The following is a 288,358-nucleotide window of genomic DNA, read 5'->3' on the forward strand; positions in this document are numbered from 1 at the left end:
TATGTGAACATAATTTTACATTCTACTCCATCTAAAGAAAAGAAATTGGGGAACGCGTTTTGGAAGCATTTTCAAAACTCCCATACTGTTTTAGTGGCAAGGTGAGCCGGAAAAATAAAGAGCTGCAGGACTGCAGCTTTAACCTTTGGGCTCTAATGATATCAATTCATTGAATCAACGTCTGTTTGATACTAGACTGCACGCCCTATACTTCACCAGATTCCTTATAACGATGATAAAATTCTGCGTTCTACGAAAACTAGCAATGACACGAAAGGGTGAACAAAGCAAGAAACCTTATGTTATGCCACTGCTTGGAAATCCTGGTTGGTTGGCTTTTGTTTAAAAATGGAGAAAAAAAATTCTTGTAAGGTAAATAACAAATTAGGGCTACTGTAACTTTTTTGATTTTGCCACTTTTGGTAGGCAAGAATGCTGGAATAAATGTGAAAATTTTGTGGTTATTCAACACAATTTTAAAACTACGCACTCCTTCCTCCCCTCTCCCCCACTTTGAAATAACCTTTTTTTTTTTTTTTTGACGGTGTTGAAAAATTTCACTGGTGGAAGGTTCTTAAACAATCTTACTGTTTTTTGAAATTTGAAAAAAAAACCCCAAACTTAACATATTAATGAAGAATGTTCAGTTTTTTGTACTGCTACTGCTCTTTTTAATATGGCTAGCGTTTGCCACTTAGGTGTCTAATTTGATGTCCATACTGGCATTAATTTGAAACTGCAGATCAGTAAAGAAAATATGAGATAGTTCTTAAGTATTATGAAACCTTTTTAGACCATGTATTGAGAAAATATAGTGTTTTTTCCTGAAGTTAGTGGAGTCATAAGGGTTGTCAGGAGTTCAGTATCTCAGCTCTCAGCTTAAATCTTTACTGTGTGTTTCAGTTGCTGCCGTAGATAGGATCACAGATGGCTATGGAGAAGTACAGATGCTGTTTTCCTACTGCGATTCCCAGCACGGTATGAGGAGACAAAAGCAATGAGTTAATATCTGAAGTTTTTCAGTTAAACAGAAGAAAAGTGCCCTGGCCATACTTGTTCGCTCTGGTTGACTGATACTTTACTCTGCTCGTTACCATATGGACTGTATGCTTTAGGCTGTTAATGAGACATGTGAAAAAATGTATGTACAATTAACATGAAAAATAAATGCAGTGACATGGTAGTCTGACATAACTACTTCAGACGGCACTTACTTTATGTTTTAAAAAGAAGTACAATTGTTCCATTATAATGCAGAGATCTGCAAGATGTTTTAACTATGCAATTATAGCATAATATTAGTGTGACAATCTTACTGTTGATATAATGTAGCAATTTTCACTGAGTTCCCATTAATTCTGTATTAATGACATTTTGATATGATCTTGATAGTATAATCCTAATGCCTGTCATATCTAATAAATTTTGAATTAGAACTGCACTTCTCCTAGCTTTTTAAAAAAATCAGATTTTTAACAGGGTATAACAGAAAACAGTTCAAAATATTAGGAAATTCTCATTATTTCAAGGAAATTAATTATCAGTTAAAGCCTTACACTCCTACTTTATTAAGAGAAGCTATACAGACTTCTTTATGCAAAGGGATGTATATCACTGGTGTGAATAAGAGCACCAATGTTTTCTATTTGTAGCTTTGTAAAGAAACCACGGAACGTTCTCCTTTGCTAGCAGTCTCTTACGGCAACCTCTATTTGGACATAAAAACACTATAACAACTTGTATATTATGAAACAACCCAGTAAAGCAAACCAAGTATAGAAAGTAGTGGAAAACTTATTTATGACCATGATAAATAGCTATAGCAGTTCCAGAATGATGCAGTATAGGTAGGGTTTATGTGTGTATCTTCTACGCTACTGGTGATTATACTGCATGTTATCTGACTCTCCATTTGTACTTTTGAGAGACTACTCCTGATGTTATTTAACATGCAGGCAGAAATTCGTCTAATGCAAGCCTCCTTATGAGAGGCTTGTCAACAGCAGCTTCTCTGTGTGACTTCCACGCACTTCTACCCCCCTGAATGTCTCAAATTATTTCACACAGTAGGTTCCCAACAGCTAAATGGTGATCAAATTATATATGGATTTATCAGGAATGCATAAGTACTTTGGGCATAGGAGTGTGAGTAGTACGTATACCAGCTCTGATATTTGCATCATTTGGGTTGGGATGTTTGTAAAGTTCAAGACTGAAATATCCTAATGACTCGTTGTAATAATTCCTTCTTGGATCACATTCAATCTGGTTATAGCTGTAGAAGACCAAATGCTTTACCATTGATTTAATTGGATTTAATTTCTATCTACACATAGCTCTTGTTTGTTTGTTTGTTTGTTTGTACTTAAAACTGGTGGTGATTTAGGAGCCAAATATACTGGGAGAGATCATCTGCCCTACATCTAAACATAGGCACCAGCCTACCTTTATTGTTTTAAATTAAGGAGGGGAGAGGCGGCAAGGAAGCAGGGAGTAAAGCCTTCAAATTACCATAAATGTTTTAAAGAAAAACATTTGTTCAGCTTTTCAAGGGACCTTTAATCAGTGTCTCAATTTCTAAGTGAAAGTTTTGGGATGCTCTAACTAAATGATGCTAAAAGAGTTGGTGTTAAATATGCTATACTCTGACTAAGAGGAGACAATTCTTTAAAAAATTTTCTTCCACAATAAGAACATTGTTATCAGACAACTTCAGCCTTATTTGATGTACCAAAAAAGCACTAGAAAAGTCCTCTTGAACTCCAAACTGATTTTAAAAAAACAAAATGTAATTTAAAATGAAAACGAGTCCTTAAAGCCATTTTTAGCATACTCTGAAGTCTGTCGAGAACCTGGTATCTAGAATGAGTCCATCCACTGTGAAACCAATAAGAACAATTCCTGACCTTTCTAGGGCTGTTCAGGTGTGACTGAAATTTGTTATTCTTTCCTTGTTTTGTTAAAAATGTTAGTAAAATACTGTTGCCTAGCCTTTTCAGCTTCTTAACCAATTAGTCTCACAGAAATGGAAAAAAAAAATATTTTCTGAGACTTGATTTTTATTTTGTCATGAAGGATTTTCAAGTAGATTTTGCTTTATAGAAGTCAAACTTATCCAACTTAACACAGTATTTAAGTTAAACAAGAAATTATTTCAGAGTTAAACAGTAAATAATTCTTTAATGGACCTGTATATAGATTGTTCAACCACCTTGGTATTTTTTCTGCCTTCAGTTTTGAATGAATGCTGACTTTGACAGAGTTGAATTTCAGTATGAGAAGGCAGATTTGCCCTGAGGTGTCATCTGGATATAAGCAAACCTCAGCTCTGAGATGCTAAAAAAAAAAGGAGTTTTAATGTCAACAAATGCTGACCTAAACACTGTTTCTGGAGATGTTCTAGCTCCTTTTTTTCAGTGACCTTGGTGACCGTGGTGGCATGTTTGATTTAAGTCTCAGCTCCTGTAGCTACAAAAGGAAAAGAGGTCTCTCTGAAACCTTGGACTCGAAGTGCTAAATAAACACCGCCCCACATGACAGCTTCTGCAAGTTATCAGGGATGACTTCTTTTAAATGTACAAGGAGAGACATTTGTAACAGCTTCTGCTTCAGAAGCTTCCACCAAAAAATAAATAATAATATTGTTTCAAGTTTCCTACTACCAAGTACCATACTGCAGGTCATTTCTAGATGTTGAGGGCTGATCCTAATTCTTCTACTTGCACAACTTATGCAGCAGGTAGAGGACTGGATTTCCCTTGTGCTGTTTTCTTCTCCTTCTCCCTTTCCTCTTCCGCGCACAAGTTTAAATGTAAATCCATGGATGAAGCGGTTCAGCACTGCTAACTCTGTGGTCAACATAGAGAAGTCCAGAATTTCTTGACTGCGTTAGTTTTGTTCCTCTGTTTTCTGAAATGCTGGAACTGCTTCTTGTCATGTATGTAGTGGTTGGATCAAGTCTTGTTGTCACTACCAGAATTACTGCAGTTGTAATATATAAAATGTAGGCTTTCAGTGTAGAATGAAGGTAGGCAGTTCAGATACGTTAAATATTAAATATACAATCATTGCTAGTTTGGACAGAGGAAAAAGAAAAGGTGATTTGTAGAATGAAATAAAACTCTTTTCTGTAATCGCATGCTCATGAAATTGCTCATTTCTCTGTACTTTAACAGCAAACCTATGTGGGCTGCATGTATTTGCTAATGATTCAGATGTTAATTTGAATTGGAAGCCTAACCTGTTAAAAGCAGCGTTAACAATTAGGTTAAATTTACTTAAACTTACTTCTTTATTATTTTAATAAACTTGCTTCTTAATCTGCTTCTTAGATTTAAAAGGGGTTACCTTGAAAATCTCTTACAAAGTTTAAATGACCTTCAAAGGGACCTTTGTGGTAGCTTTTACTCAACTCTGACATTTCAGCTATAATTCCAGCACTGTGACAGCCAGGATTTCTTTTCCCTTTTTTCTTGGTACTGAAGTTAGTTAGGCTCTATCCTTGCTCTGTCCGCTCTCTCTGTTGTTTGTTTGTGTTTTTTTTTTTTTTTTTTAGCTGAATACAAACAAAGATGATGTATCAACCTGTTGTGAGCTAGTATTCTGTTAAATACGGTATCACATAACAAAACACTGTGGTTTTTTGTGTGATATGGTATTTAAACTTACTGCTAGAAATTTATTTTTTAATACTTCCAAAAATTGACACGACGGCATAGCAGACTTCCTCTGAGATGCTGTGGAAGTTGGATTAGCTGTGTGATTCCGAATATTTCTGCTATGTGCTATCTATTATCTCAAAGTGGTATCATTAATGTGTCTGGTTTCAATCAAAACCAGTAATAAGCTGCATGAATTAATTCAACGTATATGTTTGTGCTGATTGTGTTTGTACATGTGGATATCAAATATTAGCCCCAGTATATTGAAATACTTCACACTGAGACTTATGCTTTGTCTTCCTATTTTGGTAAGAACATTTTGCTTTTAGGTCGCTTAACAGATTTGTTAAGAGTTTAGTTAAATTGAGGAGCGTTTCCAAAGGCAGAGATATTCTCCACTGGGGGGGAAGGAATGAGAAGATGGAGTGGGAAAAGCAGGAGAAAAAATGGGGCAAGGAACGCTGAATCTATTTTCAAAGTTTAAGTGAAATCTTTCTTTGAGGGGGGAGAGAAATGTGAATAAGAGCTGAAGAAGTGTCTCCTGTAAGTCGCTTGTCCCTTCTCAACTGGTACCGTTGTCTCAGAACTCTGCTGGCACTCATCTTGCGTCACTGAGGTCTGCTGCGTTAACTAGCTCACAACAATTATCCTTGAGAAGAGAGTACTGATGTCTAGTTTTGTACTTCCTCCATTATTTAAGATGCTATTTATCATACTGTATTTCAGAGATTATATTATTACTTGGGAACTCAGTGTGTCTGGCTAGTCTTTTTAAGACAGAAATGCAGTATGTTGTACAGAGTGAAAAAATTATCAAATTACTGCTGCTTCAGTTCAACAAAAATATATATATACATGTGTATTTGTATGTGTATATGTACATATATACGCACACATATATATAAATACATTTAAAAAGCTGGCATTGTCTGCACTGCAGTAGTGATACAACATAATGTAGTCTGCCTCACAGTGCCCTGGACGTGCAACTGGGATAGTTCAGTCCTCTACCTGTAGCTTTGCCTCAGTTGTAGTTTTTTTTTCACAAAGAAAAATTTACCAATTGCATTTGTAAAGCACCCTGATATAAAATGTGTTATATTTTTTCAACGGGTTGTGCCCTTATTCTTCTGAAAGCCTTTTGCGCAAAGTCTTGTGAAGGCTTCAACGTTTAGAATTTTAGCGTTCAACAGCAAGATGCCTTAATGGTCTGCATCGTTAAGTATATTTATAGACATTTCTCTCTAACACATACGCATTCAAAATAACTGAATATAATATATGCCATCATTTTGTGTTTCCTTTTTTTATTACCATTATTCCCCAAGAATGAAAATAAAATTAGGACCCCTGCTATATAGCTGTTACCGCATAAATACAGGCATTAGTGGTTGTCTTTCTGCTCTGGCAAGCATAAACTTCTGCTGTGTTTTGCAAAGGGAGACAGTTGATTCATTTTCCTCTCTAAAGTAGGCAATGGTATTCCTATGCTCTCAGTGTATTTAGCCAAACTTGCAAGAACCTGTGTGACAACTAGTGTTTGAAATGCCTTGGAATTTTGCGATAATAGTACAATTGTTCTTACTTATATTTTCTGTGTATGGTTATTTGTAAAAGAACATATATAATCACCTTACTTCTGCTTGCTAAGCTAGCAGTAATTATTTATTTAGTAAGACTGTCAATAAATTTGAGCCAAGAAATTGATAGCCTTTAATTAAAATAGTGAAAATATGGTATTTCTTAAGAGTTCCACGTGTCTAATATGTTTATATGGAATACTTCTATCCAAGGTCTGTAAAGTTGTTATACATTAATAGTTGATCTTGCTTTAATTGTATGCAGCTCTAAAGAAATTGACTATACAGTCTAAGAAAATCTACAAACAGTTCTCTACCATTTTTTTTGGTACAAATATATTATTATTTTTTTAAGCTGTACATTACACTGGCTAAAAAAAAAAAAAAAAAACAAACCCAAAACAAACTGAAACCCCTCAAACTCTTCAAAACAATAGAAAGCTCCAGATCTAGGTCAGTTAGTTGAACATAAGGGGGGAAAAAAGGGCGCTTTTTTTGTCTTCAGGGAAACAACTGGAGCACAATTAAGTCTGACGAAAGTAGTGTTTAAGTGCCCAGTCCTTAATTATAGAAGTTTGCCTCTAAAAATGCAGGGTTTCCTTTTGTCTTCCCTGCATTCACTGCTGAGCGTTTCTCTTCACAGTAATACAATTTTATCCATGCATGATCTCAACATTAAGGGTTGCAATTGCTTCCAGTCCCTGTTTAGCCACTGCTCCCACCTCCTAACGGCCTGACTGTCCAAGTGGGCTGAGAGCCCCCAGTCCCGTGTCCTGACCTGAGCTGGGAAATCCCTTACGCCGATCCCTGGAGGTGTTCGTAGGCTGCAACTGAGCAGTGACAGTCTTTATAGGATGTTCACATCAGAGCAGGACGAAAGCAGCAGTGTTGGGAAGCATAAAAGCTTCCTTACTGTTCAATCAATTCTGATCAGGATGGAGAAATAATGCAAAGAATGATAACACGATGTCTGGGTGGTACAGCACGATTATAACTGCAGACTGCCTGTACCGGAGCCACTAAACCACTTGTTGGAGAAGTTCTCCCATACAAGTGTGGTAAAACCTGTGAGTTGAAACCAAGACTTAGCAGTAGGCCTCTCTATTCCACACCCACCCCCCAAAAGAAAGATGCAGAAGCAGTAACAGAATTAAAAAATAATTCCTCAAGTTGCACAACTTCATGAGGTTTTTTTTAATCTCATCATCAGGCATAATTTTCTCCCTTGATGCACCAATGTCTTCCCCGCTCATTCCACCCTGTACGTGTGCACATAAAAGGAAAATGGAAGAAGCATTGGCTGCTGATACAGGACTGTGAGGTGCCTGCTAGCCTGGGAAGGTTGGCTTTTTCTGGAAGAGAAAATGACAAGCTGACTGCACTTTTTATGACCTTTTTACTATTCGATCATAAGTATCCATGGTAACATGACTGTTTCTTTCGTGCTGGTATGTAGCATCAAAATAACAATAAATGCTGATTTAAATTAATATGGTTGAATAGAACTTGCTGCTAGGTGTGCTGAAAAAAATATTAGAGTTGGGACACAAGGAAGAGGAGTCAGAAATACATTATTTTATCACCTTTTAGGTACATCAATTGCCTTTTCTTTTTTTTTTTTTCCTTTTCTCTCTCCCTCCCACCCCCCTAGCATTTTCCCATTTTGTTACTGAAGAATGTAATAAATAATTTAATTTATTAATTCTATTCATATGCCATGTGAATGTGTTCTTAATGGTCAATACTAATTTCAAAAAGTTTTTCATTCATTTCAAACAGTGAATTTCTATTTGCTTTGATGGACTCCAAAATTACTCCTCAATAAAAAGCTGAATAAAATGACACACCAGCTTAAACGCTGGAAACTTCTATTTTATGCATGTGATGTATAATTAGTTTCTGGATGCCTTTTCATATGACCAGACAAGCACATAGATGACCAAAACTCTTGCTTGTAATAATCACACTTCATTCACTAGTAGACAAGTTTTGTGGGTTTTTTGTAGTGTTGGATTTTGGTGGGTCTTTTTTGCTGTTGTATTGCGTAGAAAGGTGATTCTTGTTTAAATGTTATACTTTCATATGATTTGCCATCAGATGAGCTTTCACTTGTATCAAGGTAGGGAATACTTAGATTCTGGAAATATCTTTAAGCAATGCTGATTTATTTAAATCAAAATTAATATCAGGTGAATTTCCAACCATGGAAAGCAGGTGAAACAGTCGTCATTGCTCTGAAGGCCTTATCAGTTGCTTCAGGTGATGAAGAGCTTTTAGAGATTACATCAATGTTTCAAACTAGCATTTTGGAAGCTATTTCTGCTCGTACCTTCCACTTGATGTGGTGGTACTGGGGTGAACGAATATCCAACTGAAATAGTAACTTGGGCATTCTTGCTCTGCAGAAGCGCTGCCTTTCCAGGTGTAGTGGCAGGCTGACCTGGAACTTGGCGCCTACTTGGAGCAAAGCCTCTGTATCATCTGTCTTGTCGCGATTCACTTCAAGTAAAGACACTAATTGCAAAAATTGCAAAATACTGGGGATGTTTTCACTGGGGCTTTCCTTTTTTTTTTTTTTTTTTTTTTTTTTCTTCTTCGTTGCGGGAAGAATTTCTCGGCTCTGTTGCGCTGTAACCTTAGAGCCAAGCGCCGTGTGCCCGTCCCCGCCCCGGCCGCCCCCTCGGCGGCGGGTACCAGCGCATCCGCCGGGACGCGGCTGGAGCCGGCGGCTCGCAGGCGGCCGGGCTGTGGGCTGGCGGCGGCAGCTCGCCGTGCCTCGTGACATCACTCCTGGAGCTCACATCCCACTCCGAGCTCCTTCCCTTGCTGGGTCTGTCGCTCTGGCTGCTCTGGAGGAGCGAGCCCCCTCCCGCAGCAGGGCGGGCAGCTCCCCAGGCGAGGCGGAGGAGCTGCTGGAGGCAGAGGGGGGGAAAGAGTCGATGCGAGGAGGGTAGTGAGGAACGGAACGACACCGAGGAGCTCCAGTATGAAATTCATCTCCGCTTATTACTTGCTGCCTCTCTTTCCTGCGCTGGTCTTCAGCGCTAGGTGAGTACCGAGAGCTATTTTGCTTAGAGTTCTCCCGTTTTGTTTGCTGTTTGCTCTTTTAGATTCAGAGCTCTCAAGAGGAATAATACAGATTTCAGCTTTTACTAGGGTAGTAAGTTTAGAGCAGATATCTTCTCTGATTCTTATCTCTCCCCCTCCCCCTCCCGATCCTCTGGGAGATACTGAGTCTTCTCTTGGTCTTTCTAAGCTTTTCTTATGATGTTAAAGAGCTGCTTCTGTATAAGTTGGCCTACAGCTCGTGTGATATAGCAAGACAGTAACAAATACAAGCTTTATGTATAATAATAATTTCATTGGAAATAAGGAAGCCAAACAGCTGAAAACTGAGAGCATGGTAACGTTTTTCCTTATAGAGCACGAAAAAATAAACACTTGAAAAATCTCATCTCAGTTTAGGTTTCTGTATCTGAACATAGACCTAGGGCTTACCTTTTTTTTAACTGTGAAATGCAGGTGAGAGGTTGCAGTGTTATCTCAATGCCAGGAAACGTGTTAAAAAGTTGCTGCAATATAGAAGCATTCCTTTCTGTGCAAGTATAATGAATCACTGAGGAAAATATGAACAAAATCTATTGCAGCTTAAAAATAAAACCTGTTCTGACCATACAGTGTTCTGATAAGATAATGTGTAGTGCTCAGGTGCTCAGAGATAGTATATTCTCCATGCTGTAGTCATAATATGTTCAGCAGAGAAAAGGTAAAGCTGAGACACTCTATCCCGTTGTCTTGACGTACACAGATAGAAAGTTAATGCTGGGTACAGAGCAGATCTGTTATAATGACGCTGCTCTCAGTTGAGGTTTCTTAACTTCTAGTTCCTTATAGGAAAATCAAGCCCAAATTTTGTCTATGGCATTTCTGCGTTGTGTCAGTAGTGAGTACCTTGTAAACTTGTAAGTCTATAAAGCATGTTATCACAGGATACACGCATGCACGTTTGTCAGGGAAATGTCTATTTTGCCATATTCTTGGTCTCTTCCTGTAGAATTGGCATTGAAGCAGCTTTTTGCAGAAGCACTGCGTGTTTTAAGCCTTAATTGTTCACTGAGACTTTAAAAGAAAAAAAAAAGGAAGAAAAAAGTGGGTGCCTGCTAAGTACTCAAAGTCAGGTACAGCAGGAGTGCGTCTGTGTACATGCTCAAACACACGCAAGTGATAACTGTGAAAATCTCTGAGTGGGAAAAGACCTGGATGCAGGGAGAAATCGGGAATGTCAAAATGCTTCAATTACTTCACTCCTTTGGAGATGGTTGTTATTGCTGAAGGAGAGGTACGTACTTTTTTTTTTTTTTTTTGACACTTCTGATTTTGGGACTTTACGGTCCCAGTCCATACAAACCACTCTGATGCTCTTTGAAATATAACACCTGGAGGAAAATTGTAATATATTGTGATTCAATATATTGTGATTATCCTTTCCAGTTTAATAAGTGGTCTAAGGAAACATTCACTATCAGTCAAGTGTGAAACTTCTTGTCAATTCGGCTTAATAATTTTACACTCATTTAAGAGTGAAACATCGTTTGCTAAATTATGCCAGAGTTAAAAGGAGGACGAAGCACCAAGACAGCTATTGCAGATTCAGGTTTGTATCTTGCGTGAGTACTACATGTGCAGATGTAGTGAAAAGAGATGTGGAAAACTATTCTAAACTATTCAAAATTTTCATATTTTATTGTTTTTATGAAGCGTCTTACAAACTAATTGAACCTTCAGGGCACTAAACTGGGAAGGGTATCTAGCGTAAAGCCCTAAAAGCCAGGTCCTCATCTTCTTAAGAAAATACTAACTGTATGAAAAAAGAACTGTAGGTCGTTCTTGATAATTGTAAAAAAAAAAAAATAAAAAATTCAAGTCCCTCCCAACCTTTCAAAAAATAGCTGGAAAGAATATGAAGAAGTTGAAGTTGACATATGAATATTGATTATGAGCAGTATGACTTTGAGGATTTGGATATATTTCCATAAGAGTATAGTTTTGTGGCATGTGATGATTTATGTAATTGAGGGATGAAGATGATCAAAGTGAGAGAAATTCCAGTTAAAAATCCACTGAAGTACAGCATATGTTGCAAAGTGAAGTTTTGCTTTTGGTACCAGATTGGTCATCCTGTTAAAAAGGAGACTGAAACTCTGCTGTAGGGTTGGAGATTTGTAAAAGTCCCGGACTACTCTGTTCTGCATTTGCTTTCAGTCACTTGATTTTTAACTGTCTGTGTAGAACATAGAGTAATTTTTCAACAGCACATGATGGAAGTTTAAAAAAAAGATACAGTGCTATCAATATGCCATCTACTGGAAAGAGATTATGCTTTAATCTCCTTCAGCAGAAGGCAGTTCTGTCTCTGGCAGTTAGTATTTCTTGTAAACATGTGGTTAATTTATTGGTTGGACTCAGACAGAGTAGATTTGCAGGGCTAGTTGTGTTCGCAAAAAGCAGGTTCTGATATCCCACTGTGTGAAATTGCTTAGCTAAAGCAAAGCATCACCCTTGCAGGGCAGAAAGTTTTCCATCATGAGGATTTATTTTTTTAAAAGTTTGTACAGGAGCGCCGTATCTCCGGTTCACGTGTTGGTGCTGAAGTCAGTGAGGACAGTACTTGCCGCCGAGGTGGACAGCTGCTGCTTTTTGTTCCTTGTCGTGTGGTGATGCCGCCTTCTTTGCATCGTGTCATGGTGATAGTTTAAGATGACTTCAGCGCGTCTTCAAGCCTAATTGTAAACAAATATGAATTGATGGGTTCAATTATGTTAACACACCATGTCATCTTTTCTTATTTTATAGTGTTGTTAAAAAGAGGAAAATACACAGCCATCACTTTTAAGATTGCGTTCATTATTAGCTTTTGATTTTCAGGACAGTATGCAGCTGACTTCTCAGCATTGTCTAAAATCATATGCGTGAATCAGATGCCTATCAAATTAAAGGAAGTTTGTGTTTTTGAAATGAAGAATCTTTCCTGTATTACCTAAACTTGGTTTTGGTGCAGCTTTGAGACAATGATGACTCTTAACCATATTCCAGCAGTTGCGTTCTGTGGTGCCAAAGAGGTAACAAGATAGAGGTGCATTTGCCTGTCCAGTTGACTATGTATGTTTTGATGGAATACGTGAAAATTGCTGCCCTAAATCAGTCCCATTAAAAAGTTAAGAGGAACAAATTTTTGAAGGGGAAATTAACTTGGTAAGACTATACTGAAGCTGGTGTTTTCCTGACCACTTTTGTATTTCCTTGGGCTACTTGGTTTTGGCACATCTAATGAAACGGTTGTGTACATGTTATTTTTCTGTCCTGTGCTGAAGAGACCTTCTTCAGAAATGAGTCCCACTGTACTGAGTGCTTGGTGAGTGCACATAGTGTTAAACAGGCTCAGGGTCTGATTCTGGCAGCTGCCTGGGTGCTTTTGTGGCCCCAGACACCTAAATAATCCAACTGGAAAAGTATTTGTAGAAGGGAGTGCTTGCATGAAGTCAGTCATTGGCATCAGTAACTAAGATCTGCGGTCCAGATTACCCTGTCTAATGACACTTGCCTGCTTTTAGCTAAACGGAGAGTTTTCTGAATGTTATTTAATGTTACTGTTGAACAGTTGGATGCTTTAATCTCTGCTCAGTGAAAAAAAATTATTGTCTGAATGACAAAAATTTGACTCCTTAGAAGAAGCTTGATGTAAACCAAAACTTTCCTTTTTTTCTATGACAGTGAATTCCTTTCTGTCCACATGTAAAATGCGACAAAGATGCAAGACATTGAATAATTTGATTGAAGTAGAATGCTTTCTAGCTGAGAACAGGGCCATGAACCCAACAAGATGCACTTTAATAACAATAATAATATTACTACTACGGCAACTCATTAAATGGATATACAAACAACAGGGCTGTAAAAGGCAGAACTTAGATTATTTTAGTGGCACAGAAATGGCTGGTGGTCATTTTTTCTAAAAGTGTGGTTCATTGGCAGTCTTACTACACTGATCTTGCAAAGCAACCTGTAAATCATTGGCTTCAGAAGAATGCCACCTCTGTGTTTTATAGCAGGATAAAAATAGCGTGCTCATTTCTGGTAGGTGGATGTTGCTTAATGAAGGTATGGGTATTGATCTGGTGTATGTCTGTTGTTGGAAGTGACAGGAATATAGCGAATTCACTTAACTTATTAAATGTGAGAACCTGACTTAAATGCTTGTATTTTTTCCCTGGATGTATTTTCAAGGTCAGCTATTTTCTTTGTTGGTTTTGGTAATTATTTTTTAAGGAATATGAGAAATACTAATATCTTTTCCACCTCTCAGATAAAGGTGTGTGAAGGACTCAGTCTGAGACTTGAGGAAAAGGAGATCGTCTTTGATGTTGTTATACTGGGGAGGTCGTAAGGAGAATGTTGAGAATCCATCTTTCTAGTTCTTAAGCTCTTTGCTGTCTTAGAAACACTGTTTGGGCTATAATCAGATGTTGAAAGTAACTGTTTTTCATTTAGATTGATATGAGCGTAGAGGGAGCCCTGCTCCTTTCGAGACTTTGAGGTGGAAGAATGAGGCTGACTGTGCGTATACCCTTGGCTGTAGCCACACCGCTGTTATGTGCTCCAGCAGGTAGCCAAAAGCGATTCTTACTTTTGAGATCTCAGGCTGAGGTCCAGCAGTGTCCTTCCTTTTCCCCATGATTGAAGGTGAACTCTGCAGCGTGGTAGTAGACTACTTTAGCGGAAAAGATGATGCGTTTTTGCTGTAGGTATGGTGGATAACAGAGACTGTTTTAATATTGTGCTTTCTGAATTCTTCCAGAAATGCAGGGATGTTAACTCTATCATTTGTCTCCTGCTTAGAATTCCTTTCACACTTACTTTTGCTGTCAGAATTTTCTGGGCCGTGAAAGCTTTCTGATTTCTATCAATGTGGATGATGATGCATATTTGGTTAATGGCTTGTAAGGACTTCTGTTTGAGGTACAGAAGTGGCATTTAGCATATGGCTTGGGACCTTACTATACCTGAAGAAGAATCCACTTTGTTATGGACTGTGTTTAAACACAATGGGACAAATTTAGCAGTGGCAAAATTCCATTATTTCAAGGAGTGTGGTTAGCTTGATGGCTTTGTTTTGATGACTTATAAGCAAGCACCTGATACAGAAAACTAGAACCTACTTGGTGAAACAAAGCCTTTTCTTTTTTTCTGGGAGAAAAGTTTTGAGCTTCAGTGATATATTTAAAAAGAACAACAAACCAACAACTACCACTTCCCCAAACCAAAGAAAAAAACCAACCCAAACAGAAAACCTCTGAACAAACCAACCAACCAACCAAACGAAACCACCAGATATGTGGGCAGGAGGAGTTACTTCTTCTCCCCCTTTGCATGAAGGCCGTGGCCTCAGGGATGCAGGTGCTGGACTACAAAACTGGCAAAATGAGAGACTCTTTTCTTGGCCCAAGTGCGGTCACCAGTCATACTGCCTTAGAGCACACGGCCGCATCGAATCTGCAGGCTGTGGTATAGTGCAGAGATTTTCTGGGTAGCTTTTAAACAAGGTAATTAGGGTATCTCTATCTTGTGTGGAAAAGTAAACAGGAACCTGCTGTGGGTGGACTTCTCTGGCATCAGAATGAGATTCCTTAAAGCCAGTTTGCAAATCCCAGTACTTGAACTGTACTATATATACATACAAGAATATGTCTATGTATATACACGTATATTCTTAGTGTTAGCCTCATATGAATTTGCTTCCCCATGTTTGCAGCCCTTCTACAACAGCGCAGACACATTTATTCTACCTGTTTGTCTTGCACTTGGGGTGGGGAGGGGGGAAGACAATTATTTTTTTTGTCAAAAGTTTTAAATTCGATTGGCTTTTCTGTTGTCGTGGTAGGGCTAATTTTTGGTTAAGAACGATGTCCTTGGAAGTGGCATGCTTGCTATGTTATCTTATTACCTGGGCTACAATGTTTAAAAGTGCTCCCCAATTTTAAGTTTATCAATCTAAATTAGAAATCCAGAAAGTAAGTCTTTCTCAGTTTGACCAGAAATACTAAAACCAGGTTCCTTTGTGATATTTTGTCATTTATGTTTCTGATTCTGGAATCTGAAAGGAAGAAGAGGAAAAAAAAAAACGGGGCAGGGGGAGAAAGGATGCTGCCAAAACTTCTGTAACCTTCAGGAAAGACTTATTTTAGATTAAGCTAATCTTCAGTTAAAATATCTATGCGTGAAAATATATGTGATCTCAGCTAAATCTCGAGGATCTCTAGAATTCAGTCTTAATGTAATAGAACAGTTGGAATTCTGCTTGTTTTGCTACGTATAACGCATTTCTGCCCAGGAGACTTGCTGTGGAGTTACTTTTGACGTTTTAATGTATTCTTTGTGTTTAGAGAAATTATAGTGCAGACACTTTCCTGTTTCTTTCTCATTTATTAATTTATAGCTAGGGCAGAATATAAGGATATCTTAACCTAAACTTGTAATCCCTCTTTCTGTGAAATTGTGGTTTGATATTATTTTCTATATTTAACAAAAACCTGTTCACAGATAGTAATCCTTATGATGTACCACTCTTCAGACAAATAAATCTCATTTATGTCACTTGTCAAAACCAGCGTTTCTTCTCATTGTCTAGTTTTGCACGACGAGTGCGCCAGCTGTCTTGTAAGGGTCAGATCTGTAAATATTCTCTGTATGGAAGACAAGTAATGTGTTCAGCAGAAAGAATAAAGTTACGTCATGCCATCCTTCAATTTTAATATTGTGCGAAGGTTTTAGATATGTATTGTTATATTTGCTATTTCAAACACATTGGAGTGGCAAGTACGTCTTAGAAATGCTGAAGAATAAATATGACATTGCATCAAATAGCAGTTCCTGTGTACCACGGTAGAGTTTTCCCCCTTTTCCTTGTGCTATTATTTACTTATCTTACCTCATATCTCTCCTGTGTTTATTAATCCTTACTTTTACTGCGTATTATCTTAGCAATGTGTTTTGTAGAGTTCCCTCTGAAATCTCTGCTGTATTTGATGAAACAAACAATACTTCGGTGAATCATGAGAGAAATCAATGCGTATGACTTGTGCAAGCTGAAGAAATAGGTGTGTGTGGAATTTCTCAATATCTTACTTGTCAATATTGATTGATAGCTTCTATGGAAAGGAGTAGAGAAATGTCAAAAATTCTGGCATGTTTTGTCTCCACATGCTATGTAGATAAGATAAGGCTAGTATGCTGCCAGCTGGTGTATTTTACCCAAATTGTGAATTTTTCCATCCACTTACGTATTCTTATTATTATCATGTATGAATGCTCATATTTTGTCGATTTATCGTCACAATTTCCTTGTGGGAAATAAGTAGGTTTAGTCCTCATTTGCTGAGTAGGAGAGTGGAAGCTGGGTAAGAAGCAGATTTACCCACTGTCAGACAAATTGCAGCACTTAAAAAGCCGAGCACATATTTGCTCAATCCCATCTAATGGCAAAACTAACGCCTTTCCCTTTCAGCTGGAGACGGAGCCGCAGCAGAACATCCTTCTAACTTCTCCCTGCAAATTTCTTTCAGGCCACCACATTTTCACCAAATGATGTGTCTTATCACTGGCTTTGCTATTTCTCAGCTAGAGAGCATCAAAACACCTTCTATGAAAGGACAGGGAAACGGGGTTTATGATGGGATACAGTCTCTGTAATTTCACTATAATATAACCCTTTAACATATTTTTCAGTAGCTGCTATGGCTCTTTATAAAACGTGGTTTGGTACTGGGGCGGAAGACAAATTACGTAGCGCTGTAAGTGGTAGACAAACTGTGGCCATTTACTAGTACCCTATAGTTGTCAGATTCTCAGTACTCGATGCTGCTTTTCAGGTGTTTCTGTGGTTTTGTTGATGGGAATGACTACAGAAGTAGGAGCTGTGACGTTGTACCTCAGAATTGCTTGGCGAACCAGGGGACCTGGAGTGACAATAACCACAGTAATAGACTTTGTTCACCTGATGTAAGCCATCCTCATCGTGTCTGAATGACTTTGCAGTCATGTGTTTGTTTCAGACTAGCCTGTGACAGCAAACAAAGGGGGGAAAAAAAAAAAAGCGAGATTTTCTGAAATGTGGAGGAGAAAAGAAAGAATGTGCGGAAAAATTGAACTGACAAGACTGAAAAGCAGCTGTGTTCTGGGTGGCATTAGATTGTCTGTTGAGGAAGTTTCTTCCTCCTGCTGCAGCGTAATGAAATGTGTGCTCAATGTGCAAAGAGGGAATGTCTTTCTTGAAAATGGAGAAATAAAATCAATTTTACTACTGCTTCACTTACAGCTTTTTTTGTGAAGGAATATTTTCAGGATGGGGTGAAGCTCAGCCAGGATGCAAATCTAACAACTGTGTTAAGTAAATAGCTGAACCTTCGAGCTGCTCTGCCGAAACCTATCAGTTGATGATTAATTCTTATTTTCTGTGCCAAAATACACCACACAGCTATTGTGTTCTTACTACTTATTAGTGACTGGCAGAGTCCACCAGCCCCGCTGCAGATCTACCCCTCTGTTCTACGGAGAGTACACGAGTTCCTGGCGTATGCTTCTCTGAAAATAGGCACTGTGGCTTTTTTGTTGGTTTTGGGTTGTTTTCTTCTTCCTTCCAAGAAGGGGAGCTAAGGTTTGCCAAGGGACTACACATTTTAGAAAGGCTTAATACCTATAATCTGCAGTGGATTTTCTTTAAGTGAGCTGGACGAGTCTAATCTGATGCCTTTTGAATTTCAAAAGGGGACAGCATGTTGGCTGCGCTGACCTCGTGGTGAAAATCTGAACGTAAATGAGAGCGATATGCTTTGAAAATTAGACTCTTATTTAGCTGCTGGTATGTATGAGGGTTACCAAATTGCTGTGATTGTTAGCAATCCATCCTGACCTGCTTTAGAAAGTCTAGTTTCATAGCTTTCTTTGTTTCAGCCTGGGTTGAGGAATAAGGTTATTTGGCTTAATGCAAATGGTAAGGCTTTGGAAATGAATCTGTAACCATGGTACCTAGATGACAATGGGGCGAAGGGGGGTCAGAACTCACGGCAGCGTTGCTTCTTGCTCCTTCTCTTCTGCTTCCTTCATTATTAAGCATCTCTAACTTTGCAATCGGTGCAGCCTGGGCTATTTAATTTGGTGAAAAATCAGTCTCGAACACTGCTTTCTTTGAAATCTATGCATTCATACATGAATGATGCATGAAAAAAATACGCTCCTTAAGTGTATAAATAGTGAATAGAGACTTCTCTGCAGTTGCTTTTTTATTTACTTGTAAAACAACTATCTGCTGTTCAGTATACACAGATGTGCTGTATCTGAATTGGGAAAGCTTATGAAAGCAGATATTTAATTTAATATTTTTCCTTTACTCATACCTCTCTCTGTCCCTGTTTCAAACATCCTAGTTCTTTCCCTAATTTCTACTCTGGAGCTGGAGCATTTTTGGCTCAAAGGAAGATTGTTATCTGTTCCTGGAAGCAAAAAGAATTAAACTGCTGTAAAAACTAAAAGTAGAATCTGTTTTAAGGAAATAGTAATCAGTTCTTCAAATGGACACAGAAAAACTTGCATTTCTATCTGTTTTAATGTGATAGTATGTGGTATTGCCTGTTTTATACGTACCTAGACTGACAAAATTTAAATAGCTTCTGAAATCGCTAGGAAGAAATACAGGACATGTATACCAGAACTAAGTGTTTAAGGAATATACATTCCCGTTGAACGAGATGAATCCCCCATCACTGGCTTATAAAATGTAACCTGAAAGGTTTAATCCATTTCCACCCAATAGGTGATGTACAGAAGTTGATACTGCAGTCAGAGTTAAATATTATAGTAGAAACACGTTCACTCTACTGTAGGGACATCATGTGTTTCTTTCCTGCTTAAGCTTGATGATTATATCACATGTTAAACCAGAACTTTAATGGAAACCCTTTCCCGACAGCATTTAGTCGTTACAGGAACATGAAGTTTTTGTTGCACTGGCTTAAACCTGTAGCACAAGGTACTGTTGACAGGAATGGCTGCTACCAGAGGAAGGTGAAAAAACCTTGGAAGAAGCTGTATGGAATTCATTTCATCTGCCTTCAATCATTCCATGTTCTAGGCAATGAAATGATCCTTAAGTAGCTTGAGCCGTTTCTGTAGAATAATATTCAGACAGGTAACAGAATCTTTGTTCTCGTGAATATTTGCAAGGATCCATCTGGAGAAATAGGTGTTTTCAGCAATTCAGGTGGTGCCTAAGCTGGAAACAAACATACGCATCCCAGCAGTCCGCCCCCACCACCGCCTGAACGGCAGGGAAACTGTTGGGAAGTTTCACTATACTACGTCAGAAGTGAGACATTGCCATAGCCATTCTGGGGTGCCGAAGATACCAAAATATAAGATATCAAAGGGGGAGAGGGGGTGGGTGGTGATGGGAAAACAGACTAATTTTGATATCTGTTAGAAGGAGGTAGATAAAAAGGGATATTAAGCGGTGAATGACTAAGTTGGAGTATTGATATTATTCTGGAGATACTCGATTTACCGGTATCTTACCAGAAGGTAGCTGCATCCAGGTACTGCTCTTTCTTTACAAAGATGGGAAAAAGATGGTATGTATGTAGAGTGTGAGAAAAGATTGGAGAGAAGGAGACTTCTGCTCTGCTTGTTCCTCCTCCTGACTTAGAAATTATGGTATCGGTGTAGGTTTAATTCTTTAAAATAAAAACTTAAAATGGATTTGAAAGCATGGCTTAAACCCCGCATTCTTATCCTAATAAGAAAGCAGTAAAAAGCTAGCACTTTCACCTGAATTCTAGGGTTATAGAACAGATTCCTCGTGTGCTACGGGTACTTATGCGCCGTGTACTTTAAACCTCATAAATGATGTACGCCTAATGCTGACTTAAGGGTAAATCTTTCAGTGTTCTGCAGATAACGCTGTCCAATAGATAGTGTGTGTGGAGGGGGAAATCTCCTTCGTGCTCATTACTTACCACACACTGAGGATGGAAAGAATTCTTACCTGTTTCTTGTTAATTTAACGAAAAAGGGTGGCAGTGGGCAAGTCTCCTCATCTGGAGCGTATGTCGAAACATCATTGTGGATAGTGATAAAAATAAACTAAAGACTGCAAAATTGTATCCAATTCCATTAGTGTATTTTTTGAATGTAAAAAGATCTCTTTCACTCAAGGGAAAATATATAAATATGTATAGTGTATGTACCTCTGTGGAAAGGATTTCTAGTTGCAGACACATAATGAAGTATGAAAAACTGATTTTTGGCTATCTTTTCTCAGTGGCTTGAATAGATATGTATGCTTTTGCTTATATAGAATGAAATGCTTCAAAACAGCTGAATCTTTTTTTCAGCAGCTGAGGCATCAAGTTTGAATACAGCTTTTGCAGATAAAAATATTAAATTATTTCTACAGCTATCATTGGGCTTTAATTCTTTATATCCTGCCACTTCCTTGAAATGCAAGAAATGATGGTGGAGACAAGCATTGTTTCTGGCAAATACGTAATCTGGAATTATTCTGCTAACTTCCACTTTTGCAGTCTTTTGGTTGGACAGTCTTGCACTTCAGTGTAAAAAAAGATCAAAACTTTCTGTAGATTCCTTGTATTTCAACAGAATATTATATTTATGTTGATAATGCCCATTAGTTGCTGCCATTGGGGCATCGGTCTAACGCTACTGAAAACGTAACTTGAGAACTTGGTGTCGTGTTAAATGCTTACTCAGCAATCTGTTATCTTGGTGGGGCTTTCCTCGCTAGACTGGGTTATCTGTGTAATCTCCTGTTGCAGCAGCGTCTGACACATCCCAAGGGGCTGTTCCAAACAACTCCCTTGTGTGTGAAACGGTGGATGCTTTTCAATGCTCTCTTCTTCACCGGCTCTGAAGCTTTTGCAAAATTTGCATGGCAGGTACCCCTCCAAATTGATTTTAGAGAAAGATCTGAATCTTCTTAGGCCTCAGATCCTTTTATGAACTGGCAGCATTTCATATAACCTCAAAATCCATGCTAAAAATGTTAGTTGCGCTTTTGAAAATGACTAAGCTTATAAAATTGGATATTGAGCATGATCGGACCAATAGGTGGGATGAGCAGAATCCTGCATCTGCTTTTGAGTAATAATAAAAAGAAATAAACTGAGGGAAAAGATTAAAAAAATAAAAAATATAAAAAATCCTAATTGCACTATTTGGGGTTGCTTGACTTTAAGATATCTCTGTATTACCTTTGATAACGGATGCAAATGTCAGTCTTCATACAATTATTTTTACATACAGAGATAACAAGGCATTAAAGAAGTGATCTGTGATCATAGATACGGAACTACATAAATGACAAGGCAATGATACCCTTGGAAAAAATTGATAATAAAATTTAGACAATCTGTTCTCCTTTGAAGAGATATTAGTTGTTAGAAACCAGTAAATCTAGATGTAACCAATATGCTTGTCACTACTTACTTTCTTGAGAGTTGCTGCCCTTACCATACTGTAATCATACTGTAATCACAGAAATAGTAGAAATAGGAACCTCCTATGATTAGTACGTTTGTATTTATGCTGTTTTACAATGACTGAGGTTTTAACACGATCTTCAAATGGATGTTTTAATGATTATTTTTGTCGTTGCAGTACTTCAGCCTTTTGACCCACGTTACAGCACTCTGTTCCTCAAAGGAAGAGAGTAAAGTAATGGAATCTTCCAGTCAACAATTAGGATATGTATTACAGAAACCACTGGGATGAGAAGGTATTGATCTATAAAATTGTACCAAACAATAGTAGTACTAACTTCTGCGAGACAGGTGACTGGAGCAAAGAACAATGTTCATTCTTTTACCATCATTACTACGGCTTGCAGCACCGTTTTCAATTGAGATAATTTGGAATTGATGAAGTGGTCTGTGTTAGGCTTCAAATTTTTATTTGTGTGGAGGAGAAAAGTGGGAAGATTTATTTTTCTATTTGCTTTCCTTTATTCTTTTCCTCCAAAAGCCTGTTTGAGAATTAAAATGCAAAATTTGATTTAAGTGGAAAAATGGATGAAATCCTGCCGTCATAAAAAGCAGTTATGGGGGTGGTTTTGGACATGGTTAGGGTGACTACTGCTTCATTTGATTTGGATGTTCAGCTTGGCACTCATTCAAGGATCATTCTTACATGTTGTAAATATTGTTTACTTGTGTAAATACGTTTTTTTAAAATACTCAGAGGATCTGGATTTCCATTACAGCTTCATTTGGAGCATTGGAAAAAAAGAATGGTATTCAAACAAATGAATTGGTGGTTTTGGTACATTTCTGGCTAAACTAAACTGGAATTCTCCCTGGCTAAGCCTGTATAATGAATGTTGCTACAACCTAGGATACGTATTAGGAGTGGAGATTGGTTTTGGAGGTTCGGTTGTCTTCCAGATGTTGAAATGGGAATAATAGAAGAAAATAACTCTTTCAGTAATATATGAAAACATTCACATACATTCATAGTGAACATCAAGATTAAAGGATAGTGAACATTAAGATTAAAGGATTAATCTTAAAAAAAACCCCAAACCACAAACAAACAAAAACAAAACAAAAAAACTCCAACAAGTCACAAACACTTTAAAAATGAAGTGATTACTTAAACAGGTATCACAGTGTTAGAAACGTGTTCTGTCTCACCCTAAATCTTTGTTTGCTTAACAATTTCTTAGACATTTTAAAACTTGAGGCCGTGTTCTCAAGATCGCTGTGTTCACAACTGTAGACCTCTCTTTCCATGTGACCATGGGGTACTTCAATGGCATGGACTTCCGAGTAAATAAACTTTCAGCCTTAAGTGAAACCATTTGTAGACCCTCACACTGCACCATTGCTTTGCCCACTTCTGGTTTGAATTACTCTTTTTGTGATACCGAGTAAAGGACTTCCTTTATATACAAAAAAACATTTTGAGCAGCTGAAGCGTCTGTATTACAGTGTATGCAAGGCTGAGTCTGATACCTGGTTCCAAAATACTAGTGGGACAAAAATATAGAACTTTCTCTGTTATAAGAAATAGCAACAGATTTTAAAGTGCATCTTACTAATAGAGGAGGACCATGGACTAAGATATTTTAGCTTAATAAAAAAACAAAACCAAAACACCAACACTTTAGTGTTTTGCAGTCTCTGTGGGTCAAGGTCATAGAAGTTTGCCTTGCTCAGCAGACATGTAGCCCTGGGAATATTAACTGGCTCCACCGAAGAAAAACTTGTAGCTTTAAATCAATTGTTTTATGACCTTCAGTAATTACTAACAAAAACTCCCATTTGACACCTTTGGGGTCACTTTACTGTTCACTGAATCACCATGACTCTTAGAATAATACGAAGCTCCCAGGGGCATCCTCCTAGCACGTATGGAAAAAGAGTAAGAAATTGCCACTTAGTTTATCAAAGACAGAACTAAGACAATAGTCAAAGATTTTTTTGGATGGAGAATTCTTCTCTTATTTATAGATGAGATGGGTACAGATTATTTTTCAGTTTGGCCTTTGATATTTCTCTAAAATTTCTGTAATTTCTGTAAAATAGAAAATCTCACTGGGTTAAGGCTTCTTTTGTGAAAGATGGTTGGCGCTTTGATTGTTGTTTTCAATTATCCCCCACTAGAAGAACCGAAGTATGAGGTTTTACTTAAATTTGCTTTATGATTTAGATCCTTGAAATACTGACATAAAGTGAATCCTAGTTTTTATTTATTGCTTTAAAGCCTTTTTTTTTGCTAATCTACACCTGATTTACTACTTATTTTGAAGTCTATAGAACCACAGTAAAGGTGGCATGCATAATATACAGATCTGTCGCCTTTTTTGTTCAACAAGTTTCGTGTTTTACAACCTGCTAGTGTATTTAATCTGCTGTTCTTGTTTCAGGACCTGTGGAAAAAGTTCATCCATCTTGTTTACTTGATTCTGAGGCTACAAGGAGAAAAGGTAGACTCCTGATACAGATCAGAGTGTGACCGTCACTCTTACTTTTGGCGTGTTTGGTATCCTGAAGGATACCGTTCTTCAACAGTTTCATAACTTTCTATTTGAATAAAAAGTGCCGGAATTAACTTTATGACATCCTGCTGCCAAACACACAAGGGCGCTCAGGTATACTAAGCAATTTGACTTAACTTCCCTTTATCTTTCTCTGAGAGCCATCTCATCCTGTGAAATACAAGGCATTCTGCTTTCAAGTTTGTGGTTTTGTTTTTTGTTTAATTATTATTTTCTGAATGGGTATTTATAACTGTTTGTCCTTAATGAGTATTGAATGGGTATTAGAGTAGTTATGAAATACCTATCAAATCTGCAGTGTCCCAGATACATCTATAACAACTCTAGCTTGTTTGTCACTTGAATATTTTAAGCCTTTGATGATTTAGAAGCTGTTTTCCTTTTCCTTTTCTGAATGTTTGCTACTGAGAATAGTTCACAGGATGTTGTTAGTCCGCTGCATAACGTGAGTGGTGAAAATGATGATTGGGAGAATGTTCCAGCACTCATCACATTAGTACTGATCAACTTAACAAAGTGCCTTCTAATGTGCAAAAGTGAAGAATACAGGCTGTACTTCAATTTATCTTAGAATTCAATAAGCAACTCAAAAAATTAAAATGTGTATCTGTAAGTAATTGGACATTGCATGTCAACAGGAAGAACTGTACATCAGAGCTGAAGGATGGCTCTGTTGAAAACAGAATCTACATATTTTAGTGTTTAAGTTGTGACTGGATCTGTGCCACCAAGAAGAGAAGAAAACAATACTCTTCATTTAAGAGCCGCTAAGGTCAATGACTACACTGCAGTGCAAGAATCGCTGTAGTCCCTGTATAAGAAAGAAACGCAGTACTGTGTTTCAGAGTGGAACTGGCTCAGATCATCAGCTGGCACATGCAACTTTATTCCAGCTATGGATCTGGCCACTAACCAAATGGAGACATCTTTTAATTGTGAGCACTGTAGCTTTGCCAGTTCAATTAGCACTTTCAACATTTTGATCCAAATCGGTATTTAAGACCTGATTCTCAGGCTGAGCTGTGTAAGAACAGCCAGTGTTTAACGTCGGACATGAAAAACTATAATGTTAGATGACCTCCTGTTTCCAAAACTAAGCTAGGCCCTCTTGAGTTAACTGCAGCATATAAAACAGAGCTCCCTCCAGACTCTTCATGCAGGAATATGTTCTATCCCGCGTGCGGTTTTCCACCCTTTTAGACTGTATTCACTTTGTGTGTTATTGATCAGTCTAATGGCTGCCTGCCTTCTTCCTTACTCACCCGCACAGCTCTTCCCAAAAAGTTCCATATTTCTTCTGCAGCAGGCAGAAGACGTGGAGACAAAGAAGAGAAAATCATGTGTTTATGCGGGCTATAATGGTATCTAATACATCTCTTTTTGCTTACTCACTATCTTTTACTAATAGAAAAAATTTGTGCTAAGAGTAGCCTGTTAGTTGAAGCAAACTGTAGCAGCTGAGAGTCTGCTTCTGGGGGTGATGGTTTGTTTTGTTTTGTTTCCTTTAGCTACTGAAATTAGTTGAGAGGCTTAAATATTTGTAAAATCTTGGAAACATGATTCGTCTGTCAGAATTATTCCCTGTTGCTAAATCAGGGGTGAAGATGGTAGAGGAGCACTAGGAGGAAGTGTTTCTCCTGACAACTTTAAGGGGATTTGAGGTAGAAATCCATTTCTGTTTATTCCAGCAAATGGTATGAAGACTCTGATGTAAAGACTAATTGACTTTATAAATCTTTTATTGCTGTTACTATTTTTAATATGTTGAGCACGAAAATGTATTCTGTAGTGTTTTCTGAACTTACTCGACAGTAATGGAATGCCTAATGTTCGCCACTGAAGAATCAGTGACTAAACAAGCCAGGGCTGTAAGGGTCTGTCTTGAACATGGTTTGAAGCTAGAAGTTTTACCACATACTGGTTTACCCTCATACTCTGGTGACCAGCAAGATCTCTCTTAAGGTTCATAACTTTCAGGCTTCCTGTCTTTTTTCCTTTGTATTTACTTAGTCCCTTTTTAAAGGAGCTAGTAGTGTTTCTTTTTTTTTTAATTTGAGTGATTGTGCATGCTTAGGCTTATAAGTATTGCTATCAGTTGGCTTGTGCCATCTCTTTTTTTTTTTTTTTTTTTTTTTTGTGGTAGTGTTATGCCTGATGCTGTGTTACTTTTTAATCTGATGTACTTGTAGTTGTTACCATGCCTGTCCTTTGAACGTCGGGAAAGGAAGCATACTTTTCTAATTAAAAACATGGGCTTGCGTTGCCCTGTGAAAATAACAGTTCTCAGATTTCCCCTAGCAGTGTCAGAATCTATACAGGTATATTGGGGATAGCGGAATGTAGATATAAGATGCAGTGCTTGAGGGGAAATATAAGGTAGGACAGAGGTAATTGAAATGCAGTATATTGTAAAAAATGCTACAGTACTGCCAGCAGTACCACCTTTGTGCTGCCTTGCAGCCTTGCCCAGCTCCACTCTGTATTACTCAGATTCCATGTGCATGCTTTTGCCTTCAAACCTGGCTTTGGCTAGGAGGAAAGCTTTTTTTATGTTTTTTTGTGTGCCTCCCCCTGACAGTATAGTAGACAATATTGTACGCTTCAAGTCCACAGGTCTTGGAAATATACGGGAAAGAAATGCATCATTAAATTATCTTATGTTCAGGGAACTGAGTTGAAAATATTTCTGGTTTAGTTTTCATTATAGGATGAAAGGAGTAGGGACAGAAAATCAGTTCAGCTTCAGGAAAGAGGAAGAGAGAAGGCAGGTAATGGAGTGAGAAAGTCTGAGATTGAAATCCTGTTTATTTCTCTAACGGTGCTATGATATGCAGTGATGTCATGTGTATTGACAGTGTCAGGAAAGATTTACATGATTTCACTAGATGACTAACATATGTTGGACACACTGCAGTAAAGAGAGAAACAAATACTTTTTCTCTGAAGGCCAGAGCGTAACTTTGAATTTTAATTCCTGCATGAGCTGAAGCATGAATTGTTGAAGAACTCAGTAAATGAATCACAGCTGAAACAATGGGGGCGCAAAGGAATGTGTCCTGTTTGTTGCTCTCCCATGGTTTGAGCTTGACGGTTTATGCTCCTCTGAAGAGAAACAGCATGTCTAGGACCTCTGCGTTTGGAGATTCTCAGGGGGGGTGTGGAAGATCCGCTCAGATGTTGCCTGGAGAAGGAAGTGGTACTGAAAATGTGACCTGCACAAATACCGTTGTCGTCATGCAGAGGAATTATTCCCAACAGGTAACAGAGACAAAGTGCGGTAGCGCTTCTGGAGGAACTGATAAGTAGTGAAGGACGAAGAAGAACATTGCTTGACAGAAAAATAGAGATCTGGAAACGAGTGAATTTGTAACAGACTGATTTATAGTATTGGAGTTTCCTTTGAGACTGACCATAAAATTTATAGGAAGAGTTGCAGAAATAAAATAGAGGAAAATTTGAAACATGAAGTCATACGCATATGTTTCGCTAATTCGAATCGTGAATGCCTTGAGTTTTCCAGGAAAATGGGAGAAGAGTATAAGTTTCTTATACTTTACCTTACTAATGTTGAAATATTAGGTCAGAAATGTACTTATCTTAGCTATATATAGAGCATTGTCTGGATGGATTTCAACCCAGGATCAGTCATGCAAATACGACTGATCCAAGGGAACTGGATCTCATACCCATACGTTTGTTTTGCTGTGCTTGTCAGATGGTCTTGTAGTTTGTCTGCGCTAGAATCCCTATTGTCCTTACGGCATTTAATGTCATGCTGTTCTTTTTTTTTTTTTTTTTTTTTTTTCCTCCAAAAGAACTCATGAAAAGAGGACGAGGGAAAAAGTTTTTGGATGAGCAGAATGTGTGATTGAAATGATGGACTCTATCATAAAAATGCTGAGAGGGACATGTTGATGAAAAAGAATCCTTGTTTTCCTCTCGGATTATTCTACTGGCCTTAGGAAATGACCTTTCTAAATGTGTTGTGGTTTTTTGGTAAATGCTGACAGAATAATCTAAGCAGTTTCATTAGAGCTGTGCTTTGAAGGATAATGAGGAAAACTTGTAGAGAGCAAGGCATCAAAAGTTATGCTATTTAGAAGCAGAAAAAAAGAAAATGATACCCTTGTCTTTGGAGATGAAAACATTAGGGAGATACGATCCGCAGAAATTAACTGAGGAGCAGAAAGATGCTGCATTTTAAATGGCTCTTGACTCAAACCTACACGAGATATCATTTTGGGGTAGTTGTTAGTCATTTGTTACTCAGTTGTTGCAACATTTTCACCAGCTGGCAGTACCGCCCAAGTAATGCCTGCCTGGGGGAAACCAGGAGGAAGTTATTTGCTTTGGTGGTTGTGGCCAGCGTGCACCTGCCTGGTGTGTTTCTCAGCATTATGCTGAAGTCAAAACCTACTCCAGCTGTAGTCCCCCTCTACCCTTGCACCCCCTCGCCCCCCCAAATCCAACTCAGTTAAAATCCCACTGCGACAAAATGGTAAAGAAGCTGTTACACCTCCATGACTTTGTCGTGAAAGCCTGTGCTATAACTGAAGGACAGTTTTACCGTGGATGCAGTCCTTTTCAGAAAGCCTTTGCACCAGTTGAGTCAGCATTGTGTGGAGATCGTTTGTAGGGGAAATGGTGCCTTTCAGTTACTGATATCTCTTTGTAGGAAATACTTCCAAGAAAACCTGATTCTCCATCTTTATAATGCCCAAACTATGCTCAGCTAAAGGGTTGCTGCTGACGCCGATGGAAGTACAATCAGTTACCTGGGGCTTTTCACAAGCCTTCCTCTTGAAGGGCTGAGCACATTGAAGGTAATACTTCTATCATATAAAGTAGAAAATTGCAGACACTGAAAACAAACTGTGGTCTCCAACCAATAAATTTTTCAATAGTGGTCAGTTAAAACTTATTCTAGGTAAAAAAAAAATATTTTACTAACAATATTTTTTACAGTATTGAGACGCATTTATTTTGCTAGTATAAGATGTAGTATGAATATAGCCATTAGCTGTTCCTTAAAAACAGTATTTCTCAAGGGATGTTTCCTTTGAGTTACAAAGCAGAATTGTAGGAAAGAACAGAAATATGTTTTGAATTGCCTTTGTTCTTCCTGAAGAACATTAGTAGGCTTTAGATTGAAGTAATGTGGATCTTCCTGAAATATACATCGCTTATGTCATCTTTGTCTTTTTACATCATTTTATATATACACAAGATAGTGTAGTATTTGTAGCTATGGATCATAATTTATGTTACAGAGTTATGATGTTTAACCAGAGGTTTTTTTAAATGAAAAATCAATAGTTAGCTTTTCCAAGTTTTGATACTCTGATTCCAGTGAAGTAGGTGATAAAGAAATAGCATCTAATTTACATTTCAAAACAAAATGCTTTTTTCCTTCCACGCTAAGAATTTTTTTTCTCTTGAGGTATTTCTTTTTGGAGATTCAGTAGGAAGCTGAGGCATAATGACGTATAGTGACTTGCAGCCTGGTGTAAAGCCCAGAAAGGACTGGCACCCACCTCTTCTAATCGATCACAAATGTTTGATTGTTCACTAGTTCACTCCCGCAGCCTCCAGTTCAAATCAGTGAATTAAAATAGTTTAATAATATATACCTTTATAAAACACTGATGCACAATGTGTTGTAGTGAAATGTAGTTTCTGAGGAGATTCAGCGGTAAGTAGGTTACTGTTGAATTCTTTAATGAAAAAACATGGTAATATTTCTTAAAAAGGAAAGAATTTTGCATCAATTAACATACAGCGACATCGTGTAGGTTTTCTGCAACTCATTAGTTGGAACTTCAAGCCATTTTTAGATTAAGCATATAATTTTCAGGACAAAGTATTATGTTAGACAACATCCTGTTGTGAATCAAGATTACGTAATTATTTTTACTTAGCTGGTGCATTTGTAGAGATTGGTAATGTATTAGCTGCTGCCTACGTTATTTCAAAATTATCCCTGGGGTTTTGTAGTTCAAAATCATATTTCTTTTAAGCTGTTATAAGCCTATTATTAAAAAAAAATAAATAAAAATCAACCTTCTTGTCAAGCTACTGTACTAGATTGCTAACAATTCAATATTTCATTAAAGAAGAGATGGTCTCAGATGATTATGTAATGGAAAATTGGAAATATAAAATAAATGTGGTTGAGAAAGCCTAAGAAAAGGTGGGACCTGATCCCATGTTGAACATGGGTTTGGTAAATACGATCTGTTTGTACTTTAAAGAGAGGTGTTACAGCTGTAGTACATCTTTTAATTTTCTCTTTATAGGCCCTATGGTGAAACATTTATATTGTTGCAACAGAAACAGATCATGAAGTATTAAACTATCGTATTGGTACAACTTCTAAGACTTCATCACTTGTTTGGTTTCTGTTGCATGATTACTTGACTTGCTAATAGTGGGCTCAGTATTCCTGAGGAAAATACCCACAAAACCCCCCCAAAACAACCAACCAACCAACCAACCAACCCAAACAAACTGAAAGCTTTGGAAAAGCATTAACTAATAATGTCTTGAATTTGGCAGATTAATCGTTTTTAGAGAGGCTCTTAAGCCTCTGGTATAAGCCCCCATATATGCATAAGTAAAACCAACAAAAAATAATGAAACCACACTATTAAAATAATACTTTGGGTTTATATTGTGTGTACTGAATGTTGGTCTTGCCTGAAATCAGAAAGAAGCCATATTATTTACTTGACTGAAATCAAAACTTGTTCCTATTATCAAGAACTGCATGTAAACATTTATTGGGTGAATCCTTCCTGACAACACTTGGGCATAATAGCAAAATAGAAGCTTGTTTCTTGTTTTACTGAAAATGAAACAAGGTTTTGGCTTCTGTGATTGAGTTACATTTCAGATAGTGAAATTAGACTTGTCCATCAACTTTCCTGTTGTGAATGAACATCTAGGTATTCTAGGAACTTGGTGTTTTATACGTAAGTAATCTCTAAGGGAATAATCAAATATATTTTAAAATGTGCTTTCAAAAACAGCAAAGTATGGTTACGCGTGGTATTAATAGGAAAGCAAACATGTAGGTAAGAAGTAGAAGTACCACTATGCAAATTAATACTTAACTGCATTCTGATGCAAGACAGGAGGAAAGTTGAAATGTAAACTTTATCACACGTAAGATTCCTAGCACAGTTAGGAAATCCAGTTATGGTAGCAAAGTTCAAACTGAAGAATATTTGCAACCACTCCTAGCGAAAATGAAAAAAAAAAAAAAAAATTATCTACCCAATATTGGTAGTTTAAGCAGCCTGGGGACATTGAGTCCCCGGTGTGTGCAGACATTGGGAGGATGCCATCAGCCTTGGCAACTCCTGATGTGAGGGCCAAGTGTTATAAAGCATGGGAATATCTGATTGAGACAAAGTGTCATCCAGCTGACTCCAGGAGAGAGGTACAGGTCTTAGTTGTAGTTCAACTTGCTTGAATTACTTGTACCTTAAACAAGAGCAGACTTATCTCAAAGGTCTGTAGTGACCCTCTGTGTCTCCTGTTACATCCAGCTCATAAGATATTTTCTGAAGGTGACGGCATCAAGAGAACTTTGGCTATTTGGAGTCTTGCTGGTTTTTTTGGCTACTAGTTGTATGTAGTCTCTGAGCAGGCAGAGATCACATCTGCTGAGATAAAGGTTTATTTTTATTCATGTTATTGAGAAAATCATGATGTTCCTGAACTAGGGGAAGTTATCCTAACTCCTTTGTCTGTCCTGGCTGTACTGTGTAGCAACCTGAGATTGTTTCTAGGCTTATCTGAGTAATCCTCTGCTAAAAATTCCTAACCAAGCTTAACTTTTCCTATTTAGGAGATTCTTTCTATGACTGTGGGCATATTTACCTGCTCTATTCCTCAGTTTTCTGAGAGTAAAATGATGGTAGGAAGTACCTCTCCTTCTCTGTACCTTTTAAAACCTGTGTCTAATAAACTCTTCAGTAACTGGTGTTTATTCTGGTTCTATCTATAGTGGCGAAGTCAAGAACTCTCATGTCACATATAGTTCTATGTACTGTAGAATGATGTGAAATATATTTGTGAAGTGTTGTTTAGAATGCTTACAGTTTAAAAATACATTTAAAAAATCTCTTTTACTATAGTTATTTATGTAAAAAAAAATTACAGTAAATGTACCTCAGATATTGGCATTAGCTGAGAGATGTTACTGTTTGAAAGAAAAATAAAAACTGACGACATACTATCAAAGTCTGCAGATGCAATTGTTGCTTTTATGCATATAGCTTGAATGATTTTTCATTAATAGTGTAGATTTAGAGCTGTGAAATTGCTACAGGGGTCAAGTCAAGGAAAAAAAAAATAGCAAATCAGTCAAACTCTACTGTTTGTGCGGTGCATTTAACCTGCACAGAATTCATGCAGTAATGCTGATGGGGTGAGCCTTTTAAGTGAGTTCACTATGGAAAAGTCTGCCTTTTAAACTCAGAAATCCAACAATTTTTAAATCACCCACTCTCCTGGTTAATTTTAATGCAAATACATCCCAGCAAAATCGCCGGCAGTCAGAAAGGATATATTTTCAAGCTCAATTGCTATTAATATTACATACGCAATGGTGCGCATTGAACAGCTTCTCCTACAACAAGTAAATGGAAAAACCCGAGTGACAAAAGCAGAATTATGCACTGTGAATTTTCAGGCGGCTCTCGCACAGAAGAGTAGTTCAGACCTGCTTTCTCAGGTTTTCAGCATTAATTAGGAGCCCCTTGGTTTTGGACATAACGTATGGTTAATGATCTTTGATGTTAGCAAATTAGCTTTGGATTTACTATGTGCAGTGCAAGTAATTGGAAAATTTTTTCTAATGAGTGGAATATTTCTTATTCTTAATTTAAAATCATGACACTGGTGTCCGTCCAATGGAAATAAAGGAATGACTAAATATGAGTCATTTATGCCCTCTTTGTTACTTTCTAATGTCACATCAAAGCTATTTTTCATCTCTTTCTTTTCAGATTTAAGTCAGAGCTGTAGTTAAATTTGACTTGAAAGAACCATTAAGGAAAATGTATTTGTATTTTTTTGAGTAAAATGCCATTAGATCGGTGAGTTATATTTATTCAGTAGAAATATACAGTTACTATTTAAAGGACTGTATGAATCAGACTTTGTTGTTTCTTTCCATTTCAGTGCAGACTTAAATGATATTGTACAATATGATCCGTGTTACAGACAAACCTATTTGGTCCCAAGGATATCCAGCTCATAATTGGGCAGAGGTTTGGCTCTAAAATTGAAGTTGAATTGAGGTAAGACTTCAGGTTAAGAATTCATGGCGAGGAAAAGTATTTGATTGTTGTTTCGACGTTCTTTTCCAATAGAATACACAGTGTTACTATACACAGCATAGCAGAATACTCTATTTTGTTACTTTTACTGGGTATCTTAAAAATGTGTGCCTAAATCTGTCATATCCACCTATATTATTGACTAAAAAGAAATTGATTTGTTTTCTCTTCAGAAACTGCATTGCCATTTTAGAAAAAAAAAAATATTGTTTAGACAAATTCAAATTAATAGCTATCTTTTTATCAAATAGTGTCTGTGCTCATCGAAATTGTGAAGTATGTCTAGCATGAGTGGTCTAACGTTGAATGTCTAGTGAATTAGGAAATATAAACCAATTAAAGCTAGTATAGATTGTTCCTATATCTTTAAAAAGTGCACATTTCTTCGTAAAAATTGTCTTTTGGCTGAAAGTACACGAGATGACGGTTCTAAAAGGATTGCTTCTTATTGATTGCCAAAAAGACTTAGCAAGTAAAACAAATAGTAACCCTAATTTCATTGCCTCTCACGCATCTATGAAACCCCATTATTTTGTCTTTAGAAAACAGGCAGAGAGTGATAGTAACGTACCATACCAGTGACAATTTGCTTGGTTTTAGCTGCTGAAAAACACTAACTTCAAGGAAGACTGATTTTAGGGAGTGATAAAGGACCTTAAAAATAAACCTCCTGTTTGAGACCTAACCACAGTCTTCTGTGTCTGCTCTTTAGGAAGGTAGTCACATGAAGCAGCTTTAGTAGCTGTTCAGTTAAAGGAGAGAAGATTGCATTCTCATTTTTTTCCAGGCATTATTCTCTGTGGCCTCTTCCACTGGCAGCTGAAGCATTTGAAAGGACTTTTTGCTAACTGCAATTGCAAAGTCACATATATTGTGATCAAAGCTGTTCAAATCATGTCAGTGAGACTGATCTGGCCTCACACATTTCTGTACAAGATTCATAATGGGCTTTAGGGAACAGTGGGAGGAAGATCTAACTTGATTTCAGCTCCCAATAGGAGAACTGGACTGACACCTGAAATATGTCAAATAAGAATACTCCTGCTCCATATCAGTAAGAAATGATCAGTACAGAAATTTGCAGTATAATTTTTACTCCCTGTGGTTTCATTTATGGATGGACACAGCCCCTAAAACACGCACACGCTTCATTCTGTGAATTGTTAAATTAATTTTCCTTGGTCACAATTATTGATGATCTTTTTTTTTTCTAAAAAAATAAATTATTTTCTAAAACTATTTTTATTAACTGTAATGCTTATAGATAACAGAATTCACATTTAAATATGCAGAGGAAGTTAATATAAAATGTGTTTCTCCATGAACATTTCCAGCAGAGAATGAGTAAGAATTACTCTAATGCAGTCAGAAGGGAAGCAACCCTGCCATGAATGGTTTTCTCCTGTCTGAACTGTAAATGTACCTGTGCGTTTACTGCATGGAGAAAAGTGGAGTGATGGTGGTGTGTTAAATAAACGGACACAGCGGAAACAAGCTTTCAGCTCTCCCTGAGGGTCCTCTCACATTCCTGTGATTGCAGAGGAGAAGGTAAAAGTGAGAGATGGTTGGAGCGTACAGGACTCTGGAGGCTCTGGACAGCATTGTAGGTTGTTGCTGGGAAAGCGTGCATTACTAGGGGATGCCAAGAGATCTTAATTAGGCTGGAGACTCCACTAGTTCATATAAGAGGACTAATTACAGAAGGCAGTAATCTTTCAAATCATTTCTGTGGCTCAATCACATTTCAGTAACGGGTAAAATTCTATATTGCAGATGTTAGAGTATATACAAGCATGAAACAAAGCAAACAAACTTTTCTTGATCACAGGAATGATGACGAAATCACTTTTTTCCACATAATAACAGAATAATAGTTGAAAAATACCATGTATACAGACGTAAATCCATTTCCTGTATTCCAAACTGTGATAGACGTTCTCATGATGTGAGTATTGATGGGATTCTGTAATACCTCAGAGAGGTACTGGAACTTGTGTGCTGCTGGTGTCTAATGATGGTCTTCTGGTGCTGCTGCTTTTCCTAACGAGTAAAGGTGTGTTCAGACTCTTGTTATTTTTACTATTTTTTTTCACTTTTTTTTTTTTTTTGTCCTAAAAACCTAACTGCTTTCCTCTTCAGCCACTCATCTGCTTAACTCTGTTAAGTTATTCCCTAGTTAAGCATAATAAGGAAAGGCTACTTTTACAGTTTTAGTCAACTCCTTTGAAGGGCTCATAACACGCCTAAGACAGAAGTCCAGCAGGAGCAGAGTTATATGTAGACAAGCACATAGAAACCACAGGTAAAGGCAACAGGCAGATTGGATGGTTTCTATACAGAAAAGTCATAGAATAATTAATCAAAAAGATTATTCATAAAACATCAATTAGATGTTTTATTTCTTTTCCTGGGCTTGGGCTTGAATAGTTGATTAGGAATTTTACAGAGAGTAAGAGGTTTGCTTCTGTAGAAACCATGGCATGAATTAACATCCTTCTCTTTTTTTAACATCAAAGATGTCTTGTAAACCATAATTCTAGAATTGCAAAGTGTGTTACAAGCTATTTATACACTCTTAAGTGACTTATAACTAGATATGTTGTAGTTCAGATCAAATTAATTAGAAATTTTTCTAAAACTATGTCAATGTAGATTTTGAATTTTGATTTGTTTTATTCATGCTATTGCATAGGAATGCTACGTGATGTGCACTTGTAGTTCCTCTAGACTGCTAAAAGTGAATATAACAGATAAAACATATAAAAAAGCGGAGTGCAAAATTACACTTCTAATGCTTCATCAGACTTCTTTGCATTAAGGATCCTTTAGGAGTAGTTTCAATATTATCTGAGAATCAGAAAATCATTAAAAGAGTTAGTAGTGTGCATTTTATCAAGATCTTGTTAAGATTTTAAGGTGTTTTTTTTTCTAGATTTCTATTAAGTTCTATCTAGAAAAGCTTTATCTAGATCCATTCTTGCATACCTGTCGCAGTAGTTGTGGCATCTTCCGTCATTGCTGTCCTGTGCTGCCTCTCACCTACGGCACTACGTACTGGGAGCACTGGTGGGTCACGCAAATGTTACACGAGGGTAGCAAATGAACGTGACGAAATGTGTCACAATATTTAATATTGATTTTCTACTAAAACTGTTAACCACCCAAGAGCCTGGGAGAACAAATCTGCAGAACATTAATATGTACTTATTATTGTGCCATTTAATACAGAACATAATGATTTCAGCTTATGTGCACAAGCATAAACTAATCCTTAGCTTTAAAGCCACGTTATTGCCATACTAGATTTGGTATTGACTAAGCAGTTACATTGCTTCAGCATCAAGCAGAAGCAACTCAGTAGACTTAAATGTGTGTATTTCAGTCAATTTTTGTTTAATAAATTTCGATTATTAAGCAATTTTCAACATTGTAGTTTTTGAAGGATACCATGAGAGTACGCCTTACTTTGAAATTTGATTCAGACTGGTAAACCCATATTTATGAAAACAAATTACTCAGCAAGATTTATTTTTTTTTCCTCTCCCTCATACTGTTTTTTATATTAGATTCCTGTCTTCAAGCCTTTCTGTCAGAGGCAACAGAACAACAGATGGTTTTTGTCATTTCTAGGAAGAGGTTTTGCTAAATGTATTTATATCTAGAGGAGAAAGGATTAAATATATGCACATTCTTGAAGAGAAATTATGTAGAGTACATAAAAGTTGAAGAGAGAAAATATGAAGACTAATAAAGATTTGAAGTTGTATTTGTTGCTGTTGGATGTTTGGTTATTTTGGTCGGTATCTCACTTGTCTGGAATCAAAATGTTGCTCTTTCAGCTCCACAGTGGATTTGGCTACAGCTTTTAATAACCACTTCTGAAGGGGGTTTATTATTTTTTTTTCTTCTGCTTTGGGACAAAAATTTATCTTTAATTCTTTCTATTTGAATAGTTGATAACTGTCTTGATTAGCTCCCCTTGTAAGGTTCTGTTAATGCTCTTATCTGTCACGGGAGTAGAGGTGTTGACCTGAAAGCGAGAACAGATGTGCAGGAGTTTTGTGTGCATTAGAAAGCATTTTTATTAATCATATATGAATAAGAATATTAACTTTCAACGGGCAGTCGGTATTCTCTGTGTTTTTTCATAAGTGGGTAATGCAGATTATGGTTGCCATGGTGTAGAAATGTATCAGTGCTGCTTTCCTTCATGGCAAAAATGGGTCAGCTCTAATCCTTTGTCTGTTCAAGTTGTAGAACAGACTTGACTCTGGCAAATAACATGCATCGCATTCTTCTGTTTCTATGTTTCTTAAATAATCAACGAGATTTGGAGGAGAGAGGGCAAGAAAAAGGCCTGATTGTCAAATTAACTGTCTCCAGGTATATGCTGCGAAGTGAATAAAGGTTTAAATGGGGATTCTGACTTGGTATGAGATGGAGATTAAACAGCTTTTTCCAAGACTCCTTCCTCCTTTTCACTTAGGGCTTAGTCATGTGGTTGAATAAGTCTTGCTTCTTTTCAGTAAAGTGTTCCCTAGTTACTATTAAGGTATTTATTTCTAAACAAAAGAAGAGAATTTTTGTTGGGTTAATGAACTTTCTTCGGATGAAAATGCATTCACTTCGGAATAAATAAATAAAAAAACCCCAACCACAAAACTTGGACGAAGCTTATTCTCTGGTGAACGAGTGGGGTTGTTTTGGTGGGTTTGCCAGTGAGTAGGTTTTAGTTTGTTTCTTTTCTCTTTGGAGCGGTTTGTGTTGTTTCTGGCTTTTTGGGGTTTGCTTGGAGGGAGTTTTTTTGCTGTATGGAGGGCCAGGTTGGGGCTTTGTTGTTAAGGGATATGTTTAAAATGAATGGGTAACAAAGATAATGATCCCTGAAAGTGGAATTTTATTGTTTGTTTTTTTTTTCCACGTATGATTTCATTTTGTTTGTGCCTTCCACATTAGCATTAATTTCACTGTAAGAATGTTCTATTAATGTAAAATATGCTTAGGCTTTCAAAGTCATATATAAGAAGTAATAGGCAGCAAGTTTGGCTTTTACCTGTTTCATTCTATCTGCTCTTGTTCTGCACTTCCTTCCAGAAAACCACCCCGGATAAAATTAACTTCATAAAGGACTGTAGGCATTTTAATCTCTTGAGAGAGTAACACAGTACAGGAAAAATATCACAGAGTACACAAAACAAGAATTCAAACAATGTGAATTTATTCCCAATCCTCCTTTTTTTCCTTTATGATCTCAGTAATGTCGCTTTTGTTTTTGTTGTATTTCTTCAATCCTTTAGACTACGTTTCTGAACAATGCCTTAGGGTTCAGTAGCATTAATAAGCTAGCCAAAGTGCTTCACAGAGGAGAGGACGTTTGTGTTTTAGAGGTAAAAAGTGAGCTTAGCAGGCCATTGAAAATTGAGGTATAAAACTACCCGAAAGACAGTCGGCTAATTGCAGAACTAGAAGCTATTTGCTCTTTGGATCAGGGTTTAGTCTGAAGTCTCTACACAGGACTGCAAAAAAATGGTAGTTACTGGTGCAGAATCCATTCCCAGTACTTCTATAATATGCTGGGATTGAAATAATAGTGAGAATATGGTGCACTTGAGCAGAATAGTCGGTCATTCTCTTCATACAAAATGAAGTAAGAAAGCAAATTCCAAGAGGTTAGTGGTGACTTCCATGCGCAATTACCCACCTTGCATAAAGCTCACAATCATGCAAGCAGTTTGGGTTAAAAATGATGCCTATAGTATTTTGCATACAAATCTATTTTAAAGACCTTCATAAAACCAGTTTGCTGAGTAGGTGGAATTATTGCTCAACACTATATTGAGACTTAAAATTTAGACCTTATGTTGTACTGAACAAACTGTTTAGTTTTGGAACCCAAAGTGATTTTGGTTAAACATGAGAAGGGAAGTTTACCTTTTCTAATAATTAATGTTAGAGAATGAAATTATTTATGCTTTCTTAGGGAAGTACTCGAAGCCATACAAAAGTTGATTTACTTTATATATGTATATTGTATACATACATGGTAAATGAAAACATCAAACCTCCAGAGACTTGTTTAATTCTGCCCATAGCAGCTGGTGCGATGCTTTTTACATAAATAGAAATACATGACAACTCCAAACTTAAAACCTGAAATGAGAAAGACCTTGGATTTTTTTTTGTTTGAATGTTGACATATTGAGTCCAAATTTGATTGTGGAAGCCTGGGAAGTGTGTTGTGTCAAAAATAATAATAATAATAAAAAAGCTTTACCGTTGTTTTAGAAGAAAATTCAACTCATTGTCAAACTGAAGGTGTCACCAAATCAGTCATAGATAGCTGGTGTGTGTTTGTAGGGATTTGTCTTGGCACTGCCCTCAACCAGTGCGCTTTGTCAAGAGATTAAGGCAGAAAGAGGAGACGTGAAGATCGTTACTGCAGGCAGCAGAAGAGTAATAACTAGGTCCTGAGTCTTAATATGAAGCATGCACTATTTTTGAACGGTAAAAAGCTATTTCCAGGCATTTCTGACTCTGGACGAGCCCGTTGAGTTTCCTGGTGTCGATTTGCTGAAACTACATTGTGAAGCAGTTAGAAATATTTAGCTGTCAAATCACCGAACCATGCCATGAAATATACACATTGCAAGCTATTTTCCACAGTTCTACCAGCTGAAGGATATTTAAGTAGTTTGTATGTTACATAAATAATTTATCCCCCGCCTGTGCTAGGAAAAATTCTAAAGCACAGCAAAAAAAAGTTAATTATAAGTGACAGTGCAGCAATCAAAGTAGAAGTAACTCCTTGCAGAGTTGTTGCTGTTGACAGCAGGAAGCCTGGATGAAACAGAGCAGGCTGCTTTTTAAATTCCGCTTGAATAGTGTAAACTCTGTATTAGAGAATCAAACAAGAAAGTTGGAAAATATAAGACTAAGATTTATGTGGCAATATTTGGCATTGACTCTCTATGAAGTACAAAAAATACGAAGTGAAAAGCTATGACAGTTTCAGGGAGAAGAAAGTCATCAACTATCTAAAATCAATAATGCAACAGAATTTTTTTCATTTATTAATGAGCACATCAAGCCAGATGGCTTGAGTAATGACTACACATATAAATATATTGGTCAGAGACATGCTAAATTAGAGACACTCACCTTGAATGTTTTATTTATCCAGGGAACTACAGGCCTGTCAGCCTGACCTCGGTACCAGGAAAGATCATGGAGAGGATCATCTTGAGTGAGCTCTCATGGCAAGTGCAGGGCAGCCAAGGGATCAGGGCCAGCCAGCATGGGTTTAGGAAGGGGAGGTCCTGCTTAACCAACTTGATCTCCTTCTATGACCATGTGACCCACCTTCTGGATGCGGGGAAGGCTGTGGACATTGTCTGTCTGGACTTTGATAAGGCCTTCGACAACATCCCCTATAGCATTCTCCTGGAGAAGCTGGTGAATCATGGCATAGACAAGTGTACTCTTCGCTGGGTTAAAAACTGGCTGGATGGCCATGCCCAGAGAGTTGTGATTAATGGGGTGAAATCCTCTTGGCGGCCGGTCACCAGTGGTGTCCCTCAGGGCTCAGTTTTGGGGCCAGTTTTGTTTAATATCTTTATCGATGATGTGGATGAGGGGATGGAGTGCACCCTCAGTAAGTTTGCAGATGACACCAAACTAGGTGGGAGTGTTGATCTGCTTGAGGGTAGGAAGGCTCTACAGAGGGACCTGGACAGGCTGGATCGATGGGCCAAGGCCAACTGTATGAGGTTTAATAAGGCCAAGTGCCGGGTCCTGCATTTCGGTCACAACAACCCCAACCAATGCTACAGGCTTGGGGAAGAGTGGCTGGAAAGCTGCCCGGCAGAAAAGGACGTGGGGGTGCTGGTGGACGGCCAGCTTCACATGAGCCAGCAGTGTGCCCAGGTGGCCAAGAAGGCCAACAGCATTCTGGCTTGTATCAGGAATAGCGTGGCCAGCAGGAGCAGGGAAGTGATGGTGCCTCTGTACTCGGCACTGGTGAGGCCTCACCTCGAGTGCTGTGTCCAGTTCTGGGCCCCTCTGTACAAGAGGGACATTGAGGTGCTGGAGCGTGTCCAGAGGAGAGCTACCAGGCTGGTGAGGGGTCTGGAGACCAGGTCATATGAGGAGAGGCTGAGGGAGCTGGGCATGTTTAGCTTGGAGAAGAGGAGGCTGAGGGGAGACCTCATTGCCCTCTACAACTCCCTGAAAGGAGGCTGGAGAGAGGTGGGTGTTGGCCTCTTCTCCCAGGTGAATAATGACAGGAGCAGAGGAAATGGTGTGAAGCTGCGGCAGGGGAGGTTTAGGTTAGATATTAGGAAGAATTACTTTACTGAAAGAGTGGTCAGGTACTGGGACAGCCTGCCCAGGGAGGGGGTTGAGTCACCATCCCTAGAGGTGTTTAAGAAACGTCTAGATGTGGCATGTGGCACTTCAGGGCATACTCTAGTGACAGAGATTGTAGGGGGGTTTTTTTTGTGTGTGTGTATGGTTGGACTCGATGATCTCAAAGGTCCTTTCCAACCATGAAGATTCTATGATTCTATTTGATTATGATTTCAGAAAGTGTAAAACCGGAGATGTTTAAAATTCAGTGTGCTGTTGAGACTTTTGACAAAAAAAATCAGCAAACGAAGCTAAAAGTACTTGGCTACAAATGTTGAGAATGAGTACCGTAGAACATAGTAATGTGTTGAATGTTTATACTTAGGTGATTAATGCAAAGTAAAACCATAACCTCAACTTCCCCCAAAACCCCAAATCCATGAATTTGTTTTAATAATTGAATTCCTGCTTAGTGTCAAGTTGCATTCTGAAATTTTCACTTTATGAAACCTCAGCTAATGCAGAAAGCTAGTTAGAAATCTGATTCACGCAGGTATGCAAAAACCCGCTTTTCTCTTATCATTGCTCTTCAAGCAGAAATTTTGTATCTATAAATTTTATAAACTTTTAGTGTAGGTAAATGTTAGGATTGAACTTCTACTTTCTGTAACTAGATGCGAATGACTTAAAATAAGTTTGAAAGCTGATTTTGACAGATTGATCGCTGTGTATTTGTAAGAAAATGAAAAAAAAAATTGTTGGAAATAGAGATTTGGTAACAATTTGATTCTATACTTAGAATTGACTGGATTTGCTCTGATTTACAGTGCATACGGCCAATGGACCTGGGGCTTTTTGAAGTGGACTATTTGGTTCTAAAAAGAGAAACGTAAAAAAATTTAAATCATGCTATGTATTCTAGCAATGTATTTCTAAAGTGATGTTTAAGCTTTAATGTGCAAACAAATTATGTTCTAAAAAATTTCCCAAAAGGCGGAAATCACTCCATTCTGTGGTGACTTTGGTGTTGTAATATTAAATATGTGTAGCTGAATACCACTTCTTCTGGTATCTCTCAAGTAAGTATACTTACATGGTGCACAGACATTTTCTGTCTCTCTTGCCCCTTTCTCCTCAAGGAGCAATTAAAAAAAAGTGTATTTGTAGGTTAGATGGAGCAAACATCTCAAAGCAACGTGCTCAGGGTCACGGGTCTGTACGCCACAGAAAGCATTTATTCTAGCTATTCAGCCAGCTTATCTAGAAGCTGCAGCCAGTCCGGAATCTGGAAAATAGCCAAGATTTTGTGATTTAGTCTGAGGTAAAACAGTAACTTCATTTTTTTTTTTTTTTTTTTTTGACCAGGACAGCTTTCAGTTAGAACTTCTGAAAAATACAAGTTACTTTCTGATATAGTGAGGGCATGTTTGACCCTTGAGCAATCATTGTTGATAAACTATTAAGGAGGGATAAAACCCCACAACAACAAAACCCCAAAAACACACAAAAGCCAACCCAAACCAAACAAAAAACCCAACCCAACCAACCAAAAAATACCCCCAAACAAGCAGAGGCATTAATAAAATCTAGATTTTCTCTCCTGGAGTATTTTGAGATGCCAACTAAACTTGATTGTTAATTTTAAGATATAAGCTTGTTTTTCAAGTGCAGTATTAAAAATATTGTGGTCTGGTAAATTCAAACATCTCATCTTTGAAGGGCATCCTTTATACACCTTACTTAGTGTTAATTTTATTTTATTTTTTTCCCCACCCAGAAGGTGTTGGATATCATGACTATGCTTTAGTAACTGGTATTAGCCTATTGAGAGGTTTGATTAGGACCATATATATATATATATGTACCAGATGGATTTTTGATTATATGTACATGTCTTGGTTGCCAGCTCTTTATGGCTTCTATGGTTCATTTTACTAGTAAATTATATCGCTTGGCCAGTAAGGAGGGTCTTCAACATGTTACCAAGTTTTCTTTCAAGAGAAAGTTGCACAAGAGAAGGGTGTACTGATGGGAGAAATCACTAGAAAAATGACATGAGGACAAGATCTACTTGTGGAATTTCCTATACTCATGCTTTTGCTTCCTGTATGAGGGTGGAAGAGTGTAAAGAACGGTGAAGATTTCAAAGTAAATGATGTGCAAATTCTTGGCTGGTGAGCCATTCTATCCCCATTTTGGGGACCAAGACCTTCAGATTGTGTGACCCTGTGGAGGTAAATACAGACACACAGAATATGGAAGAATGGCAGATCTTTTAGCACAATTATTTTATGTATGGGCAGTAGCTGTGCAGGTTTTATCTTTGGCTACCGATGAAAGTAGACCTTTAAACTAAATTGAGGACAACTTGTGAGGAAACTACTAGGTATGAATGACCTGTCACAAGACTAAACTAGAAAAGCCCTATGACAGCTATTTCTACGGGGAGGTGGAGGAGTGGAAATATCTTGTAACTTTAAGGTGTACACATAGTAAAATTTTGCAGCTGTAAGTAAATATGTATTGTAAACACACACAAAAGCCCCAGCCTGCTTGTCCGCTCGCACATCTCAAATGATGGTTTGGTTTTTTGTCTTCGTGCTGCCAGAGGCTGCTAGGGGTTACAGGGCCTGCACTCTGTGTTTTAACAAATAAAATTGTGTCCTGATTTTGACGACGCAACATAGAGAAGTGAAAGCGCTTTGCATTCAAATGAATCTTTAGCACACAGGAAAGGGAGTATCACGGAAATGGGCAAACAAATGGCAGAAAAATCCACACAAGCGGTCTGCCTATTCAGTGCGGCTCTGTAGGAAGGAGCGAATAATGATAGTGTTTGGCATGATCGTGTAGGTTCCTAAATCACGTGCTATTTAGGAAACAGGACAAAACAAGAACTCTAGAAGAAAAACATAGATTTAAGCAAAAACCCTAGTTGTGTGAGTTGATACCAAGGGTTTTTTGACTTTAAAGAAGTCTGCACTGCATTTGTATGCCATTTAGTTTTTAAAAACTTGTTATTCCCTGATAGACTTTCTCAAAGGAAAAGGCAATCTGTTATTTCATCACAGAATCACAGAATGGTTTGGGTTGGAAGGGACCTTAAAGATCACCTAGTTCCAACCCCCTGCCCTGGGCAGGGACACCTCCCACCAGCCCAGGTTGCTCCAAGCCCCATCCAGCCTGGCCTTGAACACCTCCAGGGATGGGGCAGCCACAGCTTCTCTGGGCAACCTGGGCCAGGGGCTCACCACCCTCACAGGAAAGAATTTCTTCCTAATATCCAATCTAAATCTCCCCTCTTCCGGTTTAAAATCGTTAGCTTCAGTTGTAGTGAGAAATCTAATTACATGAACCTGTAAGTAGAAGAGGAAATACTTTTCATGGTAGAATCCAATAGGAAATAAAAAATGGTCTCTGCCTCCTTCTGCTCAGGTTTGCTCTTATTGACATTAGTGGAATTGATCTCATCTACAGGGATCTACATCTCTTTATCTGGTACGTGCATTATAGATGTGAAGTACCATGCGAAGAAACATTAAAATCAGATGTTTAATAATTTTATTCCAGGTTTATTGAAGTAGAGAGAGGAATGTGTTTACTAACAAGTACAAATCCCAGCTAAGAGAATGTAGTGCAAAAGCCTATACATAATGTTTACACATCCATTTTTCATTTTATGTTTTAACCCTTTGAAGGGGAACGGATTCACAGAACTATACAGGTAGGCAGTGCTATAAATCAAACAAGAGCTAGGAAAGAACATTCTCAGAAGTGCTCAAAATTTCATAATTTGTTTTGAGGGGAGTCTAAAGCAGTTGTCAGGACATCCATAACTCCTAATTTATATAGCTTCTACACATAAAAACTCAAACCGTGTTCTGCGCAAAAGGCGTTTAGGTATTAGTATGGTTGGACCACACAATTTTTTGGGGGTAAATACTGAGCCTTGTAAAGGTACCTCTTACCCCAGCGTAGAAGTGTGTCCTCCTAAATGCGAAGCTGACTGTGTTGCACATAAATTACAGTTTTATGCTAGTGTAGAGGATTTCTTTAAGTACGTCACATTGGCAAAACTATACTGAGCAACCAGCTGTGCTGGCTGAGACACACCACTTAATTTCACCTGAATATCTTCTAATAGAAAAGCAACATAGGTAATCTGGTCTTCCAGAAAGCTTGCCCAGAATATCTTTATCTCCTTTCTCCCTGTTTCTCTCATCTTTCCTGTCTCAGATAAATCCCCAGTAACTATTAATACAGATGTTAGCTTTCAGGTAGATAGTATAACTGTACAACTGAGGTAATTTCTTCTGTTTAGCTTGTGATCTCAGTGGAGTAGCAATGGTCTTAGGTACTAGTACAACATTCGGGAAAAAAACTGATCCTGGGGGTAATAGCATGCAAGATTGCCATAAATAGTAGTAGCAGTATGTGGTGGTGAGAGAGAGAAAAGAATAGCTGTAGATGGAACTTGACTTTTAGAAATAATATTTTTTTGTTTATAATTGACGTGTCTTTAAAAAAGACGATTTAACTTCCCTTTACAAAACTAAGGTCTAATTCGTACAAACCTTCCAAATAAAAAATTGGGTACACAGTGGAATACTGACTTTCTTAGCAAGACGCTTTTTGAAGACTACTAATAGAGAAGGGAATATGTCACATTTTCATGACTCCAAATATTACTTCAGGACAGAACTTCAGTTGTAGCTATATTTTATGTACGCTATGTAGGCAAGAATAAAGATTTTTGTAGGTTTTAATCCTCTAATTATGAGCAATTGGGGCCAATCTCTTTGAAAACAGAAGGGGAGCACAGGACACTATATTCTGAGGTGGAATGTGCTCCTCAGTGGTTATGATAAAGGTATAACACAAAATATGTGTGTGTGTATAAACACAAAATGTGTCTGTATATAGCTGTAATGCAAATCAAAATTTCTATATGCAGCTTTAAACCTAGAAGTCTCTTTAGAATCTGTTTTAGTCTGATAATTTTAAATGAAAGTTGCTTGACAATTCATAAAATTTATACTTTCTGTTAAAGGGTTCTCAGTGATTTCTCATGACTATGGTTTACAAGGATTTTGTTGTTGGTTTGGTGTCTTGTTTTTTGTTTTTTTTTTAATTTGTGGTTTGTTTGTTTGATTGGTTTTTTTAACTAACATCTAATAAAACGGAGGCCCTTTTTATGTTTTGAATTGCTATTATAGTCGGGTAATCTAGTACTTTTCAGTACCTGACTATAAATGTTAGCTTATCAAAGCAGTGTCCCCTATAATACTAGTATACAGGAAGATAAGAAACCTGAGAATTTAGGAGTGCCATTCCGTAAGAACAATGAATGTTCTTGGGTGGCCAAGGTTACAAATTAGTAGTCTTCCTTAATGAAATTATCTTCAAAGTCAGCGGCCTTTCATATGCAAAGGAACTGTAATTTTGTACCTGCTTTATGAAAGAGAATAATTCTTATGTAGTGGTGAGATCATTACGCCATCAGCTTTCATAAGCTGTAGAAAGAAGAATGATTACTAATCATAAATGTGCTGTTGAAATGTTTATCTACTCTACCAATAATTTCAATGTAAAAATGACATACCTTTTTTATCACACTTGATCAGCTTCTTTTAATAAATAGGGTATATCAGTTGATATCAAGAGACCTAATTCCTATTCTTAGCTTTACTATGGACCTGCTATCTGACCTTGAGCGAGTCACTGCACTTGTGCTCTCCTGCCCCACTTGTAATTTGTGATGTGTCTCTAAAGCAATGTAGGGCAGAAAAAGTTACTTGTCGTAGTATTTGGATTGTGCCTTTCATATAAGGGCTGCGATATCAGTCCTCTGGGCACTACTGTTGCAAAAATAAATAATAGACTATAATAATAATTGAATTTTAGATGATAAAGCAGAAAGAATACCTGAGCTGTTAGTTTTTAGCAACAAACAATAATGGAGCCTTTATCTTGCTTTGACTGTGCGTATTAGAAATAGTTCTCTTCCACTTGTCTATCTGCAAACCTTGATTATAGAAAAAACAAAATCAGAAATTAATAGCTGTAATCTCTAAGGCATGGAAATAACAATACATTTATCAATGGAATAATGTGTCCCATTGATGATTGTGCTGCATTTGTCCAATTAGATTTTGCTTATCTTCTGAAACAATACAAACTTTCCTTATCTTAAATCATAGACTAGAGAAGCTCAGCTGTAGTTATAACTGTTCCATTTTCTCAGCTTTATGAAACACAAACTCATCTAAAGAGATTAAAACTCAGAATATGTTTTCAACATATACTGAATGTTTTCTTGCTATGTGTGTCTTCAGCAGAGTATCTTCAAAACCCTTTGACTTAAAGCAAGTTTTTTGCTTTAAATTAAAATATAACACGTTTGGTTGGTAAGTCTAATGCGATAATAGTAACGTGAACTACTTAAGCATGGTATTTCCTTAGTAACAAATTTGAATAGATTTCACATAGCTTGCAAGTTCAGGCGACTTCTTTATGGATTTCTCTCAATTAAGTTCCACCTCTGTTTTTCCAGGATTTAAACGTTTGAGTGTTACTACAGGTAATGCTGGTTCACATATAGTAGAATAACACTGATTCAGTCATAGTTCTAAAAATAGATTTAGTTCTACAAATGTATAATAATGTAGAATTATACCGTAAACTCTTCTTAAACTCAAGGTTTGTCCTCTTTCCTCTTTATTCTACTGCATAGTCTATACTGCCTGCATCGAATTATTCATACAAAAATTCCTTAGAAAAAGCAATCGGTGAGGGACAGAAAGTCCTTGTTTACTCCGAGGTGCTCTCTGAAGTGTGTTGTCTCTCTCTGCAGGATGTCATCAGACACCTTCTGCATGAGCACGCCAACACTGCGAAGCCTTTGGTCACTTTGTTCTTGATGTTCTTGAGTGAGAGCAGAGGGGAATAACAACATGCTAAATACAGCATGGGAGTGAAGAGTCTAAGCCTGTGCTGTCGCTTAAGTGACAGAAAACGACAGGTGAATCTAGTTAAAGCACGAAACCCATGCAATGCAAAGAAGAGGTTTTGTCATTCATGAGCAAGGTGATGGTAATAGGTGGCTGAGCCTGTATTGTTTTTACCCAGCATAGATTTTAAAATGAAAAAAAAACAAACCAAAAAACCCCCAAAAAACAGCGGAAAACCCAGAGAAATAGCTTCAAAAACCCCCACGTAACTAGCTCATATTGCTGAATTGTTAGTGATGCAGAGTCAGAGAGTTTATTTGAAACGATGGTGGTTTGCTGATGCAAGTAAAAGTTACACAACTGCACCCTGAGTCACAGGCCTGAAACACTGAAAACTCCAATAAAGTTTGGAAGTTAAGAGCAAGGCTCTGGGTAGCAGAGGTGAAGAAAAAAGAAGAGATGAAGGTGAGAGCTCTGAAGAAGGCGCCTGAAGAGAAATTGCAATTCTTATAATATACCATCAACCTCCAATGGCAGAGAGGAGGCATCAGTTTATTACTATAAAAGGATTAAAGGGACCTTCAGATCTTTGTAATATGTGTTACTTAATGGAGGTAATATATTTTAGTTAGGGATAATAATATGAAATTCCTGAGAGGTTGTCACTTGCTCAAAGTCAAACAATCAGTCAAACTCACTCAGTTCTGGGCCCCTCTGTACAAGAGGGACATTGAGGTGCTGGAGTGTGTCCACAGGAGAGCTACCAGGCTGGTGAGGGGTCTGGAGACCAGGGCATATGAGGAGAGGCTGAGGGAGCTGGGCATGTTTAGCTTGGAGAAGAGGAGGCTGAGGGGAGACCTCATTGCCCTCTACAACTACCTGAAAGGAGGCTGGAGAGAGGTGGGTGTTGGCCTCTTCTCCCAGGTGAATAATGACAGGAGCAGAGGAAATGGTCTGAAGTTGCGGCAGGGGAGGTTTAGGTTAGATATTAGGAAGAATTACTTCACTGAAGAGTGGTCAGGCACTGGGACAGCCTGCCCAGGGAGGGGGTTGAGTCACCATCCCTAGAGGTGTTTAAGAAATGTCTGGATTTGGCACTTCAGGGCATGCTCTGAAGGGCAGAGATTGTAGGTTGTTTGGTTGGACTCGATGATCTCAAAGGTCCTTTCCAACCATGAAGATTCTGTGATTCTGTGAATCTGGATTTAAAAGCATATTGCTTTGTTCTTTTTTTTCTTTCTGAAAGATAATAGAATTAAGTTTGACCAAAAGTTAGTACACTAACATTATCAGTGTCTTCATTTACTTTTGTTTAAGAATATTTAAAGTGAATAAGGTGAGTGAAAAAGCGAAAAGAGAGGTCCATCCTACCAATAATCACACAGTTCTGTAAAGAAGGGTCAGGAAAATTGACACCGTGGAAAGAGAGACATAAAACTGTAAGCATAAATGTCTGGTGCTGAATAAGTATGAAAAGCATAAATATTGCTAGGGAATTTATACCAAACTACCAAGTAAATATTGCAGTGGGTCATCCGTTCAGTCGGAAGACTTGTGTTGTGCGTGTTTTGTTTTGTTTTCTAGTTTGCTCTTTTGCCTTCATGGGTGATGGTCCCCTACATGGGATTTTGTCAGATCCTAGTCTTTGTGCGTGCGCATATTTTGGAACCCTTAGTGATTGTTTATAGCATGGTAAACCTTTAAGATTTCTTCAAGGGAGCAATTTTCTCTAGATTTCCAGCAGAAGAATGACATATAGGCATAGTGTCAGTCTTCGCACTCATAACGTCAGCTTTGAAAAAGCATCAGCTCTTCATTTTTGCATGAATGCTTATTGGTCTCTGAAAAACATCACTTATTTGGTGAAATCCAACAACAAAATTTTAATCACTTCTGCAAACCAGAGTGGTTTGTCTTATTTCTGTACCTGTGTTACGTGAAACGGGGCCAAGCGGTTTTGGCAGAAGATAAACCCCCTTGCGTTCTAACACTCCTCACCGAGGTGGGAGGCTAGGTGCGGCTAGGTTTAAATTCTGAGTGATGCCCAATTCAACACTATCAGTCCAATCGCGTTTAATATGTATTAAACTATTACGATTTGGATACACTAATAGTGGACTGCACCTTCAGTCTAGTTGTGCTCCTGAACTAGCACGGCCTCTCTGTAGTTTTGGTCGCGTTCAGTGAGAAAGCGAAACGACTAGCTACTTAAACAGTGCAGTTTATTTAAACAACAGATATACAGGTTCTTTAGGATTGCCGGTGATAAATACACTGTCTGCAAAGCACGTGCAAATAAAGATATTGCTAAGTATACAAACGTGCGACAAAATTATAAACGATACAGCCTGGCTATAAATGTAGGGTAGAGATTCTCTAGAGAAATTTCTAAGTCCCCGAGAAAGCGCTCGGTGTAATCGAAGTCTTACCCAAAGGCGTCCCTATGGGGGGAAGAGAGGCTCAGCCCGTCGACTGATCCCAGAAATCAGCGGTGGAATTCTTCGCGATGGTGTCTTCCCTGACATCCCCCCTCTCTTGGGCTATTTTTATATTATTTTTTTATCTTCAAAGTGGAGTTTGAGTGACTTTAGTCATACGTACTTTTATTATGATTAATGTATTCAAGGAGGAGTGTTCACACCTCGGGGGCAGATAGCCTCCGGGATGGAGGTGTGTTTTGGTACATTGTAGTGAGCAAAGTTCACACAAAGGACAGCATTTCATCAACATTTGACGAAATGTTGGCTCGGGTAGCGTGTAGGCCGCTTATCAGTTCCGTAGTACCATCTCGTCCCCATATCTGCTATTCGTCACAAGGGAAGGCCACGGAACAAGCGTGTTCCGTTCCATCCCTCGTGTAGTTTTGCAAACAACCTTGTACAGGGAATCACAGATGTTGCATTCTTCGTGTGCTAGCTGCGGCTGTATTCTACCTCAGAAGCCTCTTGATTTTATGACTTTCCTTAATGTGTGAACAATGCTGTATTTTTGTATTCTTGGCCAATTTAGTAATTATTCCACAACCTGCCTACTGAAAAATGCAGGTTACAAAGAGTAAGCAAATCGGAACTTGTGGTCTATTGCTATAGATGTTGTATCTCTTCCAAAGGTCTAATTTATTTAATTTAAAGGCATGTTTGAGGATCTCATCTTACAGGAATGCCTTAGCATCCTCTAAAAGCTATTCTAAGCCTGGACACACTGTCTAACAGTCTCTATGATGCGTGATAAATTTTTTCTGTGGGTAGTGTAAAAGGGAGAGGAAGCTTTGGGAGATTTTCCAGGCTAACAGCATTTTCCCAATGCCTAATGTTTTGCCTCTACTCCATTGGAAAGCTGGAATCTTTGTTGTCTCGTAGCAAGTTTGCATAAAGCCCAGAAAATCTTAGTAATTTTGTTGTTTCAGGCAGAAGTGATGTGTAGGAGAAAGGCAGAAGGACATTTAAGTGCAGTTAACGTTTAGCAGGTATCGATTTAGTTTACTTTGAAAGGAGTTGGAGGACTGATCTGGTTGGAAGATATTTTCATTAATGAAGGTGGCTTTGGAGTATTGTTCAGCTGATAGCGATAATAATGAATTATTATTTGCAAGGTAAATCAATTAACCAAGAAAACAGTTGTAAGTATAAACCTGAAAACTAGGCATGAAACAGTTTATCCCTGAGTATTAGTTTCACAAAGCATGAATTCTCAAGTTTAGCGCAATAATGTATTTTCATTTTAATCATGAGTTTGCTCTTGAAAAGGTCTCTCAACTTTCTTGAAAATCTGTAGTGTATTCTTAGCCAAATAACTTTTTATTCTCTTGCTTGTAAGCAAACATATAATTATTTTACCTTCTGCTGATAACTCTTTTTGTAGCATATTGGGAGCGCCTCATGTGGAAGTTTTAGGAAATACTTTACAAAAAATTGATCTTTACCGATGGAACTTCAGTAATTCAGAAGCATGTAGGCTTTCTGTGCTGACATGTGCAGCTGATTAAGAAAACGTGTATGAGATTACACTTGGCATCAGTGTCAAAATATAGGCAAAAATTAATGATTAAGTATTATTCATTTCAGATAGAGATTCTTAACTAATTTTTATTCTTAATTATATGATATTAATATCTTTTCTAATATCTACTGTCAATCTAAGAGCACTGTTGGGTTTTTGTTCTTTTTCTTCCAGTCATTTGGAAGGAGAGTGAGGAGAGGGAGAGATTTTATTGTACAAAAACTTGACCATTTTTCCTGTACTCTAAACTGCTGCCTTTGTTTTTTTTGGTTGGTTTTTTTTTTTTAAATTATTTTTTTGGTGAGAGGCGGCATTGATTTCTCAAGCGAAAGGACAGCTGTTTTGATTGAAATTACTTAGGTCGTAGCAGTGCTGCTCTTTTGAGTCAGCGAGTTTGTGAGCAGCCAGCACTTAATCTGATATCAGAACAGTGTCATGCTCCTCCTGTTTTCAGATGTGCGTTTCCTTATACACGCGTTAGTCTACTTGCTTATGAAGCGTCTCAAGGAAGTCATCTTGCTGAAGCTTTATCCAAACCCTGATCCTCGCTCTCTCTCTGTGACTGATGGTACATAATCACTGGGGCTGGCACGAGCGAGGAGAGGGTCAGGTGGTGACAGTCTGTCTTAAACTTACTACAGGGGAAAAAGGAAAGATGCTCCTTGCTGTCATCTCTAATTTGCCGGCAAAAAAAATCCAAATATATTTCCAGTGCTGTATGTTGTGATGTATTTTACTTGAACTGAGGGAGGCAAAAACTTTCAAGATAGGTTTAGCGTATTGTGGCTACTGGGGCATACTCACGTGTAGTACTGTGTTCCTCCTTTCTGTGTGTGCCGCCGTGCGCAGATGCGGGGTCTCTGTGCACAGCAGGGTGATGCCCCGCGCTGGCTGAGTCTTACGGAGTTACCCCTCTGCATCTGTGCACGTTGCGACTTTGGTCTGAAAGCAGGTCTGTGCTGTTGACTATGGCCTGCATGTGGCCATAGCTACGCTGGGGTGTTGGGGTGGTTTCCTGATGATGTGATTCTCATGAGCTTCTCTGGTTGCTCTGCTCAGTTACAATAAACGGTGTCGGCAATTGGCGCTAATGAAGTGGTTTTACTTTCCTGGATATCTCTTTAGTTAGGAATTGGAGCTCCAGTGGACAAATTTAAGTAGATTTTCTAGACCTATGTTATTAATTGACTCTAATAATTTTTCATGTCGATAACTTTGAAAACAGAACGATATGGGCATTTGGCAGTGCCAAGAAACTTTGAAAACTAAAGGAACTTGCAGCTGAGTTAATGAAACTGGTATGCTTTACACTAACTGAATACCACCGTCTAGATGATAATGCCCAGATAATAGAGATTCATTTAGAGATAGGGTTTCATTCAGGTATTATACAGCCAGTTTCTTTAGTTTTAGTAACAGTATCCAATCAAAGGCTTCTCGACTTAAATGCATTTTTTCTAAGGTTTCTTACATACTAACAGTCAGCCCATCAGCACTGAAATATTTGCAGAACTTGGGACTGATACATCACATAGGCAAAGTATTAGTGAGGGATTTTATTCTTCTCTTATTTCAAACTGAAAGCAACATTATTAAAACCCTTTCTAATTGTTCAGAAACCTGTAAAGCTACAATTAGTAGTAAAAGAGCTGTGTATCTATTACACACGATACTGTAAGGATTCATTTTCCTCCTCCATTATCTGTCAGCTCAAATTAACAGCCTGTTAGTTTATCTATGATAAATGCACTATATTTAATGCAATGGGACAGTCTCTTAATTTGAGCACCTAGCATGGTGTCAGCCTAAATCTCCTTCAGCTGGTTTAATTAGCAGAGCTCCATGTTAATCAATTTGCAATTAAACTTTCAGACTTGCGGTAGGAAAAAAGAATCCTATCACAAAACAAAAAATTAGAATTAGGACAGTGATAAAAGTAATTTACATGGGTTTTTTAGTAAATATGTTAAATAGTTAATGAATTATTCAACACTAGGTATCTGTAACAGATTTACAAATTTTAATGAGCTTTCCTAATTTGACTTCCCATACTGAATTGTACTATTGTGTATTTATTAACTGAAAAGGGTTCATTAACAAAATATATTCATCGATACATTATCTCTTACTAATAATGTCACTATTTTTCCATATTCAATGATTTATTACCTTAGTGATGCGGAAACTTTTTTTTTTCTGTGGGCTGAAATTATTTAACTAGTTTGCTCGCTTCTTTGTGAGGAGTAAAAATGGGATTATTTCGACTCCTATTTTCACGGTTCTCATCTGGATGTGTTTAATATTCAGGAATGTGGGAGTCAGTTGTAGATCATTCCTCTTGGCTGCTGCTCATCCAGCTTGAAGGTACCAGGTTCTTCCTGTTGCTCATTGAATGGTCAATTTATGAGGAGACCGAAGTCCTTTCCTGGGATCTTACTTCCCAGCGTAGCAGAAGCCCCATTTTCTCAAAACCCGCCTTGACTTTCTCAGTGAGATGCTCTGGGCCTTTATCGTATCGTACTATGTAACATCTTGGGACTACAAAGTGGACGTTCACGAGGAGGACCATATTCAGCAGCGCTGGGGCTTTTTTCTGCTCCAGGAAAATTCCCTGTCAGCCTGGAAATGGTATTTGCTGGCTTATTGGCTTTTTTCCTCTGTGTTCCAGTCTCTCTGCAAATTCCTCCATAGGGTGGGTTTTTATTGCTTTGAGGGTTTTTTTGCTCCCCATTTAGTGACATGAATCTCTCTTGGCTGAAGCGTGCAAAGGAAATATTACATTGCTTCTGTGGGGATTTTTTTTTTTTTTTGCCTTTCAGGCATATGGTGTATAATTCATATATGTTCACATATAGTTCACGTTACAGGTAATTTACATTTTGAAATGGACATTTTCTAATGTTGGACAGGTTACTCTTACTTTAATCTTAAAGTAAATCTGGACTTTTAAGCTTCTATCAGTTTCACTGGAACTAATTTGAGAAATTTACTCTCACTACTACCTCTAAAAGAAGATAAACTGCAAAGTCCTTGTGTTGCATGTAATTATAGTTACTCATGGAAAGATGAGATATCAAACTTATTTTAGTAACATAGTTTAGCTTTTCCAAGTTCCACTTTGATGTTCCAGTTTAAGTGAACATCTGAAATAATCAAGCCCATATGTTATTGCATATATTTGTCTCACTAAATTAGATTTTGTAAACACTCCATGTGTTTGTAAATGGTGGGAAAGGAGATGAGTAAAAGAAAATAACTCATAGAAAATAATATAAAGAGATGGGAGCAGAATCCCCTTCCCTCTGGCGGTTCCACGTCCTCTATCTGGTATAGCCTGTCTTTTTTTAGCATACGTTTCTCTAACATTAGGGCAGTCATAATTACTAGGACGTGCTACACGGGAGATGGGAATTAAGGCAAGCTTGTTCCTTGTAAAGTGCCCTGATATTTGGAAAGAGCACAGCTAAGCATGTGATAACCTGAGATGTTCTGACAGATTAACCATATGCTCATTACTATTTTGCTGATCTGAGACTTAGTGTGAATTGTTTAGTTGGGGATTTGAACATAAGTTAGTTTACAGTCAAAATAAAACCACTCTAGTTTAAAAGCTGCGTGTACGCGTGTGACAGAAGAGATTTTTGATTTCCATAAAATCAAAATGACTGTCTGTATTTATCTGAAATGTGAAGAAGTAGGCTAAGTGTATACGGGTGTGAAAAAAAAAAAAGCTAATTTGTGTAGCTCATAACAGCTGTACTTGCTCAGGTTTCCTTGCTTTCACTGGATGTATACAAATCAAACTAGGAGCTTTCTTGTGAATCGCTAGTGAGAATCAAAATCAAAATAAGTACTACTCCTAAGATTTCCTGTCATCTCGCATTTCGCTGCATCACTCAGATAAACAGAGGATTTCCTCATTGGTTTTACCTAATTGCATGGGTAGATGGGGAAGAGGAATAGTAGCCTGCTTAAAGGCTACTTCAAATTCTTAAAAATTCAGTCCTGTATTCTTCCTGCGTTGACTGTAATCATTATCTGAAGCTATTGTTCTTTCTTATAAATACCTTAAAGGTACCATGGCTGTTTAAATTCTTAATCCCATTTAATGGCATTAGATTACATGTAGTCTTCATTGAACACCTAACTTCAAGCTTTATCATAAAAAACCAATGATTTCCTGGGGTGTTTGTTTTTTAAATTAAGAGATCTAATAATCTCCTATAATATTTCTCATCAGTGTAGCTTGCGTCACTCTATTCCCGGTATTGTACCTGAAGTTCAAGAAGTTTTGTTCACTGGAGTTACAGCCGCTTCTGAAATAATCCCAATCCAGTCACGATTCTTGTCTGTGAAGAGATGTTATGTATTCACGGAATTATTCACATACTTTTTTGCTGTGTTAAATGCACACCAACAATCCCATTTACAATGTCTCAGACTGTAACGCTTTATTAGGCTGAGCACTTCTCTTTCTAAGAAGTGTCTCTACCTGCCCATTCTAAAAGGTCCTGGAAAGTTAGGACTTTCTATTTTCTTTTTGTGTTGTCCATCTTTTGCTATTTGTGTGCTTGTTTATTTTAGCCATGTGGGTTTTGTTCCCAGATTACTTGGCATCTTCAGGGTAAGGATTAGAATAATTAACTGTGACTAACAAATGACAAAATTTTCTATATAAATTTTGAAATAAGTGACGATCTGTTTCAAAACAGTGTTTCATTTCAAAAAAACTATGTTCTTCGAAAATATTTGTACCTGTAGCCTCCAAGTGTAAAGGTGTTCAGAGGAAGAAATGATACAAACTTTAACAAGAGATTAAATATATTATCGTAAGGCAGAAAATGAACAAAATCCCCAAATTGTATAATCAAATCATGTCCACCTTTCTTCAGCCAAAGATACACTACCTTTCCTTTTGTTAAAATAATATATTCCAGATGTCAAGATCTCTGAGACTTTTTTTGTTAATAGAAGTCATTTTTCACAGAATAATAGTACTCTTCAAGGCCACTTTTTATGGTTTGATATTGAATTTTTTTAGACAACCTAAGCCTTTTTTCCAAAGCTCAGCATTATTTTATTTTACTTTTTTTTTTTTAACCTAATAGACGAATGAGACACTGCTACGCTAATGGAGAATCTCTTACTACATCTCAGTGCAGTCCTTCAAAAAGGGTACTCAAGCACGCTGGGGAAGAACTGCTTTCATGTTTTCTTGAAAGTTATGGGGCAATCAACTTCACAAAAGTATACAGAAGTTAGTATTTAGGAAAAGAAATGTTTTTCCCCTGTAATTAACCACTTGGAATGAATGAAATCCAAGCTGAATATAAAGCAGTACCTACTTCAGTGCTACTTCAATTCTACTGGGTGTTCTTGAACCATAGTCAAAGACCATCTTGGGCAGTTTCAGATAAATACATGGGGTCAAAGCGTTGAGCAAAAATAGCCCAGTCATCAGAGCCACTTCTCTGAAATGCAGATTAATTGTCCTGTTCAGAGGGCACCATTATTTCCTTTTCTTCCTTGAATTTATTCTCACTTTTCCACGTTTCATTCACTTGCACTGCATCAGACAAAAATGAAAGCAAAATTGTGAAACCAAGAATCCCCCCAAAAATAGCATTTTCCTGAGTTTAAAAACATTAACTTCTGAGTAAACTTGCTCTTCTGAAGTTCACAGATATGGAAAAAGGAAAATAAGAGAAATAAATGCCTGGGAATCAGAATACAACTAGCTCCTACAGAATGAAAATGAATCTGTTCAGTTCGGAGCGCGGTGGTGGCCTGGCTGTATAGAATTTGCATTGAGTGCAGGAAGGACACAGGGAACTTCCAGTCCCGTCTTTGTTCTCTTCAGAATTCAGAGCACATGCTGAGGCATCGCTTATTTCTAACGCTCTTTAGGTAGTAACTATATAGGAGAAGCCTGTGGATTTGCTTCAAGTCATCACAGTGTGCTGGTTAAATTTTTTTATTTTCTTTTTGTCTACACTGTGTATTACTTGGATGAGAAAATGATACCATTTAGTCACCAATGCCGGTTTTTTTCCGTGCGGTTTAGGTTTCTCGGAGCCAGTTTTTCAGAAGAGCTCGGACAGAGCTATCTCTTTGTTCAGTAACGCTCAGCGTGCAGCAGCTGCAGTTATAGAGGAAGAGATCCGTTGGATGCTGACAACTAAACTGTGGGGGGGAAGTCCCAAATATTGATTCTGAGACTTGTCTTGGGATGGGTAGGAAGGTGTGCTTTCTCCTATAGTAGGCTTGCATGCTAAAATAAAAGGATTGACCATATTCTGTTGTTTATTCCATTCATAAAAATGACAGTGTTTTTAAATTCTTTAGTTGAAGCTCACTCTTAAACAGTGTCTAGCTAAAAGTTTCTGAGCTAAAACTTAAGCTAAACTAAAAAACAGTTTCTAAGCTAAAAGGAAAAAAAAAAAGAAAAAACCAAAAAGGCTTATCTGGTAATATGTACCACGCATTGCTGAAGTTGCTTCAGCAACCAGAAGATAATGCCTGGAAACACCATGAGTAACTTTTTGGCTATTTATCTGTCGCGCTCATAATATGTACGAGAAAGGGAAGCGATGGAACTAGGAAGCTGTGGTACCATCCCTTTTACCTGAGAAACGGCCTGTGCTGTGACTCAGAGCGTTGTGCATTCACCGAGATATGTCAGTTGTTATTAGGGTAGTTTGGTAGGGTATGCTTGCATATGTAGTAATAACGTTTTTATCTAAGTAATAATGTTTTTATCTTCTTAAAATAATGACCAGAGCAAAGTGAGAATAAAGTCCCATTTGTGCTAAGTGCTGTGCAAACACAAAGTAGTAGCTTCTTCATTTGTCTACATTCCAAAGAGAAATGACAGAAAGAAGGAAAAGAGGCACAGCAGCTACCAGGATGGTAGTATCATGCCATAAATCAATTCTTCTGCTTTCTTGGAAGAGGGGGGATAATTTACTTAAGTGATACAAGAAGTCAAAGAGACGGTGTACCACAGAAGATAAGAGAGGTAGAAATTATGTTAGGAATCTAGGGATGTTTTATCTGTGCTTTTATACAAATTATTCTGGATAACAGCAAAGGCTTCCGAGAACTACTCATGCAAAAGAAAGTCAGCACAGTTCTAATGATCAGGAAATGTTTAAGAATTTTTAATAGGTCCAGGAAAATTTATGACACTGCTGGAATGTCTTTGCTGTATAAAAAGTTTTATTTGTGTTCATTTAATGGAAAAGCAATTGGAGGTCTGAACCCTGCTACTTGTGTTTAAAAAAACCCACAACAAACCACCAATCAAACCACAACCCATAACAAAAGACAAGAAGTGGCAGAAGATAATCATCTGTTTCTCTCACTTGCTTTGCTTTTAATTTTCTTCTTAGATATTAGAATGAGTAGAAGGGAACTGAGGAACTGGTTCTGAATCGAGGACGTGCTCCAAGTACAAAGCGGTCCTGAGGCAGTAAGAATATCCCAGAAAAAGCAGTTAGCGTAGTACCCTTTAGGTGCTGATTGGCAAAAGCGCTGAGAATAACACAATCTTCCTGATCACGTGTGTGTATCTACTGGGTAGGACCAAATTGCAGGTACCAGCTGTGGTCATGTAGCTGAGCAAACTCTTACCTGATGGAAAGTTTTGGCTATTACTGCGGTTCTTTTCCTCCTTTCTTATCTGTAGCTTTTGAGAACTAGAATATATCCACAAACCAAGATCTGCTGTAGTGTCAAAACAACAAACCCAGAAGGAGATAACCATCAGAACATGAGGGAGAATTAATGCACGTATTTGCTGTGTGATAAAGTAGTGCTGTGGTGTCTAAAGGGAACTGCGGCCCTTGCTTGAGGGGCAGGGCTGCTGACGAGGGCGCAGTGCTTTAGAAACCACATTTGCGTGGTGTTGCATCCTGTTGCATGAGGTCTGTATTCAGAGACTATTTGGCTGTAAGGATCTAGGCAAATCTTTGGAAGTCTTGTGTATTATGTGTTACTTGCTTTGCTTCTGCCCTCAGGGACTAGTAGCCTGCTGTCTTCCCTGTGGAGGGCAAGTGAGTTTGTGCTCTTGTCGTAGAAATATTGGCTTTGATGAATCTCTCTCTGGGTGCCAGAATCTAATACTCTGATGAGGCTTTTCTAGATGCTCCACATGCAGCGGATATACTGTTTAATACGAAATTTACTTATGTGAAGATATTTGATGTTACACAAGATTTTTGATTTGGCAGAATGATACAGCGACATACAGAAATCACAATACAAGCGTAAAATATACTTAGCAAAATATAGCAGTTGCAATATAGAGGTTACTTCTCCCAAGTAACAATCTGTATTACTGGTCTCTAGAATATGTTCAATGTGATGGTGCTGGCTGTCTCATCACCGGGAAGGAATATGTGGGTTGAAACCAGCTCAAGCCCGTTGCTTTCTTTGAAATTCATTTGTTAGTTGCTCACTTTTTATATTCTGTGTTGGGCCGGGCCACATATTCGCTCCCCGCATGCTGGCCTGATAACTCGGGCATTAACACTATTTTAATGAACTCAGGGAGAAACTTTTATACCACCAGTTATCCTCTCAACTGTGATACAGTCAGCTGATGCACTCAACTGTTGATACGCGTTGATCTAAAGCAGAAGACCACCCCATGGTCCCCTTGGTGCTATGATAGTCATCTCTCTTTGCAACCGCTGTGGTCAGTCATACCCTGTACTAATCCCTGAGCTTCACGGGTGCATCGCCCTTGCCCATCTCCTCTGGGCCGTCTTTCATTGTAGGGGTTCATTGTCCAGTCACGCTGGGTCCAGAACTATTTTCAAGCTGTACTCTTATACCTTATTAACAAGTAGTATGTGTTTGTGTTTTCTTCTGCTTGTTTGGTTTAGCTACAGTGGTTTAATGAATGCTAACGATTGCTCTGTTGGTAAAATTTGATTTGAAATTTCCCAAGACTGTAACTTCCCATTTAAATTAATTGAGCCATGAAAGCCCAACCCTTTGCTCCTCTAAATTATATTAATGTAACTGAAGAAAAGGCGTTAATTTTCTCAAAAGGTTTTAAAACCTATCTTCCTTTGTACTTTATACACTTAATGTATTTTAATTATTCATTATTACCGTTTTAAATTCACTTATAATTTTCAAAATGACCTAGGTATTGTGTAATTACATTACTTTTCCATGTCTCTGAAGAAGGTTATACTTAAATGATAATACGAATTTTCCAAACTGCTCAGGAAAAAAAGCCCCTTAAATATTGCAATGAAATGTAGGCTAGAGTGTAAAGTTTACAGCACTCTGACACAGTATTCAATTTTTTTCCACTTGTAGTAAATGGCACTGGGAAAACTTTAAAGGAGGTGCCTGGAGTTGTAGATGTTATGGTGCAAAGTGTTTTAGGAGATCTTTGTGCAGAGGGGAGTAGACCTGTTCCATCCAGGTGGCTTCTGCAGATGAAAAAAATGGATCCTCTGGAGTTGTGTGTGTTTTGGGGGACTTTAGTAGTACCTAGGGACCAAGTACATCAAGTAAGCCATCCCTTTCACACTGTTGACTGGCCTTATATGATACCAGAATTAATAAGATTTTTATTATCTGCACTTTTACTTGAATTGCTTTGAAATGTTAATGGAATGTGTTTTTTTCACATGGTTTAGTATCTATGGCAGAAATTGGCCAACTAAAAAAGTCTGCTATTCACGCCTATTTCCACTGTAATTAGCTGTGTAGGAATATGAATAACTTTGATGTCTTCATTATGGCTTATGCAGTAGCTTTTCTTCTTTCATTCTCTCTGTAGTCTTCCTATTCATTACCTGTCATTCTTTTCTCTAGTAAAAGTTGCTTTACTAGTGACGTGTAGGTTGTATTACCATCCAATACCGTGCTCTGTATTCTTGGCACCAGGGCTCTTTTGGCATACCTGGGTACCACATATTCTGTGTCCAGGGACTGGTGGGAACATCGTTACTGGTTTACAGACAGGTAACTGAACAGGCCCACAGCCCATAGGTCAAAAGGTTTGGACAATCCCATTCCAGAGCAATATAATCAAACTGCTGTTTCTTTTATAAAGTAGTGATAATAAGCATGTATATATTTGTATATTGATTCTTATAGGAACCATTATTATTGGTGGGGGCTACCCTGTCTGACTTTGAGAGTAGGAGGCACCTCAATATTCTTCTTAGTATTTTTATTCATGTTAGTCAAACAAACCATATAAATCTGAAAATTTGCCAGAAACTGCACACAAGAGTAATTAAGTGCGAGAGCATGAGAACAATCAAACCTCCCTTCCTCACTTTGTTCATTTGACTCAAACATACAAATGTTCATCATTCATGTAGATCAAAAAGTGTGTTTAAAACCTAAGATTTGCATACACTCGGGAGCTCAGTATTACTGTTTTCGCTTTGTCACCATTTCTGGAGTGAAAAAAAATCAAATTAGATGAATTGAACTACACCTCTGTGCCTGGGAAGATCATGGAACAGATCCTCCTAGAAGCTATCCTAAGGCACATGCAGGACAGAAGGGTGATTCAAGACAATCAGCATGGCTTCACCAAGGGCAAGCCCTGCCTGACCAGCCCAGTAGGCTTCTACAATGGAATGACTACATCAGGGGACAAGGGAAGAGCTATGGATGTCATCTATCTGGACTTCTGTAAGGCCTTTGACAAGGTCCCCCACAACATTCTTCTCTCTAAGTTGGAGAGAGATGGATTTGATGGGTGGACTTTCTGGTGGATGAAGAATTGGTTGGATGGTCGCATCCAGAGGGTAGTGGTCAAGGGCTCAATGTCCTAACAGAGATCAGTAACAAGTGGTGTCCCTCAAGGGTCCGTATTGGGACCAGTCCTTTTTCATATTTTCATCATTGACCTAGACAGTGGGATTGAGTGCACCCTCAGACAGTTTGGAGATGACACTAAACTGAGTGGTGTGGTTGACAAGCCTGGAATGCCATCTAGAGGAACCTGGACAGGCTTGAGAAGTGGGCCCGTGTGAACCTCATGAGGTTCAACAAGGCCAAGTGCAAGGTCCTCCACCTGGGTCAGGGCAACCCCCAGTATCAATGCAGGCTGGGGGATGAAGGGATTGAGAGCAACCCTGCCAAGAGGGGCTTGGGTGTACTGGTGGATGAAAAGCTGGACATGAGCTAGCAATGTGTGCTCACGGCCTAGAATGCCAACTGTATCCTGGGCTGCATCAAAAGAAGTGTGGCCAGCAAGTTTGAGGGAGGGGATTCTGCCCCTTTACTCCCCTCGAGAGAACCCCACCTGGAGTACTGCGTCCAGCTCCGGAGCCCTCAGCACAGGAAAGACATGGACCTGTTGGAGTGGGTCCAGAGGAGGGCCACAAAAATCATCAGAGGGCTGGAGCACCTCTGCTGTGAGGACAGTTGGGGTTGTTCAGCCTGGGGAAGAGGAGGCTTCGGGGAGACCTTAGTGCTTAACGGGTCTTATGAGAAAGATGGGGACAAACTTTTTAGCAGGACCTGTTGTGATAGGATAAGGGGTAATGGCTTTAAACTAAATTACGTAGATTTAGACTAGATATCAGAAAGAAATATCTCACAGTAAGGGTGGTGAAACACTGGCCCAGGTTGCCCAGAGAGGTGGTAGATGCCCCATCCCTGGAAACATTCAAGGTCAGGTTGGATGGGGCTCTGAGCAACCTGATCTAGTTGAAGATGTCCCTGCTCATCGCATTGGTTTTTAAAGGTCCCTTCCAATCCAGACTATTCTATGATTCTCTGAAAAACTATCATGAAATGTTGAATCAGAAATGCCAGAAATTTTACCTCAGTATTTTTGATCAAAATGAAAAGCTTCATTCAGGTGAAATTAACGTTTAATATATGTGGCTTCCTTGCTTCAATACCTTTGGGAAATGAGGTTTTGGGTTTTTTCTTGTACCTCAAACCAGGACAGCATTATTCTCCTGTTAGAGCAGAAGAATGAATGAGATGTCTAATTTTATCTGTTGATGCTGGTATTGCACTTCAGCTGCTGTTTTCTGGAGGAGACTGCAGTTATTGTTTTAGTTTTAAATGAATTGGAGAAAAACGTCCATCACCTATAGCAACTCTGCTGCTGTACATTGCTCCAAGGCCCCTGCTTGAATTAATTTTATATGAAAAGGAGGGGAAAAAAAAAAAGAGAACAGCAAAAACTACTCCATAGGTCATATGTAAGGTTGAGAGCTCATATGTTGGAAGAAAGGCAACGCTGCTATGCCTGGACAAACATTATTCTTTCTATGTTTCTAGTCTGAGATAAAACAGTAGTTATGAGCTCCTCAGATAAGAATTTTTAAGTTAAGATCTTATCTAGATGATAGATTATTGTAATAATCTTTTTTTTTTTACCACTTTTTTTATGGTGGTGCCTATTGGAAGGAGTAACAATAAACAAAGTTCTATAGAAAAAGAGCCAGTACTTCAGGAGAGAAGTATATACGATGCAATAAGTTGAGAATACCATGGAGAGAAAACATCTATATCTTGATTTACTTGGAAAACTTGGATCTTTGGTTTTATGCTGAATGGTTTTTTTTTTTTTTTTTTGGTGGGGTTTATTTTCATTATATTTCCTTGATTAAAATGGAGGAAGAATTCAAGACAAAGTGAACATGGGGAAGGGGGAAAGACTTTATTGCATCTGTGACTAATGGGCTTCATGTATAACAACATTAGCCACTGCTCTTGGGCTTTGTGTCAGGTCAAAGTAAGGGTAAATCCAGGCTGATTAAAAGCCATGGAAATTCTCCTTGTACAGCTGTATAACTGATCGCAGAAGGTAGAGAACAGTGGAGATTGCCTTCCTTCTCATCTCTTTCCTAGTGATTTACTGACACCTTTTTAGTAACCTTTTCTGTTTCCAGTGTGGCATCCCAGTTCTGAAGGGAGGTGTCTGTCTGCAAAAGACACGTAAGCCGTTTCAGACCCCCACCCAAGGACCTTCTCCCGAGTCTCTTCAGAAGAGAAAATGAAGAGTCCTGTGCATCCCTATCGTTTAGCTTTGAAAAGTATGAGCAAGTGCGCCTTCTGTCAAATTCACATTAGGCTATATACCTTCAGAGTGGGAGAAAATTATTATAAAGCAAAAAACCTTTCATAAAGCATTTAAGCAAAGTTAAAACCTCTACTAATTTTCAATGATATATGAAAACAAATTCATTATGAGTGTTTACTTCCAGTGTTCTGCTTTTTTGTTCTATTCTGTGGAAAAGTTTCTGTAAAGCAAGCTCAGAGATATGAGTGGTCACTGAGAGTCGAAATAAAAATACAGCACTAAGGAATATTTTCGAAGCTTTCCATTTGAATCAGGATCATTGCTTTCTTCATTTATTTTCTTATCCTAGTTTTCTGTCTTGCGTATTTCTGGAATGATTAAATGTTGAAGAGAGCTATTTTTGAAAAGAACTCTATTTTGTAGTCATAAACCCAACACTTTTAAAGTTCCGAGATACTTAACGACTAAAATCTGTTAAAGGGACTTGCAATTCTTTTCCACCCTAGTTGATCTGTCCTTGTTTCTCATTCCTTCTGCAAATTCTTGGAAATGCTGATGAACAGGATGGCAAATGAAATATTTGTTTCCTGAGGCATTACCTTCAAATTTCTGCGTCAATGGGAGATACGTGCTTGCATAGGAAAATAGGTTTCAAACCCCCCAAAGTCACAAGAACCCCTCAGATTTGTCCTCTAGAATGGAGCATAACATCTGTGTCTGGCTTTACGCTCCTCCAGCGCTCTTTGGCATTGCTGTACTGCTCAGTCTCTGGTACCATATCTCTATTAACTCACTGGTTGTCTTTTAAATGGCAGTCCTAATCAAAAATGAGGTCGAATTTTTACAGCTTCTCGAAAGTAAAGATGTCTGTTTTTATGGAGATGATTTCTGAACTTATTTATGGACTCACTGTCCTTTTTAATTTACCTTTTAGTTATAGAGTGGACAAGTGTGCCAGAGTATTTAACTTCTACTTATTTATGTGTCAAACATTTGGTCCTTTACAAGTCTGACCTACATTTTTGATACTGGGTCATGGATTATTGCTGCAACTATGCAGTTCATGCATATGTATGATCTAAAAATAGTTGCAAGATATTGTCAATTATGTCATTTACTTGCACCGGAAAGAATGGCATTTCCGATATATTGTTGTTTTTCATTACCTCTAGGTGTAGAAGATCTTTATCTGACAGATAAAGAATGTCAAAGATCTCTTCTGTTTCTCCAGGTGATAATTTGACTTTCAACAGGAATTTTATAAGTATTCTTATGAAGTTCTCATATTATGTTTAAAAAGTCAAATAACCAATTAAAACCAAAGAAACCTGGGAAGCTTATTTCTTTATTTATTTAAAGATAATTCTGTGGGCATTTTTTTTTCCTTTTTTAAATACAGGAAGAGTAATGAGATTTTCAATGTGGTCCTGAAACTAAAAAAGACAGGACAGCATTATGTTTCTGTTTTATTTATTTAGTATAACTACAGATATTCTGACTTTAGTTGTTCATAAAATGTATCAAAGTATTTGAATTCCACTGTACTACTTTCTACTGCACTTACTTGTAGATGGTGTTATTTTTAATTCCTTTATAATAGTGTGAAAATACGCAGCCGTCATCTTTGGCTGAAGGACATTTATACACGTGCGTCCCCATATCACAAACACAATATCCAGCTTTTAATTTAAAAAGCCTTAACAAGAGCTCTACACATGGCAGGGTTTTCATTTTTCTGTGCCTTACATGCCATCGCTGTGCAAATAATATGCACGTAAATTCCTCTTTTGGCCAACAGACTTAATTTTGTTAAGAGTAACTTCCAATTAATGTTCAGGATAGGCACGTCACTAGACGTGACAGCAGACTGTCTGCTGGAAGATGTTATTTTGCCCTACTGTTATTGAAGTTCTGTCGAGACCAACATGAGAAGACTAAGATGCGTCAGAGGAGTAATTGATTGTATTAGGACTTCTGAAATCATATCATGTACAACCTGACATAGATCTAGCAGAGTTAGATGCAGAGTTAGACTTTAAGTTACAGAAATTCTGAGATGTAGACATGAATCTAGATATTTTTATGGTACAATCACTGAGGAGCTTACTGTAGGTCTTTGCCGAAGTGATGAGAGTAATTCCATACAGAGATCTCTTGCGTATCTAGAGATAGCAAACATATTCAGCTCATGGGATTTTACAGTAACCAGAGCCTCGCAATTTAATGTTTGCTTTTAAATGGATGCTCAGTTTGAAAACATGGAAAACTGAAAAAAAAAAAAGATGCAATACTTGGCCACTAAGCAAATGACAGATGCTGTCTTTAACCTCTCTGCCTTCAGAGGAGAGGAGAGAGAATGAGAGAGAACTTATGCGTTGAAAAAGAAACTAAACTACTTTAATGAAATAATATTAATAAAATAATAAAAAGAAAAGATAATATTAATAATAAAACAATGAAATACATAAAAACTGTATTGAGCTCCTGGGGTGACGATCCCATCACCGGCAGGCACTGGGAAAGTCCCAGACTGGACTCGGCGACAGACAGGAACTGAGTTCCAGATCTGGATTCAGGAATGCACGGATCCAGGATTAAAAGCAGACAAACAGACGGAGTCCTCCTCGGACACCAGCCGTTGAAGAAAAAGACTGACCCTTTGATCCCTCAGCTTTATACTGAGCGTGATGCTGGTGGGCTGGAAAACCCCATTGGTCAGTTTGGGGTCACCTGTCCTGTCCCCTCCTCCCCAGAGGTGCAGCCCCTCTACACTTTTCCGCTTCTGATCCTCTGACCGGGACAAATAACAAATTTTGCCTGCCTTGGTTTTTATAGCAATAAGTATAAGCAGGAGCCTCTCTGCATACCATTCCTTGGCATGAGCTATAAACATCAGACCTTACCTGCTAGAGGTGGACACTGCCTGAAAAATATGCCATTAATTCAGAGAGTTAGTTAGTTAGAAGAAACTCATTTGAAAATTAAAATTACTGAACAGAAAATTGGTTCTGTTTTACCTCAAACCCAGGATATTAGTGGTATTTTACCAAAAGCTATGCTTCTGTTGGGAAGCTGCAGCACAATACTGCTGTCATAGCATTGTCTGTTTACGTGGTTAAAAAACCTACATAAAAAAAGAATTTATTACCTTAGCCGTCAAGTGCATTAAACTAGTAGTAGGAAAACATTCTTTAATGTCATGTCATTTAAATTCATTTAAGCATTACATATAACAGATTTTTTTACAGGCTTTTTTTTTCCAACAAAATATTCTTTAAAAGCCAGAATCATTTAATCATTACTGAAGTCGTAAACTTGGAAAATTTGCATTTTCTTCTTATTGTAAATTATATGTGCTATTGAATATTTATACGTAACTTGATTACATGTCTTTATGTATAATTTTCTTTGCTGCGGTTTGTTTTTAAAATGTTGGCAAATATGGTCTAAGGATGGTACATCAGTAGTGCGTATGGGGCGGTTCATGTACTTCTTAATACATGCAAGTCCACAGCAGTGAAATGGAGGGATTTATGGCTTTTTGAGAGTGACATTGCGAAACACAAAGATTTAATTCCATTCTCTTCTTGAAGTTTTATCCGTGCTGTTACTTCCGTCTTTGCTCTTCTATTGACCCTCTGAACTTACTTTCTTTAAAATAGGAAGAACATAATTTTAGTCTTACCATAGCCTGCAGAGTCACTGTTCCCTTATGCCTGTAACAGCTTGTGATGGAAACTGCTCAGAGCATAACCTTATTTCCTGGTGGTGTCAAAATTTTTTCACTACCTTTGTGTTGTACAAATAATAGCTTGATGCCTCTCTTCAAAACGGAAAGAAACTGATTTTGAGCCTGTTTGTTCTTATAGCACTGACTGTGCCTCCTAATGATGTGTCACTGTCACTGCTAACAGAACAGCACTAAGGTATGTAAAATAGGAGTAACAAGGTGTAACTGCTTAGAGTACTACTTATCACATAGGAATTTGCGCTCACAAGAGTTAAAGATTGTTTCATGGATTTTTTTTTTTTAATGGAAAAGTAAGTGTTAATTTTTCAAAGGTTATTCATCTTCATAAACCTATGATAGGTGAACGGAGCTAACCTAAAGGGCTAATGTCACAAATAGAAAATAAGCGGCCAGATCAATAATGTAACTACTTAGATTTATAAGAAATTTAAATAAATGTCTGGACTGTAGCATTCTCTAGGCTTGTTACATAGTAATTTTATATTTTGAGAAGTATCTGTGTGATGTTCTTGAGCGTTTTGACATATCTTTAACCCTTAGTGTTAAAAGCCACGTAGTACGTTGTACACAGAATGGCATATATTGGGATTGTCGTAAGTTTAGCAAGGTTAAAGTCTGATCGCGTTACTCAGAAAAGTAACCCACTGAGCACTGAAACTCTGGCTAGTCTACTGTGTGACTTGAAGTATCTTAATTAACAAAGAATATAGTTTAAACTCTTGTTGAGTGTTAACAGGAAAACTATCAAAGCATTCTTCTTACTTCAGGCGACTATTTTTCGGTGTTTGCTTTTACCCAGCTTGTGTTCAAAAATGTATTGCTGATGTCAGAAGCAGCACCAAGAAATGAACCATGCCAACTAGTGAAGGATGCAACTGGTTTTATGCTGTGGCATAGAAGAGGAGCGAGATATAAGCCAAAATGATCTACTCTCAAAGCAAACGTGGCTTTATATCGACTGCATGTGTGTAATGGAAATAATGAAATGCTAGCTAATGGATGAAGTAGCTGCATTTTAGATAAAATTTTAAATACATCATGAAATATGTCTACTGTTGACATCCAGATTGCTGTAAGAATATGGACATGTGCCTAATACACAGTACTTGGTTTTTTAATTGACGAAAAGGTGGACGTCATGATCTCTTAGATCTATGTGGGAAAAATATAAAATAGTCCATTAAAAATGGAGAAGTAGCAAGGGCTTAAGTGCATGTTAGCAGTCCTCGTAAACGTGAAAACTATATGGACTTGAGAAGCTCTAAAGTTTGCAACCTTTATGGGTATTCATTGTGAGAATATTTGGAAATGTTTCTTTAAAACCAAGGAAAAACCTAAGTTCTGAGGAGGAGACCAAAAAAAAGGAAGTTGATGAAACTTACATGGTAGAATCTCTTTAGGATGGATCTATTGCATTTCAACATAATAAAAGAATAGGTTCAGCTCTGCAGAGGACTTATCAGTTATGAAAGCAGTGTCATTAAGACAGTGAGAGCCATCTGCCATTTAAGAAAAAATAGCAGAAAATTCTTGAGGAATCATCTGCATCATATTTTTAGAGACAGTCTATTTTTCGGAGTGAGTGAGACAAGAACAGGAAACTAGAAACAAGCTTCCCGGCTGTAGGATCTATATGTGGAAACGTGTGCCTTTAGGTATATACAAGCCCCGAGATAATTAGATGACTTAGAAGTGAAATTCTCATTGCACTTTGCCTCCTAGCCATTTAGATATTTTTTGAAATAATAAAACTATCCTTTCTTCATTTGTAATACTGTTGCAGTAGGTGTTAGTCTGAACTCATACAACTCCTTGATTTGTCAGACCACCCTAGATTTTCATTTGCCTAAAATGGATCATTGACTTCTAGGATGTCAGGAGGTTCTGGTTGACTTTGGTTGTTTCCTGAGTAAGACACACCAGCGAGCTCGAATATAACCTTGTCTCAGAGCTTGGGAGCGTGCTACAGCTCAGTAATGCGCTTGATGAGTATCCTAGGAAAGGATCATGGTTTATAAATAGCTCCAGATATAATTAGCACACCTTTGCTTCCCTAAGAGGAGGGAGTAGCGGCAGCATAATGTAATGTCGCTGGTTGTGTGGTGTAAGGCTTGGTCTGTTTTGTCACTGGCCAAAGCGTCAAAGAAAAAATACTGGAATCATGTAAAAGCTGTCCTGTACATCCTATCTTCTGAGGTTTGTGGGGAGTGTTAGGTTGGATAGAGGTATTGAAACCTGTGTGAGAATGTAGGCTATTATCTCCAGGAAAAAAATATTCAGAGATACCTAAGTATAATCTTGCTTTTTAAAAAAACCACCACCACCACCTCTTAATTTAGTTCCTGGTTTTGATTTAGTCCTTTTATTCTCTTTTTTTTTTTTTTTTTTTTTTTTTTTTCATTTCTGTATCTCTTTTGGACAAATAGGTTTGTTACTCAGGTTTTCATGATACAGGGCTCGGCTGAAACCCTATTAATGCTGGTAAAAGTAATTAATAGGCTTTTCTCTTTCACTTGCCTTTAGCGAGTCCTTTAAAACTTGAAAAATATGAATTCCTCTGAAACGTCAAGTACAACTTCATAAATTACACTTCTAAAAGACTGAAAAGGGGAGAGAAACTTGTAGAAGTTAAAATCAGTGACTCTGGTTATGTCTGTTGTAAAGAGTTGTAAATGCTCTGTGAAGGAAGTCTTTCTTCCTCATAGTCACATTATTTTTTAATTGCTATTAAAGAGAATAAGGAGTGGCATGCATCTGGAGAAAGATTGCGTCCAGCACAAAATCTCTCATTTGGAAATCGTTCCAGCTTTGCTTAGCTTGCTTGAATAGTGAGGATGATATTTGCAATGAACAGCATGATTTTCTTAGACCCTTTTTCGAGGCGGCATACTGAGCTGAAGCAAAATTGCCTTAAAGTATTTGGTGGTACTTTTATCTGGGGAGCAAGCAGAGTCGATTAAAACATAACGTGAAATTTCTGGCTTCCTAAAAATCAATGATCCATTTGAATAGGTGAAAATGTAGTGCACTAGGACAATTTCTCTGAAGAATTATGTAAATGCAATACTTATTGTGACTGTTTCATGAAGGAAGAAAAGATATTGTCGTTATTGTGTGAATAATATGGAATAAATTAGTATATTGATTTAAAACAAGGTGTGTGTATTATAGGTGATAACTGCAAGCAATTATATGAACATGGTTGGCTTGTATTTGCAGTAAAGTCAGTCATTGATGGAAAATCACTTTTAAATGACCAAGGACTGGCATTTCTGTATATTTTTCCTTTTGCCAAGTGTTTCAGGAAGATTAATGTATCCTTTATTAACTAAATTGTCAGATTCATGAAAGCGCCGAATTTTTTTTTTTTCCTCTCCAAATCAGGAAAACTGCCAAGGATTTTTTACAACTTTCTCTGCGTAATTACTTTTTTTTTTTCCCTTTAGGTCAGGAAAGTGTCTGAAGTGTCTGTTTCTGTACAGATATAAAAAATAAAAAATTAGCAAGCAAAAAATTTACCCCCCTCTTTTTCTTTTTTTTTTTTTTTTCTGGCACTATATGAAATGTGTTTGAAAACATTTTAAATGTTTTCTAAACTCTTTCTTCAAAACAATTAGGTTTTTGCCCATTTTCTTGTTGTAGTTGCCGTATAGTTGCTGACCTTTATTCTTCTTCGTGAGTAAAAAAAGGTTCCTGCAAAAGGGCTTAAATAATACGAACATCTCATTTCAGTCAGCATTAATCAACAGGGGTGGTATGCTGCCCTTGTCAGAGGTGTGTATTAAAATACACAGTTTTTGTCAGTTATGATTACCTCCTCAAGAGGGTCCTATAAGGCACTTAGCTGGTAGCTCTGAATCCTGAAGTATTTGCCTTCATACTTTTCGACCTGCCCCCAGCACGTATGCTCTACGAGGTCTTGTGATAGCGCTTCCTATTTTCAGCTCTCTTTCAAAGAAGAATCAAGATCCCAAGCCAACCCAACGAAGATCCCAACCAAAGTTTTTTATGGCATTTCTAACCGCGTCCTTTTCGGAATATCATCAGCATATGATTATGCATCATTCAACTTCAGATTATATATTTTAAAAAATATATTATTACTATTATCCAGGTATCTCGATTACATTTGCATACTTTGTTGATAACTTACGATGCTTTCCTTATGGAATGCAAGTATTAAGAACTGCATTTTAATCCTTAACTCGATATAAGCAAGAAATTAGATCAGATGCCAGTAAATCTGTTGTTCTTTGAAAAAGTAGCTAAGAATCGTTTATAAGTTCTTGACCTCTTCTGCACTTGCTGCAACTATTGCTAGGTTATGACTGCAGTGACACTGATAATGTGTCTTGTCTTATGTATTGACATATTAGGAAATGTTAATTGCTAATTTTTAATTGTTGTTTTAATTTTTAATCAGTGGAATAATTATACCCTCAATCTAGCGCTGATCATCATTAAGTGAATATACATATAGGAAATGCAAAACAATTATGGATCTGAGCATCTGCTCAAGTGTCACCTTGCAGTCTCTTCTAAAATACTGGCCGGAAGTCCCAAATGCTTCTGAACTCTTATTAACGTGAGAAGGTAGAAATTGCCATGCCATAACAATGCAGAGATGCGTGTAATCCGATGTTCTCAGTGGCAGGTATTTCAGAGGAAGGAATATCTGTACAGATCCGTAGAATAAAATGATTGTAATCATCACTATTATTTTCAATTCTGATGCTCTAATCCATTTACTTATCTGTATTTTTGCCATAATAGAATAATAAATAGAAGCTTGCAAAGTTCTGAGTAAAGATCACTTTTCCACTCTGTAAAATACTACGCACTTTTTTCTTAAAAGAAAGCTTGCTTTCCAAAACAATGCAATTTTTCTCTAGCTTTCATTTTGAAGGCAGGTGAAATATCTAGAATAAGCAGTCATTTACATATTGTAACTATTGTAAATGAGTCAAAGATGATTGTGCGACATATACTGGTGGAATGAACGGGGGAGTGGTGGTGGTGAATCAAAAGGAATCTTAATTTCCTTCTAAATCTAGAAGGATTTTGTCTTTAAGATAACCTCCTCCTGCCCCTCTCCACGCCCCTGCTAAAAGACAAAAAAAAGCCCCCTTTAAGTATTGAAAGGCCATAATAAGGTCTCCCTGGAGCCTTCTCTTCTCCAGGCTGAAAAACCCCAACTCTCCCAGCCTGTTTTCATAGGAGAGGTGCTCCAGCCCTCGGATCATCTTCGTGGCCTCCTCTGGACCCGCTCCAACAGGCCCATGCCCTTCTTATGTTGGGGAACCCAACAAGAAAGAGGTAAAAGAGATAGGGGCTATTGAGACTTCAAAAGAATATATTCTAGGCTTAACCATTGCTTGCCTAATTGAAGCTGGCATGTTGCCTTGCCTGCTAGGCAACGTGGAGGACTTCAGCAAGCTCTGTGCAGTGCCTCTTACTGCTTTAACTGGTTGCAAAGGACATGGCTTCACTTGTCAGCCTGCCTTCATGCTCCCCTCTGTAACTTCTATTGAACCTTCATAAACCAAACTAGCAAAATGCATATTATCTATTGTATTATATTTAGTCTGCTTCAGAGAGATGCTGTGTGTGCATATGTTTAAACAAATTGCAGATCAATTCTTTGTGAATATTTATGAAACTCTTCCCAGCTTCTCTGGGCATATTTGGCAGGGTTTTGCTAGAAGGGCTCTGTAGGAGTGTCCTGCGTGGCAGGAGGTCACAAACTCCTGTATGCTGCTTTTGTTGGTTCCATTTGTCTCCAAGACCGATGTAAACACCCCATCGTATGCCAACGCTGCATAGGGAGTGTGTGCTGTCCCTGCTCAGGCATATTTAAGAAAAAGGGGCAGGAAGATGCTGTTGAAGATGTAGAGGAGATGGTCTTGGAAGTTCACTGTTGAAGATGCACTGTTGTAAAGAAGGCTGGAAATGTGCTCTTGGAAGGAGGTGTTCAGTGCCAAAGTGGGGCACTTCTGAAGGTACTATAGCTGTGGGACACCCACCCTGGGGCAGGGACACCCAAAAAAGGGAAGACAGCCATGCATGCCAGAAGCAGGGACACCCTCGAGTGACTGCAGCCCCTGCAGAACTGATGCTGGAGCTGAGAAAAAACACCAAGAAACAAAAAGCCGCAGAGAAAAACTATGTGGGGCTATGTGCTGCCCCCAATCTCCTGTGATGCCTGGGGTGGCTCAAGAATAACCCATCATGCACGCGAGGAAAGTTGAGATGAGGTGTGGGGGAAGGAAGGTGTTTGGTGTAGGATGAGTGTGGCGAAGAGGAAGAAAGAGTATTTACTGAAGTAGTTGTTTATGTCTTTTTTTTTTTTATGCTCCCCTCTTTTTTTGCTGCCCAAATTGGTGATCAGAAGTTGGTGCTGATTAACAATAAATTAAATTAAGTAAAAATTTCCCAAGTTGAGATGGTTTTGTCCGTGACAGCCCCTAGCAAAAGAAACAGCAGCTCTTCGATTCGCTTACTTCAGAAATGGAGTTCCCAGGTTCTCTGCTGAACGTGCAGATATTCCTGACTTAAACTTACATCTAAGCAAGAAAATTATTGATTCTATGGAACCTTTGAGAGCTGTAGAAATGAAAAGCCAACTTCAAGGTCAAGCTTTCAGTTCAATTTCTGATTCAATTTATTTGTTTAACCTGAAGAAAATTCGAGATGTAAAACATTTGACTTGTAATGTGATTCTTGAAAGAGCAATACATTTATACTTGTACAAAAACATTCAATATAAAGGGCAGCTGTCAAAAAACTATTATATAATGAAACCAGGTTTAAAAGGAAAATCCTGAGTTCAAATCCAAGATCCCAGTCCAGTTAAATGATAAATGACAAATGTCCTTAAAATCAATGTTTTTTCCAGTGAAGTCACCTTTCTGGGAGTTCTTAATTTCCATGATGAAACACAGATGTGTGAAGTGATGCTCAAAAGCACACAAAAAATTATGTGTAATTCATTTTTTTTCCATCCAATATATGTAATATTTTTGCATTGGGAATGATTTTCATTCTTGCATTATAAGTGGCCTTTCAATAATGGTGGATCAATTAAAAAAACCTGGACTTTTTCCAATTTCTTTTTATTGAAACAGAGGCTGCTTGCAGGAATTTGTCTTTCATTTCAGAATTGCAAACAGACCAACTGAAAGACATATTTGTAGCTAATAGGAAAATCTGTCAGATTCAGGTCTATTGAAATATTTCTTTAAGTAAAATTGTGTTGTCTGTATTCAGTCTAGATGCTTGTTTGGTGTTTAGCACATCTTTTAAGGCAGATGTTATTTCACTGAAATAGGTAACGCCAGCGGAAAACCTGGTCCGTCGCTTGTTTCTGCCCTTCCTAGAAGTTTCATAAACCAGGCAGTATTTTACAAATAGTGATTTCAAGGAAGGAGTTGAGTCATCAGGGCTTGTGAGAGCATTTTCTTGTGCAGGAGGAGGCTCGTATATGCCTGGAAAGATAAATAGGTATATAGAAATGACTGTTTAACGTAAGCAAATGCTGAACGGTTGCTTGCCTGAAACTGCCAATGTGGTAGTTTCTCTCTGTATTTTTTTAAACTCTAAATAGACATACGGGAATAATAGGCTTATAGAAAAACCATTAGCAGTGCCTGATCTTCTCTGGCAGAAGACAGGGAACTAATTTTTCTGATATCTGTCGGCACAGAGCTAAAAGGTTTCCACTTTGCCTTGGTCCTGGTTTAAAGACCATGAAACGCTTCCTCAAACGCTGCAACGTGTTTTCTTCTTTTCTAAATGCAAAACGAGTGTTTAAAAGCCAGGTCTTGTATTCCCATCAGCAAAATATGAACTGAGAATACTCGTGAGGTGAGTAGCAGGGTAGTAACTGAAAGCTTCAGAACTTTATGAAAACTAATTTAGTAAAAATGAAAGAAACTCTGAGGGATTTTGTGATGGTACCTAAAAATCAATGCAGAAATGAGAAAAATATTTAAGGCGATTGGACGGGAAGTATGTGATGGCAATGGTGACACTTCAGAAATACTTAAAAATCCTTTGACATAAAAGCAGTTGTACATGCGATTCTTTGTGTGGTTGTATCTGTGTGCGTGTGCATTTGTATACACGCATATATATATCTCTCTCTCATACGAGTTCTCTGGTAGGGAAAAAATTAGGAATTATAGGAAATATCAATGCTTTTGAATTTTGAAGGCAATATGAAATATTGTGCGTTAAATGTTCAGAAAATGCACTAGCTGATGAATGGGTAAGCCACATCAGAATAAAAATAAGAAAAGTTGGATTTTCTTTGTATATACCTTTATAAGCAAAACCCAGTGATCCACTGTTTATGGAACATTTGGAAACACTGTTTGTGTTCGCTTCCAGATGTTGTTTTCCAGTTCCTTACCTTGTGAAGACGACTATCCTCATTGGTTTTTTTTTTTAGTGCCATGTTGAAGTTTGGTCCGTTGAAATTATTATTCAAGGTTGTGAGTGATTACTCATTTAAACGGAGTTTGATCTTTAAACCCTTCAAAAGTTTGCCCAATATATAGCTTTTTGTTATTGAATTTCAAAGAGGGCTTAAAGGAGAGATTGCAGCATTTGAAGGGAACACTGGTGGGACTGTAGGGTCACGCTGGGGCTTGAGAGCTGGAGGCAGGTCTGTTTTAGTGACTCCAGGGGGTCACAGGGGTTTATAGCATAACACGATTTCATAAGATTCTCTGGCAGAAAAGAAGCTTATTAATTTTTTTTATTAGGTACTTGATAAATCTGACTGTCATTTTGTATTTTTGGGGTTTTTTTTATTGGGAAAACATTTCTTACTTTCGGAATATATGTATCACTTTTACATTTTGGAAGAAATAAAGTGCGTCCTAGCAAAAATGTAACTATCATAAATACATACCAGTGCCTGAACGTTTATCAGTCTTGGTAGCCATGTGAAATTCAGTGACAGTAAGTCACAACTCTATATATTGGGTGAAGTTTTGGTGGTGGTGAACTCAGTCAGTGCTTGATAACAGCAAGCTTTAGCATCCACCATGTGAAAGAAGTGTGATTCCTCTCAGAATTACAAAATATTTGTGATATTATAACTAACATTTATATCACGTTGACCTCTTTTAACAGTGGTAATACGGTTACAGGTGTTTTAGAAACATAGATGAGGGTCCCTTTTGCCAAGTGCTTGCCTTTTATGCAACCCCATCAGGTAAGGGCCGAGAGCAAGGGCAGCCTTTCAAAAGGCTTGTTTAAGAAAAATGAAAACGTTTTTTGTTAACATCTCTCATCATGCTTTCTGACTGATTTTTATCTTGTTTTGTTTCTGTACTGAACTGAAAGTGCTATGAAGTAGCAGTGAAAGATGCTGTTCCTTTATGTGGCAGTGATGAGAGCAGAAGGCAACAAGACAAATGGGACTTTTGAGGCGGGGGAAAGACAGACACAAGTAACTTGGTATTTAGTGAACACATTACGGGCTTTTCAGAACTGAAGACAGAATCACAGAACGGTGGGGGTTGGAAGGGACCTCTGGAGACCATCCAGTCCAACCCCCTGCCAGAGCAGGATCACCCAGAGCAGGTGGCACAGGAACGCGTCCAGGCGGGTTTGGAATGTCTCCAGAGACGGAGACTCCACCACCTCTCTGGGCAGCCTGTGCCAGGGCTCTGCCACCCTCAGGGTAACGAAGTTCCTCCTCATGTTTCGGTGGAACTTCCTATGCTCAAGTTTGTGCCCATTACCTCTTGTCCTGTCCTCAGGCACCACCGAAAAGAGCCTGCCCCATCCTCCTGACACCCACCCTTTAAGTATTTATAAGTGTTGATAAGATCCCCCCTCAGCCGTCTTTTTTCCATCAATGACAGAATGACTCTTGCAGGTACTTTACAATCAAATGTGAGTCCATAAACTTTTTGCTAAAATGGAAGTTCAAAGTTTAATAAAGCAATTATTTATTAGCATACGTATTTGTCCCATGCCACGCTGCAGAACGCTCTTCCTAGAGGTTGGCGCTAGGTGCTCATGTTGAATCCAGAATTTCAGTGTAATTTAAAAAAGGAAAATTAATGAGATGGAATGAGTGCTTGAAACAAGATTCTTCTCTGGAAAGCTAAAATATACATAGGTAGAGTATTCTGTTGATTTGGCTAACAGAAAAACTGCAACACTTTCATACATATGCAAATGTTATATTCATAAGTGAGAATCAACACAGGTGAACTTCAGTACTTCTGAAAATTTTTTCATCATTGAATATGAGAGTGTCTCTGTTTCAGTGTGTTCTTGAATTGTCCAAAGAGACCTCAATTTTCAGGGGCAAGTGCTGTGTGAAAGTCAGTTTTCTTTGGGCTTTTTTTTAAAAGGTGGATTCTTTAATAATCTGTACAATAGGTCTAGGTCAGTTTTATAGCTCCTAACTTTACAGCTATTTTCAGAAAAGGTATTGCTCTTCAGCTCCTGAACCTCCTCTGACTGTTGCAGAAGTACGGGAAGACGGTTATATAGGAAAAAGTTACTGTTCATGTATGTCTAATATTGACCTTACTTATGCCAAGAGGGGAAATGAAGGAACAGGATACGACCATTTAACGATGATGAAATATTACGAGGATGTCTTTGATTCTTAAATTTATGTACAAAGATAGTGAAAGGTGTTACAAGACCGGCTCTTATATATTGAGGCTAGCATGATGACTTAAAAATTTTAGATTTTTTTTTTGAAAGCAACTACCAATTTTAGCTGTCAGAGCAAATATGTGCTGACTTACATAGCTTTGTAGATTAAACTTCCCTGTGGTGATTTGGTGGGCTTGATGATCGTATTTACAAAAAGGAAATGTCAGTCTTGTATATGGACTAGTCCTGATTATCTCATACATCCGTTTAATTCTGGTACATGTTCACTAACTTAGTAGTCACTTATTTCATTCCAGCATAGAGCAGAGCAGCATGAGGACAGACTTTTTGCTTTACAGCTTGCTATAAGAATGAGATAGCAATATTTTGTCATTTCCAATGGCATGTCAGCTCTTTTGTACTTGAATGTAGCTCATGAATAATTACCATTCTGGCTACTTAACTGAAGTTGAAAAATAAAAATAAATTACCCGATCAAATTATGCCTGATCAAAAATGGGTAAAAGGAGCAAAGTACTTACTGATCATACAACCTTGTTCTCAGTTTTCTCAAAGGCAGCTCTTTCCCATCGCTTTTTTGTTTCTCCCTGTTTTCAATTGAGAGAAATGTGGGATATAAATGACATCACATGGGTATTGTAAGCATCCGATCAATTTCAGTGTGATAAATGTTATGAAAACAAATGATTAATGTTTGGGGGAGAATTTTTAAAGAAAAACATATTCAGTAGGTAAAAGGGGAAAAATACGATAGAGACTTTGCAATAAATTGGAATGTTTTGGGGGGTGATGATATGCTTTTCCTTTTAACTAGGTGTTAAACCTGCTATTCTGCTCCTGCTTCTGCCTTCTTTTAGTTTGCTTTCTTTTATTTCATTACGTGACAGATGCTGTTCCTCTTTGCAGTTATTAAGTACTATGCGTATTCAGTATAGAGTAGAAAATAAAGATTAGGTTGGAAGATAGATGGCACTTTAAAGAAATGCTTCTGGGTCAATACTGGGTTGGAGATGGTTTTTGTTACGGGTTACAGATCCATAACAAAGTAATTGACAAATCTACTCTCTCTGGAGTTCAGAGTTCAGGTATGCCTTAGAAATCTGCTGTATTTCAGTACAATTTGTTTTTCTTGATCAGTGCAAGTAGGACTCACGTTAGTGGTGCTTCCCATTGTCTTTGTTGGATCTTGCTTCATTTTTATTTGGAAACAAACAGGTATACCATTGTTTTTAGAGACTGAAATAATACTGCCTATGTTTCTTCCTGCTGACAGTCTACAGTTGTCTAAGTTTAAAAAAAAAACAAAAAAAAACAAAACAAAAAAAAAAGAGGGTGATACTGATTTATATTTCATACCTTTGTCCCCACCATAATCGCTTGATCTTAAAGCAGGCTTATAGATTCATAATTTGCATAGTATCACATTAATCTCCTTGATCATGTTTGATAGTTCTCTAAACATATTATTCATTACCATGGAAATGACAGCCTAGTCTGTTTTCAAGCTAATTGCTGTATAGAACATAAAAATAAGTTCCTTGAGGTTTAAATTACTCATACAATTCATATCGGATGTCGATCTATGTTTGCCCAGTGTACCCGGAATACTAATTGTAACAGTAATAAAAGTGGTCTGTTTGTACCTTAGGAGACAAGCTGCTTGACTAGCAGGAACTTGCAGGCTCGAAACATCTGGAGTACGTTTATGTACAAAGTATTAGACGACCAGAATCTGAATCACTAAATAACAGATTATGGCATCAAAAATTATCTTTTGCACCTTTCAGCATAAAGCTGATGATAACAAATTCCAAGCTCCTGCGTAGAGTGCATTTTTATTTTCTGTTCAGCTGCTGGAACCCTGAGGACAACTAATTTCTATACGCATTCCCTGGTAGTGTACCTTCCAGAGTGAGCTACGGATAGCAGAGCACGTGCACCAACAGAGTACAACAAAAAGAAAGTGCAGAAAACCTAGAAAGCCTGCTTAGCATAATACTAGATCATCTATCAGTCTTTAAATGTATCTTTGGGATTGACAGCAGCATTTCACTCCGGGGATTATAAAAGTAAAATGGACCATGTTTGCTAAAAAGAACCAGACGTTGTATTGTTTTTTAAATGAGGGTTCATTTTTCTGTTTTTTCCATGGTGTTTACATCAGGGATTTGCCTTGGTACTTACAGTTCTGCTCCACTGGCGTGTAAAGAGAGTAGCTGCAAAAAAGGCCCCCAGGCCTTAGGATTCTGCTTTCCGTATGTGTCATCCTTCCGTGTGCTTTCGATATGATGCCTTCCTATCCAGCTTGCTCTAGGTGACCCTGCTCTGGCAGGGGGTTGGAGTAGATGATCTCCAGAGGTCCCTTCCAACCCCTGCCATTCTGTAATTCCTACCATTTGGCAGTTTTCAACTTTCAGAGAAAGCATTTGAAAAGAGGAAAAGAAAGCACCATGGGTGGACTTGCTTGGCCACGGGCTGGTTCACTGGATTTGGACTACTGTGGAGCTTCCTGTAGCTTAAATTTTATAGGAAAAAAGTACATATTGTAAGCTTAGCAAAAGATCATAGGACCAAGGATAGGTTCTGTCTTGCATTGGATAGCTACGTATGGCACAGCAAAGGACGCTTGCTCTTTGAGTTTGTTTCATTACACAAAAGCAGTTTCCATGAAAGATGTTCTATGTTAAGATTTCACCATTAAAGCTGTCAGATCCAGATGCTTCTTTTTTCCTCTCAGTTTTGCCTGTTCAATGTAAATATTTTTCATGCTGTTCTAATTAAAACCTGCACCCCGTAAGGTAACTAGACAGCTTTGCCAAAGACAGCTTAAGCATAAGTTGCAAACAGGCTTTACAGGGCAACGCTTAAGTATGCAGAGGGGGATATTGCAGTTATCAGGGAGAGTTTCGGTTAACTAGACAATTAGACTGGTTTCTGCTGGAAACAATTTAAAACATAGCTACCTGCCTCCCCCCACCAAAAAAAGAACTGTGCCAGTACTGCTTTTGTCCTTTTCTTGCTCTCCTCTGAGCCGTGTTTGCCGAAGAGCCTTAGCTTCACAGGTTATTTCAGACTATGCAGTAAAAAATGAACCATGAACAATGAATTAGACATCAGGTTTTGAACACGTAGGGTCCAGTGATCATAATTTCTTTGGTTTGGCTACATTAAAAATAGGAGCATAAAAATACTTAACCTCAGCTACGTGAACGTAATACTGGACTTTAAAAACTCAGTCTAATGTGAATGATAATGTATGAGAATTTAATATATCCTTGGAAACCGGCAGTAGGGAACTATTCAAAGATCTCTCAGGGAAGTATATAAGCTTTCTGAATACAGCACTAAAGAAAAGGTTATAAGACTTGGGGGAAAATACACATGAAGTTAAAATAGAAGTTAACCCCTTACAGCTCTCCTCCTCTTAAAAACGAGACACTCTCCTGCACCCTTTCTCTCATTCTTGGCTGTGTGATACTAGCCCAAACACTGGAAAGTGTTAAGCTGTGAAAATTTGGTAATAGCAAATCTCTTTCATACAGTCTTTATTTAAAAATGCTAGCATGTCGCTCGGAGCAGAGTGCTTGTGACAATCAGCGTCAGCCCTTCCTTCCCCAAAGAAATCTATATGCTGTATAAATTATGTCGGAGGAGCTATCTAAGAAAACACATGTGAGGGATTCATTCAGAATCTTTTGCAGAAGGTGAAGGTTACTACTTTATGGCCACTTCTGAACTATACCAAAATCCAGATTGCAGATTTTATGACAGACATCAGCTTCAAATATTGCTCTCCTGTAGCTGTTAATGAATGAAACAGAGCAATTTCCTTTCCAATTTGTAGATCTGGGTATAGGATAGTGCCTTTTGAGCCTAAACACTATTTCCTGATGTAGGAGAGAACTGTATTTCACTGGTAAGCTTAGCAGAAGCTGGAGGTGTCCCACAGCTGAAATTCAGACATAAAGAATCCCGTTTTGCATTTGGTTCATTCTCAGAATTCGCTCATGTGTCAGGGGCAAACGCATGCCTGGAACATCTTCCGTATGGAGCTCTTCAGTGCCTCCAAAAGTTGGCAATAAAATAATAGTTTAAAAAAAAATAGTTTAGGAGAAGATGGACAGAAAAATAATTTTTATTGAGTTTTCTTTTAAGTTTGTTATCAATAGTTGACGTTTTGCAAAGGTTTGTCATAGTAATGACGGGTAAGAAGTCTTAGCAAGTGACCCCATAAAACCAATGTGTACCAAAAAATCAGCCGCAGTTAGGGTAGAATTATTCCTTCAGGCTGGCAATCATAGATAATCATAGAATCACAGAATGGTTTGGGTTAGAAGGGACCTTAAAGATCACCTAGTTCCAACCCCCTGCCCTGGGCAGGGACACCTCCCACCAGACCAGGCTGCTCAAAGCCCCATCCAGCCTGGCCTTGAACACCTCCAGGGATGGGGCAGCCACAGCTTCTCTGGGCAACCTGAGCCAGGGGCTCACCACCCTCACAGGAAAGAATTCTTCCTAATATCTAATCTAAATCTCCCCTCTTTCAGTTTAAAAATGTTACCCCATATCCTATCATTACACTCCCTGATCAAGAGTCCCTCCCCATCTCTCCTGTAGGCCCCCTTTAAGTACTGGAAGGGGCTCTAAGGTCTCCCTAGAGCCTTCTCTTCTCCAGAGACTAATAATTGACTGCTCCCAGTCTACCTGTCCTTTCTCCTGTTTAGTCTCCTGTAGCTAAGCAGCAAAGGTGAGCTCATTTGAAAAGAACCTAAAAAATTACTTATCTTCAACAAAGAACCTTTTGTCAAATTAAGTATACGACTGCGGAGGAGCAGATGTGCTGCGTGCCGAATGCATTGCCTTCAACAGAACTGTAGTGGGTAGTCTAGCCTTAGGGCTGATGTAAAACACTGGCACAAAATGTGAAAATTATCATTCTCTGCGGTATGCCTAGTGGGGGTCCTGAAGAGGAATTAGTATTACTACTATACTTGTTTCTCAAAGCAATTGCATTATTAAATTGCTATGACTTCTTTCTCCTTTCCTCAGAAGTATTGCGCAGAATCTATTGTGACATGGCTGTTGATCTCATAAAAGTTTTTTCTGAGTTTTACTTGCCTAAAGAGGGAAAGTTAATTGAGCCCAATTATTTATCAACCAAAAAGTGCCATTTTTCTTACTCTAAAGGTACATGGGACTCTTCGTGTTACCACATGCAATGAAATGAATATGTCAAAACAAAGCAAACAATCTCAAGAGCCAGAAAGGAAAGTCTGACTCCTTTCTAGGGTTAGGGTTTTTTACAACTAATGAGCCGTATTAAACATGTAGTATTCTTAAACACAAAATTCTGAATATGGGTTAAAAGTATTGAGGCAGAACGAATAATTATTTTTTATTCAGTTGCCAAACACTAACATTCAAGTAAGTTATATTTCCTTTTTCCTAACCTTCCCCTCTCCAGTCTTATAAAATCCTTGTAGAGTTCTCTGTGTTATACAGGCTGTGGATTTGTACTAGCCTTGAAGTTTAATATTTAAAATATGAAGCTAATTAGTTACTCCAAAAGGTGAGAAGGTGAAATACCCATCAATCCCATTTATTTACAGCTGCCTTAGTTTCTATGAAATAGGCTAATACTTTGAGAATGGTTTTCTTTTTTCTTTTTGAAAGAATCATTCACGAGAGGGATGTGATTGTCGTACTCCTCCCATAGTGAATATGTAATTCTTTAGAAAGTGTGAACACCATCAGCGAGAGCTGCAGTGTCACCTCTAAGTGCTTTAAAACCTGATTACTTTACATCGTGTCAGAGATAAAAGCTAAAGTAGTTGAAAATAAGAACCAAACTCTCCTATGTACTAATAACTGGGCTGTTGAATATGGGGGAAGCGGCTCTTCCTTTTCTGCTTTTGTAGATTCAGAGTTACTTTTTCCTTCCAGCAAGAGCCCCTGGGTAAATCAGATTAAACTAAAATGATTTTGAAATTATCACAGCTGCATCATTTAGTGTTGCGCTCTCCCTCCTCTCGTTTTTCCAGCTTGAAGTAAAAATCTAGGTACCTTGAGAAGATGATCTCTCGAGTGCAGTAGGTAGTTCTCTTCGGAAAATTTCTAGTGATCTACCACAGCAGAATGTTGCATCAGTCCCTGATTGGAATATGCACACGCAGCCCTAATAATAGTGACAATGGCTTTAGTAACAATAAAACTAGCAATGTGCTAGTCAGCAATGTGCCCTTGTGGCCAAGAAGGCCAATGGCATCCTGGGCTGCATCAAGAAGAGTATGGCCAGCAGGTGGAGGGAGGTCATCCTCCCCATCTGCTCTGCCTTGGTGAGGCCGCCCCTGGAGTACCGTGTCCAGTTCTGGGCTCCCTGGTTCAAGAAGGACAGGGAACTGCTGGGGAGGATGCATCAGAGAACTACCAAGATGATTAGGGGACTGGAACACCTCTCTGATGAAGAAAGGCTGAGGGATTTGGGTCTCTTCAGTCTGGAAAAAAGACGGCTGAGGGGGGACCTTATCAACACTTATAAATACTTAAAGGGTGGGTGTCAGGAGGATGGGGCCAGGCTGTTTTCAGTGGTGCCCGGGGACAGGACAAGAGGTAACAGGCACAAACTTGAACACAGGAAGTTCCACCTAAACATGAGGAGGAACTTCTTTCCTTTGAGGGTGGCAGAGCCCTGGCACAGGCTGCCCAGAGAGGTGGTGGAGTCTCCAACTCTGGAGACATTCAAACCCCGCCTGGATGCGTTCCTGTGCCACCTGCTCTGGGTGACCCTGCTCTGGCAGGGGGTTGGACTGGATGGTCTCCAGAGGTCCCTTCCCACCCTATGATTCTATGAGTCTAAGACTACTTCAGATGTAAAGACTTAGAAATTAATAACTGTCCCTTTAGGAAAGGACATGTTGGTTCAGGCTAACACGCATTAGTTTAATAGGCTGTGTAAGGAAAGCCAGTGAAATGCCGTGTTTTGGGTTCATAAAGTCAGACGTGTGTAGCCGATGAAAGCAGGCATGCTTCCAATGACTATTTCATGTCATGAAGAGCGATGATGAAAAAAGTGAATTAAGATTAAAATTGTTACTGTTTTGTCCGCTGCCCTTCATAAAATCCATCATAAAAGAAGTGTAAGCATAAGGATTCCAAAGTTTCATTTATGGTATAAACAAAAGACAGTAAGATAAACAGCAGTCACAGAGTCGTGTAATGCCTATGTAATTCTTGGTGAGTTTGCTCCTAGGTTTGTATCGTAAACACTAAATGGTATGCTACGAAATATTTGCATCTGTGTCCCTGAGGTAGATTTGTTCAAAAGATACTGCCCTTTCAAGTCTACAAGATGTGTATACAAGGTTGAAATTGTCTAATTTTGTTACTGGAGAGTTTGCTACTGGGAAAATACAGGGTTCTATACACAACATAATTTCTGTAGAATTCTGTTAAATAGTTAGAATCCTACTGCTCTTAACGTGCTGAATTAGCTGGGATTTTTTCTTATGAGAATGGAAGCTCTTGACTCATATCAAAGAATTTCCATTACAACAGTTGCCACAAAATATTTATTATGAGGGTGTGGTGCCCAGCCAACTTTGACTTTAAAGCCTGACTTTCAGTATTAATTAATAACCACTTTTAATATTAAGTGAACGCAAATTACTGCCACGTAAGCGTTCATCCAAACAGAAAGACATAGATCATTACATAGCTCCTGATGCGGGTTCCACTGAGGTCAATGTCAGCCACTGTTGACGTAATAGTTAAGTTGGCCTCTTTGCTGTAATTAATGTGCTGCAACTCCCTTTCCTATTTTCACGTTTGCATACCCTTTGAAAACCTGACATATGGATAAGGATGTACTATATGCAAACAAAAATAATCTCTGTTTGTCCAGGGAATAGTCCTGCTGGTCTGAGATGGTTGGCCGCCTCCTTTTTGCTACTGTTGTGCTTCAGTTATGTGATCTCAAGAGCAGTCTCAGTAATTGAACTGCATGCCATAAATAAGCTCTTACAGACAAGTGTGATGATTGCTTCCTAGAGGAAGTGGATATCGGCCAAGTCTTGCAACGAGAACGTGGAACAGAAAATACAGGTGAAAGACGTGTTGGGCTTTGAGCAAGCCTGTAAAAATTGGAATCTTCAGGCTTTGATCTTAATAATGCTTTAGAGTTCACGTCTCCTAACTCTGGCATTTCTGCACGTACAAGAGGGCACAATTGTGCTGGGTGTTGTGTGTAGCAGAAATAGATGTGTGAAGCTTGGGAGTCTGAAGTATGTTTATCCAAAGCGTTTTATCACAAATATCACTTTGGATTTCCGAGCTACATAGGAACGTGTAATTTTGTATGTGCAGGCGTTTTTTTAAATTTCTCCTGACTGGGAGTGTGTAAATATATCATCAAGACTCTACATCACTTCTGCTTCTCTGAAGTTACTGAAATAAATACAAGATTCTTCCCACGATAATGAATAGTACATATAACTAGAAAGGCATGTTTTTGTGCAATTGCAAGTGTTTTCAATTTGGTCTCCAAGAAAAAGAAATACAGAGGAAAATATCTTGTATTTTGGGTCGGTGTATTTTTGATATAGGTATGTACGTTTGTACATACAAAGACATTTTTCCTCTGTGTACAACTCCTTTCTTGGTTTCATGTAAGAAAGTGCACCAGGTGGAAGGAGCAATTGGTCTGAAAATGAAGGGTTTACTTTGTGAATTTTGTTTGTTTGGTTTTTTTTTTTTTTTTTCAGAATAGTGAACCATTCACTGGGAGAGGGAGCAAACGATGATAGAATTATCAGAAAGTGAAAACCGCAGACTTTGTAGTCAGCACAAATCATAAACCGGATATGTTAAATACAGCTCTCACACTGTAAGCAACTAATCCTTTCTCGTATCTAATAACACCATAATTCAGTATAATTATAATCCTTCATGGATGTTTGCTTTAGCTAAACATCTGGGTATAAATACTACAAGGCAAAATACATCACCGTGAAAAGGAGTGGACTTGTCCTTGATAAGTGATCTCGTGTCGTAATTCCCCTTGAGAAAACCATTCTACAGTTCAGGTACAAGCTAGATCAATAAACCCTTTAAATTGCTGTTGGGTTATATAGGTTATGCTCATTTTCTACCCTTCTTGGGATGTGTGGTGGTAAATAGAAGCGTCTCCTTTACAGCCTCCTGAAAGACTGACTGCTGTTCACTTTGATTGTGGGAATTTGTAACTAATGTCTGCTAAAGCTTGGATTGTTTCCCACAGTCAGACGACTCTTGAGCAGAACTTCCAAGAGCAGTAGGCATGTTTTCCCAAACCAAGTACTTATACTGGAGGATAGGTTCTTCGCCAAGACTCTCTCTGCATTGTCTGAGGTCTAGCAACAGCAAAAAATCTGTTAAGTTCTCAGTGTTTCCAGGAAAGTGATTAAAACTTTTAGCTCCCTCAAGATGATCAGAGAGAAGTTGAGTATAGGTTCAAACTAAGCGATGTGAGTTATTTAAGTTACTTAACTGTTGTGAGATATTTAAGTGCAGTTTGACCTTAACCTTTTTTCGTAATGTAGGTAAATCCTTGCACAGCTACTGCACAGGAGGAACAGCTTTCAGAGAGATGAGAATATATGCAGACTAGCTCTCTTAGATATTTCCATTATCTTCATTTATCTTGGGTAATGAATTAGGATTATTTTTAAGTTGTATCTAGAGTTGTTCAAATTTTAGTTTAATTCCTGAACAGTTTTTGAACGGAACTCTACTTTTTATTATATTAATTTTTTGGGTGAAAATCGGAATAAAATGATAAAATCTGATATTTGGACATTTAGGAAAATTTAAATAATGCAGTATTATTTGTAGACTGGAAGTTGGATAGCATGCATGTATTAGTGTGCAGATAATCTGGGAAATCTTTCCAGCAGGAGTTGTATAAATTTACGTGATCACAGCATTGCAATAGCAGTGCTACAGCCTGTTCTTTCCAATTTTTATAGAGTTGTTTTGGAGATCGCCCGAGTGAGTGAGGATCACAAAAGACAACGCAAAACTTAGAAAAATGTGTGACAGTCATGCTAAGAAAAATTACAACTATTGACAATTTCATGAAGTTATGTCTGGCTCAGCTCTGATCGAATAAAAATGGGCTGAATACAGGGTGACAGAAGCTCTTTTTCTGTAAGGACTGAAATGATACCCAATATACTGAAACATCCTCCTTGGTTTGCATATATGGTGAATTTCAGTTGTGTTCATGTACCATTCTTGGAAAAAAACCCTTCTGATTTCACAAAGTGTATTGATGAAGTTAGGTATGTAGCATTTTCTTCCATTGAATCTGCAATGGAAACATCAGTCGAAGCAGGTATGGAATGAGAGGGAAAAACGATCGTGTGGTCACAGCTGCTCTATGTCAATTAGATATTCTCTGAGCAGGTTTAGTTCCCATAGTTCTTGATGCAGCTGAAGAAGTGCTTACATGGTTGGGAACCTGGTGAAAATAAAAACTTTGGAGCCAAGTTAGGTACATTTTGTTCCATCTACAAGACATACCAGGCGCTGGCTGCTGATGGAGGCATATGCTGAGGGAAGAGCGAGCATCTGAGAAAAGGAAAGTCTGTAGGAAGTGAGATGGGTATTTGTGTTCAGCGCTTGCTTTTTATATCTGCTTATTAACATAGCTGCATTTCAGCAATCCAGAAGGATTTTCTCAACAGCAAACACAAATTTGCATGAAACTTGATAAGAATATTGTTCTTTACCGCTTGATTTGCTTGCTGTGTGTGGTAAATTTAGCTGCTTCTTCCCTCCTCGTGTAATTGTCATTATGATGTATTCAGAAAATAAGTATTTTCAATGAATTAAAAAGATTATAGTGGGAAGGGATAGGAACATGTCTATTTGCACTTGATAATGCTTTCTTTCATAAACTATGCTTTGACCTTTGAAAAATCTCTCAAGTATCTTTAGTTCCCACAGAGTCTCTAAAAAGGAAACAGAAAAGTTGTAAATTTAGTGGTATTTTTCCACAGTTCTGAGTCATTTAAAGATGAAGCTGCTGTGGAATTAGTGTCTGATCAAAGACATACCCTGTGGTATGTCTTTAGTTTTTCCTTCCTCCTTGTCACAGGAGCACAATGACCTTGTCTTGATCAAGAGTTGAGTGAGTGTAGTGAGCCCTGGCAAACAGGATCACACAAACAAGAACTGAGCCTTGGCATGGTCTGTCGATCGACAAGTATCAGCAGAATAATACCTGAACCTGCTGGAAGGTATACCCACGGTATCATCGAGGGATGATTTGCTTGTAGGCTTGTGCTGACACCTGGTCATAAAACCACCCAGCAGCAGAGATTGGGGGGAGGCAATGTAAAAAGGAAGGGGAGAACAACCATGCCTTGGTGCCCGTCTGCCACCCAACAGCACAACTCTGAGAGCCTTTGGAGAAAGCGCTGTGCTTCCCCGAGGCGCGACTGTGCCGGTCGGGGTGTAGGTGTGGCTGTGTGAAGCTTGTCCTGACAGTTGGTCCCTTGTTTAGTCCACTTAATAAGTTGAGGGTAGCAGTGTCTCATTACCCGGTGTTCCTTCTCCTCTCATGGCATTCTTGGCTGTTCACTAACGATGTTTACTCCAATGAAAAAAACGACCTGGTCATATTCTGGATCATTTAGATATTAAAATGATAGATGAAAATCCAACAAAAAGATTTCTGGTTATGAAGCGCTTTAGGCACTGGGCAAGTAAACACAGTGGGAACGCTGATGGAAAGAAGGGAGTAAATTGCCTGAATGTTTTGTCATAGACCTGAAGGGTTTTCTGAAATAAAAATGTTAAGTGAAAACCACCAAAGATTTCATCCAGAATTGATCCAAATCTCACCAAAGTCCTACACGCTAGTAAGATAAGTTTCAGAATGGATGGACGACAAGGTGATTAATAAATGTAATTCCTACTAAGCTAAAATGTCTATTATAAACATAAAAATTTATATCCAAGTTTTAGGAAATACAAATTTGTCTTAGAAGAAAAAATATAAATAAACCTGGTGTAAACAAGTGAAGCATGCCCGTTTTGCTGATTTATTCTATTGTGTTGTCCATTGGAGTCTACCCGTTCACACACTATTCTGTTTTTTTAGATATATTACTCATGAATTGTCAAGCTATAAATATCCCAGGCAGGCTTTTTTAGACAATTACATTTCATTAAGCTTAATTGTATGAAGACTGTCTTCATACAGACTTAATAAAGAGAAAAATCAATATGGCTTTAGGTATTGGTCCAATGGGAATGGCAGATGTTACTTAACTTACTATGTATCACTTCTTTCACTTTTTTTTTTTTAAACTTTACTTTCGATACATTTTGGGGGGAAAAAGAAAGAAGCATTTCACAGGATAAAGAAGTGTTGAAATAATATACATAGCTCTGCATATCATCTGTTGAAAGGAGAGCCACAAAGTAGATGGATGTTGTGATATACTGCAATGATTTCTGCATACAGCTATTTCTGGATAACTTTCTGTGGTTGAATTTGAGAGGACTAATCTCTCTTATACAAATTTGTAAATTGCAAATTTGCAAATCTTTAAATTCTACCTAATTTTCTTTTGGTTTGGTTTGGTTTGGTTTTTTCGTTATCAGCATTTATAGAATCATAGAATTGTTAGGGTTGGAAGGGACATTAAAGATCACCTAGTTCCAACCCCCCTGCCCTGGGCAGGGACACGTCCCACTAGATCAGGTTGCTCAGAGCCCACTCCAGCCTGGCCTTAAGAACTTCCAGGGATGGGGCTTCCACCACCTCTCTGGGCAACCTGTTCCAGTGTCTCACCACCCTCATGGTGAAGAACGTCTCCCTAACGTCTAGTCTGAATCGACCCATCTCTAGTTTTAATCCATTCACTCTCTTTAATGTTTCAGAAGTTAACATCTTTTTGAAATTGCCATTCTCTTGCTCCCCAGGTACTTGTCTCTTCCTCATAATTTGTATTCACTAGTCATTTTACATTTTATTACTCCAAGTTTCCCTGGTGTAAATTATGCTGAAAGCAGTATTTTGTTGTTAAGGAGTCAGAGACACAGCAGTGGACCTCAAGTTCTTTATTTAGGCCTCTTCGTTGCTTACGTAGGACTTGACAATTCTTTTGAGCTCTTGAGATATTTCTGACTGTCATTTCAATTTCAGTTTGCTCTTCAGAACTTCATATTTATTTTCCACTGCTTCTATATCTTCTTTTCCACTCGGTGACTTTTCCTTTGTTTCTGTCTTTCTACAATCCATTTTCACTCCTACGGGACCACACCTTGATCCTTAGCAGATACAGCTGTATTTTTCTCTTCAGTTTACCTGTCTTTTCTCTTTACTTTCTTTTTTACCTGATGATCATATCACATTGAGAAACACAAATGAAGTGACGTCATGACTAAAGTCAAGATAACAGTTTTGGTTGGTTGGCCAACATATGACCCTAACAAGTAATGTATTTTGGGTCTGCTATTTAATTGTATTTAAAAGAGAAATTCAGAATATCTGTAAAATTCAAGAAAAATGTCTAATATAGTAGCAAAAAACCCAAATTCAGTTGTTCTCAATAGACTAGGGGCCTCCATGAAGTACAGCTTATAAGAACATGGATTTTTATCTAGAACAGCACTTATCTGTAATTAGTCTTTATGAGTATTTTAAGCAAGTGTTTGAAGTTTAGTGAGGACAAAGATCAAGATGTGGAGAATAATTTTTATAAGTTAATAATCAGAATTGAAAAAGACATTCTGCATGTGTTGGTGTAACAGCATCATCGTTGTGCCAATACAAGCAAAACAAAAGTAACAAAGAATTAGTTCAATTATTTTTAATATATTAAAGATCCTGAAGAAATGACTTGCAACATGCATGGTCCTGTGTTTTGTACAAGCACAGGATAATAATATCTTCAGATAACCTGTTTTCGCAGTGGAGTGAATGAAGTTAAAGGTGGTTTGATACAATTTAATGGTAAATTGTTCAAAGTTGTCCTTTCTGGCAGAAAATGAACTATACAATTGTTTCTGTCTGTTGTGCTTACGGTTGTAATGTCGCTATAAAGGGGTGAAGAGCAGGTGCAAGGACAGACCTGCCAAAAGAATTGCTGAGCAGTGACTTACGCATTATAAGGAGCTTGGGTTTCAGTTTTCCCATTTTGTGCCAGATTGGGTAAAACAAGTATCTAGAAATCCTTCTACTAGGTAGACTAGAGTATTCCTACTGTGTTCCTTTTCAAAAGTAGTCTTTTGAAGGGATTAGCAGGATTTTTCTTTTGCATAATTATCTAGCGATGGATTTTAAAAAGAAAAAGTAGAGGTTTACTGCAGGCAAGCTGCCTCCCAGATAGTTTTGAAAAGTTTATCAGGTGTCTGAGACAGATTCTAGTGGTCCCCTGGATGAGGCTTTAATATTGTAAGTCCAAGGGTGCGACGTGAGAAAGGTCAACTATAAAACTGACAAATATTCTACTTGTGTCCTGGAGCCAGGGTAGGAACTTTTGTCTATTTCTTATATTATGTGGCTTTTGTAACCGTTTCTATACAGAAAGAAAAAGTTATTTTTATCAGGTTTTCGATATTGTTTTTTTTTTCCAGACAGACAGGTGCTTGCTCTGCTACCGCTCTAAGCTAGTCAGTACTGCCAGGTACTATGGGACAGTCCCTCAGAAGATCTTGGGCTCCGTGGTGTGCTATGATGCCTCTTTTGGGGTTTTGTCAACAATGTGAGATAATATGTGTGCTAGTTTCATCCTTTATTTTATCCTGCTAATTTTGTAGCATCAATTATGTGACAAGTTCACCTCATGCTTTTGATGATTTTTTTTTTTTTTTAATTCTTTCTTTTTACAGCTGTGGGACATCCAAAATGCAGCACGCTTTACACCCTATCATTTGGGAATCGCATAATCAATATGCAATTATTTAATTAATATCTTGTGGTAATAATGATTTGGCTTGGTGACGTACTGACATATTAAAGTCATATTTTAGAGTGAGATGTCCCAATTGATTTGAGAATTGGACGAAAATTAAGAAATATTCACCCGCAAAGCAAAAGATATGCAGACCTACCGTTCTCTGATTATAACTGAAGACGCTCAGTCATTCTGAGTCAGCCGGGTTCAGTAGCAGATAGGACTCTGGTACCGGTGATATTCCTTAATCTCAGACGTCAAAGCGCATAAACAAAAAGCTAAGTATTAACCTAGCCATATGACTTGCCTGTAAAACACAATAAGAAAATAAGTTGTTTACATTTGATGCCTTTCCAACCATGAGGTTGCCCTTACTCTTTACGTGCCTAGCATATTTCAATTCATAGCACCATGAAGGAGAAAAAGGAGACAGTAAAATCGGATGCGATAGACTTGTTGGCAAGAGTTTCCACAATTCAGGGGAAAAAAAGGGAAAATATAGGCTGAAAGTTAAGAAATTTCTTTTTTTTTTTTTTTTTTTTGGTAATATTCTGATTTTATTAGACTGTGGAAATACCTCCCAGAGGTGGTGGCAGAAGTTCCAAGGCTTTGAGCCGTTGTGAGACTTAAAGGGCTGCAACATTATGAACTGTACAGCAGAGAACAGTAAGGTCTCAGCAGGAGAAGACAATAGAATATTCAATAAATTGAAATTATTGAATTGAATTTATGTATGAATGCCTGGAACAATTTGTCTGGAGCTATTTTTCAGCTGAAAAATATTAGTATTTATTTTTTGTAATGATCTGGGTTGAATCTCATTAACACCAGAGCATGTGAGAGAAGAGAGGAAGAATTATACTGAACAGACTGTTTTCTTCATGTTTGAGCAGAACTAATGTAGAAGTTAGGATGCAACAGCAAATATCTGAAAACTGGAAAAATAAATAAATAAAATTGGAAATCGGGAACATTTGGGAAAAAAGTTGGGAAATTTGTTGCTGCAAGATAAGCCTAATATAATCATATTTTGTATAACCATATTTTATTATGCTTTTAAATTGTAAGAAAGAAATTTCCTTACTAATTTTAAACATATATTTATATATCTGCTGCTAGTAACCCAATTATTTTGTCTAATGCCTGCTCTCTCAAACCTGTGAGACAGATGGACTAGAAATGGCAGTGCAGGTACATCCTCTCTGAGTTCTTAAATAAGGATTTGGGAAATCTGGAACTAAAGTTATGTTTAAAGGTGACGCCTTTCTACCAAGTCAGCGGGCTTTGGCGGCGGAGGCTGCTGGAGGTGGGCGAGCCGGCGTCGGCAGCCCCGGTGTGAGCGGGCAGCCTGGCGGTCTTTATCAGGATCCCTCCTCCACCCCCAGTACAACAGCCCGCGTTCGCTGGTTTACTGTTGCGATCTGGGTATTTATGCAATTACTACCGTACCGGCTGAATTCAGTTGTTCTATTCCGCAGTTTTGTTCCGTCTTGAGTCTTTCCCGGAAAGCATTAGCCGGATGATGCTCATCGCTAGGCTTCCCCTACAGTCGGTGGGAGAGACCAATCTTGCTAGAGAGCGATTCAGTCCCGAGTCGCTGTGTTCCCAGCCTGAAGGGGTGGTGATTTTCCTTCAAATATCACGGAATATAAGGGGATTAGGCCCTGTCAGGCTGGAGTTAACTTTTGTGAATCAGCTGTGTAAATGGGCTGCCCTCGGTGTTGGAGGAATGCAGAGGCAGCCAGTCTGGGCTGCCTTGTTTGGGAATCTTTGTAGTGTTCACTTCAGCGAAGGGACTTTAGATTCTCTTAGCAGAAATCCCGACTACTTTCTTATTACAGGTTACATTATCAATATAAGTTCTGTGCCCTCCCAGGTCTCCATAAGTGCAGGAGAATACTAATTTTCACACTGCTCCTTGCTTTGGCTTTTCTCACTGCCCTAATAAATACACACAAGATCAGCACTTAACTTGCATTGTCCATAAACCAGATCCGTGCTTGGTCACCAAACCATGGACTCGGGGCCTCTTTGTTCTTTTCTTGCTGTCTCTGAGTAATTCATCAGTGTCAGGATTTAATTTCTAGTAACACGGAAGATGTTTAGGTGCTTGTGGTGCTGGGTAGCAGTTGGTGAGGAATTTAGGTCCTTGGTGGTAAATGAAGGGTTAGTCAATCATATGAGTCCCTTAACTACCAATATGATCTTTATCCTTACTTCTTAAGATGCTAATTTGAAAAATTATTTACTAGTATTTAAAAAAAAAATAATGTTAAGGTTTATTAATGCAGTAAATCTAATTTAGTAGATTTTGAGAAGTGCCACATGACACAAAGTAGGTAGCTTATCATTAAGACAAGTCACATTTATTTTTAAAAATAGAGTAGGAGGAGTTAATTTAACTAGCTAACCTTATACTGTGTTGTTTGCCCCTCCACAGCCAGCAGAAATGTTGAGTGGACTTGACAAATCTAGATTATACTGCCAGCTGACCTCACTACGCATGTTCTTAGCATGATTATAGGGTTCCAGTTTGAATTTAAAAACGTCTCTGCCTAGAAAAGCGTTAGGCCTAGGTCTATATGTCTCCTGTGTACGTTCATATATGTATACATTGTGTGTGTGTGTGTGCATGGTTATGTATATAGAATCAAATGATCTGGGACTAATTTCTCATCTTGTTGCCTCTGCGTTAATAAAAAAAAAACAGGTTTTGCAAGTTTCATTTCTAAAACTTGATTATAGCTGATCAGTGAACTTTGCTAAACCAAGTTATTAAACAGTGAAATAGACTTTCAGAGGATACCCATGGACAGTTTTGTCAGATAAAGTAGAAATATTTCAATTTTTTTATCAACTGAGATAACATCTTAGAAAGAGAGAGTGAAATTTCCTATAAGGTGTCATGATGTTGGTAGGGTCTTTTTTTATTAAAGAGCAGAATTAAATGTAAAATGCTAAAACGACTACGAGATTAAGTTATACAACTAGGTGAGACAGACATGTTAACCTGACTGTGTTGTAAGAGATGTTGGAAAAACATGGTTATTGGAGGAGACTAGTGTAACAGCACTGTATTTAAGGGTAATATAATTGAGGTCATAGTGAAAAGTTTTAGATGTGCAGTATAAAATCAGACCAAAGGCAGTATTATGGACATAAATGATGAAGAATACCAGAACTGAAAAGGGTAATGTTAGCTATCGGAAAAAGAATGGGTTTGATGTGAATGGATTTCCTATTACAGACTAAATCCTGCAGAACCGACGTGAAAAGTGAATTCTACATACAGAGGACAAGTCCATATTTATGCAGGCTATGTTTGAATAGTTGTAAAGAGTTTAATAACTTCCTTTTCCGAAGATGTCTGTCCCATATTATTGCTGTATAAATCCAGGAAGGATTCATTGTCCTAGGTAAAGTGTCTACTGAATGATAGCTTGAAGAAGAAGAAGGGCTCAACACGCTTATCTGTATGTTTGGGAGGAGTTATTTTACTGTGGTGTCAGTCACAGGATTTTGTACAATCCTTCCTCACGGGGTGAACTCCCTGCTTTTGAGGCCTGTGCACTTTCCAGTGGATGAATACAAGTTGGGATTTTTCTTTGGCTTGTTATTTTCAATATCACATTATACGTGATGATTCAACTTGCTCTTTCATTTCCTGGGGCCAGGTATCTAAGCCAGCTTCAAGTTCTCAGAAATCTCCTTTGGCTCCTTTACTCATTGATGGGAACTGACAGTTGCATCTTTTCCCGGATGAGTCATTGATTCTACACAGCCAAGAGTCTGCCAAAAAGATGCTAGATTGTTTTGGTTTGTTTACGATGAGTGCATTAAAAAACAAGAGGAAATAGATGCGAAGGGCCTGATTTTTTAGCTGCTAGCTATGTAGAAACCAAATAAAATGCACCAGTGCTGCTACTATTTTGTGGGCTATTGAAGTTAGAATAGGTTGATCACAGAAGTCTACTTAAGCCGTCATCACCTGCTATAGTCACACATGTACTGACAACGTGATTTATATTTGAACTGTTAATAAATGAAGCCTGGTCCAGGAAATCATATATTATTCTCAGTAGATAGGGTGGAAACATTCCAACCAAATATTTTGCACAAGTTATGAAGGTCAGGTAAATAAAAGCTTTCATTGTCTCACCCTAAATTCCCAAGTTTTTTGTTAATTTTTCTTCCTCCCTAGCCCCCCTCAGTCTGAAACACAGAGTTTAGATAATGCCCAATTACAAAGCATATAATGGGTATGGAGAACGGTTGTATCTGACAAAGGCTGGATTGCAGCAAGAGCTTATCTGCTGATCAACTTAATGCTTATATGATTTTTTATTTTTTTTTGAAATATAGCTGTTAATTCAGAATTCACTGAAATCAGGTATAGGTAGCTGAAACTCAGGTTGGACACTATTGTAGTACATTACATACACACACGCTATAATTATATATTTTATATATTGCATACTCTATTTAGATAACCTGATCATTCTGTTTGAACATTAATAAATTGCTTCCTTCCCACTGAATTTCTAGGTTAAAAAATGCGACTATTTAGAAAGAGAGAAAAAGCAGCATTAAAATGCTCTGTTATCATAATTTATTTCCCTCCCGCTTACTTATTTTACAATTTTAGAGATTTTATCCTCAACTTCCAGATGTGTTGATTTGGAATTGTGATGAATCTTTTTCTCACGTTGAATATAAACCGCGTGCGTGTGTTCACATCTGCCACCAAGAATATCTTCAAAAGATTGCTTTAGAAACACGAGGCCGTCGTGAACTCCGCGAGTGTGCTCCCTAAGCGGTGTGTGCAGTTTATGATGCACGAAAAGGAAGGTGTGCAGTATACTCTTTTCTTAGCTGTTGCTGCTTTCAAAAAATAGCCAAATCCATGAGGCTGTGTCCTTCTCATCGTCTCACCTAATTTTCTTAGAATTTACAGTAGAATGCCCTAAACTATTAATTTCAATTAGAGCAGTAAAGTTTTTTAGAGTGGCTTAAAGAATATAACTGACAACAGATTTGCTGAAAGAGACACCTAAGTTTGTCTTAAACCGCAGACTGCATTTCAATTTTCTCTTTTGTTTTAAGGGTTGGGCTTTTTTTTTCAGTCAGGGACATTTATGTACCGTAAATAATTGAAATCTTTATAAAAGTTTTATTTCAAAGACAGGCTTTGTAAACCTAGTGGGAAAACCAAATCAATTTTACTTTGTCCTGACATAGTACATATTATTCAGTGAGAAATAAACTCGATCCTTATTTTGAAGACTAAAAGCCTAACTTCTAATATTTAAAGAAATAACAGTCAGAGGTAGAGTGATCTCGGGGGCGCAAGTCTTTCTAGTTATTAGGAATTTGTCTCCGTTGCATACTGAAAATTAGAACCTGCTGAAATGTTTACTATAATCTATTAAATCATGTCGGTAAGAGTAACAGAAGAGTCAAAACAGCTGACTAAGCTTGAAACTATAAGTGAATATCATTCCCTGAAAGCAAATGGTGTTGGAATTTACACTGACACTACATCAATAGCCTGATGGTAGAAGGGAAACAACTTGCAATTAGAGTACTACAGATGACCTTAACGTGCAGAGTATTGCTAAATTGTTCTGTTTCATAATGAACATTTGTAAAAGCATTCATGTGCTAAAATGGTGTGTATTCATTTCGGTCCCAGGTGGATGTGCTGGTAATGTCGCTTTATTTTGCAGAGTGGTGTAACTGGTGTAACCTAATATTCAGGGAACAGATCTAATCTGTGTATAATTACATAGTGAAGTGTCCTAGGGATGGGTTTAACATATTTCGGCCACATATAATTACACTGCAAAACGAGTAGGGAACCCTGACAGCTCCTGAGGATCGGAAGTCACTGGGACTTCGCGGTGTTTATTGCAGGGTGATGCAGTGGTGGCCCATCGTGTTGACCCACTCAACTTCTGCCCGAATTGTCCTGCAGTACAAAACTGGCATCCGAGTTCAGCATAAGCAAATTGTTCTGGCTGCAAAAATCCACTCTCTCTCCACACCCACCTAATTTATTGTTGAGTTTAATATCTCACTGTTTTTCTACTAAAGTTCCTTCTCTTGCTTTCTCCCCCATGGTGAGGGATGATGCCATCCTTCTTAAAGGGCCATATGTTTCATTTGGGTTCCTAGATCAAGATTAGGTGTTCTTTCAACTTAAATCTTCTCTGAATTCAGAGGAATTACACCAATTAAGTCTTGTTGATATCTGGTCCAATTGCTTTGTGTTGCAGTTTTTTCTTAATTAGACAAATAATCTTCTTGTTAGCTAATCGAATTCAGCGGAGTTTGTTGATATTCATCAGGACAAAATTCTGTATTTGTGATCGTATATTTTGTGATTTATGGGTTTTCAAATATGAAAGAAATGTTACTATATCATGGTGGAAATATTTTTTTTTTTTTAAATCAAACATTAGCTTCAGAAAAAACATTATGCTTTTCATATAATAGCACAGCTGTTGAGTATGGGTGTGCTGATGTGGAAAAGTGACTTGACTTTTTCTAGGATGGCCTTCCCATCCACGCGTACATTTATATTGTATGTACGTCTGTGACACCTTCCAGACAGTGCTTATCAAATATGTGAGAGACTAAAATTATGTTATTTAGAATTCAAGAAAGGTAGAATAAGAAAACCAGTTGATCATGGATCTTTCCTTAAACCCAATCCTGAGACTCCTGTTAATACTAAAGGAGTGTAAAAATGAATGTATATTCGGTTTTGTAGAAAAATACTAACTTCAACAATCTACATGATTCATGGTTAGACCAATGCATGTACAAATTTACCTTTTTTGCACTTGAATTGCACTTTGTTAGTCTAAACAACACAAGTTGGCAATGTAGAAATTGAGGTGACCAAAATAGATGGGCGGATCCAAGGGTTGTTTTGGCTGCCACACGGTTGAACAAATTTGAGTTGAATTTTACTGTCTTCAAATACTTGGGCATTGTGCTTGGAGATAATGCTGAGAGTCAAGGCTTGTTATCAGAGATAATGCTGTCCAGGAGGAAAACTTTGAGGACCTAACAGTTAATAAATCTCATAGCTATGTCTTGTATCTTCACTCTTCTTTCATTTTTTTTAAGTTCTAACAATTCTGAGGGTATGGCTTGTTTTGTGACTCTCTGTTAAGTTTGTTGTTGGCTTTTTGTCTCCTCCCTGCCCAGTGTGTCATAAAATGTAATATGAAGGAAAATGTAAGGGCATGCATAGGTTGTATTAAATTAAATTTAAAAATTCAGGAGATGCCTTAGTTTATGCAAATGGGCAGATATGAGTATTTACAAGACAAGAGAGTGAAATCTGTGCCGACTGAATGCCCATGGGGCAGCATAATTGTCTGCTTGGGACAGATGGCCTTTAAATGCTCAAGCTAAACTGGAATTAGGGGTGGTGGTGTTTCTTTAAAGTGATCGTTAAACCAGTGTTACCGCTTGTAGGTATTTTTTATTTTTATTTTTTTTTAGAATTCAGGGTTTAACTTTAAACAGAAGCACGACATTTCAGTGGCAAAAGAGACCATTAAGTCTAACACACTTTTTGTGATGCCGAAAGGGGAATGGAAGTGTTGACCTTATTGAAACTACCTGATTACTTGCGCGGGAGGAAATTCCTCCTTGACCCCTGTTCATCAGCAAATTAAAACGGGAGTATTCTCTGAAGCTTGTCAGGCTGATTACACGTACTGTTGTTGCTGAGGTGAGCCAGCTCTTTCACAATGATGTATACCTTCATTAAAATCACACATAGCTGGAGTGGTAACAAGAAAACTATAGGTGTTTCTATCTAAAACTTAAATGCAGGAGATTTTATTTACATTACGTGTAACAGCCAGAATGCTAATATTTGTCAGGTATTCTAGCACTGGCTAGATTGAATTAATATAACAGTAGGTTCTTTCATTCAGTTTGATTGAAGAATTTGAACCTACATTCAGGAAGGTTAAATCTTGGCGTGTGGATTTTCTTGTAGACCCATGATGAGTTTGACTACATGACCTGTATTTGAGATAATGTGTTTTTTATAACATTAGTTATCTGTATCGAGGATAACCAGATTACTCAGTGCTGTTTAGTTACCAGTAGGTATGCATAGCTGAGTCCTGGCGTTCTCTCCTTGCACTGACTTCACCCCGTGTCTTCTTGTTCCCCCACTAGATCTGCAGCTTTCCCTTTCCTCTGGTGGATGAACATAATTGAAATGGTTTGAAACCACAGGTTCCTGAAATAAAGTTCATCCACAAATTGGAAGAAAAAGTAAAGTTTATAAAGATAATAAAATATTTTACTGAGAGACGATCTTTTTATTTATCAGCTACGCAATGCATTAGAAAGACTGTAGTTTTGATTGAACTACCCTGGGAAAACTTTACATTTTTGGTATTGAGGGGATGAATCTCCCTCCTCTTTTCCTTTTCAACTTTCCTCTAAAAGAGAACTTCTCCTGTAAAATGAAACAGTTGACGTAGCAATTGTGCTGAAGACCTTCACTGAAAGTGTAGGGTGCTGTGTTGCAGACCATAACATATTAGTTCTTATTTTGCAGCGGCAAGCAGGAATTAGAGATGTTTTGTATTTCGTCAGAGATAGAAACTCAAAGAACTCTGTCCTTTTTAATTTGCAACATTCTGTCAAAGCTGAATAGAATTATTGCTGAAACTTCAATATAAAGTTAAAATTCTTTGCCTAAAGTCTTGTGTTGATGAAAGAGAAGTTTTATTCACTTTCATCTCCCATAGGTATCCAAAGTATTGTTTAATATGGAATAATTTTCTTTTTTCATAAATCTGTCCTATTTTGTGAGCTGTCTATTCCTAAAACAGATAGGACTGATAATAGATAACGTATTTAATTTGCTTTATCGAGTTTCTTTGCTGAAGTGGGTATTCAAAATCCATTAAAGGAGCATTAACTTCAAGGTCTTGGATATGATAATAAAATAGTACTGATGTGTTGCAGAGTTGAGGTCATCCGCCCCTCCCTCCCCCCGGCCTTCCTTAGAACCAGAGATACAGCAAGGAGGAAAAAAATAAAATTAAGTTGTAGAAGGAATGGATGCTTGAGTCTTCCTCAAAAGAAGAAATAGAAGACAATTCTAAATGTAAAAGTGTTTTGGTTTAGAATTAACTGCAGTGTTTGCTTTTTTTCTGGAATGGGGTACCAGAGTTGGAGAGCTGGATCAGTATGTCATTCAGTCTAAACCAATACGTGTTGGATTTATTTCAGTGTGGATTTTAGAAAAACTTTAAAATGTACAGTTACATTCCAAGTAAAAATTACCATTTTGAAAAAGATAGAATATATTTTGACTTACCATTAATTAATAATTAGGTTTGATTCCTCTTAGCGTATTTGTCAGTTCTAGTTTATACTGTAAGGAGGTTTAAGCATGGGGGAAATTGTGGAATGAAATGTATTTTACAAAGTTAAAATAGATCTGAATCATCCTTCCCTGAAATTACTGGGTGTCGCAAAACTTCATACTTGCGAAGTTTTGCTTGTTTGCTTGCAGTGAATATCTCTTAAAACATGAAAAATCTCGTACTGTGTACCGTCACTCATGTTAAATACCTCCTTTCTGTCTCTTGTTCATCACAGACAATACACCATTCACAGTGTTTCAGTCTGATAATTTGTATAGTCAGATGCAGCGCATCTTTTTGACAGATAAAACATCTATTTATCTATGTTGGGAGAATTCAAATTGTTATACAGGTGAACAGGGGGGCCTTCCCACACTCCAATTAGGAACCCGTAAAGAATGTTTGAATTAGTAAAATTTGTATGAACCGAAACTGTTTTCGAGTGCATTCAGGAATGTTTTGAGAAGATCTCATGCTTTTATTTTCTGTGTTAGACAGGGCTATGAAGAACTGGAAAGACAGCTGAAAGAAGTCTTTAAGGAAAGAAGCAATATCCTTCGTCAACTGTCGAAGACTTCAAAAGAACTTGAGGGAATTAAAGTAAACCTCCAGGTTGGGTTGTGTCTTGGTTTCTGTAGGATTATTCACCTTGATTTTTTCATATTTCATATTCATATTCCATTTATTACAAAAAAATATGGGGTGGTGGGGTTTTTTTTAATATGTGAATAATTATTATTTTGTTGACCTTGCACTTAACATAAAACCAATGCTTTTAATGGAAAATGTAATCCTAACGAGTTGGGCCCTTTGTCCACTTAAAAACAAAACAAAAAAAAAAAAAAAAGAAAAGAGAGCATAGTAGAACAAAAAAAGGAAGGGATAAGCTGTTTTAGTGGAGTTACCAGACGTTTGTCCTGTCAGCTACTATAAAGGATCTCCTTTACTGTTGCAGGTTGCATCTTTGATGATGAGTTACATCTACTCAGTCTAGTTTAGCTGCTCACTTTAGCTGCCTGACATGCCGTCTATGTGGTCTGACTGGATTTACTGCAGGGCATTACTTTACAATTTTAGGTGACAAATTGTGCTGGATGAGCCTGCAGCTAGAGCTGAGACACCTCTGCAGTTAAGTTGGGAGGTTTTGAGGTGTCATGGATAGGCTGGAAGGACAAGAGTCAGATTAACTCTGGAGTCAGATCAGCTCCTCAGAGTGAAAAGCAGATTAAAAATCCTTCTCTGGATTTGAGGTCCTGAAATCACCAGGTGTTCACTTAAAAGCACGCCTGTCTTTCCCAGATACAGTCTGTTGGTCTGGTGAAAACATTCAGACTCATTATCCGTTGAGATTTGTCTCTGTATTTTGTGCCATTTTAAAGGACAGTATTTTTTTGACATTGCGTTTTTATCTTCAAGTTGATGTAAGGTAGGTGGGAAAGATATAAGGAGTAGCATCCCTGTACCTGTTCACAGAGCAATACTGGTACTGTGTATCAGTACTGTGCTATATTATATTTTTATGTCACGTTGTTTTATATTCCAGACTTCTCTGTTTCTAATTAATATGAACTATTAAACTTCTTTTTTTTTTGAGTGCTTTACCGTGCTTTATTATTGTAGGGGTTTTTCTTCTTACTTTTTAGAGAAATGTGCTTCTCCTTGTTGAGAATGGGATTTCCTATGGTAGTACAGTTGAAGGTAGCACTCGGCAAAGTTATCCTAGGAGGTAGTTCAGACCCAACACTGCAGGGAGGCAGATACAGGCAAAGAGCTGTAGTATTATCTTCTGTATATACACCCTTATCTTTGTCATACAATCCTAATGCTTTTAGTCATCTCATTGTTTCTAAATCTACTTATTTTATTTGATCAGCTCTCATTTAATATTAGAAAAACCAGCTGTGTACAGTTAGCTGTGCTGAGTTATGGTGAAAGAAAAAACTCAGGCTGTTCCTCCATTTCTCACGAGGGGTAATATCTGTAATTCACCGGGAGCGTTTTATGAAAGACGGCCAGATGAATCGTTTCACAGATGAATAATATTTAAGATCTCTTTGGTAATAGAGTTCTTCCTTTGCTATCAGTCTTTGAAAAATGATGAAGCATCGGCCAAAAATGATGTGCAGAAACTTCTGGAACTGGGCCAAAAGCAAAGGTAAGACCCCAACTCCTCCCTTCTCTTTCCGTTTCCAGACTGATAACTGTCAGACTAGGAAATTCCACCTTTCCTTTTACTTTAATCTATAAACACTACTGTATTCCAGAGTCTGCTGATTACAGCAGTAAAGGAAGGGCAGGGGATGCTCTTTTGGGGAGTTTTTGAAACAAATGATTTATTTGCTGATATTGGACATATATTAGGAAAATATATGAAAATGCTATAGTGAGATATCTGCTAAAGAAAGAGACTTGGGATTTCTCAGGAAGGTTTAGGTTTAATCATGAATAAGAATAATCATGAAAAAGAATAAAATCGGAAGTTTTAGAAAATTACTAGTGTGTGATAATGCCTAGTTAATTAAATTATTAAAGTATCTCAATCTTTGCATTTAAAGATGATGATATAAATATTTATTCAGGCCTCTTAATTAAATATTTGTGCCTGTAGGCGCCCAAAATCACTAGTCATTGTGCAAATGTAGTAACACTTGCACCGGGTATCTGTGAGGAAGGCAGTTAGGAGCAGGGAGAAGTATTCACTGCAGATAACTCGTTGCGCACTTCAGAAACAATGAGTTTCCATGGCTGGGAATGCAAGTTCCCAGCCTAGTCCTTTAGTCTCAAGTCCCCAAGTGCTTTGTCACAAGTAACCGTCGTCATTCTACTTCTCTTAATTCTTGGAATGCAGACCATCAAATAACGACATCAATAACAGTTTTAATAACAAGAAAATGTCACTAATACAGGGATCACTTTCGCTGGAATAATACTGTGTAATGAATGCAATTTTACTTCATCTTTTTCCTTAGAATAAAAGTTACTGAAGGACTCAGTAAAGTTCACACTTCTTTCATTGTTAGAAATGCAATACTTAAATCCCGTGGCAGTCTTATTGCTGATACTGTGTCTAATAGAAGTACATAGGAAATTGCATTGCTACAGAGAAGGCTTGTGGTAAAATGACCTTCACTTCTTCAATACACAACAAATAAGATCCATAATACAATACTCATAGAAGTTCTCATTCTTACTTTGATAAAGAAGGGTCAGATATGTAGAAGTCTTTCAGATGTTCCAGACAAATTTATTAAATGGTGAAAGCAAGACTTCAGCTAATGTCCTGTTTAATGTGATATGGCCTGGGTGCAACTGAAGATATATGTCTCGGCATCGTAGCTGCCCTTGTCACGGACCCCATCCTTCAGACGTGAATGCGTTTTTGTAGTGGTTTGATGGTTGTGCAGCTTTTATGAAATAGAGAGATTAATTGATTAGAAGTATTAATAGACTGTGTAGTAAATAGATCTAGTTGCAGATGGGAAAATTGAGTCTGCTAAGGGAAAATTTTGCTACATACTACAAGTATGTAGTAAAACTACTAGTAACAACTACTTCCTAATCTCCTCCTTAAATCATCCCTTAAAGCCTCTCAAGGTCCACCCAAAAGTACATGTTGACTTTTGCTTCTAAGGGATTCAGCTATTGAGTGTATGGCACAGCGGCCCTTCCCAGAGGTAAACCCTGGGTCGGTGCAATGTCGCCGAGCAGCCCTCACACTCCTTCAGAAAATAAAAGGCTTTTACAATATACTCCAAGAAAATGCCTTGGAGCTACTGCAGGTACTTGACAGCTGTTTACAGGCTTACTGGATTTCACTTCCAGAGAGGTGGTGAAGTTCAGTGTAAGAAGGTGTTCAGAACGCGGCAGGGAATCTCCCTCATAGAATTTCACTAAGGAAGGGTCACAGTTTATTTGCCGAGAGCCTCAGGCTGTATTTCATCTGGAGTCGGAGAAGAACAGTGAACAATGTGTTTTGCTTAAATCTATTGTATCTGAACCAAAATTGAAAATATATCCCAATATTAATCTTATGATCTTCTTCCTTTGGACAAACATGAGCTGTTTGGTCTGTGAGCACTGCTTTGATTATTCTCTGCAATGGTGGATGATAAAGTAAAGTTTAGAGTGCTAGAATTTCAGCTTGTGTAAGTAGATACAGTTCCGCTGACGTCAAATTAGGTATTTTTTTAAAATCCCTTTTATGTGAATTCTTCAGTACTTAGCAAGTGGCAAGTAAAACGTGGTCACTTACTATGATGCCTCAAGTTTTGTTCTTTCTGTGCACCATCAGCACTTTGAAATGATGGCATCTGTTTGTACGATAAGACAGCTCTATTGTGCTCATGGTGCATTGGTTTCATGCTGCTCAATCACTGTTTCAATTAAATCTGTTCTGTACTAGTGTTGCTGAAATTGCTAAAAGTAGTAAAGTTATCGGCTAACAAGAAAGATGATGCAGCAGCCCACAAGGTCTCTTCTTGTGTGAACTCGATGGTTTCCGTTCCAGTTTAGTTTTTGCTGGGCTCGATTACTATCTGTGTGTAAACCCAGTTCTGTGTTGGTCTTCTGTGCAGGTTTATCCATGCAAGCAACAGCCCTGAAAAAGCTTTGAAATTTTGCTCTGAAATTAGAAGAGAAAAAGCTCTTCTCATTTGCCACAGTCCCAAAGCATGTCATACGCTGTGGGTAGGTGGCCTGCAGAGGATGTCAGCCTGCTGCGGTCCTCGCAATTTGGAGAAATTCTCTGCCTGCATCAGTAATACGAAGGGATTTTTTGATTCAAATAAAGGCCAGTCCAAGCAATTATCCTCTTGGTTTTTTTCCGGTATGCCAGAATCTTCTACTGGGTTTTGTGTCGCTTGTCTCTAGAAAGAGCTAGGTGAAGGCTGAATTTTATCTGAGCATTCTTTATTTATTTATTTTAAAGCAGGTATAAACTAGTTCTCATCGATAGTAGTATGGTTCCTTTTCGGTGCGTGTTCAGTAGCCCGCTTTCCTCGCTTTTTTTGGTGCCAATCGTTTTTGCTAGAAATTATACACTGGCAGATGTTTTGCACAGCAGGCTATTCAGTAGATGTAAAAGGTGGCCAATTTCCATCACAGATAATTTTTGTCTTGCATTGGCACTACGGTTCATGGGGTCATTATGATTTTATGAGCAAGACTCATAGACACAGTACATCTGCTTGTTACGCTAAATAATTAAAGGTGGCTTTTCTTGAATCTGAAGAATTATTTCTTAATGGACACTTGTAATGAAGTTTGTGTTCTGTGTTTTCAATAAACCAGGGAAGAAATGAAATCTCTCCAGGAGGCCTTTCAAAAGCAGCTTAATGAGGCAGCTGAGAAAGCAGAAAAGCAGCAGGCTACCGTGAGTGATTCCCTGTCCCTCTTTCATTATTTTTGTTTGTTTCTTCTCTCTTTTTTTTAATCCTTCTGCCTTGAGAATTTGTCATCAGGTCAAATAACTTTGCGTGTAAAAAGCTTGGATTTCAAGTATGTGGGTAGTACTCTACAAGCTTCAGAAGAAAGGAGCTGAAAAAGGTTTGTACGTTCAAAAGTGCTAATTCCCCGACTTCACTAATTTCTGTGGGATTTAGGTGTGTGTATATACTTTTGGAGATTTGGGCCTGGAGAATTGGACCCAACTCCTTTCTCTGATGAAGTTATCTTTATGGAGCCTCGTGTCTCATCTGTACCAATGTACACTGTCGTACATCCATTGACTTTTTTGGAACCACTACCGATTTTCAGCAAAACAGGGAGAAGAGTGTCTGACCATAGTAGATCTAATTAGCACTATAGGAAGGTATTAAGTCCCATTAAGATTTTGTACTATAATGAAATTCTGTTTCTGGATAAATTGTACAATTGGTTGGATTTTCGTGTAGCACTGTAATGTTGTGGGGCATAAATGGCCACATTTTGCTATTGCAGGGAAAAAGAAAAGTAGATTGTGTTTTCTGTATAATTCTAAGATGTAAAAAGGAAATTTTTCCTATGTTGGTTAGTAATATTCCTATAACACAAACATCACTGAGCATAATTTGACTAAATGTCCAGAGGTCCCGTCAAACCTCAAGTGTTCTGTGATTCTAACTCTGGACTTGAAAACAAGCTGCTATAAGGGCTTATAGATCTGTTTTTAATTTCATATTGGATAACTACTGATGGTTTTTTAATAAGATTTTACTGTCTTCCAGGCTTACAAAACAAGGGTTCCTCCAAGATAAATGTTTAAAAGTAATTACTAAATTTATCAAATATTTACAAATGCCTCCTTTTGTATGAATGTGATTCGTAAGTGGCTTTATGCCCTTGGTGAGCAAGATGTGAGAGTGCATGTTTCACGCGCTACCTTCTCATTAGAAACCATGTAGATTTTGAACTACAGTGTTTCTTTTGCAGGTTTCTTTCAATTAACATGATTTTTTTGAAAACACTTTTTTTCCCCCCTTTGTCACTCATAAGTCTGAAGGGTAAAGCTACTGTTTTACCTATGCTTGTGTCTCCCACCACATGTACTTAGCGGATTTTTGGTACTTGTGATTTTGTCTGGAGAACAAAAATCCTTTTTTTTGTTCTTGAGGGGACAAAAGAAGTAAACCGAATGCCGTATTGAATTGAAAAGAATAACATATTTCTGGGGTCTTTCTCAATAGCCAGGGCGGCATATATCCAGAAAAAAAAATCTGCGCTTGTTTTAAGATGGTGAGATATATGGTCGTGAAATAAGAAAATGCTGAGTTCTGCTAAGTACTCAGAAGATGGTCAAAAGTTCCTTTTTTTCAGGTGCATGGGCACGTTGCCGCTAGCTTTTTCAGCGCAAGGAATTCTAGTCCTACAAATTGAAGGTGGAAAACATATTTTGTTATTTAATCTCTGTATTAGATTTTGATATTCAAGAGTAATTCAGCTGTGGGTTAAATACATCTCAGGTGTCGTGAACGGATTACTGGCTCCGTTGTTCTTTGTGATATAGTGCTTTTTTAAACCTGAGCAGCAGTGCCTTGTGTAAATTCAGTCCACACGCTAGCACTGGGAAAGAGCACGAGATTTGTTCTAGACAAGTCAAACAAAATGTACCGTTAGCTGTAAGCAAAAATATTACCTAGTGCGGAAACCAGGAAAAAACCCTCTGAGTTTATTACAGAACTTGGCTGGGAGTGTTGTCAGCTGCTTAGAGAAACTCAATTCTTGAGCGAAATTCTAAAACTTGCCAATAATAGAATATTAAATTTGCTACTTGTTTCAAGGAAAGTAGAACTGTGCCCTTGGTTTGTGACATTTATTTCTTTATGCCTTGGGGTACGAGGTACATAATGAAGCTCACCAATACAGTGAGATTGAATGAATATTCAAACAGTGCAATAGAAATGGAAATAAATATTATTACTGTCACACAGGGTTGCTTTACACCTGGTTTCTCCGTGTGTTTCATCTTTTTCTGAAAGCAATATGAGTGCTATGAAAGAAGGTCCAGGTACTTTGAGGCAAGCCTAGCTAGAGGATGGGAGCTTGAATTTAATTCTAATTTAATGAATTGCGAGTCTTGTTTCTAATACAATTTAAGCACATTTTATTCTACAGGATTTGGTAAAGTAAATCTTGATTATCATCAGAGTAAATAAGAATAGAATTACGTTTCTCAAAGCCCCATGAATAAAAGCCTGGAGGGGGGTTGGAAATACATCTTTCTTTTCTGCGCTTGCCAAGGAGCCATAGTACAGTGCTTCCTGTGTGCTCACTGGCTGCATATATTCCGCAGGGAACACCTGCCTGAAGGTGTTCTTTATTAGGTAAATGCAAAAGTGCAAGTAAGAATCTACAAGAATTCAGTCAAATTACATGAAAAATAACCTGGAAAGAATCCAAGGACTCTGGCCAAACCAAAAGGACAAAGGAGTTGCGGCAGCAATGCATTACACTTTGCATCCAAGTCTTCTGCAAGGTATGGCAAGACTCTTCACCACCAGTTGCACAAACAGTTCAGCAGAAACAATATTATCAACGTTATTGTGCGTGCTTATCCATTTTCTTTTTGGCCCTTTAAGGTACCCTTTAGGTAGTAACAACTTTCTGAGGGTAGAAGCAGCAACTTGCGTTTAAGGAAACAAAAAGGAGGTGTAAAGACACTCCTGGTCTTTGCCGTACTAATAACAGTGAGGACTGACCTGGGGACCCTTAGCAGGAGTGAGCGCTCCCTTTCTGGGTCCTTCGTCTTCTCCATCTGTAGCACTAAAGTACGAAGAACAGGGGCAGTCCACCTTGGGACAGGTCTTTTCTAGAAAATATGTGGCAGACCTTGGATAAATTATATCCCTCTTGTTTCAGCTGCTCTATCTGGGATAGTAGAATGTGCAGAGGAATACTAGTTACGATAAAGATGGTTTAAATTTTAGGGTACGTTGCAAAGTTCAAGGTCAAATACAGTCTTGCAGAAAGCCTTCGGTTGTGAGGGAGCTTCTCTACAGACCATTTCACACTAGAACTATGGATTTTTTTGTATATCAAAAAGCATTTATTAAACTGATAAAGCTTGTTAGTCGGAAGCACCCTAGTGGGTTTAGTTATACAACATGTATATAAAATGGGTAAGGCATCATTCCAAATAACCTGTGGTCCTCTTGAACAATTGAAGGTTGCCAGAGCGTTTTGGTCTGCATTTAATATCGAATACCTAAGCAATTTATAATAGGTTGTTATGCAGTTAAAAAAAAAATGTATTAATAATGTCAAGCTATATCTCTAAATGTGAAGTGGAACCACTTCTTCCAGAAACAGGTTTAGGGACCGTGGACTAATTTTCACTTTTTTTAAGAAAGAGGCAGAGAGCAAATAACACATGTAACTTGAAAGTGTTGTGGTTTGGTTTTTTTTTTTTTCCCAGTGAATTTCAGTAAATAGGGTAAGTAGTGATTCTGTATCTCTGCATTAGGTTAACAGGCTCTTGGAGCTTTTTGGAGAAGGGCTCTTCATTTGACTGTGCTTCGTGCTAAGTGCTTGTATCGTAAGAAATGGTTATTTTTTAGGAAGTGACCTTGAGGTTTGCAAAGTTGTTTCCCATTAACTGCAATTGAAGTATAAAAAGAGCTGGATAGCTCTGGATGAGGGAGAAAGTAAAGAAGGGAACAGGGAAATACTCAAAGGTAGTTTGGCTAAGTGGACTAACCTTAGTCTGCATTTTACATTTTGTTCCCGTTGGTATTTTATACCATGCTAACGATTTTTAAAAAGAGATGGTGGCGGAATTGTTTGACAATACAATTATAGCACCGTCTGTCAAAATAAAGGAGAAAATACGTCTGTGTAAATTCTTTTTTTCCCAGTTGCTCAGTGTTCACTACGAAAAATGAGAATTAAGAAACGCATTATGCATGACTCGTAAAAATAAACAATAAACAATATGGTTATTTTGAAATCAGTAGGCTTTTTCTTAGTCATAAAAAACTAACAGAATATGGGGAATTTAATTCAGAGAGATCCACCACCAAACAAGAATCTTAAGACCCATCACAAAACTCCTGCAATATTTTTAATAAAAAGATCAGGTGTTCATTTCACTTCCAAAATATTTATTTTGTTTAGTAACAGCCCTTATGACAGGTCCTAAAGTCCTAAATGTGCCTTTGACAAATGTCTGGTTTATTAATTGAAATATAACTTACAGCTTAAAAGTTACATTCATCTAGGAAATCCTAGTACGTAAAAATATATTTAGCTTTGCTTTTAGAAGTATTTATCACTTTGTAGAGCACTTTTTCCCTAAGGAAAGAATATTTCCTACGATTTAGGTGATAGGCTAACCTGGTCTCCCTGGATTTTGGAGTCAGTTCCTGCACTGTAACTTGAAAATTAGACCCTGAAAATTAATGTTGAGTCCGTTAGGGTTTCCAGATATTGCCAAAGCAGTTAGATGCTAATGAATGTATTCCAGTGCCATTTTAAATGCTCATGTCTTAGTCCTGAGCGAGATACGGGAAGTCTGGAGGTAAGCAAATAAGCATACAGCTGAGCTCTGACTGTGATAACGATGCTCTATTGGTATTCTTCCGTCCTTCGTCTGTAGTGAATAACTAACTATTGTCTGACTCTTAGAATTAGGTCACTGCCATCTGCTAAAGCATCCTGTATTTCGATGGGGGAAAATTTAATTTGAACATTTCAAGGTCACAAACTGCTGTGAGTAAAGGCCACTGGATGGAAGCTGTTGCCTTTAATAAACGTAATGAGCTCTGAAACACACAAAGCTCTGAGTACCTTGGAAGTTTGTCTCCAGGAGACAGAAGCAGTGTCCTTGCTTAATATTGCAAAGTTCAGCCTTAGAACACCAATATATTTCAATCATCTATTTTCATAATTGCAGCTAAACAGTAATTAAAGGCAGCAACATTTGGAATGAGGTGAATGTCACATGAGAACAAAGAGTGGGTAGAAAGGAAGAAGAGATGTAGAAAGTTTCTTAGTTTCAATTTTTCAGTTTCGTGCCTTTTAATTTAGAGCTGGGTATAAATGTCCATTCTTGTTTATTATACTATCGTGATTTCGTGACCGAAAGTAGAATTTTTACATCTCTTCTGGAAAATGGGATTATGCCTTGTCATTGGGACTGTCTAAAAGCATTCATGCACATTGTCTCATACAGACTGATCTGTCTTAAAGTATGAAATTATAGACATAGATGTACTTAAATGGTTATCTCTATGTTGGCTCCAGTAGCCAAGTCATATAAATCCCTCCCATGTAGCTCTCTATAACTATATGTTATGACTAAGTGGCTCTTCAGCTGGTAGAGATTTAGTAGAAGCGCTTTAAAAATGCTGTTATAATATGAAAGCGCAAATGAATGACTTTTTAATTAACACTGGTATTATTTTTAGAAAAGAAAGGGACTTAATTTTTTTTAATTATTCAGATAAGCTAAAACAATAAGTTTGCACTATTTAACATGTCCGTATCAGTGATATCAGATGCGTGTGTATGTGAGTAGTAATTAGCAAAAATTACTGGTTTAACTAACAGAGGCTGCTGGTTAAATTAACAGTACTGTGGTGTCTGAAATATCTCTGCGCTAGAAGATCCATGCTGATATGTACAGGCTATGTATAGAGAGTACACTGACAATAATTTTTGTATCATATCTCTTTAACTATTTCATACATCCTCAGATTTAGAAGTGAAGTGCTTTGAAGGAATATTAATATTCTCTTGAGAGTTACGGCTGAGGAAGGGAGCACTCTTTAGTGGAGGTCATTATATTATTTTTGTCAGTATTTAGTAGTAGCTGACAAATCTTTTGAACAGCTGAAAAAAGACCCACCATGTGAATAGTTATTTTATTATTCCTCCCCCCCCCCCTTAATCCTGATCTCATGTTTTGATTGTGACCTTTAATTTTTGTTGTGCGACATCTTCATGTTTATTTTACAAAGTGCACGGACTAAATGGCAGTATTTGTGGACGTGATTGCTAGGCAAGTGCTGAACATATTGGTCTTCTATTAAAACCTCACCTTCAGTGGTAGCTGGATGTGTAGCTAGTATTTCCAACAACAAAATTTTGGGAGAGTTTGCAAAAGTAACACTTAACACATGTCAGTTGGCACTAGTGTCATGGCCCCCCTACCTTCTTTTCTCTCTTAAGCGATGGTAGTGTTCTCTGACTTCTCTTTTGATACAGATGAGAGTGATGGCAAGTCCGGTTGATGGTTTTTAAATTACTGACATCTGTCTACTTGAGTGGGGACACGATTCTAAGTACAGCTGTCATATCATGCAGATTCGCTGTCGTTTTTTATCTGCCTGACATCCAAACCATTAATCTCTAGGTCAATGTCTCTGTAATCCAAATCTGTTTTCTTACAGAGGTTTTGTTTTTCTTAACAAGGCTGCTGCAATGTCAGGTGAACTGTCGCTTCCCATGAAACGTAGGTAGGCTTTGGTATCAATGGGGAGAGAACGCAGCATGGGGTGTGTATAGGGATGAGGATTTTGCTAATTTAGGTATCCGAGAGCATCCTCCTTCAAAGTGAAAGAAATGTGTTCTTTTAACCCTAGTTGGTACAATTACGTCCTTTCTCCCATTATGTTCCACAAGGCAGGAGGAAAGCTCAATCGTGAAAGAAACTTAGACCAATTTGCAAAAAATATTTTTTAAAGTGTGTTTGATTAAATTCAGTCTTAAAATGAAGATCGAAGTACCTACTTTCCAAGCAAGTCATTGAATTAAATAGGAACTGAAGACCAGATTTGAATGCTTTCACATATAATCCACTTTGGTCCACAGGTGAATCTGATCAGAAGAGGTCCTATCTCATTAGGACCAGTACTGTAGCATTCAAATCAAATAAGTGTGTTACAAACTTGCTGTGATGGGTGTTGTGTTCTTTGAGGGTTAAAAATTGTTTAGATTGTAAAATCAGTTAATATTGTAAAAATCCTTAGCTCTCTGAAAATCACGTGTGACTTCATTGTGAAAAATAAACGCTGTGTCTACTGGTGCAAAAGTAAAGTAAGCCTATTTATGCACAACAATTTTCTTCTCTTGATTATAAGTTTTCTAGTAAGTATCACGTTAAACATTTGTAGACTTAGCAACTACCTAACTGTGGCCTAAGCAGAAATTTATGGGGTTTTTTATTGAAAGCTGTCAGTAGAGTAAAAAAAGAATTAATGGTTAAACTGATGTTTAGGTACATTTCAACAGCTCACGCTAAACGTGTCTTTGAACTTGTAGATTAACTTTTTGAAGACTGAAATGGAAAGGAAGAGCAAAATGATCCGGGACCTCCAAAACGAGGTAAGAGGAACTTTTGATAGTCACCTCCCTTCAGAGTTTACACTGAAAGAGAGTATGGTTTGGCTTCATATTTAAAACGCACGTTGTAGTAGAAAGATAAAGCTCCAGTGAAATACTCTAAACACAAAAGCAAACAAAAATGATGGTGTGCATTTAGAAATTTATAGTTTATTGAATGCAACTGTTGACTCCTTGCTACTGGTGTATAGTACACCTCTGTAACTTTTGCTGTACTTATGAGTTGTGCTTTTTCAGAAAAGAATACTTAATTCAGTTCTATAGATTATTTATATGCGGTGAAACTTCCTCCACGGTGTTATTACCTGCTTTAAAAATAAAAGGCAAGAGGAGGAGGAAGAAAATACAATCCCAAAATTGAGATTCTTAATAAAATGATAAAAAAAATATTACATTCCTAAAATGTTTTCTTAAGCTTTATATGTCATGAATATTAATCCCAAATTGATCCCAAAATCCCAAATAAAACATGGTTGCGGTTTTTAAATTTTAATTTATTTTTGTTAGTATTAAACTTGAATTATTTTGAAATTTGATCTTGGAATAGAAACTTAAAACATTTCAGCAGCATCATATTTTTTCCCTACTTCTCTTTTTCTCCCCAAACAGTTTGTTTCAATCAGGATACAGTTTGCTTTTCCATCACTTCATTTTGCAAAGAACTTTGCCTTGAAAATATTTTATTCGGATGATCTCTTGCTCTTTTACCATCCAGGCTTCTTGTCTTTATCTGTTTTCTTCAATTCTTGTGTTTCGCTCTTCTAAATTATTCTGATTTCGATGTGCGTGAAAACTTGATCTCTTTAAAGCACTTATTTTAACAGCGATCTCTGATGTCTTTGGTCTATAAGAGTGTATCTATATGGTCAATCTGAAAAACGTGCATGTTACTTTTTAAGTTGCAAAGGAAATATTGTCTATTTCGGTTGCTCACGTTATTTAAGCCACGTTCTCAGTTGTCATCTTCTACAGTGACAACCGCCTTGCTTTCTTTTCCCACCTGTGATTATTGGATGCTTTGCAATTGAGCCTGTTAATTCTAATAAATCATATCAGTCTGATCCTATTGATCAGCTGTAAAAAATCCCGTCTCTTATTGCACACAAATAAATACTTCATTAGTCAACATTCAAACCGTCTGACTGCTAATGATTTTCTTAGGTAGGTCAGTAGAATTCTGTAACATTTAGTGTATTTATAGCACATTTTAGAAAATCTGCTTTGAAAGGAATCTTTCTTTTTGGCACGAAAAATATTTGTCTCTCAATTTAAAGAGGGAGTGATTCAGCAACTTTTTATTTCCTGATACCCTCCTGTCTGAAGTTGTAAGAGCTGACTGGGTAAACTGGATGTACCAATATTGCAAGGCTTTTAGGCCTGTCACAGGGCCTTTCAAAGAAACACCTAATTTGCATTCCCAAAATTTTATGTTTCCAATTGTGTGTCGGTCTGCGGAGCGACTAAGCGTCCCCATCAATACCCAAAATGAATGGGCAATTAAGAATGCTCATCATTCCTTCAACTCGAAACACAAAAATGTTGACTTGGATACCCACAGATGTACCAGTTCATGAAAAAAAAAAAAAAAAAAAAGGAAGTTAGGTGGAATTCTGGGGTACCTGAGATCAGTGAAGGTACGTCACAACTAAATTCGGGCCAGTGGCAAGCCCTAGGAGCCACCGTGATGAGGTGGGTGGAAGCCTGGTTGTGGCACAGTAGTGTGACTCCTCCCGTCTTTGGAATGACAAGAAGAAATGCTCAATGGTCCATCAGTCTCAGTGTCTCACCTGTGACAATGTCGGTAGCAAACGCTATTAGAGCAGAGCCCGTGAGCCTGCCTCACTTCCCACAGCGCCTGCAGTCACTGGGTTTGGGATGTCAGAAGACGTATCCCCGCGTATTCCCTGGAGAGAATGTTTATGAACCTGCAGCCCATTAATTTCTCTAAATCCTTTTTTGATATTGCATAGCTCCACAACTTCGTACACTGTCAAAGTCCTTCTTACTTCACTTCAGTTTATTTTTAACTTTAGTTATTTCTTTTTTTTTTAATGTCCTTTCCTGTTGTTCTCCCTTGAGCAAGTTTTTGTACATTCTGGGTTGCTCCCTGTGTAGCTTTTTTAGCTTTATAGAGTCGGTCAAGGTTTGGGAGCTTCTAATAAAGCACTTTTTAACAGCTTCTAGGTAATTTGTACGTGTTTGGGGCATTTGACTGTTCCTTTCAGAACGTGTTACTATTTGCTTTGTTTATACATGGTAGTCTTTCATGAGATTGATTATCTGCTTGCTGGATTTATGTGTGTTTTGCTGTCTTGCCACAGTAGTAGCTGTTGCGGCCCCTCACCATTGCAAACAGTCTCCCGTTAGTTCTTCTGAACTCAGCCCAAGGAAAAACCTTGAGAACAAACCAGAATAACATTTCTTCTTGGGGGCTGCAGGGCTGGCTGCAGCCACTCGCTCCGTAGCTTCCTTCAGTCAGGTCTTTTTCATGTTGCAGACGTCTGGTGTTAAAATGAAGCTTCAGTCTGGTTGGGGTCTCCACGCTACAAGAAGAATGAAAAAGTTTATGATTTCTGTTTATTACCTTAGCAAATCCTGGGAGAACAGATAAACGCACAGGGGAAAACTGCATATGTAAACCGAGCAGCTGAACTTTATAAGATCATAAATGTTTGAGGAGTACTTTTCTTATGTATTTCCACTCTCCTGCCGCAACTGGTTGTGATTTTGACTGAGTTTTTAGGGAAGTGCTTTGACTACAAAACAGCAGAGAAGATGGACGAGAGTTTTCTAAGTCACTGAGTGGACAGTTTCTGGAGTCCTGTACAGATGTTATTTGGGGCGTCTGTGATTGGGGCTTCTCAGAAGCAAAAAAGAATGAGCATATTGAATAATGGTAATTAACCTTAGAGGTTAAATTAGAGATAATGGTTTAGATGAGAAGGAGAACACACTAGGCAAATAAAACAACTTTTCAGTTTCCTGAAGCCTTTGGTGATGTGCTTTCTACTCCAGGTCACCTGCTTCTCCTTCATCCTCCATATGTCCAAATTACACAGGATTTAACTATCATTTAACTGGAGTTATTCAAAAACATCAGTTTGATTTGTATTACTCACCTCTTTTAAGTCATAAAATTAAAAAGGGGTAAAAAAAGGTTTCACTGAAGAGAAGAAGAAAAAGGCCATGCTCTTCTCTAGGGAAATAGTGAATTAATGTCTAGATGTTCTAAGTGGAACTAGAGAACCTTCCAGTACTTTCTACAAATGTTTTGAAATTGATGTGGGAATAAAAGGATTAAATCTTGCAGGAGGAGTATAATAACAAAGACGTGACTAAGGGAAAGAGACTTCACATCATATGCAGCACAAAGGAAATGAGGTGTAGGAAAAATGCAATAACGATTTGATCTTCTAGTTTTTTAAAATTGCATGAGAAGTGATAAAGGCCTGTTTCCTCCCCAACCACCCAGAGACAAACGTCTGCCCCCCTGCCCAAGATCCGAGGGTTTTGCACGCATATATTTAAGAGCAGCAACGATGTGTAGCTTAAAAAAAAAAAAAAAAAAAAAAAAAAAGCAGGAAAATTTTGCTGCACAAGTACTGGCAGTGCTTGCATTCAGGCGATGTGTCTGCCATTCTTGCTACCTTGGCCAAACATATACACGTAGGGTAAAAGCAGACTTTTCCAGTATTTGTTAGTTTCTAATTTAATCAAATTACCTGAAATATTTCTATTTTTCCAAGGTGTTCCAAGAGCTGTAAGAAAAGATTGTGGGCACTGTTTATTTTTCACGTGTTTTAGGGAAAACCACAGAATAGTACTTGCGATTCGAGAAGCAATGTGATCCTAGTGCGCCCAGGAAATCAGAAGTTCCAGCATTCTGTCCTTGGCTTGGTCAATTAAACTTGCCTTAAGAGAAATTTGACATGAGGGCATTGTTTAGTCCTTCTCTGCATCAGCTGGTGTGTGGAAGAGGAATCAATAGCTACACCTACCTAATGGCTTTTTGGCTTTTAAACCTCTGTGCTACATTTGCCGGTTCCCTAAAAGTAAGTCCGCTAATATCGGGTTTTCTAGAATTGCAGTGATTGTCTTTGAGGGTTTCAATAAGGACGTGATATTTTGACAAAGATTTGACTGAATTTAAGTGGTACGATTTTGAGGAAGCATTGTGTTATCTAGCTCCTGCCTCCAGTCACTGAATGTACAGCAGGCTTTTAAAAATCTTGTTTGTAAGGTGGGATATGCTATATATATCAACGGTTGATAGCATTTTATATGTATTCTAGAAAACTGCTATCTGCATGCCGATATATAAAGACAGATAATAAAAATGGAATTCCTTTCATAGATACTTTTGTCCTTTCAAATATCGTATTCACCCTCCGTTTACATCATCAAAATTGTGAATTTTGCAACCTCAGGCTCTTCCATGGCTGTAAAAATAATTCCCTACTTAGTTCTGTTCTTTCCGCGCATGCCCTACTGCCGTTCAACTTTGCGATTCAGAGGTGGGAATAGACAACAACAGCCTTCCGACTGAAAGCAGCAGCTGTGGTGTAGTGTATGAGGGGAGGACATTGCACAGAAAGGCAATTTTCAGGCTATTCAAGGCTTTGGAAAAAAATGGTTAACAACATAAATAGTCCCTGGTGTGGAGGGGGAACACGGGCCAGATACAGCACGTAGGGATTATGTGTCTAAAAAGCCTGTCTTTTTTTTTAGCGGTCTCTAAGTGCTTCCTGCCACATCAGAAAAAAATCTGTCAGACTTGCAGCTGTAACATCGTGTGGATTGCGTTAATGTAGTCTAATAAAGGACTGACATGTAAACAGATAAGCTCTTAGTTTGAGAAGTTTCTACTGTTGACAAAGAAACCAAGAGGTCTGGAAATTCAGAAGCACTGGTGGAGCTAGGAAACCTGGCAAAAATGCAAACTAGACTAGAACATGTATAAAATACTTTGGAAAATTTCACTTTTAGAGATGGCCTGTTACAGAGTGAGCAGCTCGCTTCTGTCACGTCCGTCACATATCATTTGTGGAAAATGATGCCAAAACTGTTCTAAAATGAAAGTAAAGCAGGATGCTGTGTTAACCCTTGTTTATGAAAGTCATCAGAAAAATCATGGGTCTTAACAATGGTTATTTGGCATTCGGAATGGATCATTTTGGGTGCAACTCTAAATACACATATACATGATGGATTAATTTCTGAAGTCAATGTCTGCATTGATGTCTGTTGTGCGTTTTATTAGTTTTTCATTCATTTCCTACTGGTACGCCTATAATAGCTATCTTCAGTTAAAGGTAGATGTCCTGGCTGATGTGCACTTATATGCAATTTCCCTGTTATAAATGAGTCAGGATTTTTGCCTAAAAGTCAATAAAAGCTGTATATTGTCTACTGAAAGGTAGTGAAATCTTATTCAGCTTTGTCGCCTGCATGCTATAGTTGCCTCAAATTAGACTTAGAAGTATGTATAAAAAAAAGGTTTGCTCTTATTTAAACCATTGGATTGCTTTTGATTAGACAAGAAATGACTGTCTAGCCTGTCATATTATCTTTGGGCAAAGTGTTTTACAATATCTCTGTGTATAGCTGCATTAAGGCATGTTAATATCTTTACAGGTTCTATTTACCACAATTTATAAAGTTGATCCAGTGGTTTATATCAAGGAATATATTTCTCTGCTGTTTAGGCTGTGGCAGAACTTTGAAAAACACGAATTACATAAAAGACGTATAGTAGTACAGGCAATACAAAGTAAACCAGGAGTGGAAAATGAATTTGGCTGTAGCTCTCAGTAATATGTGGGGTTTTTGCTAAGAAGCGTAGTTTCAAATAGCTACCTTGTAAACAATACTTTTGCTCTGTTCATGTTTAAATTGTGGTTGTAGCTTTAGTGGTGAGTAAATCACCCTAAAACAGAATTTTCTCCAATCTCTTTGTGCTTAGCTGCACTAATAAAAGGTAAAGTCACAGCAGTTTAAAGTCTTACCTGATCTATTGGGAATTTCATGCCCTGCAGGGTGAATTCGGTCGAGTTGCATTGAATTGTGGTGAGGCAAAAAAAACCAACCCAACAACAAACCTCCCTCAGTGAAGCAGAAATTAAATTTAAAGGCTTTGAGACTGTAAGCTGGTACTGCTCTATAAAGGAGGACATCGTCCTTTTCACTCTTCATATTCTGCAGATAAAACATTATTTTTTTTTTTGGTTTCCTAAGTATAAAAGCATGTCCCCCTGAGAAGAAAATTGAGTGAGGTCCTGTTCCCTGTTTGGGTACTGCATTGGTTTTACAATTCACAATAAAACAGCCCCAAGTGTCAGGGAGAGGGACACTGCCCAGGGAAAGGTGAACGAGCAGGGAGAGCACGGAAGCAGTTTCAGGTACCTTATCCTGCTGAAGGGCTTTGAATTCAGTATGGTTTCTTGTTGATTAGTCCCTCTTTTGAAGTAAGAAAAAAAAAAAAAGAAGTCCTATTTTAAAAAATAATTTGCTTAAAATTGCTCTATTGAGTATGATAATTAATAGGTGGAAATGCAGTTTAAACAGCTGAAAGTGGCTCGTTAGGGGACAGTATATGAGATCATACAGAGAAGAAATCCTATGGCATCAAGATTGTCAGTGAGGTATATTTATAGTGATGCAGTCGCAACTGCACTGAATGTTAGAACAAGCTTTTGTTTTTAAAAGTTTTGTTTTCCTGATCTTGTAGACCCAGGAGCGCAGGACGCTTTTTTACAATTACAGCATCAATTAAGGGAATAGAGTGGATCTGCTACGTCTGGATCCTGCTCTTCTAGGGACTGCCATATTTTTGAATTTTTCCTTCATTCTTTATGTCCAGATCCAGGGTTTAAACAATCAGATTCACAGCCATGAACTACTAGAAAGTGAAGGAGATGCTCAAATAAGAATGTTTCGGTAAAATGTATCCTTAACAAATGAGAAGATTGAAAACTAAATGTATACCTGTTAGGGGCCTTCTTTTCATCCTGTACTTAGCCACAATGTTTGGAAAACTCTGCTTGGATTTTGCCCAATATTCTTTGTCTGTTGTCTCTTCAATTAACAGCAAAGTTAAAATCATGGCACTGGTCTTCCCTATCATTCTGATGTCTTAACTCAGTTTTCCCAGGACGCTTTATTGAATTTTTATTTCTGACATTCTTCTTCATTAATTTGAAAATCCAAAAATGTATCCGAATTCTTTATTTTTCTTAGTCATCCAGTCTCAAATTTGTGTAACAGGCTCTTTATCCCTGAATCTTAGTCTTGTTGAATTGTCATTCGTAGCAAATTATCATCCATGGAGAAAAGAGTAATTTCCAATCTGTGCCGCCATTTCCTTGCATAGGAAATTGCCATTGGTAATTAGTGCTCCTGGATACCGATGCTACAGAATGTTGGTAGTGTCTAAGATAAAATTCTGTAAGTATTTCAAAGATCAGATTGTATAGGCCTTTGGGATAAGGGTTCTCTGATAATCTATTTCATTTTATGTTTATGCAAGTATGATCACTATGTTTGAAACTAAGGGTTAAGAATAGAAAGTCCTAGTGGTTCCTTCTCTACATCTTATTTCAAAAAGGCAGCAAAACATGAAGCGTAAGAGATTATCTGGAATAGCAAAGTTTAAAAGAGCTGTATTCTCTCCCTTGCACGCACAACTCTCAAGCACGGCTTCACCAGGCAACGGGGGCAGCGTGAAACCTAATTAAAATCTTTGATCTTTGAACTTGTACAGAGAGCGTTGTGAATCTTAGTGTTGTCCAAGTCGGTGTTTTCCAACGTTACAGAACTCTAGGGCAAGGTGGCTCAGAGCCAAGCTCCGGAGGACTTTAAGCACGGATGAAATTTTATAATTAATGTAAAACTTTCCACGAAGCTCGTGTAAATTTTGCCAAACAGCAAAAGAAAAGTGCTGATCTAATTTATTCATGTTATGCAGACAAGTGGAAAAGTTTGCTTTTAGTACCAAGGTGTTAAAATTATCTGGTGCAAAGACCACTTAAAAGGAAGTAACAATGGTATGTGTGGTTGAAAGAAAAGAATGTAAGTGGAAAATTCAAAATCTTGAATAGACACTATTGATTTTCATCCTTAGATGAAGTAATAAAAGAGCATTGAATAATCACATTAACCATGTTTTGTAAAGAAAGAGAAGGCTAGCTGTTGATTTCATCATTACAAATAATGCTATAAATTACTGATGTTGGTCACTTAAAGTAAAAAAAAAAAAAAAAAAGGATCATCCTTGAGGAGCTCTGAGTCATCCAAATTCAGTATCAGAGTATGCTTTGCCTCTGACAACAGCACACAGTACTTAAGAATTTATAAAGGTATATGTGACATAAAAATGCACTTGGCTTATTAATTTTAAAAGTTGCTTGATAAAGTCATGTTGCACCTGGAACGCTCCTGTCCTGGGCTGAGAGCTCTCCCGAGGCTGTAAAGCTCAGACTGCTAGATTAGTTGGCAGGAAAATGGCACTCGTGGTTCTAACTGGATTTCCATGAAAGTCAATAAGAATTTAGAGGAAAAAAGGCTGGTGAACCCCAAATTGATCATATTATGATCATACAACACTTCCGTTGATTTCAGGGGAGAAGGCTTGGAGTGTTTGCGTTTTCTTTAGGATCATACTTTTAAATACAGATGGTTATTTGCTAAGTGCAGTGCCAGCAGAAAGTGATTTTTAAAATTATTTTTTGCTATTCAGAGGTTTAAAATAAACTGGACTGCTGTTTTGTACTTTTTAATTTTAATGAAGATGAGGTGTAGCTGGAAAATGTCAACTTTATATGACGTTTTTTATCAACAGAGGGTTGATAGCTTTATAAAGATTATATTTTTCTCCTGAGACTCATTGTCCTCTAGTCATAAATTGATCAAACTAGATACAATATTTGGAATGATAATTCCACATATGTGTGTATATTCAAAGAGGATAAAAAGATAACAATAGTAGAATACTTAATTGAAATTCATGTTAGAGTTATTCTAGAAAAAAGCTGCACATAAAATCCCGAAGTTGTCGATCGTGTACTACCTGGGTTAAGGTGTCTCTACAAGCTGTTTGGCTGGAATGTGACTGCACCTTGTTGTTCTAAAAGAAGTAGAATCACATGGAACAGTTTCTTCTCGCCAGCAAAAAGAATTGGTTCTCATCTGCTTTGCATATATTTCATCCTGAAACCCTGGAATATTTTCAAATGCAGACATCGTTGCCCCTGCAAAACAAATTCAGCAGGCTTAGGAGGGGTGTTCAAAGTTTGTTCATCTCAAATAACTGGGTATCACTTTTCCTAATGAATGTCTCAGCCTTGCTAGGGAATTGCCTGCCTTAAAAATGTCAAAAAATTGATTGTCTAGTGCCACGGGAACAAAACACTCTCAAATTTGACTGGCCTCTTCCTATAAAATCACTGCAGCAATTCACTATATATTACTCTAGTGGTAGGAAATAGTTCAGTCAACCTCATACTGAGTCTTAAATGTAGAAATTGTGCTATTCTGGGCCAAAATTGACAGTTTTCTGTTATCCAGAAACAGTTTAAACCACTTAGTTCTGGGGTCTTTTCTCCCCCTTTGGACGCTGTTCAGCCATGTTTGGTGCAGATGTTATTGGAGAAGGAAATATTAAACAGATCAATCGACTTGTCACTAATTTTAGGCATAATAACGCGAGTGAGTTGCATTGATTTTATTTAGTTGTCGTTTAGGTACTGTATTGATCTTAAGAAAGCCGGTTTTATAGCCATGCTATAATTTAAAAATACAGTTGTCATTAGACAGCTTTGAAGTGCCTTTGCCGTATCTGTCCCAATAATTTTGCCCATTCGTCATATTTGCTGACAAAAGCTTTCCCATATAATGAATCTTCTGTTCTTGAAGAATTCGATTTCACAATTTTTACAACTGAAAATGTTTGACACAACAACTGATAATGCTTGAATTTTTCCTTTTTTAAATGATCTCTTTTTTATAAACGATTTAAAACACGCATTGTTTAATAGATGTGGAAATGTTTTTATATTATAAGGGTTTTGTCAAGTAGATGCTGCTTAAAGTGTTCTGGAAGGTGTCTTAATTTTCTTTTGTGAATAAGGAACTCTGAATAGTCTTTTGTTTTATCAACTAGAGAAATGAACTCAGGAAAGGTCTGCATGGCTTAAAAAAGAGAAATTGTAAAAATGTCAGATTGGTATGGTTTATCCACAAGCTGTGCTTTAATGTACTGTGATTACTTTAATTCAAGTGTAAAATATTTGTTCTATTTCAGACTATAAATTTTGCCCTGTATGTCAGCTGTCCACTTCCTGGTCGTGTGCGTGTGTTTGTGCACGTATGTGTGTGTATGTATTTGTGCGTACGTTTAAATCAAAAACATTCTTTACATATAGATTCCATACATATTTATGTGCGTAGAAGAACATAATGTGATGTTAGAAGATAGCTTGATGGTACCAAAATGCCAGCAGTTGGTTCACTGAAAACTGTAGTGGCTCAGGAAACTGTTCTCTTTCAAGTATTGCTTTGCTGATCTTATTTCTTGTATCTTATTTCTTGTACCAGAACTTCAAATCTTTCCGTTATTCTGTTTATTCTTAAATTATTCTGTTTGTGTCAGATTTTTCAGAACTTATGTACGATTATTTTTCACTTGATTTCAGTGGAGTTTAGCTCATTTACTGAAGGAGATAATTTGATCTTAAATGTAAAGTACTTCAGGACAGCACTGAGCTAGAAAATCCACATTCTCAAAATTAGACTTGGCAATTGCCTCAAGTACCAATCTATGGAAGTGCATCCCTTTAGCCTTTCTTAAAGTGGTACCTGCCTGCTGTCCTTAATTTTGACGATGGCTGGCTGGTGTTCTGCAAGAACAAGTACCTTTAAACGTGAAGGATTTTATGCCAGGGCCCGTACTGAGAGGCAGGTTACCAGGACGGAGGTCTACTTGCCCAGTAAAATAACGTTTCAGTGGGAGATGTGCTGCATAACAGTGGGCAAGGCAGGCTTCAGCTGCGTGGCTTTGGGTGCTGTGCCACTGGGAGGCATGAGAAGGGATTTGGGGAGTTTTTCCTATGTAGTAAAGTCCCCGGATACAATAAGAAGCCAAAAATTGAAGCTTCTTCGTAAGAAATAGAATAGCCATTAGCAACTTCCTTCTCTTTGGATAAGCGTTCTCCTTGGCTGTTTATTTCTGTTTTAAAAGCCGTACGTCGTAACAAGCAAGACGGTAGAAAAAATTGTGACAAAAGCAAGGGTGTTTTATTGTTGGGGTGAATGCAGATGGTAGGGTTATCTTTTCTTAATTTCCAATTTGTCGATTTCTAATAAGAAACTGCTTTCCGTTTAAGTTGGTGTATGTGGACAGCGAAAGATAGTAGGTAGTAAAAGGGCCGTGTAAACCAAAATTCCCGGGAGGCATGTGATGACGCCTTGTTTGGTAGCTAGCTGTGGCTTCCGCTTGGCCTAAATGAAGAAGTAGGAGGAGATGGGACAGTCGGTCAGCCTCCCTGCTTGTGCTCTGCTCCGTCGCTTCAGCAGTCACAGAGGCCAGATGAACCCGATTAAGCTCCTGAGGTAATTCCCAAGTATTGTCTGTATTCAATCAAACGCTTGCTATGCTGTAAATTTCTCATTTTCTCTGCTGCATAGAGGCTGTAGGCAGGTTAAATTTAATGGACTTCATTTTTTTTTTTCCTCCCCGAATTCTCAATAGCATAATTTGTTCTTTTAAAAAAATCTTTTCTTGCTGTGCATTTGTGTGGTGTTACAACCATGAGCTTTAGTGTATTTGGTTTGGCCAAAGCCAGACGCTCAGCTTTAAACCGTAGATTTTATGGTGATGAAGTTTAAGTCCTAGGAGAAAAGAAGTGGAGATCCGGGACCTGAGATTGAAGATCTCCTCCTTCATTTGCCAAAAAATGTTCAATGGATGCTGATTAGTTTTGGGTAAAAGGTGTAACCTGCTATCTACCAACAGTTCCTTCCTACAGTGCTGTCTTGCGAATCCCCATCCTCATTCACCTAAGATACCTGATGCCACCTTATTTTAATTTCACAAGAAGATAAAATGTGGCATGGAATTTAATTGTGAAGAGCACATTATTTTTAGCAGAAATGTAAATAAAATGACATTGCAAAGAATCAGTCTGCTGAGACAGGTGTAAAGATGCAGCGATTTAGTGTTCTTCGTGGATTACTACTGCAAAGTCCCCCTACCGATACGCTATGCCTCCTTGGTACACTCTACAGAATCTGATTTTTTGATTTTTTTTTTTTTTTTTCCAAGCTTCATGCTGCTCCTTTAAGCATCATTTCACCAACAACACAAGAACTGTCTCCGTGAAATGACTCATACGGTTATAGTTAATTGCATCCTTTTCTGAGTCAGAGGGTGACTCTTTCTATGGCTGCAAACAGATAAAAAATAAGATTTCTTAAACTTTGTATTTTTGGAACAAACAAAAGCAGATCCAGTTTGATTGCTAAAATATACACCGCTAAATTAAAAGCAGTATTATGCCATTGCATTTCACCAAAAGGCTTGTTTAGGTGGAAAACACGTAAATATTTTTCTCTCAATTGATGCGGATTCTCATTGAGCGTTGCCAACTCTTGTTTTTATCATTTGGGTAAAGCCACAACTTATTTACATTTGAAAGAGACGCATGTGTGTCCGGTTCATAGTAGTCTTATTTGCACCGCGTTGCTTACGATGACTTACATCCTCTGCACAGAGCAAGTACTATGTAGAAGACTGTCAGTTGGGTAGCACTTATCGCATGGTTACTGTGCGTTCTTTAAAATTGTAAAATAAACCAAGGTGTGGCCTCACCAGTGCTGAGTACAGGGGGACAATCACCTCCCTACTTCTGCTGGTCACACTAGGACTGGAATGACACGTATGAGGAATTTGGATTTTTGAGAAATAATTATGGATTCCCAGTCACGCAGCTGTTGAGCATTAAGTTCGTTAAAAGATTTCCCCTCTGAAAATCCAGCTGCATTCAGAAATATTGAAATATATTTTGCAGATAAAAACATACCCCTTTTAAATAGTATGCGTAGTCAGCTGTAGCTTTAAGAAGGTTTCAGAAGTACACCTTCTGTGACCTAGAGCCAGATCTCTAAGATAGTTCTGAGCATAAAAGTTATTAAATGTGCAGGGCAGATGCATTACTTAGATTGCCTGCCTGTGACTGACAGACCAATATTCTATTTGATATCATCGGATTGGGTAAATTACATTTTTACATCCTTTCTTTTCCAAGACAAGTATTAATGTGAAATCTGCTGACTGTCAAATTTGCTTTCTTGTCCAAACGTATTAACGCTTAGTTTCAACTAAAATAAAAAAGAAAAAATCTAATAGGTATTGAAATATAAAGTACGGTTGAATAATACAAAAAAAAAAAAAAAGATGAAAAATTAATCCTGCACAGATTTTTGTGGGTACTGTTTTAGGAATGCGTGTCCTGAATGTTCATGCATTTTGTGCAAAGTGGAAAAATTTTTATAGAGGGGATTTAAATTTCTAGACTTTTCCTTCCATGACCCTAAAATACCAGAAATTCCAGGATTAGAGCACCCCTTTGAAAAGATATATATATGGAATCAGATAATCGTAGAATTGCCTAGACTGGAAGGGACCTTTCAGATCATCTAGTCCAACCATCAACCCAACTCTGACAAAACCCACCACTAAACAATATCTCTAAGCACTATGTCTGCCTGTCTTTGAAATACCTCCAGGGATGGTGCCTCACCCACTTCCCTGGTGCCTCAACCACTTCCCTGGGCAGCCTGTTCCAATGCTTAATAACCCTTTCAGTGTGAAAATTTTTCCACATATCCAGTCTAAACCTCCCCTGGCGCAACTTGAGGCTGTTTCCTCTTGTCCTATCGCCTGTTCCTTGGGAGAAGAGACCGACACCCACCTCTCTACGCCCTCCTCTCTGGTAGCTGCAGAGAACGAGAAGGTCTCCCCTCAGCCTCCATTTTTCCAGGCTGAACAACCCCAGCTCCCTCAGCCGCCCCTCATCGGACTTGTGCTCCAGACCCCTCACCTGCCCTTCTCTGGACACACTCCAGCACCAAAATGTCTTTTTTGTGGTGAGGGGCCCAAAACTGAACACAGTATTCAAGGTGGGGCCTCACCATTGTCCAGTACAGGGGGACGATCACTTCCCTAGTCCTACTCACCTCGCTGTTCCTGATACAGGCCAGGATGCTGTTGGCTTGCTTGGCCACCTGGGCACACTGCTGGCTCATATTCAGCCAGCTGTTGACCAACACCCCCAGGTCCCTTTCTGCCAGGCAGCTCTCCAGCCACTCTTCCCCAAGCTTGTAACGTTGCTTGGGGTTGTTGTGACACAAGTGCAGGACCTGGCAATTGGCTTTGTTGAACCTCGTACCATTGGCCTTGGCCCATCGATCCAGCCTGTCCAGATCCCTCTGCAAAGCCATCCTACCCTCAAGCAGAGCAACACTCCCAACCAACTTGTTGTCATCTGCGAACTTAGTGGAGGTGCACTCAATCCCCTCTTCCAGGTCATTGATAAAGATATTAAAGAGAACTGGCCCAAATACTGAGCCCTGGGGAACACCACTCATGACCAACTGGATTTAACTCCATTCACCACCACGCTCTGGGTGTGTGTTGGATCTGCTGTTATTAAGAAAGAAGCCAAGCCTAGATCTTCCATGATCTCAGTGAGATGCGACCGGACAGTTCTCATTTTGTGAGTCTGTGAGTTAAAGGTGAGCTGCGGAATGTTGAGACCTGCCCAGAAGCCCCGTGTCAGACATATGGGGGGCTTTAATACTGTGGATTGAAGGACTAGAGAGCAGAGAGAGAAGATGAACAAGCACGTATGTATTTAAATATTTACCGGTGTGGTTACAGCTTTTTGTGTGTGACTTGTTTGCAACCTGGATTTGATACGACGTCGAAAAACGCAAACCCCAAAAAGCCCTGCTGTCTGACTGTTAGCATTAAAGCAGTGTAATTAAATCAGTTAAGTAATTCCAGTTAAACTACTTGACTTCAGAGCAGCTAGTTGGGATCCATATTGAAGAGAAGATGGATCTCTCGCACTGGTTTTGTGCTTATTGCTTTTTCTTGACTCTTACTAGCTTATTTCACTGTTTTCACGTCACTCCAGAATCTGCACCTAATGAGCACGTAGTTGACATGCTTGGCCTTTTGCTGTCTGTGTAAGCTTTTTCCTCTTATGGGAGCAGTAAACAGTACTGGGTTGTTTTACATCATTTACCTCTCCCTAGAGCCTTTGTAGAGGAGGCATCATTCATATCTTTTGCTTCTGTGTGCGCGCATGGGTTTTCCTAATGTATTGTAGGGATAAATAATGTGTATTTGTCATTTCTTTTGCTTTGCTGCATTTTCTGGTACTTTATTCAGCTAGCCAGACGCCTTTAGGATTGTGAAGCCTTTGATGTTGGGGGAACGCTACAACAACGTTCTCCACAGTTACAGCTGCATTTGCCAACTCCCAGAGTTGGAATCTCAGGCTGGGTCATAAATTTCCTGCAGTTGCATGAAAATTTCAGTGTTCGTTAATTCAAGGCTCTACACAGGAATGATGAACCCGGTGCGCAGTCTCCTTAAATCACCAGACAGACAAATTAATTACTTCCCTTCTCCTCCTTTTGGTCTTACGGTTTTGTTTTGTTTTATACACAGCTTTGTCATCACTTACTGTGTCAGTGTGTGCTTGATGTGATTAGCCAGCCACTGCTAACTGATGTCTGGGGGCAGGGGATGTGTTCAGCTCCTGACTGACATTGCACGTACCGATGCAGTCCTCAAAGGATAGACTATCTGTCCGAGTCTCTTCTGGTTTTCCTGATTCTCTTCTGGTTTTCCTCACCGGTCTTAGGGTAGATTTGCCTTCCTTTTTTTTTATTTTGAGGTGTGCAACATTTTAGTCCCAACCAGGTGAGGTTTTTAAAGCATTTATGATAGTTCTCCAGATGCATAAACTTTCTTCAATTTTTCCAATCCATCAGCAAGTAGTGTTTTCCCATCCTGGTTCTGAATCCAGAAGGAATCTGGAGAAAGTGCAACCAGGCATTAATTCCAGTGTAATTTTAGGCATCGGTTACCACGTTCAGCAAAATATTTTGTATCATGATAATCTCAAGCAGGAACATAAACATTCCTTATGCACATTCATAGTGTTGAGAAGTGAAGAGCTATCACTTTCTTACTCCATGGATCTTTTTTTGTTCTATTTTTAGCATAAAAGGTCCTGTGAAGGTTTAGTTGAATCAATATCGAAATAATTGCTATTATGATTAATATGCCTATGTTCTATCCAGCAAAATAAAAAAGATCATAAATCTAGAAAATAGCAAGTCTCTGTTTCTCATAAAGCATGTTTCCAGTCCTAAAAATACCTTTCCAATGTACATAGACTGCACTTAAGCTACAGAAAACACAGCCAAATAGATTTTGTAGATACCATTTATCAACCTATTGAGTGAGACAGAATTTTGAGTGATAACGTATTGACAGTTGACACTGATTTTTTTTTTTTGCAATGATTAAATTAAGGAATAACAGATTTATATGAAGTTTCCATCTGCAAACTGCTCTCCTGTGCTTAAAAGACAGAGCAGTCTCTAGCGCGGAAGGTAAGAGCATAGCATTGTTTTTCTGGCTGCGTTGTTTACCCAAGTATGCTTTCTGCTCTAAGTATTTTAAACTGTGATGCCGTTCAAGGGCAGAGGTAAAATCATGCAGTTCCTTTCAGACTTCTTCAGAGAAGATTTTAAATAATTTTCTAACACAGCTTTCAAAGTCAGGCCTTGAAAGCGAGGTCTTTTCATTGCTACCTGATGTAGGGGGAATAATTCCTTAGTCCTACTTTACAGATTCTGGCTGTTTTCGGGAGGTGAATGCTCAGTAAATCCTACAACTTCCATTGATGTGCATGTTCTGTTCTCTGTTACTAGGTCTTGCCACGCTTTCCAAATGGCCTTTACGTGGATGACGCAAGGGGAAAATCTAGACTATCACTTGGATGTCAGGGGAAAATCTAGACTCCTTTTCATGGTCACTATGAGCAGCTGCATATGCAGGCCATCACTGGTAGATAAAGTACCTGGGAATGTTCACCAGTCCATCTGACCAAGTGGTGGCTTCCCTCCAGAAAGTGCGCGTCTTTCATTGTTGAAATTATACCTTGGAAACAACGTGCAATTTATACGGCCTGTAATTGTAAGATTGCAATTCCACCTGAGATTATTCATGGCTATGGTTGCTTTCTATTTAAAAACATGTTTTGTCTTGACACGTTTTGGCTGTACAGATCTTTACATCTGTCTAACACATGGTCTGTGAGGTTAAGGTAGGCAAAGCTTTTCCCATCTGGCCTCTCCTTCTGTTTGTGTACGGAGTTGAACACATATCTTTGATATTCCAAGCTTGTTCTTTCTTTTAATTCGTTGTTTGTCTTCATTGCACCATTTCAGTGTAACTACAGACATTACTATTTACAAAAGTGCAAAGTGTACATTTATGCTTGAGAGGTCACCACAGTAAAGCTAGTCTAGTAGATTGGCTGAAACGTTGTATTTTTATTTTGAAAATTTCCCTAAAAGTTTAAGGTTTCTGGTCTTATCAAAACTTATCAAAGATGATCAAAGGACAGTTAAAATGGATCACAATGAAATATATTCTGCCATTTCTCTGCTTTGGGATGGTGAAAGTATGGCAAAGAAAGGGAAGATGCTGGTTATGGGACGCTATTTCAACATGATGAACATTGCAAAGTAGCTGGACTTATGGCTGAAGTTCTGTTGTATATTGCTAATAGTAATTTGAACTGACTTGATTATGACCTAATTTATGAAAATAGGTTTAGAGAAAGTTTTGGTGTCAAGCAATCTGAATCTTGTTTTGTTGCAGAAACAATATGGAACAAAATGTGAAGTTCATCAAGAATTATAGATGTTGGGGGTTTTTTTTTGACATTTAAATACAGTAAATGGCCCCAGTACTTTGAGGCAAATTACTTTTTGCAGCTCGCACATCAATGCAGCTGTTCAGAGAACATTATCAGTAATAGATGACATTTGGAATGTGCACAAAAGCAGGATGCCAGGAGACAACAGTAAGGACTAACAGTCTGGTTAGAGCGGAAAAGACTTCTGAATACTGCCTTACTTTTCAGTGTATATTAAAAGATATAGCGAAGTACTAATAACGTATTTTTCTGAAGAAGGAAGCATATGCTTTTCTTTTGTAGGCACCATTCACTGCCAAATTTTGGTGGTAGTTTTTGCCAAATGTTATAGGCAGTTGGGTAGATATTGAGAGTGGAAACCAACACATGTGTTTTGATACTTTAAATATTTGGGGCTTTGTCCTTTTTAATGTAATTCAGACTTGTGGTCCGTGTAATTTCACAGTTACATAGTATAACCTCTGTTGTTTACTTATGTATTGTCTGAGGTAAACGATCAAGAAATTCCCTTTGTGTGTTGCTGAACAATGATACCGAATCAAGTCATCAAATGAAAAAAGTGATAGTTTATCTACAGACAAATACGTTTTGTTGGAATAATTTCAAAGAAGTTTGCATTATCACATAAAATACTTCTAAAAATGACTAAGAAAATGTTTATTTTGTAATATGAAGTTGTTACCATTTTAGAGCATGACCACAAGTCTCACTGAAACCCTCCCTTGACTTTGAGGTATTCACTCATGTCCATAGTCATGGCAGCATTAACGAAAAGGAGATACTTCTGTTAGAAATAGGAATTGATTAGCAGATGACCAGGCAGATTGCCTTCTATTCCAGATGTCCTTAGAGGAAGAATGTCCCACGTCCTCTTGGTTGACTAGAATCTCTTATAAGTACCAAGGAATACTGTCTTCAACTTTTTCTAAGATGATCTTTAACTTTTTCAGTTTTTCACTGAAATATTCTTACTGGCTTTTATTTCTTTCTGAAAAATATTTAGTTAGTTTATAGATATATGTTATTTGCTCTCAGAAACCAAAGAAGTTTAAGCTGTGCTCAGAGCCTTTTTTTATTTTTTCATAAGAACCCTTAGGAGGCCAATATGAAGATGTGTATATTGCTGTACTGAGCTTAAACGGGGGGGAAACACTTTTCAAAAACGTGGGAAAATGGCACAGTTTAAATTAGGATATACTCCCGTCCTCCTTCCTTCCCAAGAGGAGGGATCCTGGTATGAAAAGGTAAGTTCACTATCATGGGTAGGTCACTGATTCCTGAAGAAAAAGTGTTAATGGCTGAAAAAATGTGTTGGATCCTCTGAATTAGATCCTACTCCTGACTTCTTGTCATCTTGTGGAATGACTTTTAGGAAATTAATCAAATCATCATTAATCTTTAATTGAGCTCTGTGCCAGGAGAGTAAGAATGCCCCTAATTACCTATGCAAACTGTTCCGTGACTACATTTGCATTATTAAGTGAGCTATTTACTGATTTACTCCGTGCTGCTTATAGACAGTACAGTCTCCCTACTAATGCTTCAAGGCTGAAGGTATTTCACGTCCTGCCAGCTTCAAACATCAGTAGAACTTGTGTTGCTGCCTGCAACTGATGTAGTAGGACAGTGGATCGTGTTTGGGTTACGTTTCTGATGTTTGGAAGACACATGTGTGTGCCTTATGGTTTTCTTACACATCTACTGGTTATGATAAATTGCTACCATGATTTGCTTATCAAGGCACAAGAGAAAGTGAACTCATTTCTATTTCGTCTGTTCCAAAGATGCATTGCGTTGCCTCCTGGTATGAACTCTGCCCTTACAAAAGTCTCACCTTCCAAACCCTGGAGCAGGGGTGATAACGCCGGCATGGAATTTGTGAATTTAAAATAATATTTTAGAAAGTGATGAAATATTCTAGCATGAAAATTATTATACTTCTGGAGATCACTTTGTATTCTATAAGTGGGGGTAGACCATACCAGGTCAGAGGCAAGAAGAAGGTATTATCTTGTACTTGTTACGTAGGTACTTATCTCTCGGTATATCGAACGAGCACAGCATGGTGGGGATATGTTTAATACGTGAATCAAGCCAGTCAAACTGCCTCAGGGATATCTATTTCCTGATTGAAAAATACTGTAGTACCTTCTTCAAAACAGCTGATATATATTTTATATGTCTGTAGATTGTACTTGCAAAACCTCTTAAAAATTAAACGTATTGGCCAAAAAAGTTGTGTAACAACAAATACTCAATGCGCTGCTACTGAGAGAATTCAGGAGACAGAGCCTATTAATATTAAAGCGAACCTGAGTGATATGGCTCCACAGAGAGCAGCATAAATGTATTCCTTAGTCATCTCCTGCCCTTCTCCTTTCATAACTATGCCATTTACGTTTTAAGACAGATGTTGACAATTCTGGGATGCAAATGGGCAAGGATCTAAAATATGCTTAATGCAGCATTTCATGCCCTTCCGCTGGTACAGCAGAAAAAGTGAAGTTGTGGAGCAGAATGTAACCAGTTTGACCCTTCACTCTTCTAATGATAGAGGAGCTTGGGTTTTTTGAAAGTCAGGACTGAATTTTGTATGTGGATTATTGTTATTTACACGTTTGCTCGCATGAAGCATGCTCTTTTCATTTCTGTCGCCTTGCTTTAATAGAGCTCTCACTGAGGTTTTTTGTGTGGTTTTTTTTTTTTTTTTTAAGACTAACCTGCAGCTCGCAGCAGCACCACCTTCTTTTCACCATTCTGTTCACAAATGTCAGGCAAATGAAAAGAAGGAGCTTCAGGCTAACTTCTGCCTAACTAGGTGTTCTGCTTTGTTGATCCCACAAACCATCCCCCGGGCACTCAGCCACCTCTACCAAAGGGAGAGATCAAAGAATTGTCAGGTTTCTTCTCTAGATAATCCTGCGTGGCATAGGCAATTACCCTTCATTTCACACAGAAGTTCTGTAAAACGGGATTCTGTATTTAATATGCTGCTATGTTTTTAATTAGAATATCTGACGTGGAAAGAATCAGAAATGGTATTTGCTTTCCCATAACAAAGTCCTGCTGAAATGACAGAAAGGTGTAGTGGTAAATTAAAACAGTCCAATAAATATTTTTGTGTACCACCTTCCCGTCATGAGCTATCTTTACTCAGAGATAAGGAAAATAAATGGCCCCGACCCCTTGCAATCCGAAAGCAAAAAACAGCCTCGAAAAAAAGAATACTCGGTCCAGTACAATGATTCATTGCTGGAACATAAAAATACATTGTTTATGAGTGATGAGAGATAAGAGATATTTTTCTTTCCCTTCTGAACTATTTTAGACATGCATAGAAAAGCTTGTGTGTATCAACATTCGATATTGCATCCTAACCCTATAAACAATAATAGTCAGTCAGGAACTTGCTTTATTTTTTCTAAAAACAACATTTTTGTCCGTGGGTACCTATTTGCAAACTCTGGCTGAATATTAACATTCAGGTCCGTGTTTTAGCAAGTGTGAAATGTTGCCAAATTTCAGTTATTTCGGATAAGAAGAAAAGCTTTGGACTAAGGAAGAGTGACGCAAGTTCCCAAGTATTAAAGAAGTATCAGTGTACTATACACTTCCCTTTACGGTGCAGATCATCTGTCTCCATTCTCTTTGGTTTTAAATTTCATTTTATTCATGTTTATGTATTTACACGTGGAAATGGCATGAAGCTGTGCCGGGGAAAGTTCAGATTGGACATTAGGTTTTTATTTTATTCATACGTGGAGGTGATAGCAGGGAGAGAGAAGCTTCTTACAGGTCATAGTGAAGCCTCTAAATTCCAGTTGGCAAACAGAAGGAATGAGGATAGCTCCCAAACGGCTGTTCACCATGAATGAACTGCAGCGTTCTGAGTAGGCATCGTTCTCCAAGTGATTGTAATTGCGGGAACTGGGCAGGAAATAAATCTCACCTTAGCTGAGAGCTGTAGAGCAAAACTTATTGTGACTTGGAGACATGCAATTCAAAATACAAGCTAAAAAGGATGAAAAGCAAACCCCACATCTTTAAACGGCAGTGCAAATAGTTTAAATACAGTAGTCATTACTTAAAGTAGTGGTTTTGATTTGATCAGAATTTTTAAAGAGCTTTTCAGCCATTTTTTTTACCTGAAGAAGAGCTAGTCCCAGAGACTGCCCGATAGCTGGTGACTGAGTAACTGCATTATGAATTTCTCTTGAATTCAGAGCACAAGTGTTTCTAATAACAACCATAAATAATTGAGTCCTAAAGTGTCTTGATTCCTTAGATGCCATCGCACGTTTTTAATAGGAGAGACTGCTGTGGAAAATCAGCATCTTAACTCATTCTGTAAAAACGTTAAAGTTTTGGAACACAGCAGCAGTTCTCTAATCCTGCTCAGAATGCCGATGGCTTGTCAGCGACTAACAAGGGTGGAGGACGTCTTACATCCAGCTGCCTTTGAAGAGCACTTAAACACTTCATCTTAGGCAGGGGAGGAGAGTCTCGTGCTATTCTGGTGCTCCTGTGCTTACCCGTGTTCTCGAATGAAGTCTCGGACACAAGAAGAGCTGCATATCTATGGATGACTGGGGTTTGGTCTGCACCAGGCTATCTAGGCAGTTGAGTGATGCAAATACTAATACTGATGGCAACAAGGCTGCGAATTAAACCTTCCTATTAAGTCACTAAACATTAACATTGCACATTTTCAATGCAAGCAGGCTGTCAATGATCTGTGCTTTGGAGGCACAAGTCCCATTTAAACCATCAATTTTTGTAGGGAGGAGCTTTTATGGAGAAGCCAGTGTTTAGGCTTTCTGCGTGGAACCATCAAAACGTTGAAGTATATGAAGATTCTGAGAAAAGAGCATGTATGTGAGGAAGGTTAGATCAAAGATGACTTTGTGTTTGCCTAACAATATTGTTGTCCAAGAGAAGAAAGGTGGTGTTTTAGTTATAGAAAACCTTCTGACTGCCTCGAAGCTGCTGCTTGCCTTCGAGTGGTAGGCAAGCTCGCGTTTTCACCCTGATCTGTTCCATATTTAGGACAGAGTCAAATCTCAACATGTGCTGCATTTTTTTCCTGTGTCATATTTCCCAGGTTTTTTGCATGATCAGGTGGGAATGTGACCAAAAATTACTGACTATACTCAATCCAATCCAAGATGCTGCAATGGGTTAGCTTGTTATGACTTTCAAGATATATATGTATATTTTCCTCTCATGTTTACATTTAGAGAAAGAGGTAAAGAGATTGAAAAAAAAAAACCCCACCCTAATAGTCCAAATATATAATTTTCCTTTTATTATTGTTATTCTATATTTTCTTAGTCTGGCTCATTCAACATTGTGCTGTCATTGTTACAGCAACTCTTTTATTATGTCATATACGCACAAAGAAGAAGGGATACTAACTAACAAAACCTGTTTTTCTCAGGAGGGAGCTCTACATGCCTGGGTATATTTCCTGACTCTGCCCTTCCTTTTCTCTGCGTGCTTCCCTGGAGCACAAGTTATTCCAGGTTGACGTTTGGAAGAAGCTGCGGACACAGCACTTCTCATCTAAACAGCCAAAGTTCACTAGAAGACTGTGTTGGTGTCTGGGCTCCCCCTGCACGCCTGGGGATTCATGGAAATAGTGTGCTTCTAAAGAGTTGTACCTGTGGCACCCAACACAAAATTCTCCCTAAAAGCTGAAATAGTGTGTTGCTTAGAAGCTCCTTCAGCTCAGCTGGACTACCTGAAATGCGGGAGGAAAAATAGTAGCTTCTAGTGTTAAACGGGATAGATTTGCAGAGGGCAAGAAACGTATCCAGTTTGTTGGGGGAAGCTTGCCCTTGTGAGCCTTTATCCGTAGTGTAAGAGTGTAGGGCAGGGGAACGGGTCACAGAAAAAAACCCAAACCAACAAAACAGGTCATTAAAAGTCCAAATATGTCTAAGCTTACGGCAGCTTCATTTGTGACGTATTTGCCGGGGTTACCCGGTTGGGCTGTCAGCTTCTGGGTCTTGGATGTGCCTCCTAAACACGGCGCAGGCAGAGGTGTCGGAGGGCATTTCTGGGCATAGAGAGGCTGAAGCCCTGGGCATGGTGAAAGTGGGCTTTTCCCAGGAATCCAGAGCTAGAAGGACAATGGTGCTTTAGATCCAGAGTTTAGGTCCAGACAGATCTGAAAAACGCGCAGGTCATATGTGCATCACCAGTACTAAAGTACGCTGATGGGGCAGAGACTGCTGGGCACTCTTGAGCACTGAAAAACTGCGGAGAAAAGAAACTCAGACATCCTCAAGGATATCAAGGCAAACTCCTCCTCTTACAAGAAGTCACAGTGTCTTCACTGGCCATAAAGGAAAGGTAGAACTGCAGTTCTTAAGGTCTTATGTGAAAAACCTCACATAGTAGAATGCAGGAAACTCAATTTATCTGTCTCAGAAAGATGAAGGGCTGAGCCAACCCTGCTGGGACTAAAGCAGTCGCACCGTTTCATGCTGTATAAAATGTGAAATACAAAGCTAATATCCAAAGCAAAATGGGTACCGATACATTGTGATATCAGATAAGCCCAGATATTTGATTTTGGTCTGCTGCTGTCTTCTGATTTCTCTCCTAAGGGCGCAGTGAACCACTTTGGAGATGGAAAACAGTTCATCTTGGCAATTGGCCCTGACACGCCTCCTGAGCAGAGTCCAGGTTTTTTTTGATCTTGGGTTTATGGTGGGTTTTTTTTCAGTAGGGTGCCCATAAGAGAGAAATGTTCCAATGATGAGCAGGAGCTCATGGTTTGATTTGCGCTATTCATCAAGGGGAGGCAGAGCCAAAATTTATCTTGTATACAACAAATAACTGCTGTCAGACCTCAGATAAAATGTCTGAATTGAAGTTGATTGCTGGGAATAATTTTCTGAGAGAGCAAGTGATTTTCTTTCCTTGAACATGCTTTGTGTCCTCATGCCTTTAAAAGCTAGCAGGCAAACTGAACTTGTTTTGGACTGACGGTGTCTACATCGTGTAGTTTTTTCAGCCTGGGTCGAGACCTTGATGCTGTTTCAAAGAGGTAATATTGGTGTTTCAAATGATGAAACATAAACAGAAGAGTATTAAAGCACTCACCCGTGTGGCCAGAGGTCAAGATAACCTGACTTCAAGAAATGACATATGAAAATCTGTGCCTTTTATGTCAGTGGCATAATTTTGCCCTTCTGTAAGTAGAGTAGTCGGTACGTCAGATAAATGTTAATGCCCAAAACTTCAGATTTACAATGATGATAAATCCCCTGTAGTTTGTCACATTTAACCATGCCTATGAACCGTGACTCTTGCCTCGTGAGGTGTTTATTGTGTATGCTAAATGAAGAGGGGATATTATGAAAAATACAATGTGAAGCTATATAATTAATGATTGTAATAAAATGAGTTTGCAGAAAAGGAAGGAACTAAAAGTGGAACTGTTAAAGAGCTTTTAAGTGTATAGTTTGTGCTTTTCTTTTTAAGTCTTTGTCCAAGTTTTACAATAGGGAGATGGGAATTAAAAAAAAACAAAACAAAAAAACAAAAAAAACCCCCTGTTACACCTTTCTGCCATTATGCATTGATCTTGTAGAGAGAAGGAGATAGGAGAGGGAAGGAGACCTGAATTTTATTGAGATAAAAATAAGTAAAATTCTCTGTGAAAAGAAAGGGCCATGGCGTCATGGTAATTGTTTTCTGAGAACAGAAAGCTAGTCCCCTCTCTGTATTTTTCTTCCCTCTCTCCTCCTCTGTAGAAGTGATGTGCTCAGACTGTCATGGTAGAGATTGCTGCTTTTGTAGTAAAATACAAGCGCATCTCTTCAGAGATTCAGAAGAATAAATGACAGAAGTGAAGGGATTATTTTTGAAAGTTAGGAATAGAGTGAGTAAGGGGTTTTTTTTCCTTTCACGTTCCAAAGGCAGACTGGGAAAGCAGCTTTGACACTACAGCTCCTTCTGTGTGCTTTTCTATCAGTGGGAGATCTTTAGGCAACCTAAATATAGGGTTACTGTCAATATTCTTGTATTGAATTCAGCTTTTGTTAAGCCTGATCTCACATATTGAAAATAAAATCAGAACTCAAACAAAATATGCAAATGTTATGTCAGTGTAAGAGGAAAGGGGAAAAAAAATGCCCAAGGACTGACTGACGAATCTATTTAGGAATGAGGCAGAAAGCTTTTTATTTTCAGTATGGAAGCTCTGTGAAGAATACGTTAACGCATCTGACAAGTTGTTCTTGAGAGCTCTCACTTTTTTGGAGGACACTGATAGACACTCTACAGAATCACAGAATGGTAGGGTTGGAAGGGACCTCTGGAGATCACCCAGCCCAACCCCCTGCCAGAGCAGGGTCACCCAGAGCAGGTGGCACAGGAACGCGTCCAGGCGGGTTTGGAGTGTCTCCAGAGACGGAGACTCCCCCACCTCTCTGGGCAGCCTGTGCTAGGGCTCTGCCACGTGCCATGCTCACGTTTGGTATCATTTCTTGAGTGTAGGTTCCAGGACAGTAAGAATCGACTGCATGGGAAGTGACAACAAGATTCCTGCATGTGGCAACCACTGACAGCACTTTTCTGCACCTGAATTCAGGGATGTACTGAAACTACCAGTGCAAATGAGTTAAAAGATTTAGTGAATTAAGAATTAGATGCTACAGTAACTAGGCTTAATGATATGATTACCCCAGCTAACTGTTTGTACTATAAGCTTTCCAAGATGTTCAAATACATTAAAATACCTATTTAGTTTGAATATAATGGTATCCTTTCTCCAAATCTAAAAGGCCGTGTCTAATTAAAACCATTATTCTATATAATTTTAAAAGAGGCTATTAAAGATGTGTTTACAGATACTTAATTCATTCCTTAAACTTTTATTGCTTTTTAAACTTGAAATGTCCAAGACCTTTTCCGTTCAAGTACTTCATAACAAATAAAATGTTTGAAATAAAAACTGTGTAAAGTTCTAGTTCACCAGAACTAGAATTTCACTGTGTAAAATTAGTTCAACTTATTTGTTGTTGTTCTTTGAAGGATCCTTAATAGGAAAATAAGAAGCGTCATCTTGAATCCTTATCTATGACTTAGAAGTCAGAACTTCTCTCCTGACTCAACAAGAATTTGTAATCTAAAAATCTCACGGATTAATCTGATTTTGAATAGCCCCTTTCTAGCAAATTTACAGAATATGTACCTGATCGGACCCTTCATTTTGAAGCATTTAATTCAGAATCTCGATCAAATCAGGCTCTATTATACTTCACATGTTTTTACTGGTAAACGTCACATTCTGCTATAGAAAATTATCGCTATTAATCAGGACGCAAAGCTGAATTTGACAGTGACATGTTATTTGCTAAGTAACATAAACGCTCACATTGTAAGCAAGAAGTTGTCATTTCCCTCTGACAAGCTCCTGCTTATTATGCTCTTGATAATTTAATGCCTGCTCTTATTTCTAAAACACTAAGTGCAGATTAAATCATGTCTGTTTTGCCTACATGCTGGTAACCTTGGGCTGGGTTTTTTTGCTAGTAGACTGGATAATGAGACAGTATTGGTAAATCCCGTTAAACCTACCTAAATCTCTAAAACAGAGTCCATCTCCTAACTTAAAATATTTTCATCGTGTTTTGGTTTTGAACTATATTCTGTTGCCAGGCTACTTTGTCACAAAAACTGGAAATCGTGAGAGCCATCTAATAAATGTGTGTCCTTTCAAAGGGGTAGGCATTCAGTTCTTCACATTCTGGGTTACTGCAGGGGCTTCTCAAAGCAACATGCATAGAAGTTACTTGCGAACTGTTAACGTATTAACAGAAGTATTTCTTATAGCAGCTCGTGCTTGGCCAAAGGAACATAAATGAGTAAAAATTTAAGGATTACAACTCATTCTTACTTTGGTTACGAAATACGAGTAGAGTCTGTTACTTAAGCCAGCCATGGCCAGGTTGAGGGGGAGTGGAGGATAATGAAGCTAGTTAGTCCAAAGAAAGTGATGACTTGACTCCCTGTGTTAATTAAGTGCATTTCCTTAATTAAGCAGTGCCGTTGGCACAGCTGTTTGGCCATCACCCCAAGAGGTGATGCTGACCTTTTACGTGAAACCAACCACATGTGCTGCGTGACCACAGTACAGCGTAGCTCTTTAGATGCACCCCTGGTGAGCAGTAGATGTGCTGGGTCTGCGTCGTCTCTTTGCTTTCTATTTGGTTTGTCTTTGTTCTTCTTGTATCTGCTGCCCAGTTCCCTTTGTGCAGAGCCAGTTGTCGTCTTCTGTATGTCTACAGTGGTTAGTACAATAAGGCGCTGCTCTGTGATGAGCTACAACATCATTTTCAAATAAAGAACAAAAAGTAATCAACTGTGACACTTACGAGAACAACATTTGTTCTCCCTCCCTGCACCCAGCCCTTTGCAAATCCTGTTTTCTGAGGCAGAATCTGGGTTGTCTCATTCCAAGTAACATCCTGATTCCTTTTAGTTGCGTTACAGAACGGTGGGCACCTGTGTCAAAGAGCTGGAAAAGATTTATTGTTTCTGCAGCGATGTGTATTGGTGCACAGTAGTAGCAACAGCAAAACGTGTGAAATGACGTTGTATCTTCTCCTTATTTTGGAATTGTGCAAAGGAGGGTTCAAATGGAATTTTAGTTCCTTTGCATTTGCTTGAATGAGAGAGGTTTTTTCAAGAAAAACTACAAGCTTCTAATTTTGGAAATAAAGCTTCCAGTGTTTTCAGTGGGATGTGGACCTAAATTTGAAGTGATGTCCTGGATGGAATTACCCTTTTTTCTCTAAGGCCAGCTTGTTCTTGCGCACAATATTCAAGAAAGCTTTCGCTATTCAGTAATAAATGTGCACTCCTGAAATGCGATGGACTAGGTTTCTGTAGGGATGTTTACAGTTTCTTAGCACAGGAGAAGTTGGTTTTCATGTTCTTTTCATTTCTTTTTAGCGTAAGCATGTCATGTCCAGCACTTGAAGATCTGCTTATTGAATACTTATGTTTCTGAACAGTTTTGAAATGTGTTCACACTGTAGAGAAATCTTTACCCTTGACTGTCAACTATGGGCTAATATGAGTGAGGAGCGCAGAAAGAATTACCAGACCATTGAAAATTCATTTTATCCAAGTTTATTATTTTCCCTGAAAATGAGAAGAAATACATTTAAAACTCCTACATGAAAGAACATATTGAGTTGGGAAAATGCTATAAGGGAGCTCACCTTCTAAAGTTTTTGATTACTTGCAGTTTTCAATGATGAAATTTAGCAAAAAAAAAACCCCATGAATTTGATCATCAAGGTCGAGTGATGATATCTTGGCCCTATTACTCAGTTGTTATAATGATTTACTGAAAATGATATTGAGCTATGCAATTGACACCAGGTAAGGATTAGAGGGTTCTTTCTTTCCTATTTTACCCCGGCATATCCAACCTAAATTGCCTCCAGCTGCTGGAGTGTTTTGGGAGGTTTCTATGTGCCATCCTGTTCCGTGAAAGCAGGTTTTAATGTGAAGTCATAGCCTTTTAGAATTCCGTAAGAGACGATATTGTGCCACGATGCATCTGTCTTGTCTTCTTATCTGTGTCTTTGCTGGTGGCTTGAAGGTGTTATCCATGTATAAAATAAAACCGGTATGATCAAACATTTAAAATGTCCGTTAATATTTCAGCGACTCTCAGTAATAAAAGTCTATTTATTTTTTTTTTTTTCCCCTCTCTCAGAACAAAAGCCTCAAAAACAAGCTCCTGTCAGGAAACAAGCTTTGTGGTATTCATGCAGAAGAGGTAAGTAAGGTTCCTCTCTGTTCTAAATCTAACAAACCCCAAAGAAGCTTGTGTCAAAGTCTTTTCTGCTGAGGTTCTGGTGTAGGTTATATATTATCTGTGGACGGTGAGCGTTCCTAAAGCGCTCTCATCTCAACTGATTTCTGGGACGTCACTCAAAGCAACTCAAATGTATTAGAAAGCAAGCTGCAAACTCAAGTTTTAGACAAATTAAATAAAGTTGCGGCATTCTTGTGAAAAGTATATATAGGTCTGTAGATGTATATTATTCATCTGTAACGTATATAAAACTGATTTCCTTTCCCTGATCTCCGTGCCTAGAATAAGACGGGAATAGCTAGATGCCTTTTAAAAAATAATTTATACAGAGAGGAAAGCTTTATTATTATTGATTTCTAGAATGTCTCATTACCTCAAGGTAAAAAGGGTCACTTTATAAAAGGCAGGGAAAGAAATCTACCGAAGAGCGAGCTAGCAAAGATCTTTGATGATACAAAAGCCCTGTTTTTTTTGCAAATACATAAACGTACAAGTAAATGCATTCACGCGAGCAGTCCCTTTAGCGATTTAACTTTTCTTGAAAGAGGATATTACTATATATGAATCTGATTTACTCATTTGCATGACTTTAGTCATGGCTTTTTGCATATATAACTTCTGCGGATGTCATTGCACCTTGCCAGAATGAAAGAAAAGCCCAATGCTTTTCTTCTTGACCAAAATTTTCATAATTATGGTCAAATGTGTTTTCTTCACTAAAGACTCTACTTTTTAACTTCGAGGTCAAAACTTACGAGGTCAAAATAGCGATTTCTAGTTATACTAGCTATTTACCTTAACTGAAGATCTGCAAGCAGCACTGTTTCTGAGAAATCCTCAATGGTAGGAAATAATACGGTTTTGTTTGTTTGGGTTTTTTTTTGCTACCTTGTCAAAATCTGTGTTATCTTCCTGTATCACCATTCTTGCTTTCAAATGTGCCACAGTATATGAATACAAATATATTTTCTTCCCTTGTTTACTGCAAAAAAAACTGGCAGTGTGTGCAACACAGCTTTCGTTTTCCTCTCTTTTTCAAGTTTGTTTTTCCTAGCTGCATAACATCTTGACTGTTCGGTAATTAACTTGAAGATCTTTTCCCTGATTATGTCTCCTTTAATATTTAAAACATAAATGTCTTTAAAACTAAGGGCGAAGCCTAAGATTAAATTAAATTTAGTGTAGTGTGACGAGCCTTGCTGTCAGAGAATTTCAGGAAACTAAACATAAGCCAGTTAACTCTCAAGGCAGCAGATTGTGAGTGTATGTTAAACCTTAGGAATCTCAGACTTTATGAATCATCCTGGCAAATTTCTGCCTTTTTAAGTGGGTTAGTGCCATTGGAACAAGCAAAGATGCTTCTGGAGCACCCTTTTTTGTTGTTGGTTTGCCAGTTAGGTGGTGTCAGCCAGAGAAACGCAGTGTGTTTTCTGCTCTTTAATTAAGTACTATATTCACCAAGCAGAATGAGTGTGTGGAATCAGTATTCTTTTAGTTATTAAATCAAATACCCTTCATGGATAGAATCGCCTACCAGGAAGCTCCTGCTCCGTTCTGCTCTCTCAGGGTGCACACAAAGGGTTTTAGTGTGCCCTGTGATTCCTTGTCCAGTTGCACGTCTGGGAGGATGTTTGTGATCCTATACAGTTTATACGGCTGGCTTTTCGTCTCCAGGAATTCAGACCCCTGGAGGAAGGAAGGCAGGGTGGTGCAAACCTCAGACTTCCCAAGACACAGAAAAGGACACGTGCCAGGGAAATATTCCCAGATGCTGCAGTTTAGAGACGGCTATCAGCCTGTGTCTCATGATGGTCTTATCTGGCTGACTGCACCAAATGGTCTCAGTTTTGTAAGTCCTCTCCCTAGTAGCATAGAAAAGCCATAAAACAAGAAAATTTGATCACAAAGAATTACAGGGCATATACATGATTTTGAGTCACTTATATTACTCACTGAATACGTTTAGCTCCAGAACTTAATTTCATCGCAGGTCTGTGATTTGGTGAATGAGTGATATCTTAATCGTAACTCTTAGATTCCTCTATAGCCAGTTTGGATACCTTGTATGGGACAGGCACAGTATATTTTCTTAAACACAACTCCTAGAACAATTAAAGTTGGTTAAGGTTTTCTCATTGGTCTGCTTGATGAGGAATATATTCCATAGCTCTACCGATTGCATTGTCCGGATCGGAAGAGAGGGCAATTGTGCGTAGGCAATTGGCACGTTCTGCTGCGTGGATGAAATAACAGCAGGTGTAGTTACAGAAGAAAGAAGTGAACTGAACTGATCTTGGCTATTTGTTTCAGATTTGACGGACTGCAGTAACCAATTTTGCCTTAGTTCTTAAATATTTAAAGCAAGTGCTAAAATTTTACCTTTAGATTCATTTATCCTTCCCAAAAGTCTGTCACTGAATTGGCCTGCACCAATTGGAGAGACGTCAAATCTTTCTAAAAGATTTCTAAAAGCTCCAATCTACAGAAGATAACGCTACCATCCGTAATATGTTGTGTTTATGGATATGCTGTTTCAGTGAACGTGGAATAGAGTTCTAATCCATTCCAAGGAGTTCTAAACATTTGCTATTAAGTAATGTGAGAAAGCTTATTGAATATTGGTTCAGACTGTGGATTTGATGAAATATAAATTATTTTTTAAACAAAATTCTTAGATAAAGAGTGAAATAGTTGTGTGTAACATATATAAAATATTTCTATTATATTTTGGTTAAATAAGCAAAAGAATGTATAGACCGTTGCTTAAAATTATTTTAAGGATGAATTTAATAATATTTAAAATAAATATCAGCCTAAGCTGATACAGATCAGCATAAATATGCCCATTTTAGAGGACATGGTCACAAACTGTGATCCTAGTTCATTTCGATACTTTCTGGAGCTCCGTGGACATTACAAAGCAGCAGCTATGCGACACTATGAAAGCTCCCTCTAAGAAAAAGAAGATTCTTTGAAGGTGGTGCCTTCAGTTACGCTCCATGGAAAGCATTAGTAACAGCTCATGTCTACAATGTGTAGGCCAAACGGTTATCCACAGTAGTACTAACTCGTGTGTGTTCTTCAGGTGAGTGCCATTTTACGTTTTCCTTGGTACTTTTGCCTGGTTTAGAAATGCTACCCTGGAAAAGAAACTGACTTTGGTTTTGATTATTTTTTCTGCATTTTAAAGCCGATCTAGTTTCTGCTGCTGTCAGAACTTACTCCCTTTTTTTTTTTTTTTCTGTTCTTAAAAGTAAATATTTAAAATTAAAAACACCCTGATTTTATTACCCTTACTTTCAGTCAAAAAAGATCCAAGCCCAGCTGAAAGAGCTTCGTTATGGGAAAAAGGATTTGATTTTTAAGGTAAGTTTTATTTCACTATACCTAAACTATTAAAGTTAATATAGTATTGAAGTAATGTGGGAGTATGATAACTGCCTTTATTACTGTAGTTCTAAGGAATCATTTCCTTCTCAAGATACCAAAAAGAGCTCAAAGCACCAAAGACAGACATAATAGCGTAATGCAATTTCAGAAATATCATCTATTTTGGTTGCTATTTTTTTTTTTTTTTTGCAAACCTCTATAACAGGCACAGTGTTTTTTGTTAAATTACTCTCGCAAGGAAGAGAAGATTCAAAGCCTAAAAAGTTGCCTTTGTTTTTAAATAGAGAAAAGCAGTGGAAAGTATTTAGTTTATGACTATCTGTATTTACATGCTCACATAAAGAGCAGCGTTCTAATTTCCTGATGGTGATCAAAGTCTGTTGCCCTATTCCATTTTTCATCTTTCTAACTGAACAATAGAATATTTTACAGATGGCTCTTGTTTTTTCTTTGATTAGCAGTCCTCCAGGGCAATGCCATTTATTGTGCAAGAAAGACAGGGACCTGTTGGTGCGGGTCCAGAGGAGGCCGCAGAAATGATGAGGGGGCTGGAGCCCCTCTGCTGTGAGGACAGGCTGAGAGAGCTGGGGGGTTCAGCCTGGAGAAGAGAAGGCCTTTTCAAGACCTAAAGGAGGCTTATAAGAAAGACGGGGACAGACTTTTTAGTGGTAGGACAAGGAGTAATGGTTTTAAAGTAAAAGAGGGTAGATTCAGACTACATTTAAGGAAAAATTTTTTTACAATGAGGGTGGTGACACACTGGCCCAGGTTGCCCAGAGAGAGGTGGTAGATGCCCCATCCCTGGAAAACATTCAAGGTCAGGTTGGACAGGGCTCTGAGAAACCTGATCGAGTTGAAGGACTCCCTGCTCATTGCAGGGGAATTGGACTAGATGACCTTTAAAGGTTCCTTCCAACCCAAACCATTCTATGATTCTACGATCGTCAACCCTTAAAGCAAATTTTTTGTGTTTGTGATAAGCTTGAGCAATGGAATGTTCCTCAGGTCTCTGGATCCAAATTCCTGCTATATGATGAAATGTCTTTATCAAAACTGAAGTGTCTAGAAAAAAATGTTTGTGGTTTATACAATCCAAATGACTACCCAGTCTAGCTAGCATTTAAAAAATTTTTAAAATAAAAGGAGGTGGGGGGAGACAGGGGAAAAAAAAAAGAACATACAGACATTTTGCTGAAGTGCATCAAGCCCTTGTTAACGGAGGGAGAAGTTAATCCCTGTTAAAAAAGGAAGAGAGAGATTGAGGTCACCTGACTGGAGGCTGCTAATTGAGTAGTGTTTTTATTTCTGGCTAAAGGATGAAGATAAGTAGTCATCTTCAAAATGACTAGAGCTAGAATTACTTACAAAGTAATTCATCTCAACGTGAGGTCCAAATTGCCTTCTGGAAGTATTTAACTCTCTCTATTGTATGCACAGTACTGTAAAGATTGAATAACGTAGGCCGTTTAAAATATGCAGTGTGATTTGTGTGGTTTTTTAATTTTTTTCTTTCTTTCTCTTTTTTTTTCATGCTCAGGCTAATTCCAAGGTTTTTCAGGAACATTTATTTCTGGTCATCATAAGACACAATCTAAGGGTTTGGAGATAAAGTCTAGGCATATTATATATCTGTGCAGTGAAATTTTAATACCAGCTAGCATTAACAAAAATAATACATTTTTTTCTTCAAATTCAGTTTAGCTGTAATTGCTAGTTTGAATATGAGAAAAAAATTATAGCTTCTAAACTTGCCTGGGTGGAAAGCTTGTTTTCTTTGGCTGAGGTAGTTCAGTACTACCGTCTACTTGTTTTCATGCTGCTAATATGCAGTGATCCCAAAAATGGATCTGAATCGTGCAAGGTTGTGCAGTAATGCTCAGCAAGGGAACACTCCTACCCTAAACTGCCCACCTGGAAAGAGCTTACAGAAGCAGAGAAGGAAAACACGAGCACGAAGAAGTGACCAAATGGGAAAGGCTGTCTGGGCAAGTCCCTGGCACACGTAAAGTGAAATCCACCTTCTCCTGATGCTAGTTCAGTAAACTATGTCAATTCAGTGCTGAAGGTGTAGATAGAAACATCGGGGGTTTGCGGTGGAGGGGAGGGAGTTTACTTGTGTTATAACGGAGGCAATGCTTCCAGTGAATGTGAATAGAAGTGTGTCTCCTCTGACTGGATATGGATGTCTGCACTGAAGGCTCCATTTCTAATCCTTGGAGACTCTAGGAAATACATCTTCTAAAGACTACGTCTACATTTGATCACTTGAATCATGCCTTAAACTCCTTGACCTACATTGAATAGACATAGTTCTTGATTATGAGGGAACACTAGGGCCACCAGCCTAGATGTAGGCCCCAAGTTATGTAGGGTGAGCTCTGCTCTGAATGCACTTACTTGCAAAATAGGGAATATGTTACTTGCTTTTTAGGGAAATTATTAACTAGTGTAATTGAAAATGCTTTGAGAACTTTAGATGGATGATGTTAATGAATTGTGTATTTCAATTGAATTGTGTTGATTCCAAAGTCCCACATACTGGGAACTGCACATGCAAATTCCTGAAACGCCTATTGACCATGTGCAGTTCTGGATGTGACTGCCTGATTTGCTAATTTGATATATCCTTTATGTCTAGTCAGAAATATTTTTGTCAGGTTTATTCGTTGGTCTTTTTTATGGCTAAAGGAAATTTGATTTATGAGTAAAAGGGAAGAGCAAACTTATGACGTCCTCCTAAATAATCACATAGATGTGGGAAAGGGTAGGTTCAGCGTGCTGTTTTGTGTGTGTGTGTGTTTCAGGTCTGAAGTAAGAAATACTGGATGGAATAGAAGCCATTTGGTACAGAGTGGAAAATTTTTAAAATGTCTGATCAGAGAGATGCTGCCAGGCTTGGGCACGAGCAGGTGGTATTTCACCTCAAGTTGCTTTGAGACTAGAAAGTAAGCAGATTTCATGTTATTGTTGCTTTTGAGGCTGTTTTGTGAGGCTCTGATTCTTTCTGATAAAAGACCAAAATGGTGGATGGATAGTCTTCTGCCAGCACAGAGCATGAACAGTGTCCATGATAATCTCCTGGCTCCTCGTTACTGTCACATTACAGGATTCTACCCTTCCCCCCCTTCCCACTGGGTTCCCACCCCGTGAAACCTTACGTTGTCTGCGAGCCTTGCGGAGGACTTTAGGGAATTCTGTTCTCTGCGTAGCTCTGAGCGTTGCAAGCTTCTCATAGCAGTTCACCAGAGGGATGCAAACTTCATATTAGATTTCCAAAGGGCATGAGGGAATCCTTCTGTCTGTGCCCATTAAACTATTGCTTTCTGTGGTGGAATTAATTGTGAAGATCTACATGAAGTAAGTTAGGGGGGTTTTTTGTTTGCTTTTTGTTTTGCATAATCAACATCGAGAAACTAGTTCTTAAATTCTGGTAACTATTATTGTCAAGGACTAGAGCTGTGGGGATTAAGTGGGAGAGGAAGATGAAAGGTGGGGGGAAAAGACAGCTTTCTCCTTTAATACTCCAGTGAATTGGTAAATTGTATCTACTTTTCACAATATGTGACAGTAACTTAACAAGTGGGAGTAAATAAAACATGAGTTCGTCGTATTTGGCATGTATTTACTCTTCTTATGTTTTCAAAGTGGTTTATAATCGAGCTGATTAATTATGTGGTGTAAATATCTCTATATTTTTCTGTCTTTGCGTGTCATATAATGCCATATGACAGGTAAGCAGTGAGGGTCACAGAAGTTAACGTGATGCGCTCAAGGCTATAGAGGTTGTCGGTGTCTCTACTGAGATCAGAATTTGAGCTCCTGTCTCTTTGTTGGGCTTCAGTCCCTTAAACCACGCAGCGTAGTAGCCTTAAAGAGCTGACAAAAGTTGCTTTGTATTGTAATGAGAAAAATAAGGAATGATTAATAAAAATCGTCACTCAAGCTTCTTAATTTTATAGCTGCCTTTGTAAGTAGGTACTTAATACTTCTGAATGAGTCCACTCTTAATTACTATAATTTAATTATGGTCCTAAAACCCTGATGCAGTGAAGTGCTCTTAACTTTAAATGCTTTGCTAGATCAAGGCCTACGTTTGTTTCAGGCATTCATAACCACTTGTTTTCGAATTACTACTCCTTCATTAAATGTCTTCCCATCATTTGGCTGTACTGACCTAAAGAAGTCATATGTTTTACTAAATTAGAAGAGAATTAAAAATAATTTGTGGGTTTTTTTATTCATGAAATGCATAAATATGTTTGTGTCTGATAGGATTATGAGATGAAGAAAAATAGATCCGGCAATAAATTTCACTATCAGTTTATAGAAGTATCTCGTATTTTTGAAATCACTGTTCTTTTAAATATAAGAGGTGAGAATGGTTCACTGTTACAGCTTCGGCATATCTTTGTTTACCTTTTTTGTGATGAATTTCTAAGGATTCTGCTTCAGAGTTTCAGAATTATGAATTTAATCGACTGCTTAATTTGTTTTCCCTTTTGTCATTTAAATTCTGAGATAAAATATATTGATAGACAATCCCCGAAAAAATAAAAGTTCAAATGTGAGCAACAGCTAACTGAGCCTGGCCTAGCAATGTACTCGATCTTTGTTCCATAGTAGAATTTAAACTTAAATAAGCAAGTAAATCGCATTTGCCTTACAAAAAATTAGGCAATTGCTAATAAGTATTCTGTTCGTGGTCTAATCATGAGCTGGACGGTTTAGAATTAGGCACCTTCCTCTCAAGAGCAAACCATGTCTGCTCCGGTTGGATACACAGTTGGGTTCCTGAAGCGTAGCCATCGAGGCGGGTATTTACACCGGTAAAGTACTTGCCTGTGACTCTGGGGGGTCCTTAGACCTCTCCACATGTTTAGAGCCACCAGGTGCCCAAGCAATAACATCAAACTGAGGACGTCTGAGAGGACAAGTGCAGGGCTGGGAGATGAGGGGCATCAGGAAGCAGCAAAGACGGAGGCAGGTTATAAATAATGGTTTGGGTTTTTTCTTCCAAAGACTCGTTTCAAGAAAGCGTTTCTGTCTGGGAAACACCTGAATTGGCTTTCTGTATAAGGGGCAAAGGATGTGTTTTAAAGACTTACCTAACTAAACCTATACGTAAAAATCTGACTTTTATAGTCAAAACCATTTTCCAAATTCCTTGAAACGTAGCGCTACACCAATCAATTAATTATTTGGAGGTGTGAAAATAATTTTAAACCGTGCACATGGTATGGTAAATAGAGTCAAAGAAAAGCCAAATTATGTGAAATTGTTTTCACATCATACTGACTGGCTATGGTAAATATTTATACCATTCCTCCCTCTAAAGGAAAATTGATGCCACCATATGTGTTTTGTTCCTTATTAGCAGTAATTAATTACATGCCACAGTCAACCTGTATTCCAGACTTGCAAAGTATTTATTTCTGTAACGCAGACTGTGAGATTCTGCATTCCCTACAGAGAAAGAGGTGAAATGATTAAAGAAAAATAAAGACACAAAAAAAAACCCCACAAAGCCACCGAAGACCTGACTGAGCGGAGAACTTCTGCTAAACATTAAAATATAAATGACCTTGTTGCCTGGGCTTGAAATAATTGATGACATAATTTTAAATTTTTGATAACCTTTACAAAAGTGTGCTTGCACATGTATGAAGATGCAAAAGTTTTGTGTTTTCCAATACAATTCTGCTAACTTTGTGTACAGTCAGTGGTCGGGCTCGACCCAAATCCAGCCATTTCATAAACGTACATTCACGGCACCCATGATTTGCACCTGCTTCTATTAAAATTGTTAACAACTGCAGAAATCAGCCGACCTTGTATGTTTGAAAAATGAGTCCGTTTAATACATTTTAAAGGATTCTTCATTTTGTTCAAAGTACCATAAAATACCTGCAGAAAGCTTTCCAAAAGAGCAACATAGTTTTCCTTAAACGGTATTTGTACATTGATTTATTATTATTTTTTTTTTAGCACAAAAAGAATGCTCGTATCTTTGTCACTGGTTTTCCATTGCCCTGCAATGCTAAACGTAACTTCTGTAGCTCAGTGTTAAAGGGGGCTGATAAGAGAAAACTGAGGATGGTTTCCTACGGGCCTGTCACATCAGCTTCCCTGCGAGCATTCTGCAACTCGTCTGGCTTTCAGACAGGATCTCCAGCCTGGTGTCCGTTTATTCATCCAATGTGTTTCCTCAGCACCTGGATCTCCTGCGGCCTCCCTTGGGAAATTTAGCAATGCCGCTTAGGAAAAATAAGACAACAATAAAAAAAAAAGCCGTTATAAAATATCAGTTATTAACATAAATTTAATGCAAAATATCAGAGGGGTTTTTTTGGCAGAGATCTTAAACCAGTGACTTTATTAGGGATAAGAAGTTCTATAAGCTACAGGGTGACTTCAGCGCGCTTCATAACAACTGAACAGAGTCTGGAAGAGGAGACTTACTGGTTATTACACATGTAATGTAAAGCATTTTTAAGGATATTGTTTTCAGAGGATAACTGTCAAAGACTTCAGATAGGAAAATGTTCTCTAAAAAGTTTCCCTGACTTTGCCAGAAATGACACAATGAATGAAAGGAGCAAACTGAACCTCCTTTTAGCTATATTTTTATTTATTTTATGATGTTTTCTGTTTGATAAATTTAATCTCATTGGTCTACTGTGGCTTCTATATTCTTTGATGATTTTATTAGCAAAAAAGAAGTTATTTTTCTTGGGATTGAGTTTATTTTTTCTATAAGCCTTTGCTTTTCTTACAAAGAATGAAGATGAAATGAAAAGTGCCCACAATACAAGCAGAGTCTGATAGATGATGAAATGGAAAGTCTGAAAACATTCTTACGGACTTTTCCTTTTAAATACCTAAATAAGAAAGGTTACTTCCTATTTACTGAGATCAAAAATTCTTACACATATGTGGCAATCCCATCAGCACTGGTTTAGTTTTGGCAAAAGCTGTTCTCTTAGGAGACTATGGAAAATAGAAATGAGGCCTACGTGGATGAACAAGTTGCTCCTGGACAGACTCAAAGAGAAAAAGGACGCCCACAGAGGGTGCAAGCAAGGACAGGGAGTCGCGGGGGAATACAGAGAACATGTCCAAGTAGCCAGGGATCAGGTTAGGAAAGCTAAAGCCCAGACAGAATTAAATCTGGCCAGGGACGTCAAGGCCAAATAGAACAACTTGGTATAGGTATGTCAGTGACAAAAGGAAGACTAAGGAAAATGTGGGCCTTCTCTGGAAGGAAACGGGAGACCTGATTACTGAGGACATGGAAGTGTTCAAGGCCAGGCTGGATGGGGCTTTGAGCAGCCTGGTCTGGTGGGAGGTGTCCCCATGGCAGGGGGGTTGGAACTGGATGATCTTTAAGGTCCCTTCCAACACAAACCATTCCATGATTCCATGTTCCATATTCTCTGACTTCAGAGAAGGTTCAATTATATACATGTTGTTCTTTCTCAGTGCTTATCTAATGGTTTTTTTTTTAGAAACCTGCAGTAGTTCAAACTCCATGTATTTCTGCTGCTTTGGTCTTTTCTAGTCTATTGGCCTCAGTAGTAGAAAATGTTTTCTTATATGTCTTGAATCTTCCTCTGAAATTGAAACCAAATCGTTATCGTGCTATCTCCCATAGACTTGGAGGGTAGATTTAATTTTTTTAAACCCCTTCCTTTAAAGGAATATTGTGCATATTTTGAGATTATTATCCTGTGTTTCTTAGTGTTCTTTTTTAGATTAACATATGTTGATTTTTATTTTTTTTCCAGTCTTACTTCTCCATTGCTGCTTCATGTTAGTCACATCTGAACTTGTTTTCTTTGGTCTCTGTCCATTTGCAGTGCCCTCAAATGGACACTGATGTCCAGCTGGATGTTTCATTCGTGCTGAGCAGAGCAAAAGGATTTTTGTAGTCCGTACCCACAGTGTTCTTTGCCTTTTCCACAAAAACTTGGCATATCAGTGGTGTTATCATCTTGAGTCATTCATCCCTACTGTTATATATTCTGTATTTGTTTTATTGATTATTCTTGTCTGTATTTCACATCTTATATTTGTCTTTAGTGAATGTCGTTCTATTTTTTCCAGTTTGTCAGGATAAATTTAGATATATCCCATCTTCTATGACACAGAGAGTTCTGGTTTGATGTCACCAGAATACTTAATGAGTATACGTCTGGTTCACTGTTTAGTTCATGGATCATACCTGTACCAAATAAAACTCTGGCCCCTAGAGAGGTAGTCTGATTATTCTTTTCAGTACTTTTCCAAAAGATGGGTGTTGTACTAATGGATCTAAAGTCATGACCTCTTCAATTTCTCTCTTTCGGAATATGAGTACCACACATTCTTTTCCAGGCTTCAGGTTCTTCATCCACCCTGCTGAGTCCATAAGGAAGTGAGATCTTAGAACCATATACCACTTCCTAAAGCAATAAAAGTGATGGTGCACAAACATGACTAAGAGAAAGCAACCAAGTGAAAACTCTAGCAGTCTGTAATTGGACAGAGATATATTAGAGAGAAAAATGGTCTTTTGTCTAAAACAATTTGTCTGAAAATTTAGGACTACACTTAAAATAAGAGTTCTGTGTACCATAGCATTTAAATTTGGCTGAAAAGGGGGTGGGGGTGTTAGTGGAAGTAAATCATATATCAACCCACCAAAAAAAAATAATTTGGGGAAGAAAGGCTTAAATCATAGAATCATAGGGTTGGAAGGGACCTCCGGAGATCATCCAGTCCAACCCCCTGCCAGAGCAGGATCACCCAGAGCAGGTGGCACAGGAACATGTCCAGGCGAGTTTGGAATGTCTCCAGAGATGGAGACTCCACCACCTCTCTGGGCAGCCTGTGCCAGGGCTCTGCCACCCTCAAAGGAAAGAAGTTCCTCCTCATGTTTAGGTGGAACTTCCTGTGTTCAAGTTTGTGCCCGTTACCTCTTGTCCTGTCCCCAGGCACCACTGAAAAGAGCCTGCCCCCATCCTCCTGACACCCACCCTTTAAGTATTTATAAGTGTTGATAAGGTCCCCCCTCAGCCGTCTTTTTTCCAGACTGAAGAGACCCAAATCCCTCAGCCTTTCTTCATCAGAGAGGTGTTCCAGTCCCCTAATCATCTTGGTAGCCCTTTGCTGCACCCTCCCCAGCAGTTCCCTGTCCTTCTTGAACCGGGGAGCCCAGAACTGGACACAGTACTCCAGGTGCAGCCTCACCAAGGCAGAGTAGAGGGGGAGGATGACCTCCCTCGACCTGCTGGCCACACTCTTCTTGATGCAGCCCAGGATGCTATTGGCCTTTTTGGCCACAAGGGCACATTGCTGGCTCATGGTCATCCTGTTGTCCACCAGGACTCCCAGGTCTCTTTCAGCTGAGCTGCTCTCCAGCAGGTCAGCCCCCAGCCTGTATTGGTGCAGGGGGTTATTCTTCCTTAATAATACTTTGCATCAAAGATATCATGTGGAAGTTTCCCCTGACCTTGAGAGGTGACCTCAGTAATATTATTTTGAGTAATTAGTTCAAACTATGCCTTGTTCATTTGTAGAAAAGCTCCTTTGAGCGCAGCAGAGAGCATCATGGCTGCAAGGATTGCAAAATGCTTTTCTTCATCTTTAGGTCAGGAATTATCATCTTTGTGCTAATATTGCTACAGATTTGTGAGTGACAGATCCGGTGATTTGGCGGTTATACAAGCAGAACAGGTTGTCTACAAACCCAGAGGTTATGGAGCGGTTTGCATTTCGTGCTCTGGTTCTATTTGGTTTGTGCAAAGCCACAGATAGGAAGATTTATGACATTTTTCTCTCAAAGCATTTTCAATACAAGGTAATTACAAAATCAGTAAACTGATATGTTTAATAGCTTAATCACTAATTGATGCTCTTTCACAGAAGTTGCTGCGTCCAGTGACGTATGACAGCCAGGAGCATGTTGCTAGGGAGAGCTGAATTTTCGTGTTGCAGTGTGATAATTTACAGCTATTACTTTGATGACTTGCTTGAAAATAGGTGTGTTTTCTTCAAGGAGTATCTGTGTTTGTCGAAAGTCATCAGGATGGAAGGAAGAAAATTTTAAGTATATTCTTCAAAGCAATTGCATTGATGGCTGAGGGAATGGAACTATGCTGTAGATTTTACTCATGTTTGAAGTTGTTATATGAAGATTATTCTATTTATCTGCGGATTTCTAGAATACAGTAATTTTACAGAATTCAATTTTTGCTATTTTGAGAATAATAGGATTGAACATGAACGTTGTGCCAGGTTTTTTTTGCTGATGAATCTGGCAAGTGACATCCTGAGGTGGATGACTGATGGGCTGGGCTGTGCAGGATTTTATGGGTTAATGTCACGAGTCAGAATCGATGTTTTGTTTGAGTTCTAAGATAAGAGATAGCAGGGTCTTCCTTGGGGTATTTCTGTTCTGTAGTATAAAGAATATTGGACTTAGTCTTCACGGTTTAGGATCCCTGTAGCTCTTCCTGCATGTGGTAGTTCAGTCTTAGAAACTGCTAGAATTGTTTTTTCTTTCCAAGTAAGAAGGCTTATCGTGCTTTTTTTGTTTGTTTTTATAATGCTTTTGTTGATTATTCGTTTTGGGATTTTTTTTCTTGATCAAGTGAGTATGTTTGTACAATTTTAGATATGTAGTTGGATGTTGCCCGCTGTTGAGTGTATAATTGTGGTTTTCAGGTTATTAATTATTTGTGATTAGATCTGGCTCCTTATTGGATGTAGAAATATGCTTTAAGACAGGATATTATCGAGTTGCTTTTCTCAGTAGAAGCTGAGGCCCCTGGAAGAGACAGGAAATTGAAATATGCTTAGTTGATTTTTGTAAAACACATTAGGGCTGTTGCATAAATATCTGTCGTTGATGTTTGGGTGCTGAGAGATGGCAGGACTACTTTTCAGATAGCTATCTTATTGGGATGACATAGTTAGCAGAGGGACCATTTCCTCATCTTCTGTTACATGGTCTTTTATCGCTGTATGATGAGTGAGTACTTCTTGTTTTCAGGAAGCACAAGATTTTTTTTTTTAAATTTGATTTCTTTGGTAGTAGGTATATTTATTTTTTCCTGAATGGCGCTGTAGTCTTATTTTCACAACATTGACAAAAGCGTATATAGAAAGTCTTACCTAGACTGTGTGTGTTTTGCGTAGGAAGTAGATGTCACTGTTTACCTTGGCATCTTTTTGCTGGTGCATATTTTCCATTTCAAATGCTATATTTTAGCATTTTGTATATTGTTGCTGTGATTGGACTAGATGATCTCCAGAGGTCCCTTCCAGCCCTATGATTCTGTGATGTTATTATAACCATTAGTTATGTGTTAATGTTAGCACGTTATTGTAGCAACACAGGAAGGGCCTGAAGATCTAGACGGAACTGGCTGCTGAAAAATACTTACAAGCTATTTGCATACATGGGATTTTTTTTTAATATCAAGAGATAAATGACATACAAGAAGGTGGAGGGATGTCATCATATACATTTCCCATAAGGACATTGCATCATATATTAATGTAATTCATTGATATCCTTATTGAAACAAATCTCCTTCTACTATTCTATTTTTTTAATGGTTTCGTGCAGTTTTGGAAATCACAGATTTGCAAAATGTGGATATTGTTTCAGTACTTAGTAATTCAGGTCTATTAGTTTATCGTCAGTACATTTTTTTACAGCACAGTTTTGATCAGGAAGATTGTTGTAACTTTTTTGACGGACTGAAAAATCCAATTTTAAAAGTTTCTATATGGAATCATAGAATCTTCATGGTCGGAAAGGACCTTTGAGATCATCGAGTCATATGGCCCTGAGGACGTGACCTTAAGAGTGTGAAGTTGCATTAGGAGGTAGTGCAGTTTTAAATAGCTGGCCTGAGTTACTGTGTGAGACAAGGCTAGTCGATAGCCAGCGTGAGACAAGGTTACTTAAATCTAGCAGCCACAGCTCCACGTTTAACTGGCAGCGTACAGCTATTCAATCGACTTACAGACCTGGTCCTGCTCCCGCTAAAATGGGGAGAGGTTTGCTATTGATATCAAGTTGAAATTGATTGGGACTTTGACTGACGTTTTCTAAACGGTTTAATTATAATAATGATTCTGAGTGTGCCCAGTAGGGTTGAAAAATTTAAAAATATTGTCGCGTAAAGTATTGGAAAATGCCAAACTGCCCAAAGATCAGAGGAAAAAAGTAGGACAGGGGAAGACATATAAGAAGCTGAAAGATGAGCCAAAGCCACATCTTGTGTAAACACGTAGCAGGAAAAAGAGAGGATGCTTTCTGTGAAAACTGTGGGCCCAGATCCATGTGTGCTATATGTCAAAAGAGACAAGATGTTGTATGAGTAATGCAGATGCCAGAAGTACACTTTGAGAGCAACTGCTTTGGCACAATCATTTTTCTTCAACATTTAAGCTTCTGCAGTGGTAGGTGCCATAGAAATCATCAAGAAAATTGTCCGTTTCTGAAATATTAGAACTGAAGACATTTTATGCTGAAGCTGTCGGGACACGACGTACTGTCAGCCTCCGTGCAGTGAGGGAGGGAACGGTCAGACATAAACGTGACAAATTGTGAAAAAGAAGAGCAGGCGCCAGCCACGGTGCCCAGGCACGTTGGCTTTCCCTGGAACCAGAGAGGCCGGAGGAGCAGCCAAGGTGGTGCTTTGGGCACCAGGTCGTTGGTGGCACCTGACACACATTGTGAGCCGGAACCAGATGCTCTCCTGGCCCTGGGGCTCCTTGATGAACTATCCTGTGGGGTGATCACCTGGCTCCAGGCAATCGGCATCTGGAGCATGTTGATGTGTATGTCCTAAATGGGGTGTGCTTCCTAGCAGAGGTAATTTCGAATACCTCGGCATTTGTTCCAAATTAGACAAAGATAAAAATTATTTGAGAGAATCGTTCTGCATCACTTAGTCTCCTCCTTGCTTGATCCTGTTTTCTGGGATATTGCTGACAACAAATTCAGAGCCATCTACGTGATGATCTGCATGACGTTCTCAAAATAGATACAATAAATGTGATCTGCATTTGGGGGGGGGTGGTGGTGTTGAAATTTCTGTATTACTCGTTGTTGGCTGATTTGGAGGCACTTTGCAATAATGAATAAGCCGGTGTTAATGAATAGCGTATGTGCTGGATGTTTTAGGTTTTACTTTATTCATCAGCTGAATATGACGTAATGTTTTTGAAATGGAAAGTTTTCAGAGAGTTATCTCTTGACAAACACTTTTAAGTTATGTGATATTCCCAGAAATACAAGTTCTGTTTTCTTTTGTTTTGCATTTTCTTGGCTGAATTATACTCTTGACTGGAATGGTCAAATCTTAAAAAGACGCCCCAAAACAAAAAAGCTGAAGCTTTGGGCAAGGTGGGAACTAATCCTCTCTCAAGAAAAGAAGTAAATGTTTCCAGCACACTGTGACGGAGGCGTAGAGCATGCTGGTGTGCCCAAAATGAATTTTAAAAGGCTTACACCCTCAGTGGTTGTTCTTTTATTGCTAAAATAAGCGATACAACTGTTTGAAGAAGACTGACTCAGAAAAGAAAGAGCAGCAGGTTGTTGTCGTCATGGGGATGGGTTATCCATGGGGCGTAACAACTGGTGCTAAAACCAAAGGTGCTCTGGCCTGAACTGAGGGTGTTACCAAAGACAGGCCTCTGCTTTGGTTCTAAAAGAGTTGTTTCTTACTAACCTTCTTGCTGTGTGAGAAAATAGCTAATTACTGACCTTCTTACTGTGTAAAAATAATCACTGAGCTGATGTTACAGATCGTGATAATGAGGAGACAACCAGAAGTAGTTAATCACTTCAAGGTTCTTCTATATGTCAAGTGTGTACTCCTATAGCAATTAGGATAGAGTTATGGCTGCTTCAAAGAACATCCTTATTCTCTTTAAGAAGTTGGCAAACTTACAGCAAACTTTTACTACCCTGAGATGACTCAATACCTTAAAAGGATGATGTGAGGAAGGGTCTCCTTACCCAAACGACCACCGAGACACTCACGCTTGCGCAGAAGTGTTTTGCTGACACAGCAAAATTTGATACGCACGCGCAAAAAGGCTATTCGGTCATCCTAATGAATATGTGAGCCTAGGTGGAGTTATGGATTAGGTAGGTGGAATAATGATAATATTTTGTGTATAAATAATGGGTGAATATCCGCGGTAAGGGGTGCTAGATGTGTGGGTTTTCCCCCGAGCACCCGACGTTGAATAAAGCAATATCTCCTCTCTAAACTACTTTTGGTTTCGAGAGCTTTTATTTCAGGTAACAAGGGGAGGAAAATCCCCTACGGGAGATAAAAAGACGGGCCAGGCAGGAAGGTGGGTGATGTGGCTCTTCTCTCCCTGCGCGTCCTCTGAGCTTGTTTCTGCAGAGGAACAGTTATTTTCCTTCAGTTTAGAGGTTGAGTACTTTACTACAACCCTAGCGAACCGCTATTTCACTTTTGTTGTAAAAAGTTTTATGTGAAGGAAAAGCATGAGGGCTGGGGAAGGAAAAGGGAAATTTCAGCAAATAAAAAAGCACAAAGGTCTTATTTCCGTTTTCTTTAATGTACATCCGGAATAGTCACAAATGAGAGACAAAAGCATTCTGGAAGTAATGAGCATTAAGAAAATGTATGAGCTGTGAGTCTTTGCAGAAATTACATTTTTAACTGGCTTTTCTTCTTGTTGTAAGTGCTTGGAATACAATTCAGATGTTGCCAAACGTCTGGGTTTTGCTGCACAACTGATTAAATGGAATAGCTGCCAGAAAGTGTTATCCTCAGTTACATTTGACACCTTGTGCTACACTACACAAGTGTAATTTAAAAGCACAAGCCTCTGTTTTTCTAAGATACAACTAATGCTTGCAGAACAGGCACAGTAGAATTGTGTTTACCAGATAATTTATTCAATTTTCAGGTTAAACGGTTTCTAATTAAAAAGTTGTTCTTGTTAAAAAAATAGAATCAATTATAAAATAAAAAATTGTACAGTAAATATTTTATCTTTTTTTTTTCTTAAACATTCATTTAAGGCCTATGTGGGGGGAAAAATGGAGTTCAGAATATCCAAACTATTTAACGTGTGATTAAACATCACCTGGTCAATCATGTTTTCTAACTAAGCAGAATGTCTGAGAATTTTGTCCTCAATAAACAGCAATCCTCGGTATGAAATACAATACATCCTTAAAAGTTTTGTAATAACCAAATAAAATCCCAATTTATCGTGTCTTGAAAGGAAGAAAGCCCAGGCATGACTGTGTAATCCGTCTGACATGAAGCCATAGCCTAGCCTTTTCTGGCAAAAAAAAACACAAACCCAACAACAACCTTTGAAATTTTGTATAATGAAAAGAAAGGGAATGGAGTAACTTTTTTTCTGAAGTATTTTCAGCAGTTACAAAAGAAATTAAAAAAACCCCGACAACCACACACAAAAAAACTCCACCACCAGCAGCAAAAGCCGTCACTGTATACTTTATATTCCATGTTGACGTGCTGTATAAGGTTTCTGGGGAAAAAATGCTAAAAAGCCTTTTAAAAAACATTTTTTGGCTGCGCTACCAAGCGTGCAGTGTTTGTAATAGCTGTACAGCCGTGCAGCCGCATCGCCTGCCTGACCTGAACCGCAGCCCTTAATTATTCTGGGGGTGGAATTCATGCCCTGCTATTAACGTGGAATAAATTTGGGATCGAGTAAGACTGAAATGTGAAGGTGGGCACCACTCCCTCTGTCCTCCCTCTGACCCACGCAGCACACGCTGTGTTTGATCGAACTAAGGGGTCCTGTTTCTGGGACTTCTCATAAGGAAATAGGATTTTATTTTATTTTTTATTTTTTTTCCAACGAGTCATTGTGGTTTGGGGTTTGTTAAATTGTAAATGGAAATAGGATCACAGCCTGGTTTTGCTGACCTGTACCTTCGGGGAAGAATCCAGCAACTCACCTCACGGGTGAGAAGCTTTAGGTTTTGTCTGACTCCTGAGAAGCCACGGGAGGCCTTGGAGGAGGAGGTGTCTGTGGAAAAGCCAGGTTTGGCAAGAAAGTTCAGCTCTACCTTTCAGGGTAAAATACCAGCAAGAACACTTAAAGGAACTGTATTTGGAGCTTATTTGTAAAGTACCACGTAGTTATCATCAATACATAATCCAACAGTAATTTATGCTTTATATTTACGTGGGTATGTTTGTCCCAAGAAAGATCATTGAAAGGATTCATTTTTTGAAAACAAACAAAAGTTATAACTTCTCCAAAGGTACACAAAATTTTTCCTTCTAATGTGACTCAGGAACTGTGGAAGTGTAAAGCTTCTAGCCACTGTTTTTCGGATTACAGAACTTCTCTCTCACCCCCATGTTTTGCTGCTTTTGTGTGACTTTGAGGAACGTGGACATCTCAACTACCTATATTATATTGATTTGATATTTATAAATTCTTGAGCACTCAAAGTCATTCAAAGTCATCATCCCAAAGGCATATAGGCATTGCCTTCCTTTTTCTTTTCTTTTCTTTTCTTTTCTTTTTTTTTTTTTTTTTTAATTTATTTATCTGTATGCAGAAATTCCCTCTGGTCTGAATTACTTGGTATAAAAAAATTCTGTGTCAATTTGGATTTCTCTCTGGATGTCTCTCTACTTGAAATCAGACTGGTCTTCTCTTTTTGCTTTTTATATTTATGCCTGGAAGAATTTAAATATGGGCATTTTGTGTAATGTATTTTGCAATGCATAAAGGTAAGTACGTTCATTTAAGTGAGTTGGAAAAGTGTGCTCCACTGACAGTAATTGCTCGGTGCAGTCTTTCAGAGGATGAAAAAATTATTTATCTCACTGTTTCCTCTGTAAGACTTGATTCTAAAAGAATGCCTAAGAGAAACTTAATATTTTTAAGTTTTTCTAGGCTATGCTTTTTAAAGGTACTTTACTCCTTATCAGAATTGGGCTCGTGTGGTCCTACTGGTATTTTGTCCTTTTTCTTTATGCAGTATCCAAACCACCTTAATTGAACTCGACTCCCTAAAAAACTTCTAAATTAAAGCAGCAGTGAAGCTATTGCAATATAAATTCAGCCTTCATAGAAAAAAAAATTCAGAAAAAAATGATTATTCTGCACTTTCGGGATAAACGTCACTACTTTCAAGTGAGTGGTTCATCAAAATGCATTTTTAATGCCAGGATTTTATTCTCACTTGATGTCAGTTGGATCGATATCACTGGTCTATTGCCTCAGTAATCTGTGAAATAAAATAAATAGACATGAAAGTTACAGAAAAAGTTAGTCCATCAAAATATGACAATATTACCAAAAATAAGGTCAGGCTTGATAAACGCTGCATTCCAAAAGACTTTATGAATACATGTGAGCCCATGCTTTGGAAGAATACCTTTTCACCATAAACTGGAAGTGTTTTACTTGATGTGAGCAGTGTTATGACAATATGTTTTTTGGTGAGACACTGGCACACGTTGCCCAAAGAGGTGGTGGAGGCCCCATCCCTGGAGACATTCAAGGCCAGGCTGGATGAGGCTCTGAGCAACCTGATCTAGTTGAAGATGTCCCTGCTTACTGCAGGGGGGTTGGACTAGATGGCCTTTAGAGGTCCCTCCCAACCCAAACCGTTCTATGATTCTATGTTAGATTAATCAATTGTTTCTAGTGGCAGGCAGCAATTAAAAAAATTAAACACTTTTCCTCCGAGTTGATTTCCGATATGGCTGCAGTTTCATTGAGTACAAGGTATTACACAGCACCAGTCGTTGCCCTGCAAGGGAAGAGGCAGCAGTCACCTCTGACCGCTGTTACCTGCTTCCTAGCAGCTACCCAGCTTTTCAGATACCTACATAATGCACCTGTGGAAGGAAACCAGACATCCTGAAATTCATAGCTTTAGCTCTGCTATTCCACTGATTTAAACTGTAACACAGATGGTTCACAGAATGGAGAAGTTTCCTGGTTGTCTGGCCCACACCATGTGGCAGTCCATCATCTTCGTGGTGATTCTAGTCCTTGAGCGAGGCACATCGTCAGAGATGCCAGCCTGGCCTCTCGTTTATTGTGTAACCGTTATTTCGTGTAATTACCTTTTTAATGGCAATTCGAGCTATTTAATTATATATACTGTTTTTTTCAAATCTTGGTTCTCATTAATTGGAAATGTATTAATTTGTATGACTGTACTGTAAAAATAGCTTAATAAGTAGCAATAATTAAAATGTTAACGATGGGAGGAAATACTTGGTCTAGTTCTACTCTCTGCTGAGATACTGGAATCTGCACCTGACAGAGCCAAGCTTAATGTTCAGTCTTTCAAACATTGACTGGGACGGTGTTTGGTGCGAGTGCTGTTATGTACTGTATTTAGCAACAGATGCAAATGTTACTGAACTGTAGAAAAATTTTGGTATGTTAGTAAGTTTTTTTCTCTCAAAAGCCGGTCATAAGTCGAGTTAAATTTTGCAAATTCAGATGAAATCGAAAGATTCTTTCTGTATTGGATGCTCCGTTGCCAGATGGAGGAACCAAACCAGTGGCTTTGTGTGTGCGACAGTGAGTGGTATCAGGTGTAAGAAATGTGTTGCTGTGGAAATTAGGGACTGCGTTCACAAGAGACTGCCCCCATCTGAGCAAGCCGTTGACTTCTGCTTTGAAGCAAGATGGCCTAATCAGACATGGTTTTGACTAATGGCACTGTGGCTGCTCTGATACATCTGCAGATAAATACCTAATCCTGTTTTAAAACGTGACTAAGTAGCTCTTGACACGAGCAGGGAACTGAAAATGCCAGGCTTTTGTCTTTTACCTGCCAATGCCTAATGCTAATGGTCGTTTTATGTCTAGTCCTAATGAAACATCAGTTGAGGTCTCTGCTGAGCACTACAGGCTTGCCTCCGCTAATACACATCAGCTAGGATATGTGCTGGAAGCGCTCGCCTTGCCCCAACGCAGAGACCGAGTGAAGCGTGTTTGACGGGGTGTACCCTAAGGAGCGTTTGCGTTGTGTGGCTATACATTAAGCTATGCCAGAGTCAGCAGAGCAGATGCGATCTTGAAAAGTCTGGCGAGAAAATAGCATCCGGCTGGGGATGAGCTTCAGGAATCTGGTGGGCGTGGGGTGGTGCTGAGGGAAAGGGGGCTTGCAAAATGTTTGGTCAAAATTAAAACGTGTTGCTCTTTAACTGAGAAATGAGAACTTGAGCCGATTCTTCTGTACGCACAAAACGTGCGTGACCTCATCAGAATTTCAGAGAGAAAGGATAACCGGTTAGTCCAGCGTCTTTCTCTATGGTTCCTGTCATAAACAGGGAAGACAACTGGGCAGTTTTTGCAAATACAACAGTAAAAGAAAACTGTGCCTTGTTCCTTTTGGTTGCATAGTAATGCATTATTAATGACAGGGCAGGGAACTGCAGGAATCTGGGAGCTCCTACTTCCCTAAAATGTAAAGTTTTTGCAGAGAGTGTGTTTCTCTAAAGCGAGCAGTCTGAGTGTATCTGGCTCCTAGGAAATAGGAGAGAAATTTGTTGTCTTTATTTACTGAGGGTTTAAAAGCATCTCCTCAACCCCTGCACTCGATACACCGCATGTACGTTGTAAAAAGCCAGATCTCCTCCTGAAGGACTATGCAGGAAAATAATGTAGCATCATATAAAAAGCCAACAGTCTTTCCTGCCGGCTGCTGACCCTGACTTCAAACACAAATCTCCCCAAATGCCTTCTCACTATGGAGCTGCATAACTAGCTATTCCTGCGAATTTTCCTTTCATTTCTCCGGGGAAGGAGACGGAGAAACACGGCTGGACTTCACCCCTTTTTATACCAGCAGACAGTGGCATTTGTAAGGTGTCTGCATGTATGAAAGTTTGGGTGTTTTCTAATTCCTCTGTTTATGACGAGTTACATTAACGTTAGCATCTCAATCTTTAAAACTACAAAATAGCGTTTCCTATTACAAACAGAAGTCAGGTAAATAGACGAAATAATAAAAACTGTTTGAATACTTTGAATTTTCCAAAAGAATACTATGGCATAATTCTAAATACTTTACAGCATGGAATATGATCTTTAAGGTCCCTTCCAACTCAAACCATTCTACGATTCTATGAATTACTTTTGCTACTGACGTTGAAATTAAAAGAGTTGACTTGCTTTTATATAAATGGAGATGATCTGAGTGCAGTTCCCACGTAAAAATACACTTTTTCTCAGGAAAAAATTAACTCCCTTGAGGCCTGGTCTTTTTGCAAGCAATTCTGACCCAATTCATATATATTACTTGTAAAATTTATGTCCTTTCCTCACTCACGGGCACCGCGTGAAAAATTATGAGGAAAAAAATGCCTTGTAGGTTGCATCAACTTTTTCTTCTTGATTCCCACAGGCACAACAGCTAACAGACCTGGAGCAAAAGCTAGCAGTTGCAAAAGATGAATTGGAAAAGGCAGCCCTTGACAAAGTAAGAAGTGTAACGTAACGTAAGCGTGTTTGTCTCTATCACCTGCGAATGTTTCAGCGTAATTTGACAAAAACAAATGAAAGCCTTACAAAAGATGTAAATGTGTACTTAATTGCATGTAGCTGGCTGTAATGCTACCGAAGTCAGTGGAACTAATTATGATGCATGTAGTTTAGTACAGCTGCAAAGTTATTTAAGAGGGGGGGCGATCAGATTGGAAAGAAACACCTCAAAAAACCCACAGAAAGCCAAACGCTGCAATTCTTTATGTGCAAATGTACGTTAACAAGAACGTGCCTGTTACTGATAATGGTTTTTATCTGAGGTTTAGTTGTGGTTCCAAGTAGGATGTGGTATAGAAATGGGTCTGCGTCTTGTTGGGGTGGGACTGATGTGACTCTGGTGTGGGCAGAGGTTTCCACTCAGGACAGGGAGGCTGTGGGGAATCCCAGGAAGGGGACAAAGCCGGACACGTTCACTCCTGACAGCTGTGCAACAGGGGAGCTTTCTTCTAGATCTAGGGTAGCTGGGAAGAAAATACCCCGCAATAGGAAAGCAGTTTATCAGAAAGGAAAAAACTTCAACACGTTATCAAAGACTACTTTTTTGTTTGCTTTCGCATATTTTCAGGTTCCAGTAGACATTTTTAAAAAAGTATACCCCTTGCACCAAAAGCATTTTTCTGTAATCTTCAATATTGCAATCAGTGAAATTATCCTCGTGAGTGAGGATTTGCCTCCAGCATTGCAAAACATAAGCAACGCTCACAGTAGCGTTATCCAAACCTGTCTGCATCTGATGATATATCGTGTATTTCTTGTTGGTACACTGAACTGAACCGCTCCACATATTAATCTAAAAATTAAGCGTGTTCCTTCTTTGCTCGTATAACGCTTGCAGACGTGGTCTCTCAGCGGTGCCAACGTACTGTCTGTGGCAATGCCAGGCGAGCAATGCTTGCCGTAAATACTTTCCAAACGCAGTTATTCATTATAATGCAGACAGTTGTGAAGGAGAAAGCAAAGAACATTTGACATCAGGAACTTTTAATTGAGACTGCTATTAAGGGATTCTGTCTGCAAATTAAAAGGGGATTTGCAGCACACCCAACTGACTTCTCTGACCCTCTGTTTCTTTCCTATTAAATCTTACAGAATTTTAATTTAGGGCTCAGTTGTGGTTTTGTAGGCTTACCAGAAGCCTGGTGTCATCTTGCAAATTATCGTTGAGAGGGCCTTCGGATGGCATCAATGCTTGCAGGCTGCGAAAGTGCAGTGGAAATGGCAAGCAGGAGGTTAAAAGGCAGCGCCAGGGAAGCAAAAAGGCAAAGTTCACACCGGTGAGAACTGTGAGACAGTTTTATGAGACGAGAAGTACCTGTGTTTGACTAGTTCTAACTGCAGAGTAATAAGACCATTTAAGTTGCAGGTACCTTTTTCCCCTGGTTAAGAGCTTTTTTGTATGAACTACGAACTTAAAAGAGTTAGAAACGGCCAATGGCCCATCGATGTCTTCAGTGAAGACTCGGCCTTTACTGTCTTGACAATGGTGGTGCACATAGTTTCAGCTAAAGGAATGGAACCAATATGTAAACAATGCACATTTTTGGAACATGAAATGTATTTGAAATGAATAATTGAGTGATTGAATCTCAGCCTGTGCCTATAAATAGACATTAAATTGTATCTTTCTTTTGGGAGGGTATCAGGCTTTTCTGTTGAATATTAGTTTGTGCTGACAGTGGACTTAGTGTCTCTCGTAAGTCTATTTACACTACAGCACTTTGCTAGTTCCCGTGATGGACCCTTGGAAAACTGACAAATTTTGCATTACCACAGCCCAAATTATTCTATACTGAATCCAACCGCACGACAAGAGCATGAACAGATCTGGGAAATCTGAAGGCACGTGTCTCATGTTGGCAGTATGTTAACCAGCAAGCAGCCTGTTTTGACCACCATCACATCTATGCAAGGTTATTGAGAACTTTGTTAAACAATGTCCTTGTTTCCCATAGTGTTTCCTTATGTCATACTCTTGTGCCGCCCATTTATAGATCTCCTGTCAGCAAAATCCAAATTTAATTTTGCTACCCACAGGATGAAAACAAAATATTCTGCATTTACTTTTGGAATGGCAAAATGGCTGGCCGTAGGCAAGGCAGAACAAGGGCTGGATGGCAGGGACAGGAGATGAGAGGATGAGGAATTATCCAGAGGGATTTCTGGACAGGAGGAGTGCTGTTTCGATCAGCGTGATTTGTAGGGAGCACATGGGTCGTACAGTGCTGTTAATGGCTGCGTCCATATCTTCAAGCAAAATTCGACAGTCTGCTACCTCTGCCAGTTTGGCGTCTGAGCTTATTTTGACTACGTCAAATGGTGATTTACGTTCTGTGCTTGAAAAGGTAGGGGGAAAGACATATTACATGAAAAGAAGCATGCTAAGATCTTTTGTTGTCAATTAGAAATTAAAAGATCCCCAAGTCAGATGGATAAAGCAATCCTTTGCCTTTGACGTTGCCTTTAGGTCAGAGACATATCAGTCTGACTCAAGGTTCATACATTTTAATAAGTAGTTATTCATACAAAGTGCTGTCCTCTTTGATGGTAATCTAGCATTCCTCCTCGCTGCACACATCTTCAGGAAAAGACATTCAATTTTGTCTGTTTGCAAACAAACCAAACTCCATTCCACCTCCTATTTCTTTGATTTTCCTTATTGTGCTGCGCATTAGTAGCTTTTTGTGGTTGTCTTTGATCCTACCATTGAAATGTACCCTACTAACTATTTTCGTTTATTTTTAAAGAAACACTCGGATTTTTCCAGTTAGGTGATAAACTGCCTCTGAAATGGAACGCGGGAATGTATCTGATGTAAAACATGGCATATTTGTCAGGTTCTAAAAAACACTCGTTCAGCAAATAAACTAAATAAGGTGGTATATGCTGAATGCCATTGCTTGCAATTCGTGTAACTGTAAGATTTTTATTTTCTGTGTGTAATATTTCACATACATAGTATGTAGTGTATAAGATGTTGCATATACACGTATTCTCCATCAACTTTTGCCATAGCATACCTCACTATCCTTGATTTATGTGTCTTCAGCAAAATCTTTGAAGGTTAAAGTGTGCCGATGTAGCCTGTAGTTATAGGCATGTATCTCGGCGAAAAGAATAAGAGCAAGATATTTTTAAAGGCCAAATGCTGCCCAACTCAACCTGAAACGAGCATGAGGAAGTTACCTCAGTATCTAACATCAGACTCTAAGTGACTTGCCGTGAAGGAGCAACGATTTAAAATGAGATGTCCTCAGCGCCGTAGTTATTTCACTGTTCTTACTGCCTCAGCTTATTTCAGTGACAGAATGCTACTTTCATTAATACTTCTCTCTGTATTTCCGTGAGTAAAGTAGCGGTGTTCGCTCTAACATGGGTTGCAAGCACTTCACCACTTAAAAGTTTTCCTTTGGCTTGATGGAGAGTGGTGGATCTGGACAATCATATTCTTAACAGGTGAACAGACCTGTGGTTTATTTACTGTACCCTGCAACAGCATAATATGCTCAGGAAGGGAGTTGCCTTTGTTGGATTAAAAGCAATCTGTGGATAAATACCAATTATTTTGAACGTTATAAACAAAATTCCATGCAAAGTCTGTGTCTTTGCAATACCAGTGAACATTTCCTTCTCTGTAACTATTATATGTAAAAGTCTGGACACTGTATGATATTTTGTAGATTGTATTTTTGTTTGTTTTCGGGTAAAATAATATCTAATAATTATTTGCAATAATTGATGTGGATAAAACAGCGTGGAGAAAAGGGAAAAGTGCAAGGACTCTCTAGGCAGTTTGGTGTGTAATGCGCAGTAAACCCAATCATATAAAAAAACTGCTTCAAACAGCCTCAATTTCTTCTGTTCATAAGAAAAAGTAGCAGCAGCTGCTCATAAGTGTTTGGTTTAATGCAGAGAGAGAAAGCAAGCAATTCTGTTTATAATAACGCACCTTAGAGAAGTGATGATTTCTTATTTTCCCCAGGACTCACAGCTGAAAGCTCTGAAGGAGACCGTGCAGCTTTGCCTGTCTTCCGTTCTGCACAATCAGCCTCCCGCTACGAATCTAATCCCTTCAAAACCAGCTGAGAAGCTGACATCCCCGCTTACAAAGGGCTCAAAAGTTGCATTTCAAGTGACAAGCACCAAGGTATGGTTTCTCTCTCGGGTTTTTTTTTGTTTTTTTTTTTTTTTTCTAAAACATCTTTGAAAGTTTGTCCTGTAAGAGCATCAAACTGGAACTAAGGAGGATTTGAAATTCATTGAAAGATTAGGATGAATTTTGAGGATAATTCTAAGCCTGTTTCTGATGTCAATAAACTTTTTTTTTTTTAAAGTTGGGAAGCAGCTACTATTTTTGCTGAGGAACAAAATTCTATCTATCACTTGCTAAATGGACCATGTCTGCATACCAAATCTACAAGGAAGATGGATTTGCATCTAAAATAAGGGAAGATGCTAATTCTTAGGATTATTTACCTGTGAGGCACTGATAGTGAGTTTGTGGTAATACAGCACTAAGCAGTAAGACACTTTTTGCTTATCGTGTTGTTTTAATGAAAAAGACTGATATAAAAACATAAAATCGTCTGTGACACCCAAATCGAATTTGCCAAAAGGGATCTGTGGAATTGATGATAGGCCATAGGGAATATTCCAATGATGCAAGACGGGAAAGGAAGTTTAGGAGAAAGCATGAGAAAAAGGTTTTGATGAAAAGTGTTTTGATTCAACAGATTCGAGCATTTTAATACAGTCAAGAGTTAAAGCAATTAACGACGGTCCTAATAATTTTCATCTCCAGGGTTGCATTTTGCTTATGTATTCAACCAATTCAATAGATCTAGAAGAAATCTGTGATTTCAATTAAAAGGGAAGTTTTACAGAAGAATGACTGAAGGACACTTTAATGTCCTCTTTAAATTCCAATTCTCTTTCCTGAAATATAAATAAGAATTGCTAACTCATAGCCAATTTGTAATTTTTATACGGCAGCTGTTGATATCCACTATTAGTACAGAGGCTGAAGCCAAGAATTAGTAATCTTTCCGTATGTAATTAAAATACGATTTCAGAAAGCAGAATGTAATTATGAAACTGGATCTCACATTTCTACGCTTACAATAATGATTTTGGTTCTTAATAACTGTTTTACAGGAAGAAACCTTCATTCCCCAAATTACTACCTCTGGAAACAAAGCACTGTATTAATGAATAGCAGCACATGGGGACATCGGTGCTCGTTTAGATTGAGATCACTGGTTCTATGTTCTGCGGGACAGTGGACTCTTCTTTTGTAGGTCAGGCAGTCTGAGCTTCACTCAGGGATGTCAGGAGGACGTTTTTCCTAATTAATGTGGCTGTAGGATCGTCGACCTTGTTCTTATTGTCCTTCTCTTCAGGTTGGAAGGGTTTGTGCCTCTGTCGTGGAAGCGCAGGTGTGCTGAAGGATGAGGCCCAGCACGCCACACGGCCTGTGTTTAAGATTGGTGTAGGGTCAGAGCCTTTGAAGCATTTGAGGTCTTCTTGGTTTTAAAAGTATTACTATAGTGCAACGAAATAAATTGGAATGCAGCGTAAAGATTAGAATTAGATTTTTTTGTATTTGACTGAAACAAAGAATGCTCTTCCTTCTTTTTTCACGATGATATAGATTTTGTGTTTAATGTTCCTGTTTGTAAAATGTATCAGACTTTCCACGCTTCAGCCTTTTGAGAACCAGCGTTTCGTCCTCGGTGTCCAAAAGTGCTTGATTAAGTTATACTGCCTCTTCGATGGATGTTGCTCACATTTCCCTGCACTTGGCACATGCCATGAAAATGTCTGAGAAAATAATGGTCTGCAGTCCTCTTCTTCCACACATTGACACCTCGTTATTATAAATCTGTGCATTATCTGTGATTATAAAACCACTGAAATCTGCTACTGTGAAATAGGTTGTCAAAGAATCGTAGTCAGTCCAGAATTATACCCTCTGCGCTTGAGCTGTATTATAGAAGGCGTTTTTCTTTGACATCCATTCCTACGTACCTTTTCCTTGGCTTTTTCTTCCTCTTACAACCTGACTAATTCTAACTACAGAGGTATAACTTAGTTGTTGTTTTGTTTTTTTTTTTTTGTTTGGTTTGCATAAACATTTTGATACAGCAGGTTAGCATTTTTAGGTGAATATAAATGTGTGTGATTACTTAAATATGTTTTCATGTGTAAAAATGGGAACTTCAGATGAGCAGCACTTATGCATCTTGTCACGTCTGATAAGCAGCAGTTTTCCCTTCAGGAAAGAAATGATGCTTTGTCTGGTAAATATCGTATTTCAAAGATATTCTCATCCAGCCTAAAAATTGCTTTCTACAAATGTCAAACTTATTTTAAATCCATTGAAGGGTACATCATATGATACCTGTATCTGTTAGGGACAATCATCCCTGGGACTGCGGGGCTTCCTGCTTTATAAGAAAAAGGTGCAAATACGTAGGTTGTGTATTTGTATTCATAACTGGTAACCATAACACCTGAGTGCTTGTTAGAGATGATATTTAACACAAGAACATGGTGTAGAAAGGATAATTAGGAAAGCAAATTGCCAAATTTCTTGGGAAGGTTCATTTTAAAAATTCATTTCCTGGTGAGGTATTTTGGTCTTCCTAGAGAATGTGACATAAAGAAGCATAAATCAGATTTAAAAAATCAGTGCAAATCAGTGCACAGAACTGATTCAGAAGTGCCTGAATCAGTGCAAAAAAGTTGTTGTTCCGGATAGGTCAGTAATCTGAAAGAGTGGGCAGTAATAGGAAATTAGTACATTAAATCATAGAAAAAGTTCCCTTAAAGTGATCAAAAGCAGTACTAGTCTGAGGTGCATTTTGTGACGTGTCTTAAATGAGTTAATATTTACAGTGTGCACGAATGTAAAATACAGAATTTACCATTTGAATCGGCACTTCTGTTTCAGACCGAACCCATTTTCCCTGTCAAGTACCTGTCATTACACCGATACCGGTGCCGAAAGCATTAACCATTACAGATGGATTTAGGGCTTTGTGCGTGCAAGTTCAATGACACTAACAGCTAAACCCAAGCATAACGACGTGGCTGATCATTAATCCTGAACTATGAGGTCTTTAACTTGGCACTTATTTTTATTATGTAGTTTCTTTTGCGCTGTAATGTCGCAGCAATAACCTTCTGTGTTCTGCCAGTGGAAAATGCTTCCAAACTAGTTGAGAGTTGGGGGATTTGGCCTTTGCTGTAGCAATTTCCTTGTCTCATGCCCGTTACAGAGGTGATGAGGAAAGAGGAAAATGAAGAGGAAGGAGGAGGACTGAAACTCCGCTTTCCTTTTTAATCTCCAGATGACCTGGGTACTTAAAGAGTATTGTTAATGGACGGAAACTACAACATTGACTTGGCTGCCTGCTGTGGGGAATGTAGGTTGGTATAATCAATGAATCAGGGCACTGGTACTGACTTCCCATTGCGGCATTTTCTGCACTTACTGGATCTCGGCATAAGAATCAACTTTGAATTTATACGGAGCTAGTAGATGGAATGCGTTCTTACTCCATTTGCTTTAATTCCTCTTTCTGAAAAAGGTTAACATTATACCTTAAAAAAAATAATTAAAAATAATAATAGCTATCATTCAAATATCTTTGGCTGTGCCGTGTACTTATACCTGTGCTCCAAATGCAACCAAATGAGCTTTAGTAACACTGTGGAAAATTAATAGTAAACCAAAATCCAAAATCAGAAGTGAAAGAGAAGAAAAGTCTGTTTTCAGTAACGAGGTTGACTACACAAATGATGGGGAATACAGTGACACAGGTACCACAATAACGACTAGTTTGCTCTATAGTGTTTTTGCCTAATGCAGAAACATCAACAACATTGTCTCCTGTATTCCCCAAACGAATTCCTTTGTTATAAATGCCCTGTGGTTTCTGTGTATTTGGCGAACTGCACTATTTTAAGAGTGAAAAATAACAGCCCCTCGTATATTGTACATTGCGTAGGTGGAAAGACCATCCGTGAATGCCACTTCAGTGTCCCAGACTTGATGGAGGAAATAGAGGTTGAATGGGCACTCTCCTGCTGTAGAAATGTATAGTACAGACTGAGAGGGGAGCTGCCACTCCATTTTGAAAAGATGTAAAGATCTCACAAGAAAATGCATCGCTTTGTGGTAAAATCTGCTCCAAGGAGCTGTTGCTTCTGCCTCGTATGTTGTGAATATTGTGGACTCCAGCATACGTCGATCAATGTAAAAATTCAGAAAAGTTAAAGCACTATGGGCCGTCCTCCTTTTGTCTGGAATTAAGTACTTCATTCCTTTCCTATCAAAGTGAGCTTGAGGAACTTTATACCTTTATTAAGCCTAAAAATGTGTTCTTGTTGAGAGCTTGTGAGACTGTTCAGAGAAGGTACGAGTCTGGAAAGTTGGTCAAGGAACAAGGTAGACTCTGAAAAGCGTTTTGAAACGGCCATATGGGAAATCAAGAGGCTGAGTTTTCTGTGTTGGCACAGAAATAATATATTTAGGTTAAATTTAAGCTCACAGTTATTCTGAGTGCAGAGTTACTGAGCCTCTACCACAGACACAGAGCAAGACTGCTGAAAAAACAAGATGATGGTAGTGTCGAGAGTCTTAGCTTCTTCACTAATTTAATCAGGGGTTTTGAAGGTTTTTTTAATAACCTATTTATAAAGATCTATAATTTATCTAGGAAGCCAGAATATTTCTTCAGCTCTAGACTTTATCCATTTCATTCTACAAAAGTAAAAATTATTGATTGAAATATTTAAGTAAAATAATAATATCATAGTTAATTATTTGCACTAAATATTATTTATGCAATTATTATCATATTGCAGATAATACTGCAGGAGATAATTATATAATTGGCTAGAAATTTGAAATACCTTATGGTTACATGTGTACATTCTTAAAAATGTACGTAGACGTTTTGAAGGAATGAAGAAATGTTTGACATGGATTGGCTGGACACAATCCATGTTTACAAAGATGGAAAAAAGTTTTGGTTTTTTTTTTTTTTTTAAATTGTCTTTTAAGACCATTTTTGTAGATCCTGGAAAATTAACAGAACAGCTTCGGATTCATGAAAAATTAACCAGCTGAGTGTAGCAATGTATCATCTCCACTCTCTCCCTTTCTAGGTCAAGAAAGAAGCCTAAATCAGAACAAATTCCTTAAGGAAATAATTTCTGTTTTCTAAAATCAGAGCTATTAGCGTTCATAGAACTTATCATAGTATTCCAATATAAATGAAGGTTCTGACCCTTTGAACAAAGCAATTGCAAATTCTTTGCTCAAGAACCTATGAAACAACACATATAATTACGGACTTATTTTTGTCCTTTTAGGAAAGATTAAGATGCTGAAAGCTTTTCAAATGTTTCTGAGTATTTTTACTCAGGGAGACCTCTGTGTAACATGCTGAAAAACATAACTTGTAAGTTATTCCTCTTTAGGCATTATATTTCAAACTGACATTATGGCTTTATGTCAGGAAGCACCCCAAATCTTGTGTGTAATAACCCCATCCCAGAGGCAGAAAGATGGGCAAATGGTCTTCTGAAAAATAAAAGATGCGAGTCTGAATTTAAAAAGTTATTAGTGAAATGAATCGGATATCTGAAGCTCACAATATGTATCCCCTTTTGGTAACATAGTCTCTCCTTTGTGGATTTGGAAAACCTAAGCTTTAAAACGTAAAATATTTGTGACTGTTCTTTTGTTCTTTTCCAGTTTTCCGTTGATTTTTGCTGCGTACTTCCTTGCTGTTGCCTGAGTCATTCTCTGCATCTCTCTGGTGTTTCAGACCATGAGGGCAGAGAAAGGCTCTCTAGTACTCAGGCTTTTTCCTCTGTTTCCCTCCTTTCTTTCTATTCTCTGTTCTTTGTTGCAAAATACTCCTCATCATTTCTCCTAAATTACTACTTTTCAGCATCATTATCTCATTCCCTTCTGACGTATTCCCTCCTGACATCTATCCCTTCCTTAAATTTAAGAATAATAAATCTCGTTAGGCTATTTCATTTCCTATACAATGAGCATTCAGACCGGAGAGAACAGTGGGTCCAGTGTTGTCTGGGGCCGCTTTGTTAAACGGTCTGCTTTAAATGGTCTGTTTCAAAGAGATCATAAAATATAAGGTCAGACTGGAAAAAATTAGCAAAACTTTTCACTTAATCAAACTTCAGGATATTACAAACCAATACAGATGTAGCACTGCGCGCTTGGATTTATTTGGAAATTAATTGTGTGCTCACAATTGAGGGAAAAATAGGTAGTGTATATATATCCTCATGACTTTGTCAGGGGAAACAGAGGTTGAGCCTGAGGGCACAAACTATAATATCCATGGTCAGCTATAAGTAAACAACAAGAGGACTGAGAGCAGTGAATAGATTTTTTTTTTCTCCATTAAAGCCTTAGGAAGTCAGCCTCCGAGGTACCTCAGTGCTACTCTACTTTTGTTGCCTCAAACTTTGGTTCTGCCAGAGGTAATGAGATATCGCTGACACCTGCGCCTTCAGGCACCTGTAGATCACTGCGTTCAGCACAGGGAGGGGAAAACCATAATTAAGAAGAAAAAGAAAAAGGCAATTACTAAATGCAGAGTCAGCCACATTTTGTAATGGGCAGTAATGGCATACAATCATCTCACCCTTTGCTGATGCATAAACATTATGAGAATAAAATAGCATTGAAAAATGACGCTCTCCATTGTTTGAATTTAATTTCAAAGAAAGTAACGAATACGTGTCTCTCCTAAAGTACTCACCATAAAAATCTCAGGTACTATCAGTATCCATAAGACTAATGTAGTGAGAAATTTGTTTTTAAAGAGATAAAAGGTAATGTAATTGCAAAAGCATGACCTGTTTCTTCATGTAAGTCTCTCCTGTTCTGCTTTTTATAGCTCTCCCTGGTCTTATAGACTTTCATTCTCATTATGATCAACTAGATGCCAACCATAGTCTTGTATTGTTTTTAATGATCATTCGTAAGAGTTTGTCAACTCTTTCTCATATCTTTTATTTCCAGAATTTGCTTCGAATTGAGTATATTTTCGCTGTCACCTCAGAAGGCTTCCACATGACCTTTTCTACAGCCCTTTTTCTTCAGTGGCTAATTTTTAATAAAATTTTATTACATGCTGGAAACCGTTTAACACCAGAGATCATTAAATTGAAAACTGAAGCTCTTTGCTCTTATTACTTCCTTTAAAGAAGTCTTCATTATTAACACATTATCTTGATAGTAAATTAGTTTTAGAGGTTTTATTTCCAACAGAGTACAATCAAGGGAAATTGGAAAGACAGCACCTGGCATCTCTTATTTAGTCTGTAACCCCAAAACAATATCATTCTCCTTCAAGTTTCAACGACACGATCTTTATAATTATCTTCATTTCATTAACTATTTGACCTCACTCCTCTTTGTTACAGAGCATAAGTAGCTGGACCGGCCCATTACCCCAGGGTTCAGCTCTGAAATTAGCAATGAGCTAATGGGCTGAAGAGGTAACTGGTAATCATTTGTTACTGCGCTTTTTGTGGCTCTTAACTGCAGGTCAGTTTGCCTGTGTGTGAAAAATACTCCAAAGTCTCACTCCAAATAACCTCTTTTTTAATTAATGCCTTTACTTATCAGACGTTTCTGTAAAGTCTGCCACGATGTAGCACATAATAAGTCTGAGGAATACTGTGGGTTACGGCTTGACAGTGCTTGAAAGGGACATGAGTATGTCAAATTGAAATGTCTTGAGAATGTTTTAAATGAACATCCAAAAGCCAAATTGTTAGGTATGGCTAATGGGCTCGCGTGGACCTGGGGATTAGCACAGACAGCTTATATCCATCTTCCAAAATTCTGTCTCAGCCTAAAACCAGGCCCCCGTGCTGGAGCAGCCTCAGGCGTCCTGTGACATTCAGCAGCTTTCTGGACAAGTTTCCTTGTCTTTTTTTTCTGTCAAAAGGGAAAAAGAAAAGAACCCTTTAATTACTTTTCCAATGTTGTTGTTTTAGAGGTATCTTTCCTCACCTACTCATATCTTATATCAGGTGATGGTTTCTTTAACGCTTCTCTTTTTTCCCCCACTCCGCCCCCCGTGACAGCAGAGATGACTGGAGAAATACACAGTATTTCTGATTTCAGTTAAAGTTGCTTTTAGCAGAAAAACAGTAACACATTGGTTTATCTTGTGACTTTCCTAGGTGACGTGTTTGTTACATGTTTCATTAAAAAAGTATACGTATATGAGCAATGAAAACAAAACTGAATGTGTGTGCCTTTGCAGTTGCACGTTAGTAAACCTATTTTAAGATTTGTTAGTATTAGCACTTTTTTTCTACCGCTGTCGCGTGTTTCAGAAGTCACGAAATGAGCAGAGGATCTAATTAATCATTTTAAGTGGCTTGCAAACTTGAATGCAATTGTGAAAGCATACTCCGAAAGGAATTTTGCTACTCAAGGATATTGTAAGGATTTATTTAAAAATTATTAATGCAGTATTCTGTATACAATATGTATTATTAATCTGCTGTTATAAAGTTTCACTTGATATGTGTATATGGAGCCAAGTGGGAAACATCAGCGATAGTTAAGTGCTCTTTTTCTTTGATTTGAGCAAAGGCGTGATTTGGAAAATATTCAGAAAGAAAATATTGATTGACGCTGGGCTTTTTGGCCATTAATGGGAATTTTCTAGCAATTTGCTTAAAAACATTGCATTGAATCATACAGCAGAAGAAATGCAGAACATAATAAACCCACGGCATTCAAATTCAATTTAGTCTTGAGCGATTTAAGAAATCTCCTACCGGCTTACACCTGAAGTCTCACCATCTTCCAGAATTGTTAAGCTCCCCCTTATTCTGCATTTATTATTTTATAAATCTGAAATGTCATTTATTTTATAGTCAATAAGAAAGTAAAATAGTCTGAAGGAATGCACTCTCATATAATGGAAAAACAGACATTGAATTGAAACAAAAAAACTTTTAGTATCAAGCCTATAATTGTTTAAATCCTTAAAAGTTAAATGGATGGCGCTTAAATTGACTGTTTGAAGTGGCAAAAATTGAGTCCTATAATAAATGACTATTGAATCTTTTTTTAATACTAAATATTTTGAGGTAGTTTATGGATTATTTATGGAATCATATTTTCTCGTATCTTTTGGAAAATAATAATTCTCATCTCTGTTGATGGAACTGTGGTCATGAAGGTAATCGTATTGTCAGGTATTTTTTTATAACAGCCGTCTTTATTAGAAGGGACTTAAAGAAACGGACAATTGGAAGCAAACAGAGTTTATTTTGGAAAAGCTTCCTCTGCCCAGATTCCTGTCTGTTCTTAAATCAATAAGAGCAACTTTTAAGGCATGATTGGGGAAAAAAAATGGAAGTCTCAAAAGGAAAAGCATTTTTCCAAGTGACCTCATTTTTGACACTCGGCTCGTGGTTCAGAAGGGTTCCAGCTTCACCAGGTCGGTCCTCTTGGGGTCTCTAACTCTTCCTGGGCTGGGCACGTTTGGCTTTGTTTTTATCTGAAAATGCAGATGTTTATGTCTGTGACTGTAAGTTCAGTAGATGCTTTTGTTCATCCGGGAAGGCTGTAATTGCCTATAAAGCGTATTCTGACGCTGTGTGTATTATTGCAGCTCTGAAGTGTAAGAAATGTTATACAATGTTCATTACCCCACAGCTAATTGCTTTTTCCTTTGTGACAGCTGTAGCAAATTGAGACGGGTATTGAAGGAATGTGTTTATTCGGATGTTTCAGTTTTTTAAGTATTATAACATCAAAAAAACCCCACCTTAAGATGCTTAAGTATCTTAATAGCTTTATAAAAGAAAGCTTTGATATTTTCTCCTCTGCATTGAAGGGATAGCCTGTTTTTAAACATTAGAAACAATGGGAAAATGAAGAGAAGTAGAAGGTATATTTATACACGTTGTATTAATATATGAAGTAAAAGGTTTATTTATACATGTAGTTCTACCCTTGAGTTTATACTCATCTCTCTAGCCATAGAATCCTAGAACCATAGAATCGCCTAGAGTTGGAATTTGCTTTCTTGTCCAAATGTATTAACACTTAGTTTCAACTAAAATAAAAAAGAAAAAATCTAATAGGTATTGAAACATAAAGTACGGTTGAATAATATAAAAAAAAAAGACGAAAAATTAATCCTGGACAGATTTTTGTGGGTACTGTTTTAGGAATACGTGTCCTGAATGTTCATGCATTTTGTGCAAAGTGGAAAAACTTTTATAGAGGGGATTTAAATTTCTAGACTTTTCCTTCCATGACCCTAAAATACCAGAAATTCCAGGATTAGAGCACCCCTTTGAAAAGATGTATATATGGAATCCTTTAATCATAGAATCACCTAGATTGGAAGGGACCTTTCAGATCATCTAGTCCAACCGTCAACCCAACACCAACAAAACCCACCACTAAACCATATCTCTAAGCACTGTGTCTGCCCATCTTTTAAATACCTCCAGGGATGGTGCCTCAACCACTTCCCTGGGCAGACTGTTCCAATGCTTGATAACCCTTTCAGCGTAAAAATTTTTCCTAATATCCATCCTAAACCTCCCCTGGTGCAACTTGAGGCCGTTTCGTCTGTTACTTGGGAGAAGAGACCGACTCCCACCTCTATACAACCTCCTTTCATCCTTGAACTTTGCATACTACAAAATATTAGGTATTCTAACATACCCAATCTATAAGAAAACTGACGCTAAAATTGAGCAACTATTGAGGGAAAGTGAAATTATGGGTTTAGATACAATGCAATGTAGGTAATTGACACATATAAATACACTAACAAGATTTTTCTCTAACAATACCTACTATATGTATGATGATGCAACAAAACCTTCTCCTATTTTTCAAACCTAATTATTTCTATTTCCTTTTGTTGTTGTTTTAGCTACAGATACATTTACAATAGACATCTAGTTACTAGAAGAAATTTGAAGTCATATGATTGGTATCGAATGAACTAATTGCATTCTGGCATTGGACATAAGTGTTCACGAGTAACTAGACCACTCAAAATCTAGACTTCTGCTGTTTAGCCCCTGTCTCTAATGCCATGTTGGAGTAATATTTTGGCATCAGTGAAATTCGGTTTACACTATGAATTTATTATATTGTGATACACAGTAAGGACAGAAGAAAGCTTTGTGGCAGCTAGTGTCACCTGGCGTAATATTTGCCCCAAAGATTTTCTACAAAAACTTTGATGTATACCTTCAAAAATTTATTCTACTAATTTACCACTTGCATAAAAACTCTTTACTAATGCTTTCATCCATGTTCTCAGTACCAGAAATTCAGCAAAAAGGAGTTATAAGCACAAAACTCAGACCTTCTTTCCTATTTTGCATGTTGTGACCCAGATTCTGCCTGTTCCTACGTGGACATTCATTAGAAGAAAATAATCTGGGTAATTCTCCCTCTCCTCCTGCAGTCCATAGTTCAGCCAGGCAGAATTACAACCACCCTTTATTCTCTGTTACCCTTAAGCGTATTTTGGATTTTAGATATTCGATAAAAGAGCTGAACAGACAAAATCCGGACCAGGACAGTAAATTTCATTACACAGTAATTTAGCATCTGACATACTGTATCATCATTGCTGAGTGCCCCTAGAAGCATCTACTGCTCTGAGGAAAAAGCCACCTGAGGCTCTAGGACTTTGCTGTCCAGCCCATTATTATTTATTATCGAAACTGAGCTAATGTGAGTTAAGCCCTTTCCAAATACATGGAATGATGCATTTTGTACTTTTAAGAGCCTGCATGAAAATGTCTTTCCCTGTCAAGCCAATATATCACAGCTGACTCCAGTGCAGCCCTGGCAAATTACATACTGGCATGTAATCCAGGCAACAGCCCAAAATGATGAAGAAAAAGGACACAGATAAGCACATGACATACTACTAAGTCAAAAGTTACTAGGAAAAAATGTGATTGAAGAATTGATGTGGAAACAAATTCATGCATTAGTAAACAGTACATACAACAGCTGCCTTGCACATCCTGCCTGTTCTCTGCTATGACGATTGCCACTATCCCGATGAAATTTGGGTTTAGACTACGTTTCATTATTCTGAATTATTGGCTATAGGAATCATTAGGTTTGATCATAGGATCAAGAATTATGGAAAACTTAGGAAGGTAGAGATGTCAAAACTGAAGCTCTTCTAATTATGGTCCTATTTATTTTAATTTTCTTTTTTAATTTCAGATCTTATAATGACAAATATTTCACCAATCACTTTATGCAAAGGGTCCGAGGAGTACTAGGTGTATTTTGTAGAACAGCTTTAAAACCACCTTTTTTTTACGGGAATACAAATGTACATCCCATGTATTTGTAATTTGTCAGAAAACACAATTTACCCTCCAGAACAGAAGTGCTGTAAGCTACAGACACGGGCATTCGTCATGGCTGAATTTATGTACAAGTACTTCTGTGCTCTTTATTTAGGCGTCATAATACTAACATGACCATGGAACAGTCAGTTTGGAAATATGTGATGGCATTCTGGCAGGAATGCATTTTCTGTAGTTTTAGTACCCTTCAAATATTGAGGAGACGGGGACCAAAATCTGTAATTCTTAGTACACTGGCATAACTGTAGAGAGTAGTAAGGGCTTTACAATTTTTCTATTAATACATTCCTGTTCCTATTGCAGTAATGAAGTACAAAGAATAACCCCAGCTGTCTTTAATTTAGCTGTCCTGAGCATCCAGAGCAGTCCAGCTTCAGCCGGCAGAAAAGACAGCAGAGACAGCTGAAGAAGCGAGGAGAACCAGCAGCCTCTCGCTGGTTCAAAGCAAGCTCCGTCTGGCTTTGTTTTCTGATTCTTCCTGCTTTGTAGGCAGATTTGGCAGCCTTTGCTGGCTTTTTTTTAAGGATTATTTTCGATTTTTTCCAGTAGTTAGGTACTTGATTAGAAAAGCTCTCAACAGGAATGGAGATGAATGTTTCTGGTACCAGCAGACCTGTGAGGGACATACGGCCACGTGTGCCAGGAGCAGACGGTAAACTACACTTGTAAGTACCACAAAGGGATGAATTCCTTTTAGAGAGGAAAGCTTCCTAATATTTTAATTAAACAGCGCAATAAAAAAGTTGGTGCATTTCTAAAACGCACGTTCTTTGATAAAAGCCCACGTGTACCGAGCAGACCTGGGAGTTACAATGCAAAACCCAACAATCCGTTTCTTCTGTTTCCCCCACTGTATTTGCTGTTGCTTCTCCTGCCCCTGGTATTGCCAACGTTGTTGTTAGTGCTTCTATTTTAAAAAATTCAACTAAAAATACAGCTCCAAAATACATCTACAACCTCTAACCCATCCCCATCTCTAAACCTCTGTGGAGTACTTAAAGATTTTTGCTAATACCTTTAGTTGCTTTACTCCATTTTACTGTGTTACTTTAAGTGCATGAAGTATGGGCTTGTTTAATTATTTGAACTTTTTGTTTATAATCTCCCCTGTATTATAGTTCCTGATATGAAGTCCGTCAGAATTTATCATTTTTCTTTCCTGTTTAATCTTGAAAATACATAACTGCTGCTTCAGTTTCTTTTCACAAATTCTTCTACTGTGAAGGAACGTCTGTAATTGAAATTTCGGCCACTAGGTTTACCTGAAATTACACTGGCTTTGAGCAGGATGCTTATTCTATATTTTTGATCTGCGAGGTCATATTGTTGGTCCAAAGTAAAGATTTTTTTTTTTATTCATCAAGTTACCCAGATCTGTCACCGATCAAGTGCAGTTAGAATGAAAATACCAATGGTTATACGCGTGTTTATACAGAGATAATTATATTATTATGTGCGTTTATCTATAGTGATTTTTGTATTATTTTCTGATCAAATATTCAGCCTTTCAGTAACCACTGAAAGTTCACCGTCTGTTCCTCTGTGCTTGTACACAATGGGTTCTTCTGTACCCATACAGTAAGGAACATCAGTGATTCACACACCCTGAAGAAAATCTGTCCCACTGCTGATGACAAACTTGTCCTGAGTTTTTGGTCATAGCTTATCTGGGAGAAAAGGTTAATAACAGGAAAATTTATTCAGTCATTGTTACTAAGAGTTATATTGTGAAACTGTTTTAATCGATAAATGTAAGAGATGCCTCATCTCTAGGTCAGAATTCCATTAGCTGCTCATGGCACCTGCCACAGAAGAGCGACAAAATATTTGCAAATGGGATTGTGATCATTCATACAGGTAATTGCTCAAATTATTCAGTTACCTGAAGAAAATCTACATTTGTATTTAGCAGACAGTCTAGCCACAACAAAAGAAGTGATAAATATAAACAGATGCATGGATCGTATTTCATCTGACTCATCTCCAAATCTAAACTTTGCCTTAATCTTGGTTTACTGTGAAAAGCCTTTGCTGAATGATGAAGGGATGAGTGGTTCAGGGAATTAAAGAAAAAAAAATTAAAAAAAATGCTCATGTATAAATGTGGAAAGAAGTAACATAATCTTGATAATTTAACACAGGGAGAAGAAGTCTTTCAGCTTTAAGGTTTCCTTTGAATTCAGATGGCTAAGAGTTGTACATAATTCAGAAGAAAGCCGATATAAAAGCTTGGGTTTATTATTTGTAAACTATTTTGCGTATGAAAGGATCGATGTGGGGCTATGGAAGACCTCATCGCTGAAGAAATGTGAATAGGATAAGAAGAAAATCCTTCGTGACTGTAAGACAGCACGCTTGTACTTGCTGACGACTTGGCCTAAATTGTCACTGATCCAGCGTGGGTGTATTATCTGCAGGGAGAAAAGAGCTGTTCTCTCGTGCTTTGTGCTGAGATTTGTGTCCTTGCTCCTGCCATTCAGCCCTTCTAAGGGAGGGCAAATAACCACAGTAACGGGCGTAGGAAAATAAAAATTGAGGGTAGTCCTTTTGTTACGTTTAGCAGTTTTATGCTGTCAAATATTGACAGACTATTCATGGAGAAGCACTGAAGTAGACACATGTGTATTGCATGCATTTTCAAGACTTTTTCCTTTAAAGAACCATAGAATCGCCCAGGTTGGAAGGGACCTTTCAGATCATCGAGTCCAACCATTAGCATAACTCTGACAAAACCCATCACTAAACCAAATCTCTAAGCACTGTGTCTGCCCGTCTTTGAAATACCTCCAGGGATGGTGCCTCAACCGCTTCCCTGGGCAGCCTGTTCCAATGCTTGATAACCCTTTCAGTGTAAAAATTTTTCCTAATATCCAGCCTAAACCTCCCCTGGCACAACTTGAGGCCGTTTCCTCTTGTCCTATCGCCTGTTACTTGGGAGAAGAGACCGACCCCCACCTCGCTACACCCTCCCTTCCCCAGTGCCCCTCTGTACTTTGTGCCTTAGGGTGTATGGCACCAGTACGAAGAGCTAAGGAAACCTTTTGGATTAAATCTAGTTTCACAACACAGGATTCTAATGTTTTGCGCCACGTCCATATACATCTGTAAATGCTCTCCCTGCTAAAAGAAGTGTAACCAAAATCTGCCATGCCTATTCTTAAACTTTGGGAACGCTTCACTCGCGAGTTTTCCCACGGAGGAACAGTATATATGACTATTATATGGATTTAGAAGTCCAAGTTTTGACCTTCTCCTCATTATTTGCCTAGCAAACCTGTTAAAAATTGATTACAGCCCTTAAGGGGTTTTGTTTTTTTCCTGTTGAGAACACAATTTGCAATGTTCCTTTTCCGTGTACTCCACGGCCCTTTGAACATAAGGGATGCCTCAAATGACTTATACTACAAACAGAAGCAGTCTCACAGCATTTAGAAGAATCTTATACACAATCAAAACTACAGGTGTGTTTTATGCACATAGAAGTTTTACCTTTCTAACTTTTTTTTTCCTTCATTTTAAAAATTCAGCAAGGTTTCCAGTTGGTTTAGAATAGCGACAACGGACTGGGTCTTACATTGAGTTTTTAAATAATTTTCTGATTTTAGCCTTATTCTGAACATGCGTGGGAACTTGAATGTAGTCCTGTCTTCGTAGCGCATCTTCCAGAAACACAGTCCGGCTTCTCTGCTGATTTCTATAAAATCTATGCTGATTCGTATCAATATTCCTCTGTTAAGGTGACTGGTTATTTCTTCATTAATATTAAGGATCCAAGTCAGAATAACACGTGATGCTTTCAACTTTCAAGTGATTGTGCAGGTTCAGGTCTCACTGGGAACAGAGGGGAAAAACTTTTACAATTCTGACACTGATCTGCTGAAAGTGTGGGTACAGAAGAAGCAACTTTTGATTTGTCTGTACTTAAGATGACTTTATAGCTGCTGTTGTTTGCCTTTGAAGGTTTGAAAGGAGATATGTGGTATCTTCAGTACGTCACACTCATCAGTTTTTGCAGAATTTGGTCAATTGTTTTCTATTTTTTATTCATTTAAAATTTCTATACCATTGAGTGAATACCAAAGGTAGGCAGGGTGATACAGTGACTTTAGAGTACCATACAAATTAATTATTTACATGTGGGCATCCTCTGCTATCCAGTAAATTACAGATGCCAGAGTACTTCCAGAACTTGGGCTAGAACTTGAGCTCAGTCGTGCAAATGTTAACCGTGAGGCAACCAGCTGCCTTCCTCTCCATTTCCAGTTGCGAATGTAATATCATAGTTTGGACCATTGTGAAGTTGAGCACAGCCGTAGTTCCAAATTAGGAGCCATTTGAAAAAAAAAAAATATATATATGATTTGGTGATTCCATGGTTCATCTTGCTTCATGTTTCTGTCACAGTGTGACAGAGCACTGTCCTAGAGACCTGTGAAGACAGAAAAGTCTAATGTCTAACTCCCACTGCAAATCGAGTGGGAGAAAAATGTGAAAATACAACATACGCTGAGGCTAACCTCAGTGGAGTTGCATGGAATTGTTTCGATATGAACTTATAGCCAAAAATAGCAGAAGCACATCAGCTAGCTTTTCTTTGAAGTAATCTACAAAATAAAGTAATCTACAAAATAAAGTTACTGACTTGCACAGAAATTCTGTTGAAAGGCAGTAAAAGGGTTATTTAAGTGCTAAAAGCAATTAAACTTGGTCAAGGTGACCCTCCATCATCAAACAATAACTTTGTGCATAGATATTTCCAGTATATTCAGTGTACTACATCACACGTGCTGACCTGAGCTCTCCAATCCCAGCAAGCGCGCCTAAATCTCTGTTAGGAAGACTGAAAAAACCAACAGCCCGTCTCCAGATACATCATTTAGAGATTAAAATGTAGGTATTGTTTATTGAAGAAGTTCCGATTGTTTGGGTTTTGTTCTTTTTTGCTTCTCAAAGTGCACAGTAATGGATCCCTAGGCGCTCTAGAGAAATGTGGAGTACCGACGTGGTAGGTATCTTAGCACAGGATACAAACGAAAGCCCAGAGCCACCCTGCCAGGCGGCACAGCACTTGTACAACCTGTCCTCTGCAGCTGGATATTTTTAATTTTTTAACTTTTTAACATAGCATCTTTCTAAAGCTTTGGTATTCCTACGCAGAATGTAAACGGCGGTTTACTTGACGCCCTGATTTATATCTGTTTTCAGCTTTATATTTCAAATGCACGGGCAGTCTCAAGAAGTCTCAAATGTATTCACTCGCTTCACATGCTTAGGGCCTAAAAGAATATTTGCCTTTGTTTGGAGATGGAATTATTTCTGTATTTTACCACAATGTTCTTAAATTTAATTGACTGTTGTTTCACTTATTGTCCCTGTGTGGGGTGAGCCATGTAAAATGGAGCATGGCCAACTGGATGAAAAGAAGTTCTGTTCCTATTATTTCCACTAATTAAGTGATCCTGCAGTTTACCGGGCTGTACTTCTGTTTTCTCATCTATGAAATAAGGGGCACCGCCTACTGAAAAACATGGTAGGAGAGCTATTTTGAGCATGCTGCTTGTTACCAGGTCCATGCTTTTTCATTGTTCCAAATAAATTTCGATTTCTGACGTGACAAGCAAGAATTAAAAATAGAGGGATGAGATGGAGACAACCTTGCATGAATAACCCTCTCTGCTGTAGTTAGTGGCAGGCAGACACGTTATAAAATTGTACTGTATTTGTTCTTTTTTACTTATTTATCTCTAATGCTTCTGTCTTTTTTTTTTATATCACACTGGTTGCTTTTTCCCTTACATGCTTTCTGATACCTTGTCCTTAATTTCTGTGTTTAAGGAGGGTGGTTTGGGTTTTGGGGGTGGTTTTTGGTTGGGTTGTTTTGTTTTTTTTTTTTTAAAATGAGCAGCCCTATCTAGGTGATGAATTTTCAGCTACCCTGAGGCTCCGATTTGCATAGGGCAGTCAGATAGTGCTCTGTATCTCTCTGTCTTTGTCTTCAGCTACTCCGACTGCTAAATTGCTTACGAATCTGGGCTGGTCTCTGCAGGTGAGAGCAGAAGTAGGTAGAAAGTATAATACCCAGAAAGAGAGGGAGCACTGTGACGGTGCTGAGTGGAGCTGTCGGGGATTCTGCAGTCTCAATTCATATACTCGGGACTGTCCTCTTCTAGCTGCTCTGGGGAAAGTGATTTTAAAATCTGTTGTTTGTACTTAGACAGATCTCCTGGAAATGATGTTCTTGTACTACGTTGCCAGAGAGTCATAGTAGACCCTGAAAGTCCTACTGAAGATTAGTTTCTCTTTCTTGGATTTCAAAATCGTGCTCAGAAATAAGATTTGAAGGACACTTTTGTTAGTGTAAGGCAGGAAAACATAGTAGAGCTAATCCTGCCTTTTAAAAAATTATTAGAAAAATATTGATATCTAAGTGCTTTATATCAGGTCTGTAGCATAGATATTCCACAGAACGGATCCTGTGAACAATTATGGGATATGAAAAGTAGGTACAGCTTTTACTATGTACAAACCCAGTAATTTCTCAAGTCAGCCCCAATTCTTTTCTTTGACTTATAGAAACAACAGATTAAAACTTTATAATTGAAATACAAATGATTAGTGATACGGATGGCAGAAGTCTATTACTAAGTCCTTTAACAGGATGATAATTCAAGAAATTCTTGATACGTTACGTGGCAAATCCAATCATATTTCTAGGCCAACTCCATAGAGCCTTCAGTAACAAATGTAATTCTTTCCTTGGCCATTTTAGAGGTTATTCTACTTTTCCTTTTATCTGGGTAATATTGGTTTAGGTGTATTGGGTGCAATAAAGTGCCTTGAAAGCAGTTTAGCAATGATATTTTTATGCTCTTAAATACATTCAATGACATATACATGCCTATGTGATATAAATAAAGGGTTTAGGATCCATATTTATGCAAAGGCTGTCTGTGGACCTTGACAACACGCTATCAGATGAATTATGAACCTGTCTGCAGCATAACCCAGCGAGCTAACTCGAGTGCCATGAGATCTGAACTCGGGGCTGAAATCCTGTAGTACCACACAAACGTTCTCTTTAAAATGTGTGACAGAATAGGAAATTAATTTGAGGGAAATCTCAGACCAGAAAGGTCATAGGAAAAGGCTGCCTTTGGGGATTAAAAAAAAAAAAAAAAGAGAGGCAAGGGATGTCTTATAGGAATTCCACCCTTTTTGGAAAGGCACTGAGCCTGCTCAGCTTCCACCGAAATTGTTGTGGTGGTGCCGGCGAGTTTGCAGGACCAAACCCCTGATGTCTTAGGCTTTCCCACAGCAGTCAGCTGTCCTCAAAACACCTCATATGTATGCAGCGCACACCTCGCCGCATCATTAGAGGCAGCACCTGTCTTCAGAAAATGTTTGTATCATTAGCCGGGTTGACTTCAAAGCAAGCAAATTGTCTAGCAATAGAGCATTTCTCTCACCTATAAAAGCCAGGATTAACAAAAGCTACGCCTGCCGATGGGGTAGAAGAGATCTAATAGGACTTGTTAAATTTCCTAACTGGATTATATGAATCTAATTTAGTTTTTGTGCTTTAAGACACAGACTTTGAACTATTGGTATACACTCATAAAATAGGAGATGTTTTTCAAAAGATACTTTTCTCCCCTTTACGTGCCAGCCAAACGATTAAAGTGAGACAGAAGCTGTAGACAGCTGTGGGAACACCTACCCGGTTACAGACAAAATCCCAACAGATAATCCTACAAAGCAAATATTTTACCATTTCCACCGGTTTCTGTTGTGGAATCAGTGTCACTCACTGATGATAATGCTGAAATCTTGCATTGCTTTATACTGACAGGATGTAATTTTCCTTTCCGTGGGCTCATTTTAGAGGTTCTTACATATATACAAATTTTAGCGTGATATTTATGTTAGCACACTTTGTTTATGTTTACTATGTGAATAACAAGTTTGGATATTTTTAGCGAAGATCGACCTGTTTGCTTTTGGCCAAATGTAAGCCAGTTGTCCTTTAAATTCACTTTGCAATTATGTCCTCGATTAAAATAGAGTGGGTAAACAATAGGCTAACTTACCAGAGGTAATAAATGAGAAATTATGAAGACTCACGATGCTAAATGTGTTGCATTTTTCATTGAATTAGGATAAAATTACTGGGCACAGGTGCTTTTGTAATTGGGACTCATTTGGAAAATGTTCCTGTTCAGTGACCCTCCAAGTTGAATAGCTGGGGTTTGTGGCGTTGTTATGATGCAGTGCCATTTCGAGTACTGTCGGAATGCCATCTGTCCTCACATTTCAGTAGTTTTTTCTTACGTTACAGAAGATTTCCTGATGCATTTAGCTGCAGTTCTCAGTTCTGTTATCTGCTGAAAATTACAGATGTCTATTTTGCGAAGAATCTGCACAAGTTCGCATCACCCAAAAGCGCATGGTAGTAGTAGAATGGCCCTGTACGCAGAACATGCTTGAATATCTTCCATAGTCAACTCTTAATAAATTTCAGACTTATCCGGGTTAGCTCTGTTGTCACTGGAATCAAGCTGCACTTTAAATGATTTTTCTTTGTCTAGTTTAGTTTTAATTCTGCAAGAGGCACAGTGCAAAAAGGTGCGTGCTAGAAAAATCTAGCTTGATCTTATAGAGCAAATTTAGCTTGTCAGAATGTACCCAAAGTGAGATTTTGCTGGGTTATTATCAGGTCTTATATAGATCTAATGGGAGTGATTAAAGATTTCCCTGGCTGTACGAGCCTTAAGGAATTGCTGTCTGATTAGCTCTAGGCTTCAGGCTCTTCTTTGGCCAGTTGTGATTTTCTCCGCCCTATTAATGTGAAAGAGAAGGAAATAAGCTGTTTAGGACCAGCAATGTTTTGAGGGGAGGTGGTATATGGAGGTATTCACAGCTTTAGAGAGAGTTACAGATGTAAACTGCAAGACACCATTTTATTGAAGGTTAAAATACTTTTATTGTATTAACTTTCTTTCTTTTTTTTTTTCCATACAAAAGATTCTAATAATAGAAGATTGAAGCATAAAACAAGAGAACATAGAATGGCTACAGGGAATGAGTAGCGACCAAAGAAGTTGTGGGTAATCAAATAGCTATTAATGCTCCGCGCTCAGATTATTTCACATTTATACGCATTCAGAAAGTATCGGTGTCAATCCTATTGTTCCACCCTTCGCAAAGAGGGGAGCAGAATTGTCATTCTTTTCTCTGCTTTATTTCTACTTAGCGCACTTGATAGCCTGAGCATTATAAACATTTACTTTGGAAAATACTGCATAGGCTATCCAAGACACGTACAACTTTAGAATGGAACAAGTGCTTCACAGTGAATAGTTTATTTGATTAATTTTTCTGTTTTGTTTTTTTTTTTTCCTGTAAGCCATCATGAACCATCTGCAAGTAGTTTTTTCTTGCTGCTATTCATTAGGAAATATTCTAATGCATAAGGGCCATTCAACTCCTGTTAAAAATAAAATAAAAAAGCAGGAGATTGCTTCCTCAGTGTCCTTTCTGTAAGTGAATGGGGACTCTGATAAACAGAGTATTTGAAAATATATAAACGGGTACTGTCAAAAAACCCTCCACATGCACCCCCCACCCCAAAAGAACAACGCATGCTCTTGCGAACTTGCAGTGACCTTCAAATCGAAACATATCGGCAAATGTAATAACAGTTTGTTCAACATTAACCGTCTTCTGGAAGAAAATGTAGAAAAACACATACCAAAAATGACAAACCTGTCACTTCCTCCGACTCTCATGAAGTTGTCGCTTTATGGGACTTAGGAAATGGTCAGATTGTTTTTTCTTAAATCTTGGAAGCATACCTTTTAATATCGTAGTTTATTGAATTTTCTTTTTATCTTGTCGGTTAGGAAGAATAAGAAGCTGGACATTAGAATGACCTGATTAAAAAAATGAATTTTGTAGAGACTGGTGATATTTAATCTGAATCTTGTGCTGTCTCTGTCTTCTCTCACACTTGTGCACAGACATACACACGTGTGAAATTATATCTAAATTAACGTATTATTTATCTTGAGATTATATATCATGCTATATACTAGGTATTATAAATTATGCGTAATTATATGTGCACTCATGTCGGGTATGGGTGCACTAGGCGCTACTTAGAACTACTTAGATTCTTTCATGGGGGTCATTATTGATTAAAATATAATTTGGACTGTAAATGTTTAACGTCACTAGGCTCCAAAATTGTGTGATATATGGAGTTCTCTTTAGTGTTTAATTTTCCTGAACAGCCTACCTAACAGCTGACCCCAATAATTCCAGTTTTTCATTGTCTCATATGTTTCATACAAGCATATGTGCGTCTGCTATGTGACAAGACGACGGTGATGTTTTGTCCTCATCTTAATGTAGATTATTATTTTGGGGTTTCACAAGGTCGGTACAGGGAAAAGTATTTCTAAGTTTTGTTTTCAGTTAATTTAGGTAATTTTATCTCTCTCTTTCTTCTTACCAGAATTCTGGTTTGTTTACTTTTGCTTAATCTTCTCAAAGTCTGTGACTTAGATATCCTCTGTCTCGTTTGCAGTTAAATGTAAGTAAACGCATCATTTTGTCTCTGTTGAAAACTGAGGTACAGTGACTCATCATAGAGCTCCTCTTACCAATCCTGGGAAACCTGATTGCATACATTTTCATGAGGCTTTCCCCCCCCCTCAGCTGCCTGGAAATATAAATAAGAAATTGCAGCAGTTAAAAGGAGGGGTGGCAACTGGAAATGTTGGTTTAAGGTTCTACTAGAAAACATGTATTTAAATTATCTGAAATACGTAACGCTTTCAAAATAAGCAGTATTAGGGAAAAAAAAAAAGCAGAATTCAGAGCACAGTGATGAACAGATGTGGCTTCTTTTTTTTGTGTGCATAGCTAGGTATTTTGGGAATTGCTTTAAATTGGCATCCACTGCCTATTTAGGTGCCCTAGAATAGTTCTCCAGCTGTTTCTGTAGAAGGGCACTGCTCTCCCACAAGTCCTGTCTCCTTTAGCAGCCCTTTGCAGCTGTCTTGGAGGCGTTTGGGCAACAACGTAAACTCTAAGTCACAGAGTCGTAGAATTGTCTAGAAGCCTGAGCGTAGTTAATGGGGTTCCACTCCATACTGTAAATGCAAATACATTTTGTATATTACCAGAGGAAGGTGACCTATTTTTTATTTTCATTGTCTGTTTCTGCGCTTCTTTCTTATCTCTAAGCACATTTGTGAGTTTGCTACACATTGTGGTGGACTCCCCTGCAGAGGGTGCTTCGTTCGGGTCGCTGACAGTAGACTGTCATCCTCCAGCTCTCTGGAGCTCAGGCAGCACCGCACTGGCTCTCACGTAGAAAGGATATTCAATTAGAGATGAGCTCCACTGGTTTGAGGTGGTTAGTAACCAGTTTTTTCCCCAAGGAAATTGACTTTAACTGCAAGAATTATGTAGTAGGAAATACTACAAACAATGCTTGAAAACTTCAAGATAACTCCCCTAACTCTTGACAAATGAGACTTTTTGAATTCTTCTTTTTTTTTTTTTTTCTTCTCTTTTAGAGTAGTTTTTCCAAGAGCGGAAGGACCCCAGAAAACAGCAAAGAAAAATTTTAAAACAATAATGTACATATCATGTCCAGCATAATACACTGCTGGGAGGCAGCTGCATGTGAGAGGGAAAATTCTGTGCTCATAGTAATGTTATGAAAAGGATGATTCAGGAAATTAACATCTAAATGTGTCATCTATCATCCCAAATGATCTGTTTGAAAGAATAAGTCCTTTCCCTCTGATGGATGTTCAGCCATTTGGGGTTATTGTGAATGCTCATCTCGGAGAAATTCCATTGCAACCAACACAAATGCAGGGGAAACGTGAAGAAAAGACAACGTGGTCTTTCGGTGTCTGTGTTAAAGATGTCCTAACAATTTTCACTTTTAATGAGAGTGAGGTTGTCCTGGATTACTTGCAGAACTTCAGATTTTTGCGCTCAATGCTCAGTGTTGGCATGATGTATGCCGGTAAGCAGATATTTTCCAGCTTAAAGCTCTTTGAATATAGGGGAAATAATAATAATTTAAAAAAAAAATCAAAGGAAATTGTATTTACTTAAGAAGCAGTATATAGAAGTTTAAAGATTTGGTACACTGTAGGATTGGTGGTCTTTTGAGAAGGATTGCTCCATATGAATGTAACTCTGTAGGTGTGAATTGAATAGAAATAAAAAATGTGCTATGTCTCTCCCACTCATTGTTGAATAATATTGACTCTGCAATAGAGAAAAACTAGTTACCTCTGCTGTAGGCACAGACAAATGTATATACATATACGATGGCCCTCACTGTCACAGAAATATATAGGATGATTACTGTTACTAGAATTGGACTTCTCATGTGTTTCTGCATGTGAGTTAAACTGTGGAAGATACTAAAGTCAGGATATAAAGAAATGTGATACAGTTATTTCCTTTATACTATACGTAGATATTAATACCTATCTACCTGTGATTTTTGTTGTGGAAAGTTATAATAGATAGTCAATTACTTTATAATGTCTGAAGTATGTAGGGCTGTGAGAGCGAGTCAAAAGTCTATCACACAATCTGCTGTGAACTTCTGTAACTGCAAACGGTGCTACCCAAAAAAGAGGGGGGAAGGAAAAGGTGGTAAGTTTTACTCCTTTTTCTTGACCAAAATAAATACATGAGGCATTACATGGCAGTTGGCCTGTGTGCGCATGTGATACAGAGACAAAGTCCCTGGTTTTCAGGAGCAGTCAGACAGAACTGACTTTGGAAAGGAGATATTTCTGGCTCTTGCACTATGCACCTTGCCCAGAAAAGCTCTGACAACTTCATCCACCAGCTACCGATAAAACTGCTCTAGTTTTTCACAGTAAGCGCTACAAATCCTTGAGCAATTTTGGATTTCCTAGACATGACAATAAGCCGTTTCCATCCCAAAGGAACAAGACGTCTCCCAAAAGAACACAAACTATTTGAGTGCGCTGAGAAGCGGGGATGACTCAGGCCTCGGTTGCTTCCTATTTGTAGCCCCTTTGCAGACCATCTGCCTCGTAACCCCAGTGGACATGGGGGAACAGGAGCAACCCCGGGCCTGGGGGGGGTCTCTGAGGTTGGCCTCACTCAGCGTGCCAGACGGACGTCACGAAGTGCAGCCAGGCACAGCAGGCACGCCGAAGACAGGCTAGCAAGTCTTTGCTGTAGGTAGTCTTTGAATGTTTGCTGATTGGGCCAGTGAAACCTTCAGTGGCAAAAAATGTGTTTCTGGGCAAAATCCAATGATCTCTGCATTTAAAGTTTATCAAAACAGGCTATGAATATGCATATCAGGACATTGACCATCATTAGAGAAAAATCATCATGGCTCTCACAGAAATGCTTTGGGTTTTTTGGTCCTTGTGTGTCATGGACTTGCATTCCGCCAGAAATCGCTTAGTTTGTTTGCTTGCATTCAAAATGCCCTGCAATCTTCTCGTTAGATCTGTACGAGTACCCTTAAAGGTATTTTTTTTTTAACATGGAAATTTCATATCACTGGAAACCCTTACTGTAGAAAAGAATAATCTTGTGAGAGTCTAAGTAATGGGAAGTGAATGTGTGGATGGAACCCGTATTTGTGTTGGCAGGTCATCTGGCAACAGTCCTGTCAATAGCACTCTGGCATCTCACACGAGCAAACACTGACTAGAGAGAGTTGTGCAGTCATGCCAGAAAGCCATGTGGGAAGAAGAAAGATCTGATAAGACTAGTTCTAATATAGGAAAGAATTGAACTACGTACCAAAGCCAGAAGATGTTATGAAAGATGGAATTCAGCTGACCTAGCTTTGCAGTTTTATTTAGCAGTTAAGATGAGGATATTATAATAACAATGCGTGCTTTGGGTAGAAAATCTGTATGATGTTAGAAATTAAAAATATATAAAGCATAACTGAAGGAAATTTCAAAGGCATGAAGCAGAATTGGGCTCTTGTCCTTTATTCCCGTGCAGACTTTGGAGAAGAACTCAAAGAAATAATGAGTTTGGCTTGCTTCTCTCTCTTAAGTATGATGGAAGTTTTGCTGCAAGCAAAGCACACACCAGCGGAGTCTAGTTTCATCTTCAAGCATATACATTAAATGCATCGTACACAATTTTGCTTATTTCAAATGTCTGAAATGGACGACTTGGGTTTTAGTCAAGCTTGTAAGGTCTCACCAGGAAGATGCTGTAATTTCTAAATTATTTCAAAGAAAAAAAGACAGAAGGGTTGATGATCCTTGAAAAAATCTTTGCATGGGAAATCCTGCATTGAAAAGCTTTGAGAAGGGTTCAGAAGGCTTTAAGCAAAGTGGGAAGGAGTTCAGAAACTGTTTCCAAACCATTTCACTCTGGAATACTTAATGGCATTTTTATTAGGTAAGCTGTCAGTCTAGTAAATAGGCTTCATTCAGACAAATAATAGCATATTAATTTTTTATTAGGAGAGATTATTTTTAATAACAAAGGATCTTATTTACAAAGTCTACCTCAAAGACTCCCATATCATCAGCAAACGGATAAGCCTTCAAAAATATTTATTTTTAATTTAGACTCAAAATGTTACAGATTAAAAGTACCTACATAAGATGCAAGAAAGCCTTGTGGCATTCTAGGCCCCCAGGCCCCGTGGTCCCGAGGATAGGGAGGCTCTACAGAGAGACTTGGATAGATTGGACCGATGGGCCAATGCTAATGGAATGAGCTTCAACAAGGCCAAGTGCCAGGGTCTGCACTTGGGCCACAACAACCCCATGCATCGCTACAGGCTTGGGGCAGTGTGGCTGGAGAGCTGCCTGGCAGAAAAGGACCTGGGGGTTCTAATTGACAAGCGGCTGAACATGAGACAGCAGCGTGCCCAGGTGGCCAAGAGGGCCAGTGCCATCCTGGCTTGTATTAGAAATAGTGTGACCAGCAGAAGGAGGGAGGTGATTGTCCCCCTGTACTCAGCACTGGTGAGGCCACACCTTGAGTATTGTGTCCACTTCTGGCCACCTCAATACGAGAGAGATATCGAGGTGCTGGAGAGAGCGCAGAGGAGGGCAACGAAGCTGGTGACGGGCCTGGAGAATAAATCTTATGAGGAGTGATTGAAGGAGCTGGGGCTGTTTAGTTTGAGGAAGAGGAGGCTGAGGGGAGACCTCATCACTCTCTAGAACTACTTGAAAGGACATTGTGGAGAGGTTGGTGCTGGTCTCTTCTCACAGGTAATTAGTGATAGAATAAGAGGGAATGGCTTCAAGCTGCAACAGGGTAGGTTTAGACTGGATGTTAGGAAAAAATTCTTCACAGGAAGAGTGGTCAGACACTGGAATAGGCTGCCCAGGGAGGTGGTGGAGTCACCATCCCTGAATGTGTTTAAGAGTCATTGAGATGTGGTGTTGGGGGATATGGTGTAAGGGAGAACTTTGTAGAGTGGAGTTGATGGTTGGACTCGATGATCCCAAGGGTCTTTTCCAACCTGAATGATTCTATGATTCTGGCCAGAAGAACAGAATTCAAATCTACAGGACCCAGCCATGGCCTGGCAGGACACCTTCTTGCCCTCTGTTCTCCTGTCTTCCATGGGCTGCTGTGAGAAGTGTGGTGCGGTTTTTAAACTAGAATTCAAGGTGTGTGCAGATCAATGTCAGCTTAAGGTAACAATATGAAAGATAATTGGAGATGATGGTTGTGCAATTGCTGAAGGGATATGATGTTTATCAATTAGCAACCAGACAGAGAACGAAGCAGACCCATCACTGCTCCCTTGGCCAGCGTCTGAGCAGTGCAGCTGCGGCAAGTGGTTTTTAAAGGCTGTTACAGAATCTGGTCGTGCTGGTTAAGACAATCATATGAAATATGAAAACTGAAACACATGGAAAAATGTTATCTTTTGTTTTGGGAGAGAAAAAAGGGCAAGACTTGAATATTTTGAATTTTAAAGAGGATGATAATTTGGAAATTTTCCTACCTAGAGGTAGGAAACACTGTAAGCATTTGAGAATGTGTCACTGGGAAAGGGTTATCATGATGGCAGCCTCACCTAAATATCCCAAACTTCCCCTTTTTCTGTAGAAATGAGTACACCATGCTGAGAAATTGCATATATATGCTGCGTGTATGTCGTGGTTTTGGCTAAGGTACAATCTTGAGCAGGAATCAAATTCTGAAATGAGAGGCACTGTGCACAGGCATTTGTTCTCCTGAGTTAATAAGGCTTCAAGCTGACTGGTTTGCCTGGCATCTCATGTGGATTTACTGGTTCAGGTAGTCAAGAAATCAGGTGAATGTGTGTCCCGTCGTTCACTGTACGTGTGTCTCTCTTATTCAATGGGAAGAAATTTAAGTTTGCAGAACTGTAGTAATTCTTTCAGTCCAAACAGGTAAATCACTCAATACAGGTACGAAATGACATTCATTATTTAACAAAACAGTTATTTATATTGGTCTTTTTAATCTGTTCACCTCATTGCTTTTTCTAGTAGTCATTTTCTCTATAAGTAACAATTCCTTACTGAAGAGCTGTTAAAGAGAGACTATATTGCAAACAGTAACCAGCCAGGTTTGGTTTCTCCTTTTCTCCATCATTTTTGGAAACTTTGTATTTGTTAGTAATTCCACACAGTATAAGTGACATGAGGAAAGGATAGTTCTGATGTCAAAGGATAACTTTGCAGAGAAATTAGTTTGATTTTTCCCTCTCCCCTTTGCCCTGAAGAGTTTCAAGATGTCTTGCAGACAATTTGATGGAAGCCAAATTCCGAAGAGTAGTTTCAAATTCTTCATAATCTGAAACGTATAACAAAAAGAAGGGGTCATCAATGCTATTTTATAATTTGATTATTTTCTGGGTCTATATTGTATCAGAGCAAGAATAAGTCATTACGATTTTTATGTTTGGGTCGTTTTGTTTTGTTTCGTGGGTTTTTTTAGCAATGGTATGTTTTTGGAAACACTTAAATCTTACGTAATTTACATTCCTTCCATGAATTTCAGCGGACTTTGAATTAGAAACTGGAAGATGAATGCTTTACAAAGCAAATAATCCTGAAGAACTAAGAATAACAAGGTGGTCATAACGATCATCTCATGACTGTCAGCAATTGTTGTACATCCAACCATTTTAGTTACTTTATGTCTCAGCAGAGTGTGCAGTTGTCGTGTACAGGCAATGATACGTGTGTCAGGATATCCAGTTAATTTAGTAATACATTTTCCAGATTTTATGGCTCATTATTTTTGAAATTATTCCTTGTCATGTCACGCCATGGTCTAGTATTTAAGGCGGCAAAATTGTGAAGTTATCAAGCTAAATGAAACAATGCAGGGGTATAAATACAGTGCAAGCTCTCTATTGAGAAAGCAGTGCGTATTCATCCTGTTTGTGTCCCTTTGAATCTTAAAAGTTGCATGAAATATGGAAAAATGTGCCTAAACCGGCTGATATTTCAGTGGTAGGAAATTCACTGCTTATCTAAAGTGATAGCCTGGATTGTCGAGTAGCTGCCCTGTACAGCAGTCCATTCGGAGGGGCAGGAGGTAAGAAAGGCATGAAATGGAACACATTTTCCCAGCTCGCGATGATGGGACATCCCAGCAGGGAGAGGCTGCAGACAGCTGAAATAAGCTAAAGCGGTTCATAAACAGCTTCTTTCCCAGAATCCAGAAGAGTCAGAGGAATATGAGTTCTGAAAATGCTCTTTTTTTTCCTCCTTTAACCCTCCCATCCAAACGATAACGCAAAAGAAAATGTAATTTAACTTGTATTTCATTATACAATACAATATACCACCGGTCACTCTTGCCTGTTCAGTTTACAGGTAGAAAGTCTTGATTACTTATATGGAAGTAATCCTTTATGAGGCAGTGCTTCAATGAGAACAAATATTGAAACATTCCCTTTACAAAATTCGCTGAAAATGCAGTGTCTAAAGTAGTTAACAGTTTGCAGTATCTGACCTCTTGTTTTCTTGTTGTTATTCTGATTTTTCAAATGGGACTTTTCTGAGATTTTATCTGTATCAACTGTTTATTTTATTTAATTTTATTTTTTTATTTTCCATGGCCAGCGAAACGCCTCAGCGGAGAAAGAGAATCTTCACGTGCCCTCGAGAAAGGAAGAAAATCAGAGCATCCAGGAGTGCGATTCTCAACATGTAAGTTAGCTCACCTAGAAGTCAGGGTCTACTCTAGATTACGTGAAAACGTTATTGCCTTAGGCGATTATCCGCGTGACTGACTTTTCCTGGTGAAGCTGGTACGTATATTTTATAAGCCAGCTCTACGCTGCATTAAAGTGCTGAGGAGCAACTGCTCTTTGCTGTCAGTCTGTGCAGGTACACTCTCTGGGTTTCTTTTAAAGACTACTTAATAGAACTTGTAGGGCCGTTGTGGGAAGAAGAGCAGTGTGGGAAGAAGAATAGATGCGATGTGATGTTTAACCGTTTCCAGAATTGGCTCATTCCTCGTTGAAGCGCTGCTGCATTACAGCGAAATGCAGAACCTTGTTTACATATTGTTTCCGCTGATCGTCAGGCACAGCTGTCACAGTTGCTTCATTTGATAAAACAAAGCCTTCAGGGAGATGCAAGAGGTGTCGGCGTGACTGTTGAAAATGTGTGATCTCATCCACTGCCAGTCTAGGAATGCCACAAGCTGTGTTTTTCTTGTGACACGGCTGACAGAAAGCTAAATCTGCTGCTTTTACTGAGGCAAAACTCTCATTCAAACAGCACGGTGGGAGCTGTTAACAGAAATCCCAAATGCGTGTATTATGGCTGCAATTGTAACCATGCAAATTAAACAGGAAGAGACAGAAAGGAGGAGAGAGACAGAACTTGTTGAGAGAGCGTATTGTCTGCTCAATAGTCCAAAAAGTATAGTGCTACCTTGACTAATTTGCAGATGAAATACAGAAGGCAGCAGGAAAAGGACTGTCACGACGGCTCTCGGATGAGCTACGGAACATGTCACCTACCTCCAAATATAACAAACCCCTCTGGAGGTAACTGGGTAGCTTGCTGGTAGCGATCGTAGCAACGTGAAGAAAAGTTTGGAAAACAAATCATAGATAATTCAGTATCCAACAAATTGTAAAAAGATGTGTATATTATCCATTTGTTACACATATGTTACTAGTTTTATTAATTGCCGATTATAAGTAACTTCCCCTCTCCTGCATCTTCTAGAGAGGGACAGAGTCAAGGAGAAATGGTGTATCCAGGAGAAGAGTGCATAATTTGCTCTTGTACCTTTGTTAATGTCCAAAGATGAAGGAAACTTCATTTCTTATTAACAAAAATTGAAGAAGGAGGAAAAAGAACAAGATATAAAATTGTGAAGCCGGGGTGGACTCCATTTAGATTATGACTAGAGATCGGCTGTCACCTGGGAAAGCTGTAGGAAGTTTGATGGAATACAGGTTACTTTAGGTAAAGGCTGAATTTATTTAGACTGAATATATGTGGAAAGAGTTGTTCAAGCAACTCTTTTTTTTTTACAGAAGTAAATACATTAAAGCAGAGAGAAAAAAAAAAAAAACAAACAACAACCAAAGTTGTTAATGCATTTCACAAATCAAGAGAGTTTTTCATTTCCATATCAAGTAATGCAAAGCCAGACACCTAAAAGATGCGCTTCACCATACAATCAAGGATTTGGTTACTTTGATTAGGGGGTGGTGATGTCTTTTTTGTGTTTCTAGCAACTAGTATTTGTAGCCTTTTAGTCAGCCTGGTATGCTGCTCGGCGTGAAAAACGTGTCTGAGAAAGCAGAAGAGACTCTTAACTGGAGTTAGAACTCTTTAGGAGTTGAACTATTTTTCATTATTCTGGTTAAATTAAAATCTAACCCTGTTCCCTTCTTAGTAGCATTATAATTCAAAGAAAAAGAAATTAGGCTATATATCTAAATTTGGGTAATAAGATTAAGTTTTATATCATTTAATCTCTCAATTATCGAATTTTAAGACAAACTCTATATTCTGTGGGACTCACGTTTCCTTTAAATCTTAAATCTTTAAGGTTTGTTAAATCTGCATTTGTCAAAACCTTCTGTATGGAGAAAAAGAAGTAAAATTAGAGAAAGCATACCATAGGGATATTCAAATTCACTGTGCTTTGCTAGATAATATTCCTTATCGGAAAATTAAGCAGGCAATAGTTTTAGCAGTCTTATCAAGCTATAAATTTATTTTCCAGCTGAGAAATGTATATAATGTAATATACATAGCTACATTATCTTCACATTTTAAAAAATCCATCAAGAATTCACGCTACTGTACACAGATTTCACCGCTCTGTGCTTGCAGTGCCTGTTGAAGGAAAGCCTTTGAGAGCCGAGTTCCAAAAAAAGGTTTTAGGACAACCCCATCCCCAAGCAAGGAGGCCGTAACCAGTGTGGTATTCAGCCCAGTTAGAAACAGGATCTCCAGTCTAATTAAAAAAAATTACAGATACAGGAAAGCATGTTCTGTTTACGTTAAGTGGGACTTTTAAAAGTGTGGGTTTTTTTTTATTTATTTGCGTGTTCATTGGAAATAAAAATTCAGTTAGGGTTTTGGTTTGTTTTGTTTTTTTTTTTCCAAATAAAACCAATTGACTGGTAAGATTCAAAGAGAATTCCAGGCGCTGGTTCTTCGTGCAGATAGCAGCAAAGCCATACAGAGCCAGGAGCTATTTTGAAGTGCAGCAACCGGCATAGAGAAGCAAGAAACACTCCAACAGTCCTGTCCAAAAAGGGAAGGAGTAGATCTATGAATATAGCTCAGGTAATACACAATATGCATAATATTTTAGAGAAATACTTATTTTTGAATTGCAGCTGCACTCAAAGTACTGGATTTTCTTGCCGGAGGGGCATTAAATAATTCTTGGAGAATTGTCTCCATTTCTCTGCTACCATCCCCACCGACCTGTGAAGTTTTATGAGAAATCCGTCTGCACTGACAGGATTCCACGCTTGAATTTTTGAAAACTGCTCATTTGGAACCCGTCATGGGAAAATAAGACATCCCAGTTTGTCAGAATCCCCTGATTTCACTTTAACTACCGCGCAAACTCCAGTTGTGAAAATGGGAAAGTTTCTTGTAAACACAAGAATTGATTAAAGAAAGGCAGTAACATTTTCAAAGAGAACTAAAGCATTAAAACACATTTTTCACAACTGCTCTGACTATTTTACAAGTCTAAGGACCTACCGTGGCCACTTTTTGTCCCGTGGCTTGCTCACAGTGGTGAGTAAAGTAATTTTCCTGATTAAGTTGGAATTTTTTTCTTTCTCTTACACATTGAGCTAGCAACCTCTGCCCCCCTTCTGTTATTATTTTTTATATCTTTTGTTAACAGATACACACTTTTTTAGAGACAAGGAAGAATGCAAATTAATTAGTTTTGAGAAGTGGACTCAAACTGTCTCCATCCACAATTAACCCTCGTATGATGACTTTAGAGAGACCACCGTAAATCCCAAAAGAACTAGAAGCAATTTCTTTTCCTAAAGGTTCATATGACTTCAATAGTACAAAGCTGTGATTTGTACCTGTGAACGCTATCGCTTTGAGAAAATTCCAGACTTGGGAATACATTATTAGAGTTTTTCTCATAAGTTTATCATTATTTGGTTGTGTGTGTTTGTGTGCGCTTTTATCAGAAGTTTTTACGGATGCTAAACTCCTAGTAAAAGAATTATAGGCTGGATGGTTGAGAATGTATGACAGGTTCTCATGTGCCATTTTAAAAAGAAAAATAAATGAAGGTTTAGGCCAAAATAAAAGACCAGGACCTTGATGAATATGCTTAAAACTCTGTTGCTTAGAAACCTAATATTTCAGCAACGCTTTCTCATAACTTTGCAAAGATCCTCTGATGGTGTCTCTGATAAACAAAATGTGATTTATAATTTGGAAGAATTACTGAGTAAAGACTGACTAGAGAAGAATGTGCAATATTTCAATTGTTAAAGCAAAAAATAAAGGGAAATGGGTAGTTGCTGGTCTCAAACGGTATTTTTTAGTGTGTATAGCTAAGCATCTCTCTCTGTCTCAGATTTATAATCCAACTGCAATTTCTTCTTTATGGTTTTATTCATGTTCATAATAATTGATGTAGTTTACATTGGAATGAATGCAAATGAAGACTTGTTTACAAATGGGATAGGAGCAGGCCAAATTATATTAGCAAATTTTGAAATTAAATCTTGCTGATACCTTGGCTGTCATGAAATTTGACGTGAGACCTGTAGTAGCCAGAAGTAGGTAGGATATCCTGTAATGTAACATCTTCATTATTTGAAATCATCTGAAATTTGATGAAGACCAAAAAAATCTTAACTTCAGTTTTCTTTTTAAAGTTTCCATTATTTAGATCATTATTATTATTATTATTATTTTATTAGAGGAATCTTGTCAATACTATTTTTTCTTAGTCTTGTCCAGAGATGTTTTCCCTGTGACTGACTCATGAAAGTCTCTGTGCAGAACTGGAGTTCTGCAGAGCTCTTTTCCCTGTATCGTTTCCCTTTTCCCCCTTCTCAAAACCTTTTGGGAGCTTTTTTTGGCTTTTATACCAAAAAGTACTTTATCCTTTCTTCATATCAAATAATTCTTACGTGTATAACATGTTGTTTAAAACCACCTATTTGGTAGTGCTAAAACATCAAACAATTTATAAAGTGATTCTTTGCTCTCTGTTCTCATCTTAGGTTTCTTGCTCTTTGTCCTTGTAGAGTCTTCTCTGATAAATAAAAGCGATAGTGCTTTTATTTACTGCCTTAATTTCCTGCAGTAAACAAACACTGCATGTTCATTAATCATTCAGGGACAAAGGACACTGAGTATTGGAGCAAAACTTGTACATGTTTCTAAGCAACCGCATTATTTTGCTTCATTTTTCTCTATCAGTTTCAATTGCAGAGCTTTGATCACATTGCAGTCTCCCATCGCTTTCCCAAGGGAGTAATGAGAGAAAAAAGAAATCATCATTATAACAAAATTTCAACCTGATACAATTCTTAAAGTGAATTCAGTAATTCTGTTCCCTAAATGAGGACCATGAAGGTCATAAGAAGTTACATCAACTTCGTTTAACCATCCACTCAATAGGCTGCTCTAAAATAGGAGAGGGACGTGAAGAACTGCAGAGTTGTCTTATGAAGACATATATTGGCATTTCGCATACACCCTGCTCCATATCTTTCTTCTAAACAATGGGGGTCAAAGGAGATTGAAATACAGATCTCATAAATTCATGAGCAGCTCTGATAAAACATGTCCTTGAGGGAACTGCAGACCTAACTTGGCTAATGATGTTATTTCCCCTGCAGAATGGCATTTTAATAGAACATCATCTATTCTGCATGTATGTAAATGTAAAAATCAAATATTAAGGAAATGTTTCATGGAGAGATGGGAATTATTTTGACAGGAAAAAAAAAAAAGAGATTAAAACACCCAGGTATAACTGCACGCAGACTACTGATTGCATTGAAGCTCTTTGCTATACAGCAACACAAAATCGTCATTTCCAAAGTCTCAGTCTGGTAACAGGTCACCTCAGAAACTGGAAAAATTGTATTATTGAGGGGGGGAAGAAATGTTAAAAAAATCAAAATATCCGTTCAGCGTGGGGGAAAAAAAACGTGTCAGAGAAGTGCATACTTCATGTAGTAAAGAGCTAAAATCTCAGTATTCAAATAATTTCAGTAATTCTAAGGTACAAGTGGTAACAAGTTGTCATATGAACAAGTAGGACTTAGCCCTCTTAAAACATGAGCGGCATGCAGCTGGTATGGTAGACCAACAGGCGCACATGATTATGGAAGGGTTGTGTTTAGTAACAAGTCAAACATCAAATCCATAGCAAAGTTTTATAGAATTTGTAGGTTTTGTCTAATGAGGAAATAATAGCCTTTTCCTATTTTAAATACAAGTTCTTTCAATTAGCTTCATTTTGATAGTTTTAGCTAATTTTAACCAAGTTTGTCTATTAGTGGTTTCAGGTCATTTGAACAAATAATACAAAAAAATCAGAAAGATCTGGAAATGCAAATTTATCTGAATAGTTCCAAAGAGATATCTCATCCAAGCGCAGTCAAAATTCAACGGTGTTAAACCATTAATGGTATTAAACCATTAAACCATAAAGCTTCGTGAGTTACACTGGTTTAAGCTAATTATTGCCACGGTAGATGAACAAATCATCATGCTCCTTATGCCCATAGCAGCCCTAGTGCTTTGGGGAGCTGAGGAGACTGACTCGCGACAGTAGGAATGACACGGCCGAGTACCACTTTCGTTGAGACATCTAGTTTGTCTGTTGACCTAATCGTGCCATCCTTTTCTGGTTTAGTTTCTTCAGAGCTAGGTGAGTCCTTGATTCTCCGTCGTACTCCACAAACATCCCACATTTCCGCTTCAGTGCCCGCTGAAGCCAGCAGGAGGGCTGTAGTGAGGAGAAGGAAGCTGAAGCTGCAACATTTGGTCTACTAAATCTGTATGACACCCTTTAGCAGGGGCGGAAATATTTTCTAACTGTAAAAGCTGAGTATAATATCACTTACTCAAACTTCCTGATTTCTGGTCCACTTGTGATACGTCGGGTAATTATTTGAGCAATAAAGCCAGTTATCATTCACTGCGCCGATGCAGTGGAATACCTTTTTAGTTACATTGTTCAGCAGCTTGCAGATCAAATTGCATAGCTTAATAGCCAAGGGACATGCTGAATTTTAACTGTTTTTTTGAAAATTCTTTTTAAATGAAGATGCACACTTGGCTGATCCTTTATGGTTGATACATCCAGCTGCGAACCTCTCCAGCTCCGCTGTATAATTCGCTAGGTGAACTGAATACCACAACTTCTGAAATTTTGCATACTTTACTGATCAAGCTGCATATTTTATAAGCAGAATTTCACACAAATATACTTCGTTAACCGAACTGCACACTAAACTGATAAAGGCAGCACAGTATTTCAAAACACATCCCCCCCTCAATTTTCCTATCCCGTTACATTTCCCACTTAGTGCTCTTGATATTTTTTTCCCTCTTGTATATACAAAATGCATTGCTTAAGGCAAAATGCACTTGTGTGAAAATTTTATTTTACAAATAAGAATAGATTATTAACACGCTTCTTAAAGTTTATGTAGAGCAAGTAAAGAGCGGTCAGCATCACTAAATTTGGTCTAATTATTTCTCTAACACAGAGAAGAAAATGGTAAGACTTCTCTTTTATTTAGTTATAAAAATTGTAAATGTTGGCCAAGATAAATATTAAGACATTAAGAACAAACTACGCAATTTGAAAAGAGCTAATAACAGTGAAAACAGTGAAATGGCATGGCCAACAACTATGAAACATGCTTGAATAAAAGTATCCGGAATTTCTTTTTCCTAAAGGCTTTTCATTGGTAAAGGTTTAGCTTTCGCTACTTGGAATTCTGACTGGTGTGTGCTACAACCTTTAAAGTTGAGTGTTCAAACATTAGATCCTTCTTGGCGTTTTACGATAAAAATACAGCATATGCAATTTAATGAATATAATGTTTGTCTTACAAATACGCCCGTATTTACAAAACGCATGGCAGACATACTGGAAATATCAGTGAGAACACCTTAACGGTAAGGAAAGAATGCTTCCGCAAATAAAATATAGAGATTATTCTGTAAAATCAGTATTTTCATGGGTGAAATTACAGGATCTGTCACTAATGGCTAGATACAACACATTAAATTATTACAATTTTTATTAAAATAAGGAAATATTAGGGAGAGGGAGGAAAAGAGAGAAGGCAGGACCCTAAGTTTCAGACAAATGCATCTTTCTCTTATTTCATTGCTCTGAATCATAAAACTACTTCAAGGACTAGTCATCATTTACTTAATAACCATGTACTTGGATAAATAGTGGCTGTGATTACAAGTGGTGAGGGTTTGCTTCTTCAATCTAGAAAAAGGGGGTTGCTTGTGTGGGCAGATGCTCATGAAGCTAGGCCGAACTGTACTTGTTTGAGAAGCCTTTAGGAACCACAGGAAATCTCAACAGCAGAATCCCTCTTCGTCACTGATGAACCTACACACGGGACAGTTGCAGTTAATGTTCTACTAAACGTTAAGCTCAGCTGGGTGAGGAAAACAATGAAACGGCCCAAAAGTGCCTTCCAACCTGGTGATGCAAGAATTGTTTGTGGCAGATGAACAGAGCGAATACTATACGTGGATCTCCAAAACACCCATTTAAAGTATAACAAGAAATTGGAAAATGGAGAATTTAGTGTTAAAATGCATTTTTGGCTTGCTTTGTGTTTTAGATGCCTGTACATCACATTCGGCTTTTGTGAAATAATTGGAATTGCAGCAGTGTAGTTTGCCATCCCCGTTCCCTTTGAAACTGCCACCCTCAGGCTCCTTAAAGGCAGGCAGAAGATAGCACGGAAGGCAGTTAAGGATAAACTGCCCTTTTTGTTCTAAAGGCCAACGGCAGAAAATAGACTTAAGTAATTCAGTTAGAATTTGGGAACGTTGTTAGCTTTTTTGCTGTTAGTTTCATAAACACAAACCTGTACGCTGAAGTATTTTTATCACAATCTTGCCTTAAAAGTCATCTTTTCACCATGCTAACAATAATTTGCACTCTTAAGAATGTTGCAAGGTTTTGGCCGCTATTTTTCTGCTAGATCAAAGCATGTGTGTTGAATTATCTTCTCCTTACTTTACAGCTTCCCAGGTATTTAGTCTTGTCCACGTTTGCCGTGGCCTCTGCCTTTTAATTCGTATTTTTTATCCGCCTGTCACTTCAGGCACAAACAAGAAAATAACCAGCGTTATTACATTGTATTATTACTACGCTCCTGGATCCCTGAAAACACATTAGCTAAGGGACAGAGGGCAATCATCTAGATACGATGCCTTCATTTCCCCTGGGTATTAGAAATTTTTCTTTTTTTGTTGGTTTTTTTTTTGTTTTAATTTTTAGTATGTAGCTTAAGAGCCTTGCTGAACTTCTCTGGAAGCACTAAGAAGGGGGACAGGCAAAAAATTATTTCATATTATGAAATACCAATGGAGATTATGTGCAGACAAAACTCTTTCATCCTCTGCACGATGTTCCCGCTCCTCTCCATACAGCTGTCTGCACGACAGCTGGGGAAACAGCCCGTGTTGTGAAATGTCATGTTACACTTGGCATGAAAACCAGAGCATCCTTGAAGTATTGCTGACAAGGTCTCCGGAGAGAGAGAAGGTACTGCCTTCCAGTACCTACAGGGGCTACAGGAGAGATGGGGAGGGACTCTTGATCAGGGAGTGTAATGATAGGACAAGGGGTAATGGTTTTAAAATGAAAGAGGGGAGATTTAGATTAGATATCAGGAAGAAATCCTTTCCTGTGAGGGTGGTGAGGCACTGGCCCAGGTTGCCCAGAGAAGCTGTGGCTGCCCCATCCCTGGAGGTGTTCAAGGCCAGGCTGGATGGGGCTTTGAGCAGCCTGGTCTGGTGGGAGGTGTCCCTGCCCAGGGCAGGGGGTGGCACTAGATGATCTTTAAGGTCCCTTCCAACCCAAACCATTCTATGATTTCGAATTTCAACCTGCTCTGTTGTGATGGTGCGAGAGGAGTCAATGGAGTTACATTAAACTAACAAGAATGACTTGAGATCTTTTTTCTGGGACTTATTGCCTTTTTTTTTTTTTTTTTTACCTTCAGGATATTGGTTCTACTTGGATGTTTTTAGTCTTTTGTTATAGTCTTAGCACTTTCTTAACTTTTCTAGTAATCATTGAAAAAAGTGTTCGTTCTTTGGAAGAAAATCAGTTGATCTTCTCTGAGAGAAACGGGGAAAGCTGTGTTTTGCCCAGGTGTCTGTATCTCTGCACAAGCGTACGTTGAGTGGGGTATTGTTTTGTACTGGGCTTCCTCCTCACTGGTGGTACAAGGCATGAAGGGAACGAGTTACAAAGGGTAAGGGTGTGCTGCTCTGTTCCGTGGCGTTTATGCGTGAGCTGGAAACGTAACCATCCTGCTTGGAGGCTTTCACAGTTGGCATCTTCCTGTTCCTCCCCCCTTCCTCACCCTCGCGTCTCCGAACAGGGCGGCAGGAATGCCCACTCTTGTGGGAGAAACGCACGGCTACGAGTTCGCCCTCACCTCCCTGATACGCTGAAATCTCAATGCAAAGCTTGGCAAAGTCCCAGCAGCTCTTCCAGCCAGCGCTTTTCTAAAATCTCGTCTTCGTGAAACAGTAAAACCATGCTGACAACATTTCAACCCCTTTATTTTCCAAAAGCAATTATTTTTGCTAGTTTCCACCATGTCTAGCTCTCCTTCTGTATTTCTGTAATTAGTGTACCTCTCACAGGAGTGACTCTGACAGAAAAAGAGGCTCGCACAGAAGAGCAAACACAACAGTCTTTCCACCACTTGGCATAGAGGGAACTAGCAAATAAAAAAAATTTTAAAATTAATATTTGGCTTTTTCTGTCTGTGCGTCACTCATGGCTGCGAAAGGTACTGCGGTGCATTGGTTTTATATTTCCCCGTTTGTCTGAGGTGGTCTTTAGCTGAGGGAAATGGTGTGTAAAGGGCGTGTGTGTTCGCATATGCGTGTGTTTGTATATAGGCGTGAGGGTATATACCTGGGGGAGTCAGTTCAGGTTGTGCTAAACCCAGTTGACAGTGACAGCAGAAGAGGCTGTTGCACCCACCTGTCTCAGCTTTAGGAACTGACCTGGGGTAAGGGCGAGAGCGGGAGGACGCACGCAGCTCATCCACAGTGACTGGTTCCCGTTCCGCCTATCGAGCTGCTCTTGACCGATGGCGTATTGAAAGTCATCGCCGTTGTTCGACCGGTAATTTATTTGTTAATGATACACAAGGCTTCACTGTGACAAGGAATCATTAATGAACGCTTTATGCTTTAGCAACATAAAGACATAGGAGTTGCTTTGTTTAGAAAAACGTCCCTTTCCGCTGCCTTTCTCCAGCAGCGATCCATATGGTGTGTTACTACAAAGGAAAGCAGCTGTGAGTGAAAAAATATGAAATACTCCAGACATAAATCTTCACTTCTGTTTTCCTACCGAGATGGTCTATGAAAACCATGTGAAAGATTAGTCACTTATAAAGCTTTTTTTTATCATTAGCTTTTATTTTCTCTAAGTCAACTTTTTTTTTTTCCTTCATTTGTATATGTCTTAAATGGTTGACCTGTATTTTTATTAATTTAAACTAATATTTTTGGATTCCTGTCTCCTATGTATTGCCTTGGTGAAATAGGTTAGAGTACAATACAGTTAGAGTAAATTACGGATCTGTAAATGATTTCATATTTCGTTAGTGTTATTCTGTCCTCTTTGTTACACAACCTGAAATGCTGCTCCTTTTTTGACCCGTAACATCTTTTGTCCTCAAGCTGCTCACCTAGGAGTCTCTGAAACCATCAAATTTTTCTAAACATTACTAAGCTCAAAGCATTTTATTTTTAATCTAGCTCCTATTTTAAATAGGAGTTCTGCCAGGACGACACTTTCAAGCTTTGAAGTATTAAAAATTTATTTAAAATTTCTACTCTTTGCCATCTCACTCTTTAGTCTTTATGTAGAACATAAACCATCTGTTACTTCATTTTTTTCATAAAAGGAGGATTATGTGCTTTGTCAATGGGGTTTTTTTTTAATCAATACTACACTGATTATTCCCTATTATGTAATATTAATCCAACTTTTATTAACTATGGGAAAAATTTGAAAAAGAGTCCCCACCACCAATCACTTCAATTGCACCATCTCAGGGGCTCATTTCAGTAGCTTTGACAGGACTAAAACCCCCCTGAAGTACTGTAAAACCCTTGGCAGTACCACTGTCTCTCTAGAAGCTTTGAGGAGGGAGGCAGCCGTCTCCTCTCCAAGTAGTTTTCTTAATAACACGTTTCATTTTCGTACTCACACCTGTTCGTCGATCAACTTTGTTGCAGGCAAGGGACTGGCAGAATTTCTCAAGTGCAAAAACTTAATGGATTTTCCTCCCCCTTGTCAATCTCTTACTTTTTAATTAACTTCAGTCTAATGTCATTTGTACTGAAAGGATATTTAGACAATTTCTTGATATTTAATTTACGCGTTAGGGTATTTATTTTCAGTGTTCTCTGCTGAGTGAGGTAATTTTTATCATGTCGCGACTTAAGCTGCTAAAGGATGAATTGAGATTTACTTTCCATTTTCTTAAGAAAGTCTGTCCAAAAAAATGCCTCAAAACATAGCACTTAGAGATTTCTTTTTCTCTTTTTGTTCATGATTCCTTTGCTGTCCTACAGACAAATAGTTTATTCTACCCTAGACCAATGTTATCAACCATAATATTAAAAAAAAAAAAAAAAAAGCTGCAGAAATGCCAGCAAACCTTGCAGTTGACATTATTGCGAGTTTCTTGTTGAAGGGACGTTTGCATTCTTATTCCTATGAGCAAAGCTCATGTCCATATACTAATGATTTTTTCACCTTTTTTCGTTAATATGTTGGATTATGCCTGATGTGTAAAAATATTCTACCCAGGCTTGACTTAGCTTAAGAAATCTTCAAGGGCTTATGCTAAACAGTTACATTAAAATTTAAAATAATATTACTGTTATGTTGGAAAGAGTCTTGATGACTTAAACCTCCCCCCCTTATTTATTTTCACTCCCTTTAAATGTATCAGTTTTAATAGCAAAATAAGTAGAGAAATTCCAATGTGAACACATTTTAAACTAATGACCAAAGATTATCGATATTTTACTGTATTTCACATCTTAATTTCTTCACCTATGGCATCATTAATCCCACTCCCGAAGGGCCCTTAATTTAATTACAGCAGAAATTTCAGTGCTGGGTAAATCTCTATTTAAGACTCATAACACGAGATCTCTTTGGTTCAAAAATCTACGGTGTAATTAATTTTATTTATGCTGCTCGACTCTGTTTTCCCTGATATTAAAAAGCATATTGGCAAAGAAAATTACATTATTGCTGGAATAAAATGACAGTGATGAAGACTCCGTACAAGCTTTTCTGTACCTTGAGAGTCATCTGACTTCCCCAGCCAGGGAATTATTATACCTAAGAGACCTGGCAGTTTAGGCAATAGACTCTTAATAGAGAAGTCCCAACTTGTAATAATAGTTTTCAGCTGTTTGTTACTATTTCCTCACTCGTAACAGACAATTATAATTACTTATCTGTTCCCTGGGACCACTGTAGGAATAAACTTCATTATCTGTGATGAGATTTAAACATGAGAAAAAAAAGCGCTAGGTAAGTGTTAAGTTGTTAAACTTGCCTCCAAATTAGACCATTATAGGGAAGATGGGAGCATGGGATTTACTTAGCTATGAAAATTTTGTTTTGTTGTATTTCATCAACTAGGCTAAAAAAATCCTGATTTTTGGGTGGTTTGTTTTTTTTTTTTTTGGAAACCCATAAATATTTTAGGAAAAAAATCCGAAGTAGTTATCTCTGACATTTGTGTTGGCAGGTTGGCAAGACATGTGTGGGGAATCGCAATAATTCAACATCTCGTTTGAAGACAGCAGAAGCAGAGACAAGCTTTCAGGTATTCTGTTTCTGAGTAATTCCTGGGGTTTTATTGAAAGGTCTTGTAAAGCATGCAATTACTTGAAGTATATTTACACATTCTACGCTACCGCTTTTGAAACGGAACCGCTTACTCAGTTCAGACTTTGACTGTACCTGATTGCAATTCGGCTGTTCAAATGGCTTCTGGTTGGTAGCAATTTGCAAAACCATTTAATACTTGAAGAACTGGCTTCTCCTAGTAGTCAAATGACTTAATTTAATAATATGATGTCCATAGCCCTGGGAACGGGAGACGGGAGAGATTTCCAAAATGATTACACGTCTGCAATTAAGTGAAGCTGTATGCAGCCACGTTACCAACAGAAAAGTCTGAAGCAAGTTGTACATCTGAGCTCTTCATTTGATAGACCAAGAGAAAAAGATAGAAATCGCCATGATTATAAAGCAGCTTCAGACTTGTATGGTTTTGCAATGTCAAGGATTGTTAAATAAGCTTTATTTAGTAGAGATAAGAATCCTTCTGGAGATGCAGCTGATGGATATAATATTCTGTTATAGTAGTTTAAAACTGCTACGTCAGTTTAACAGAAATACAGCTCTGCCTGCACTATTGCCATGGATTTTTAACATACTTTTTTATTTGCTTCTGTGTGTGCGTATCATGTGTGCAATGCTTACGCTGATGCTGTCTTCACCTTCAACAGAAGTTGCGCAACCCTCCGTGGACTAAACCCGAAGATAAAAAATCACCTGAAAGAAATGAGAAAAAATACGAAGAGTCTGTTAGTACAAAAGAAAAAAAACTCTAAGCGCTGCTAATCTGCATTAAAGATGCCCATCCATTGCGTCCATCTTCATATTCTTTTTAGTCCAGAGGCATGAAATGTACCAGGTTTCTAAAGCATGCATTTTTCACTATTTTATGAATGTTTGTAAATTAGTCTAGAATAGACCAATTAGTACCTTTCAGCAATAATCCAAAATGGATGTTTGAAGAATTGCTTTGTAATACAGTCTGGTTTCTGAACTATTGTTCTACCTGATCAGTAACCGCATACTATAAATTATTTTCTTTGTAACAGCAGCCATTCTCAAGTATTTTCTCAGTGTGTTCTATTTCATGTACCTTTATAGCAGTCTAGGTTTTAAATCAAATTAAGAATTAAGGGGCAGTTAATGTGGGAAAAAAAATAAATCTGTGTAAACGTAGTTGAAGTACAATACAACTTATAAGAGCAAGCGTTATAAAAATGGAACAGTGGGGGTCCGTGTATACTTACCTTTCAGTAATGCCATTTCAAATCTGCTTACTTAAACAATAAAAGATGTTTGTTTGGTTGGTTTTTTTCTAACTGCTATCACAAGTGGTCCATTTTTGAGCACTGACAGAAATGCAGAGTTAAAAGGGATGGAGACAGAGAGAGTCATGGCTTTTAGGATTCAAGCAAAAATTGTCGCAGCGGGAACTGGGTTAAAATTTTATAGCTTGGGTACCAGTCATGGGAAGTCAGTTCCATCCCTTATATTTGTGCTGACTTCAACAGGACACATATACTTTAAATGGTAAAACCCCACTTCATCCACTGCAGGTGGCCCTTGGTCACTACAGCAGAGGAGCGTTTTGGTTGGGGTAAGCTCTGTGACGCCAAGGGTTCTTCCAGTTTCTCGTGGGTCACACACTCTATGACAAGACAGCGGAAAGGAAGGGAGGAGAGGGAAGAGAGAATGCTTTTGCTTCCTTGTGTATGTCATTATTGGTCTAATTTAGGGATTCATATGCCCCGTCTTGTTGAGATGCAAATATTTCAAGAACTCGTGCCTTAGGAACAGTTAATTGCCTGACGCAATGCAGCACCTTACAACTTTTACTGGATTGAAAGTGGCTTACTTATATTAGTTTGCTTTTCCTTGCTTTTGAATCAGTTTAAAAAGCAAATAGACAAATCTTGTATTCCATTTAGCGGTGCTTTCTGCTTCAGTTTTAGCTTTTAAGATTTTACCTGTCCTTCAACAGTCTCATCCAATAGCTGCCTGTTCCTTGCTGGGGTGAATAATATTTCACCCTGATGTCTTGTATGTGCTCCTCCACTCAAAAGTAGATATTACAGAATGGTAGGTTTCTCTGTCTGGAGAAATTACAACAATTTTAAAAGAAAAGAAACTCATGAGCTGACCAAATGATGGCAAAGTGCTGCTCGACAAAGTCACACTACTATCAAAGAAAAGATTATCCCCGTTAAACATCAAAAGAAGTGAAATCCTGGCCACAAAAAAAAAAAAATAAATCAGAAGAGAGATGTGCCTTCACATCTGATCTGAAAATCAATCATCATCAAATCATACCTATCGAATACAATATGAATTTGTTTCAGGCAAATGTGGGCCACATACCAGAGGTTTGCTGCATTTCAGTTATAGCCCCAGCAAACCTGGCTGAAGACAGTCTGCTGCATTTCAAAATTTCCAGTGAGCCAAGAGACTGGTGATCCTGTCGTATATACAGCTGGCGCTAATTGCTGGTTATGTCAAAACCAACATTTCCTTACATACGACACGCCTGAACTGAAGTATCTGAGGTATGGGCCGAAAAGGTCACTGAAACCGTTGCAGTCATCTCTCTCGAAAGGACAAGGATCTTCACGTGTGTGTCCCGGGGGAAGGAGGTAAGCTGTCCTACCCGGCCCTCCTTTCACCTTGCTGAAGGATTCAGCAGTGCTGACAACACACCTACTGCTGTCAGAGCTGCTTATTACTGCTGTGTCAAGAGAGGGCTTGGGGTTGGTGTCCACAACATGATAAAACCGTACCTTGTAAGTCAGCAACAATCCAGCTTGCTTTTTATTTATTTATTTATTTTAGCTTTATTTCTTTTAACATACTTGAAATGGCTGAGCAGCCCTCTGCTTTCTGGAAATGTTCATAATTTAATTGGTATTTTTCAGCATCAGATAATTAATGTAATAAATCTGTTTACCATCAGAAAAACTACACAAAATATTGGGGTGGGTGGGGTGTTGTGAGGGTAGTTTTTGGGGTTTTCTGTTTGCAAAAGGTTTATTGTTAGAAGCTTTCCTCCAGCCATGGGATCCTCAGCTGGGGTATGTTCGCATGCACGTAGGCTTTCACTTTTGTATGTCCCTTTTCCTAAGTGATGGTGATGACGAGGTGAGACAGAACTGAATAAAGCCATGTTTGTGGGGGCAATTAATCCTCCTGTTGTGATTAAAGGTGTAGAAATCAATTACGTCTGGTCTGAGGATTACTTGACTTCCTTCACCTGGGACATTGATTGCTACTCGTTTTCAGTGTGATCAACGGTTTCACTTCTTGAAGATGATGACTGGGGGAATCTCTGATTATCTTCCTACCTACTATCTTTAGAATAATCCACATCATGGTACAGAATTAAGAAAAATAATTATGAATAAATTAATGTTTTATCTGTATATGGTGTAGGTATATCTGATAGGTTTTGTAGGTATGGCTTAACAAATATTGCTATTCTGAAGATTTTAGTCTTGTATTGAAAGGTTGGTACACATCTAAAGCGAAGTCTATCCTTGACGGTTGTATCTCAGAGAACGACTGTTCAAAAACCTATTAACACCTTTCAGTTTGAGAGGAAACTTCTTTTCAATTTATATGTGGAAAAAAGAAAAAAAATAAATTAGAGAAGACATTGGAATGTGTAAGAGTTTGCGTGGTAAAAGTCAAGAATTTCAAAAAGAAAGAAAAAAAAAAACCCATCACGATAATGCTTCCAAACATTGGCATTGGTTGTCACTGGGCAAGGGGTGTATGTTTCCCCTCAGTGGGCCAATAACCGGTGTTTCATTCCAGCCGTGAGCGTGAGTAGTTTCACATCCCAGCGCCGGGCTGAAGCTAAACAGAGCAAGCTATTTCCTCTGATTTGTAGTTACTCGACATTATAAAGAACATGGTCATAAAGGAACTTCGGTTTATACAATTTAAGTCACAGTTGCACTTACTTGGTCTCTCTAGGATACTCTAAAACTCTTTTATGCTCAGGTTCAGAGAGCAGCGTGTCACTGGGTCTGTTTCCCCATGCGAACTCGTCATACCGCAGAACGGCACATCTTAAGAAAATGTTTTGTAATTCCATGTAGTTGCCTGGCAACCAGGTCATGGACCGTATCCTTACACATACAGCGACAAAATGCTTTTCTATTAGATATTCCAAAATTTAACAGTTAAAAGCAATGTAATTTCCAGTTCAAGAGCAGGCCGAACGTATTCTCTTTTGTTAGAGAATGGGATGGATTTTACATTGTTTCAAACTGTAAACTTCCATTTCAGTTTTCCTTTTGTATAATCGCCTTAATCTCCCTTCCTATCCATCTGTATATATGTGCATATTTGTAATCATAAATGCACATTACATATGTGTCTATACAAAATTTTACCTGTAAATATGCATGTACATATATGTGTGTGTGTAAATTTAAAATTCTTGAGTGAAATTTCATCCATGGTCAGATTTTACTTTGCATTACAAAATTTGTAACTGAGGTATTCACTTTACCGAAACGACAAAGATCAAGGCAATACCTGTGTATAAAAATAGAACACCAAATTCCTCTAATTTTCTTGTTGAAAAGCTGTAGAAACGTTTAAGCCTGTTTGTGTTTAAAATGGGTCATTTTGCTACAGTGAACAAACTAATTTCATTAGATTTCATTTCCGTTTTAATCATCAGGATGTCTTGGTGCATCCCTAGTTAGGAATTAAAATCGTGAAATCCGGTCCATTGTTGACTATTCACATGGAATTTTATATACAGACAGGTTTTTTCATTCAGTTATACAATAACCTGGGAAGTTTGCGATTTTTACTCAGTATTAAGGGACTATGAAAAGCCCAAAATGACAACAGCAGTCCAGTTCAGAGGCACGTGCTACAAAGTGGTCGGAAGGACTGACTTTTCTATTTAAACAAGAATTTCTTTGAATACGAACAGAGGATACTCTCACTGAGTCTTAGAACATCAAACTGAAGATACATTGAGTTCTGTGCCTCCGCCTGACCTGGTGGCTTTGGGAAAGCCGTCTCACTCTCAATTCTGTAAGTACTTCAGTACAAATGATATAATACGCTGCCTTCTATGATGTGAATCTATCATTATGGGATAAGATAGTTTAATTTTTTTAAGTCAGATCTTCTGGTTAAAATAGGTTATAGGAGCATACGAAATAGTAGCACATTTTCTTTGCTTGTTGAAAAAAAATCTCAAATTTGATTTCTTAAAGGGAAGGTCCAGAGATGGGTGGATTTCTAGAAAAATCTCAAAACAATAATAGCTAGAAATACCTATTTTGTCTGTCTTCTATTTTATGTATTTTGAGCATTCTTTTTTCTATATATGCTGACAAGGTGTCTATAAGAAAAATTCCCATTTTGGCTCCACTTAAAAACACGAAAGAAAACCATTTAATGATGAAAATAGACAGCAAAGTCTGCATTTGCAATCCTACTTGGTAGTTGCCATTTTATTTGACTTTTAGTTTGGTTTTTTTTTTTAAGGTTGACCAAGCGGTCAACTGTATTTGGCACACGTGATTAAATACATATTAGAATGCACTGCTATGCAAGAATTGTTGATTTATTTAAATGAATAGTTTAAAAACACCCCAAACAAACCTTAAATATTAGCCATACCCAGAGACCACTAACTTGTTCTTCCAAAATATTCTTAAGGGTGCTGTGAGTGAGTCAAGACTATACAAATTAATGATTTATAAAACACTAATTTGATTTTACTGTAATGTTTTTAACTTCCTAATTTTTGCCTTAATTCAAGACATGAAACAACGTGTGTAGAAAGTCAATCACGTGTGTAAATTATCAGACCAGCAAAACTTTCCTGGCAGTCTTTAACTGGGTTCTCCAACTGAAAATATTTTTCCTTAAATCTCTGTAAGTTATTTTCAAGTGTGATAACATTAGAGATTTACTTCAACGCCTTCACCTTGATTTGCACGGTGAAACAATAGTGTCCCAAAATTCTTTACACACTGATTCAGAAGAGTAAGAAAGATAATGAGTTTTATTCTTCCACAGCACGTTCAACCTTGTACTGCCGCAATGATGTAGTGATCACTTTGAACTTTGTCATGATTAATAGTTCAATTTTATAGATTCGGGTACTGTAATTAACGCTAATTGCAAGAGATTAGAATTATGTATTGGTACCTAGTGACCAAGCTGTGTTGAACTAAACGAAAGTAAACAAAAGCAACTGTTCGTGTGAAATCATTGTCAGAAGTGGATGTAGTGGCTGGGTGGGGTGGGGGGAAACCTGCCGATTATGTGCAGATGTGGGACCCTTCACAGACGTTCAGAAGAAACCATGGACCAAAATCAGCAAAACCGTCAGTTCAGTCTGAATTTAGGTACCTACATAAGTCATGGGTGCTAGCATCAGACGGGCGCTTAAGATGTATCTGCCTGCACCCGTTCTTTAATAGCACAGCCAAAAATCTGGGTTTTGTTACTTAAGAGCACAGCCAAAAAGCTAGGTTTTGTTACAAACGCTCAACAAAAAGCTGCCGTCCTCTGCAGCTCACCCAGAAAAGTCTTCTGTCCTCCGGAAGCCCTGGCATGGGCTGCTCCCTTCCTTGGCTGCCCTGCAGACCCGCTGCAGGCTCAGGAGCTTGCTCTTCCTTCTCTCGCTCTCCCCCAGCTGGCACTGCTGAAGCTTCGCCAAGCTGCCTGCTCCTCTAGGAAAACGAGGGCAGCCCTTAATTCGGTAAATTGTTTTAACTCTGCATAATCTACGGTAGCATCGCAAGTGGTGAACGCAGGCAAAATCCGCTTTCCTGGACTTTGATCCCACCAGCCACAGATTTCAAAGTGTAAATTTTCCATTCTTGCAGATAAGGCAAAAAAAAAACCCCTCAACAACATACTTGTGGCAAAATGAATGTGCTTGATATGTTTCCAGTCATTACTAAGGTATAGAACGGAAAGGTCATTATTCAATTTTTTTTATTATTATTTTTATTATTTTTTAGTCCGGGGGAAAAACAAGAAAGGCAAGGCCCGTTTTTCCTGAGCTTATGTTGGACATGAGTTAAATAATGTTTTGGCTGAAATTAAAGGAAAGGTGGTACCTGGGGTAGAAGTCCAAAATGGAAAGAGCAGTTCAAATAATTAAAGGTAGGAGCTTCTAAAAACAGGGCCTTATAATTGGAAGTGTTGAACGCGCCTGAAACAGGCAGTTCTTCCATTCCCGAGGACAGGAGATCAAGTTGGTACCAGCTCTGCTGTTTTATTCGCACAGTCCTGCCAGTTCACTGGTGCCCCTGAAAACAGAGGAGCAACGTTCTAGGTATAATATTGCACTTAGGTGTATATGTGTGCACGCTGCAAACACACTGCCTCGCTCCATGCAATGCTCGATTGGAGAGCTATTTAACTAAAACCATATAATAGTTAGCAAATATGTGGAAACCTGGATATTTGTCACGTTTCTATGTCACTTTGTAGCTGTAACTTAATTGGAATACTTTTGATTAACGTGATGACAAGCAAATAATATTTTGGCACATCAAGAAACACTTGGTTAAACATCTTTGTCCAGTGTTGACCTGTAGTATAAAGTGACGTGACGTTCAGCAGGATTCCATTTTATGCATCAGGTAATATCCTCTCATGTTCTTCTTCCCGTCTTCCTGTCTTTTCTACTGTCAGCCTGTCAGCTGCAGTGTCAGTTTCAAGGATTATGTTGCTATTAAATCCCGCTACAGTAGGGGCTAACGCAACACGGTGGTCACGTCCCATTGACAAAAGGCATTTCCTGCAGGTAGGTTGGTTCGTATTCCTCAGGTCACTGAACTTGGACGACTGCTTTGGTGACTTGCTCGTGACGGTGCTGGGTGAGCATCTGCCGTCCTGGACGAGGCATCGCGTCAAACTGTTAGTGCAGCACCCCAGTGTTACCTCGGGCACCGTGGCAGTCGTACTTCCGAGCAAATACTGCTACGGCACTTGTTTTGTAATTAAAGACAACGTTAAAGAGAATTGGATGTGGTAAGCAGTAGTTTCCATGCTGTTCTTTTCTCTGAAAAACCTTTAAAATTACACCAAGCATAACTGCCTGTTTCAGAATTGTAAGCCTTGTCAAAGTTAAGAAAAAGCGTTCAACACACTTTCTTTAGTGCCTACGAAACAAGGGGAACTTATTTACATCCTTCCTGTGATACGGGAAAACAGGCTGCTTAAAAAGTATTATTCACTTACTCTTGGTTTTATGGATTCGTAATTCATCACAGCCTCAGTCGACATTCAAGCTAGTGAATTTTTAAGAAATGCAGTGGAAGATATCATCTAAAAGAATAAAAAACAGACCAAAATTAAACAAAGCGAAAAACCTGCAAACAAAATCTAGACTTATCGATGTCAAGGAAGGAGTTGATTACTGATTGAAATAGGACCCACATACAGTAGGTTTCAAAATTCAAGACTGTTTTAGGAACCTGGGGCAGATTATTTCTTAACCATATAATGTCAGTGAAGCTTCTGGGGAAAAACCTTCTGTGATGACCTGAAGGGAAGGACAAGCATTAGAATTAGCATTATCGTATACATATTATATGTATATACCCAACAATAATTATATATTATATATGAGTATATAGTAATGCAATATATGTAATATATTACATAGTATTTATATAACATCCATGATTTAGATTATGTTTATATCTCATTTATATATTTATAATAATACATATGTCCACCCATAATTTATATGATATTATAGGCAGTATATTCTGTTACAGCATATATAACATAGTCTTATATAGCGTCTAGCATCAAAAATTCATTTCTTTATATACTTGTATCTATACATATCTCATGATACATATATTATATAGATAAAGAGATACAAAAAATTAGTTTAAATGAAGCTGTTAAATAAAAGAGCAAAACCCAGATACATGGGTTATTTATTCCTTGTTATTTGGGAAAAGGAATAAGACTGATCCAGAACTATTTCAAAGCTGCTAATTGTGAGTGAGGACAAGTAAAGCCCAACATTTGGCATGTCAAGTGGTTTGATAATAATTTCTTTCATTTACATGAGTGAGTAAATACATCTCTTTCTTGCACATTACATTCAAATTCCGCTTGTTCAGAATAAATAGAATAGGACAAAAAAACAGGAATTGATTTCAAGGCATCCTCTGAAATAATACTATTTTCACTATGAAAAAAGAATTTTAATTGTTGGATCCCTGTTGTAGCTATTGCAGAACCCCAGTGAAGAAATGAAGAACAGTATTTTCACTCCTTTGAAATTCACCACTGAGATTTTGATTTTTATATACAGAAAAATTAATTAAGATTCATCTAATGGTTACTAATTAAGACAGTTACTAGGCAGAGTGGTGGTTTTTCAAACTGAAAGATAGTTTGCAAATCTTTGGATGTTTATAGTCATGCCCAGAATTAATTGGTAGCAGCTTTCGGTCTTAGGGTTTTTCAGACTTGTAATGACAATGAAGAAAACTTACTTTTCAGAGCAAGCAGTACCTTTAAAGCAAATAGCATTCACAATGACAATGGTGGATTTGCTGCTGTAATACTTTTTTTCCCCAAAGAAAAAGGTTCCAAATTTGCTGGTTTCCGCAGAAACTTCAGGAGAATTTGGAGAATTTGGAAGCGTGCAATCCTCTCTCACTTTGGAGAGCAGCCCTCAAGAAAGCTGCCACTTTTCAAAAACCTTTAGACAAGAGAAGGAAAATTCCTCTGCCTCGTATATGTGTATATATTTATATCCATACACCCAATTTCAAAAAGAAGTGTCTTGTCTCACAAGCATCCGTGTTAGGTTTACTCCTCCGTTACATGTGGGTGAATCTGAGTAAAACCGGATCATATAAATACAATTTCAAACTATTTTAAAAACATACATTGTGTATTAATGTGTAACATTTAAAAAATGGGGGTTTTATTGTTGCAGATTGATATGTATGGGTTTACAGATTTAAAAAAAAATCCCTACATTTAAACGTCTTAGATGTTCATATCCTTGAGTAAGAGAGATCTTTGATTTTGGAGATCCGTACGTACTTGGAACCCTTTCTCATTTCTCTGTTTTTCTTCATCATGGGTCATCGAAGAGAGAACGGGATTTCTTGGGTGGGTATTTTTTCTGTGTCTTACTAATGCAAGTGGCAGAATTTAAAAACTGAACACAAACTAACTCAAAAATGTGAATTTGTATATTCAATGTGAATTTGGCACACTGAATTTAACTCCTGATAATCAGGTTTCTAATTTAGGTTCCTAAATTTAAAACCAAACAAATACCAGATCCCCACTTTGGCTATAATTCTCCATTAACTATCATTTCTAAGACAGAATTTGTTAAGTAATATTAATTAATAGAATTAATTAATACTCACAAAATAATCCCCAAACAGACCCCTTTTCATTTTAAATCCATTATGTCACTAATGAAGGAGACTAGAATTTTGGTAATTTTAATTAAAAGTGCTTCTTAATCAATGGACAGCGCTAAGCTAAATAATGGCTTCACAGCTCTGATAACATTTGCGATTGCTAATAATAAAACACCCATTACTCCTACAAAGTTAACACACTCAAATATACAGGCTTCAGCTGCTGATAAACCGACCTATTTCTTAGGCAGAGTGAAGCCATTATATGTTCTTTGAGCAAAATCCAACACTTTTAAAAAAAAAAATCTTCTCGTGGTGTCATTGCTCTGCAGATGTGACAGGCAAAGGCTCACTGCAAGTAATGAAATTATATTGCTTTTACCTTTTCCAGTGCAGATGAGATGACTGCCATCTGTAAGAAATTCCCACGTGGCCTCATGTTCTGCTAAATTTAGTGGTGCCAGCTGGGTCTTGGTTCTCCGGGCGTAATAACCTTAATACCACAGGACTGTCTTTGATGGGGCAAATGGTACTGTGTCAGAAACGGATCTTTCATTGCCAGTCCTCGGTGCACGTATGACAACTCTATATTAGAAAGTCTGCTGAAATAAGCCTGTTTTTTTTAGTTGGTATGTTGCTCTGCATTTGCATCCTGCAGGACCCTGGAGGTGCTTTCTTACGCCTTTCCACCCTTCTCATCTCCTGATGGAGCTGGGCGATCAAAAAGGAGGTTGAAGCTGGATTTACTTCATGCGTATTATGTGAGATGTAATTTCTTATTATTCCTGAATCAGGACATAATGTATTTGTTGGAAACGATGCAGTCAGTGCTCTTTAAAACTGTTCAGCGATTGATATATCTGTCTCGTTCCTCTCCTCATTTCCTCCTCCCATTTTCAAATACCATTTTAACTAGGAAAAAATGTGCTGAAAAAAGGAAATGAACATCCTCCGGGAAATGCACTGGTTTGAATTATTATGTGCAGAAAAATAATTCACTAACTCAGAAAAGCCTGCCAGAGCGAAACTCAAAAAAATGGCTGAGAAAATCTTTTTATTTCCCTGGGTTTGCAAAACTTTCACAGATCTGAATTTTAATTGCTGAATGATGAACCGTAGAGGAGAGAAGACGTAGACAATGACTCAGTGATCCTATATTTCTAAATGACTGAAATGCGAAATAATGAGTTTGGATTCATTTTATGGAGTTGCTTTGCCTGTATTTTCACAAATATAAACAAGGACAGTGACTTTTGAGAAAAAGCATTTGTTTGGTCAATTGATATAGGTCTAGTTCTGCTGGTGGGCAGCCAGGTAAGGAGAACGCTACGTCATGGCAACGAGGAAAGAATGTGTGTGTTGCTCTTCTCGTAGCAGTTGGTGATGGTGCCGGCGGCAGTTCAACACCCTTTTTGGAATATGCAGTTCTTAACATAACAAGAACATCTGCTTTTAAGCTTGTAAAGCAGTTTATTCACTTGGGAGTCAGATAGGACATAGTTTTTATCGCAGGCAAAAAAACCAAAACCATGAAGGATTCAACTACTCCTACAATTAGGTGCCTGTAAGGACAGAGTAATTCATGGTATCAAAGAGAGGGGGTTTGTATATTACACCTTTCAGTGTTAATCTATTTACCATATTCCATGAAGCTAGAGGGAGAATGGAAAAGAACTGTGAAACACAAGTGTGGATGCAAGCCAGTAATAAACATTTCTTTTATCCTTTGCAATCCATTTTTAATTCATAAGCAGATTCACGTGCGCGCACCCACCCATCCACCCTTCCATGCTCCATAGAGACAGTGCAAGTAGCGTAATAACACAGACTTAAACAGGCAATCACCAGCCGAGTCGTAAGATTGTTACCTCCCAAAAATCAGCTTTTAAAGTGGGATTGGAAATATTTTACACAATAAGCATACCTTACTGACCTCAGAGGAAAACAATCCACCAACCAGACACCACATAGAAAATGATCTTGCCAGACTGCAAATTCAATCAACAACTATTACAGGAGCACTCAAAGGCTTTTCTCTAGTCGTAATTTTTTTACTGACACTATTATTCCTCTTCCCAGGTTCCTGTACAGTGAAATATTCATACCCAACCTTTAATGTGTGAAAACATCGCTGTGCTGTGCTCTGATACTCATCAGAAGTATCCCAGCCTTATGGTTTTGCAGGTTTGGACCTCTCATGTTGGCTGCACCCCCTATCAGTAAGAGGTCTTGTATTCACTTCCAAATGTAAATATTTTCTTCCTCCAAAAACTAAAGCTCAAATGCACCAAAACCTGTGGGATGTGTCCGCTTCTACTCTGCCTCCTTTCCCTGAGACCTTAGCTGAAATCAAGATAACCAAGCCTCGAAACCCATAAAATGTTACTCAGCCAAGGCCAGGAGCACATTGCTATGGGGGTGTGTAAATAGCAATATGCTAATGGACAGACCACTTCACAGAATCACAGAATGGTTTGGGCTGGAAGGGACCTTAAAGATCATCCAGGTCCAACCTCCTGCCATGGGCAGGGACGCCTCCCACTAGACCAGGTCACTCAAAGCCCCGTCCAACCTGGCCTTGGACACCCCCAGGGATGGGGCAACTTCCGTGGCCAATATTTCTTATTTCCCACTGCAGGACGCAGGAGCCTTAGTCAAATACGGGAGATTTATTTTGCTGCAGGTACTCCCAAAACAAAATACAAAAGGGGCTGTCCCCAACGCAATCTGTGAAATATGTTTTGCAAGATGGTGTTGCATGTGTGTTGCAATTTCTACAGACAGAATTAGACCTTTTAGCTGTCTTGTGATGTCCAAATAAAAAGGAAAAGGGAGAATGTTTGTTTTTTTCTTTTTCTCCTGATCCTTTTTTTTTAAGTTTTTAAAGAAGGAAGAAAATAGGAAAACAACAACAACAACAACAAAAAAACCCAACACCAATAAACCCCAGCATGATGGGTTTTGAGGGAGGAATCAACTTGTATTTTTGGGTTTTTGTTTCCCAGGTAAATTATAGTCTCCAGCTATGAGCGTTGGAAGCCTTACGAAATGTCTTGAGCAGGTTATGCCTGGGATATGTTCGTCAGGAAGCGATAGATTTGACCTGCCATAGTAATAGGCTTGTTGTCAGTTGCACAGCAAAGAGGGAAGTCTCGGGGAACATGCTGCACAAGGGTGGAATGTAGAGAAGACAAGAAAAAAGCCAAAATGAAAAATCCATCTCTGCATGGTTAAAAGAATGCCCTACTTTTCTAGTCTGAGACTTATTATTACTGTTCAATGAGACATTAAAACCAGGTGTCAAGGTACGGGCGATGTCTCTTTTCATATTCACTCTGCATCTTTGAAGGACCTATTTTGTTCTTTATCTCATGTTCCTCAATCCACAGAAGAACCACGAGGTGATCCCCACTCTCGTTTCCCAGTAGGTACGTACATCAGAAGCTGCTCCCCTGTCATTTTCCAAGGTGGTTTTAGGCACACCCTGCTTCTCTCTTTATCTTTTATTATCTGTGGTAGTCGGGAAGAGCTGTTTTAAATTGGTTGCCGTCCTAGCGTGTATCTCTCCAAATGAAAGGACGGCTCAGCTGGCGGGATGCACACGCGGGGCGCTGGCTTTCTTCTCCTTTCCACCAGCCCTGTGCTGTGGAAGAGGGGAGGGCCCCTGTGAAACCAGCCGGATGGGGTTTTTTTGGGGGTTGAGACAGCAGTATGTAAGGCAGCTTGTGACTGATGTTAATGATGAAATGTCGTAAAAAGTCAAACCTGGTTATTTTGAGTGCCGGCTTTCTCCTGTCACCTCCGCTTGCACTGCTGGGCAAACATCCTTCGTGTCGTGTTGAGCGGAAAAAGGTAAAAACACCCAAAATCATAGCTTACTGGAGTGGGAATAAAAGAAAAGCCTTCCTCTCCACTCAATCTTTTTCTTTTAATTAAAAATGGGTTTAATGTAAGCAGAAGAAAGCAGACATTGTCTCCCTGCTATTGTTCTAGCTGGCAAGGTTGAACAGCCCTAATCCATAATATCTGTAATATCTCATTAATTTAGGAATCATATTTATTGTTTTTCTCCTTTCTTGCAGTCTCGTTAATTACAGTCTCATCTATAGAAGCAAAGAGTGTTCTCAAATAATGGAAAGGAACATCTTTTTCATGTTAATTAAGCAAAGGAGTGGAGAAAGTGTGGGAAATTGCCATGTATTGCACATACCAGAGAGGAGGAAATCGCACTGTTGAAGAGCATACAGGCTGCGCAGTAATTCATGCACTCTTCCCTTTCTGGTACAACAACTTTTATGTTTTGTGGCATTTAAAGGACCTGGAATTTTTTCTTTCTACTCCCCAAAATGGCACGTTAGGAGGGCTGAGCTTGTCTTGGTTTACATGGGATTTATGCAACATTAATAACAAAGTTTTATCCCGTCATCCCTTCACAGACTGTTCTATACTGCTTGGGACTGAACATGAAGCGTTTTTAAAGAGAATCGGTGACAATTATAATAACAGCTCATCTTGATTATATATTAGGAAATAAGTGTTACATCTGTTATATTTATCCCTGTCTTCCTCTGAGCTCTAGCTATAAAAATAGATGCATTTCTATAGCACAAATGTTAACAAAAGGACACCAGCACGTTATCAGAGGGAACATGCACAGCTGTGGAGATATTCTGTACAATCAAACATTTCACAACAATTAATGTCTTGGCCAGGCTGGCTGGGCCAGCAGCACTGGCAGGCAGACGAATTCTGTAAAGATAACTTAAATGTTTTCAAGGTTATATATACTGCACCCACTGCTGGGAGGGAAATGAAATTTGAGGGAACGGAGAGCTGCTATGGAATATCTTTTCAGCATCCTTTATTATCACAAACTAGTGTCACTGACCAAAGATCATAATCGGATGCTTCAAAGAGCAGGGCAACTGATTTTTAGACAGTATTTCTCTGTGGAAATTACTCCATTTTTTAGATCATCCAGTTGTCAAAGATTTGCTTGAACCTTGAAATAAGAGTTAATGCTATTTCAAAAGCCCTTGGTTACCTAGTATCAACAGAAATTTTAATTTTAACTGAATTCTTAGGGAGAAAGAGAATTGTTTTCCTTTTAATAATCCAAAGCCAAATAGCCAAACTCTGGTAGAAAGTGATTTTTTTACATGGGGGGAGGGGGAAATTTGTGCCTTATTTCAAAACTACTGCTGTTATTTGGATGCTCCCACCGTGGTTAAACACCCTTGAATATTCTGGCATCATTGCCATAATTCGTTTGAATATTTCTTGATGTCAGTTTGGTTTTGACCTGAAATAAAGTTTTTGGGTTTCTCTTGCCAAGGTTGAATTAGGTTGGCAATATGAAGGCAATATTTTGTTTCCAGTTGACACTTCTAGCAAGAGTGAAGAGGGTGAGAGCTGGAAATCAGTTGCATCATGGGTTATTTTTACTTCAGTGGCCAGGAAAGTCAGATGTTCTAGTTCAAATCCCTCATCTCTCACCCTGCCGTTCTTTCCATCTTGACCCGAATCATTCTGCCACCTTTTACACAGCCTTTTTTCTGCTGATGTAAAAATGGACATCAAGCAGTTTAGTGGCATACGGTCTACAGATCAAAACTCGTAACTGTCAGAGAGTCCTAAGGAAAGGATTTTGGAGAATGGCCTACCACTATACTGTCAAATCAATTGCATGTTAAATGTTAATAGTGTAGTTCAAATGACAATTAAGCCTCTCCAAGCAATTTATTTTTTTTTTCTTTTTATTGCTTTGCATTTTAAAACCAGAGGATGTACATTTACTTGTCAGCTACCATGTTATTACAGATTTTTTCACTATATAACTTTTGTTTTGTCTAAGGAAATTTATAGTCATCAATGAGCAAAAGAAGAGGATGAAGTTCTTTTCTCCTACATTTCCCTGGCTTGTTATCAAATTATTATGGTCTATTAAGGAGTCAGCACTTGTGAAAAAAATTCTCACTGTGTTTTTCACATTTATACAGATGCCTTGGTATTCACAGCCAGCTTTTGGAAGAAGATATTCATAACAGGAAAATAATGAATGTTTACATTACCTTGCAAATTCTATCTAATTTCCAAGCTTTGTTGTACCTTATAATCATCTTGTTCTAAATTAAATTACAAAGTAAATTCTTTCCTCCAAACTTGCCTAATACCTCCCACAATCAACTCTTGTATAACGCGCAGAGTGTAAGGGATTCCAGTGTATTCAGATAAGAAACATACAACTCATTCATTGCTCATCCTCCGTAACCATGGGCTCCTACGGCCACTTTTCTTGAATTAGAGAGTTGGTAAATGTTGGAACAAATATTCCTTCTATTTTTCCATGCAAAAATTTTACGTGTTTCACACGAAATTCTGGGGTGTACTAATGCTGGAAAAATGCATGCACTGGCACCCTCTCCTCATCCTGCCCTGTCCGTTAGCGGGTGCAGTGCGCTTGGGTGTAGAAGTTGTCATTAGGGAATGTCACAGTCACAGACAGGTCCATATCTACAATAAGAATCTTTGGGTGGATCATTCCTGGGGTCAAGTGTGAAATTCCTTGTATGCCCTCTGAAGCTTTGGTACAAGCACTTGTCAAAGGCAAGAGTATGGCTACCATGCCAACATTGGCATGACTTCATCCATTCTCGATGCTTTTCAGGGACCCTAATTTGGATTATCTTTAACTGATCCTTTGGAGTGAATTCCTATCAGCAGTTGGGGTGCGGTAGGTGCCTCCTTTGGAGAAATAGAAGGATTTAGCTTCATCCAAAATGAATCCAGCTGTTGTGTTTGGAGATGACACTGCTATGTAAACTGCACAGCATGAGGGCAGGTGATTGGGAGATTCGCATTAACGCTATAGTCCTGATGTGAACTAAAATGGTGATGTATGTGTACCTAACGAGTCACATCAGTTGGCTCCCACAGTAGGAGTCTTGCTCTGTTCCTTGGAAAGCAATCAAGGATGAATGAGGAAATGGTGAAACTTCAACCAGACTTTTGAAAATTCTCTGGGAGTTTACAATCCAAGGATCTTTCCTCCATCCAGTGAAGTAAATCTTTCTCTTTAATGACGGAGTGAAGAGATGTAAATATTCTGTCAGCTGTATATAGGTTATGTTTTTAAGATTTTCATCTGCAATTAAGCAGTATTTGTGGTGATTAAATGAGAAGCATATTTATGTCTTCAGCTTACCTTTGTCAGCCAATGAAATTAGTTTATGAGTAGGTTCAATCCTATCAGATTTAGCATGCCATCGGCATTATAATAGCCTGCTTTAGAGCTTTAAAGAGACTTGAAAAAACATTTCTTATTTTCAAATGGAACGAACCGGTGGTTGAACAAGAACTGGTTTTGGTTCAAATGCTGCGTTTACAAATCATGTAAAAGGGGAGTTTGAATTGTATGAAAACCATTGTGCAAAATTTAAGGGCTGCACGCGTAGCTAGTGTCTGTATTTCATAGCTGCTTTCTGTGCGTTTTTATATTCTGAAAATTCTTCATCCGGTTACATGAAAGTTTATGCTGTGTTAAAATTATTAGCAGAGCTCTGCCCCTTATTGCCTCCTGGAAGAACTTTTAATTTGCCAAAAGTGCTTAGTGAAAATGATTTTTCACCTAACACAAGGGAAAGGATGCAGATAGGCTGTATTAGGTTATTTTGGTTGAACCCTCATGTATAGATATCTAAACCACTACTTTTACAGTATTAGGAAGGTTTTGGTAAAGCTGATGAACCTATTTTTTGTTATGGAACTATTTCCTTTTAACCTGCACATTTTCAAAAGCAACAGGCAGTTTGACTGTAATATTCAGTATCATTCACTCTGCCTTCAAAACAGAAGAGACAGGTCTTTTGACCTGATGAACAATGGTGCAGAACAAGTAGTCTAACCTGAGTAATAAAGAAATGATCCCGCTTCAGGTCTTTTTCAATAGAGATTTCCACTGAAAGGGCTGCAGCTGTTTCCATGAGAATCTGAAATAAATAACATACCTTCTGTTGTCACTGAGCAGCATACAAAGTAAAGATTCTCGTAAGTCAGGATTGGTATTTTAACTTAAGATTCACATAGCTAAACTAATGGGCAATATCCTTTATAAAATGTTGTATCCCCATGCGTGAAAGTGGGTGAGAATTATACAACTGAAAATGATTCAGAGAAGCAGAAAACATCACAGGCGAGAAAAACTGACCCAAAACCCAGTGCACCGGTTTTGATATGATTGATCATGATCAGAAGTAACTTCATGAAATTAAATTATTCCTCAGAGCAGTCCAAAATATATTCTGTGTGCCTTCACAGACACCTGAGGTAATCCAACCTTTGTATAGTCTACGGAAAACGTGTGTGTTTTAGTTCTAGGGCATTTAGCATCTGCTAAATGACGAACAGAAGAAAGGGTTTGCAGAGGGATTTGCTCCCCAAGGCAGTCCAGCATTTTGTGAGCACGTGGCATAGAAGACTCACAAATCGGTATGAAAGGATCAACTGTATAAAGAGAGGTCCATATATAGTATAGGGCTCACAGTGGGGTAGCGATCCAAAACCAAACCATTGCAGAGTGAATTGTTCACCGTTTTTTAGCTGTGTTGCATACTTGTGACCCAAAATATATGTTTAGAAGCTGGGAAGTGCCTTCAGATGGAGGTGGTGGAAGGCACTGTGTGGAAGCTATGTGATGAGTGCTGAAAAAGAGTTTCTTTTCACAGGCAAAGATGAACAGGAGGCAGAGGGGAGATGTGGTGAAACCCTTGAAGCCTTGTGTGAAGCTCATTTTTTACAAAGGGAATTCTCCACCCAAAGAAACTGGAAGTCTGGTTAGAGTTTCTCCTTCAGCAATGAGGCCAACATGTGCTTTCAAGTTTGCAGAACATCCTTTTTTAATGTGAGACGTGATGGGATACCAACTGAATCCATCCAGCCACAATCAGCAGTTTGTATGTTCAGGTACCTCCTGGCCATCCGGCCCTGCTCTCGCTCCCACCCAGGTGCCCCCCACTTCTCCGTGCCCCCGGCTGGTCTCTCGTCACAGTTACCTGGCTCCGCACGCCTGTTTCCAACTCAGGCTCTGAACGTTCTTCAAACCTAAAGGTCATTGTTTGTCTGATTTATTTTTTTTTTCCTCAGTCTACACTCTCAAAATAATCTGAGACAACAAATACAAACAACTTCTGACAGTTAATTTGTCCTAGAAATCAATCCAGAACCCTCTAGTAACCTACGTTAAATGTCCAGTCCCTTACTAGGGCATACATTTCTGGGGTGCCATTAATACAAACAGACTCCCTGTGTCAAGTAATCTGCTTTTTCTTTAAAAACATCACAGACGTTTCTCATATTCTCCACATGAAGCAAAACTCTTTAGGCTCATTATAATCCCATTCCTATCCCTCCCCACTGATTTCAGCCTAATTTATATCTTACCCTGGTACGAGGCAGAAATTGGTTTTGATGGTTCTATCTTTATGTAGGTGGGAATTAGCAGAACTTCATATAAATTGCAAGAAATGTAAAAAGTTCTTCTGAAGTCAAACGTTGAATATGATTATATACAGCAAATTATAAACTGATTTTGGACTGCAAAGTTAATATGAAAAGTGCGCTATGCTTGTTAGAGTGTATAAAACTCTTGAGATGAACTTAGTAATAACTAGTTTTTTAATGTTTCCACTTAGAATTATATGTCACTGGAAAGTCTTTAAAACTAATTGGAAAACATATGGAGTGCTTTCAGAATGTGTATGTGGCCAGGTATGCAAAGACCTAATGATAGAAAAGCGTGCTCAGGCAACGTATGCAGCCATGGGGCTTCTCGGAACTTAGATTTGCATAGACACTGTTTCTTTTCAAAATAGTTGCATATAGTTCAGCTGAAATTCCAGTTTAAAACTGGTTAAGTAAATATTTACGCATTTGTGGAAAATTGGGTCTTTTTTTCTTTGCTTTTAATAAACCAGAAACTCCACTTCTAATCGCGTTATGCTCTGTAACGAACATTTAACGCTTGTAAGCACATCAGTTACAACTGTGGCGTGAAAAAAGTTTCCACAGAAAAACATAAGAAGTTTCTCGCGCAGAAAGTTTTATGCATCAACATAGAGGGGAGGAAAGTCATGTTTCTTAGCAACAGTTTTATTTGTGAATGAGACAGTTTCCTTCATAGCTTATACTACGTTAGAGTTCTATTTGACTATTTAAATATGTAAACAAAATATATCATGCCAGGTATGTTTTAAACGTTTATTTTCAATAGCTGATCTAAGGTGGGACGTACCAGTTTACCGTACCGGTATTTTGAAGGTACTGTTGGTCTCTGTGGCGATCAATCTGCTCCGTGGGCCGACCTCCAGCCTTACGATAAAAGGTAAATATCCCTAAAACTGTGTGCTTCTTCCATTACATAGAAATGAAAAATATCCATTTGTTTATTAACTACAGTACTCCCGAAGTTTTCACTGAAATAATTAAACTTTTTTAGTTCCATTAACAGTCTAAACCTAATCCAGCATTTCATGAGTATATGTGCCCAGTATACATACATCTCACTGCAGAGGTGGACCAGGTACGTGAACGCTGGATCGTTTGCCAGAGGTAAGAGTTAATTGTTAATGGCAGGTTCCCTCAGGAACGTTAAGTGTTGCGGCATTGACGGGTTTGCCCAAGACAGAGATGGAGGGGGAAGACTTCCGAGGAAAACAAACCAACTCCCATCACTGCTCAGAACTGCAGGCAGGTCAAGTCTTTCTCACCATTAAAGTCATGGATTTTTCCCTAGGTTTCACCTTTCTGACATTGCCAGTGCTTTATGCTTATTTAATTTCTATCTGAAACTGAACAGAAAGGATATTTCTTTCTTGATGGAAAATCATACATGATCAATGTGAGGAGATACTTCTGGCCCCATGGACCCGAGCAGTTGTGCGGGTTCCCAGCGCCGGAGCAGAGCTCCTCGGCAGGGACACACCACGCTCCTCTTGGTGTACTGAGATGCTGACTCTTGTTTTGAAGATTTTGCCTGGGAAACTGCTACGTCCCTGAAAAAAGAGGCAGGGGGAGAGGCGGGAGCAGGTTTCTAAAGACCTAAAAATAACTGGATATTTGCCATCTGTGTTCATTCTAGAAAGAGAAGGGGTGAGATGAGTTATTTACAAGACTTCAAAGATGCCTGGTGTCACTAGAGTCAAGCAAACATTTGAAACAATCTATTTTATGACCCCTTACGATTCTCAGACTTTTATTTCTGGGCACTTTTACAAAGTCAGTTTGGCTGAGCTAGTCTAAGGAGCTGAGAGCTGGGAGCCGCTGACTTCAAAGGCAGATAGGGTGAGATGAAAATTTCGTGCCAGGGAGGAGGGGGAACAGAAAAGGGGGAAGAAGTAGAAAGGAGCACCAGAAGAAGCAGGAAATTGATACAGAGGACATTGGGAGAAAAATATGTATTTGTAGGAGGTGTAAAAGAGAATTGAGGCAAAACGTTATTCACGATATATTTATGAAAGCAATGACGGGATTTCTTATCCCCTAGTAACTGTCTAACAGTTTACACTGACTGCCATGTGCTGTTCTCTCTGCCTGTGGGATGAAAACTCATCTGTAAATTCAGAGGCACAGTGTAAATCTAAACTGCTTATCGTGTGGGAAATCCCTTGCTTTTCCCATGAATGCATAAAATCAGATTTCATCTGTAGGGCTGCCCAGAGATACATGACATAAAAACGTAACATCCACCTCCTTGTTCTGTGTCATTAAATAGGTGCAAAGAGAAAATAGGAAGGAAAAGAAAGAAGTGTCTCTCTTTTTCAAAGAATATACCATGCAAACAAACAAAATACTCAGATGTGACCAGAACAAGTGGTACAGACATGTCTTCAATGCAGATTTACGTGCATCCACGTAGTCTCTTTTCCTTGAAATACAAGGAAAGAGAAGAAGAGACGCCACCACCACCCGTGCCCATTGCTATTTGGTTTGGTGCCTGACCCAGAGCATAAGCTTTTCTCACGTCTTGGTAGAGCAGAGAATACTTAAAACCAGGAAATACGTAGAGCTGTCTTTTGCAGTAGATGGCTGGTGATGAATTGTCCTGTCACTGGCTGGAGGCTCTCCAGGTTCTCCCTAACTGCAGAAGATGTGGCACTTCACGCTGTGTATTGTACTCTGCTTTGCAGCACTGTCCAGTGCATTTTGTTCATGTACTCTTCCTCTCGAGAACAGCTCGTGGAATTATTCATTAATTTATTCAGTTGAATAGATGCGGTCTTCCCCTATTAGAGCCTGGCCTACAATCTTTACAAGGCACTGCTTGGGAGCTGATGGACTTTTAAATTCAAACTATTTAACGAAAATTGTAAAACTAGCCTAAATAATAAACTGGATTATAAAAAATAAGGACCATGAATAGAACAGCCAGCTGTGTGGCAAAGCATTTGCCCAAAAGTCATCCTTTAAAAAGAGGAAGAAAAATCTCAACCAAGTTAAATGGCCACGAGGGAACTCATGGTTGACACAGAGGAGAGGTGTGGGTGCAGGTCAGGGGGCCGTTGGCAGCAGGACAGGCACGTGCGATGCCATGTCCCTCATCTGCAGCCCAAGAGACCCAGCGCTGCTGGTGGGTTTGCTGGAACTCCCCAGGTTGTGGGGTGCGTGTGTCAGCGCAGCATCTCGGGGGGGTGCTGAGGGCACCAAGAAACCAGCAGGTGCATATAAGCTTTTTATAAAAAAGTCTAGCATTATGGATTATCTGTTGCTTGTTGATACGGATTGCAAACGTTTAGTTCCCTGGTTGCTGGTTAATTACGTCATTTGTAAACTGCTTCTGTCTTGATGTAGTTTAAACTACAGGGCCTGAGCAGATATTGCCTGTGATATAGATCCACACATCAGTCTTTCGCATTTGAGTTACGAGGCACCATTTCATAAATTTTGATTTGCCTACCTCGCCTACCTTGTTCGCAAGCACAACCAAACATGTTAAGGTGGACAACAAGAACATTTTTCAATTACTATTTCTTTTTGAAGCTGATGTGAAACTAATTCAGAGCTTGAAGGCAGAAAGGAAAAGGATGAGCTGTTCAATGGGGAAAAAACCCCTCATCTCACATCCTGACTGTGTCTCTGAACATCAGCTTGCCCTTCTTGGCAATCAGAGGAAGACCATCCAAATTCAGAAAAACGCTGTCCAGGTGGTTTTTTTGGTAGAAAATTTGGGTTTACATATACGACAACACAAGTCTCTGGTGAAGCTGCGTTGGAGTACAGGAGGCAATGGACATTGCTGGTGTATGTGCACTAAAGGGGAAAGCTGAATTATCTTCTCTCGTAAACTGATGGACTTTGACTTCTGTAGAATACAACAACTCTCACTTTTAGGAATTAAAGAGAATTGCTTTCTTAATTTGCACGCAGAACCACAGGTCCAGCAGGAGGTAAAATATACAACGCAGAATATCTGGTAGTGGCCTTAGGAAAACTTCAAATCAAATGTTTCAAATATTTGCTTTGCTTTTGTTGAGAAGCAAATTGGTTTTGTATTTTAACCGGGTAGCATAGAAGGCGAGGGACAGGTGGAAGATTAGACTTCAGCAGAACAATAAGATTTCCCCATCCTTTTTCGTGTTGAATCAGCCCATCCTAGAGAAGGCAAGTCAGTGTCAGACTCCAGTCTTCATCTCCAAGGTAATGTATGGATAGAGAATTTACTTCAATCCTGTTGGAGAACACAATGCGGCAGTGAGGTTAAAATCAGGAAAAAAGGGAAGGTACTAGATAAGAAAGAGTAAACGTGGAAATTTGATATATACAGTGTAAACCTGTTAGAGAATCAATTGCAAACTGCTTCAAACAAGGAAGAAAATGATGCTCCTGCTGGTTTTAGTGAATTTCCCCTTTTCAAAATGTGATGCCTAGGCACTGCTGTGGAGGTTGGGAATTCCCAGCGGCAGGGTATGTTACTGCCTTCCTCTTACCCACCAACGCTTGCCCACTGAAAGGCGGCTTTTCAAGCGTCAGTGGGGCAAGTCATGGAGCCAAATGACACTTCATCAATAACACAGTTGATGGGGGGAAAAAAGACCCCTCTGTACCTCATGTTTGTTATTTTTGACCGTTTCCCCAGTGGGAAAAATGTTTATTCATTTTAGTGTGTCTCCTTCTGAATAACAAGCAGAAAAACACTTTCATCATTGATAATGGCTATTGCAGTTTTTTTTCCCCTCTGTGATATGTCCTGACTTTAACGTCAGTTATCTCAGAGATGAAATTATGGAAAATTGGGTCTGCAGCGTATGCAGTGTGCAGTGCATGCTGTCACTTCTTTTCAAGGGCTGCATTTCAAGTGAAAGCCGTGGTGCTTTCTCTCCCCAGAAAACTGGAGCAGCCGCCTGTTGTTACACTCTAATCTCAGCATGTAGAGATTTGGCCATTAAGCTCCTCTCAAGGTTAATTAAAGTTTTGAAGGCAAAGGTTTGGAATGCAGACATGCTAGAGAGAAAGACATTTCCTCTAAGGATTAAATACGAGTCAGCGGCTGGAGCTCTTTTCAGGTCCCTGTTAATTCAAGTCTTTGTCCAGGTGATTTTTACTCAGCAGAATGAGACCTGAAGGGCTCACTCAGGACACACACTTGGTGAGCTGGGACCCTAACTCTAGCTGAAGCCCCATAAATTAACCAGGAGCTGTCAGCTGGCAGAATATGATCTAACAAAAGCGTTAAAAATAAATTGTTTAACAATCCTAAGATCTACAGCAGTGAGAAGGGAATGGAAAGTCAGATAAAAATATGCACTCTGATCTGAGAGCATTTGCATAATCTTTTAAAAACAAACTGAACATTTTTTTTTTCTTTGTTTGTCCAGATAGGGTGAACATTCATAAAAATCCTTTTTTTCGCAGATCTGTTGCACCAGCTTGGTCTTTCTAAAATGAAACAGAAGATTCAGCATTTGAAATACCACAGAAGAAGTATATTAGCTAACTGGATGCTAACAATTTCATACAGATGTCTGCTTATCATGCAAATAGTTTATTTAGATGCAAAGACACATTAGACTCCGCTGATCGGAAAGTGAAAAATGGTTGTTGCTTCATGTTGTTCCAGCGTATGTGATCAGAATGGCAGTGTGTTCTCTCTAGTGCCTCCGATAGCAACACTGCAATAAGCAACAAAAACGAGGGACACACAAATTGTATCCGAAGGAGGGTTGATTTCTAATATAGTGGGTATTAATGGCAGATGATGGGCTGCAAAAGAACAGATGCCTTTAAATCAGCAGACCATTATGCAAACAGCTGTTAACAAGACAAAGTATCTAATTTCACCTACTGTACTCTTAATTTTACTCCTACCGTGCTGATCACATGCTGATTTCAGTATGACATTTAAAAAGAGGTCTCAGCTGGTTTATATAGTATTTTATAACCCCTGATTTGCAAAAGGCCAACTGACTAGTATTACTTTCGAGTTCCAGAAAATAATACAGCTTATAGCCTTCTGTGGAACACGAATGGGTTTTCATTAAATCTCAAACCTATGCTGCTTCTTGGCCTTTCCCCAACATCACACCTATTCTTTTTCTCTCTAAACGATGCTCAAACCCTAAATGTTGGTACATCACTTTTATCTATTACTATTCCTGAAGATGACTTAATCATCCTAATATCTAGTGTAAAGGTCTTGCTTTTGCCCAGAGCTGCTGATAGGGTGCATAATGAAGGTCCTCCACTGAAGGCTGAGTCAGATAACCGAGTGTCTTATCAGCATGTAGCCCACAACAGAGCACTGTTGGCTGTGTGCTAAACAGACCACAAAACGTTTCAGCTCCTGGGAAACACATTGTTTATTCATACTAGAGGAAGGATTTCTGAACACAACGGATGAAAGCAGAAGATTTTTCCTTGACAAAGATGGGCTTTTTACTGGTGCAAGTCCCTGCAAATAGGGAAAAAGCAATTTAGAAAGGCCTTTCTGATATTTCTCATTGATTTTATGTTGAAGGGTACCACTCTACATGTCAAGCTAGTCTATTGTTCACCATGTTCAATGTACGTATCCAATTTTATTTTCTCTTCCTCCTCCATTATCACTTATCAAAGCTTAACTGATCATGCTGCCGTTGAGGGAGGGATGGATGTCCTTCTCCACAGCAGCCTGGGACTGTGCAGGAGGTTACTGCTCTCAGGTGCCCACCACTATCCGGGCAGCTCTGCTGGCCAAAAAGGATGGCAGCATCAGAGGGTGCTTGTGGCCACATCCCAGCTCTGTAGAGCATAACACAAACCAAGGGCTTCCTCTGTGTGTCATGTGTCCACGTGTTGCGGCAGGGGAGGTTTAGATTAGATATTAGGAAGAATTACTTTACTGAAAGAGTGGTCAGGCACTGGAACAGCCTGCCCAGGCAGGGGGTTGAGTCACCGTCCCTAGAGGTGTTTAGGGAACATCTAGATGTGGCACTTCAGGGCATGCTCTAGTGGCAGAGATTGTAGGTTGTTTGGTTGGACTCGATGATCTTAAGGGTCCTTTCCAACCATGAAGATTCTGTGATTCTGTGTACCTCTGTAATGTAAAGAAGCATGTAATGTAAATGTGTTATTACATGATCTCTAACAAGTTGCTGTTGAAAGTCTGAATATATGGTCTGGTCTGCTTTGTATTTCACTGATGTCAAATGGACAAGGGTGACAGATGGCCGTTCATCCTCTCTGTAAATGGACAGTTGGGGGCTGAGCAGCAGAAAGATATCACAGATAAAAGATTTGTGCGATCAGTGCTATTTCTTCTGCTTTTCAGAATTGTTTTGCAGAGTCTTGGGCAGTTGCTTAGGCCTTATGGTATTAAAGTTTATATGTTGCTACTGTGAATTTTTCTCTTTGAGAGTGGAAACTGCCAAGAAGGAAAAAAAGAAAAGGTAATGGAATTGCACTTTGTGGTCAGGTTACTTTTTATGAGTCCCTGTTGTTTATTCTGCAGTGTACACCCAGTATCAATTACTATAAGCACAGAGGAGACTGTGAATCCATCAGAGAAAAAGTCTATAAACATGATAAAGTGATGTCACATTGTCCTCACCATTAGTTTATCTCTATTTTTTTCTTTTTACTCTCTCGTAGGTGATAAAAAAAATCTGAGGCAATGTGTTGTCCAAACCCCAGTTGTTCCTACAGCATATTTATGTGTTTAAGAAGTCAGTGGTGTTATCAAAGGGACGGCTGACTAAAAACCAAGGCATTTTATTACGATGGAATAGAAGAATGTAAATTTTTATCTAACTTTTGTGTTCTTACATCCTATTAATGAATAAAAAGAAATTTAACAGACTTAAAATAAAAATATGGTGTTTATCCAATGATTTGTTGCATGTTGCTTTATGTATATTTACATGCATGCTCAAATACATAAGCTCTTCTGCATAAAAGCTTTTCATTGTTAGGTTAACCCTCCAAAACAACCATAATATATATAGTATATATATTCTCAACTTATTTTTCTTGATTTATGTCCACTGAAACCCTCATGGATTTTAGTGGATTTGGGATTAGACTCGGAAAGTGTGGCTGTTAGATGTTATTGATAATCGGACGAGCCATGTTCCTCATCCAACGTCTCTGACAGTACCACCGACAGAAACGTTTTTCAGAGGAGACATATATTGTTCTCTTGACACAACCTCACCCTGTGCATGAGCATAAATAATTTTCTGCATACTCCTACCGGGGAAGAGCTGTGCCTGTGACACGATGGAGTAGTTTTTGCCTCAGTGAGAACGTCTGCATGGAGAATTGAAATAACAGCAGGAGGAGCTGCCTGCAGAGACATGATTGCTTCAGAACCATCCCAAAAATGTTAAAGTCACTGTTTCTGTCTTTATTTCGGCATCATTTATGTTTTCTGTTTCTCTCTGTCTGTGCTTAGCTTGGCACTGTGCACACTGTGGCTGATACTCTCTCACCTAAGTGCCAGCTTTTGCGAGGCTGGGTGTGAAAATTGTGTCCATGGGACGCTCAGTTGATTTAAGCAAAGTCGTCTGGGGTGCCAGACATGAGCCAGCATCAGACCTGAGAGACCCTCTCTGTACGTGTCTGAACCTGGTGGCTCCTACCCTGAGAGCTGTGCAAAAAACCAGTGAATGCTAGAACAGCAACCTCAGACAGGTTTTCAGTATGTGGTGTTAAATATATAAAAGAATATCAACCGATGAGCGTTTAGGGACACAGATGAAGGAATGAATACCCTTGGAGAGGGAGTGTTTCGCTCTGTCATTTCTCCTACCACTGTTGATCCTTTTCATATTGTACTGCACCTGCTGCTATAGCAACATTCATAAATTTGAAATTAGGACCCATCCTCCTGACCCAGAAAGCTTAGGTTTAATTGAGATAATGCAAACAGTCAATAAGCGAAAGGCCAGAGACGGGTTTTACAACAAGGTAATCAGACCGGTGGAGAGGTGGTGAAGCGTGACCTCCTTCAGCTGTCAACACTGCTGCTCTTTGGCAAATGCTTTTCTCTAGCAGAGACTTTTATTGCCTTTGGAAATCATCATCCAGACTTATGCTTGGGTTCACTGCATTGGAAACCTGAATGCTGTAAATCACTACAGTTTTAATTGGTTTCACAATTTACATCAGATGTGTGTTTATTTACTACCTGAGCCAACCATCCCATATAGAACCACGTTTGTCCCAAGCACCCTGATTAGGAGGAGGCGAGGTGCCAGTTGAGACCGACAAAAGAGCTAATATTACTGAGGAGGCTTCTCATCAGGGCTTGATAGGAATCAGAAGTAAATCACTGAAAGTCCTGCTATGAAGCAAAACAATAATGACTTGGGGCTTTACTGAGATGGCTGCTTGGGACTGGAGAAAGTACAGGAAAGAATGTGTTAGTGGTATTTGTTTGATATTTTTTTAGAAAAGGTGGAAATGATTAGGCAGAAGAGCAGCAGACGTGTTTGCTTAACAATTTGTCTTCCAGTAGTGGACTGGAGGGCAGAAAGAAAAAGACAAAGCAGAAGAGAAACTCCCAGGAGGGGGACGTAGGTAGTTCCTGTATTGAAGGTAGGGAAAAGAGACAATTTTTGAGTGAAGCATCTAATAGAGGGTAGTTGAGGTGCCTAATTTTGCTGCTAGGGCACTAACCCCCTCCCCGGGCAATAGGAGAGATTTGGGATTTCTGGGATTCAGCAGCTCTTTGTCCTGTTCAGGCATGACAGGTAAGGGGTTTTGCAGTTGATGCTGTAAGATGTCTGTGCTTGTTTACCCCTGCCTTCTCCTCTGCAGACAGCCAAAACTAATACAGCCAGGAGCAACTCCTCAGTTGGCTGAAGAAGAAAATCTTTGAGCAGGTGCTTTTGGTAAAAGCGCCTCATCGCACGTTCCCAGTGGAGGGTGGGAGGGGGACACAGCCTCACCTCCCTTCAGGGGTCGCTTGTCCCACAACATGGGGTTGGGCAAGGTGAATTCAAGCAATTCAAGATGGAGTCTAGACACGCAAATAAAAGGCAAAACAATAAGCCACCAACAAAGTGTGATCAATTCTGGAGGGTGAAACCTCTACTAAACTGGAGAAGAAGCAGGGACAGCAAGATCATGTACCGCAAGAGCAGACAAATACAAAAACTCCTTTCTAAAGATCTCCGGTTTCAGAACATAATCCCCAAAAATCTCCTTAAATGTCACTAGATGCAATTGTCATGTGTCTCACGGGTCATCTGGGACCATTTCTTTTACCACTTGAACCTCCCACAGATCCATTTTCTGTATAAAGCATTTGCATTTCAATGTGGGGATTAAAAAGAAGTTTTAATACTAACCATAGAAAATAAGCTCATATAAATGAAACCTTTGGTCCTTGAGGAACATTGGAGAAAAAAAATAATAATTTCTTAATGAAGAAAATTACTTGCTGCACCCCAGCCCTGAGAAGTTTCTCCTGTCAGCACAGGCCGAGCGTGCTGCATGTGTGCTCGTGAAGGATAACCTTGGGGCTGTACACAGGCCAACTGGATTGATGTCTCATTAGCAAAACCGTTGTCTTCGAAACCAGACATTTTCCACAACCTCCTGGCGCCAAGCGCCGCTGAGGGCACAAGGAAGGGTTAGAAGTGAAGGTGGACACAGCCTTGTGCTCCTGGGCCCTGCAGCAACGCCCAGTCAGGGCTCCAGCTTCAGGTGGCTGAGTGATCCTGAAGTAAAAAGATGCCTCCTCTGAGAAAATAGTCTGGTAGCGACCTTCAAAGTTATGTTTCAAAGCAGAACCAACTGTCGGTCTAATTTCCAAAATACCCAAGATGCACGGTCATCTGAAACATCCCAAACAGCCAGGGCTTCAAAGCAAAATCACCACGGCCTGATGTCTCTGCACTGTGGTACAAGTGGGCAAAGCGAAGAGAATTTTGGCATCGAAGTAATTCATTTTATGGATACTTACCTTATTTGACATGGAGAGCGAGATTCACTATTCCTTGTAGTAGGACCTCTCCCTTGACCCACGCGAGCCTGACCTGCTCACAGTTTGGGGTGCGCGCGACTCCCCTACTCCCTTAAGTTATACAAAACAAAAGCACTTACGGTATTTCCTCCCTCCTACGGCTTTTATTTCTCCTGGACGTAATAAAAATCAGGATATAAAGGAGATGGATTGTATTCTAACTTCTCTGTGTATAAACACACAATTTCAGTCTGCAGGGGTTTTCCTTCGGTATCCATCTCACTAAGCACACAGAATATAACCAAGCCAGAGAGATAGTGGTTCATTTATTAAATTAAGAAATAAAATATGAAGATTTTTTTTTTTTCTGGGAATTATGGAGTGGTGTTGGCTTCTAAAACTTGTTATTGGCACTAGCTCAGCAGTGCCAGCAGAATACAGAAAAAACAAGCTGAGAACAAAATGTTTACATCAGTGTTTCTTTAAATGAAGAAGTAATACCAGCTGCAGTCTTCAATGTGTTTATAATTCACTAGTGCTTAAACAAGACACATCAACCAGGGCTTTACACATCAAATACAACGCTAAACTGTAATTTTCTATATGATAGGCTATTTAATAAAATATTTCTACTCCATCTCCAGTCCCAATTAAGGTTGCAGTCAACAGGAGATGGAAAGCAATTTTGTTCCTGACACATAAATAAGTTTTAAAGTGATTCGATATGCTGATTAAGTTATTCATAACAAAAGAAATGCATATATTTCTCATTAATTTTACCTTGAAGCACCAAAGTACATCCACTTGAGAATATATCGTATTTTGTTTTTATTTATTGATATTGCAAGGCAATGCTATGAATGCAGCAGCTTTGGTATGAGCCATAAAACTCATCTGTAATAATCAAATTGCAAGCAGCTGTGGATGCAGTTTAAACTGAAAAACATACCATTTAATTATCTACATTATCTACATTGGCAATTCATGCTGGATCCAAGATAAGGAGATAGTTTTTATAAAAATTCTAGGAATTGCATATACAGGCAAGAGTCACCTTAGTTTTAAATATATGATCAGTAGCCCAGCATATTTCCAAGGAAACCTGGAAAAGTTACTCTTGAAGAGTCCTTTGGAGGTCACCTTGTTCTGCCCTATCTGCAAAGCTGGGACAATGCGAAAGCTGCTCAGGTTTCTCAAGGCATTGTCCAGTTGAATTTTGAGTTTCCAAAATGGAAATTGCACAATAGAGAAATTCCTCCCAGGGAAACCTGTCTCAGCACTTGAGGAATCCTTGTCATTTTGTGGATATTTTTTTTTTCCCCTTCCCTAAATGGAACACCCCTTGCTGTGACTTCTAACCTTGCATCTGCCTTGCATCTTTTTTCCCTGCGCATTTGATGTACACTGTATAATACTTTGCATTTAGCCAGAGCATCACATCATAGGAAAACCAGTTAACTGATTCCCATTCCACAGGTTACATCATTTAACACCAATTTCTGATTGATTTCAGATTAGTACAGAAATTAGGTCTATGGAGCTCTTACATCTATTCGGTTGGCATGACTGGAGCCACATGGGTTTTTTGTTCTTTACATATGGGATTGACAATGCTGTTGGCTGAATTAATTTTAATGCACTTGGAGAATAAGATTTTTTTTTTGGCATGCTAGGTAGTGCAGTATGCTTTCTTCACCTTTGAGGTGAATGAATATTCTTTGGTTTCCGAGTCCATTGGTTAGGCAAGCTTCTGAAGGACCTTTTGCAGTGAATCCTCCACCTCAAATTCTGCTGTACCCATAAATAAAATGAAATTTGGATGCGGTATGTAGACCAAAATAAGTCCTGTGGCTAAAATAAGTTTGCTGATGTTTTAGTTCTCTTAAAAATTCTTTTCAGAGGTTGCCATGCAAGGGAGTGAGTAGCTTCACCGCTGTGGAAGAAAAGTATGACAATAGTGATGGACCCAGAAAAAGGTGTGGGTGCTCTTGAGACAGATTTGGACTTGGAAGAGAGCCAAAGCTGTTTGGTCCATGACTGTAGGTGCTGATAGGAGGGGACACATTCCTTGTTGGTGCTCCTACCCATCCCACTGCAACTCCTTCATGTACCACCAGCTTCCATTCAGGGCCACTCCTAAGGATGGAGAAAAGAGAGCGGGTGTAAAGTAGGGAGGCCTCCCTTTTTATTGGAAAATAAAATTGTATTCTGTGAGAGGGAACAGCTGGCAGGAGGTTATAGCCGATGGTGGGGTGCAGCCAGATTTACACTCATGGCTAAGTTACAGATGTACCTGTGAATTTATATTCTGCAGACAAGCTTTTTATTGCTCTAATGAGAACCCGTGTACTCTACTGTGGAGCATTATTGTAACGTTAGTTAATAAAAGTTGCATTGATGGTTCTTCCTTTTGCCTTGCGGTGTGAGTATAGTATTTTTCTTTTCGTTTAGCCCTATACTTCGTCACTACAGTTGATGTTGTTTTCAAGCCTGTTGCGCTTCAGAGAAGAAATTACTTCTGAAGAAAGCAGCTCATTACCCATGGAACACAGCAAAATGAAAATTGTATTTTCTTGTCTTGAGGCTCTTTGTATCTTAATTCTCCGAATGGCTTAGATACCACAGTTGTATAAAATAAACCATGCTTGATACACACACAGAAATGGTTGCAGCTACTTCTTTTAAGCTGTTTGCTTACACATGTCCTTTAGAAAAACTGGAAGAGTGTAGGCTAACTTTACATGAACTTGTTTTGTTTAAGATGTCATGGATATTTATAAAAGTGCACTTGATTAATATAAAGCATATAAAAGCGTGGTCTAAAAAGAGGAGTAAAATAAAGCTTAAGAGTCTGGTTAAAAAAAAAAGAGTTAGAACTGAAATGTAATTTACCCTAAGCTAGAAAATACCCACAATAACAGTGGTTGGAAATCTATTAAAGTGAAAAACTCTAAATCCATCTGGTTATTTCAGTAACCTAATAAATTTCAGCACTTCTGTCTGAGACTTTATTATGATTTAATATATCTCCCTTGCCACATTTATGGTCTAATTTAACAATGTAGCATCAATTTCTATGGATTATATGTGCTGTAAACTAAATAATTCAAGAACCAGAACACTTAAACAATGAATGTCTTAAGGTTATTGTTTTGTTTTTCTTTTCATAGATTCTTTACATGAGACTGTGGATTTCAAAAGTATAAGAGAACATTGCACATATATTTTTCACTCTCTGTTTAAAAATATTAAGATTTTTTAAAAGATATTACAAGAGTTTTGACAAGCAATATCTTTTTTCTCGGTGAAGGACTATCTCATAATAATATTTCTCTTCCAAATTGTGGTTTTGACACATCCTAAAAACAGACCAAAGGATAGAAAAGCATAATAAATCTCTTTTTATTTATGAGTGTGTCCTTTCACTGAGTGACATCTGAACATGGGGGAATTTTATTTACATTTCCTTTAGTGGTGAGTCGGATAGTGCTGTCAAAACCTACTCACCTCTGTCAAATGCACATAGTGATTTTTTTACTAACAACCTCTTCTATAACTGTGCCAATTTATCCACTATTTTTTCTTGGAAAGTATCTTATTTTGCAGAATCTGAATCTTCAGTGACTAAAAAAACAGCAATTGCACAGCATGAGTAATTATTTCATTATGTTAAAATTGCAGAATTTGCTATACATCCATTACGCAAGGACACGTATTCCTTCAGAAAGTTTTAGGCAAATAAATTACATGTATAGAAAAGAATTAGAATTAAAACAGAAAACACCTGATTTACTCTAATGCGAGATTAGTGTGGACCAACAAGGGAAGTGTTATTATCTCAAATTTTGAAGGGAGTTATAATTATATGATTTCCCAGGGGATTTCAGGGACTACCTTCTCCATTTAGAGCAGAGAGCCGCTCTAGTTCTTGTCCATTGTGGCCATCCCAGCAAGGAAAAACATTACTCTCAAACCGTTTTATAATTCCTCCACTTTTCATTTGCCACTTTAAATTTGTCAAAAAATTCAGTTCCATTTGAGCGTCCTTAAGTGCGAGTATTTCTATGGCACTAACACTTAAGTAAGAGAAACTCCGAATGAAAACATCCTAAGAAAAGATTTATCAGAGCGAGAAGCCTGTTCTCAGCAGGAAGGACAGATCTATGTATTTTTTTCTCCTTTATTTCACAACATTTGACAAAAAAAAAAAATTAATGAAAAATCCAGGGTGGTTGTGGATAGAATTTTACACAGCCTATCATTAAGCTTAACTGTGACTTCCTTTGCATTTGTAGTTTTATTCAGAAACTGTCTCTTCAGGCTTTAGTGATGCTGATCCCAGCTTTTCATGACTGATAATCGCATCATTTTAAAACCAATGTCATCTTAGACAAAAGAAGCTGAACTGTGCTTTTCTGGTTTTAGACATAAGCAGCTGAGAAGGCATCAAGGCCCAAGTAAAGTTCCACTATGAAAAATTCTTCATAGATCATCTTTGTAAAGCTTGCTTCTGCTGCAAGTACATTTTCATTATCTTAACTATGTGGTGAATTAGAATAAACCCTTGAGAAGGGAAGGAAAAAATAAAACACAGCATAGCACAGCACTTGTCAGTCCAAGAAATCCCTGAAAAGTAACGAAGTTCTTCTTATCAGCTTTCTAGGTTAATGTTAAATTATTAACTTTGTCTTATAACTGTTATTTAAAAGACTGGGAAAAAAAAATCACCTTCATGCCGTTTATTTATTAATAGATTTCATAGCAACTTCAGGATGCGAAAACTCTGTTTTAGGAGTAGGAAGTTCAAAGGTCCAGCTAAGATCAAACGGGACAGATAGTTTTAAACATATATATACTACTGTGATATGAAGACTCTCAGTTCCTAGGGACTATGAAATACAAGCTCTGGGAAAATCTGGAGGAGCCAAGTAAAGACTCGGTGTTTAGACTGTGAGACTGTCAGCTCGTAGAAAGCTGAAAGACTTACATCCTGAAAGACTGCCAGGAAACCTTAACCACAGCCGTTTTTTTTTTCTTAATCTCAGTACGTTTAAAAGCAATACACACTGTAATAGGCTCAAATCAGTTATCTGATAGATATTTAGGTGGGGACAGCATCCTCAGACGTGGCATCATACATGTAATTTTGTCATAAGTGGCTAGCTCACGAAGATGGACTCGCTACAACTTTCTTATGTTTTTCCTGCCAATACTAGACTTAAAAATCTTATTAAAACTACTGGGCTTATTGAAATGTAGAAAAATATTGAAAACTAAATATATGAATGCAAGCCAAAAGTCTTACCAGGAAAAAAAAAAAAAAGGAAAAAGAAAAGAAGAAAAGAACCATCTGTTCTCTTTATTTTTAATTACACTGCGCACTGGTCTTACATGACAGGTGAGAAAGAGAAGACTTTTTGGCATTGCATCAAATGAATTCATATGCAGTGTAAATGCGGGAGGAAGCACACATTGCAGTGGGGCTAGATTTTTTTGTTTGTCTGTGATCACAAGTGAGCAAAATTTTTATATGGCTTGTGTGTTCTGGCACACAGCCTGCAAAAAGGCGTTCTGCAAGTGCCTGCTCCTGCGAACCATATGTGAATTTTAATCCATGTATTCTTATTCATGTCTCTTCAAATAAACAGTATGTCCTGGTTACTAGTTAACAAAGTCCTTCTCTTCCTTTTAAGTATTTTGGTTTAGCTGGTTTATTGCTTGGAGTCAAGTGCACCCAAGGGTCCGTACCACATCCTGACAATTAATTTCTTATCACAACCTGAATTTTTCTGAGAAGGTTCAGGCACTTGTGTTCATAGACTCATAGAATGCGTTGGGTTGGAAGGGACCTTTAAAGGCCATCTAGTCCAACCCCCCTGCAGTAAGCAGGGACATCTTCAACTAGATCAGGTTGCTCAGAGCCTCATCCAGCCTGGCCTTGAACACCTCCAGGGATGGGGCCTCCTCCACCTCTCTGGGCAACGTGGGCCAGTGTCTCACCACCCTCATTGTAAAGAACTTCTTCCTAATGTCTAATCTAAGCCTGCCCTGCTCTAGTTTATAACCATTGCCCCTCGTCCTATCGCTACATGCCCTTGCAAACAGCCCCTCCCCAGCTTTCCTATAGGCCCCCTTCAGGTACTGGAAGGCTGCTATAAGGTCTCCCTGGAGCCTTCTCTTCTCCAGGCTGAACAACCCCAACTCTCTCAGCCTGTCCTCATAGGAGAGGTGCTCCAGCCCTCTGATCATCTTTGTGGTTTCCTCTGGACCTGCTCCAACAGATCCACGTCCTTCTTGTGCTGAGGGCTCCAGAGCTGGACACAGCACTCCAGGTGGGGTCTCACGAGAGCAGAGTAGAGGGGGAGAATCACCTCTCTCAACCTGCTGGCCACGCTTCTTTTGATGCAGTGTTGTACTGTACCAACCTCTGCTTGTGGAAGTATGACATAAGCAGGCTTGCTGTGCAAATTTTACTTCTTTTTTTCTGTCTCTTCTGCTGGAATATGTGACCTCCGATTTAAAGAAAGTTTTGTGTGTGTTATGGCCCAAAGATATGGGAGCTCTGGGATTGAGATAGGAGGATCTGGATTCAGCCTCCCTTACAGAATATTGCCTTGCATCCTTTCTCTCCCACTTCAGAAGGAATACTCTGTACGCTCTGCCAGCCTGACCTGGCTCTTCAGCTCTATCTTCTGCTTTGCTCTTCAAATGGTTAGACATTTCTGTCATGTAGTCTTACTATGGAAGCTAGTTAGAGATTAGGTTAATATCAAAAATTACAATATTAATGTCAACACATTAACATACAGCAAAAAATAATTTCTTACCATTTGGGGTACTAGAAATTTATCTTCTAAACCAATAAAGCAGCACCTGAAAACTTTCGTGCTGCATAGATCTAAACAAAAATTAGTCACACTGCATGAGAGGGCGCAGAGCAGAATGACATGGAAACAACACATTTGCAGTCAAAAACCAAGAAATATTAACTATCCTACATCTAGAAGACAATATTTCATTAGATATTTTCCTTATCAAGATGCTGGATGGCAGCAGAAAGCGTGTGAAAAATGAGAAAGAAGTTATCATTTTGCTGCAGTGTAAAGCCTTGGTGTGCTTCTGACTTGAACACAGTGAGCAGCTCTAGTCTTCTCACCTCAGGAAGATCCCCGTGGAGCCAGAAAAGGGACAGTGATGCAATTTCAGGGATGGAGCAGCTTCCTTGGGAAGAGAGACTGTAAAGTTTGGATTACTGGTGAGGAGTGGGGAAGGCTGAGGGAGGCGTGACCAAGTTCAAAAAACCCTGGTGGCGATGGAGATGGTGAACATGGCACTGATATTCACCAAATCACAGTGGCTCAGTTTAAAACAAGTGAAAGAAAGCGCATGGTGTTTAACGAACTTCAGTAATTGCCCTGGGAGGCTGCTGTGGAGGTAGGCAGTGTCAGCAGGGCTGGAGAAGGGGTTATTCAGAGATACTGAAAAGGGACATCGGGGTGCGCTCTCCCACATCCCCATTCAGCGATGGTGGACTGTGAAGGTTCAGGGGAAAAAGGGGTAGCAGAGGGGCCTCATCCATGTGTGCTGCACCCACACCTGAGCACCGCCAGCTGGGGACAAAGCACTAGCCTAGATGGGCTTGGGGAGCATGTCTTAAGTTCTTATTGTTTTAGGTTTTCATCCCCTTAAGGAGCACAAAGCCAGGTGAACGCAGGCTGATTATCACCTGGAGCTGTGCTGCCCAGGTGGGTGCCATGCTCCCTGCTGCCACCCCTGACGCAAAGTGCCACCACCTGTGTCGCCTTCTGCCCATGAAAGCCAGAGGCTGGGGCATGGCTCTGGTTTGGCTGGGTAGCTCAGCTTCTGGTGGGAGTCTGAAGGTTTGTCTCTGCTTTTGGAAGGGACTTTTTGAGTTTGGTGTTTTCAGGCGTTCCTTGCCCTGGACTGATGGGGAGCGTGTTTCTGCAAAGGCTTGCTTTGGCTGCTCGTCTGCAAACAGGTACAACAAACTAAGCCTGCTGACGGTAATGGAGTTGTTTTTAGCATTTCTGCTGTTGTAAAGCCATGGTGTGTTCTTCCATCCCAGAGAGAAGTTTGCTTCATGGTTTCCTGGGGGCCTTTGCTGCCTTTTTGCTGTTAGTTCAGTTGTGACCGGTTGCCCTCTGCTCATTGCACAGAGCCTGGCTTGCCTTGGTCCCCTTGATGTTCCTGGTGCTCAGCTTTATGCAAACTCTTTGCTATATTCCTCTGCCGTTTTCCCCCAGAGCGCCTCGCTGGTGAGCTTCGCTTGTTTCAGGAAAACCTTGTTATGAAGAAAGAAAAAAAAAAAAGACTTGCATTACAGAGGCTGGAAAAATCAGGGTGTTCTATGTCAATATTAATTGATGCGGAGCTTGTTCTCAATAGCATTTAAAATGCAGATGTGGAAATGGTAATAAACTGACTGCTTCTGGCGAGGGGTCTGATACCCAAGGGCAGGCTCTGCTGCAACACCTTTCTTAAATGCATTTTGGATTTTTTTTCCCCCTCTTTGTTTTAACAGGTAGTGGTGATAGTAGACATAGTGAAATCTGATTAACGTGAAAAACAAACCATGTATGAAGATTACAGATGCGTAGCTTTGTGTAACAAAGTTATATTTTGAAGCAAGACACTCTATAGACATCATGCAGAAATACATATTTGCCTTGTCCTTCAAAATTTTGTATGGATAGGCTTTTACGTTCATGATCTTCCAAGAATAGAAAGCAGTGGTATTTCATTTGCATTAACTGAATGGATGTTTTCTGTTTGATTTCCTCTTTAAAATAACTTTGCCTCGTTCCATGTTATTTGTGTGAATTTCTAGTAATGATTGTCGCATGCGTTCAGCTGCGCTTCTCTGCTAGTGCCTGCCAATCAAGTTATTACATTTGAAAATACCTCAGCTACTATCTTGTGATGGGCAGCAGCACTTTATACCCAACAACAGAATCTAGAAGAGTGTTTTTACGCTTATTAAGTGTCGCAATTAAAATTGTAATAGCATGAAATGCTTTTGGGATAGGAAAGGCTGTCTATACTGAGTTAGAACTGAGTATCATCCCAGGCAGGTGGCCTGGGGTGTTTTATTGCCGGATTGGGTATGCGACTGACAGACTGGATCCAAACGGCAGGTGGAAAAGGGTGATATTCATCTAAACAGGTGTGGGTTTTCAGGCTACAAGCACACTCTCCTAGTCCAGAGTGAGTTCTTAGCAGTTATGAGTCCTGTTTAGCAAACATCAGAATAAATCCTTCATTCTATTAAAAAACCGAAAGAACAAAAAAACCAAACCAAAACAACAACAAACCAAAAAACCAAACTACACCTTGATCAGTTCCAATTTTACTCTTACTCGAGGGGAGTATTTGCCTTTGCAACGTAAATGCGAACATTTCTTTGCAAGATTTTAATTTTATAGCCTTGACTGTTCTGTGTGCCAGGTCTTTGCCATTATAGCACCCAGAAGCTTTGAACACACCTGCTAGCAAATTTTGATGTGGCTCTTGTGCTATTGGAGTATTTTCCTTTTTCCTTGTGAAATGACTATCTGAGATCACCAAATAAACAGTATTTCCATTTTTTTTTAATGTTCAGAGGGGAAAGATAAGAGAATTTTCATTATATATCTTAAAGAATGCGTTTTCGCTATCCTTTGCAAAACGTCTGGAGCAGAAGCTGTGGATGAATCTAATTGCCTCTTATTAAGTTGATTTATTTATTTATTTTTCACGGAGCTTGTTCCTGATCCTGCTGTACTTTGTGCTTGCTCTCACTGGTGTACATGACAGCTCTGCCAAGCAGCAGCATCAGCCCTGTGAGAGGCTCTGTCAGCCTGGGTCTGAGCTTTGGAGGGCGTCAGCGGTTCTCCATTCATGAGTGGAATTTTGCAACTTTGAGAAGGCGTCCACACGCTAATGTATAAAAAGCATATTAATCTTCACTCGTGTTGCTGGGTGTGTACGTGAACGAAACTAGCTGGTTGACTGTCCTCTTTTCCCTACCTCTACTTTTCACCCTGTTTCTTTAAATAATGCCAGTCAGGTTTCTTTCGCTTTTATTTACAATATACTACTAAAATACATGGTCGTTCCTTCTGAGTTGGAGTCATACTGGCAATAAATAAAACTGCTGGGTGCTCAGAAGTCTCCGGTCAGTTTTAAACATTTACATTTATAAAAGTTTAGTGAAGTTTTATTTCATAAGTCTCAGAGAAGACATACTAACAGTCTGGGACTGCACATGGAGGGAAAAACTATCAGATTTCCATCCCAACTAGCCGTGGGAATTATTGGATGGCTTGTGAGATAGCATTTTTGTCTTGGTATTTTTCAAATCCTTGTTTTTATATCAGGGATATACAAATCAAAAGCTTACACAGGTTAATTAGGGAGCGGGTGAGAATTAATTAACTTGCATATCAATTATATTCAAAGTAGCATTGCTATCTGAACTAAAGCTAAGTCTTTTCTCAGGTTCCTTCCACTAATAAATTTCATTCAAAAGTATAAAAGCCTCTTCATGATTTTGGATTGAAAGCCAAGCAATATTTCATTGAATGGGCACAATATCAAGTAACTTAAGTGTTCAAGTGCGTGTTGTTATGATGGAGTTTGAGAATCCGATGCTTTTCATTCTTCTGTAGGGTTAGATTGTCTTCATGATAAGCCTATAATGAAGTGCACTTCTCAGGAAGATGGAAATCTGCAATTTGCTCAGGAGAGAGAGTGAAGGAGCTGGTCTCATAGGAGCTGTGGTGGAACTGAAATTGTAGCAGGTTAATATTACAATGAAAATTTATAAAATGAAGCATTTCTCAAGTTCAACTGATTAATTCTAAATAAGTCTAAGCAAAATGATGGATTGTGATTTTTATTCATCTGCAGCGGCAATGAAAAAATAATGTTTTCACTGTGTAATAATTCATGTGGAAAACACTTGACCAACACTGCTCTTAATTTTTAGGCTTTCTTTAATGTAAAATTACAAAAATTACTGTATTTTCAGCTATTTAATATCCGGTTGTGGTACAGCAGAGGTTTTTCACCATCTGAATTCTCAGTAGTTCTCACAGATGGAGTGAGGTACTGATCAGGTTTTTTTCCAGGTGGTTTTAGTTAACACTACACAACAGACTGAACACTTTTTACGTCTACTTTTGTTTTCCACTTATCGTTTTAATAGGACAGAATCTACGGCAATGTATAATGAACTAAGCTATTAAATAAAGCAACTGTGATGCGTTGTCCTACTTCCAAAGATAGTTTAGGTATTCAAGGTTCAAATCCCTAAAATTCTAATTTATTAGCAGTAAACCCTGTTATTGTAGAATTGGAAATAGTATATTTCTTCTGTGGGGTTCTTTTTCTTGTCTGTTTACTTGGTGTTAGTTCCAGTTGCATCTGCAACTTCTATTTTTCTTCCTAGAGCGTTCTTATCTTTCACTGTTCATTGGTCGTTTGTAGTTCTTTTTATCCTACTTTACATTCAGCAAATGAACTCCTTAAATGTATTAGGAGATGTATTAATTTATTTTCCATCAGTTTATTCAATGTTTGTTCTCCTTATCTTGTGCAGGGGTCTCAAAGCTATCAGTTAATTTTCCTAAAGTGTCAGTTTTATTTAACACTAGTCTCCTCTCATGAGATATAGAAAGGACTGACATGACTCTCTTGTGTTTCTTGGGACTTGAGTTTCATACTGTCTCTAGCTGGAGAAGGCTACTGGAAGCCATTTCAAGCTCATGAACGGCAGGTATGTTAACTGGGAATGGGACAGTTGGCCCTTGGATTTACTGAGGACAAATTGTATCTGCCTAGTCTGATACGAACTGGGGACACCTGTGGATGTTGTGTGCCTTGCCTGTGTGATGCCTTTTACAGGGGCTCCTACAGAATCCTAATAGCTGGGTTGGTGAGATATAGCCTGGGTAGGCAGACTATAGGATGGACAGTAAGTTGGCTTGACTGTCAGGCTCCAAGAGGTTGTCATCAATGGTAGAAAGTCCAAGTAGTAGTTGGCTACTAGTGCTGTTTTTCTGCTACCTGTATTGGGGTCAATGTTACTCAGTGGCCTAAAAAATAGTAAGTTTGCAGACAGTGAACTGAAGGAGGGTGGTCAAAGTTCAGGTTTGCTAGTCAAAATGAGATGTGCTGGTCAGAGGAACCCTGGCAGGTTGGAGAAATGGGTTGACATGAACCTCATGAAGTCCAACAAAGGCCAATCCATGTGGAGTGCTATAACCCCATGTAAGAACAAGCAGTGTACTGTCTGGGTAGGAAGCATTTTTGCTGTAGAAAAGCAGTTGGGAGTCATGGTGAACAAGCCAAACAGGCGTCAACACTGATCCATTGCAGGGAGGAAGGTTGTTCGCTTATTGGGCTATATCAGCCAGGGTAGATGGCAGGGATGTAATTCTTCACTGTGTTCAGCACTTCTGAAAAAGCACCTGGAGTACTGTGCCCAGTTTTGGCTCCCCAGTGAGAGACTGACACATTGGATCAAGTCCAGCGGTGGGACCAGGATGTTCAGGGGACTGGAGCAAGTTACACAGGAGGAGAGACTGAGACAGCCAGGTGGCTTCAGCCTCAGGAAGAGAAATGTAAGGAGTGACCCACTGTCTAACGCACTGTAATGTGTTGAGGGACAAGATACACAGTTTAGAAATGGGAAATTGCTATTAGGTACAAGGTTTTATTAACTATCAGAGTGATGAAACACCAGAGCAGGCTGTTCAGAGAGGCTGAATAACACCATCCTTGGAGTTATTAATAATTTAGCCAGGCAACTGCTTGAACAAGTACTGGATGACAGAATAGAAGTGACATCAATGATACTTTCCAACCTAAATTATCCTGTAGTATAGACTAAGTGAAAAAAGTCAGACACGATCACAAACACCTATGAATACCAATATCATTCCTTCTTTTTTAAGGGGGGAGTTAATAGGAAATTGTTCTCTGCATACAGAAACATAAGCACTACTGACCTCGCCACTCACGCCCATTTTTTGTGTTGAATTTTAAAATTCAAACAGTAGATTTCTGAGAGGGGGAAAAAAACATTGCTTGACAGTTGCTTTTCTTTCTCAATTCAATACTCTGAAGTGAAGAAAATAATCTCTAATTTGGATTTTATTTCAAATTTGAGGTTCTCCTTTGTGGCTTGGAACTGTGTAGGAGAATAAATACCCTTTTGAAAGGCCTCTGGGCTAATTCTCCATTTTATGTCTGCAGAATTTGGACCAACTATGAAAGTGAAAGCCATTTATATTCCTTTATATTTTCGATGTGGATGTGAGATGTAGAACATATCCTGCTTTCTCCTCAACTGAGTTTATAAAATGCAATTATGGCATAAACTAGTATATATTTTTCCAAAGTGTCTTGGGGAAATCCTGTTTGTATTTGTCAAAATTAATTTTCAGAGTGCTTTAACTGATATCTGCAATTTAATGAGTAGTTGCTGCTAGAAATTGGATTTTTGTTTTCAGTGGAAAATTACAATGTTGACAAGAAGTGCAGTGCTTTGAAGCACCAATTTAGGATTCCCCGTGATGTACATATTCTGAGAATTAAGCTTTTTTGGGAATTATTTCATGATTTTCTAAGCAGTTTGAAAGAAAAAACAACACAACCACACCTTAAGAATTTTATTTTTTCTTTCTAAAACTCGATTTTTGTTCCTTAGAAGTTAAAAAAAAAAATCTATTTTTTTTTTTGGTTGGAATATCATTTCAAGAAAAGAGCTGTTACTGTTCATAGTGGATTCTTCAAGACTAAATGAACACTTGAGGAAATACAGCTTTTAAGTACATTTCCATGTAATTTACCTCTACGTTTTTTTTTCTTGCTTTTGTATTCATCCATGGTGTGAAGAACCCCTAAAGACCTGAAAAATAAACTTAAAATTTCCTCAGTTAGTTATGATGTTTCATCATAATTTTAGTGTAAGTCAACATGATTTAAAGAAAACTGCCCGATGTTGCACGATGTGGTAATTCATTGTTGTGGTACTTAAAGAAATTCTTAAAAAAAAAACCCTAATTTTGCAAGATGCAGCTGAGAAACTTTTACCTGGCACATTCTTTGCTCTTTTCAATCTGGCTTCATGGACAGCAACTGAAAAACTTGTTTTTATTGTCTGAAAGTATATATATGTTGGTGTTTTGACAAGTCATTTAACAGGAACTAGATGATCTTTAAGTTGCCTTCTAACCCAAACCATTCTAGGATGCTGTAACTACTACAAACATTTAGTGTTAATCATCAGTCTGAGAGGAAAATCTCTTCTGAATCACTGCAGTTTCCTCAATAAAAGTCACTAAAAAAAGTATATACAAGCAGTGTTTTTATTCTAAGTATTAATAGGAAGAATCCTATTAAACTGAGTATAATGCAGCATGGTGTTATTCATTGTGGATGAGGAACTTGGATTTAGCAATTCAGGTCATGAATACTCCAAGAATGACGGGTCTCAGAGGCAGCAGAAATGGATGTTGACTGATCCCGTTTTACAAAAGCTGTTTAAAAAAAAAAAAAGAAAAAAAAATTCTATTGTATTATTCTGCTCCTGGATAATGTTCATACTGAAGCAGTATTTCACTGGGCGAGCTGTTCTCTGGCTCTATAGCCATGTGGGTTTTATGCTTTTTAAGAATGTCTGGGTGAGATGATTTCCTATAATCGTGTTTGATCCTTGTTCGCTCTTAACCAGTAGATGCAGAGGCCAAGACACAAGTATTTAGGAGTAAAGCAGCTTCTTGGAGGAGAAAGGAGGACCTTTTCCGTCCCACTTCAGAGAAGAAAAGCAGAGTGAACTACTGTGCCATTTCCTCATTTATTCTGGAAAAGGAAGACCACACTATTGATATTCTGGTGACCAAGCTGACACGTGATAGCTTCTGCTTGCCTTAACGCAGACCTTGCTTCAGAACGCATTCAGAACGTCAATCAAATCCATCTCATTACCCTAAGCACATCATAAATATTGCATGTTCTGGACTAGGGATATAAGATGCTTTTACTCTAGCCTCATAAAACATTTGAGAGAAGTGAGGACTGTGAATATTAAGTCTGAGTAATCTGCCTAAAGCGTACCTGGCTGTCAGAACCCTGTGCTTACAGTTCCCTTGCAATCAAAAGGCAGACTTCTGAGGAATTTGGGGGTCTCTTAATTTTTAACACAGCCTCCTCCCCCCACCCCAGATCAGCCCTGTTACTCTGATTGCACAGGGGCTGTGTCAAAGGGACTGTCTTGGTGTTAACAATCCAGGTCCCTTTCTTGTCCTGCAGGTAGCTGCTAAATGCGTATTTGCCAAAATGTTTCTTGCTTTTTCTCAGCAGGAGATCAAGTACTCCAGAAATCAGATGATTTGTATTGTGCTATGTTTCTTCTAAATCTGGAAACATCTTTAAAAACCTGTGTGAGAAATATTTCTGTTGCGGCAGCAATTTTAGCAGGCAAAGCTTGACGCGAGCCCTTTTCTCTAACATTGGTTTTGACAAATTAGTGAGATGTGACTGACATTCAGGTTTCCGAAGATGCCTTGTAGAGCACTCAGTAGGTTGTTATCCTCCAGAAGGGCTTTAATCACATTACTGTATTGGAAACCAGTACCAGAGGGGTGAGAAGGTGGCATCTAAATGCTAAGTATGTAAGCTCTGACTCCTTGAAAGAAACTTTGTCAGTTCTTTAGAAAACGTTATGTGTGTTTCGTTGGGGGGGAAAAAAAAAAAAAACAAACAAAGCAAAACCAAAAATAGGGCCCTGTTGTGAACAAGCAAGTGGAAGGGTTTTGGGGCTGTATCAGTTTCTTAAGGCTCTTCCTCTGGGCTTTGCTACAAATATTTATCCATGTATTTCTTCACCAGAAATGTGAGGCCTAGCTTTGCAAAAATACATAAAGTCACTCCTGCCAGAGGGGATCTTAAGCTTTCCCTTTGGAGAAACTCTTGTTTCTGTGATGATGCTCCTAAACTAAGCCTCAACAACAGGAGGATGGCGTGGTGGTAATGAAACTACCACAGCATGACTGACAGAGCAGCTGGCCTCGTGGTGCACAGGGTGTTTGTGAAGTGGGTCACCTTCAAGCAAGAACAGCGTTCTGCAGGAGTCTGTCCTAGATCTGCTTCTGCCGAATGTTGTTGTTAGTGGATGAAATGGATGAAGGGCAAGGCGTTTGCTTCTGAAATGTGCAGGCAACCCAAAATGAGAGGTCGCACAAAATTCAAAACTGTCTTAAAAATGAGGGCCATGGCCTTAAAACTATCTATAACGCCATTTAGAAAGAAGAACCGCAAGATACTGCTCGTTTTATGCTTGAGAGCAAGTTCAAACTGTACCTGCAAAACAATCTAAAAAGCAAGTGCAGACTGGAAGCAATGAATGCTTTTTTTTTCTTTATTTAAGCTATAAAGAAGGTTTTAATAACAGAACTGAAAGAAGGTCCATTTTTTGATATAGAAAAATTTCAACACTGGCACCACAACAATATATTCCCTCAGATCGAAGTCTTGCAGAAAAAGCAGCATAATGCATTTTATAAAGTATTTATAATAAATGAAAAGCAATTCTGCTCATTGGGGTGAGGAGGAAAGAAATGAGATGAAATAGTTAGAGATTTTACGAACTTCATTCATGCTACCGTCTTTGGGTTGAAGGGGCAGAAAATAACTAACAAAGGAAATTGTGGTTTTAAACTCTTCTTAAATCAGTGCGTGGTTATGGACTCTTCAGAGGAGCGGCTCTGGAGACAAGTACCAGTACTAGCTAAATACCGTGCTTTGCACAAAATATATCAGGGTAGCCTTGAAGCTGCGTTCAAAGAGTTAATTGGCAATTAATGTGAATGGAAAATCATGCTTCATTAATGATATTTTGGGGAAAATTGGAGCGTGATAAACTATCTAATAAATATGAATGTAATGAGTTCTGGGTTTAGATACTAGACTAATGGGAAATGCGAAAGAAGAGACTAGGTTGTTATTCAGGCTTTAGCCCATTTATTTAAACTCTAGATTGTTTTCAAGCAAGATAATGCCTCAGAAGATGATTAAGTGCTACTCCTACTGAATTGCTTTCCACTCATATGGTCTAGTTTGCTTATGAACTTCGTTATTGCCATAATTATCTTAGGTATACAAATCCAGCCATTTGCATTTTTTATATTAGAACCTTAATAGTACTGAAAATTTGTGCAACTTATAAATAATGAAAATATTTTCCCTTTCTCATCAGTGCACTAAAGCGTCTCCTAAAATACAGCTACAAGAACTTCTGTCAAATGGCAGTAGTGTAACACGTGAAATAAGCTGAGGTCAGAGTCCGGTTCTCTGTAAGGAAACAGTGTTGAGCTTGTATTCAGGACATAGATTAAAATAACGTAAAAATTGGTGGGAGGGACACACAGGACACACCCTAAGCCCTCTATACTAATTGCAAACTTTATTCGGAGACTCTCCAGATTTTTATGATTATAAAGCTCTTTTTTTTTTTTTTACTGTGTTTCTTTACATCACAGATAAGTTATATACTTCTGGAAAGCATCAAGTTGTTGTTTACTATAGTGATTAATTAACTCTAGTTATTTTGCTGTTACTTTATGGAATTAGTATTTATATGTAAATTGATTTTTTTGGGGGGTGTGTGTGGTGTGTTCTTCCCCTGTTAGATGAGGGCTTACCCAAAACAAGAAATAATGAGATTTTCCTCTTAATCTAGAAATACAGATCAGATATGTGTAATCAAAGTACAGACTGTCACTAACCTGAACAGGTTTTGGCTGCTTCCGCTTTCCAGGCATTTGCGGATATTGAGAATAAATCTGTATTCTCGAGGCATTCCTCACTTGTAATGTCAGATGGTAATTTTTGTGCAGAGTGAAAGGAAAAATCTAAAAGGTGTATAATAAGAGTTGGAGTTAACAGGGACATAGAGATAACAGTCGGATCAGGTAGAAAGAAATGGAGTGCGATAAACTACGTTTTACCCTTAAACTTTGTGATTTTCCTTTTAGGTAATGAGATAATAAAGTTCATTGGGTAAATAAAGTTCAAGTGTTGAACTTGTTCCTATATCCTCTACTTCCTTATACCAAAGAAATCTATTATTTTATTATTTTTTTTAAGAATTTAGGAGAGCAAGCACTCTATCATCTTGATGCAACCTACACAACATTATTTTCTATTCACAGAGGTTAAGGTAAGATACACCAAAATTACTGTGATCTTTGGAAAATAAATAGGAAAGCTATCACAGTACATTCCCACAAAACATTGCAATTCTAGCTAAGCACCCATACTTTTCACCTATTTCTTACCATCTGCATTCTGGGGAAAAAAAAAAAATAATTCTGCACCACAATAATTATCCTTTGATAGGTATATTCCAATTGGTATATTTTTCAGATGTAAAAAGTTGTATGATTGAAATGCAGCTCATTTCTGCCTAGAACATTTTTTCTTGCTTCCCTGTGAGCAGCTGTATTAATGAAACACGTCTTGGCTTATTAGAATTGATGCTGTTTATGAAACTGAACTAAATATTCTTCTTTTGCATGTAACTACTAAGAGTTTTTCAAAAAACCTGGGCAGGAGTCACTGTGGTCTTAACCGGGGGGGTTTCTAGTCTCTCTAGAAATGAGACTTTTAAAATACTGTAATACTTTTTCTAACACAGTGACTTAAATTCTTGTGGACTTAAGGAAAATGTGAAAGAAAACACTTTTGATATGACTTTTGTACACACACGTATGCATAAGCCTCATCAAGATGCAAGCTGATGAGACAAACGTGCAACTAGGATAAAATGAACTTATTTAATGAACTGCAATTTAATGTCTCTCATTAAGAGCAATTGCTGAAAGCCTGAATGTCAAGCCAGCATGAGGCAAAGATAATTGTGGGGGAGAACACTCTGAGTGGGTAAAGTAAATCCTCCTGGAAAACAAGAAAAGAGATTTCAGTGGGAGGTAACCAATGTACAGTGAAGAAATACATGATGGAAGGGGAAAGTCCAGTACAGACTGGTGTAAGGCATTGTTCTAGCAGCATTATCTGTTGTGTTAGTATTGATGCAGCAGTACGGAAGATGAGAATTTTTTGAGTAATGGAGAGGAGACGTGTCTAACTGGTGAGTTGGAACTTCAACAGCCATTGGCGTAAATAAGACGTGGTTTCCTTTTCTGCAGTGCGTCTTTTATACTTGCTCTTCTAGTCTGTATGAAATTCGTAGATGTATGGAGACGGCAATTCTGCTTGATCTTAGCTCTTCATTTTGAGAGATCATAATTCATTTGAAGAGCCTTCAGCTGTATCTGCAAGCTGGGAAAATCTACTAGTTCACTTGGGAATTTAGGCTGATTCAGCTGTCTTACTCTAGAATTCTTTCTTTTCTCAGTTTTCATCTTTAAAAGTCAAATTAGTCTATTCATCTTACGGTTTCTGTTATAATAAGTAGGAGTCTGAAGAGAGTTCTGCCTAACAATGACAATAATGAACTTAACCAATAAAGTGATCAAAATTAAAAATAAAATTCTTTCCTTTAAAACCTCTTCAGATGAGCACTTGCACTTTGCAGGTCAAACCGTGAAACACATAAATCTCTCTTAGGCTAACTCTCATTGAATCAGTATGTGCTGTAGTAATCCTTTTGATGTTATGTATAAGGATGAAGATCAACGGGACTTTCTGTACCCTCAATGGAACTAATTCCTCTCATTTTGTCTTATATTGCTGTTGATAATTAGTATATGCAGAACACTGTCCTCAAGTTCTCTCTGTTGGGGTACTGCCTTGCCTGTTTCTGCCTGGCTGCATTGGAAGGAGCAGAGTTTCTCATTTTGCTTTCAGTCTGGGTAGTTCCGATTTCTTTTTCTTAGGCTGAAAACACATAAATCCCAAATCAGCTGCTCTCTTGACAGGCACTGAATGAGCAGATAAGAGACATGACCAGCCTTTCATCCTCTAACCACATCTGAAAAGGAAGACTGGACCTTAGGTGTCAAGTAAAAGATCAACTTGAGCACTTACATGCAGGTTCAAGGCCATGAATATCAGGCTGAGCGGGCAGCCTGGAGTTAAGCATCTCTTCCACAAACTTAAATTGCTTTGTTCTCCAAGCATTTTTCTTGCTTCCTTCTGTACTGGTGCACAGGCTACTCATGGTTATTACTTTTAACTGAATGGTTTCGGATACACCATCCTTTGTTTTGGTCATGACACAAGAACGGTGAAAAATGAGCGATGTTTTGCTTGGAACAAGAGCTAAGTTTGATGGTTCTAAACGCAATCATCTTACAGCTGCTTCTGCTTGGGGCAGGGTGAGGAGGGGAGTCTGCCTGCAATGCAGTCATTGACTTAAAAGCCCGACTTGCCAGCCCCTTCTGCAATATCTTTAAGGATTAGAATAATTAACACAATGTTTTCAAGTCTAATTTTGTAAAGAAAATGAATTTCCGTCCAGCTGAATGTGTGATGCTTAGATAGGAATTTGTAAGTTTTATTAACACATCAGGCAAACTGTATTTCCGTATTCTGTATATTCTGCAGTACACTCTTATCAGAGTGCTAGAGAGTCCGGAGAAACAGTTAAGATTAATGAAAAATATAGCATCTCTTCTGTAAAGCATTGATGCTACAGTGGAGGAGATATACTATAAAATAGAGGTGAGAGGTAAAGTCAATTGAAAATTCAAATTCTTCTCTTACTGTTGCAAAGGCAGGAGAGGTTATTTATTTTTGCTAATTATGATTGCATCTATAAAGCCCAGGAATATTACCTCCAGGATAAATTACTGAATATTAACACTTGCTGTATCTTACTGGCTAATGACTGCTTTTTTTGTCAGTTGATAGAATCGAGAAAAATTCTTGACAAGTACTTCTTAGGATCTAGCTGTCTTCCAATGATAAGTGTATTGTGTGGGGTGGTTGTAGGTAATGAAGATGCAGACTGCCAGATCGCTCTTGCAAGAATGACTCCGTGTTTCATATTGGAAAGTTATTATTTTTGAAATCATCATCCTTCTCCCAATTAACTCTGCATGCATAAAATGGTTAACGTCAGCACCGGGGGCCTTGGCTGAGTTTACATTGTGCTCCCAGCGTTAGGGGCTTCACGGCAGTCGTGGTGCAATTTGTCTTCAAAATCGTTCGCTGTGCTTTTTACTTTCTGTCTCTTAGTCTGGCCCAGTGTGTTTCAGCGGAATTGTACTCCATCGCTTGGGGGCTAACGGAGCACGAGCACTGCAACTGCAGATACATCCCGAGAGAGAGAGAGGAGCTGCTTTCTATAAGTGCCGGCTATATGAAGATGCTGTGGGCTGTACCTCCCTCTTGGCAGACTTGCCTTGCTTGTCCCCTCTTTTTTTCCTTTAGCCTTTTTAATCTTTATCCCCTGTTCTGTTCATTTTTCCAAATCTTAAATAAATCAAGGAAGCTCACTTTCTGGGGGGGCAGGGGGAGCAGAAACATCAAATGTTAATATTCAAATTACAAAGCTATGTCCAAGCAATGAAATTGCTTTATTTGTTACTTGTTATTGTAACAGAATGAACACTACTATGTTTCGCTTGTCTTAGAGAAAGGTGGTTTATCCTTCTTTTCATGATTTTTCATCAAGTCAGTGCTGTGTGTGAAGAGTTATAAACTGATTAAAAATGTTCTCATTAGTCAGTCATGTTATCATTAGGTAAATAATAACACTTGTTGTCTATTAGGTATCTAAAGGTACCTTCTGTTATTAAATTTGATCCCATTGATTCCACCCTCATTAAAAACCACAAAATGGGAACAGCAGCTTTTAGCAGCAGGGTCAAAGGATTGTTAAGGTGATTTGAGCTGTATAATATTGGCTGTTGAAAAAATGTGGTGGGCAGGTGGTTTTAGCACTTGCTTATAGCCTTTATGTATTGCTGCTTCCCTCGGCTGCCTATGATTTATTTCTTAATGGTAATTTTATAATCCAGATACTTGTTACCCAGCTGATTTCTGCCCAGAGTTTGCTTTTTCCCACCCTTTCCTCCCCACTCTTCTTGCTGTTCACCTCCACCGCGTTAGACTTTGTCGGCACAGTGCCCTGTGCTCCCCGGTCTGCTGGCTTTGCGGATTCTTTCCACAATGAGCTCCCAGCCTCTGCCCGCAGTTGTGAGCTGGTGATCCTACCTCGGGTACAAAGGGGGATGGACAAGCTGATAGACAGCTCGTAGCCTCTCTCGGTCAACGTGGTGGTAATGGATGGGGTGACATGAGCGGCCTGAGATGCCAAGCGCTCTGCGCACCCCTCTGCTGCTGGAGGGTCACTTTGTCCCTCTTCTGTTATATGTGACTGCCTTTCTCCATTTCCTCAATATTGTTATTTTATCTTCCCTTGGCTTCTCTGTTGCACATGCATCTCATAATACCTCCCCATAATTAGCTGCTATTCACCTAATCAATTAGACCTTTGCTTTAATACATAAACTCATGTGAAAGTTTATAAACAGTGACAACATTACCAATACAACTCCTTTGAAAATGAATGCTCCAGTACCCAACTCCCATAACCGTACCATAGAGGAGGAAAACAAGTATTTAGACACTGATGTATTCAAAGCCTTTAGGACCTTTCGCACTCCTAGCTTTCTTTTCTTTCAGAAAGCTTCCAAACATGATTCCTGTTGTAGCCGGGAGGTCTAACACAAGTATTGTTAGTGCCCAGTGGTGTAAATCCTCAGCATTTTTAAAGCTAGCTGAAGCTGTTTGTAAGCAAGAAGGTCAAGATTTCATTTTTAAGGGCAATGTGTAATAACACTGTACCTATGCAGCAGTGAGTCCAGGCAGATATTTCAGATCAATTGCTTCCCAAAGGTATTTAAAATTTAACATGTGTTCCAAAGTATTCTGATATTTCCTTTTTTCCCCCGCTGTTGGATGCATGTCTTCAGTCCAGTTCCTCCCCAGACTGCTTTTGGGGCTTTGGTTGAGTTGAGATGCACCTGGAGGCGTGCTGGTCCTCTGATAGTCTTTCCAAAATGGTTGATCCTGTTGAAATGGGAAATGGTTCACAGTCATTACCTGGTTGAGATGTGCCACCAGCTAATAATGCACGCTCCTTTGGGAGCGGGGTCCATGAGCAGCTCACCTAGTTGTGTGTATCCTCTGGACCTCTTCCGTAAATCCTGGTCTGCTTTTTCTACCAGAACTATAAATCTCAAGGTTTCATCCTTTTGTGTCTGGATGTAACAGAGTGGCCCATAGGCTTGAAAAAAAAACAACCAACGAACATTAAACGTTTGTTTGGACTCTAATTTACTTGCATTAAAAGCATGTTTATGCTCTCGGAGTTGAACACTTACAATGAAGTTTGAATATTTTATATTGCTAAGCACCTTTAGCTTTCATTATGTTTGGCAAGAAAGTAATTTCAGCCAAGACGTAATATCAGTATCACTCAGGGTAAGCTGATCTTACTTTGTCAAGCATGTTCAAATGACTTAACATCTAATTCCAAATTTAGTATAAACATTCACAAAGCAGTTGATGCTTTTCCAGATCTCTAGGTTTTGGCATGAGCTTGCTTCCTACAACTTCCTTTAAACTTCCCTCCCAGGTATGCACGGGCACAAACACTTCTTTTATGTGAATGACCTATGGGAAATGGTGAAAGATAAATCCGTTTTTTCAGAACAAGAAAAGCCTACCTTGCTATCTTGAACCTTTGTTTTCCAATGCTGGTGTTCACTTACTGTCATCCTCCAATGGGCTATATATGCTTGCTGCTGATGTATATCTGTCACCGGTCATTAGTTTGTTCATATTTGTGCTCATGTAATAAATTGCTTGCTTTTGTGGGTGAGTTGTCCCTCTCTTTTTTTTTTTTCCCCCTGGCTTCTCTTTTTTTACTCATTAGGATTTTGTTGAATTGTCCAAAGCTGGGAAAGTTTTATGAAATGAACACACTAATCATGTGTGTTTAGAGCATGTATGCCAGAGTTGCAGGTTGAGAGCAGAGGCCACAGCTCTGCTGCTCCCTAAGCAGAGGGGACTTGGTATTTGGGGTCAGGATGAGGGATCATCTCTCAGCATCCCTAAAGGCTTGTGCTCAAACCTGGACTTGGCTCTATGCATGGAGAATAAAGCTCTATGTTCACAGCATCCTCAAGTATTCATTGAATTATCCCTGTATTTTCTGGAAGATATTTTCTGTTCTGCCCAAGCCCTTGGCAAGCTTAGGCTCTGAAATTTTCATTTGAGACATAAGGGCTGTGTAAATATTTAACTTCAGTTAGCAAAACAATATTGTCTTTATTCTTTCTTTCACTCTTGAAGTTGCTCTGCTAGAGATTTGAAAGTTCTTCCTTAATAAACCAGTTTTTATTATAACAATAGAACACGTGAAAGGACTTAGCCTTCTCTTATGTCTCAAAACAGGCTTATTTCAGAATATCTCACTATTTAGTGGGGTTTGAACCTATGATTTCAAATGCTCAGGAAGTTCTTAGGCAGAATCAAATTTATTCAGACACATGATTGAGATGTGAGAAGTTTCTTAGTTCTGCCTTCAAGTCAAAAAGTCACAATGGCTGTTAAGGTCTTTTTATCTAACTCAAACCAGAAACCAAATAGCATTGTATCCAGGAGTTATCAGCCTTCTTAAATACCTGACTCTGGGAATGGGGCTTTATTGGTTCCTTCTTTGTTGGCCTCTGAGGCTCCAGAGCTTCCTACCTGTAATAACCAGGGAAATTGGATTCTGCCTCTCTGGGAAAATCAGCAGCATGCTCCGACTCTGGCTTTGCTTTTTTTTCTCTGGCTGTTGAAGCAGGGTGTTATAAGTATCTTCTAAAAATGTCTGGGCAAGATGATTTCCTGTCAGCATGCTTGAATCACATTTGGTCTCTTAACTGTACGTGCAAATTTGGATTCTGAGGGAAACAGATCACTGTCACAGAACTCTTTTCTAAAAAGCCAATAAAACTTTAAAGTGTTGTTGCCTTTTTCCCAGGGGTAAAACTATTTGGCAAACGCAACATGAATCCACTAATGCCTTTGGCTGCTTTCAAAATGTCTTTTTACCTTCAATGAATAAAATAGTTTGCCAAATGTTTATCCCTGTTGTACTTCTGATATTTTATTTAATTTTAAGAATATTCATACAGTGCTAGAGCAAAAATGGAGTAGGCACAATCTGATTTTTTTTTTTCAGTAGCAGCAGGAAAATAAAGGAGGGGATGAGAGGGGTAACAGAGCTTATAGGAAAGTGTTTAGGGTAAGTGGAAATGACCTGAACACATGGTTTTCATATGTCAACTTAGTGTTACAGATATATATATCTTGACTTGTTTTCTCCTGAATATATACTGACATTACTTCTGGTTTACTTTTGGCCCCAACACCTGCAGGTCAGACATGGCAAGGAGTTTGCATCATCGTTGGTTCTTTATAAGATTTCAGACCAAATTATGAGTGAATGTTGATCAGGAACTTGGTGCCACTCAGGTGAGGAGGAAGAGTCAGCCAACAAATATTTTGTGTCAAATAAGCTTGTAGGAAAATGGTGAAACAAGCAAGAGGAGTAGAGCCTCTGTAAGATCAGGTCTGTAGGAGTTTCAAAAAGTAATATTCAAGCTATGCAACTTTCTCCTCTGTGATTTTATCTCTGCCTGCTTAATGATACACAAGAGGGAAGTAGATAATGAAGTGTTGAAGATTTCGTGAAAGAATAGCTCCCTAGCTTCATTTTTGTAACTTATTGTAGGACGTTGTGTGCTAATTTTTTTTTTTAAATGGCTATCACAAGATTATTTTTTCTGGATGCTACTGGATGTCAGAGAAAGCCGACTGCAGTCCCAGTTTCTCACTAGAACCTGTGTCTAAAACTTCTTGACTCAAAATAAAATCTCATTCCTCTGTGCAAAACAGGTGTAAAGATCAATCTGTTATGCTTCAGGAAAGAGTTGCAGGTCCAGGAATAGTCTGAAATGAAGAAATAAAGCACCAATGCTCTTTTTTTTTTTTTAAACAAATGGCATGTTAACATCCATCTACTGAGTGGATGGTGAGAGCTGCAGCACAGAATGCATGGTCAGACCTGGTGGTCTCCACAAGTTCTGTCTGACTACACCATACATAGTTGTCTTACCTGCCTTCCTGGCTCAAGTAAAATGCCCTCTAAAGGAATTTTAAAAAACCCAACCAAACAAACAAACAAAACTCCAAAACCTCCCTCCAATACTGTAAGAAAACTATTAAGAAACTCCAAGCACATATTAGCTATGGATCAGTGGGATGACACTTTGCTTGTAAAGAAAATCAAAAGCTCATTCCAAAAAATGCTGGTGGAAATGTGAAATCAGTGTAAGACTAATTCTGAAATCACTTAAATCAGCAGAAGCAACGCCTTTTTACTCTAGAAGGAAGATTGAGTCTTAAGCAATTTTGTTAAAAAAAAAATAAAAATTTAAGCCTATGTTACATAATTTTATTGTGAAATTCATCTTTTGTTCTCTAATAAAATAGAGGTAATAGTTTGTATATGGGCCTTCAGATGTTATTCCCCATTATCTGTCCAGTCCTTACTCAAGCAAAATTAGTATTCTGAGTTTGCTGCAGTAAATTGAAGTTTTAAGGGGAAGATTTTCAACAGGCTTCTGAGAATATTGGATAGGTGTTTAAAGAGCAGAAATGATTTAAGATTTGGGCTGTAATAGCATGTCCTAGTTTCTTCAGTGCATAAAAAAGTCAAGGCACAAATGCATTGTTGATTGCACGTTGACTGTTGTAATAAGTGCAGAAATTGAGTAATGCACAAGTGAATGCTCGCCTACAGAGGTAACACTAAAACTAACTATAAAATCACTTTCAATATTGGTTTTATATAATGGAAGTTTTAAGTTGTTGGTGGGTTGTAAAGTCTTAAACGTTTTAGAGAGAAACAGTTCAACAAACTTTATTGAAGCGTACTGCTTAATGTTTTATTTTTCTTTTTTGATAATGGAGAAGGAAAAAAGGAAAGATGTTTTCTCTTATGCTGCTGTAGCTAAGTACTGTATGTCAGAGGAGAAAGGTACGGGCCGAGATGCTGAACCTGAAGGTTACACTACTAAGGAAATGTAGGAAAACTGAAAGCATTGTTCCCAGAGTCTGTGCAAAGGGCAAAATCCAGAGAATCCTGACTTTCAGCAAGCTTCTGAAGAATGAAACTGCTGCATTCATATCAGGCTTTTATTGCTATTGCTAATACCTGGCCTTTTCATTTTTTAAACAGTTTCAAGGAGGGTTAATCTGACAGAAAAATACAAAGATATCCTAAATAATGAGATGATATCTTAAACTGGCTGTAAATGAGTGCATGATGGGACAAGAACTTATAACTGCTGCCAGTACCAATTTTACCCCAATATTTTCATTCAAATGAAGACTGATATTGCCTGCTACAATACTCTCCCTGCTCTCCCTTCAACTCCTAAATGCTTAAGGTTTTCCACACTTTTCCTTATGCCTTTGAACGTTTTTCTTCTTGATCTTGTTAACTGTTACTTGCAAGACTCGCTTTTCTCCCACTGGCACCTGCAAACAATTGCATTGAATTAAAATCTCTGTGCTGTCATCTAGAGCTTCATTTGTTGTACGGATATTCTATAGAACTCAGCATCCAATATTTGAACCCGATTTTCAAAACTGCTCCTGCTCCCATCAGGGCACCTGAACTCCTCACTGAGACTTTCATCTGGCAATCGCAGCCTAGTGACAGCTGTTGCACATCTTACATTTGTGACAATTTGCTCCTTAATTTATTTTAAGATGGAATAAAATGAGAAAAAAATGCTCGTAACTGACATGTTACTTTTGCATTTTTGGGGGGATTTTAATGCTCAGAAATCTCATCAAAGCTGTAGTTTGGTTGCTGCAATTCTGTCTTGACAGTTTTTTCTGCTCATCTGTTACACACCATACCTGGAAAAGCAGTCAAATGTTGCTGTCGTGATAGAACGAATATCATTTGTCCTTGTGAATCCATATTCATTTCCTTGTTTTGTGGGGGTTTTTTTCTGAAGAAATTCTTAGTTTTAATATCTGGCATAGCTTTACGGAAAAACAATCAGAGTCTTGCACCTGAAAGCAGTTTTCTGAATTCAGTACTGGTTAGGAACAGAGCAGGAAGATGAATTTGCAGTGTGACTGTTTGTATATTTCGTTGTATGTTTTCTTCCAGAGGTGCCTGGTTTAGGGCAGATTAAAATGAATTTACTGCAAAAACAAAGCCATTGCTTTGTGTAGATGTTAGTTTACTACTTTTTTTTTTATTCTTGTGAGGAAGGAATTAATTCTGCAAGTCAAAAAATGTTTTTCCATTTGTAAAGAAATTAAACTGTAGAGGCTCTGTCTTATGAAGAATTAGAAGTACTGTAGCAAATACACACACTCACGAACATTATGAACTCCATCTCATGCGAAACTCATTAGAGCTAATAAAGCATACACGAGTACTTGTAAAGCAAAGCAGAACGACGTTGCCGTTTCCATAAGCCAGAAATCTTCTCTGGTTACAACCCAGAATTCCTTTTTAAAAGCAGAGTGCGCCTGGGCAAGGTGTTTGCGGTGAAGTGTATGAAAAGCCACCAGGATGAACTAATGTGCCAAAAGAAAGCAAATTTAATTCCTCATTCAATGCCAACATTTTGAACAACGCAAATCTTGCTCTCAGGCTCGTCAGTGCTTCTTGGCTCATTTTAGTTCTTTATGAGATAATTATATGCAGCTTTGAGTATGTAAAGCAACAAATTGCTCCCGTGGCTCCAATAACTTTGTTTTGTTGCAGTTTAGCAGTCCCATGCATAGACTGCTTGTTATCCAAGATGGTATGGGGTTTTTTGTATCACGTATTTTTACCAGGCCGTAAAAAGTTTGTGCAATTATTCACAAATCCCTAGCTTATTTACTCAATTTGCGAATAGTTGACAGTTTTGTGTCTGGCTGGATCACCATGGCATGGCTGAAGTGGGGACACAAAGGGAATTAAACAGATTTTACCCAGAGAGGTTGTGCTGGGAGGAGGGCGCAGGAGCCTGCTGCAGACCCTCTCCCAGCTGATGGATGGGGACAGGGATAATGCGCGGGATGTGAGGCTTGGGCAGCACCAGCACCCTACACCCTAGCCCAAGACTAAGCCCATTCCAATGCACCGCCATAAACTCTTGTGATAGAAAAGGCATAGCTGCCTGGTTATGTGAAACAACTTGATGAGGTTTGCCCTCCCTCTAGGCAAGGATGTAAAAAGAGGAAAAATCTTGTAACCCTTATCCAGCTCGTTCGGAGTTTGACACCCAGTCACCCCATCCAAAAAAACTTATCGAAAGAAGACATAGGTATATAACTTCATCAGCATATTCAACACTAGACCATTGAATTGGGTCCAGAGGATTGAATCTGAGACATTTAAGTGTTTTCATGTATTGAATCTAGAGTAAGAAGTCTAAATCAGGGTTCCCGAGATTTTTTTGATTGTTGGTTGTCATTATTTTCTAAAATAGGAGAAATACTATAAGTTTTGAGGCAGCAGAGAAGGTTAAAGGCACCTGAAAGATTGGTATTTCGATTCTTATATATGTCTGTCTTCCAAGAGACCTACCTTTGACATGGGCCTACCCTTCTAAGGATTTAGATGTCCCCCAAGACATGATTGTGTGACCATCTTGGGAGAGACAAGCACGTCACCAGGTGATGACTATTATAATGAAAGTCATGGTGATTTCTTGATGAATCAATCATTTTCATAATTTGAAAAATGTGATATAGGCTAAGTAGTTTAAAAGATAATGTGTCTACCGGAACTATGAAACAGCATTTTCTTGTCTTAGTGAGTTTACTTAGAATTGTGCTCCCGATTCTCCCAGTGGAATCTGTTGTCAAATCTCATGAGAAGATTTTTAGGACTTGGAGTATTAATGTTAAATATAATTAAGAGCTATCACTTTGATAATTACTCTGTAAAAAGTGGGTATCTGCGTTCTTGCTGAAACTACTGTTTTTTTCTAGTAAGAATCGAGTGTTCAGTTTGTCTTGGAGCACACTGGTATTATCTTTGCATGGGACTCTCAAGCCCTACTCCACAAAAAAGTAAATATTTTGTGTGGGAAATCCGTCCCTAAGAGGATCATAAGAGCTTTAATACGCTGAATTAAGACTGATAAATAGCGCTTCCAAAAAAAATTCTCCACTTTCAGAAAATATTCAAGGAGTGTTTTCACAAAATAGTCTTTGTGGTGAAAAAATTTTGAGCATCATTTGATATTCATTTTTTCTGTCAAAACAGTTTTAATCATACCTCTTTGTCTCCTGGTACATCCATAACATCTGCCGTTGGTGTGTAAAAGGAAGCCTTTAGATGCCATGGTGATGAGCGCAATACAAAATGACTGACAGGCTCTCTTAAAGCAAAGGTGGGCTGGTGCGTTGTTCTGAGCTAACAAAACCTCCAGAAATACTTGTAAAAGTATCAGATTATTTTCATTGAATGTCTGATGAAGGAAAAAAAAATACCACAATTGCATTTCAAAGTAAAATTACTTGCTAATAGAATAACTGTGAATAAGATTTCATGACGCGCACGATGATGATAATGACAAAGGGATCAGAAGACGGAGGTTATGAAAAAGCAAAGTCAGGGTAAGAGAGGCAAGAGTGAGAACCTTGTTAGAAGTCTTGACTGAATATTTGTGACAGCAGGTAAGATGAGACACAACTGAAGTATGTCAGAGTGGAGACCAAAGTAGCAGCAAGCCTGCTCAAATGAAGATATTATCATGCTGGGTTGTTTAATGTTACTCGAAGAGGTGTTGTGAGGGACAATATTCCTTGAATATTACTTATGATGGATGTCAAACTCTTTCAATGGAGCGATTGCATTGTGTAAGAAGTATCTGTGGTCTGAGGTAATTATGCTGAGGTTGATACTACTGAGAAAAATAGAATACGCTAAAGTTTGTAAATTGGTGTGTGGAATGAGCAAGGTGTGAAATCTAGGCATAACAGTACACTAAATGGACTCTCTTGGTAAACTTCAAACAAGTACAAACTAAAGAATGTGCGATGTAAACTAAAAGACATCTTCTGCAAATTTCTGTGTTTATATCGTACCAGAAAATGATGCAGGCAAAATGAAATTGTTCAGATGGAAAAATCTTCCCATCTGTAGAGAGATGGAAGTTGGTTTCAGCTTCCTTTCCAAGAAATATCTTCACCTGAGTATGCTTTGAGTTATAGATATCAAAGTGAACTGAAACAACTTGAGACATTCACTTATCACTCTTGCTTAACTTTCTAAAACTGTAACCAAGAGCATCTTCAATTCCCTCCCGTCTACTTCCCAGTCAAAACGTGGCAGCTTGTTTCAACAATGCCACCATTGTGGGGGGCCAGAAATCAGACATTCCTCAGGATTTGATTCATTTTTTAGGTTTCTAATTCGGCGTTATATGATCCAAGTGCCTTCATTTAAATCACTCTTCAGGAAAGATAAGGTTTTAATGAAACTCAGATTTATACCGTGACAATTAACTGCAGAGGAAGTTTGCAGAATCTCCTGATCCTTAGCATGTAGCACATGCTGGTAGCAATGGATTGACTCTCTCAAGCCTTGAAGGAAATAAAAGATTTAACAGGAAGGGGAACAGAATGCAATCATATACTTAGACTTCACTGCAACTGGTGTTGCTCAAATAAGGAAAAAAGTGAGAGGGATTTCCTACCTTTTCTTATTAGTTTGCACAACGTACAAATAATTTTGATTATTAAAAACCCATGTCTCAGTCCTCGGTGTTTCTTATTGTTGAACTTTAAGAGTCAGAATAATGGATATATTCAGTTGTGTCCAGAATTCAGAGCAAGTTAAACTACCAAAGCAATGTAAGGAATTTGAAAAATCTAATATTTATGTCTATCTTTTCTGCTGCCCTTGTAGAAAGAGTGTAGTATGTGCATGTATGCATTCATTCTGTCTCTTTTGGTATATACCTTTCTTCAGTATATACCTCTTCAGGTATATACCTTCAAAACAAAATTAAATCTTAAAAAAAAGTAATGTAATTATTAATGAGGAAATAATAATAGGGGTTTTGTATGTGTCATGGTTTTGGCTCAAACCAGGACAGTATGCTATGACCCAAGTAACCTAAGGATTAGTTTAGAAAAAAATGCACCCACCAAATACTAGAGGCAACCTTCTGGGCCCATAATCAATGTGTTAACACAGTGATCAGTAGTAATAAATGTTAATGGCCGCATAGCCAATAACTCCTACTATTTTTGATACAAATAGTCATTGTTCATTAGGATGGGCCAGGATGATTTGGATGAATCAGGATGTTTTGGGGTTGGTTTTTTTTTCTGCACTGGTATTAGAAACACCACGCTTAAAATTTTAGCATAAAATCATGGCTGATTTATAGATTCAGATGAGTCAGAAGCGGCAAGCTATTAGAAATATTTTTGAAGTATTAACTATTTTTAAATTCAAATTTATAAAAATGGAGTTGTAATGCCCTCTGTTAACTATGTGAAACATCTCACGCTTACTGAAAATGGCAAATAATGGTAACAGATATTTGAACACAACTATGCATTTAAAGACTTTACAGATCAGGAATAAGTCAAATCCCTTGCATTCTTTAGTATTTTTTTTTTCCTTTCAGAGGGAAATCATCCCTGTCATTCTTCACATGTTCAAAATTTATGAAGTTCTGGAAACCGTACCAAAATTGAATGTATTGATATAGATAAGAAAGTAAAGCCTGAAAAATGCAGATACTTTATAAATTATTAACTTAGAGTTCTTTCACTAAAAGCCAGACTTCTACCTTATTGTGAAAAACAAACAAAAAAACCCAAAACTAAAAAAAAACCAAACCCCAATCCACCACCACCCTCCCTAAATCAACAACCCCCCACAACTTTTTTATTTGTTGATATTGACTTTTCTTGGGTGGGTGAAAGGGGCAAGACAACAGTACAAGATCCTTTCTTTTTGTTATTCATTAAGGAAAGGAAAACAGATTGAAGGTTAACTCTTGCATTGTGGCATCTGTATGAACTTCAGTGGATTGAACAAATGGGATTTTGCTAACTTGATACTAGAAAAAGTAAGGCAAAACTTTCATTAAATATAGTTGGGGTAGATCTACCCATGTATCTGCTTTTGCTTTCAATTTTTTCTTATGTATTTGTCCCTCTTGATCCAACATTGTGATATTCCTCATATTAAACCCAGCTCTGGAAAAGATAAATCTGTGGCTTTTATAGACTCTGGGGGAAAACAAAAAATTTCTGTCACTCAGTAGAGTGTTTCCCTGTCACCAAGATAGCTCTTGCTATTTAAACAAGCAGTTAAAGTATGGTTCCCAGTTTTCCAGCATGCATCCCTAGTCCTTACCTGTTGTCTAGGGCCACAAAGATGATCAGAGGGCTGGAGTACGTCTCCTGTGAAGACAGGCTGAGAGTTGGGGTTGTTCAGCCTGGAGAAGAGAAGGCTGCGGGGAGCTTTTTACAAGGGAGCGTAGTGATAGAATGAGGAGTAACAGTTTTAAAATGAAAGAGGGGAGATTTAGATTAGACATTAGGAAGAAAATCTTTCCTGTGAAGGGTGGTGAGACACTGACCCAGGTTGCCCGGAGAAGCTGTGGCTGCCCCATCCCTGGAGGTGCCCAAGGCCAGGCTGGATGGGGCTTTGAGCAGCCTGGTCTGGTGGGAGGTGTCCCCATGGCAGGGGAGTTGGAACTACATGATCTTTATGGTCCCTTCCAACTCTAACCATTCTATGATTCTATGGTTCTTCTGCCTTGGAGGAAAGCACTCTTCCTACCGAGAGGAGGAAAGTGGTGGGGGCTTGGTGGCATGAAGCTCTGTCATCCCAAAACCTTACTGGTATCTTCTGTGCTCACTGTGGCAATAAGCTTAAGTGAGTCCACAGATACCCTCAGACTAAAGGCATGTATCACTGCAGTTCTGTGATGACCTGTTATTTCTTAGAAGTGGTTGTTCTGCTGCTCCTTCTGCTCCCCATCACTTAGGAGGATGCTCGTCCAGGGCAGAGGGTTAGAAGAGGGTCCGGACCTCTCAGGGCAGCAGCTACAGGGTGTCCTGGCTATACCACCTACCTGGCCCAGCAGAAGCAGGTAACTTGGTTGTGGCAACTTAATTCTTGAAATCCATGCACAACATAGGTCTGCAGTTACAGCTTGGCAGTATGGGGCATAGTCACCATACTGTGACAGTATCAGGAGATCTTATTAATTCTGTAAGGCTAAAGAACTAGTGTCACAAATCCAAAATAAGAGTCTTCTAATTAATCTGTAGAATTGGACTCAGTACTCTGGCTAGATAACATATAACCTTGTAACTACATTCAAGAGCGGCGGAAGAGAAGGGAGCGGTGACCCACCTCAATGCTGTGTGAAAATCAGAATGCGCTTTGAAGCAAAGAATCATCGCACATGTGGAAACGAACAGAAAGTGGGATTAAACTATAGCCTAGTTTTATGAAAAGGGAAACAGGGACTACCTTGGGGTTTTTTTCACTCCATTCTTATACACCATAAATGCAGTGCTGCAATTCAAGAAAATTTGATGCCATTCCCTATAGGAAATTATTGTTCAAAGTGGAGATAAAGGGGATTAATACAAAGAATAAAGACTTGGTTGGACAGGAAGCCACAACAGATTACACTAAAACCTTGAGAGAAATAATCAGTGATATTCTTCGCTACTTAACGTTGGGAACCAGAATGTTTGTTAGTGACCTGAGAGTAGGAAGTGGGTACGTGCACATGAAATCTGTGGACAAAATACATGTTGGAAATATTGATAGTGCTCAGGAGGAGCTAATTATCTCACATTGTGTGACTTTGTCACCAGACTAATAGGAATTGGAATGAAGCTAATCAAAGGGTAACTTTCAGCTGCTAATGTGATGGAGCTGTGAAAAAACACTAATGTGATTTTAGAGGACATCAAGCAAGGCATTTCTGTTGGAGAGAGGAAAGTGTTAGCGCTGCTGTTTGAGGACATGCAGGATCTGATTTGAAATACTGTCTACGGCCTGGTTAAAATTTTTCAAGATGATTATACGCAAACTGAAACTACTGATGTAAGTGAATGGAACAAATATAAAATCAAAGCAGTTGATATGTTGGGTTAATAAAATGAAGATCGTTTTGCAAGCTAATTAAAAATATGTAATTCTCTCTCCTTATGTTAAGGAAGACCAGTACTGTAAGACTAAATACTTAGAAGTTCATCATATCATTTAAAAGTCTGTCTTCTAAATTTTCAGGGAGTTGAATAGTATTTCAGGTGGGACTGAAGGCAGAGTACAAGCTGTGAGGAGGAGGAGATAGGTAAGTTCATGGAGGAAAAACAACAGAATAGGTGAACTTCTGGAGAAAATTAAATTTGAATATGATTCCCTGATACCTTCAAAAGGTTGTGAGAGGACCAGGCTGTGCTTGCTTGCACTACGTAATTCTATGATTATCATTTCCCCTGTAGGAGTCAAGAAAGGCTTATACTTTGATATGTGATATAATATATGGTTCTTCAACTATTACTTCACCTTGCCTTTCTCTGAAAACTAGGAATTGAATGTCTGCCCAAGGGGACTAGACTTGATGATCTGGGTGGTTCATAACATCGCTGTTTGCTGACACTAACCTGTCAAACTCCACTTTCCCTTGGCTGCAGAAATAAAGATGTAGCTCTGAAACAGAGTTTTCAACGGTAGCGATGATCCTCTTGGGAGGCAACTTAGGTCTCTAAGTTTCAAAACCTGAAACTTAAGTTCCTTAGGCATTGGCTAGGTTTTTGAAGTCTTTCTGTTTCAAGTCTGTGATTGCCTTGGAGGCTGTGATCACTGAATGGGGTTAGCTGGGTTAGCTAAGCATATACCAAACGCCTTGGGTGGTTTTCAATAAATATGACACAATTCATGGCAGTTCGGTTTGTTTTGATTCTTTCCCTCCCAAGCTGTTGAGCTTTGTGTTCCTGAAAGCTTTTTCCTTTCTCATGCAAATGAATAATCCTTCAGCACATAATACCTTTTTTGCTTTATAACCTTCCCTTCCTCTTTGTCTCTGTCATGAAAAATGTTCTGTTCCCTTCACTAACATTGACAATGAGGGTTGACACTGTTTGTAGGTGTCTTTCTGCTTCATGAAATGCTTACCTTTTCCTTCTTAATTTCTCAAGACTTGAATGTCATTAAAATTTATCGTGTATCTCCTTTGCTTAATAAAGATCTCGGGTACACTGGACTTCTAAATCTGTCTGTCTTATTGTTTGATTTGGCTTATACCCAAGGCATAACTTTTCTTCTAAGATTAGATAATTTATCTCCCTTATGAGAGCAAAAAGCATTTTATGATAGGGAGCGATCAAGATGGTGATTTCTTGATAAGAGCACACCCTCAACTGTTGGCTCAATTTTCTTCTGTAATTAATTTTTAATATCCCCTAATATGCTGTTGAATATGAGTGAGAATGGAGGAATCTGGCCTAGTTTTGGTTTTTTGGTGGTTTTTTTTCAGTGTGGGATCTGTGCCTGCGGTCAAAGGGATGCTCAACAAAACTAAAGGGACTATAATACGACGGCAAAGTAAGGGGGTTTTGACCAGACTTCAGAATATCAGTGCATGGTACCAGGGTGATGTTGAAAACATTACTTTAATCACTTTTTACCTTCAAAAGAATCTTGCTATTATTGTAATTCTTGAGGTTAGTGTTTAAAAAAAGAGGTATGTGTGGGGAAGAGGGGGAACAAAGATGATTAAAACTGGCCGTTGTTCCTAAGGCGTGAGGGAAAGATCAAAAGCCTTCACACGAATCTTTCCCTCGCACCTTCACTATGGGGCTCTATCTGCCTGTCCAAGGTGGCTGCTACAGCATCGCTTGATGCTGAGGGAAAGGGAAAGCGGCACCAGGCCCAGGGAAACGCTGGGGCACGTGGGTGCTGCCATCTCTTTTCAAGATGGAACTTGGTTCTCCAGTTGCAGCTCTGCTGTGGGCTCTGCAGGTGCTGCCCAGACCCGTCTCCTGTGCCCGTGTCTGCTCCGGTGATGTCCCCCGGCCCCTGCCTGTGCCCGCTTTGCAGGGGAAGAACCAGTGCTCCCGGGAGGGGGCTGCAGGCAGGCAACACACGTGGAAACACGAGGGTTACAAATGAACCAGTTTTGAAAATAAATTCGCTATAAAACTATCTACTGGAACTCTTGGCTCCAGCACTTCTAAAAAGCATACCTTGACTTCAGGGTTTATTTTATCAGTTATCTAGGACACGTTTAATTCGGAAACAACTCTTGTCCTGCAATGGCTTTTGAAAACAGAAATTCACACAATATTACAAAACACTGAAATTCTTGAGACACTCTCACCTATCCTTTTTAAAAGTTAGTTCAATTATATTATATATTATATTATATATTATCCAACTTGACAGTCCATGAGCTACCTTACCAGGTCTTCTCCTTAAGAGAATTTCAGCAAGATTTAACTCTCATCAAAGTTAACTCTGAAGATTTAAAATCTCGAAACTATTAAAAACGGTGACCCTGAGTTGTTTTCACCTATGCTAAAATTGCCTAGACTTTAACTGCCACTTCCAAAAGAAAAATTACACTGGTCGTGTACACCACAGAGGTGTTTTATTGTTCGTGGGAGGGGAAAAAATTATAAATGTATGTTCATCCAGTAATACTTGTCAGGGCTAAACTTATGACTTAATCATCCATCGTGATTAAGTCTGAAATTATAGAACCCCGTCCGGAAGATTCGTTAGAATCATCATTTTCTCTCGATATGAACCAGCTAATTTTGTGGAGATGTGAAAGCAGATGTTTGCCCTTTTCTTTAGACAAGGCAGGGTATGTCTTAGTGGAATTATTGAATTCCACATTCAGGAAATTAACCAGTCATTCAGTCCTTTCTCTGAAGGAAAACCTGCTGTTGGGGGAACTGTTGTACCACTTCTGTATACTTTAATTTACAGAAGGATATCAACGGCTGAGGC

The 288,358-nt window shown here is 38.5% G+C and overlaps 1 protein-coding gene across 1 annotated transcript; it reads left to right on the forward strand.

Annotated features, from left to right (window-relative positions):
- Window positions 1-9,100: 9,100 nt before the first annotated feature.
- Window positions 9,101-220,725, forward strand: LUZP2 (leucine zipper protein 2). The gene is made up of 12 exons (XM_054201466.1): window positions 9,101-9,289; window positions 105,273-105,390; window positions 106,863-106,933; window positions 110,068-110,149; window positions 117,514-117,576; window positions 147,355-147,417; window positions 150,760-150,822; window positions 171,254-171,328; window positions 175,373-175,537; window positions 205,944-206,030; window positions 219,377-219,454; window positions 220,143-220,725. Exons 1-12 carry the CDS (start codon window positions 9,228-9,230, stop codon window positions 220,245-220,247), a joined length of 1,032 nt encoding a protein of 343 aa, XP_054057441.1. The 5' UTR covers window positions 9,101-9,227; the 3' UTR covers window positions 220,248-220,725.
- The last annotated feature ends 67,633 nt before the right edge of the window (window positions 220,726-288,358 follow it).

This window comes from Rissa tridactyla, chromosome 4, assembly GCF_028500815.1.
Source record: "Rissa tridactyla isolate bRisTri1 chromosome 4, bRisTri1.patW.cur.20221130, whole genome shotgun sequence".
In the NCBI taxonomy this organism is placed as follows: domain Eukaryota; kingdom Metazoa; phylum Chordata; class Aves; order Charadriiformes; family Laridae; genus Rissa; species Rissa tridactyla.

Bases quoted from the DNA above. Each gene is read 5' to 3' on its own strand.
- LUZP2 (XM_054201466.1), top strand. From the start codon at position 9,228: ATGAAATTCATCTCCGCTTATTACTTGCTGCCTCTCTTTCCTGCGCTG. The intron at 171,329-175,372 runs GTAAGAAGTGTA...TATTTTCCCCAG, and splicing joins AAAAGGCAGCCCTTGACAAA to GACTCACAGCTGAAAGCTCT. The intron at 206,031-219,376 runs GTAAGTTAGCTC...TTGTGTTGGCAG, and splicing joins AGGAGTGCGATTCTCAACAT to GTTGGCAAGACATGTGTGGG.